Below are 288358 nucleotides of genomic sequence, written 5' to 3'. Positions count from 1 at the left end.
GCTTCCTCTAGAAGACTCCTGCTGCAGGAGGGGAGAACGCCCCCTTACTGCGCCATGTTGTCTGGTCTCCTTCCAACTGTCAACTAACTACAGCTTCCTGCAACGGTGCAACCCCTGCCTTTGTCGAAAGTGGGACTAGCCCACTTCTGCCCAAAAGGGGGTAGAATGGAATGGTAAGTTCATTCTGACTAAAGATCTATGCCAGATACACTGCCACCTGCTGGACAACCAGTCGCATTACATGAACATAACAGTTTTTGCATATAACAAAATTACACTTTGCCAGTGGTGGTACAAACCAATACAATGGCGGCAAACCGGCTAGCAAAACTAATGTAGGAGTGGTAGTGTCCCTCTGGGACACTCTACTTTACGGTCTTTCCAGGCACAGCCTTGATGGTTCTAAACCTTCTGTGGATGTCTGTTCTCTTTCCCTCAGGGGCAGTAGTGTACATAAAGAAATAAGGGCCCCAGAGCAGGGATCAAACCAGGCCCCCCACACAGGACAGAAGGGTTTCTGCCTAAACCCTTTTTAATGACCTTGGGCCATTTTTGCACTTCTTCAGTTGCTAAAAGTTGTTCCTTTAGAGGGTAGAGTCCTGACCAAGTTTTCACCTCCAGTAGGAGATAATCCCAACTAAGACTGGGCCCCCTCTTGCCCTGGGCCCCCTCTTGCCCTGGGCCCCATAGCAGTTGCATGGTCTGCCACTATGATAGTTATGCAGCCAGCCAGTAGCGCAGGGGCAACACGTGATGTGCCCGGTGGACCGATGAGGGGCCAAATAATAACACACAGTTCATCAGTTTACTCACGGTTAGCAGAAAGCCTCCCTGGTCTGGCAGCACAGTGTAGAGGTGGACAGCACGAAATCCTCCGGGGCACGCTCTGTGGTAGGAAGCATCAGCCAAGATGGTGGTTGAGGTGCCCTTGATGTTAGGGGTGCTTAGGGTGGCTTGTTTCGGCTGGGTCCCTTGATGGTTTTTGTCGTGACGCCAGTACCGTTAATGGTGGTGCAATCATTATTAGTAATAATGAGGTAGACAGTGGTAAGATGCAACTCACAACTTTTTACTTTTGGTGACTTTGGTTGCAGCAGTACAAAAATGCAGTCTCTTGATGTTTTTAGAGTTGGTCTGCAAATCCACTGTTTCTAGGCTTTTCAGGTTTAATTTGGAGCAGTGGGTTAGGTGTACCTTGTTCCTATTGATGTGTTGGATCCTATTCCTTGTTCTTTCCCTACAAGCTGAACATTTAGACAGGAAAATTTAACTGCCTCTCAGAAGTATGGTGTGGCTGCCAGAAGCTATAAATCCTCCACCATGCAAAGGTGTCTGTGGGCCTCAATAATGGCTCTTATCACCGATGATTCCTTAGGAAGCTTGTTTCTATTCCAGGGAGGCAAACTCTCTCCTACTGGTCAGGGATGCAAGTCTATAGTCCGGCCACAGAAGGAAAACGCTCTTCTGCGCCTCACATCTTAGTATCACCTCCTAGCGAAGTTGGCTCCACTAACTAATCTGTGTCATGGAGTCTTCACTCTATATTTTCTCCCACTAATATAATCTGACTTCCTCAGATCTACTTTACTCTCTGACTACATTTTCTTATCTGACTCACTCTGGTCTCAACTAGGATCTCCCTCTCTAGGCCTGTCCTAGGTATATATATGAGACCTAAGCTATATCCCCATCTAGTGGTGGGATGTATAAATTACACCTAATCTGCCTAGTAACAGGGATTTTGCAGATACATTAATACAAAATCATACAATACCGCACAATACAATTGTTAAGATGAAAAATGCTTTTAAGCAGTGCCCACACACACACGTAGTGGGACGCTGCAGTTACGGTCAGGGGTAATCTCTCAGTAAAGTTGTTCTCTGTGAGCTTTTTAGTGACAGGAATGATGTTTCCTGGATGTGGCTTCTCTTTGGGCATACTAGACAGAAGCTCACACATGCAGGTCTTGCTTCTAGATATGCACATTGTTGCCCATTCATCATCATGTGGGATGCACAATGGATAAAGAAATAAGTGCTTTTAACATTAAATCACAACAATTAACTTTTAAAAGACAATTAAAAGGGTTGTCTCACTTCGAAAATGTCATTTATCATATAGAGAAAGTTAATACAAGCCACTTACTAATGTATTGTGATTGTCCATATTACCTTCGGGTACTTTCACACTAGCGTTTTTCTTTTCCGGCATAGAGTTCCGTCCTAGGGGCTCTATACCAGAAATGAACTGATCAGTTTTATCCTAATGCATTCTGAATGGAGAGCAATCCGTTCAGGATGCATCAGGATGTCTTCAGTTCAGTCTTTTTGACTGTTCAGGACGGAGATAATACCGCAGCATGCTACGGTTTTATCTCCGGCCAAAAAAACTGAACACTGAGGGGAGATCTAATAACTATGTATAAATATATCAGGGGTCAGTACAGAGATCTCTCCCATCATCTATTTATCCCCAGGACTGTGACGAGGGGACATCCTCTGCGTCTGGAGGAAAGAAGGTTTGTACACAAACATAGAAGAGGATTCTTTACTGTAAGAGCAGTGAGACTATGGAACTCTCTGCCTGAGGAGGTGGTGATGGTGAATTCACTAAAAGAGTTCAAGAGGGGCCTGGATGTATTTCTGGAGTGTAATAATATTACAGGCTATAGCTACTAGAGAGAGGTCGTTGATCCAGGGAATTATTCTGATTGCCTAATTGGATCTCGGGAAGGAATTTTTTATTCCCCTAAAGTGGGGAAAATTGGCTTCTACCTCACAGAGTTTTTTGCCTTCCTCTGGATCAACTTGCAGGATGACAGGCCGAACTGGATGGACAAATATCTTTTTTCGGCCTTATGTACTATGTTACTATGTTACTTGCCTGAATGCCGGATCTGGCATTTTTTTTCATAGGAATGTATTAGTGCTGGATCCAGCATTCAAAATACCGCAATGCCGGATCCGTCCTTCCGGTCTGCGCATGCGCAGATCGAAAAAGATGTGAAAAAAATAAATGCCGTATCTGTTTTTCCGGATAATGCGATGGAACAATGAATCCAGTCAGTAAAGGAAGCAAAATGAACAATTACAATACATTAGAGAGTGGGTTGTATTAACTTTCTCTACATGATGCATGCCATTTGCTGAAGCGAGACAACCCCTTTAACTTTTAGCAGTTATCTGCTATGTTACTGCAATTATATTGAGGGGCACAAAGGTGGGACTTTTTATATTGTGGGAGCACAAAATGGGGACATTATAACACTGTGGGAGCATAAAGAGGACATTATTGTGGGGGTACAAAAGGAAACAGGGCATTATTATACAAACCGGATTCCAAAAAAGTTGGGACACTAAACAAATTGTGAATAAAAACGGAATGCAATGATGTGGAGATGGCAAATGTCAATATTTTATTTGTAATAGAACGTAGATGACAGATCAAACGTTTAATCCGAGTAAATGTATCATTTTAAAGGAAAAATATGTTGATTCCAATTTTCACGGTGTCAACAAATCCCCAAAAAGTTGGGACAAGTAGCAATAAGAGGCGGGAAAAAGTAAATTTGAGCATAACGAAGAGCTGGAAGATCAATTAACACTAATTAGGTCAATTGGCAACATGATTGGATATAAAAAGAGCTTCTCAGAGTGGCAGTGTCTCTCAGAAGCCAAGATGGGTAGAGGATCACCAATTCCCACAATGTTGCGCAGAAAGATAGTGGAGCAATATCAGAAAGGTGTTACCCAGCGAAAAATTGTAAAGACTTTGCATCTATCATCATCAACTGTGCATAACATCATCCGAAGATTCAGAGAATCTGGAACAATCTCTGTGCGTAAGGGTCAAGGCCGTAAAACCATACTGGATGCCCGTGATCTCCGGGCCCTTAAACGACACTGCACCACAAACAGGAATGCTACTGTAAAGGAAATCACAGAATGGGCTCAGGAATACTTCCAGAAACCATTGTCAGTGAACACAATCCACCGTGCCATCCGCCTGTCATGCCCCACTCTGACGATGTGCGCAGGTCAGCCAGGATTGCAGCACGAGTCTAGTATTTGTTTTGATGCTGTGCTGGATCCGCCTCGCATCAGGTGCACTGGGTGGAGTCATTAGTTTAAATAGTCTCCAGCTAAGGTGCTCTGAGCGGATTATACTCTTCATTGTAGTCTTGGAAGGAAGGTTGGCTGTTTGTTCCTGCTCTCTGCAGATAAGTGTATTTTCTAGTTTGGTTGTTTATGTCATCTATCCCATCCAGGTTCTGTGCGAGCTGGCAGCTCCTTTCTCCCCACTTCACCATCTCAGGGAGTTCAGGGTTCTGTTAGCATAGGCTGGTGGACACAGCAAATCTACCATCAAGATTTGGTCTGTGGGCTGAGCATTGTAGGGAAAGAGGTCAGGGATAAATTAGGAGGTGACCCTTCCCCCGTCTCTCGTCCAGAGCCTGGTTGGTGTGTTATCTGTTCAACTGTGCACGTCCGCCGTGACACCGCCGTTGCCAGCTGAAACTCTACAGTGCAAAGAAGAAGCCATTTCTAAGCAAGATCCACAAGATGGAGTGTGGCAAAATGGAAGACTGTTCTGTGGTCAGACGAGTCACGATTCAAAGTTCTTTTTGGAAATCTGGGACGCCATGTCATCCGGACCAAAGAGGACAAGGACAACCCAAGTTGTTATCAACGCTCAGTTCAGAAGCCTGCATCTCTGATGGTATGGGGTTGCATGAGTGCGTGTGCCATGGGCAGCTTGCATGTCTGGAAAGGCACCATCAATGCAGAAAAATATATTCAGGTTCTAGAACAACATGTGCTCCCATCCAGACGTCATCTCTTTCAGAGAAGACCCTGCATTTTTCAACAACATAATGCCAGACCACATTCTGCATCAATCACAACATCATGGCTGCGTAGGAGAAGGATCCGGGTACTGAAATGGCCAGTCTGCAGTCCAGATCTTTCACCTATACAGAACATTTGGCGCATCATAAAGAGGAAGGTGCAACAAAGAAGGCCCAAGACGATTGAACAGTTAGAGGCCTGTATTAGACAAGAATGGGAGAGCATTCCTATTTCTAAACTTGAGAAACTGGTCTCCTCGGTCCCCAGACGTCTGTTGAGTGTTGTAAGAAGAAGGGGAGATGCCACACAGTGGTGAAAATGGCCTTGTCCCAACTTTTGGGGGATTTGTTGACACCATGAAATTCTGATTCAACATATTTTTTCCTTAAAATGGTACATTTTCTCAGTTTAAACTTTTGTTCCGTGATTTATGTTCTATTCTGAATAAAATATTAGAAGTTGGCACCTCCACATCATTGCATTCAGTTTTTATTCACAATTTGTATAGTGTCCCAACTTTTTTGGAATCCGGTTTGTATTGTGTGGGCACTAAAATGTAAAATTATAACAACAAGGGGTACATAAAAGGGACATAATTACAATGTAGGAGCACAAAGGTGATCTTTATATTGAGGTACTCAAAAGTGGGACATTTTATATTGTTGGGGCACAAAAAGGGGGCATTATTACAATGTGGGTGCTCAAAAGGAGGAAATAAATTGAAGGGCATAAAGGGGGACATTGTTATATTGTGAGGGCACAACATAGGAATATAATAACAACATGGGGACATAATAGGGGGCAATATAACAATGTGGGGGCATAAAAAGGGGCATTATTACAATGTGGGGGCACAAAGGGAGATTATATTGTTGAGATATTGAATTTAGGGGGCATTTAGAAGACACCATTACTGTGTGGGAAGCCTGGGTACTATTACTGCTTGGGGAGCACTATGACTGTGTGAGGTGCATTTAGAGCATTAGGGGCTGCCTGGGGCATGGGGGGCTTAGGTTAAAGATTTGTCCTGGGGCCCATAGAAATCTAGTTATGCCACTGCTAGCCAGAGTGTTAAAAAAAGAAAATGTTAAGGACTCCACAAAAAATTGCATTCTCTAAAAACAAGTTGGTACTGAATCATCAGGGCTGGAGTATGCTACACCAGCCTTGATAGGGCTTGCACAGCCATAGAAGGCATGTACTTGATATTGAGGAGCAGTCTTTGTCAAAAATTACCTGCCTTCTCCTGCTCTCTCTACATTGGAATGAAATTCATTAAAATAATAATGAATTAGACGGGACGGAGGCGGGATTCAATAATACAAATTATTTCTAAAACTGGTTGAAAAACAACCAAGCATAAATTGTCCTGCATATTCTCTTTTTTCCACTAGATGGTGCTAATGTTGTTGGAATAATATAATCCCTATGACAGTGTGACCTACCAAAGTAATTATTCAAAGTCCTAAACTAATTGTTGGTGGATTTTTAACTATTAGACTGAATATACAAAAAGGCATAAGTCACATAACTTATATTAAAGTTATTACAGTGCCTTGCAAAAGTATTCACTCACTTTGTGTTTTTCAATTTTTTTTGCTCTGACAATGTGCCATAAAAATGGATTTAAGGGCTCTTTCACACTTGCGTTGTTCTGTTCCGGCATAGAGTTCCGTCGTCGGGGCTCTATGCCGGAAGAATCCTGATCAGGATTATCCCAATGCATTCTGAATGGAGAGAAATCCGTTCAGGATGCATCAGGATGTCTTCAGTTCAGGACCGGAATGTTTTTTGGCCGGAGAAAATACCGCAGCATGCTGCGCTTTTTGCTCCGGTCAAAAATCCTGAACACTTGCCGCATCGACGGATCCGGAATTAATACCCATTGAAAGGCATTAATCCGGATCCGGCCTTAAGCTAAACGTCGTTTCGGCGCATTACCGGATCCGACTTTTAGCTTTTTCTGAATGGTTACCATGGCTGCCGGGACACTAAAGTCCTGTTTGTCATGGTAAAGTGTAGTGGGGAGCGGGGGAGCAGTATACTTACCGTCCGTGCGGCTCCCGGGGCGCTTCAGAGTGACGTCAGGGCGCCCCACGCGCATGGATGACGTGATCGCATGGATGACGTGATCGCATGGGGCGCTCTGACGTCATTCTGGAGTGCTCCGGGAGCCGCACGGACGGTAAGTATACTGCTCCCCCGCTCCCCACTACTACTATGGCAACCAGGACTTTAATAGCGTCCTGGCTGCCATAGTAACACTGAACGCATTTTGAAGACGGATCCGTCTTCAAATGCTTTCAGTTCACCGGCAAATGGACTGCACGACAGATCCGGACAACGCAAGTGTGAAAGAGGCCTTATACGATTGACCTAATACAAATTGTTACAGCGGAATGGGAAAAATACCTTGTTTAACCGTTATGCACACCACAACGTAACTGTATATCATTGGTTTGCAGTGAATGTATGCAGCAGATTTATGAGCTATGCTTTGAGTGCTAGCTGTGTAATACAGCTGATATCTACCCACAATGACCAAGATCTGAGATAACTCCAATCCCAGTCATCTAACCGCTCAGATGCCATGGTCATTAGCATCTGGGTGGTTAAACAAAGGGGGAGATTCATCTGTCCTCCAATTGGTTGCTATGGGAGTTTAGAGCCTTGTGAAGGCTTCCAGGCCTGCCATAGCAAACTGCAGTTTAACCACTTAAGGACCACAGGTTTATACCCCCCTAGTGACCAGGCCCTTTTTTACAAATCGGCACTTTACAACTTTAACGGTTTATTGCTCGGTCATGCAACTTGGCACCCAAATGAATTTTTCTTCTCACAAATACAGCTTTCTTTTGGTGGTATTTGATTGCTGCTAAGATTTTTCGTTTTTCCGATATTAATCAAAATAGGCCGCAATTTAAAAAAAAAAATGTGTATTTTGAACTTTCTCTGGTTAAATTGTTCAAATATAATTACATTTCTATCCAAGTTTGTGTCAGAATTTATTGTACTACATGTCTTTGATAAAAAAAAATCCAATAAGTGTATACTTATTGGTTTGCGCAAAAGTTATAGCATTTACAAACTATGGTACAAAAATGTGAATTTACGCATTTTGAAGCAGCTCTGACTTTCTGAGCACCTGTCATGTTTATTGAGGTGCTAGAATGCCAGGATAGTATAAATACCCCCCAAATGACCCCATTTTAGAAAGATGACACCCCAAAGTATTCGCAGAGGGGCATGGTGAGTTCATGTATGATTTAATTTTTTTTCACAAGTTAGCGGAAAATGACACTTTCTGAGAAAAAAAGTTTCCATTTCTGCTAACTTCTGGCAAAAAAAATATAATCTTCCACGGACTCACTATGCCCCTCAGTGAATACCTTGGGGTGTCTACTTTCCGAAATGGCGTCATTTGTGGGGTGTGTTTACTGTTCTGGCATTTTGGGCGGGGCTAAATTGTGAGCAACCCTGTAAAGCCTAAAGGTACTCATTGGACTTTCGGCCCCTTTACGCACGTAGGCTGCAAAAAAGTGTCACACATGTGGTATCGCCGTACTCAGGAGAAGTAGGGCAATGTGTTTTGGGGTGTATTTTCACATATATCCATGCTGGGTGAGAGAAATATCTCTGTAAATTGACAACTTTGTATAAAATTTTTTTTAAAGTTGTCATTTACAGAGATATTTCTCACACACAGTATGGGTATATGTAAAAATACACCCCAAAACACTACTTCTCCTGAGTACGGCGATACCACATGTGTGACACTTTTTTGCAGACTAGGTGCACAAAGTGGCCCAAATTCCAATGAGTACCTTTAGGATTTCACAGGGCATTTTTTACGCATTTGGATTCCAAATTACTTCTCACGCTTTAGGGCCCCCAAAGTACCAGGGCAGTATAAATACCCCACAAGTGACCCCATTTTGGAAAGAAGACACCCCAAGGTATTCCGTGAGGGGAATGGCGAGTTCCTAGAATATATTTTTTTTGGCACAAGTTAGCGGAAAATTATTATAATTTTTTTTTTTCTCTTACAAAGTCTCATATTCCACTAACTTGTGACAAAAATTTTTTTTTTACATGAACTCACCATGCCCCTCACGAAATACCTTGGGTGTCTTCTTTCCAAAATGGGGTCACTTGTGGGGTATTTATACTGCCCTGGCATTTTAGGGGCCCTAAAGTGTGAGAAGTAGTTTGGAATCCAAAAGCGTAAAAAATGCCCTGTGAAATCCTAAAAGTACTTATTGGAATTTGGGCCCCTTTGCGCACCTAGGCTGCAAAAAAGTGTCACACATGTGGTATCGCCGTACTCAGGAGAAGTAGGGCAATGTGTTTTGGGGTGTATTTTCACATATATCCATGCTGGGTGAGAGAAATATCTCTGTAAATTGACAACTTTGTATAAATTTTTTTTTAAAGTTGTCATTTACAGAGATATTTCTCACACACAGTATGGGTATATGTAAAAATACACCCCAAAACACTACTTCTCCTGAGTACGGCGATACCACATGTGTGACACTTTTTTGCAGCCTAGGTGCACAAAGTGGCCCAAATTCCAATGAGTACCTTTAGGATTTCACAGGGCATTTTTTACGCATTTGGATTCCAAATTACTTCTCACGCTTTAGGGCCCCTAAAGTACCAGGGCAGTATAAATACCCCACAAGTGACCCCATTTTGGAAAGAAGACACCCCAAGGTATTCCGTGAGGGGGAATGGCGAGTTCCTAGAATATATTTTTTTGGGCACAAGTTAGCGGAAAATTATTATAATTTTTTTTTTTCTCTTACAAAGTCTCATATTCCACTAAATTGTGACAAAAATTTTTTTTTTACATGAACTCACCATGCCCCTCACGAAATACCTTGGGTGTCTTCTTTCCAAAATGGGGTCACTTGTGGGGTATTTATACTGCCCTGGCATTTTAGGGGCCCTAAAGTGTGAGAAGTAGTTTGGAATCCAAAAGCGTAAAAAATGCCCTGTGAAATCCTAAAAGTACTTATTGGAATTTGGGCCCCTTTGCGCACCTAGGCTGCAAAAAAGTGTCACACATGTGGTATCGCCGTACTCAGGAGAAGTAGGGCAATGTGTTTTGGGGTGTATTTTCACATATATCCATGCTGGGTGAGAGAAATATCTCTGTAAATTGACAACTTTGTATAAATTTTTTTTTAAAGTTGTCATTTACAGAGATATTTCTCACACACAGTATGGGTATATGTAAAAATACACCCCAAAACACTACTTCTCCTGAGTACGGCGATACCACATGTGTGACACTTTTTTGCAGCCTAGGTGCACAAAGTGGCCCAAATTCCAATGAGTACCTTTAGGATTTCACAGGGCATTTTTTACGCATTTGGATTCCAAATTACTTCTCACGCTTTAGGGCCCCTAAAGTACCAGGGCAGTATAAATACCCCACAAGTGACCCCATTTTGGAAAGAAGACACCCCAAGGTATTCCGTGAGGGGGAATGGCGAGTTCCTAGAATATATTTTTTTGGGCACAAGTTAGCGGAAAATTATTATAATTTTTTTTTTTCTCTTACAAAGTCTCATATTCCACTAAATTGTGACAAAATTTTTTTTTTTACATGAACTCACCATGCCCCTCACGAAATACCTTGGGTGTCTTCTTTCCAAAATGGGGTCACTTGTGGGGTATTTATACTGCCCTGGCATTTTAGGGGCCCTAAAGTGTGAGAAGTAGTTTGGAATCCAAAAGCGTAAAAAATGCCCTGTGAAATCCTAAAAGTACTTATTGGAATTTGGGCCCCTTTGCACACCTAGGCTGCAAAAAAGTGTCACACATGTGGTATCGCCGTACTCAGAAGAAGTAGGGCAATGTGTTTTGGGGTGTATTTTTACATATACCTATGCTGGGTGAGAGAAATATCTCTGTAAAGGACAACTTTTCCCGTTTTTTTATACAAAGTTGTCAATTTACAGAGCTATTTCTCTCACCCAGCATGGGTATATGTAAAAAGACACCCCAAAACACATTGCCCTACTTTTCATGAGTACGGCGATACCACATGTGTGACACTTTTTTGCAGCCTAGGTGCACAAAGGGGTCCAAATTCCAATGAGTACCTTTAGGATTTCACAGGGCATTTTTTACGCATTTGGATTCCAAACTACTTCTCACGCTTTAGGGCCCCTAAAATGCCAGGGCAGTATAAATATCCCACAAGTGATCCCATTTTGGAAAGGAGACACCCCAAGGTATTCCGTGAGGGGCATGGCGAGTTCATAGAAGATTTTTTTTTTTGGCACAAGCACTGAAATTGATTTTTTTTTTTTTTTTCTCACAAAGTCTCCCTTTCCACTAACTTGGGACAAAAAGTTCAATCTTTCATGGACTCAATATGCCCCTCAGCGAATACCTTGGGGTGTCTTCTTTCCAAAATGGGGTAATTTGTGGGGTGTTTGTACTGCCTTGGCATTTGAGGGTCTCCACAATCATTACATGTATGGCCAGCATTAGGAGTTTCTGCTATTCTCCTTATATTGAGCATACGAGTAATGAGATTTTTTTTTCCGTTCAGCCTCTGGGCTGAAAGAAAAAATGAACGGCACAGATTTATTCATTCGCATCGATCAATGTGGATGAAAAAATCTCTGCCAAAAAATGTGCAAAAAAAAAAAGGAGGGGAAAGGAGTCTGCCAGGACATAGTAAGAGCTCCGTCCAACATCCAAACCCACTCAGCTCGTATGCCCTGGCAAACCCGATTTCTCCATTCACATTAATCGATGTGGATGAATAAATCATTGCCGGAATTTTACAAAGTGTTTGCCAAAGCATATGAACCGCCCCTCAGCTCATAAGCCTCGGCAAACGTATCTTTTTTACTGCAGAGGAGAAATCTCATCTTGCAGCGCCGCATACACCGACTTTTGTGTAATCTGACAGCAGCGCAATGCTTCTGTCAGAATGCACATCAGTGCTGCAGCTGGTTGATCGCTTGGTCCACCTAGAAGGTATTAACTTTATATAACATTTGAACAGAACATTAACTTTTATAACCTTTATTGAACTTTTGAAACAGAACTTTTTTGCTTACCTGGGATTTTTTCTTTTATTTTTTTTTACCTTTAGAGGACAAACCTCTCCTTCCCCATGGGACAATGTGCAAAGCGCAAATCGCCCAGAGATGTGGCAAAGTACATTATGCACTTTGTCCCAGGTGAAAGGAGAGGTTTGTGGCAGCTCTGTGTGAAAGGGCCCTAAGACCCCTGTGTGCCTGTTCTGTGTCACGCCATCCCTACACTAGTAGTGTACCTGTGTGTGGTACTTGCAGAAACACTCCCCTATGCATAGGACAGGCTGGTCAGGACAGTCAGGACAAAAAAAGGTGGTGTCACGCCTTATTCCACCCCTGCTACAGACACAACATCTTTTTCTTGGGGAACACTGAGTTGGGGTACCAGGATAGACACTAGGGAAGTGTCTGCCATGTAGCCGGCTCACTACATCAGGGACTTGGGGCACGGACCCTCCTGGATACAGGAGTTCCGAAATGATCTCTTCCTGGAATTTTAGGAAGGATCCCGTTCTCCCAGCCTTACTGTAGAGAACAAAACTATTATACAGAGCCAATTGAATTAAAAAAACACCTTCTTATACCAGCGTCTGGTGCGGCGGGACACTAAATAGGGAACCAACATCTGGTCATTGAAGTCCACCCCTCCCATGTGAAGGTTATAGTCGTGGACAGAGAGGGGTTTCTCAATGACTCTAGTTGCCCTTTCAATTTGGAGAGTCGTGTCTGCTTGAATGGTGGACTGAAGGTAAATGTCCCTCCACTTCACCGCGAGCAGTTCTTGGTCACACAAGGCAGCCCTCTCCCCCCGTGCAAGTCGGGTACTAACGAGCTATTGGGGGAAGCCCCGGTGACTAGGTTGTGCGGTGCCACAGCATTGAATTCCGACTAGATGTAAGTGCCGAAAGAGGGCCACACTTGAGTAAAAATTGTCCACGTATAAGTGGTACCCCTTGTGGAGTAAGGGTGACACCAAGTCCCAGACAATCTTGCCACTGCTCCCCAGGTAGTCAGGACATCCGACCGGCTCCAGTTTTGAGTCTTTTCCCTCATAGACACTAAAACAATATGTATAGCCTGTGGCCCTTTCACAGAGCTTATATAGTTTGACCCCATACCGGGCGCACTTGCTGGGGATGTACTGTTTGATGCCAAGGCGCCCGGTAAAATGTACTAGGGACTCGTCTATGCAGATGTTCTGATTGGGGGTATACGCATCTGCAAATCTGAATGACAAATGGTCTATGAGGGGCCGAATTTTGTGGAGCCGGTCATAAGCAGGGTGGCCTCTTGGACAGGTTTTATTGTCAGTAAAATGCATAAAGCGCATGATGCCCTCAAATCGTGCCCTGGACATAGCAGCAGAGAACATGGGCATGTAATGTATTGGGTCTTTAGACCAATAGGACTGCAATAATTTTTTTTTAGTTAGACCCATGCTGAGGAGAAGGCCCAAAAATATTTTAAATTCGGAAACTGTGACTGGATTCCACCGGAAAGGCTGGGCATAGAAGCTTTCCGGATTGGCGGTAATATACTGTGTGGCGTAGCGGTTGGTTTCTGCCACAACTCATAGAGATCCGCGGTGAAGAACAGCTCAAAAAACTCGAGGGCTGATCCTAAATGAGCTGTCTCCACGCGAACTCCAGACTGGGCGGTGAAAGGGGGCAATACGGGTGCGGCGGAAGCAGGGAAGTGCCAATTTGGGTTTGCCAGCACCTCTGGGAGACTAAGGGCTCTACGGGCCTGTGAACGGGGTGGCTGCGACGGGGGAGTTACTGCACGTACCACCGTACCAGCTTGAACTGCCCTTCTGGTGCTCGCCACTTCACCAGGGAATACGGCAGTGCTGGTAGAAGGTCCAGGATGTGCTGCGCTGCTGGTTTATGCCGCACCATAAAAAAGATCAGCGCTAGCACCACTCTGCTGCAAATGAGGCTCATCACGCGGGGTATGCAGAACACAGACATGGGGTCGGGTACGCCTGACCATAGCAGGGACCTTAACCTCGTCATCTTCGCTAGCGGTTAGAGTGCCACTGCTGTCTACAGGTTCATATTCTAAACCACTGGATTCAGTGGGTGAGGCGTCCCCATCGCTTTCATCCATCAGGGCCAGAATCCAGTAGGCCTCTTCAGCGGAATACCCCTTGTTTGACATTTTGGGCTCACTAAATTTAGGGGGTATTCCTCTGAGACTACCCAGGAAAAAGAGCAAACCTGCCTAGTAAAAAGGAGTGCTTGCAAAGTAAAGCTGCGATCGCTAATAAAGATCCAAAAAGCTCAAAAGTGATCTTTATAGCGGCGCAGCGATTTTACGGTGTTTTTGCAGTGATCAGAAAAAAATAATTCTGTCACTGCGGTGGGTCGGACTGAACGCAAGTGTGCGCACAAGATCAGGCCTCATCGGGCAAACACTGCGTTTTTTGTAGAGCCTAAGGTGACCCTAATGTACTTATATAGATCTGATTGCGATCAGTCTTGATCACTTACAGATACTATATAGTACTAGTGCTGATAAGCGACAGCGATGGCGCTATTCAGCGACTAATCAGTGACTGCGGTGCGGTGGGCTGGGCGCTAACTACCTAACAAGTAGCTGTCACTACCAGAGCTTTGGGACGTTCTCACAGCTCTGTTTCTCCACCCCTGTGATGATGTCACTACTAGAGCTGGGAGGAGTTCTCACTGCTCTGTTTACTTTTGGTTTCCTTCCTCCCAGCTGTTCCTCATGCGTTTGATTTCCCTCTCTTTATATCACCCCTCCTCCTATTGTAGGGCGTGGATTATAGTTCTCATTTCAGTTGTAGCTCTTGCTTTAGTATCTTCACTTGTAGCTATCAGTTCACTGGACCTGTGTTCTGCTGCAGCAAGCACTCCGGATATTGCCAGCTGTCCTTGGATCCGTCTTCTCTGCGGCTGCAACACCTTCAGCTAAGTGTACAGACATTGTTGCGTACCTGATTATTTTCTGACTGGATCTGAGGTGGCCACGGTTCCCTCTATATACTGAGTAGGGCACCGGTGGCCGTGCCCCTTCCACTATTGTAGGGGTTACAGTGGTCATCAGTCTTAGGCACGTGGGCATGCCTCGTTCCGCCATTTGGATCCGGGCATGTGCTTTAGCAGCATAGGGAAAGCTTTGAGGGTCTGACAGGGGTCACCCTTTATCCTCCCTAGTTTGGGTCCGGTCAGTAGCTCTTTTACTGTGTATACTATTGTTGCTCACATACAGCCGTGACATTATAATCCACCAAAACCGTCCTTTTTTGACATGGATCCGCTATCTGGCCTGGTTGACCGCATGCAGGGTCTTTCTTTGGAAGTAGCGGATCTCCGTCAATCTATGACTCAGCTTCAAGCATTGGGCTCTGCTCCGGCTCATGGAGTCTGTTGCGAGCCAAAGGTCTCACTTCCGGAAACGTTCTCCAGGGGCAGTGAGAATTTTGTTCGCTTCAGAGAGGCATGCAAACTCCATTTTTGCTTGTGTCCCCACTCCTCTGGTAAGGAGGAGCAGAGGGTGAGGATTGTCATCTCCCTGCTCAGGGGTAATGCTCAGACTTGGGCTTTTTCGCTGCCATCAGGGGATCCCTCCCTTCGATCCGTGGAAAGATTTTTTGTGGCCCTGGGGCAGATTTATGATGACCCGGATGGTGTTGCTCTGGCCGAATCTAACTTACGTGTTTTATGCCAGAACAAACTGTCTGCGGAGCTTTATTGTTCTGAATTTCGGAGATGGGCAGCTGATTCGGGTTGGAATGATGCTGCACTCCGGAGTCAGTTCTGTCATGGTCTCTCAGAGAGATTGAAAGATGCGTTTGCTTTCCATGAGAGACCAACGTCCTTAGAGTCTGCCATGTCATTGGCGGTACGCCTTGACAGGCGTCTAAGAGAAAGAAACGAGACCTCTCTGTCCAGCCATTGTCAGTCTAGGGGCAGTGGTGCAGACTCATTCAGTGTGCAGGGGCCTCATCCTGTCTCGCTCCCCTCTGAGGAGGAGCCCATGCAGCTAGGTCGACTTGCCCCTGATAAAAGAGGATTTAGTCCTCAGAGTATGGTGTGTTTTTGTTGTGGGGGCATAGGTCATTTGGCACATGTTTGTCCGTCTAGGAGATTCTTGAACTGTACTAAGAGCGATAAAAAGAGAAAAACCTCAAAAGGTGAATCATCAAATTCTGCTTCTTCTGCTACTTTGGGCAAAGTTGATGTAGGAATTGATGCTTTTCCTCTGACCTGCAGTTCCCGTTTTCTCCTGTCTGCCAGGGTGGCGCTAGAGAGCAAAGTCATTTCTTGTGAGATTTTTGTCGATAGTGGAGCGGCCGTCAATCTTATTGACACTCAATTTGTAGCCATGCATGGTTTTCAGGTTTGCACATTAGAAAAGGATATACCTGTTTTTTGCTATTGACTCTGCTCCACTCTCACAGAGATCTCTGAAGGGCATTGTTCACAATATCCGGCTAGCTGTAGGTGACACTCATGTGGAGGATATATCTTGTTTTGTCCTTAACGGATTGCCTTCTCCTCTAGTTTTGGGGTTACCCTGGCTCACTAGACATAACCCCACTATTGATTGGCAAGGAAGGCAAATAAATGAGTGGAGTGACTTTTGTAGAGAGAATTGTCTCACAGCGACTTTTGCAGAGGTGTCTACTAAAACTGTGCCATCATTTCTCTCTGATTTCTCGGACGTGTTTTCCGAGAGCGGTGTTCAGGAGCTACCTCCTCACCGGGAGTTTGACTGTCCCATTAACCTCATTCCCGGCGCCAAGCTGCCAAAAGCACGCCTCTACAATCTCTCACAACCGGAAAGAATCGCAATGCGAACTTATATCTCAGAGAGTCTCGAGAAGGGGCATATTCGTCCCTCAAAGTCACCTGTGGCCGCGGGTTTTTTTTTTGTTAAAAAAAAAGATGGCTCTCTAAGACCTTGCCTAGATTTTAGGGAGCTGAACCGTATCACGATTCGCGATCCCTATCCCCTTCCTCTGATCCCGGACCTCTTCAACCAAATTGTTGGGGCCAAGGTTTTTTCCAAATTGGATTTGAGAGGCGCGTACAACCTGGTCAGGGTCAGAGAGGGGGATGAATGGAAAACGGCCTTTAATACCCCTAACGGGCATTTCGAGAATCTCGTTATGCCTTTCGGCCTGATGAATGCTCCGGCCGTCTTTCAGCATTTTGTTAATAGTATTTTCTACCATTTAATGGGGAAATTTGTATTGGTGTATCTTGATGATATTTTGATTTTTTCCCCTGATGTTCAGACCCATCAGGATCATCTTTTTCAGGTTCTGCAGATTCTGCGGGTAAATAAATTGTACGCCAAGCTGGAGAAATGTCTTTTTATGGTATCGGAGATTCAATTTCTGGGTTTTCTCCTCTCTGCTTCTGGTTTTCGCATGGATCCGGAGAAGGTCCGTGCTGTACTTGAGTGGGAGCTTCCTGAGAATCAGAAGGCATTGATGCGCTTTCTGGGTTTTGCGAACTATTACAGAAAGTTCATTTTGAATTATTCCTCTGTTGTCAAACCCCTTACTGACATGACAAAAAAGGGGGCGGATTTTTCCTCTTGGTCGGAGGAGGCGCTTGCAGCCTTTTTTAAGATTAAAGAGAGTTTTGCGTCTGCTCCCGTCTTGGTGCATCCCGATGTTTCCTTACCTTTTATTGTTGAGGTGGATGCTTCCGAGGTGGGTGTGGGTGCGGTTTTGTCCCAGGGCCCTTCTCCTGCCAAATGGCGACCCTGTGCCTTTTTCTCTAAAAAAACTCTCCCCGGCAGAGAGAAACTATGATGTGGGAGATAGGGAGTTGTTGGCCATCAAGTTGGCTTTCGAGGAATGGCGCCATTGGTTGGAGGGGGCCAGGCACCCTATCACCGTTTTTACCGACCATAAGAATCTGGCATACTTGGAGTGGGCCAGGCGTATGAATCCAAGACAGGCCAGATGGTCTCTGTTCTTCTCCAGATTCAATTTTCTTGTTACATTCCGACCTGGGATAAAAAATGTGAAGGCTGATGCTCTCTCTCGCTGTTTTCCGGGAGGAGGAAACTCCGAGGACCCGGGTCCCATTTTGGCGGAGGGGGTAGTTGTTTCTGCTCTATATTCCGATTTGGAGGCCGAGGTCCAGGCTGCCCAGACTGAGGCACCTGCCCGTTGTCCTTCTGGGAAGTTGTTCGTGCCTCCTGAGCTACGTCACAAACTCTTTAAGGAGCATCATGATACGGTTCTTGCTGGTCACCCCGGGAGTAGAGCCACGGTTGATCTCATTGCTCGGAGATTTTGGTGGCCGGCTCTTCGTAAGTCGGTGGAGGGTTTTGTGGCTGCTTGTGAGACGTGCGCTCGCGCTAAGGTCCCTCGTTCACGGCCTTCAGGTTCCCTTCTCCCGTTACCCATACCTTCCGTCCTTGGACACACCTGTCCATGGACTTTATCACGGATCTTCCTCGTTCCTCGGGGAAGTCGGTGATCCTGGTGGTGGTGGACCGTTTTAGCAAGATGGCTACGGTTCTGGAAGTCTTAGAGTGGTGGATAGAAGACATGTCCCACAGTCGGTGGTTCTCCATAATTCATTTGCAGCACTCTCAGAATGTAAGGACAACATGGATATGGACTCAAGCACAGAGGGTGTGAAACCATCGACTCCTATGTCTAATGTATGCAACAAAAAAGATAAAGTGAAGTCTCAAAGGAAGCAGCTGTTGCTGGGTGATTCAATCATAAGAAGTGTGGAGCTTAAAGAAAATGGTTTTGTGAGATGTCTCCCTGGGGCTACTGCTAGAAGAGATAGAAGACGTATTATTAATATTGTAAAGCAAGCAAAGCAGGAAGGGGACGTGGATGTTCTTGTCCATCTAGGGACAAATGACCTGGCTTGCAATGAAGTGTCAGAGGTGAAAAAAACTTTTATCACACTTGGTAATGACGTACAGGATTTTGCATCCAGCATTTCATTTTCTGAAGTTCTGCCTGTGCATAATGTTCAGAATGATAGGCAGAGGCGCATAAAGGAGTTCAACATATGGCTTGGTAAATGGTGTCAAGAGCAAGGATTTGGCTTTGTTTCTCATGATAGCTCTACTTGGAATAGAAAGGAACTGTACAAAAAAGATGGTTTGCATCTTTCTCTCAAAGGAACAAATGTACTTAGTGAACAACTCCAAGAATTTGCGGAAGAGTATTTAAACTAGGAAGGGGGGGCAAAAGAGTGAAAATAAAAGAGTCCAATTGCCCCCCGAAACAATGCCAGAACAGGTCAGAAGCACAGAGGTTAAGAAATGATAAGCTCAGAGTCCTGTCTACAAATGCTCGCAGTTTAGGTAAAAAAATCAATGAACTTGGGTCAATAATGGCATCTGAGAATGTAGATTTAGTGGCTGTTACGGAGACATGGTTTAATGAAAGAAATGACTGGGACATAACCATACCAGGGTACTCTTTATACAGAAGAGACAGAGAAGGCAAGAAAGGAGGAGGAGTGGCCCTGTATGTGAAAGATAGCATTAAATCTAACCTAATACAAGTTGGTGAGGCCAACATAGAGTCAGTTTGGGTTACGTTGCAGTTTGCTAACCATGCAGTAACTCGTGTAGGTGTGATATATAGACCACCTGGTCAAGTTAAAGAACTAGATGATCTACTAGTTGAAGAAATAGCTAAAATGACAATGAAAGGAGAAGTTATCATTATGGGAGATTTCAATCTTCCAGATATAAACTGGAAAACCAAAATAGCAAGTTCTACCAGGAGTACAGATATTCTAAATTCCCTACTGGGGTTATCTCTACAACAAGTGGTTGAGGAGCCAACCCGGAGGGAGGCCATTTTGGATTTGGTATTCACAAACGGGGATTCGGTATATGATGTCATTGTAGGCGAAACCTTGGGATCTAGTGATCACCAGTCAGTGTGGTTTAATATAAGAACTGTGAAAGAGTCCCACCACACAAAAACAAAAGTTTTAGATTTTAGAAAAACAGACTTTTCAAAAATGAAATTAGTCATAAATGAGTCCTTATCAGACTGGAACGGATTACATGGAGTCCAGGAGAAATGGGACTACTTAAAAGGTGCATTATTAAAGGCAACAGAAAATTGCATTAGACTTGTCAGTAAAAACAAAAAAAGGAGGAGACCACTGTGGTACTCAGCAGAAGTGGCCCAAATCATTAAAAATAAAAAGCTAGCATTTTGTAATTATAAAAAAACCCAGAGCAATGAAGATAAGGAAATCTACAAGATTAGGCAGAGAGAGGCCAAGCAAGTTATAAGAACTTCAAAAGCGCAGGCAGAAGAAAAACTAGCTCAGTCTATGAAAAAAGGGGATAAGACATTCTTCAGATATATAAATGAAAAAAGGAAATTAAAACAAGGAATAACTAAATTAAAAACAAAGGACGGAAGGTATGTAGAAGAGAATAAAGGGCTAGCCGACTGCCTTATTGAATACTTCTGTTCAGTTTTTACAAAAGAAAAAGGAGAAGGACCTCCACTAGAAAGAATGACTAATAAATCGTTTGATGCATGTATCTTTACAGAGGAAGATGTTCTAAGTTTGCTGTCTAAGGTGAAGACAAATAAGTCACAGGGGCCTGATGAGATACACCCAAAATTATTAAAAGAGCTTAGTGGTGAGCTGGCAAAACCGTTAACAGATTTATTTAACCAATCATTAGTTACAGGAGTCGTCCCGGAAGATTGGAAATTGGCTAATGTCGTGCCCATTCACAAGAAAGGTAGTAGGGAGGAATCGAGCAACTATAGACCAGTGAGTCTGACATCAATAGTAGGCAAATTAATGGAAACCCTATTAAAGGATAGGATTGTGGAACATCTAAAATCCCATGGATTGCAAGATGAAAAACAACATGGGTTTACTTCAGGGAGATCATGTCAAACAAATCTTATAGATTTTTTTGACTGGGTGACTAAAATAATAGACGGTGGAGGTGCAGTAGACATCGCATATCTAGATTTTAGTAAGGCTTTTGACACTGTCCCACATAGAAGACTTATCAATAAACTGCAGTCATTGAGCATGGACTCCCATATTGTTGAGTGGATTAGGCAGTGGCTGAGTGACAGACAACAGAGGGTGGTAGTCAATGGAGAACATTCAAAACAAGGTCATGTTACCAGTGGGGTTCCACAGGGATCTGTACTGGGACCGATTTTGTTTAATATCTTCATAAGTGATATTGCAAAAGGCCTCGCTGGTAAGGTTTGTCTTTTTGCTGATGACACAAAGATAGGTAACAGGGTTGATGTTCCTGGAGGGAAAAGCCAAATGGAAAAGGATTTAGGAAAACTAGAAGAATGGTCAGAACTCTGGCAACTGAAATTTAATGTGGATAAGTGCAAGATAATGCACCTGGGGCGTAAAAACCCAAGGGCAGAATATAGAATATTTGACACAGTCCTGACCTCAGTATCTGAGGAAAGGGATTTAGGAGTAATTATTTCAGAAGACTTAAAGGTGGGAAGACAATGTAATAGAGCAGCACGAAATGCCAGCAGAATGCTTGGATGTATAGGGAGAGGTATAAGCAGTAGAAAGAGTGAAGTGCTTATGCCGCTGTACAGAACACTGGTGAGACCTCACTTGGAGTATTGTGCGCAGTACTGGAGGCCATATCTCCAGAAGGATATAGATACTCTAGAGAGAGTTCAGAGAAGAGCTACTAAACTAGTACATGGATTGCAGGATAAAACTTACCAGGAAAGGTTAAAGGACCTTAATATGTATAGCTTGGAAGAAAGAAGAGACAGAGGGGATATGATAGAAACTTTTAAATACATAAAGGGAATCAACTCGGTAAAGGAAGAGAGCATATTTAAAAGAAGAAAAACTACCACAAGAGGACACAGTTTTAAATTAGAGGGGCAAAGGTTTAAAAGTAATATAAGGAAGTATTACTTTACTAAGAGAGTAGTGGATGCATGGAATAGCCTTCCTGCAGAAGTGGTAGCTGCAAATACAGTGAAGGGGTTTAAGCATGCATGGGATAGGCATAAGGCCATCCTTCATATAAGATAGGGCCGGGGGCTATCCATAGTATTCAGTATATTGGGCAGACTAGATGGGCCAAATGGTTCTTATCTGCCGACACATTCTATGTTTCTATGTTTCTATGGCTCATTTCGTACCTTTCCCTGGTTTACCCAATGCTAAAACGTTGGCGCAAGCTTTTGTCGACCATATTGTTAAATTGCACGGCATTCCCTCTGATATTGTTTCCGATAGAGGCACGCAGTTTGTGTCCAGGTTCTGGAGGGCTTTCTGTTCTCGCCTGGGGGTTCGGCTGTCCTTCTCTTCTGCTTTTCACCCGCAGTCGAATGGTCAGACTAAGCGCCTCAATCAGAATCTGGAGACATATTTGCGCTCTTTTGTGGCAGAGAACCAGGAGGATTGGTGCTCATTTCTCTCTCTTGCTGAGTTTGCTCTGAACAACCGTCGTCAGGAATCTTCTGATAAGTCACCATTCTTTGGTGCATATGGGTTCCATCCGCAGTTTGGGACATTCTCGGGAGGGGCTCTTTCTGGTTTACCTGAGGAGGAGAGATTTTCCTCGTCTTTGTCTACCATTTGGCAAAAGATTCAGAGTAATCTTAAAAAGATGAGTGAGAGGTATAGGCGTGTGGCTGATAAGAGACGTGTGCCTGGTCCGGACCTGAATGTGGGTGATCTGGTGTGGTTGTCTACAAGAAATATTAAACTGAAGGTTCCCTCCTGGAAATTGGGTCCCAAGTTTATTGGGCCTTATAAAATCTTGTCAGTCATCAATCCTGTTGCCTTCCGTCTTGATCTTCCACGGGTTTGGAAGATACATAATGTATTTCACAGATCTCTCTTAAAACCATATGTCCAGCCCACGGTACCCTCCTCTTTGCCTCCTCCTCCGATTTTGGTTGATGGCAATCTGGAGTTTGAGGTTTCCAGAATTGTGGACTCTCGCATTGTCCGCGGTTCTCTTCAGTACCTCGTTCATTGGAAGGGTTATGGTCCTGAGGAGAGGATGTGGGTTCCGGTGTCGGACATTAAAGCCACTCGCCTCATCAGGGCATTTCATAGGGCTCATCCTGAGAAGGTGGGTCCTGGGTGTCCGGAGTCCACCCGTAGAGGGGGGGGTACTGTCACTACCAGAGCTTTGGGACGTTCTCACAGCTCTGTTTCTCCACCCCTGTGATGATGTCACTACTAGAGCTGGGAGGAGTTCTCACTGCTCTGTTTACTTTTGGTTTCCTTCCTCCCAGCTGTTCCTCATGCGTTTGATTTCCCTCTCTTTATATCACCCCTCCTCCTATTGTAGGGCGTGGATTATAGTTCTCATTTCAGTTGTAGCTCTTGCTTTAGTATCTTCACTTGTAGCTATCAGTTCACTGGACCTGTGTTCTGCTGCAGCAAGCACTCCGGATATTGCCAGCTGTCCTTGGATCCGTCTTCTCTGCGGCTGCAACACCTTCAGCTAAGTGTACAGACATTGTTGCGTACCTGATTATTTTCTGACTGGATCTGAGGTGGCCACGGTTCCCTCCATATACTGAGTAGGGCACCGGTGGCCGTGCCCCTTCCACTATTGTAGGGGTTACAGTGGTCATCAGTCTTAGGCACGTGGGCATGCCTCGTTCTGCCATTTGGATCCGGGCATGTGCTTTAGCAGCATAGGGAGAGCTTTGAGGGTCTGACAGGGGTCACCCTTTATCCTTCCTAGTTTGGGTCCAGTCAGTAGCTCTTTTACTGTGTATACTATTGTTGCTCACATACAGCCGTGACAGTAGCTAAGTAACTGCCGGTGATAAGGGAGGGACCCTTACAGGGGGGTGATCAATGACAGGGGGGAGACAGGGGGGTGATCAGGGAGTATAATATGGGTGATCAGGGGTTAATAAGTGACAGGGGGGGGTGTAATGTGTGTGTGTGTGTGGTGATTGGTGCTACTTAAAGAGCAGGTAGCAGGTATATCAGACGCTATTTACAAAATAGCGTCTGACATACCTCTTTGATTGGATCTTTTAAAAATCTACAGCCTGCCAGCCAATGATCGCTGCCGGCAGGCTGTAAATGAACTTCTGAACTGCGCGATCCTGTGAATGCGCGCTCCTGTGAGCGCGCGTTCACAGGAAATCTCGGCTGACACGAGATGACGCCAATAGGCGTCGCTGAGCCTGTGACTGCCACGGCCCGGACGCCTATTGGCGTTAGGTGTGCGGCAAGCGGTTAAGCTCTATCTATCAGAAACCTAGTAAAAATCCAATAAAATTCAATAGTATACTATATCAAAGGATTGCATGTTCAAGTCCCCTTAGTGGATTAAAAATGAGAGTAACCAAATGAAAAAAAATGTTTTATTAAAAACGGACAAATTCACAAGGTGACCAGTCTAAGATGGCTGCTGTCCCCGATAGCAGGCCATCTTAGCTAAGGGCCCAAGAGGGATTTACCAACCCCACTGCAGCCACAATCACTGCTATTGGCCAATCATTTATGACCAGCCATTCACAGCTTCCTCACTGTAAAAGCCAGTGAGGGGGGCTGCAGGTGGGTTCAGATGGAGATGAATGGTGCTGTACATGAAAGGACCCATCATCTCCATGTTTACAGAGGGGCAGTGGTCGTATGGATTATGGTATATATCATACCAGCCAATTGCAGCATGTAAAATAGTGAGAGCCTCTCTGCATGCCACCATTTCAGTTTCCGTCTTGTGACCACCAAATGCTGATCAGGGACTTACATCAACACTGATCAGCATCTGTGCTCAGCTTTTGACAAAGGAGTTTTTTTTTGTTTGTTTTTTGCACTCCTGCACCAACTTTTATGTGTGAGTTCTGCACCCGCTGTGCACTGATCAGTATCCTACTTTACTGATTGTGTATATACCAGTGGCGTCGCTACAAGGGGGCAAGGGGGGGCAAGGGGGGCAAGGGGGGCTAAGGCCGACTTAGTTAGAGACTCATTCCATTCTTTGAGTTAATAGAACTGTGAGTCACTCGAACATTTTAAGCTGAGGCTGATGCTTTTGTTGCAGCAGTGATAAGGTTAAGGGACAGACCGGCAGTCAGCAGAGAGATAAGAGAAGTGACAGGACACAGAGTTTAGATTACAGGTTGAATTAACCCTTTAGGATCAAATTGGCTTCTCAAGGAGATATATATGTTAAAGGCATCCCTTCTTCTGAAACTTCTGTCTCATTCAGTAGCTATATAACTAAGGGTGGGTTCACACTAGTTATTTTCCTGTGTGATGTTTGTGCGGACTGTGGACTATTTTATTATCAGCCAGTGTTACTGTTATCATTCACTTCACTTGGTTGTACTGTCATACTGTCACTGTGGGTGACCATGCATTGCACAACAATGCACACCACGGCTCCTGAGTCCTGTCCGCTTCCCTACACTTCCTCACTCAGTCAGAGCTCAGACCAAGTGCCAAGAGCCGAGTCAGCGAGTCAGCAAGTGAATCGAAGCATCCGCGCATGCGCACCACCTAAGCTCTTTGGTTCACTTGCGTCTCAGCTCAGCAGAGTCAGCGAGTGAACCAAAGATTCGATTCATGAATCGGTTCATGTGAAAGATCCGAACTTCCCATCTCTAGCCCGCACTACTGAGTGAGTGATTCACAAATCACAACAAAGACAACATACACAGACAGACATGACAGATGGGGGTGGGGGCGGCGTTCAGAACCAGCGGAGGCAGAGCGTGCAGGGCGGGCGCAGGCTGGGAGTGCGGCAGCCGCAGAGTTGACGTCACCACGTAAAGCTGCGTGCCTGCCCGCCCGCCTGAACGCTTGCTTCTGTTCTGCAGCTCTGCTACTGCGTCTGCTAGTGTCAGTGAGCCTGTCTGTGCCCAGCCCAGGCCCCAGCTTCGGACAGGAGAGGTCCAGAGAAGGACTGTGTGTGGCAACTTCCCAAGAACTCTGCCTGGCCCTGCCCTGGCCGGCCCCTAGGCAAGCTAAGAAGAAAACAAAGTAAGAATAAAAAGTTTTTAAAAAAGTATGTACTACCTTGCCTCATGGCCTGCCTGCTTGCGCCCAGCCCCTCCTCAACCCTGATACCCCTATAAATTAGGGGTATCAGGGTACATTATACAGGGGTAATATAACTAAGGACTCCTGTATAATGTCCCCTGATAGCACTGAGTCCTCCTCAGTTATATTACCCTTGTATAATGTACCCTGATACCCCTTAGTTATAATATTACCCTTAATGTCCCCTGATACCCCTTAGTTATAATATTACCCATAATGTCCCCTGATACCCCTCAGTTATATAACTGACGGTAATCAGGGTACATTATACAGGGGGTAATATAACCAAGGGGTATCAGGGTACATTATACAGGGGGTAATATAACTTATATTACCACCTTATAATGCCTGATAGGCCTCCTGAGTAATTTATATTACCCTTGTATAATTATGTACCCGGATACCCCTTAGTTATATGATCCCGGCGGGGTCATATAACTAAGGGGTATCAGGGTACATTATTATACAGGGGTAATATAACTCAGGAGGCCTATCAGGCATTATACGGTGGTAATATAACTTACATTACCCCTGTATAATGTCCTATGATAGCCCTCCTCAGTTATATTACCCTTGTATAATGTACCCTGATACCCCTCAGTTATATTACCTCTGTGTAATGTACCCTGATATCCCTTAGTTATATAATATAACTAAGGGGTATCAGGGTGCATTATACAGGGGTAACATAACTAAGGAGTTCTATCCTATCAGGGACGTAATACAGGGGTAATGTAAGCTATATTACCCCTTTATAATGTCTGATAGCCCTCCTCAGTTATATTACACCCAATGTACCATGATACCCCTTAATTTTATTACCCCGGCGCCAGGGGCGTAGCTGCAGGGGAAGCGGCTGCTTTAGTATTTTTCAGTAGTATGATTAGCTGGTGAAAATTATTGGTGCCCCCCCCCATTTTTGACTGTGTATCTTCTGTGCCCCCCTATATATTGATCCTAGAGTCGTCACTGGTATATACTAATCTCCATTTTCATCGCAAGTCAATTTAAGGTTGTGTTAGTTCAGATCTTTTACTGTTGTAAACTTTTACACTAGAGATTGTTTCATGCATTGACAAAACATCTCATGTGTGCATCCTGCAACCACTGAGGGCTGATCAGTACCATACATTAACCCCTTAAGAACCCTTGCCGTACATGTAAGGCGCTGGTGGACGTGACTTAAGGACCAGCGCCGTAAATGTACAGCGGGTTGATCGGGCAGGTGCAGGAGCTGCGCCCGCCCGATCAGCTGCACGAATGCGTCAGTCACTGACAGCCGGGCTCCTGCTGCATACGCCGGCATCGAAATACCTATGCCGGCGTGTTAACCCCTTACAGGGAAACAGCATAGCAATACACATTAAAATGTGATGTAAAATACAATACCACTGTTCCACAGGAGGTGGAGAACAACGTGGCCCAATTGACCCTTGTGTAGTGCCCACATTTACCTAGTGGGACACTACATAATTAGTGTTGAGCAAGCATGCTCGGCCGAACTGCTGTTCGGCTCGAGCATCGCTACACTCGGCAGATCCGAGTGCTCGGCCGAATACTTCGGGTGCTCGAGTAGAATTTAATACAATGGAAGTCAGTGGGAGAACCCCAGGCACCCCCTGCTCAGAAGAGAAAAGGGTGTCTGGTTCATAAAAAAAAGGTTAGAAATTGATGGAAACCCCATCAAAATGGTTTGGAAACAGCATTAAGAGGATAGCTGGATGTGTCTTAGGCTACTTTCACACTTGCGGCAGGACGGATCCGACAGGCTGTTCACCCTGTCGGATCCGTCCTTCCGCTATTTCGCTGTGCCGCCGGACCGCCGCTCCGTCCCCATTGACTATAATGGGGACAGGGAGGAGCTCCAGCACAGCACGGCAGTGCACAGCGAAAAGCCGCCAGACTAAAAGTCCTGCAAGTCCGACTTTTTAGTCCGGCGGCCTCTCACCTCGAACTGCCGTACTGCGCCGGAGCTCTGCCCCATCTCATTATAGTCAATGGGGATGGAGAGGCGGTCCGGCGGCATGGCGAAATAGCGGAAGGACGGATCCGACAGGGTGAACAGCCTGTCGGATCCGTCCTGCCGCAAGTGTGAAAGTACCCTTAGACTCCTATTATGTACAACATACAAAAGACAACCACACAAAGGCTTTATGCCAAACGCCAGGTATATGCAAGCTATCAATCTATCCATGAGACAAATGGCAATCAGCATACCATACAATGGCAGCCTTGTGCACTATGAGATATTCCAAACCAGCTCTCATCTGACTGAGAACCACTAAACCTCAAAGTTATTTTGCATTTGCAAGTGTAGACTAATAGTTTTGTCAGAAGACTATGAAACCAATAGATGGCGCTGTTTATAACTTAATAGCACCATCTATTGGTTTCCTTGTCTTCTGACAAGAATATTAGACTATGAGTCTCATGACAAGCTTATTAGTGTAGCCTTTTGCATGGAAAATTCACAATAAAAATTTGCGATTAGAATATTTGCGATCTACACTAGGATGATATCTGACACTGGGAAAGCTGGGTAATAACTCAGTGAAGATATCTGACACTGGGAAAGCTGGGTAATAACTCAGTGATGATATCTGACACTGGGAAGGCTGGGTAGTAAGTCAGTGATGATATCTGACACTGGGAAAGTTGGGTAATAACTCAGTGGAGATATCTGACACTGGAAAAGGTGGGTAATAACTCAGTGATGATATCTGATACTGGGAAAGCTGGGTAGTAAGTTAGTGATAATATCTGACACTGGAAAAGCTGGGTAATAACTCAGTGATGATATCTGACACTGGGAAAGTTGGGTAATAACTCAGTGAAGATATTTGACACTGGGAAAGGTGGGTAATAACTCAGTGATGATATCTGACACTGGGAAAGCTGAGTAATAACTCAGTGTAGATCGCGAATATTCTAATCGCTAATTTTTATTGCAAATTTTCCATGCAAAAGGCTACACTAATAAGCTTGTCAGAAGACTATGAGACCAATAGATGGCGCTATTGAGTCATGAACAGTGCCATCTATTGGTTTTATAGTCTTCTGACAAAACCATTAGTCTACTATTGTCATAAGAAATCCCAGCAATCGTCGTGTCTTGATAGAATATTGTTTATTGCATCAAATAAGGCTAGCATGCCTTCATCAACAGGTAAAAAATAATCAGACAAAACAGGTATATATAGGAAACAATGTACTGCCTCTCATGACGTTTTGCCCAGAAGGGTGGAACCAATTAATTATACAAATCCTGTGTTTTAACCCCTCAGTCTATGCAAGGGCAAGAGAAACAAATGAACTAAGATAAAGCAAACAAATATATCCAAAATACCATATTATCAGGTGTGGGATCCCTCAATGGCCTGTTGATGTCTGAAAAACATTCAAATACACTCATCAATCTTATGAACAAATCATATCTCAAATATGCATAATTTTGTAGTCCCTATTGAGGCCCCTAGGATGCAAAGTGTCCAATGTATGGATCCAATAAGCCTCTCGGCGTCGCAATAGCCTCTTAATGTCTCCACCTCTCCTCGGTCTCTTAATCTGTTCCAGTATCTGGAATCTAAGTTGGGCTATAGTATGTTTGCACTAATCAAAGTGAAAAGGGATGGGTAACATAAGATTTTTTGTTGTAATTGTTGATTTGTGTTTTCCAATGCGATCCCTTATTGTTTGTGTCGTCTCCCCTATATATAATAGGCCACAACGACATTTTATCAAATAAACCACATTAGTGGATTCACAAGTTAAAAAACCTTCTATGGGATTTGGTCGTCCATTATGAGGGTGATAAAATGTGGGGCCCTTAATAATATGGGAGCACTGTAAACAGTGCAAGCATGGAAAAGTGCCCTTACGCGGTGTTGACAATACCTGTTGTTTTAATGTCACTTTCCTACTCCCTAAATCAGCGTGCACAAGTCTATCCCTATAATTGGGGTTTCTTTTGTTGCATATCAAAGGTGGATTTTTAAATTCCTCAATTGAGGGGTATGCTTTCCCCAACAAGTGCCAATGTTTACGTATGATATTATCAAACCTCTGATTATAGGGATGATACTTGTGCACCAGTGCCAATCTAGAAGATTTTGTATCCTTGGTTTTAAGTAATTGTATATTCAATTCCTTCAAAGTCCTCTCTCCTCAAATCTATTGGACATTTCTTTTATCCTAGTTGTTTGTACATTCGTATCCGTGACTATTTAGAGATGGTGGATGGAAACTGGAGAAGTGAAGAATGCTAGTTCTATCTGTCTCTTTTCGGAATAAATCAGTTGATAAATTACCCATTTGATCCTTAATTACCTAAAAAACTCACCACATAATTATCACAAACCAATGTAAACTGTAATTCATCATAAACATGATTCAGATGGTCAAGGAAGGTTAATAGGGTCTCACGTGGCCCCGCCCATATGCAAAAAATGTCATCAATAAATCTTTTCCAAACGAGGATATTATTTTGGTACCATTCGGTATTGTATACAAAGGAATTCTCAAAACTTGACATATACGCATTTGCATAGGGCGGGGCCACGTTCGACCCCATCGCGGTCCCACGTCGCTGTAGATAGAAGTTATCCTCGAACATAAAATAGTTCTCATGCAACACAAGATGTAAAAGCTGAAGAAAAAATTCTTGTTCATTTTTGGTGTATTGACTTCTATCTAATAGGGATCTCACTGCTTGTATACCCCTATTGTGATCAATCGAGGTGTACAAACTAACTATATCAATAGTTACCAGAAGGCTATCTAAAGGAATTACTAATCCAGCAATTGTACTGAGAAAGTGTTGTGTATCAAACAAAAAGGCTTTAGTATCTTTAATCAAAGGTGTTAATACCTTCTCCAGTACAATTGCTAGGGGCGATAGAATGGAACCCACAGAGGCCACAATGGGACGCCCTGGGGGGTCAATTAAAGTTTTATGCACTTTAGGAAGAACATAAAACACCAGGGTAATTGGGTGCATGATTAATCAAAAATGTGTACATTTTTCCATCTATTACTCCCTTAGATAAAAAGTGCTATACTGTTTTCACAATCTTTTCTTTTATCCGGAACACTGGATCACTTTGTAACTGTTCATATGTATTGCGGTCAGAAAGCTGTTGCATAACCTCAGTCACATATTTATCTCTGTCCATCAGGACAATCGCGCCCCCTTTATCCGCCGGTTTCAAAATTATATTCTTATCCTCCATCAAAGATCTGATCGCCATTTTTTCTTGCGATGTTACATTTTGCGCCATTTTTAAATCGCCCCTTTTCACGGAATCAATCTGATTTTGTATCTCCTTATAAGGCCTCATGCACACGACCGTTGTGTGCATCCGTGGCCGTTGTTCCGTTTTCCGTGATTTTCTGACTTTCAATGGGTCCGTTGAAAACTCGGAAAATGCACCATTGTTCATCCGCGGCCGTGATCCGTGTTTCCTGTCCGTCAAAAAAATATGACCTGTCCTATTTTTTTTACGGACAACGGTTCACGGACCCATTTAAGTCAATGGGTCCATGAAAAAACACGGGGGCACCCCCTGGTCCACACAGTAGAAGCTGGTGGATTGTTGTTTCAATAAGAATAGGACCATTGACTGGTGCCCTGTGCTGATTTAATGGTGGATGTTGCAGTGTAATAATTGCAAAGACAGGTGCACTCTGCGGTCTTACTAAACCCTCAAACTGATTTTAAAATTGAGAGATTAGCCAACATGTCCTACGATGTAGGACATGTTTGAGCCCGAGCACCGCGCCAAGGTTTTTCAAGTAGCTTGGGTCCTAACACTCACCTACCTGAGCCGGAGGTAACTGGTGAGTTGTCTGTGAATTGGACCTCACACTCCTGTAATTCGCCCACTGGCCCCTGGTATTGCCCATACGGCTCAGGTAGGTGAGTGTAAGGACCCGAGCTACTTGAGAAACCTTGGCGCGGTGCTAGGACATGTTGGCTAATCTCTCAATTTTAACATCAGTTTGAGGGTTTAGTAAGACTACAGAGTGCACCTGTCTTTGCTATTATTATATTGTTATATTGATTATCACATCCACATAATTGCTATCTTGTGTAGGATGTATATTGTGATACTTGTGGTCCGCCGCAGGCATCCTCCACTGTATGCATTTTTGCTGGGGATCGCCATTAGCAACGGGCCACAAGTGCTCCCCTATATACAGTCAGGTCCATAAATATTGGGACATCGACACAATTCTAACATTTTTGACTCTATACCCCACCACAAGGGATTTGAAATGAAACAAACAAGATGTACTTTAACTGCAGACTGTCAGCTATAATTTGAGGGCATTTACATCCAAATCAGGTGAACGGTGTGGGAATTCCAACAGTTTGCATATGTGCCTCCCACTTGTTAGGGGACTAAAAGTAATGGGACAATTGGCTTCTCATGGCCAGGTGTGTGCTATTCCCTCATTATCTCAATTAGAGTGAGCAGATAAAAGGTCCAGAATTCATTTCAAGTGTGCTATTTGCATTTGGAATCTGTTGCTGTCAACTCTCAAGATGAGATCCAAAGAGCTGTCACTATCAGTGAAGCAAGCCATCATTAGGCTGAAAAAACAAAACAAACCCATCAGAGAGATAGCAAAAACATTAGGTGTGGCCAAAACAACAGTTTGGAACATTGTTAAAAAGAAGGAACGCATCGGTGAGCTCAGCAACACCAAAAGACCCGGAAGACCACGGAAAACAACTGTGGTGGATGACCGAAGAATTCTTTCCCTGGTGAAGAAAACACCCTTCACAACAGTTGGCCAGATCAAGAACACTCTCCAGGAGGTAGGTGTATGTGTGTCAAAGTGAACAATCAAGAAAAGACTTCACCAGAGTGAATACAGAGGGTTCACCACAAGATGTAAACCATTGGTGAGCCTCAAAAACAGGAAGGCAGATTAGAGTTTGCCAAACGACATCTAAAAAATTCTTCACAGTTCTGGAACAACATCCTATGGACAGATAAGACCAAGATCAACTTGTACCAGAGTGATGGGAAGAGAAGAGTATGGAGAAGGAAAGAAACTGCTCATGATCCTAAGCATACCACCTCATCAGTGAAGCATGGTGGTGGTAGTGTCATGGCGTGGGCATGTATGGCTACCAATGGAACTGGTTCTCTTGTATTTATTGATGATGTGACTGCTGACAAAAACAGCAGGATGAATTCTGAAGTTTTTTGGGCAATATTATCTGCTCATATTCAGCCAAATGCTTTAGAACTCATTGGACGGCGCTTCACAGTGCAGATGGACAATGACCAAAAGCATACTGCAAAAGCAACCAAAGAGTTTTTTAAGGGAAAGAAGTGGAATGCTATGCAATGGCCAAGTCAATCACCTTAGCTGAATCCGATTGAGCATGCATTTCACTTGCTGAAGACAAAACTGAAGGGAAAATGCCCCAAGAACAAGCAGGAACTGAAGACAGTTGCAGTACAGTGTGAACCGAGAGCAAGGCAGGTGGTTTGACTCCGCAACCAGAAAAGAGTGCGTACGCAGAAGTCAAGATTAATAAAATTACATTTACTATAAATTAATAAAAGCAGGTTAACAATGCAGCAAAATATTCAAAACAGTATAAACAATACAAGTTAAACACTGCAACAATTTTCACCTTTGCTGTGTCCGTATTTGCACTGCGGACACTAAGAAAGAATAGTCCTAGAAACTATCCCTAACTGACCCTAACTTTCAAGTGGGTGCACACCCCCCCTTCCTTATCCCAGTGGTCCAAGTGGACCGCTTAGAGTTTGTGGAAGTGCACGGTGGGGCCCGATGTCGTCCTTTTCTTTAATCAGCGCAGGATCCGCAACAAAGAAGTCCTCCTCAGCAGGCCGGAAAACCAGTTGAATATAATCCAGGATTATTAAAGTTACTGTCCAGTACCTCGACAGCACTGTGAGTCTCTTTACTGTTTGGGGCAATCCACACAGCCCAATGTCGGCTCCACAGGTTAGTTGCTGCACACAGTCCTTTTAAAATGGCTTCACTAAATGCACGGTTTCTTTGTACTCCATCCGTCTCTAGACCGAAGTTCACACAGCTTGGCTGTACAGGAATGTCCTTTAGTATCTCCACACACGTCTTACACAACACAGAACTTGTTTTCTATCTTGCCAATATGGCGGCAGCTGCAGTTTCAGTCCCTCTTCCTCCTTCTTCTTGCTTACACTGAGGCAGGGTGACATCATAAGGGGGTTGTCACTTCAACACTTAGCTGCTGCCTTAAAGGACCAGTATCACATTAATACACTTTCTCTATGGTAACCTCCAATGCAAATTGGTCCTATGTTGCCATCTACTGACCAAACAAATACTGCAGGCATTTTACATTAAATTTTAACACAGTTTACCAGGATAATGAAACTTAGAGATATTACATGACTGTTTCTTACATATTCCCCCCACTTTAAGATTGGCAGTCCCTGCCAATGACTGAATATCCAGAGGGCTATACTCTATACGTAGAGTGATAATGTACTGTTGTATGGCAGGCCAAATAAACTCATCCTGCGCATACCGAACAGGGGGAGTGCCAGCGTTTGGTCTAGTGTTGCGTCTGAGAACCACTGGTATACTCTGGGGTGGTGTAGCCATAGGCTGAGAAGGACCAGCAGACTCCGCACCAGAGGGGACACAGGCTGGGGGCACAGTAGTCACAGGTGGAACATCCTCAGGAGTAGGTATTGGCCAACAATAATCCTCATCATCATAAGCCCCTTCCACACCACCAGTCTCTGACTGTGGGAGCTTGTTGACATTATCAGTTCCATCACAATTTGCTTCTTCAGATTGACACAGGCGCAACATATTTCTGTGAAGTACTCGGACACAATCAGTTCCTTCCTTCTGGACTTCGTACACTGGCCCATTTGCATACTTGCGGGCAACTACACGATACGGCACAGCCTCCCACCTGCTTTCCAATTTTCCTTGAGGCTTCTTGACACGTACCAGCACCAGGTCACCTGGCTTCAATGGTGCCCTTTGCACCGGGGTCTTATCAGGATGAGAATTTTCTTGCAGATGCTGCCGCACCAATCGATGAACTGTCTCAAGTCTCTGCCGGTGTGCCCGCACCCAGGAGGCTGGATCTCTTGGAGGGAACCCATCCACATCATTTAGCTGTAACTCTCCGACACTTCGCCCAGACCGTCCAAAGAGGAGAGTATAAGGAGAATACCCTGTTGTATAATGGACCTGATTGTTATAGGCCCACACCATCTCAGACAAGAACTGAGGCCACTGTAACTTTTTGTCCTCCTCCAAAGTCCGCACCATCTGTAGCAGAGTTCTATTGAATCGTTCACAGGCTCCGTTTCCTTGGGGATGGTATGGAGTCGTGTGCAAATTCTTTATCCCATAGATACGTTGAACTTCTTTCATTACATGTCCCTCAAAGCAAGCCCCTTGGTCAGAGTGGATGCGTTATGGACACCCGTACACTCGGATGAAATCTTGGCATAGGGCTCGAGCTGCCGACTCAGCGGTCTGGTCCTTGGTGGCGGTCACCACCGCAAATTTGGTAAAGTGGTCCACCATTACGAGGCAGTACTGGTGCCCACTGTTGGATGGGCCCACCATTAGTAGTCTATCATGACGATCTCCAAAGGTTCCTGGGTCACTATGGTCTGCAGGGGAGCTCTTTGTTCTATCGCCTTATGGATCTCACAAGTTCGACATCTATGACATACTTCTTCGACCATTTGACGGAGGCCTGGGCAGTAAATCAGTCGCTGTAGCCAACGAAAGGTCTTCTCATGACCAAAATGTCCATTCTTATTATGAGCCTCAAGAGCCAATGATTGAGCTAGTTCACTAGGCACTACGATTTGATAACAAATGTCGATTTCAGAAGGTAGATATACTTTTCGGCATAACACTCCATTTTTCATCTCTAACTTTTCCCACTGACTCAGGACTGATAGCATTTCACGTGTCAGTCGTTCTCTTTCCTCTTTACAGGGCTTCTTGCCTTTCTCAACACACTTGATAATTTTCGCCAGCCCCTCATGGGCCTGCTGTATTTGCAACCCATTCCTGTCGTGAGGGGCCAAAGAAAGGAGCCGTTTCGGTCCCTTCCACTGCACACTGCATAGCAATGACCAAGGCTTGTGAAAATCTGCTGAAGTCAGGCACCTCCACATGCTCTAACTCATGATCCACGTCTCTGCTGGGGGCCTGGGTAGTTACCCTAGAGAGTCCATCGGCATTTTGGTTCTCTGTCTTGGACCGATACTTAATGCGGTAATTGAACTTAGACATTCGGGCTATCCACCTCTCCTCCAAAGCCCCGAGCTTGGCATTCTCTAGGTGAGCTAATGGGTTGTTGTCAGTCAGTACTAAGACTTCAGCTCCGGTCAAATACTCAGAGAATTTCTCAGTCATGGCCCATACCAGTGCCAACAGTTCTAACTTAAATGAACTATAATTGTCAGGGTTTCTTTCAGAATCTCACAAAGATCGACTGGCATATGCTATGACACGCTCTTGGCCATCCTGGAACTGAGAGCGCACTGCTCCGAGACCATACAGGCTTGCATCCGTATATAGCTGGAAGGGCAAGTGGTAATCAGCATACGCCAGGTTTGGGGCCGTTGTAAGAGCATCCTTCAATGCCTGGAAGGTGTGTTCCTGTTCAGGGCCCCATTTCACAGACCGATTCTTCGGACCCCCGGAGGTGCCTCGTAGGAGAGCATTAAGTGGTGCTGCTACCCTAGCAAAGTCCTTAATAAACCGTCGATAGTAGCCGGCTACTCCCAGGAACGCTCTCACCTCTCGCAGGGTAGTCGGTGTCGGCCAATCTTGAACAGCCGCTATCTTGTCCCTCGACGGCCTTACCCCTTCTCCTGATACACGATGACCCAAGTAGTCAATTTCAGATTGGAACAACCGACATTTACTGGGTTTCAGTTTGAGCCCATGTTCCTGCAATCGTTTAAACACTTGTCCCAACTGGTGGAGATGGTCCTCAAAGGTTGCAGAGTACACTATAATGTCGTCCAAGTAGATTAGAGTGAACTCAAAGTTGAAGTCACCAAGACATTTCTCCATCAATCGTTGAAACGTTCCAGGTGCATTTGTCAACCCAAAGGGCATCCGGTTAAATTCGTATAGTCCCATGGGCAAGATAAAGGCTGTCTTTTCCTTATCTTTCTCGGCCATTGGCACCTGCCAATACCCACTAGCCAGATCTAGCGAGGAGAAGTACCGGGCTTTTCCTAGTGCCGAAAGGGACTCCTCAATCCGAGGTAAGGGGTAGGAATCTCATACGGTGCAGGTGTTCAACTTTCGATAATCTATGCAAAACCGAATGGACCCATCTTTCTTCCTTACTAGTACCACTGGAGCTTCCCAGGGACTTTGGCTTTCTTGAATGATCCCACTCTGCAGCATCTGGGTCAACAGTTCTTTCACCTCCTGATACATCTGTGGAGGAATTTGTCGGTATCGCTCTCTGATTGGAGGGGTGTCTCCTGTGGGAATCTCATGGTAGATCCCTGTTGTACATCCAAAATCTTAAGCATGACGTCCAAAGGTTGTGCAGTTTTCCCATAACAGTTCATCTACCTTCCGAATCTGTTTCTATCTTCATCTGTTCCCGAATTGCACCGCCATTCCATTTAGGGGTGGGGTTCTCGCCTTCCCCCATAGACACGGTTACGGTCCATTCACCTCGTTCAGCTGGCCTCAACTGCATCGGGGTCGCTTTCCTCACTTCCTCCGGAGTCACATAGAGGTTAGCCAGCAGCCTTCCTGGGGCTAGGTCTACACTCTGATCCTGGGTGTTCACACATCGGAGGGGTACTCTCCCATTGCGGACTACTGCCAAGGAACGGGCTACTAGTGGATCAACACTTCTTCCAGATGTCGGCAGTGGTTCTATCAACACAGCTATGCCCTCTAGTTTCCTAAAGGTGCCTACAGGCATGGACACTATCATCTCCCGTCTGGGTGGCAACGTAACTTTTGTATGCAGAGGGACTGAAACTCGAGCAAGAGGACACTGTGCATCTGAACTTTTCTGTAAGCCACATGTTCGGACCAGCCGCTGGAAGGCCGTTTGAGTAGGCCGATGGCTAGTGGTTTCTCTCCAATAACCGTGACCTTTCTTTTCAAAGAGAATCTGATCCAATTCTTTTAAGACATTCATCCCCAAGATGACAGGGAACTTTACTTCATGTGACTCCTGTACCACCACAATGCCTTTCTTGCCTAGATCTTGGCCACATAATCTGACATTCATACAGGCCACTCCCACCACCGATACTGGTAACTGATTAGCTGCAACCACTCGTATGACTGTATGGGGATCATATTTCACATGTTGCTGAAAGTACCGTTCGTAACAGTCTCTACTCAGGGTCGTTACTTGGGAACCTGTGTCAATCATCCCGGTAACTAGAATACCTTCCAATTCCATCTGTATGATGGGACTTGCAGCGATCAGGTCCTCTTCAGGGCATTCTCCCCTCATAGTCTCCTTCTCAGTTTCCCCTACTGCCCGCCCTACTGCAGCAGGGGATTTCAGTTTAACGGCGGTCTCTCATAAGCTTGTCGCTGCTCTGGACATCTAGCAGCAATGTGGCCCACGCGTCCACACTCCCAGCAGCGTATTTCCCGTCGCTCTGGCCATCGGTTTGGGCCCCTTCGGTAAGCCCCATCGGTCTCTCCTGAGAGTTGTACTACATTATTGGGACCCCTTTGGTAGGTCCTATCCTCATCCCTCCAGCGGGGTTGTGGGTGATTCTGACCTTCTTGGTGTGAACGGCCCACCCCTTCGTCTCTAGTTGTCTGGAGGCCTGCAATTCTCATAGAATTCTCATTACAACTGGTTTGTAGGTGTTCCATTTGCTCTTGCAATTTCTGCATTACTGTAAGTATCTCTTTAACTGTCCCTTTTTCCACTGTTTCTGGGCCAGAGATAGCCCCCTGCGACAATGTAACTCCAGCTGCGGTCTGAGGCTTCTGAACCATACTATTGGCACGTGAGATGGCCTCTACCTGTATGTCATGAAATTTAGCATCAGTCGTATAAAGTCCTGCATAGCAACAGTCAAACTGCCATCACGGATCCCCAGAATAAACTGGTCACGGAGTGTCCGATCAGGGTTACAGAAGGCTGGTGAGCCCCCTCTTTCCTTCCCTTGAATATCTCGGAGCAGTTCTTGTAGGGCATTTGCATACTGAGGGAGACTTTCATTCTCCTTTTGTACTCTCTGGAAGAACCGTGCCTGCAGGGACCCTAGCAATGCGGTTTCTCCATAGATAGTTCCTAGAATCTGGACAACTTGCTCAAATGTCTGTCTTTGTTCAAATGGCCACAATATCACTGTAGTCTTAGAATCTCCTTGTAACGTCAATATGGCTAGCTCTACTAGTACTTCTGGTGCGGTCTGGTACATGCGCTGTACCATTCGTATCTGCTCTGCCCACACACTCACAGACATATTATTGCCATCAAACTTTGCTAACTGACTCATTACAGCCCCTGCTGGCATTCTTCCTCCAGCACCATCCCTCCTAACGGGTGCGTCGCCGTCCATTCTGGTAGGCGGATCCTGCCAACTACGCCAATTTGTGAACCGAGAGCAAGGCAGGTGGTTTGACTCCGCAACCAGAAAAGAGTGTGTATGCAGAAGTCAAGATTAATAAAATTGCATTTACTATAAATTAATAAAAGCAGGTTAACAATGCAGATACAAAGGTAAAGACAAGCAAAATATTCAAAACAGTATAAACAATACAAGTTAAACACTGCAACAATTTTCACCTTCGCTGTGTCCGTATTTGCAGTGCGGAACCCTAAGAAAGAATAGTCCCAGAAACTATCCCTAACTGACCCTAACTTTCAAGTGAGTGCGCACCCCCCCCCCCCCCCCCCCTTATCCCAGTGGTCCAAGTGGACCGCTTAGAGTTTGTAGAAGTGCACGGTGGGGCCCGATGTCATCCTTTTCTTTAATCAGCGCAGGATCCGCAACAAAGAAGTCCTCCTCAGCAGGCCGGAAAACCAGTTGAATATAATCCAGGATTATTACAGTTACTGTCCGGTACCTCGACAGCACTGTGAGTCTCTTTACTGTTTGGGGCAATCCACACAGCCCAATGTCGGCTCCACAGGTTAGTTGCTGCACACAGTCCTTTTAACTTGGCTTCACTAAATGCACGGTTTCTTTGTACTCCTTCTGTCTCTAGACCGAAGTTCACACAGCTTGGCTGTACAGGAATGTCCTTTAGTATCTCCACACACGTCTTACACAACACAGAACTTGTTTTCTATCTTGCCAATATGGCGGCAGCTGCAGTTCCAGTCCCTCTTCCTCCTTCTTCTTGCTCACACTGAGGCAGGGTGACATCATAAAGGGCGTGTCACTTCAACACTTAGCTGCTGCCTTAAAGGACCAGTATCACATTAATACACTTTCTCTATGGTAACCTCCAATGCAAATTGGTCCTATGTTGCCATCTACTGACCAAACAAATACTGCAGGCATTTTACATAAAATTTTAACACAGTTTACCAGGATAATGAAACTTAGAGACATTACATGACTGTTTCTTACAAGAGGCCTGGCAGAGCATCACCAGGGATGAAACCCAGCATCTGGTGATGTCTATGTGTCCCAGACTTCAGGCTGTAATTGACTGCAAAGGATTCGCAACCAAGTATTAAAAAGTGAAAGTTTGATTTATGATTATTATTCTGTCCCATTACTTTTGGTCCCTTAACAAGTGGGAGGCACATATGCAAACTGTTGTAATTCCTACACCGTTCAGCTGATTTAGATGTAAATACCCTCAAATTAAAGCTGACAGTCTGCAGTTAAAGCGAACCTTTCACCTCATTTTCACTTTATAAACTAGACATGATCGCGCTTTTGTCAGCAAGAAAGACGGGATAGCTCGGCGAATCAGGAGGACGGCGCATGCGCAGGTTTCGGAAGCGCCGTCCCGGCGACTGAGCCGGCTGTCAGTTAAGGAGCATAGAGGAGGGGTTAGGGCTGGGGCGGTACGGCCAGAGGAGATGGAAGGGCTATCCCCTTGACTGGTTGCATGACTGTTGGAGCACCGAATGTGAAGTTTATAAGACGATTTTTTGAAGTATAAAGAGCCCAGGAAAGCGGCACTAACATGGATAACAACACACTCAAGATAATCTATAAGGTACTGTTGCTAGTTTATAAAGTGAAAATGAGGTGAAAGGTTCGCTTTAAAGCACATCTTGTTTGTTTCATTTCAAATCCATTGTGGTGGTGTATAGAGTCAAAAATGTTCGAATTGTGTCAATGTCCCAATATTTATGGACCTGGCTGTATATGCACAACTGCATGTGGGTTTGAGCACTTCCTGCCTGTTTAATACTACGCTATTCTTTTCAGCTTGTATATATGGATGTTGCAGTACTAGAATAATTGCACTGCAGTGTCTGAACATCAAGTAGAGCTGTGCCCATATAGCCGTGAGTGTTTGCACAGTAAACACATGAGAGACAGTGAGACTTTGCTGTGGAAGAGAATGGAGGTCTGGGCCTCACATGCCACTGGGGGACTTTTTTTTTTTATAGACCACACTGTCATGTTTCTGCATGCAGTTTTGGAAGCCAAAATCAGGAGTGGATCATAAAAGAAGAAAAAATAGAGGGGGCGGCGTGAGAAGGAGCTCTCCTGCTAAGTACTCTCGCATGGCATTGAAATACACCTGATATAGCCTAAAATATGGACAAAATAGGTCGCTACCAGCCCAGAGACTGTGAAGGTCCAACTAGGACGAAAACCAACCAAGAAACGGTCACAAAACTCTTTGGTAAGAGACACACGCACCTGACGGCTTACTTGGCCAAGATGGCGCCAGAGCTCACTCCTCACAAGGAATCTGAAGACGATCACCACTCAAGCAGCGACGAGGAACAAGCTCCAGACGAAACGCTTACAGCGGCAGTGTTGAAGAAAGCTCTCACACAAGCACTGAAACCGGTAAGAGCTGACTTAGCTGATATAAAAACTGACTTACATGCCCTTGGGTTCCGGACGAAGGCCTTGGAGACGACATGCTCAGAACTGACCTCCCATGCCTCAGCACTAGCCGCCAGAACAGTTAGAGCCGCATGTAAATACAGCTTTCACATTAATTGAAGACCAGGAAAATAGAAGCAGACGGGGCGGGCGACGCTCTCCCTTAAGTGGCGCAGGAGATATTTACCGATTTACTGGGATCGGAACGGGCCATGGCAGTTGTGATTGAGCGCATACATAGGGCTCTGCGCCCAAAACCCAAGCCAAATGAGCCACCCCGTGATGTGATATGCGGCCTGCTCTCATATGTAGACACAGCCACAATTCTCCGCTCAGCCAGGGAAAAGAGCCCTGTTAGATACGCAGGTATAGAAATATCCTTATATCAGGACATGGCGCCTTCCATGCTCCAGAAAAGACGCCTGCTATGTCCATTATTGGATAAGCTGAGAGCGAAAGGGCTTCAATATGCCTGGCTCTTCCCCTTTGGGATCTCCGTGCTAAAAAATAACAAACAGATCGTCATAAAAACCCCAACAGATCTTGAAATTGCATGGTCCACCCTGGAAATAGAACCGATGGAAATACCGTTGGGGTCTCCAGCTGCGGATTTGGCACACTTAACACCTCTGCCGCAATCGGAGGACTGGCACACTATCACACGCCCGAAACCGCAAAGAGCCAAAAGGCCCTCAACTTCGGCCAACTCACCACATCGCTGACTTTCACTTTAGGTTCTTATACCTCACTACTAGAGTTGAGCGAACACCTGGATGTTCGGGTTTGAGAAGTTCGGCCGAACTTCCCGGAAATGTTCGGGTTCGGGATCCGAACCCGACCCGAACTTCGTCCCGGACCCGAACCCCATTGAAGTCAATGGGGACCCGAACTTTTCGGCACTAAAAAGGCTGTAAAACAGCCCAGGAAAGAGCTAGAGGGCTGCAAAAGGCAGCAAAATTTAGTTAAATCCCCTGCAAACAAACGTGGATAGGGAAATGAATTAAAGGGGTTATCCGAGTTATGGGAAAAAAAATAAAACCTAACAAAATTAATCAGGATATACATATACATTAGTCAAGCTTGATTTTTTGGGGAAAAAAACGATCTTTACACCTTTTCTAGGTTCTGTTATTGCTGTGTTTACATACAGCAGTAACAACAATGACTCATCTCTCCCTCATGAATATTTGTGGGAGGGGTTGATCATCATGATGGCACTGTTTAGGGGGGAGATCTGTGTGGATGGCACTGTTTAGGGGAGGGGGATCTGTGGTCTGTGGATGGCACTGTAGGGGGATCTGTGGATGGCACTGCCTGCCATCCACAGACCACAGATCCCCCTACAGTGCCATCCACAGATCCCCCTCCCCGACGCTCACAGCAGCAGTATATTAATAAACTAATCAGTCACTTCATTTCTCAATGCAGAGCTATTTTCTTATTATTTTGAAATCTCTGAGTCTCTGACTCTTACTTTGGCTTAGCTCCGGTAACAACAGCAGGCAGTGCAGGCGGCGTTCACTCACTGACGTCACGCGCCTGCTCCGCCTAGTGGGAGGAGCAGGCGCGTGACGTCAGTGACAGTGAGTGAGCGCCGCCCCCCGAACTGCCTGCTCTGCTATTACCGGAGTACAGAGCTAAGACAAAGTAAGAGATATCCTGTAATAATCCAAGTAAAGAGCTCACTACAGCGCCCTGTATATTCTAACCCCCAGGCAAGCGTCCCTGTCACCATGGGAACGCTTGGGGGTTAGAATATACCATCGGATTTGAGTTTTTTACGATCTCACTGAGCTCGAAAAACTCAGATCCGATGGTATATTCTAACCAGGCAAGCGTCCCCGTCACCATGGGAACGCCTGGGGGTTAGAATATTTTATACCATTGGATCAGCTATTAGCCGCAGGGAGGAACTTGGAGGTAGCCGCGGCACAAGTGAGGATCGCGCATGCGCGATCAACTCACAGCCGCACGGACTGTAATCCAGAGAGGTGGGGGCGTGGCCAAGGCTGATGACGTTCCGTTTACATGGCTTAGTCACTCCGACAAGCAGAGAGCTCCATGTAAACGGAACGTCACAGCTGATGACGTGGGCGGTCACATGACTGTTTAGTATAGCAGAGAAACGGCACAAGATAGGTACTGCAAGTGATTTAGGAAAACTAATGTATAGGAGAAATAAAGCCATAGAGAGAAATTAAGTTAACTCGGATAACCCCTTTAAAATAAAAATAAAATAAATAAAAATTAACCAATATCAATTGGAGAGAGGTCCCATAGCAGAGAATCTGGCTTCATGTCAGCAGAGAATCAGTCTTCATGTCATAGCAGAGAATCAGGCTTCACGTCACCCACCACTGTAACAGTCCATTGTCAGATATTTAGGCCCCGGCACCCAGGCAGAGGAGAGAGGTCCTATAACAGAGAATCTGGCTTCATGTCAGCAGAGAATCAGTCTTCATGTCATAGCAGAGAATCAGGTTTCACGTCACCCACCACTGTAACAGTCCATTGTCAGATATTTAGGCCCCGGCACCCAGGCACAGGAGAGAGGTCCCATAACATAGAATCTGGCTTCATGTCAGCAGAGAATCAGTCTTCATGTCATAGCAGAGAATCATGCTTCACGTCACCCAATATTGGAACAGTCCATTGTCATATAATTGACCCCGGTACCCAGACAGAGGAGAGAGGTCCCATAACAGAGATTCAGGCTTCATGTCAGCGACTCAGCAGAGAATCAGTCTTCATGTCATAGCAGAGAATCAGGCTTCATGTCACCCACCACTGGAACAGGCCACTGTCAGATATTTTTAGGCCCCGGCACCCAGACAGAGGAGAGGTTCATTCAACTTTGGGTTGCCCCGCAATATAATGGTAAAATGAAAATAAAAATAGGATTGAATGAGGAAGTGCCCTGGAGTACAATAATATATGGTTAAGGGGAGGTAGTTAATGTCTAATCTGCACAAGGGATGGACGGGTCCTTTGGGATCCATGCCTGGTTCATTTTTATGAACGTCAGCTTGTCCACATTGGCTGTAGACAGGCGGCTGCGTTTGTCTGTAATGACGCCCCCTGCCGTGCTGAATACACGTTCAGACAAAACGCTGGCCGCCGGGCAGGCCAGCACCTCTAAGGCATAAAAGGCTAGCTCTGGCCACGTGGACAATTTGGAGACCCAGAAGTTGAATGGGGCCGAACCATCAGTCAGTACGTGGAGGGGTGTGCACACGTACTGTTCCACCATGTTAGTGAAATGTTGCCTCCTGCTTATACGTTCCGTATGAGGTGGTGGTGCAGTTAGCTGTGACGTGGTGACAAAACTTTTCCACATCTCTGCCATGCTAACCCTGCCCTCAGAGGAGCTGGCCGTGACACAGCTGCATTGGCGACCTCTTGCTCCTCCTCTGCCTTCGCCTTGGGCTTCCACTTGTTCCCCTGTGACATTTGGGAATGCTCTCAGTAGCGCGTCTACCAACGTGCGCTTGTACTAGCGCATCTTTCTATCACGCTCCAGTGCAGGAAGTAAGGTGGGCACATTGTCTTTGTACCGTGGATCCAGCAGGGTGGCAACCCAGTAGTCCGCACACGTTAAAATGTGGGCAACTCTGCTGTCGTTGCGCAGGCACTGCAGCATGTAGTCACTCCTGTGTGCCAGGCTGCCCAGAGGTAAGGACAAGCTGTCCTCTGTGGGAGGCGTATCGTCATCGTCCTGCGTTTCCCCCCAGCCACGCACCAGTGATGGGCCCGAGCTGCGTTGGGTGCCACCCCGCTGTGAACATGCTTCATCCTCCTCCTCCTCCTCCTCCTCATCATCCTCGTCCTCCTCGTCCTCCAGTAGTGGGCCCTGGCTGGCCACATTTGTACCTGGCCTCTGCTGTTGCAAAAAACCTCCCTCTGAGTCACTTCGAAGAGACTGGCCTGAAAGTGCTAAAAATGACCCCTCTTCCTCCTCCTCCTGGGCCACCTCCTCTTCCATCATCGCCCTAAGTGTTTTCTCAAGGAGACTGTCACGGCTGAGGATGGGGGAAATCCTCAGCCGTGCGTGCCGGGTGATGTTATGGCTGCTCAGCCAGGAGAACAGGATAGGGAGCAGGTCACCTCCTAACAGCGTCCCTACCCTGACCCTAACTCCTAACTGCATTGGCCGACCTTAAAGGTAGGAGGACCCATGCGCAGGAACCTCGGATCCCTAACTCACCCTCCGTCCGGTCCCTGCGCTAGGAGTAAGGGTAAGACGACCTACTCCTCCTAGGCACGGAGGAGCAGGAGTCTCACTGGCCAAGCTGTTGGGAAAAGGGGAACAAATGCAAGCCTATGTATATGGCAGGTGCTGCACTAGTTCCAGCCACCTGCCACAGCCCTGCTGACTGGATCCGTGTGCAGGAAAGCTGAAGTCCACAAATAGCAAACAGAAGTCAGCACAAACTCATCCACACACCGGAACCCAGATACATGGCAGCACTGAATAATACAGGAAAACATAAACCGAACATCACACAGACTTAGCTAAACTTAAACTTAAACTTATGACCACAGTGGTGGCTCTCACAGGCGGATAGAAAAGACAGGAGGCTGCTCCAGCTAGCAAGACTGAAACAACCTACTGAGCTCTGCTAAAGAGAGGGTCTATATAGGCCCAAGTGGCCACACCCAAAGGTTGGACACACCCAGTGACATCACACACACACTGGGAAGGAAGTTAACCCTTCCAGTACCACAGAAGGGAAAGACACATAAAGGGGAAGTGCACACAATACAAAATACACCATGCACACAACACACACACCTAACATAAAGAAAGTCAGGTGAGACCGCATGCCAGGGCAGCAAGCTGCCTAGCGACGCTCAGGCTGCTCTGCTGCTAAATACAACACTAGTTGCCCGCGGCAACCACAAGTGAGGCCACACACAAGCGGCCCTCACCCGTGGTTGAACACCCATACAAAACCACAGGCAACTGCATGCGGTAAAGAAGTCACGGTCATGGCCGTGACAGAGACATAGAAGTGGTATTGTAATGCTGACAACGGCGTCATCGCCACTGGCCATGTTGGTGGAGTACTCGAAACAGCGCAACAGGGCACACAGGTCTCGCATGGAGGCCCAGTCATTGGTGGTGAAGTGGTGCTGTTCCGCAGTGCGACTGACCCGTGCGTGCTGCAGCTGAAACTCCACTATCGCCTGCTGCTGCTCGCACAGTCTGTCCAGCATGTGCAAGGTGGAGTTCCACCTGGTGGGCACGTCGCATATGAGGCGGTGAGCGGGAAGGCCGAAGTTACGCTGTAGCGCAGACAGGCGAGCAGCGGCAGGATGTGAATGCCGGAAGCGCGCACAGACGGCCCGCACTTTATGCAGCAGCTCTGACATGTTGGGGTAGTTGTGAATGAACTTCTGCACCACCAAATTCAGCACATGCGCCAGGCAAGGGATGTGCGTCATACCAGCTAGTCCCAGAGCTGCAACGAGATTTCGCCCATTATCGCACACCACCAGGCCAGGCTTGAGGCTCACTGGCAGCAACCACTCGTCGGTCTGTTGTTCTATACCCCGCCACAACTCCTGTGCGGTGTGGGGCCTGTCCCCCAAACATATGAGTTTCAGAATGGCCTGCTGACGTTTACCCCGGGCTGTGCTGAAGTTGGTGGTGAAGGTGTGTGGCTGACTGGATGAGCAGGTGGAAGAAGAGGAGGAGGAAGCAGAGTAGGAGGAGGAGGCAACAGGAGGCAAAGAATGTTGCCCTGCGATCCTTGGCGGCGGAAGGACGTGCACCAAACAGCTCTTCGCCTGGGGCCCAGCCGCCACTACATTTACCCAGTGTGCAGTTAGCGAGATATAGCGTCCCTGGCCGTGCTTACTGGTCCACGTATCTGTGGTTAGGTGGACCTTGCCACAGATGGCGTTGCGCAGTGCACACTTGATTTTATCGGATACTTGGTTGTGCAGGGAAGGCACGGCTCTCTTGGAGAAGTAGTGCCGGCTGGGAACAACATACTGTGGGACAGCAAGCGACATGAGCTGTTTGAAGCTGTCTGTGTCCACCAGCCTGAATGACAGCATTTCATAGGCCAGTAGTTTAGAAATGATGGCATTCAGGGCCAGGGATCGAGGGTGGCTAGGTGGGAATTTACGCTTTCTCTCAAATGTTTGTGAGATGGAGAGCTGAACGCTGCCGTGTGACATGGTTGAGATGCTTGGTGACGGAGGTGGTGGTGGTGTTGGTGGTACATTCTCTGTTTGCTGGGCGGCAGGTGCCAACGTTCCTCCAGAGGCGGAGGAAGAGGCAGAGGCGGCAGCAGCAGAAGAGGTAGCAGGGGGAGCCTGAGTGAGTTCCTTGTTTTTAAGGTGTTTACTCCACTGCAATTCATGCTTTGCATGCAGGTGCCTGGTCATGCAGATTGTGCTAAGGTTCAGAACGTTAATGCCTCGCTTCAGGCTCTGATGGCACAGCGTGCAAGCCACTCGGGTCTTGTCGTCAGCACATTGTTTGAAGAACTGCCACGCCAGGGAACTCCTTGAAGCTGCCTTTGGGGTGCTGGGTCCCAGATGGCGGTGGCCAATAGCAGACGGACTCTCTTGGCGGCGGGTGTTCTGCTTTTGCCCACTGCTCCCTCTTTTGCTACGCTGATGGCTCGGTCTCACCACTGCCTCTTCCTCCTAATTCTGAAAGTCAGTGGCACGACCTTCATTCCATGTGGGGTCTAGGACCTCATCGTCCCCTGCATCGTCTTCCACCCAGTCTTCCTCCCTGACCTCCTGTTCAGTCTGCACACTGCAGAAAGACGCAGCAGTTGGCACCTGTGTTTCGTCATCATCAGAGACGTGCTGAGGTGGTATTCCCATGTCCTCATCATTAGGAAACATAAGTGGTTGTGCGTTAGTGCATTCTATCTCTTCCACCCCTGGGGAAGGGCTAGGTGGATGCCCTTGGGAAACCCTGCCAGCAGAGTCTTCAAACAGCATAAGAGACTGCTGCATAACTTGAGGCTCAGACAGTTTCCCTGATATGCATGGGGGTGATGTGACAGACTGATGGGCTTGGTTTTCATGCGCCATCTGTGCGCTTTTTGCAGAAGACTGGGTGGGAGATAATGTGAACGTGCTGGATCCACTGTCGGCCACCCAATTGACTAAAGCCTGTACCTGCTCAGGCCTTACCATCCTTAGAACGGCATTGGGCCCCACCAAATATCCAGGGCCGTCTTTAATATTGATTGGACCCTGGGCAAAAATTTACTTGGGCCCCCTGGATCCCGCCTTCCCACACCTTAGGCAATCACGCCCTCCACCACAACACACACAAAAAAAATCCACACATCTGGTAGAGTACAGTGAATGACTGTAAATACTCACAGTTCTGAAGACTCCAGCGGCTCAGGATCAGTGCTCTGGGCAGCTGGGCTCAGGCTGGAAGTGGGCACCTCTCTGCAGGAAGGAGACCAGGGCTCGGCTCACCCTAGTGTTACAGTGCACCCCAGAGTATGCAGTATAGCACCCTATAGTATACAGCACCACACAGTATGCAGTTTAGCACCCCACACTATACAGTACCCCACAGTATATAGTAGAGCAGTATAGCACCCCACACTATACAGTACCCCACAGTATATAGTAGAGAAGTATAGCAGCCCACAGTATACAGCACCTCACACTATACAGGCCCCCCACACTATACAGCCCCCCCACACACACACACACTATACAGGCCCCCATACAGTATACAGGCCCCCACACAGTATCCAGGCCCCCCCACACAGTATACAGCCCCCCACACAGTATACAGCCCCCCACACTATACAGTCCCACACAGTATACAGCCCCCCACACAGTATACAGCCCACCACAGTATACAGTCCCCCACACAGTATACAGCCCCCCACACAGTATACAGCCCCCCACTATACAGGTCCCCACACTATACAGGCCCCCCACACAGTATACAGCCCCCCACACAGTATACAGCCCACCACTATACAGTAGTTTACAGTATATTAACATAACAGCCCCGGTCACCTTTTTCTGATGTAATGTTCACACAAAAAAGCTCCACAGAACACTCCTGGTAGGACCTGTGATGACCTCATAGCCATGTGACCAGTAATTGCTAGGTTACTGGTCACATGGTGATGATGTCATTAAGGTCCTGAAGTGATCACAACTTTAACACAGTACGATCATGATGCCTGGACTCAGTGCAGGCAGGCATGGCAGCACCCCTGTGTAGCTGACAGCTTGACACCCGGGGCAGTGGCTAGCAGGGCTCAAGAGGCAGCTGCCTTGGGCCCCCCAGGAGCAACTGGGCCCGGGGCAGCTGCCCCTTTTGCCCCTTAGTAAAGACGGCCCTGCAAATATCGCTGTAAATTCTGCTGGCTACTGGGACCTGAGGTAGTTGGTTCACTAGGACGTGTGGCTGTGGCAGAACGGCCACATCCTCTCCCAGCACCAGAGGGTCCACTAACACCACCATGACCATGTCTGCGTCCGCGTCCGCGTCCCTTACTAGATGTTTTCCTCATTGTTACCGTTTACCACAATAAGAAAAAAATTATTTGGCCCAATGTATTGAATTCAAATTCAGGCCTTTTTTTACAGGCACCTAACACTATCTGGCTATCTATTTAGGTACCGTATTACACTAATACAGGCACAACAGTAACGACAGATTTAGCTGAATATAAATTGTAGGCCTATTATTTAGGCGCCTGGTGACAGGTATACGTTTACGGACAGAATTAGACTTGGAGATGCACGGTAGCGTGTGAAGTTATTGAGAATGACCCTATCCGCACCTTTAATCTAATATACCCTTTTATGGATAGATTTAAAGTAGGCCTGATACAGCAGAAACCAATGATTTAGAGAATTGCTAAGTTGGGAATTGTATTTCAACCCAGAAGAAAAACTGTGCTTTGGCGGACACTAAATGAATTGACCAGCCTCAGCAATAAACACAGATTTAGCTGAATATAAATTTTAGGCCTATTATTTAGGCGCTGGGTGACAGGTATACGTTTACGGACAGAATTAAACTTGGAAATGCACGGTAGCATGTGAAGTTATTGAGGATGACACTATCCGCACCTTAAATCTAATATACCCTTTTATGGATCGATTAAACCACCTCCCGACCGCCTAACGCACGGATGCGTCCGGAAGGTGGTTGATTCATTTTTCCTGGACGCATCCGTGCGTCATCTCGCGAGACGCGAGATTTCCTGTGAACGCGCGCACACAGGCGCGCGCGCTCACAGGAACAGAAGGTAAGAGAGTGGATCTCCAGCCTGCCAGCGGCGATCGTTCGCTGGCAGGCTGGAGATGTGATTTTTTTAACCCCTAACAGGTATATTAGACGCTGTTATGATAACAGCGTCTAATATACCTGCTACCTGGTCCTCTGGTGGTCCCCTTTGTTTGGATCGACCACCAGAGGACACAGGTAGCTCAGTAAAGTAGCACCAACCACCACTACACTACACCCCCCCCCCCCGTCACTTATTACCTTATTCACCCCTGATCACCCCAGATCACCCCATATAGACTCCCTGATCACCCCCCTGTCATTGATCACCCCCCTGTCATTGATCACCCCCCTGTCATTGATAACCCCCTGTAAGGCTCCATTCAGAGGTCCGTATGAATTTTACGGATCCACTGATACAAAACACATACGGACGTCTGAATGGAGCCTTACAGGGGAGTTATCAATGACGGAGGTGATCACCCCATATAGACTCTCTGATCACCCCCCTGTCATTGATCACCCCCCTGTAAGGCTGCATTCAGACGTCCGTATGAATTTTACGGATCCACTGATAGATGGATCGGATCCGCAAAACACATACGGACGTCTGAATGGAGCCTTACAGAGGAGTGATCAATGACGGAGGTGATCACCCCATATAGACTCCCTGATCACCCCCCTGTCATTGATCACCCCCCTGTCATTGATCACCCCCCTGTCAGGCTGCATTCAGATGTCCGTATGATTTTTACGGATCCACTGATACATGGATCGGATCCGCAAAACACATACGGACATCTGAATGGAGCCTTACAGGGGGGTGATCACCCCATATAGACTCCCTGATCACCCCCCTGTCATTGATCACCCCCCTGTCATTGATCACCCTCCTGTCAGGCTGCATTCAGATGTCCGTATAATTTTTACGGATCCACTGATACATGGATCGGATCCGCAAAACACATACGGACATCTGAATGGAGCCTTATAGGGGGGTGATCAATGACAGGGGGGTGATCACCCCATATAGACTCCCTGGTCACCCCCCTGTCATTGATCACCCCTTGTCATTGATCACCCCCCTGTCAGGCTGCATTCAGATGTCCGTATGAATTTTACGGATCCACTGATAGATGGATCGGATCCGCAAAACACATACGGACGTCTGAATGGAGCCTTACAGAGGAGTGATCAATGACGGAGGTGATCACCCCATATAGACTCCCTGATCACCCCCCTGTCATTGATCACCCCCCTGTCATTGATCACCCCCCTGTCAGGCTGCATTCAGATGTCCGTATGATTTTTACGGATCCACTGATACATGGATCGGATCCGCAAAACACATACGGACATCTGAATGGAGCCTTACAGGGGGGTGATCACCCCATATAGACTCCCTGATCACCCCCCTGTCATTGATCACCCCCCTGTCATTGATCACCCTCCTGTCAGGCTGCATTCAGATGTCCGTATAATTTTTACGGATCCACTGATACATGGATCGGATCCGCAAAACACATACGGACATCTGAATGGAGCCTTATAGGGGGGTGATCAATGACAGGGGGGTGATCACCCCATATAGACTCCCTGGTCACCCCCCTGTCATTGATCACCCCTTGTCATTGATCACCCCCCTGTCAGGCTGCATTCAGATGTCCGTATGATTTTTACGGATCCACTGATACATGGATCGGATCCGCAAAACACATACGGACATCTGAATGGAGCCTTATAGGGGGGTGATCAATGACAGGGGGGTGATCACCCTATATAGACTCCCTGATCACCCCCCTGTCATTGATCACCCCCCTGTCATTGATCACCCCCCTGTAAGGCTCCATTCAGACATTTTTTTGGCCCAAGTTAGCGGAAATTATTATTTTTTTTCTTACAAAGTCTCATATTCCACTAACTTGTGTCAAAAAATAAAATCTCACATGAACTCACCATACCCCTCACGGAATCCAAATGCCTAAAAATTTTTAGACATTTATATTCCAGACTTCTTCTCACGCTTTAGGGCCCCTAGAATGCCAGGGCAGTATAAATACCCCACATGTGACCCCATTTCAGATAGAAGACACCCCCAGGTATTCCGTGAGGGGCATATTGAGTCCATGAAAGATTGAAATTTTTGTCCAAAGTTAGCGGAAAGGGAGACTTTGTGAGAAAAAAAAAAATATCAATTTCCGCTAACTTGTGCCAAAAAAAAAAAATATTTCGATGAACTCGCCATGCCCCTCATTGAATACCTTGGGGTGTCTTCTTTCCAAAATGGGGTCACATGTGGGGTATTTATACTGCCCTGGCATTTTAGGGGCCCCAAAGCTTGAGAAGAAGTCTGGTATCCAAATGTCTAAAAATGCCCTCCTAAAAGGAATTTGGGCACCTTTGCGCATCTAGGCTGCAAAAAAGTGTCACACATCTGGTATCGCCGTACTCAGGAGAAGTTGGGGAATGTGTTTTGCGGTGTCATTTTACATATACCCATGCTGGGTGAGAGAAATATCTTGGTCAAATGCCAACTTTGTATAAAAAAATGGGAAAAGTTGTCTTTTGCCAAGATATTTCTCTCACCCAGCATGGGTATATGTAAAATGACACCCCAAAACACATTCCCCAACTTCTCCTGAATACGGAGATACCACATGTGTGACACTTTTTTGCAGCCTAGGTGGACAAAGGGGCCCACATTCCAAAGAGAACCTTTAGGATTTCACAGGTCATTTACCTACTTTCCACACATTAGGGCCCCTGGAAAATGCCAGGGCAGTATAACTACCCCACAAGTTACCCCATTTTGGAAAGAAGACACCCCAAGGTATTCCGTAAGGGGCATTGCGAGTTCCTAGAATTTTATATTTTTTGTCACAAGTTAGTGGAAAATGATGATTTTTTTTTAAATTTTTTTTTTCTTACAAAGTCTCATATTCCACTAACTTGTGACAAAAAATAAAAACTTCCATGAACTCACTATGCCCATCAGCGAATACCTTGGGGTGTCTTCTTTCCAAAATGGGGTCACTTGTGGGGTAGTTATACTGCCCTGGCAATCTAGGGGCCCAAATGTGTGGTAAGGAGTTTGAAATCAAATTCTGTAAAAAATGGCCGGTGAAATCCGAAAGGTGCTCTTTGGAATGTGGGCCCCTTTGCCCACCTAGGCTGCAAAAAAGTGCCACACATGTGGTATCTCCGTATTCAGGAGAAGTTGGGGAATGTGTTTTGGGGTGTCATTTTACATATACCCATGCTGGGTGAGAGAAATATCTTGGTCAAATGCCAACTTTGTATAAAAAAATGGGAAAAGTTGTCTTTTGCCAAGATATTTCTCTCACCCAGCATGGGTATATGTAAAATGACACCCCAAAACACATTCCCCAACTTCTCCTGAATACGGAGATACCACATGTGTGACACTTTTTTGCAGCCTAGGTGGGCAAAGGGGCCCACATTCCAAAGAGAACCTTTAGGATTTCACAGGTCATTTACCTACTTTCCACACATTAGGGCCCCTGGAAAATGCCAGGGCAGTATAACTACCCCACAAGTGACCCCATTTTGGAAAGAAGACACCCCAAGGTATTCCGTAAGGGGCATGGCGAGTTCCTAGAATTTTATATTTTTTGTCACAAGTTAGTGGAAAATGATGATTTTTTTTAAATTTTTTTTTTCTTACAAAGTCTCATATTCCACTAACTTGTGACAAAAAATAAAAACTTCCATGAACTCACTATGCCCATCAGCGAATACCTTGGGGTGTCTTCTTTCCAAAATGGGGTCACTTGTGGGGTAGTTATACTGCCCTGGCAATCTAGGGGCCCAAATGTGTGGTAAGGAGTTTGAAATCAAATTCTGTAAAAAATGGCCGGTGAAATCCGAAAGGTGCTCTTTGGAATGTGGGCCCCTTTGCCCACCTAGGCTGCAAAAAAGTGCCACACATGTGGTATCTCCGTATTCAGGAGAAGTTGGGGAATGTGTTTTGGGGTGTCATTTTACATATACCCATGCTGGGTGAGAGAAATATCTTGGCAAAAGACAACTTTGTATAAAAAAAATGGGAAAAGTTGTCTTTTGCCAAGATATTTCTCTCACCCAACATGGGTATATGTAAAATGACACCCCAAAACACATTCCCCAACTTCTCCTGAATACGGAGATACCACATGTGTGACACTTTTTTGCAGCCTAGGTGGGCAAAGGAGCCCACATTCCAAAGAGCACCTTTCGGATTTCACCGGCCATTTTTTACAGAATTTGATTTCAAACTCCTTACCACACATTTGGGCCCCTAGAATGCCAGGGCAGTATAACTACCCCACAAGTGACCCCATTTTGGAAAGAAGACACACCAAGGTATTCGCTGATGGGCATAGTGAGTTCATGGAAGTTTTTATTTTTTGTCACAAGTTAGTGGAATATGAGACTTTGTAAGAAAAAAAAAATCATCATTTTCCGCTAACTTGTGACAAAAAATAAAAAGTTCTATGAACTCACTATGCCCATCAGCGAATACCTTAGGGTGTCTACTTTCCGAAATGGGGTCATTTGTGGGGTGTTTGTACTGTCTGAACCTCAGGAAACATGACAGGTGCTCAGAAAGTCAGAGCTGCTTCAAAAAGCGGAAATTCACATTTTTGTACCATAGTTTGTAAACGCTATAACTTTTACCCAAACCATTTTTTTTTTTCCCAAACAATTTTTTTTAACAAAGACATGTAGAACAATAAATTTAGAGCAAAATTTATATATGGATGTCGTTTTTTTTGCAAAATTTTACAACTGAAAGTGAAAAATGTCATTTTTTTGCAAAAAAATCGTTAAATTTCGATTAATAACAAAAAAAGTAAAAATGTCAGCAGCAATGAAATACCACCAAATGAAAGCTCTATTAGTGAGAAGAAAAGGAGGTAAAATTCATTTGGGTGGTAAGTTGCATGACCGAGCAATAAACGGTGAAAGTAGTGTAGGTCAGAAGTGTAAAAAGTGGCCTGGTCTTTCAGGGTGTTTAAGCTATGGGGGCTGAGGTGGTTAAACTTGGCCTGATACAGCAGAAAAAAATTATTTAGGGAATTGCTAAGTTGGGAATTGTATTCAACCCAGAGCAAAAACTGTGCTTTGGCGGACACTAAATGAATTGACCAGCCTCAGCAATAAACACAGATTTAGCTGAATATAAATATTAGGACTAATATTTAGGCGCTGGGTGACAGGTATACGTTTACGGACAGAATTAAACTTGGAAATGCACGGTAGCATATTGAAGTTATTGAGGATGACACTATCCGCGCCTTCAATCTAATATACCCTTTTATGGATAGATTTAACCTTGGCCTGATAGTAATTCCCTAAATTCGTGGTTTCTGCTCTAAGTTGGGAATTGTATTTCAACCCAGAACAAAAACTGTGCTTTGGCAGACACTAAATAGATTGACCAGCCTCAGCAATAAACACAGATTTAGCTGAATATAAATTTTAGCCTATTATTTAGGCGCTGGGTGACAGGTATACGTTTACGGACAGAATTAAACTTGGAAATGCACAGTAGCATGTGAAGTTATTGAGGATGACACTATCCGCACCTTAAATCTAATATACCCATTTATGGATCGATTTAAACTTGGCCTGATACAGCAGAAAAAAATTATTTAGGGAATTGCTAAGTTGGGAATTGTATTCAACCCAGAACAAAAACTGTGCTTTGGCGGACACTAAATGAATTGACCAGCCTCAGCAATAAACACAGATTTAGCTGAATATAAATTTTAGGCCTATTATTTAGGCGCTGGGTGACAGGTATACATTTACGGACAGAATTAAACTTGGAAATGCACGGTAGCGTGTGAAGTTATTGAGGATGACACTATCCGCACCTTAAATCTAATATACCCTTTTATGGATCGATTTAAACTTTGCCTGATACAGCAGAAAAAAATTATTTAGGGAATTGCTAAGTTGGGAATTGTATTCAACCCAGAACAAAAACTGTGCTTCGGCAGACAGCAGACAGTATTACAATTGGCTAGCCACAGCTGAAACACCAGATTTAGGGTACTGCTATTTTGGCAATTGTATTTTACTCCTCAATAAAATAGCAAGCACAGCCAAGCCCCTGATGTAGGATATAGCAAAAAAATAACCACACTATTGATGGTTAAATGGACTTGGTGGCAGCTTGTGCTGGCGCACCACAAGACACAAAATGGCCGCCGATCACCCAAGAAAAAAGTGACATAAAAACGCTCTGGGCAGCCTAAAAACAGTGAGCAATTAAATAGCAGCAGTTCAATGATCCACAGCTGTAGATCGATCACTGAATTAAGTGTTTTTGCAGAGTTAATCACTGTCTAATCTGGCCCTAACAGCAGCTGCAACCTCTCCCTACACTGATCAGAGCAGAGTGACGTGCGGCGATACGTGACTCCAGCTTAAATAGAGGCTGGGTCACATGCTTCACTGGCCAATCACAGCCATGCCAATAGTAGACATGGCTGTTATGGCCTCTTGGGGCAAGTAGTATGACGCTTGTTGATTGGCTGCTTTGCAGCCTTTCAAAAAGCGCCAAGAAAGCGCCGAACACCGAACCCGAACCCAGACTTTTACGAAAATGTTCGGGTTCGGGTCCGTGTCACGGACACCCCAAAACTATACAGTTCGGGTTCGCTCATCCCTAGTAACGGTAGGAAGAGAAGTACGCTGAACCTTAGGTAGAGCGTGTGGACCACAGAGGGCGCACGAAACAACCGGTCAAAGGCAATATTTTGGTTTCAGCAGTATTCCATTTATTCGTAAGACAACGCGTTTCGGGGTGCTAGAGTCCCCTTTATCAAGTCTAAAATAAAGATTAAGTAAAAAAGGAGAAACATGTATTGGGAAAACACAAAATTTGTGCTCCCCTGTAGTAATATATATAACAAACAAATAGATTATGATGATAAATACATAAATAAATAAATGAATAAATACGGATAAATATAAATACCAACGCATACACTGATAAAATGATAAATATACACCTGTGTATAAAGAAAATATATCTTATGTATATATATATGTAAGACATAGTATAAAATAAAAAAATACACATAGGGAAAATACATAGAGGATAAAAAATGTATATATAAAAATGTATTAATAATAATCATAATAGATTAGATAAATACTAAAACAAAAACAATAATGTTTCTGTACTGATGCTTTATAATAATATCTCTACTATGAGACTGATCTGTATGTCATATATTAATAACACCAATGCAAGCCACTAGCATAAAAAAACCATATACAGAACCAAACTTTTTGATGTTGTTGCTGGTAAACCATAGTAGAAAAGCAAGGCTGATACTTCCATACGTTTGAAGAAAGACAGTATAAGATGTGAAAGGTAGCTATGGCAAATGTAATATAATGTGTCCACTGGCAAACAGGGGGTGTTGTGTCTACTGGCAGACAGGGGGTATTTTTGTCCCGAAGGGGATCAGAACCTATAGATATGTATTGTATATATATTTTTTATATATATATATATATATTAGTCCGTGCAACAAGCCGGAGGTGTTGATGTCCTGGCAGCTCAGACCAAAAATTGCAATTACCAATAACATGCATGATGTAATGACAAAAATATATTCTAATAGCGCTTCAATATCAGAACAAATTACCTGAGCTGGTGCAACCTTAGCTGGTGCAACAGGTCATTTGAATTTTACAGACACTTACAAATGCAATCACAAACTATGCAAATGCTGTAATAATATTTCAAATAGTATACAGTCGTTTAAGAGCAATGTGACGGGGGAGGAATACTCAATTAAAAGACTTCTGAATTGCTTATCTTCTTATGTTATATATCTGATGGAGTGCGAGTGTAGGTTACAATATGTAGGCCGCACCATCCAGTCGCTAAGAGAAAGACTAAATAAACACCGCTGGAACATCTCACGGGGCTACCTCAAACACAGTGTGTCCCGTCATTTCCTGACCTCCCATAATAAAGACCCATCCAGGTTGACAATTACACCCATCGAAACCGTTATAGAAACAACTTCGGATAGATTCAGGACTCTACAGAAGAGAGAGATGTTTTGGATATTTAAATTGCAAACCCTCGAACCCTATGGACTCAAGGAGTCCTTGGAGATCAAGTGCTTCTGACCAGCTCTCAGCTAAGTACAGAAAGAAAAAAGGTTTTCAGTTACACCTCAGTGCTTTTTACCCTGTACACCCCCCCCCCCCCCCCCCCCCCCCCCCCACACACACACACAAGCCACGGCCTACAAGTATGGTCGGGGCACTCTTCTCCGCAGACCACTTATGGGACCCCTCTTTTTCCTATTTTCGTGGTCTCTTATCTCGTTGATCCTTCTCTCCATCACACCTTACCCCCCCAACTCCCACTCCCGCCCTCTTGTATACTCCTTGCATATCCATTCGTCACTCATCTTGGCATCTTTTGATTTAAAAGACAGTTACTCTTCTACCTCAGTATCCTCATCCTCTGTCCTCCTCCCCTCAGCATCAATCTCCTTATACACATTAGTGATGTCCCTAATACTCCCGGGGGCAATCCATTCCCCTTGTGTAATCATTTTGCGTTATTATTACCTTATTACTAATTACACTCATTTAAATAACATTTCTATGGGTCATATATATATACACTGCTCAAAAAAATAAAGGGAACACTTAAACAACACAATGTAACTCCAAGTCAATCACACTTCTGTGAAATCAAACTGTCCACTTAGGAAGCAACACTGAGTGACAATCAATTTCACATGCTGTTGTGCAAATGGGATAGACAACAGGTGGAAATTATAGGCAATTAGCAAGACACCCCCAATAAAGGAGTGGTTCTGCAGGTGGTGATCACAGACCACTTCTCAGTTCCTATGCTTCCTGGCTGATGTTTTAGTCACTTTTGAATGCTGGCGGTGCTTTCACTCTAGTGGTAGCATGAGACGGTGTCTACAACCCACACAAGTGGCTCAGGTAGTGCAGCTTATCCAGGATGGCACATCAATGCGAGCTGTGGCAAGAAGGTTTGCTGTGTCTGTCAGCGTAGTTTCCAGAGCATGGAGGCGCTACCAGGAGACAGGCCAGTACATCAGGAGACGTGGAGGAGGCCGTAGGAGGGCAACAACCCAGCAGCAGGACCGCTACCTCCGCCTTTGTGCAAGGAGGAACAGGAGGAGCACTGCCAGAGCCCTGCAAAATGACCTCCAGTAGGCCACAAATGTGCATGTGTCTGCTCAAACGGTCAGAAACAGACTCCATGAGGGTGATATGAGGGCCCGACGTCCACAGGTGGGGGTTGTGCTTACAGCCCAACACCGTGCAGGACGTTTGGCATTTGCCAGAGAACACCAAGATTGGCAAATTCGCCACTGGCGCCCTGTGCTCTTCACAGATGAAAAAAGCAGGTTCACACTGAGCACGTGACAGACGTGACAGAGTCTTGAGACGCCGTGGAGAACGTTCTGCTGCCTGCAACATCCTCCAGCATGACCGGTTTGGCATTGGGTCAGTAATGGTGTGGGGTGGCATTTCTTTGGAGGGCCGCACAGCCCTCCATGTGCTCGCCAGAGGTAGCCTGATTGCCAGTAGGTACCGAGATGAGATCCTTAGACCCCTTGTGAGACCATATGCTGGTGCGGTTGGCCCTGGGTTTCTCCTAATGCAAGACAATGCTAGACCTCATGTGGCTGGAGTGTGTCAGCAGTTCCTGCAAGACGAAGGCATTGATGCTATGGACTGGCCCGCCCGTTCCCCAGACCTGAATCCAATTGAACACATCTGGGACATCATGTCTCGCTCTATCCACCAACGTCACGTTGCACCACAGACTGTCCAGGAGTTGGCAGATGCTTTAGTCCAGGTCTGGGAGGAGATCCCTCAGGAGACCGTCCGCCACCTCATCAGGAGCATGCACAGGCGTTGTAGGGAGGTCATACAGGCACGTGGAGGCCACACACACTACTGAGCCTCATTGTGACTTGTTTTAAGGACATTACATCAAAGTTGGATAAGCCTGTAGTGTGTTTTTCCACTTTAATTTTGAGTGTGACTCCAAATCCAGACCTCCATGGGTTAAAAAATTTGATATCCATTTATAAAATTTTGTGTGATTTTGTTGTCAGCACATTCAACTATGTAAAGAACAAAGTATTTCAGAAGAATATTTAATTAATTCAGATCTAGGATGTGTTATTTTTGTGTTCCCTTTATTTTTTTGAGCAGTGTATATATATATATATATATATATATATATATACACACATCTTTTTCATCTCTAATCCATCCCCTACATGCCGTCTGCAGCCCCGCCTCTCCACCGTTGCGACGCAGTCCTGCCTCCAACCTGCTCAACTGTCTCCACTCTGTCCTCTATGCGCTCCCCATAACCACGCCCCCTTACGTATCCCCTGCCCACCAACTCAGGCAGGCCCTCCTATTCACCGCCCCTCTTAGGCCTTCGTGCGCTCTCCCTAACCACACACCCCCACGGACGCTCCTCCTATGGACCCTGGCAGGCCCTCCCACTCACTCCCCTTCATCTGTAGCAGCACGGTACTGAAGAGGTCAGCGTTCTACACGTGCCTCTGCAAACGAGCCGTGGCATTCTTCCAGCTCATCCGGCTCAGGTAATTTGTTTCGATATTGAAGCGCTATTAGAATATATTTTTGTCATTACATCATGCATGTTATTGGTAATTGCAATTTTTGGTCTGAGCTGCCAGGACATCAACACCTCCGGCTTGTTGCACGGACTAATATATATATATATATATATATATATATATATAAAATATATATATACAATACATATCTATAGGTTCTGATCCCCTTCGGGACAAAAATACCCCGTCTGCCAGTAGACACAACACCCCCTGTTTGCCAGTGGACACATTATATTACATTTGCCATAGCTACCTTTCACATCTTATACTGTCTTTCTTCAAACGTATGGAAGTATCAGCCTTGCTTTTCTACTATGGTTTACCAGCAACAACATCAAAAAGTTTGGTTCTGTATATGTTTTTTTTTTATGCAAGTAGCTTGCATTGGTGTTATTAATATATGACATACAGATCAGTCTCATAGTAGAGATATTATTATAAAGCATCAGTACAGAAACATTATTGTTTTTGTTTTAGTATTTATCTCATCTATTATGATTATTATTAATACATTTTTATATATACATTTTTTATCCTCTATGTATTTTCCCTATGTGTATTTTTTTTTATACTATGTTTTACATATATATATATATATATACATAAGATATATTTTCTTTATACACAGGTGTATATTTATCATTTTATCAGTGTATGCTTTGGTATTTATATTTATCCGTATTTATTCATTTATTTATTTATGTATTTATCATCATAATCTATTTGTTTGTTATATATATTACTACAGGGGAGCACAAATTTTGTGTTTTCCCAATACATGTTTCTCCTTTTTTACTTAATCTTTATTTTAGACTTGATAAAGGGGACTCTAGCACCCCGAAACGCGTTGTCTTACGAATAAATGGAATACTGCTGAAACCAAAATATTGCCTTTGACCGGTTGTTTCGTGCGCCCCCTCTGTGGTCCACACGCTCTACCTAAGGTTCAGCGTACTTTTCTTCCATAGAATATAAATGACTGCTTTTATACATTATGTGTAAAATATCTTCTTCAGAATAATTTTGCTGGGAAATTTGAGGTACAAAACAAGTCTCCTTTAGTTGGGAAGGCAAAGTAATATACATATTAAAGGGACCAAGATGTGATAATAAGAGGGATGATAAGGGGGTGATAAAGGGGAATGAAAGTATAAAGAGCAGGGCATACAATCAGGAAGAGTGTAAGAACTTCAATACACGGAATGAAAGAAGAATGAACAACAAGGATATTGTAAACAGAGTTGATAAGTAAATAACAAATAAATACAGGAGTATTAACCCTTTCAGTCCTGGAGTCTTTTTTATTTTTGCTTTTACATTTTTCACTCCCTGCCTTTCTGGGGCCAAACTTTTTTATTTTTGCATTTACATAGCCATATGAGGGCTTGTTTTTTGCAGGACAAGTTGCACTTTCTAATTTCACAATTTAATATTGCATACAGTTTAGTGGGGAGCTGGAAAAAAATTCCAAATGGAGTGAAATTGGAAATAAATTCTGCAACAGTTTTAAGGCTTTTGTTTTTACAGCATTCCCTATATGGTAAAACTGAGCAGTTACTTTCATTCTCCAGGTCAGTATGATTAGAGTGATAGTAGTGTTAGTGAAGTGTTGTTTTTATAGCATTTTTATACTGGAAAATAAATAAAAAGATTTTCTTTTTGTCTCCATATTCTGACACCTATAACTTTTTGTAGTTATGTGTATGGAGTTGTTATAGTCATAGTTATTTTATATATTTAGTTATGGAGTATGGAGTTGTTATATCCATGGTTATGTTATATTCAGTTATATTCATGGATAACACTATGAATAATCTTTCCTTGAACTGCTCAATAGTTTTTTTTATGAATAAAGCCTTTCCTAATCGTTGTCCCTAGTGCCTGTCACGTCTCTCCCTGCAGTTCACTGAAAAATGGTGGAGACCGAGCAGGCTGAGACTTTTTATAGGGCTGTGACATCACAGGGGCTGGCTAGCTGCTGATTGGCTGGCTGGCTGCATGCATGGTACTGTGCGTGATGCCTCGTTTCCGGGCTTTTTACTTCCTCATTCTAACATGCGCAGTAGCCATTTTAGAAAAAAATTTGATTAGGTACCACGAAGCGCAAGGAAATTCGACTTCGGGACAAATCAAATTTTTCCTGAAATTTGGATTGAATTCCACTTCATCCACTTCGATTCACTCATCTCTAATTATAGCCATACAGTGATTATTATAAAGAAGAGTATTGCTGTGTAAACCCAGCATTAGAAATATATTAGGTAGCTAGTATAATACTAAAGGAAATTCCTCATAGGTTTATTGCTTGAAAGTCATTTCTATGTCCATGTCTCTGACCTATCCCTAGTTAATGAGTTATTAGGGACATACGTAATCAGAGTTACATTCACTGGGAGGATCTTTCCCTTTTTATATCGTCACCTATCATAAAAGTGGTATATACGATCATTTCAGGGTGACTAATCTGTTGCCTTGTTTTCTTTCCAACCTTTAAATGTCAAGGACATGGTACATATTTGCTATTTGAAACATGGTCAATAGCTATGCCTAATACCTAAATGCACCTAATACTATATTGTTATTCACCTAATTCACAGCTAAAATAAGTTAAACTGGTTTAACTATATCCATCTAGTAAAAAAAACGGGTTAACTGGAAGTTTACATTAGCCCGATCATAAAAGAGTTAATGTTCAACAAACAATAGTTACTTGCAATTAAACATTTACTTTGTTTAGAGACAAGACAGTCCTGAGATTATGAAAACTCAAGATTTTAAGGTGGAATTAAAACACTGACATTTAAACTGCTACACAGCAGTGGATAGATATTAGAGAGCGACAGTGCAGCAATAACAATGGCTGCTTACACCAGTGGGGATGTGACGTAAATGAACAGGGAGTTGCAGAAATAGCTGGGTATAATTGCCATTAGCATTATTACGTAAATACCCATGAGACTAGGTCTGGGCAAAGGACAGAGGGAGTGCCTCTTGCAAGAGGCACAGGTCAGTGGGTGCTCTTCGAACAATCCTTAACTCACGATAGTGGATTTAACTAAACTACTGATTCAGTCCATTTGTTCTGGCGGATGGATTTCTGACTAAAGGAAGCCTATTCAATTACCAAGTCAGAGGTAAGCAGGTAAATAGTGTTTGAATTTGTATTGTTATGTTATGCGAGTTTAATCGAATGTATCAAACCATTTAGTTAATGTTTAATGCCATACAGTTTAGATTTATCTTCTCTTAGACTTTAGCAGTCACTAGAAAGGTTACCTGAAGCTCCTGTGTAAAATCTATATCAGGGCCCTGGCTCAATAAATGGAGAGAGACCAAAGGCAAAAATGGGCAGGATCTAGCACGATAGAATCAGAATAGCCAAATAAATTAAACCATCAACATAACTCGCAAAGCTGTTTCATCATGGTAGAGGGTCAAGTCGAACTGGTGCTTTTAATTGCAGTAAATTGGCCAATCATTAGCAGTGTATGGCAGCAGTGGTCTTATGTTTAGTGTATGATGTTGGATAAATGTAAAATTGTCTACATTTATTTCTGCATGGGAGACTACAATGTTTACGTGCAGAAATATCAGCCGCATAACGCTATGTGGGTGCTGCAAGCACGCTGTGTCCTCACAGAGCCCTGCCGCCCTCCCATATTCTAGAGTCTGCAGAGCGCAGCGGCAGGCTTTTACTGTGCTCCTGAGTGTGCCGACGTGCTGGTGGTGCTGCTGTGTCCCCCATAAAACAGAAGCTGCCTGTGACTCAGTGGTGGACATCACAGGCTGCCGTTAGTCCCCCAAGACAGTATTATATAATATAGGTAAGTCTATAGTTTAATAAAAATATAATTTCACATTTTACTGCATTCCCCTCTGTAAATTACAACTCCTAGCATGCCCTGTGAGATGTAAACCTTCAGGACCTGCTGGGAGTTGTAGTTTTCCTGCAACATGCTGTAATTTTATATTACAATTATAAATAGCAGGGGGAAAAAAAAGAAAAACAGACATATATTATGTATCGCTGCGTCTGTAACAACGCTCTATAAGAATATCACATGATCTATCCCCTCAGGTGAATGCCATAAAAAAATAAAATAAAATAAAAACTGTGCCAAAACAAAGTCTAATGCCAAGCAATCTAAAAATCGTATGTACTCCGAAATGGTACCAATCAAACTGTCACCTCATCCTGCAAAAAACAAGCTGCTACATAAGACAATCGCACAAAGTGAATGCAAATCGCATTACAGAATGTAGCTGAAGTTAGAAGATAACTACTTGCATGACTGAGGATTTTAGTGCTTATCTTCTGATTGCATTTACTCATATGATGCTCATAATTTTGTGAAAATTGAACATGGCTAGTTGAATGTCTACACTTTATTATGAGGCCAAGTTAGGCTGTTGTGCCAAAGTGGCTGTAGTTTTAGAGTATTTGAAAGTGTTTGCATTCTGGAATCAATTTTCTTGTAACTTTCTATTGTCTTTTCCTTTGTTTTTCCTCTGGAAATGTGAATAAATTGACAAGGTATTGCCAAAAATTATATAATCAAAAGATAATAACAGACAAAGCGAAAATTCTTCAGCATACAGTATGTCGATCAGCCATAAAACCCCTGCTGTGGTTTTTGTCCGGCCACCTCTCGGCATGTTTTCTGTGCTGCGGCCGCATCTCCGGACCATCCCTATTATAGTGAATGGGGCCGGGGCGGACTTCCGACAGCGAATGTGCGCAAGCGTTATTAGGATCCATCAGGGGAACAGCCTGCTGGACAAGCCTAAAGTCAGTGTGAAAGAAGCCTTATTAAGAGATGAGTTCTGCTCAACAAGTTTGGAGCATTCTACTGCAATGAAGTACTAATAAATATTACCCCTTATCTCATCTTGCGACATAATAGCACATAATAGTACATCAAAGCAGGAAGATTGTTGCACCAATGAAATCTCCACCAGCTGGCGTAAAGGTCATTCATCAATTGTTCCAGAAAATTAGTCTTAAAGATCAATCTGGCTGGGCTGGAGGCCCTAACCATCCCTCATCATCACCATGACACCAATTGAACATTTAAAAGGTTGCATTAAAAAGTGACTTTTTAGGCCAGTTTCTGGAGTAAGATCTATTGTAAATGATCTCCAAAGTGTTTGGAAAAAATACAAAATACATTTGTGCAAAAAATATATAGTTGCATGTTCCCTTAATATGGCACCAATGAATATCACAACTTGTCCCGCTAGAAATAAGCCCACTGTCCCAAATGTACAATGCAAAAAACTAAGTTAGACCAGCACCTCGAAACAATATGAAATAAAGTACAGGTAAATACCACTAAGGTTGCAATGCAAAAGCAATCAAACACTATATACAGCAGCACACTGCTCCATGTACAAGGACACATGCAAACACTGGAAACGTGGATAAATTTGTATTGCATTAGTGCTATACTCATACCTTCCAACTTTTAAAAATTACAGAGGGACAATAACAAGTTTTTTAATACTAAGCCATGTCTCTAACTCCACCCTAAGTCTATCTATACATCCCCAATCTTTTTATGCTGACATTTTGCCCCCTCACAGTAGTTATGCTTACATGTGCCCCCTTCACAGTAGTTATGCCCATATTGTGCCCCCTTCACAGTAGTTATGCTCCCCTTTTAGTAGTACCTCTTTCATAATAGTTCAGCCCCCATTTCAATAGTGCCCCTTTCACAGTAGTTATGCCCCTCTTACAGTAGTGCTACTTTCACAGTATGTATGCTCACATTCTGCACCCTTCAAAGTAGTTTTGCCCACATTGTGCCCCTTTCACATCAGTTATGCCCCTTTACAGTAGTGTCCATCTCACAGTAGTTTCGCCACATTGTGCCCATTTCACAGTAATTATGCCCACCTACAGTAGTGCTGCTTTTACAGTAGTTATGCTCACATTGTTCTCCCATTACAGTAGTTATGCCCACGTTGTGCCTCCTTCACAATAGTTATGCTGCCTTTTCAGTAGTGCCCCTTTCACAGTAGTTATGTTCCCATTTCAGTAGTGCCTGTTTCACAGTAGTTATGTCCCCCGTACTGTTAATATTAATAAGAAGAAGAACAGTAAATCAGGGCCGGTGCCACCCATAAGCAAAGTAGGCCACCAAAGTAGAGGGCACTCTTGCTGGGGGCGCCCGCGGTGGCCTACTTTGCTTATGGGTGGCGCCGGCCCTGCCCGCCGCTCACCTGTCACTACCAGAGCTTTGAGACGTTCTCACAGCTCTGTTTCTCCACCCCTGTGATGATGTCACTACTAGAGCTTGGAGGAGTTCCCTCTGCTCTGTTTCTCCGCCCCTGTGTTGAGATCTTTACTTCCTCCCAGCTGTCCCTCCTGTGTTTGATTTCTCTGCCTTTAAATCACCCCTCCTCCTTTGTAGGGTGTGGATTATACTTTTCATTTGAGCTGTATCTCTCGCTTGAGTATCTTCACTTGTGTGTTATCTTTCTATGGACCTGAGTTCTGCTGAAGCAAGTACTTCGGATAGTGTCTGCTGACTTTGGATCTGTCTTCACTGCTGCTGCAGCTCCTTCAGTTAAGTGTGCAGACATAGTGTGTTTCTGTTTGCTTTCTGACTGGATCCGAGGCGACCCCGGTTCCGTCCATATTGTGAGCAGGGCACCGGTGGCCGTGCCCCTTCCACTATTGTAGGGGTTACAGTGGTCATCAGCCTTAGGTACGCGGGCATGTCTCGATCCACCATTTGGATCTGGACATGTGCTTAGCAGCATAGGGAGAGCTTTTAGGGTCTGACAGGGGTCACCCTTTATCCTCCCTAGTTTGGGTCCGGTCAGTAGCTTTCACTGTGTATGCTCTTGTTACTCACATACAGACGTGACATTATAATCCACCATAACCGTCCTTTTTGACATGGATCCGCTTTCTAACCTGGTTGACCGCATGCAGGGTCTTTCTTTGGAGGTAGCGGATCTCCATCAATCTATGACTCAGCTTCATGCATTGGGCTATGCTCCGGCCCATGGAGTCTGTTGCGAGCCAAAGGTCTCACTTCCGGAAACGTTCTCCGGGGGCAGTGAGAATTTTGTTCGCTTCAGCGAGGCATGCAAACTCCATTTTTGCTTGTGTCCCCATTCCTTTGGTAATGAGGAGCAGAGGGTGAGGATTGTCATCTCCCTACTCAGGGGTAATGCTCAGACTTGGGCTTTTTCGCTGCCATCGGGGGATCCTTCCCTTCGATCCGTGGAAAGATTTTTTGTGGCCCTGGGGCAGATATATGATGACCCGGATCGTGTTGCTCTGGCTGAATCCAACTTACGTTTTTTATGCCAGAACAAACTGTCTGCGGAGCTTTATTGTTCTGAATTTCGGAGATGGGCAGCTGATTCAGGTTGGAATGATGCTGCACTCCGGAGTCAGTTCTGTCATGGTCTCTCAGAGAGATTGAAAGATGCGTTTGCTTTCCATGAGAGACCAACGTCCTTAGATTCTGCCATGTCATTGGCGGTACGCCTTGACAGGCGTCTAAGAGAAAGAAACGAGACCTCTCTGTCCAGCCATTGTCAGTCTAGGGGCAGTGGTGCGGACTCATTCAGTGTGCAGGGGCCTCATCCTGTCTCGGTCCCCTCTGAGGAGGAGCCCATGCAGCTAGGTCGACTTGCCCCTGATAAAGGAGGATTTAATCCTCAGAGAATGGTGTGTTTTTGTTGTGGGGGCATAGGTCATTTGGCAAATGTTTGTCCGTCTAGGAAATTCATGAACTGTACTAAGAGTGATAATAAGAGAAAAACCTCAAAAGGTAAATCGTCAAACTCTGCTTCATCTGCTACTTTGGGCAAAGTTGATGTAGGAATTGATGCTTTTCCTCTGACCTGCAGTTCCCGTTTTCTCCTTTCTGCCAAGGTGGCGCTAGAGAGCAAAGTCATTTCTTGTGAAATTTTTGTCGATAGTGGAGCGGCCGTCAATCTTATTGACACTCAATTTGTAGCCATGCATGGTTTTCAGGTTTGCACATTAGAAAAGGATATACCTCTTTTTGCTATTGACTCTGCTCCACTCTCACAGGGATCCCTGAAGGGCATTGTTCACAATATCCGGTTAGCTGTAGGTGACACTCATGTGGAGGATATTTCTTGTTTTGTCCTTAACGGATTGCCTTCTCCTCTAGTTTTGGGGTTACCCTGGCTCACTAGACATAACCCCACTATTGATTGGCAAGGAAGGCAAATAAATGAGTGGAGTGAGTTTTGTAGAGAGAATTGTCTCACAGCGACTTTGGCAGAGGTGTCTACTAAAACTGTGCCATCATTTCTCTCTGATTTCTCGGACGTGTTTTCCGAGAGCGGTGTTCAGGAGCTACCTCCTCACCGGGAGTTTGACTGTCCCATTAACCTCATTCCCGGCGCCAAGCTGCCAAAAGCACGCCTCTACAATCTCTCACAACCGGAAAGAATCGCAATGCAAACCTATATCTCTGAGAGTCTCGATAAGGGGCATATTCGTCCCTCAAAATCACCTGTTGCCGCTGGGTTTTTTTTGTTAAAAAAAAAGATGGCTCTCTGAGACCTTGCCTAGATTTTAGGGAGCTGAACCGTATCACGATTCGCGATCCCTATCCCCTTCCTCTGATCCCGGACCTCTTCAACCAAATTGTTGGGGCCAAGGTTTTTTCCAAATTGGATTTGAGAGGCGCGTACAACCTAGTCAGGGTCAGAGAGGGGGATGAATGGAAAACTGCCTTTAATACCCCTAACGGGCATTTCGAGAATCTCGTTATGCCTTTCGGCCTGATGAATGCTCCGGCCGTCTTTCAGAATTTTGTTAACAGTATTTTCTACCATTTAATGGCGAAATTTGTATTGGTGTATATTGATGATATTTTGATTTTTTCCCCTGATGTTCAGACCCATCAGGATCATCTTTTTCAGGTTCTGCGGATTCTGCGGGAAAATAAATTGTATGCCAAGCTGGAGAAATGTGTTTTTATGGTATCGGAGATTCAATTTCTGGGTTTTCTCCTCTCTGCTTCTGGTTTTCGCATGGATCCGGAGAAGGTCCGTGCTGTGCTTAAGTAGGAGCTTTCTGAGAATCAGAAGGCTTTGATGCGCTTTCTGGGTTTTGCGAACTATTACAGAAAGTTCATTTTGAATTATTCCTCTGTTGTCAAACCCCTCACTGACATGACAAAAAAGGGGGCGGATTTTTCCTCTTGGTCGGAGAAGGCGCTTGCAGCTTTTTCTAAGATTAAAGAGAGTTTTGCGTCTGCTCCCATCTTGGTGCATCCCGATGTTTCCTTACCTTTTATTGTTGAGGTGGATGCTTCCGAGGTGGGTGTGGGTGCGGTATTGTCCCAGGGCCCTTCTCCTGCCAAATGGCGACCCTGTGCCTTTTTCTCTAAAAAACTCTCCCCAGCAGAGAAAAACTATGATGTGGGAGATAGGGAGTTGTTGGCCATCAAGTTGGCTTTCGAGGAATGGCGCCATTGGTTGGAGGGGGGCAGGCACCCTATCACCGTTTTTACCGACCATAAGAATCTGGCGTACTTGGAGTCGGCCAAGCGGATGAATCCGAGACAGGCCAGATGGTCTCTGTTCTTCTCCAGATTCAATTTTGTCGTTACATTCCGCCCTGGGATCAAAAATGTGAAGGCTGATGCTCTCTCTCGCTGTTTTCCGGGAGGAGGAAACTCCGAGGACCCAGGTCCCATTTTGGCGGAGGGGGTAGTTGTTTCTGCTCTGTATTCTGATTTGGAGGCCGAGGTCCAGGCTGCCCAGACTGAGGCACCTGCCCGTTGTCCTTCTGGGAAGTTGTTTGTGCCTCCTGAGTTACGTCACAAACTCTTCAAGGAGCATCATGATACTGTTCTTGCTGGTCACCCCGGGAGTAGAGCCACGGTAGATCTCATTGCTCAGAGATTTTGGTGGCCGGCTCTTCGTAAGTCGGTGGAGGGTTTTGGGGCTGCTTGTGAGACGTGCGCTCACGCGAAGGTCCCTCGTTCACGGCCTTCAGGTCCCCTTCTCCCGTTACCCATACCTTCCCGTCCTTGGACACACCTGTCCATGGACTTTATCACGGATCTTCCTCGTTCCTCAGGGAAGTCGGTGATCCTGGTGGTGGTGGACTGTTTTAGCAAGATGGCTTATTTCGTACCCTTCCCTGGTTTACCCAATGCTAAAACGTTGGCGCAAGCTTTTGTCGACCATATTCTTAAATTGCATGGCATTCCCTCTGATATTGTTTCCGATAGAGGCACGCAGTTTGTGTCCAGATTCTGGAAGGCTTTCTGTTCTCGCCTGGGGGTTCGGCTGTCCTTCTCTTCTGCTTTTCACCCGCAGTCGAATGGTCAGACTGAACGTGTCAATCAGAATCTGGAGACATATTTGCGCTGTTTTGTGGCAGAGAACCAGGAGGATTGGTGTTCATTTCTCCCTCTTGCTGAGTTTGCTCTGAACAACCGTCGTCAGGAATCTTCTGATAAGTCACCATTCTTTGGTGCATATGGGTTCCATCCGCAGTTTGGGACATTCTCGGGAGGGGCTCCTTCTGGTTTGCCTGAGGAGGAGAGATTTTCCTCGTCTTTGTCTACCATTTGGCAAAAGATTCAGAGTAATCTTAGAAAGATGAGTGAGAAATATAAGCGTGTGGCTGATAAGAGACGTGTGCCTGGTCCGGACCTGAATGTGGGTGATCTGGTGTGGTTGTCTACAAGAAATATTAAACTGAAGGTTCCCTCCTGGAAATTGGGTCCCAAGTTTATTGGGCCTTATAAAATCTTGTCAGTCGTCAATCCTGTTGCCTTCGGTCTTGATCTTCCACGGGTTTGGAAGATACATAATGTATTTCACAGATCTCTCTTAAAACCATATGTCCAGCCCACGGTATCCTCCTCTTTGCCTCCTCCTCCGATTTTGGTTGATGGCAATCTGGAGTTTGAGGTTTCCAGAATTGTGGACTCTCTCATTGTCCGCGGTTCTCTTCAGTACCTCGTTCATTGGAAGGGTTATGGTCCTGAGGAGAGGATGTGGGTCCCGGTGTCGGACATTAAAACCACTCGCCTCATCAGGGCATTTCATCGGGCTCATCCTGAGAAGGTGGCTCCTGGGTGTCCGGAGTCCACCCGTAGAGGGGGGGGGGGGTACTGTCACTACCAGAGCTTTGAGACGTTCTCACAGCACTGTTTCTCCACCCCTGTGATGATGTCACTACTAGAGCTTGGAGGAGTTCCCTCTGCTCTGTTTCTCCGCCCCTGTGTTGAGGTCTTTACTTCCTCCCAGCTGTCCCTCCTGTGTTTGATTTCTCTGCCTTTAAATCACCCCTTCTCCTTTGTAGGGTGTGGATTATACTTTTCATTTGAGCTGTATCTCTCGCTTGAGTATCTTCACTTGTGTGTTATCTTTCTATGGACCTGAGTTCTGCTGAAGCAAGTACTTTGGATAGTGTCTGCTGACTTTGGATCTGTCTTCACTGCTGCTGCAGCTCCTTCAGTTAAGTGTGCAGACATTGTGTGTTTCTGTTTGTTTTCTGACTGGATCCGAGGCGACCCCGGTTCCGTCCATATTGTGAGCAGGGCACCGGTGGCCGTGCCCCTTCCACTATTGTAGGGGTTACAGTGGTCATCAGCCTTAGGTACGCGGGCATGTCTCGATCCACCATTTGGATCTGGACATGTGCTTAGCAGCATAGGGAGAGCTTTTAGGGTCTGACAGGGGTCACCCTTTATCCTCCCTAGTTTGGGTCCGGTCAGTAGCTTTCACTGTGTATGCTCTTGTTACTCACATACAGACGTGACATCACCCCCTGCAACCTGTGGCATCCCCGTCTCTATAGGGTACGGACTGCTGGCTATGCTGTGGAAGAATCTCCGACTCCACACACACAGCAGAGAGAGCGGGCTGCGGGCAGATAGGCATGTATAGTGCCACACGAGAAGGAACAGTGACCTCTACTGGACAAAGCCCAAACTTCCCTGTCTCCTAGGCACAGTATTGGCTTTGTCCAGTAGAGGTCACTGTTTCTTCTCGTGTCATACTATATATGCCTATCTGCAACCCGCTCTCTCGGCTGTGTGTGAGGAGTCGGAGATACTTACGCAGCGCAGCCAGCAGTCCGCACCCCATAGAGACAGGGATGCCACAGGTTGCAGGGGTGAGCGACGGGCACCATGGCAGGGTTTGTGTTTGGCGCCCTTGCCTTTCAGCATGTGAGCTCTGGCTCAGACACGGTAAGTAAGGCAGAAGGCTCCTGTGACAGGGGAAATAGGAGAGGACCCCTACTACTGTTTGTGGGTGTAGGTTGCCTCCACATGTGCCATGGAGACCATGGTCAGTTCTTCTATGTACAGCTCAGTATGGTGCCCTACGCCTGGCTTCACCAGGATTACATTGCCAGCTCAGTCCCTGTACACTGGTGGGGAGGGGGCACATTCCTGTCCCATGAAAAAGGGGCAGGTCAAAGGGCATGGTCAATGGGCGGAATCAAGGGGGTGGCAAAATTAGCTTTTGCCTAGGTGTCACAGCCAGACAGCTGAGAAGCGCTCACAGGAGCTTCTCAGATCCTCCTCCTTGAATTTCTTTGTTTTGGTTTAGTTTCTCATCTCGTTAGTCTATCTCAGCTGTCATGCAGTTGGACTGATTGCTACCCTTTAAGTTCCTCCCCATAATGCAGTAGTGTGCAGCTGATACAACTTCCTGGAGTGTGTGTGCATGCTGTTCCCAGTTCCCAGTCCTCAGTCCTCAGTTGTCAGTCGTCTGCAAGATAAGTGCTGTTTATGTATTTATGATTTTGTCTTTTCTGGATCCAGGTGACCCTGACTCCCTCTGTGTCAGTGTAGGGAGCCGGTGGTCGTGTCCCTTCACTATTGTAGGGTCTTCAGGTAATAGATAGCCGAGGAACGTGGATATGCGGCCATCCACCTTTGGGGTGTTCGCATAGGCTGAGCAGTGAGGGAGAGCGGCAGGTCTATTGCAGGGGTCTCCCTCCTGTACACCATCCGTGACATTATCAGCCGCCAAAACCGTCTCAAGCATGGATCCGGTTTCACTTTTGGCTGAACGCTTTCAGGGTCTTTCTTTGGAGGTAGCTGATCTCCGTAAGACTTTTTCTCAGTTTCAAGTGACCGGTTCAGCTTGCGTTCATGGAGTTTGTGCTGAGCCTAAGATCTCGCTCCCGGATACGTTCTCCGGGGTTAGTGAGAATTTTGTGCGTTTTAGAGAGGCTTGCAAACTCCATTTTCGCCTTCTTCCCCATTCCTCTGGTGATGAAGAACGGAGGGTGGGGATCATTATATCGCTGCTCAGGGGTAACGCTCAATCCTGGGCCTTTTCGCTGCCGGAGGGGGCACGGCCCCTTCGTTCAGTGGATGAATTCTTTTTAGCCCTGGGTCAGATATATGATGATCCGGATCGTATTGCTCTGGCTGAGTCTAGACTACGTCTGTTATGCCAGGGTAAACAATCCGCAGAGATATACTGTTCAGAATTTCGGAGATGGGCAGCAGATACGGGTTGGAATGATGCTGCACTCCGAAGTCAATTTTGCTATGGTCTTTCAGAGGGATTGAAAGATGCATTTGCCTTTCATGAAAGACCTACCTCCTTGGATTCTGCTATGTCTCAGGCTGTTCGTATTGACAGGCGTCTTAGAGAGAGAGGAGAGATCTCTCCTTCCTGTCATACTCAGTCCCGGGACAGTGCAGCGGTCTCATTCTGTGCACAGGGGTCTCAGTCGCTGTCAGCCCTTTCTGAGCAGGAGCCCATGCAGCTGGGGTTGATTGCCTCTGACAATAGAAGATTCAGCCCGCAGGGGAGGGTTTGTTTTTGTTGTGGAGGTATAAATCATCTGGCAAATGTTTGTCCCTCTAGGAGATTCAGGCAGTTTTCTGGGAGTAATAAAGAGACAAAAAGGAAAAAATCTTTTAAAAATGTTCCGTCTGTTACTATTGGCAGGGTTGAGGCGGAAATTGAAGGTTTTCCGTTTGCTTGTAGTTCCCGTTTTGTCCTGCCTGCTAGGGTGGCGCTAGAGAGCAAGAGCATTTTTTGTGAGATTTTTGTGGATAGTGGAGCAGCTGTCAACCTCATTGATAATCAATTTGCAATAACTCATGGTTTCCAGGTATGCACTTTGGGAAAGGATATTCCTGTTTTTGCTATTGATTCAGCTCCACTTTCTCAGAAATCATTAAAGTGCATAGTTCACAATATCCGTTTAATTGTGAGTGATGCTCATGTTAAGGATGTGTCATGTTTCGTCCTTAGCGGTTTGCCTACTCCTCTGGTGTTGGGGCTACCCTGGCTCACTAAACATAACCCCACCATTGATTGGCAAGCGAGGCAAATAAATGGTTGGAGTAACTTTTGCAGAGAGAATTGCCTCATGACATCTGTTTCTGAGGTTTCTACTAAGACTGTACCACCTTTCCTCTCTGAATTTTTGGATGTCTTCTCTGAGAGTGGAGTTCAGCGTTTACCTCCGCACAGGGAGTATGATTGCCCTATTAATCTCATCCCAGGCGCCAAGCTGCCTAAATCTCGTTTGTACAATCTCTCCCAACCTGAGAGGGTCGCTATGCGTGCTTATATCTCTGAGAGTCTGAGAAAAGGACACATACGACCCTCGAAGTCACCTGTTGCCACTGGTTTTTTCTTTGTTAAGAAAAAAGATGGTTCTTTAAGACCTTGTCTGGATTTCAGGGAGCTGAACAGTATCACTATTCATGATCCTTATCCGCTTCCTCTGATCCCGGACCTGTTTAACCAGGTTGTTGGGGCTAAAGTCTTTTCCAAATTAGACCTAAGAGGGGCATACAACCTGGTTAGGGTCAGAGAAGGAGACGAATGGAAGACGGCTTTCAATACCCCTGAGGGCCATTTTGAGAATTTGGTTATGCCTTTTGGTTTGATGAATGCCCCAGCCGTTTTTCAGCATTTCGTCAACAGCATTTTTTATCCTTTAATGGGAAAATTTGTATTAGTGTATTTGGATGACATTTTGATTTTTTCTCCTGATTTCAAGACTCATAAGGAACACTTACGTCAGGTCTTGCTCATCCTGCGGGAGAATAAATTATACGCGAAACTGGAAAAATGTGTGTTTGCGGTTCCAGAAATCCAATTTCTGGGGTTTCTTGTCTCCGCTTCTGGTTTTCGCATGGACCCCGAGAAGGTCCGCGCTGTGCTTGAGTGGGAGCTTCCTGAGAATCAGAAGGCGCTGATGCGTTTTTTGGGCTTTGCCAATTATTACAGGAAATTTATTTTGAATTATTCCTCTGTTGTTAAACCACTCGCTGATATGACCAGAAAGGGGGTAGATTTTTCTTCCTGGTCGGTAGAGGCGCGTAAGGCCTTTTCTAATATCAAGGAGAGTTTTGCTTCCGCTCCCATCCTGGTACAACCTGATATTTCGTTACCCTTCATAGTTGAGGTTGATGCTTCTGAGGTAGGGGTGGGTGCGGTCTTGTCTCAGTGTTCCTCTCCTGCCAAATGGCAACCGTGTGCCTTTTTCTCAAAGAAACTCTCCTCTGCAGAGAGAAATTATGATGTGGGAGATAGGAAATTGTTGGCCATCAAGTTGGCTTTTGAGGAATGGCGCCATTGGCTAGAGGGAGCCAGACACCCTATTACCGTGTTTACTGACCATAAAAATCTGGCCTACTTGGAGTCAGCCAAGCGTCTGAACCCGAGACAGGCCAGATGGTCTTTGTTCTTTTCAAGGTTTAATTTTGTTGTTACGTTCCGCCCTGGGGTTAAGAATGTGAAGGCAGATGCCCTGTCACGTTGTTTTCCGGGGGGTGGGAATTTTGAAGACCCTGGTCCCATTTTGGCTGAAGGTGTGGTGGTCTCTGCTCTTTTTCCTGAATTGGAGGCAGAGGTGCAGGCAGCCCAGTCAGAAGCTCCTGATCTTTGTCCTCCTGGGAGGTTGTTTGTGCCACTCGCTTTGAGACACAAGATTTTTAAAGAACACCACGACACGGTCCTTGCTGGGCACCCGGGGGCAAGAGCCACACTGGATCTCATCGCTCGGAGATTCTGGTGGCCTGCACTTCGTAAGTCGGTTGAGGGTTTTGTGGCAGCTTGCGAGACTTGCGCTCGTGCCAAGGTCCCTCATTCACGGCCATCAGGTCCTCTCCTTCCTTTGCCCATTCCTTCCCGTCCTTGGACACATCTGTCCATGGACTTCATAACGGACTTGCCTCGTTCCTCGGGGAAGTCTGTGATTCTGGTGGTGGTGGACCGTTTTAGCAAAATGGTGCATTTTATCCCTTTTCCTGGTTTGCCCAATGCTAAGACGCTGGCGCAGGCATTTATTGACCACATTGTCAAATTGCATGGGATTCCTTCAGACATAGTCTCTGATAGGGGCACGCAGTTTGTTTCCAGATTCTGGAAGGCTTTCTGTTCTCGCTTGGGGGTTCGGTTGTCATTCTCTTCTGCTTTCCATCCGCAGTCGAATGGCCAGACAGAGCGCGTCAATCAGAATCTGGAGACATATCTGCGCTGTTTTGTGGCGGAGAATCAGGAGGATTGGTGTTCTTTTTTGTCCCTTGCTGAGTTTGCTTTAAATAACCGTCGTCAGGAGTCCTCTGATAAGTCACCATTTTTTGGTGCATATGGGTTCCATCCGCAGTTTGGGACTTTCTCGGGAGAGGGCTCTTCTGGTTTGCCTGATGAGGACAGATTCTCCTCGTCTTTGTCATCTATTTGGCAAAAGATTCAGGATAATCTAAAGAGCATGAGTGAGAGATATAAGCGTGTGGCGGATAAGAGACGTGTGCCTGGTCCGGACCTGAATGTTGGTGATCTGGTGTGGTTGTCTACCAAGAATATCAAATTGAACGTTCCCTCCTGGAAGTTGGGTCCTAGGTTTATTGGGCCTTACAAGATCCTGTCTGTCATCAATCCTGTTGCCTACCGTCTTGATCTTCCTCAGACTTGGAAGATCCATAATGTTTTTCATAAGTCCTTATTGAAACCTTATGTTCAACCTATTGTACCCTCGCCTTTGCCTCCTCCTCCGATTATGGTTGATGGAAATCTTGAATTTCAGGTCTCTAGGATTGTGGATTCTCGTCTTGTCCGCGGTTCCCTCCAGTACCTCGTTCATTGGGAGGGTTATGGTCCTGAGGAGAGGATGTGGGTCCCAGTGACGGACATTAAGGCCTCTCGTCTCATCAGGGCTTTCCATAGGTCCCATCCTGAGAAGGTGGGCTCTGAGTGTCCGGAGTCCACTCCTAGAGGGAGGGGTACTGTCACAGCCAGACAGCTGAGAAGCGCTCACAGGAGCTTCTCAGATCCTCCTCCTTGAATTTCTTTGTTTTGGTTTAGTTTCTCATCTCGTTAGTCTATCTCAGCTGTCATGCAGTTGGACTGATTGCTACCCTTTAAGTTCCTCCCCATAATGCAGTAGTGTGCGGCTGATACAACTTCCTGGAGTGTGTGTGCATGCTGTTCCCAGTTCCCAGTTCCCAGTCCTCAGTCGTCAGTCGTCTGCAAGATAAGTGCCTTTTATGTATTTATGATTTTGTCTTTTCTGGATCCAGGTGACCCTGACTCCCTCCGTGTCAGTGTAGGGAGCCGGTGGTCGTGTCCCTTCACTATTGTAGGGTCTTCAGGTAATAGATAGCCGAGGAACGTGGATATGCGGCCATCCACCTTTGGGGTGTTCGCATAGGCTGAGCAGTGAGGGAGAGCGGCAGGTCTATTGCAGGGGTCTCCCTTTGTTCCTTAGTTGTGGATCCAGAGAGACATTGTTTATATGGTATTGTCTTGTTTCCTGTACACCATCCGTGACACTAGGGTGGCAAAAATCCTAAGCAAAGCACATCCTGTAATTTCCAACAAACACACACATTTTGCTTGCTGAGTGTAGGAGGAGTGTACATTGCCAGGCCTGTGTGCTCTACCTACACAGTCCAGCAAACGCGATGTGTGACCGCATCGTGCCAACTGGGGAGTGTTGGCAGTTGAGCTCTATGGTGAAGCATGGAGCAGACGGTTTTCTGCTCCACCATTGCAATTAACTGTATCTGCGTCCTAAAGATGCAGAGACATTTGAAAGCAGAATATAAAACCCAATATGAAATGATTGAACCGTAAAACGCAATATGAAACTGAGCTGCTCTTCAATTCCAAGAAGAATCTCGGTCACAATTGGGCTAGGTGCAGAAACTCAATATAGTCAATCATTGATGCAGTGGACAGATTTCACTCTCCTTTCAATTTGAACCTCCTATATACAGCCAGAAAGAAGGAGCACCAATAGTGAAGCACCACAGTTAAAACACTTCTTCCAGTCCCAGAAGAAATAAATAGTGAGTCGGCCGGCCCAAGCAGTTCTGTTCCTGTACTGCTAGTATGTATTAACGTGATCAAAGAGTCATGGGTGTTACTCTGTGGAAGTAGCTTTGATTGAGCTATATGCGGGCTAGTTATGAACTTGAGATCTGTGAACGGAATGGTAATAGTAACCTCTTATTGGTCAGTCTGGATCACGTGATCATGTAAGAAGTGAATGAAATACTAGGAGTCATCTTTGATAGGTTGGTGTATAGCACGTGATCAGCACAATTATGAATGGTGTATTAGTATAGTAGTAAGTTGTCATTGGGGAAGCCGTCCTGAGTGATTGAGAGGGGAGGGTAGAAACTTTTTTGATCATTGGTCCAAGCTAATGAGATTTAAGGAAAACATGGATGGGATCAACATTTTGGTATATACTAGCACATTGAATATGGTATTGATTTATTTTTGAACTGGAATGTTGGTTTTAACTGCGGTGCTTCGCTATTGGTGCTCCTTCTTTCTGGCTGTATATAGGACATTCAAATTGAAAGGAGAGTGAAATCTGTCCACTGCATCAATGATTGACTTTATCGAGTTTCTGCACCTGGCCCAATTGTGACCAAGATTTTTCTTGGAATTGAAGAGCAGAGTGGTTACTACATGGTGTGAACTGGACCCACCTCACCCAGAGACCTGCAGCGCTCACTGTAGGAACTACAATTGGGAACTTTATTTTATTCTGCTTGTTGAAAGCAGGATATACCTTAGCTACCCATGAGACAGCCACTGAAATCCGGGACTGTCCCACAGGATCTAGCACAGTTGGGAGGTATGGTAACACTCATATGTGCCATCATAGTCACCAAATAGATGACAGCCACAGGTACACCATTACAGTGAAAGCCATAGCACCCATATACAGTAAGACTGACAGTTACAATGTTTCCTTGACAGTGCCAGATGCTGTTCTCCCAAAGAAGCAACATTAAATAAGCAGTTGCTCACTTGATAGAGATCGCCAAGAAGTTGGCAATTTGGCATATACATTCTGATCAAAACGTACAGTGTACTAAGAACCTCAGGTTCATGTTTACTAATTTTGCTTAGCAGCAATAGATCAATGTACAAAGTGGATATGTAGTCCATGCCTCTTTTTCTATAGCTGTTGCAACATTAAATAGGCACCACACTTTCATCATACTTTGCATAAATCAATTATACAGGCTACTAAAAACATGAAATATTTTAGAGAAAAATGCCTCATTCTCTACTTCAGTCGAGGAAGGGGAAAATAACAGTGACAGTATCTGGAAAGTATGTATATTCGACCCGTACAGATCAATAGTATTGACACCAGAGGTATCGAAGTTTTAGACCAATTTTTGGTCACTGGATACCGGTAATAGCAGTCAAGAGGGTGCAAAACAGGATTAGACCCTGAGCATTCAAATCCTGAATAGGTATAGTACACTAAAATCTAATGGCAATAAAAATCACACTGGTGATACCAGGTTTTGGACCCATACAGGGTCAATACAAATACATATAAATGTATATAAATGCATATAGTCGATATAAAATCAATAAATAATAGTGGTCACCACTCACTTTACTGGGAGGAAATTTTGAGGGATAAAGCTCAAGACACCCAAAATTCCTCCCAATCCTGGATCGCTTCAAAAATCTTAAGAAGAGGCGGCAGTTCCAAACTTGGTACTTCTTGCAAATTCCTTTATTTCCAAAACAGCAGGAAAATAGAGCTCTACGCGTTTCGGGGCACAAAGTAAGTCCCCTTCATCAGGATTGGGAGGAATTTTTTTTGGGTGTCTTGAGCTTTATCCCTCAAAATTTCCTCCCAGTGAAGTGAGTGGTGACCACTATTATTTATTGATTTTATATCGACTATATGCATTTATATACATTTATATGTATTTGTATTGACCCTGTATTTGTCCAAAACCTGGTATCACCAGTGTGATTTTTATTGCCATTAGATTTTAGTGTACTATACCTATTCAGGATTTGAATGCTCAGGGTCTAATCCTGTTTTGCACCCTCTTGACTGCTATTACCGGTATCCAGTGACCAAAAATTGGTCTAAAACTTCGATACCTCTGGTGTCAATACTATTGATCTGTACGGGTCGAATATACATACTTTCCAGATACTGTCACTGTTATTTTCCCCTTCCTCGACTGGCGCCTCACACTGTGGTCTCTCACTTTATTTTTCTTCTCTTTCATTCCATGTATGTGTTGAACTAGTTCACACTACCGACCACACCTAGCTGCCTATCGATTACCTTACCGAACTCTCTGCCCTATTTACTTCTATTCTTTCCTCCTTTGGTGCCCTGCAACTAATTATATAGACTTCTTGGATTGGGTTCCAAGTAAGTCTTGTGATTAACCCTCTACATTTTTTTCTCCCATACCTGTCTCATTCTCTACTTATCAGTTTCATTTTCTAAATTCATCTTGCTCTCCCAAGACCATCAGTTCATGAGAGGTTGGATTACATGCTGCCCATAGAAGTCTATGGAGAAGGAAGGAGGGGGGAGGAGTGCAGTGAGACACACAGACATACTGTGTATACAAGAGCCAAGTGAAAGAGAAGCAGAGATACACAGTGACGCTTCAGCAGTTAAAGGACTTCTACCACCAGAAATACTGTTATGTAGCTGACTGACCTTAGCGATGCGCTAATGTCAGCACTACATAACAGTATGTTTCTAACATTTGTCCCTGCAGCCGTTTTTGTAAAATAAGCACTTTTATAATATGTTAATGAGCCTCTAGGTGCTATGTGGGCATAAAATTAGCACCTAGAGGCTCCGTCCACTCACGCTTTATCCCGCCCAGGTCCCCTGTTCTGCCCGCCCCGCTCCTCTTGATTGATGCCACGGTCCACCGCATCGTTGACGGTCCACCTCACCTGTGCCGAATACAGAAGTGAACGGCGCAGGCACGGGATGTCGTCAACGATGCGGTGGTCCGTGGCATCAATCAAGAGGAGCGGGGCGGGCAGAACAGAGGACCTGGGCGGGATAAAGCGTGAGTGGACAGAGCCTCTAGGTGCTGATTTTACGCCCACATAGCACCTAGAGGCTCATTAGCATATTATAAAAGTGCTCTTTTTTTTACCAAAATGGCTGCAGGGAGAAAGGTAAAAAACATACTGTTATTTAAAGCTGAGATTAGCGCATCGCTAATTTCAGTCAGCTACATAACAGTATTTCTGGTGGTAGAAACCCTTTAATAGTGAGTTTTCTATCTCACTCCAAGTACTTTATTCACATCAGTTATGCTCAGTTCTTCTCTGCAGTGTTATTCCTCATGTAGACATTTGAAAGCGTATCATGAAAAGTTAGCTGCAAGTATAGGTAACCTTTAACATGTCCCTGTAAATGTGTAGGCACAATGCAAAACTTTACTATAAAATACATATCTATGTACATATCTTCACGCCACAAGAGAGTACACAAACATTCCAAACATATTTACACAAATCTAGTAGATGCAATCTACTCAATAGGGAAGCATCTAACTTGTGGCTCATGACTTGAGGCTTAATACTTAGTTACACTACAAAGAGGCTCAGAGAAAATTGTCATTTGCAGTCTCTTAAAGGGGTTGTCCGAGTTATATTAAAAAAGCACTGTAAATCTGATGGTCAGCAATATATACATAAGCTAAGCAAGTTTTAGGCCTTTGTTGACATGCAGTTGCTGAGCTGTGGGGTGTAACAACAATCTCTGAGGTTTTCTGCATGAATATTTGTGGGTGTCAACAAAGACTGCCTTTCTCGCCCCCTGCTCTGCAAATGAGTGAATAAAATTGCCGCCCTATCTTCAGTCTGACTGCTGGAATACTCATGTTGTATGTGTTGAACTACAAGTACCAGCTGTACAGTACAATGACACTGCTGATACATACAGGATGTTTCCGCTACCTGTTCATATGCAATGCTCTGCAGACACTTCTTCACAGCCAGCAGAAGAGTACAGAGGAGAGAACTCTTCCAGTCTTTGTCAGTTCTGTGTTTGAAGGGCTGAGGAAGGAGAGAGAATCCTGTGGAAACCATTTGTCTCTTCAGTGCCTGGAGAAGAGAAAACCCTGCAGCTGCTCAGTACCTGAAGCAGAGCCTCCAGCACTGAGTCTGTGCTGCTGATGGTAGAAGGGGTTAAACTTTGCGGAAGAATCCAGAGGGAGGGGAGACACGGGCAGATGCTCAGCCAGCAGATCGGGTGGGCGTAGCTTGTCACTCCAACTAGTACAGCCTTCACAATGACATTAAGTGCACAGAGGCTCCTGCTCCCTCAAGCTTTTGCACGGAACGTCATCAGAGCAGGGAAAGAAGCTGACATCACAGGTCATGTGACGCTTAGCTAACTAAGAGAACAAGGCCACTGTAGATGAAGTAAGTGAATTGAAAACCCCTTACATTTGCTTAGTTAGAAGCATACAAAGAACAAAAAAATGATGTGGACAACCCCTTTAACCACCTCCGGACCGCCTAACGCAGGATCGCGTTCCGGAGGTGGCAGCCCTGCGCAGAGTCACGCATATATGCGTCATCTCGCGATGGGCGAGATTTCCTGTGAACGCGCGCACACAGGCGCGCGCGCTCACAGGAACGGAAGGTAAGAGAGTTGATCTCCAGCCTGCCAGCGGCGATCGTTCGCTGGCAGGCTGGAGATGTGTTTTTTTTAACCCCTAACAGGTATATTAGACGCTGTTTTGATAACAGCGTCTAATATACCTGCTACCTGGTCCTCTGGTGGTCCCATTTGTTTGGATCGACCACCAGAGGACACAGGTAGCTCAGTAAAGTCCCACCAAGCACCACTACACTACACTACACCCCCCCCCCGTCACTTATTAACCCCTTATTAGCCCCTGATCACCCCATATAGACTCCCTGATCACCCCCCTGTCATTGATCACCCCCCTGTCATTGATTACCCCCCTGTAAAGCTCCATTCAGATGTCCGCATGATTTTTACGGATCCACTGATAGATGGATCAGATCCGCAAAACGCATCCGGACGTCTGAATGAAGCCTTACAGGGGCGTGATCAATGACTGTGGTTATCACCCCATATAGACTCCCTGATCACCCCCCCTGTCATTGATTACACCCCTGTCATTGATCAACCCCCTGTAAAGCTCCATTCAGACGTCCGCATGATTTTTACGGATGCACTGATAGATGGATCCGATCCTCAAAACGCATCCGGACGTCTGAATGAAGCCTTACAGGGGCATGATCAATGACTGTGGTGATCACCCCATATAGACTCCCTGATCACCCCCCTGTAAAGCTCCATTCAGATGTCCGCATGATTTTTACGGATGCACTGATAGATGGATCCGATCCGCAAAACGCATCCGGACGTCTGAATGAAGCCTTACAGGGGCATGATCAATGACTGTGGTGATCACCCCATATAGACTCCCTGATCACCCCCCTGTAAAGCTCCATTCAGATGTCCGCATGATTTTTACGGATGCACTGATAGATGGATCCGATCCTCAAAACGCATCCGGACGTCTGAATGAAGCCTTACAGGGGCATGATCAATGACTGTGGTGATCACCCCATATAGACTCCCTGATCACCCCCCTGTAAAGCTCCATTCAGATGTCCGCATGATTTTTACGGATGCACTGATAGATGGATCCGATCCGCAAAACGCATCCGGACGTCTGAATGAAGCCTTACAGGGGCATGATCAATGACTGTGGTGATCACCCCATATAGACTCCCTGATCACCCCCCTGTCATTGATCACCCCCCTGTAAAGCTCCATTCAGATGTCCGCATGATTTTTACGGATGCACTGATAGATGGATCCGATCCGCAAAACGCATCCGGACGTCTGAATGAAGCCTTACAGGGGCATGATCAATGACTGTGGTGATCACCCCATATAGACTCCCTGATCACCCCCCTGTCATTGATCACCCCCCTGTAAAGCTCCATTCAGATGTCCGCATGATTTTTACGGATGCACTGATAGATGGATCGGATCCGCAAAACGCATCCGGACGTCTGAATGAAGCCTTACAGGGGCATGATCAATGACTGTGGTGATCACCCCATATAGACTCCCTGATCACCCCCCTGTCATTGATTACCCCCCTGTAAAGCTCCATTCAGATGTCCGCATGATTTTTACGGATGCACTGATAGATGGATCGGATCCGCAAAACGCATCCGGACGTCTGAATGAAGCCTTACAGGGGCGTGATCAATGACTGTGGTTATCACCCCATATAGACTCCCTGATCACCCCCCTGTCATTGATCACCCCCCTGTCATTGATCAACCCCCCTGTCATTGATCACCCCCCTGTCATTGATCACCCCCCTGTCATTGATCACCCCCCTGTCATTGATCACCCCCCTGTCATTGATCACCCCCCTGTAAGGCTCCATTCAGATATTTTTTTGGCCCAAGTTAGCAGAATTTTTTTTTTTTTTTCTTACAAAGTCTCATATTCCACTAACTTGTGTCAAAAAATAAAATCTCACATGAACTCACCATACCCCTCACGGAATCCAAATGCGTAAAATTTTTTAGACATTTATATTCCAGACTTCTTCTCACGCTTTAGGGCCCCTAGAATGCCAGGGCAGTATAAATACCCCACATGTGACCCCATTTCGGAAAGAAGACACCCCCAGGTATTCCGTGAGGGGCATATTGAGTCCATGAAAGATTGAATTTTTTGTCCCAAGTTAGCGGAACGGGAGACTTTGTGAGAAAAAAATTAAAAATATCAATTTCCGCTAACTTGTGCCAAAAAAAAAAAATTTCTATGAACTCGCCATGCCCCTCATTGAATACCTTGGGGTGTCTTCTTTCCAAAATGGGGTCACATGTGGGGTATTTATACTGCTCTGGCATTCTAGGGGCCCCAAAGCGTGAGAAGAAGTCTGGTATCCAAATGTCTAAAAATGCCCTCCTAAAAGGAATTTGGGCACCTTTGCGCATCTAGGCTGCAAAAAAGTGTCACACATCTGGTATCGCCGTACTCAGGAGAAGTTGGGGAATGTGTTTTGGGGTGTCATTTTACATATACCCATGCTGGGTGAGAGAAATATCTTGGTCAAATGCCAACTTTGTATAAAAAAATGGGAAAAGTTGTCTTTTGCCAAGATATTTCTCTCACCCAGCATGGGTATATGTAAAATGACACCCCAAAACACATTCCCCAACTTCTCCTGAATACGGCGATACCACATGTGTGACACTTTTTTGCAGCCTAGGTGGGCAAAGGGGCCCATATTCCAAAGAGCACCTTTAGGATTTCACAGGTCATTTACCTACTTACCACACATTAGGGCCCCTGGAAAATGCCAGGGCAGTATAACTACCCCACAAGTGACCCCATTTTGGAAAGAAGACACCCCAAGGTATTCCGTGAGGGGCATGGCGAGTTCCTAGAATTTTTTATTTTTTGTCACAAGTTAGTGGAAAATGCTTATTTTTTTTTTTTTTTTTTTTTTCATACAAAGTCTCATATTCCACTAACTTGTGACAAAAAATAAAAAGTTCCATGAACTCACTATGCCCATCAGCGAATACCTTGGGGTCTCTTCTTTCCAAAATGGGGTCACTTGTGGGGTAGTTATACTGCCCTGGCATTCTAGGGGCCCAAATGTGTGGTAAGGAGTTTGAAATCAAATTCTGTAAAAAATGACCTGTGAAATCCGAAAGGTGCTCTTTTGAATATGGGCCCCTTTGCCCACCTAGGCTGCAAAAAAGTGTCACACATCTGGTATCTCCGTAATCGGGAGAAGTTGGGGAATGTGTTTTGGGGTGTCATTTTACATATACCCATGCTGGGTGAGAGAAATATCTTGGCAAAAGACAACTTTTCCCATTTTTTTATACAAAGTTGGCATTTGACCAAGATATTTATCTCACCCAGCATGGGTATATGTAAAAAGACACCCCAAAACACATTCCTCAACTTCTCCTGAATACAGAGATACCAGATGTGTGACACTTTTTTGCAGCCTAGGTGGGCAAAGGGGCCCACATTCCAAAGAGCACCTTTCGGATTTCACAGGTCATTTACCTACTTACCACACATTTGGGCCCCTAGAATGCCAGGGCAGTATAACTACCCCACAAGTGACCCCATTTTGGAAAGAAGAGACCCCAAGGTATTCGCTGATGGGCATAGTGAGTTCATGGAAGTTTTTATTTTTTGTCACAAGTTTGTGGAATATGAGACTTTGTATGAAAAAAAAAATTAAAAAAAAAATCATCATTTTCCACTAACTTGTGACAAAAAATAAAAAATTCTAGGAACTCGCCATGCCCATCACGGAATACCTTGGGGTGTCTTCTTTCCAAAATGGGGTCACTTGTGGGGTAGTTATACTGCCCTGGTATTCTAGGGGCCCAAATGTGTGGTAAGGAGTTTGAAATCAAATTCAGGAAAAAATGAGGAGTGAAATCCGAAAGGTGCTCTTTGGAATATGGGCCCCTTTGCCCACCTAGGCTGCAAAAAAGTGTCACACATCTGGTATCCCCGTACTCAGGAGAAGTTGAGGAATGTGTTTTGGGGTGTCTTTTTACATATACCCATGCTGGGTGAGATAAATATCTTGGTCAAATGACAACTTTGTATAAAAAAATGGGAAAAGTTGTCTTTTGCCAAGATATTTCTCTCACCCAGCATGGGTATATATAAAATGACACCCCAAAACACATTCCCCACCTTCTCCTGAGTACGGAGATACCAGATGTGTGACACTTTTTTGCAGCCTAGGTGGGCAAAGGGGCCCATATTCCAAAGAGCACCTTTCGGATTTCACAGGTCATTTTTTACAGAATTTGATTTCAAACTCCTTACCACACATTTGGGCCCCTAGAATGCCAGGGCAGTATAACTACCCCACAAGTGACCCCATTTTGGAAAGAAGAGACCCCAAGGTATTCGCTGATGGGCATAGTGAGTTCATAAAACTTTTTATTTTTTGTCACAAGTTAGTGGAATATGAGACTTTGTAAGAAAAAAAAAAAAAAAAAAAAATCATAATTTTCCGCTAACTTGTGACAAAAAATAAAAAGTTCTATGAACTCACTATGCCCATCAGCGAATACCTTAGGGTGTGTACTTTCAGAAATGGGGTCATTTGTGGGGTGTTTGTACTGTCTGGGCATTGTAGAACCTCAGGAAACATGACAGGTGCTCAGAAAGTCAGAGCTGCTTCAAAAAGCGGAAATTCACATTTTTGTACCATAGTTTGTAAACGCTATAACTTTTACCCAAACCATTTTTTTTTTACCCAAACATTTTTTTTTTATCAAAGACATGTAGAACTATAAATTTAGAGCAAAATTTCTATATGGATGTCGTTTTTTTTGCAAAATTTTACTACTGAAAGTGAAAAATGTCATTTTTTTGCAAAAAAATCGTTAAATTTCGATTAATAACAAAAAAAGTAAAAATGTCAGCAGCAATGAAATACCACCAAATGAAAGCTCTATTAGTGAGAAGAAAAGGAGGTAAAATTCATTTGGGTGGTAAGTTGCATGACCGAGCAATAAACGGTGAAAGTAGTGTAGGTCAGAAGTGTAAAAAGTGGCCTGGTCTTTCAGGGTGTTTAAGCACTGGGGGCTGAGGTGGTTAAAGGCACAGTGTGAAAAATGGTTATCCTAGGAAGTACAGTCCTTTAGGTATATACAGTCCATGGTTACAAAGGGGACCTCCCTGAACCAGGAGTGATATTTGTTCTCTAGTGCTCAAGTAATTTAGCTTGGGGTTTGCTCTCTGCATGAAGTTTTTTCACTTGTCTCACATTAGGACCAAATCTAAAACCTAACCTTTAATAAATATGTTTAAAACCGCTATATCTATATCTATACACATCACATTGAAAACAGGGCAGCTATCTACTATATTATCCTTTACTAGCCCTACCTAAAGTGGGACTACAGCCCTGAAACGAAGGATCATACACTGGAACCTATTTTACTATACCCTAGTTAGTCCCTAGAACATGAGGCCCTCAAATGTATGTGTAGAGGCAGTGAGGGTTTGAGCACGTGTATGATCAAAGTGTTCCAAAACACAGGAATTATCTCACGATAAGTAGATAAGATAAAAATACTATCACTATACCAAGTGAAAATTGTGCAATAGCAAAGTCACCATTCTCATGATATCTATAATATCTCAGATGTTTATCACTAGAGATGAGCGAATACAATCAGACGAAGTGACATTTGATCCGAATTTCAGTAAAAATTTGATTCGCAACGAATGCGAATTTCCTCACGCTACGTGGTAACAAATCGCTATTTTTCCTAAAATGGCAGTTACAATAGAGGCTACACATGTGAGGACATGGGGCAAGAAACTCTGGGAAGGCGGGCTGAGCCATAATACCATGCATGCAGCCAATTAGCAGCCAGCCAGCCCTGTGATGTCACAGCCCTATAAATACGGCGGCCATCTTAGAGTCAGACATTTTCAAGTGTTCTGACTGCAGGGACAGACGTGAGAAGGCGCTAGGGACAGCAATAGGAAAAACATCTTTGTGAAAAAAAAAATGAAAAAAATATTTATAAGTGTCACGACCGCTACCCCAGCAGCAGTCGTGTCGCACCAGACGGAGGGGAAGGGGGACCCTTATCTACGGATGGGAATAGTATGGCCACCCCTGACTAACCCTAAGCTGGCACCTGTCTGCCCTGATACCCTAGACGGGGGGTGAACCCGTGCGGCGAGCAGGATGCCTAAACCCTCAGTCACCCTAAAAAGGCCTAGAGTGGGGAAAGGCCGATGGGAGCACTAATCACCATCACTCATGTCTAGGAGAACAGCAGGAGAAGACAGCAACAAACAAACTATATCAGAGATAGACTTATCCAGTCACAAGCAGAGAAGGCGATCCCAATCACGACAGTCCACGCCGGACAAGAGCTCCACAGCAACACCATCAAGCGATCTCCTTCAAAGGTCAGAATAGAACTGGAAGTAAGGACTATATCTGGCAATGACTGCAAGTGAAAGTGAAACTAATATAGTAGCTGGGAGTGGCAGACAGGACTCACCTGAGAAGGATGCCTACAAACTCCCAGTCAGGACAAAAAGGTTCACAAGGCAAAACCCAGATGACATACCCTGAACCACGGAGCAAACTCACAAGCTATCGCGAGTAGCAAGTCGCTGCGACCTTCTCCTCCCAGACCTGTCTGGATCAGTCACAGTCGTGACAATAAGTGCAGGGAAATGATAGGGAGGAATTATTTCACAGCATCTTAGTGCAGGGAGAGACGTCAGAAGGCACTAGGGACAGTGCCAGAAAAGCGATTTACAAGTGCAGGGAAAGGATAAGGAGGAATCATTTCACAGCATCTTACTGCAGGGAAAGACATCTGAAGTTGCTAGGGACAGTGATAGAAAAACCTCATTGTGAAAAAAAAGTGATTTACAAGTGCAGGGAAATATTGTTTGGGGATTCAAATAGCCATTATACAGCTCTGGCATTCCAGCAATTTGTTCGTTATTGGGGTGCAAGTGCTATGTTGAAAAGCCTTTAGTGGCTTATATCTGTGGAAAAAGAAAAATATATATGCATTTCACTTCTGCAGTTATTTGTGTTGAAAGAGTTTAGTGGCCTATTTCAGTACAAAAAGGAAAAAAATATACACACTTCACTGTTGCTGTTGCGCTCTTCCTTCGCAGCGCCGCCAGCATCCCGCGCATATAGCGGAGCGAGGACACGGTCGGTGTCTTCGTCTCCATGGTGACCAGGGGGCAGGGAGGACCCGGCCATGCACTACTCCTCAGCATGGCTGGCATCCTCCGTCCCCTAGACAATGAGCAGAAGGGAATCTCAGAGCCGATAATAATGAATTGGCGCTCAGCTGTATTATGCGCAATACAAGTCACGTGATGCTGGCCACGTCATGTGACTTCCCTGTAGGGGTTATTTAAACAGGCAGCCTGCTGGCCACAGGTTGCCTGTGATTGGTCATGCTACCCTCACCAGCATATTGTTATATTGTGTACTCTATGTGTTTTGACCTAGGTTCTGTTTCTGACCTTGTGACCTCCTTGGATTTGACGTGACCTCTTGGCTTCTGACTTTGGATTGTATTGACCTTGTTGTTGTGTTTTCCCTGTGTACCTGCGTGACCTCCTGGTGATGACTTTTGCTTCCCTGACTCTGTTCACGTTTTTTTTCTCTTATCACTATTAGGCCACTGCACGTATATAAGCTAGGGACTGCCGCCAAGTTGTACGCTGTCAGTTAGGACGGGTCGTGCAAGTAGGTAGGGATAGAGGTGCGGGTGGATTTCAGGGCTGAACTCTTCCTTCCCTTTCATGACAGTTGCATTTATTTGTGGTGAAAGACTTTAGTGGCCTATTTCAGTACGAAAAGGAAAAATATATAGGCATTTCACTTCTGCAGTTATATGTGGTGAAAGTGTTCAGTGTCCTATTTCAGTACAAAAAGGAAAAAATATGCGCACTTCACAATTGCATTTATTTGTGGTGAAAGACTTTAGTGGCCTATTTCAGTACAAAAAGGAAAAATATATACGCATTTAACTTCTGCAGTTATATGTGGTGAAACCGTTCAGTGTCATATTTCAGTACAAAAAGGAAAAAAATATACGCACTTCACTGTTGCATTTATTTGTGGTGAAAGCGTTCAGTGTCCTATTTCAGTACAGAAAGAAAAAAAATATACGCACTTCACTGGTGCATTTATTTCTGCTAAAATCATTTACTGGCCTATTTCAGTACAGAAAGAAAAAAATATACGCACTTCACTGGTGCATTTATTTCTGCTAAAAGTGTTTAGTGGCCTATTTCAGTACAAAAAGAAAAAATATATTCTCAGTTCACTTTTGCAGTTATATGTGTTGAAAGCATTTATTGGCCTATTTCAGTACAGAAAGAAAAATATATACGCACTTCACTAGTGCATTTATTTCTTCTAAAAGCATTTACTGGCCTATTTCTGTACAGAAAGAAAAAATATACGCACTTCACTGGTGCATTTATTTCTGGCAAAAGCGTTTAGTGGCCTATTTCAGTACAGAAAGAAAAATATATACGCACTTCACTGGTGCATTTATTTCTGCTAAAATCGTATACTGGCCTATTTCAGTACAAAAAGAAAAATATATTCTCAGTTCACTTCTGCAGTTATATGTGTTGAAAGCATTTAATGGCCTATTTCAGTACAGAAAGAAAAATATATACGCACTTCACTAGTGCATTTATTTCTTCTAAAAGCATTTACTGGCCTATTTCTGTACAGAAAGAAAAAATATACGCACTTCACTGGTGCATTTATTTCTGGCAAAAGCGTTTAGTGGCCTATTTCAGTACAGAAAGAAAAATATATACGCACTTCACTGGTGCATTTATTTCTGCTAAAATCGTATACTGGCCTATTTCAGTACAAAAAGAAAAATATATTCTCAGTTCACTTCTGCAGTTATATGTGTTGAAAGCATTTAATGGCCTATTTCAGTACAGAAAGAAAAATATATACGCACTTCACTGGTACATTTATTTCTGCTAAAAGCATTTACTGGCCTATTTCAGTACAGAAAGAAAATTTACGCACTTCACTGGTGCATTTATTTCTGGCAAAGGCGTTTAGTGGCCTATTTCAGTACAGAAAGAAAAATATATACGCACTTCACTGGTGCATTTATTTCTGCTAAAATCGTATACTGGCCTATTTCTGTACATAAAGAAAAATATATTCTCAGTTTACTTCTGCAGTTATATATGTGTTGAAAGCATTTAGTGGCCTATTTCAGTACAGAAAGAAAAACATATACGCACTTCACTGATGCGTTTATTTCTGGAAAAAGAGTTTAGTGGCCTATTTCAGTACAAAAAGGAAAAATGTATATGTATTTCACTTCTGCAGTTATATGTGGTGAAAGCGTTCAGTGTCCTATTTCAGTACAAAAAGGAAAAAATATACGCACTTCACTGTTGCATTTATTTGTGGTGAAAGACTTTAGAGGCCTATTTCAGTACAAAAAAGAAAAATATATACGCATTTCACTTCTGCCGTTATATGTGTTGAAAGCATTCATTTGATTTTTGAATTGATTCAACTTTATTGTAATTACACATGTATAAATACAGGGCAACAAAATGCAGTTTGCATCTAATCAGAAGTGCAAAGAGCAGCAAGTACAATAAAAACATGTTATATACAGATAAGGGTAGTGTAGAAGGTGGGAATAGGTATGTACAGATTATGTACAAATAATTTAAATATACAGGTGTTTATATTGCTATACAGAGAGCAAATATACAGATGTACTATCGACAAATATACAGATGTGCTGATGCATACATATATACAGATATGCAGATGTGCTGATGTATACTTATATACAGATGGACTGTTCTATATTGCTATACAAACAGGCAAATATACATATGTACTATGAACCAGTATACAGATGTACTATGAACAAGTATCCCAACTATAGCAATTGTCCCAAACTATAGCAGTAACCAATGTGAATTTACAGTGAATGTTGAGAATGAATGACAGTCATGATCATGGTTATTGGGAGGATGGAGGGGAGGAGGAGTGTAGAGGGTTAAGTGAGTGTGGATGGGAAAGTTCAACGGGGGACTGAGTTCAGTAGGGTGACAGCTGTGGGGAAGAAGCTGTTCCTAAACCTGCTGGTTTTAGTCTACAGGGTCCTGTAGTCTGAAGAGTCCCTAAGAATGATGTGTGCCCGACGTAGACATCTCTTCTTGTAAACATCCTCAATGGCAGGAAGCGGAGTCCCTGTGATGCGTTGGGTGATTTTCACCACCCGCTGCAGTGCCTTGCGGTCAGCAACAGAGCAATTCCCATACCAGACTGTGACACAGTTGGTCAGGATGCTCTCTATCACACAGAGGTAGAAGTTACCCAGTATGTCAGCAGACAGGTGGTTTTTCTTGAGTGTCCTCAAGAAAAGAGGTGCTGATGTGCCTTCTTGACCAGGCTGGAGATGTTGGTTGACCAGGACAGATTCTCAGAGATGTGGGTCCCCAGGAACTTGAAGCTTGAAATCCGTTCAACAGCCATGCCATTTACAGTATGTGGATGGGCTCATGGGTGTTCTTCTTCTCCTTCCTGAAGTCCACAATGAGCTCTTTTGTCTTGCTGGTATTCAGTAGCAGGTTATTGTCAGCGCACCACACAGCTACAGATGCGTCCTCTCTTATCTGATCTCCAAACTGGAAGTGGTGTCAATTTTGTCCTGACAGCAAAACAACATCATATCGCGAGACTGTAATTAAACTCCAAAAAGCTGCAATACACATCACAAACACTGGGCAGTGAGTGCTCCACATTTAGCTTATTGCTTAAGCTGCAGAGAAGCTAGCCTCAAATATGAGATATTTAGCGGCAGACCTAGCTAGATTTGATGAGATCTATTGAGAAAATTCAATGTGCGAAAGTCAAACACATTACAATAAAGGAACACTAAATCCAGAATCCAAATATCATGTGTGATACTGCCTGCTAATCTGTGTATTTAATCCTATTATATGTGATACTGTCTGCAGAGTCTTGTATCTAAGCCTATTGTGTGTGATACTGCCTGCTGAGTTGTGTATCTAATCATATCATATGTGATACTGTCTGCGGAGCCGTGTACCTCTGTAATTCCACCTTGTGTGATACTATCTGCTCTGCTGTGTATCTAATCCTAGTATGTGTGATACTGTCTGCAGAGTTGTGTATCTAAACCTATCATGTGTGATACTGTCTGCGGAGTCGTGTATCTAAGCCTATTGTAAGGGAGTCTGCAGTTCCAGTTCCCTTGTGGGCAGATACGGTGGAGCGTCCGCATGGGCGCCGGAGGGGAGGGCCGCGGGGATCTCGGAGGCAGACTTGCTGGGCTGATGGCAATACGTCGCGGCCGGTCCTGCCTCCGGTGTCTCCTGTGGGTTCCGTTCCGGCTTCCATGCTGGCGCGATCCCGTGCCGAGTTGGTTGGGCATCCGCATGCACGCCCGAGGGGTGATTCGCAAAGGAATGCGTGGCCGAGTGTGCGTGCATCTTATGCGCTACGTCGGCCACTGGCAGGTAAAGCATCTGTGCACAAATTCAAAGTTGTTTTGGGATTTGCTGCACAGGTGCTAATGAGTAGGATCATCGCATGACCTATGAGGTTCTGACAAGCAGCACTCTGTGATTGGCCAGCAGGTGTTTAAAAGGTGATCTCCCGGGGGGCGTAGCTAGCGACAGACTGTCATGGCAGTATAGTCAGGAGCTCTCCGTAACAGATCCTACAAAGCACCAGCACACGTAAGCTGACAGCCGGAGAAATGGTCAAGATAGGCCACCCTAAGTCTGGAGACTCATCCAGCTCCAACAAATCTGCATAATCAGGCGGAGATATGGATAAATTCATCCGAAAAGCGGCCGCCACTGTCGCAGCGCGAGAGCCCAAGATGGCGCCGACACCCTCGCTTAAGGTTAGTGAGCGCGCTACTGACCTCTCTGAAGGGGAGTCGGGTACTGAAGATTCTCACAGCAGGACGGCGCTCCCGATTACCCGCCGATTCCTGAAGCAAACACTCAACAAAGCTATGGAGCTGATTCTAAGTGAATTCACGGCGCTCTGCCATGATATGCTGCACATCGGCGACAGAGTGGTAACGCTAGAGACCCATCAGGCTGCGATCCTAGCCCACCAAACAGCCACAGTGTCCTCACTACAGAAATGCCATACCCACCTCAACGACCTCCATAGCGCTCTGGAGGATCAAGAAAATCGAGGACGCAGAAATAATCTGCGGTTCAGGGGGATACCCGAAACAGTTCTAGCCACGGACATACCAACCACAGTGATGGCGCTGTGCAAGTCCCTATTGGGCCCAGAACAACGGATGGACATTACTATCGAATGCGCTCACAGAGCGCTACGGCCTAAACCAAATCCCTCTGAACCCCCCAGAGACGTAATTTGCAGTTTCCTCAACTTCCAGATTAAAGCAGCAGTGCTGGAAGCGGCCAGGAATCAAGAGAATATAACATGTGAGGGATCGCCAGTCTCGATATACCAGGATTTAGCACCCTCAACGCTCAGAAAACGCCGTTCCTTGAAACTCCTGACCGACTGGCTCCGATCCAACAAGATTTTATATCAATGGACTTTTCCATTTGGTCTCACCTTTGCTCATGTCGGGCGCCGTCTCTCTATCTCTGCTTATGCCGACCTAGCCGGAGTGTATGAGCATCTACAGATACCGCCTATGGAAATAGAGAACTGGGAGCTATACCAGGATATCTTGGATTTACCAGAGCTTCCTGTGATCGTGCCATTTGAGCCTCCTCGCACCCCAAAGTCGCAGAAGGCCAAGCGGAGGAATATACAGTTTACTCCATAGGGACTGGATCAGTAATATTACTTTCTTCACTAGCTGCTGTGCAGCACGCTAGTCTCGGGCTATTCCCTATTCCTGCTTCCTGAATCACCTCTTCCCTCAACTGTCATACCTCATATTCCCTTCTCATCCCACACCAATCCCTCTCTCCTTTCCATACCTATTATTATGTCTATCCACTTTGGCCTTTATTGACCTTTCCCCCATGTCTGATAGCCTCTCTTCTGAGGCCTCCTTCGGTGCTATGGGGATCGTAACTGGGTTGATCAACCATTTCACCCCTTGCGACCCTCACTTTACATACTGTTATGACCCGCCTTAACGTGTTCACCCTGTTGAAAGCTTCTATTTTTGTTATATTCGCTATTGTTTTTGTATTGTTTAAGGTACATATGTCACCTTCTCTGAGGAAACAAAGAATATCTAGGACACCTCTGACATCCAATCTGCCCAGCCTGAAAGATCAGATCTCTTGTGAACAAAGTGCCTCTCCTTGGGGAGAGGACGCGCCCCAGCAAGGTAACCCCCAACGTTTAAGACGTTATGGCTGATTTATCATTTGCGTCTTACAATGTTAAGGGCTTTAACTCCCCCTTCTAAGAGGAGTCAGATCTTTACATTGTTACGCAAATCTGGGGCCAGTGTCTTGCTTCTGCAGGAGACGCCCTTCAAATTCAACCACTACCCTAACCTATCCTTTGCTCACTACTACCAGTGGTATCACTGTCGTGGTAATTCATCTGCTTCGGGTGGGGTAAGTATTGGATTTCAGAGGAAAGTACAGTTCAAATATACATCTCATTTGCAGGATCCAGAAGGGAGATATATCCTAGTCAAGGGTAGTATAGGCCCTCAAATGTACACTATCATTAACCTTTACGCCCCCAATTCGGGACAATCCAAATAGTTCTCTGTAGTTTTCCCCATTATTGAGAACTTTGCTGAGGGTTTGGTGGTCCTGGGAGGAGACCTTAATGCTACCCTATCCCCACAACTTGATTCATCCACCCAGAGATCCGCTCTATCAGCCAGCGCAGTACGCTGGATAAGGGAGGGACTGTGGAACCTACATCTTGTAGATGTATGGCGCACGTCACACCCTAAAACGAGGGACTATAGTTTTTATTCTCATGTCCACGGGTCGTATCAAAGGTTGGACTACTTATTTATATCTAAAACACACTTGCAGTTATGTCAAGAGGCTAAACTAGGTTCCATCCACTTATCCGATCACACCCCCATCTTTCTCTCAGTTTCAGCCCCTGTACCAAATCCGAATAAATTTAGATGGCGACTGAACGAGTCACTTTTGGGCGACAAAGTGGCCAAAGAAAAAATGTCCGACCTTTTAAAAGAATACTTTACCTTGAATAAATGCCCAGAAACATCAGACCAATCCCTATGGGATGCCCATAAACCATACATCAGAGGCCATTTCATTAGCCTAGGCTCATTCCTCAAAAAAGAGAGGGGAAAAAAGCTAGATATCCTTTGCCAAAAAATAAAATCCCTTGAATATTTGCATAAACGCTCCCTTTCAGAATCCCATCTGCAAGAACTCTCTAATCTCACAGCAGAGATAAAATCCCTCCTACAACATTCCACAGCTAAGTACTTCCTAAATTCACAACACAAATTTTTCGCCCATGGAGACAAAGCATCAAAGTTCATGATGCATAGAATAAGGAATAGGAAAGCAGCAAACTACATTCACCAAATAAACTCCCCTCAGGGTTCCCCCTCTACTCCTCTACATTAATAGCAACCCGTTTTAGGGAATTCTACGAATCCCTATACAACCTGCCTCCTACAATCACCTCGGAATCCCATTCCTCCCTAACATCCTCTTTTATAGGATCACTTAACCTACCATCTCTCTCCGCGGATATCAAACGGAAAATATCTTCACCATTTACACTTGAAGAGCTAACAACGGCACTGAAACAAGCGCCCTCTAGCAAAAGCCCAGGCCCAGACGGACTAACTGTCTCGTATTACAGAACCTTCCAACAACACATTCTCCCCCATTTGCTTTCGGTTTGTAATTCAACCCTTCAAGGGAAACAACTCTCAAGGGACATGACAATGGCCCATATAACACTGATACCCAAGGAGGGAAAAAACCCTAACCAGTGCGCCAACTATAGACCCATTTCACTTCTTAACATCGACCTTAAGTTACTGGCAAAGATGTTAGCGAACTGCTTATCTACGGTCCTTCCATCTTTGATACATGGGGACCAGGTGGGCTTCGTCCGGGGCAGGGAGGGCAGAGACAACAAATCTAGAGTTCTTAATATCGTTTATTATTCTGCTCTCCGATCCAAAGCTCTCCTCCTACTTAGCACAGATGCGGAGAAAGCGTTTGATAGGATTAACTGGTCCTACCTGAACCAAGTCCTGCAGGGATTCGGCCTACCTGGTCCCTTTGTTCAAGCTACCTTTGCTATGTAATCCTAAGCCTCTGCCTCGGTCTTAGTTAATGGCGACTTATCATAGCCCTTTCGGATCTGAAATGGTACCCGCCAAGGATGCCCTCTTTCACCCCTACTCTTTGTTCTAGCCCTTGAACCTCTCCAAATTCGATTGAGAGTAGACCCAGATATAAAGGGTATCTTACTGGGGGGTCGAGAGCATAGGTTGGCCGCATTTGCGGACGACATTATGATCATGACCTCAAACCCAGATACAACCCTCACAGCGATTCAAAACCATCTAGATAAATATAGTGCCCTTTCCAACTTTAAAATTAACCAGCAAAAATCACTTGTCATGTTTTGGAATCCCATTAACAAAGCAACAATGCTTAAAAACTAACTCATCATTCGATTGGTCATCTCCTTACCTCACCTATCTTGGGATCAAGATAAGCCCCAATATATCTGACCTTTTCTCCCTCAATTACACCCCATTATTACAATCTATATCCTCCAGTGTTGATAGATTGAACACCCACATCATTTCGTGGTTTGGTAGGAAAAACCTCCTTATGTCTTTAATTATCCCTCGCCTCACGTACTTGCAACAGGTCCTACCCATACATATACCTAACACTAACTAAGAATCCGTTAGGAAAATCTTGGGAGTATGCTGGTTCAGATTCACTAAGTTTGTTCCATGCATGAACCCTGTGTGTCTTCATCTAGTGAATGCCTCTGGAAACCTCGTCTCTGCTCTACAGTTGCACCATGTGTGGCCTCGGATCGGACCTTGGATACTTCACCGTCTCATCCTTAGGTACCTGGTTTCACGGACACTTCTGTATGAACTTTAGCCTGGTCTGGCTTTTCTCTGACGTTTTCCCACAGAGGTTATTATTTGGACTACGTTATTTCTGTATGATTTCTGGCTTGGACTTTACTGCTTTGTTTTCAATAAATCCACGTTTGTTCAAATCTTTGCCTGGTTGCTTGGGGTTCTGCAGCATTACAGAACAGTGAGCCCCAACTTCCAGTTATCATGGATCGTATCCAACAGCAGCTAGTGGAATTGACTGGAGAAGCAAACCTCTTGGTCCAACACAGGATAAACATCTCTGCTGTGAATATTAATAAGATCCATGCACAACTGGCAACAGTCAGGGATGAGCTTAAAATCCTCCTCCAGGGAGGCCAGGGTTTGCCCAACCTGACTTCAGCAGAATGCCCAGTGGAACCCAAGATACCCCTACCTGAGGTTTTTTCAGGTAATAGGCAGGAGTTTCTCAACTTCCGTGACGCTTATACTTTGAACTGCGCCCTGTATCATTGGGTAATACCAAGCAAAAGATCGGCATAGTGATGTCTCTATTGAGGAAAGACCCGCAACGTTGGGCTTTTAACCTCCAGCCAGGGGATCCCGCATTTGACTCAGTAGAGGCCTTCTTTCATGCTATGGGGGTTTCCTATATCGATTCAGATCGCACTCGAACTGCTGAGACTTAACTGGAACACCTTAAACAAGGACGACGCACAGCGGAAGAATTTGCTGCAGAGTTCCGTTGCTGGGCCACCTTTACCAACTGGGGGGATGCTGCTCTTCGCCACCGGTTCCGGTTGGGACTCTCCAATTCTGTCAGAGATCTACTATTATCTCTACCATCTCCATCATCTCTAGATGTGGCAATCCAGCAAGCAATCGACGATGATCGTCGCATTCGAGAACGTCGTCTGGAGCGGGCTTCTCGTTCAGTTTCTTCCACCCCATCTCCACGACCCGGTAAACCGGCTGATGAGGAACCCATGGAACTGGGGTCTTTGCATCTTACCCCTACAGAGAGGGCTCGTCGCCAGAATGAGGGTCTTTGTTTATATTGTGGAGGAGTTGGGCACCAACTAAAGAAATGTCCTTTACTATTGTCAGGAAACGACAAAGCCTAGTAGAGATTGAGGAGAATCCACTAGGTACTCTGCTGCCTCCTCTTAAACGAAGTCGTCTTCTCATACCTATTACTATTGAGTGGCAAGGGAAGAACCATCCTATCTCTGCCTTACTCGACTCGGGAGCTGCCGGTAATTTCATTGACTCTTCTCTGGTCCGACTACAGATCCCAGTCTTCAAACCGGGAGAAGCAATTTCCATCACCGCTGTGGATGGGTCTCCCCTTCAAGAAGGCTGGTCGTTGTGGATGACACCCGGGTTGCAGGTAACAGTGGGGGCTGGTCCCCAGGAAGTCTTAAACCTTTTAACCCTGGACATGCCATCCACTCCTATGATTTTGGGTCTCCCCTTGTTGAAACTTCATAATCCAGTTGAGGACTGGCATTCCGGACAAATTTGCAAGTGGAGTTCTGACTGCTTCACCAGGTGCGTTTGCCCGGTGTTGCCACTTGCATCCATGGAACTGCTGAGTGCGTTACCCAAACGCTATCATCACTTTGAAGACGTGTTTAGCCCACAAGGGGCCGATGTGTTACCTCCTCATAGGCCATATGATTGTCCTATTGATTTGTTGCCAGGTACCATGCCACCCAGTGGGCATCTGTATGATCTCACTAGGCCTGAAATCCAAGCCCAGCGAGAATATATAAAGGAGAATCTTGATAAGGGTTTCATCCGACCGCCCACTTCTCCCGCAGGGGCAGGATTCTTTTTCGTGGAGAAGAAAGACGGCGGATTGAGACCCTGCATTGATTTTCCTGCCCCCAATCGAATTACGGTGAAGAATCAGTACCCCCTTCCACTTATTGAAGATTTGTTTGCTCAGGTGGCAGGGGCCCGGATTTATTACCAAACTCGATTTGAGGGGTGCGTACAACTTAGTCCGTATTCGTAAGCGTGACGAATGGAAGACCACATTTAATACTAGAGGCGGGCATTATGAGTATCTCGTGATACCTTTCGGTCTCTGTAATGCTCCCGCAGTCTTCCAGGAGTTCATCAATGATGTCCTCCAGGATTTCTTGGGTAGATTCGTGGTGGTCTATTTAGATGACATACTAATCTACTCATCAGACTTGCACACTCACCAGGATTATGTTTGTCAGGTTTTCCAGAGGCTGAGAGAGAATCACTTGTACGCCAAGCTCGAGAAATGCTTGTTTGAAGTGAAATAATTGCTTTTTCTAGGGTATATAGTCTCTGAACGAGGATTGGTGATGGACCCCTCCAAACTCTCAGCTGTCCTGGACTGGACTGGCCTCAGCTTAGAGATCTGAAGGGATTACAGCGTTTCCTAGGTTTCGCCAATTTCTATCGCAAATTTATTAAGAACTTTTCTGCGGTAGTGCTGCCTCTCACTAACCTCGCTAAGAAGGGGATGAACCCTTCTGAGTGGACGAAAGAGGCTGGCAAAGCCTTTGAGATGCTAAAGCAAGCCTCTTGCTCAGCTCCAATCCTCACTCTCCAGACACTTCTCAACCTTTTTTCGAGGTTGACGCCTCTGAGGTCGGAGTGGGGGCGGTTCTGTCTCAGTATTCTGGAGATCCTGAGAGGCTTCATCCTTGTGCCTTTTTCTCTCAGAAGCTCTCTCCAGCCGAGCGTAGCTATGATATCGGAAATAGAGAACTTTTGGGGGTTAAGTTGGCCTTTCAAGAGTGGAGACATTGGCTAGAGGGTGCGGAACATCCCATTACGGTTTACACCGACCACAAGAACCTCAAGTATATCGAAGGGGCTAAGAGATTAAATTCTCGCCAAGCCCGCTGGGCATTGTTTTTTACCCGCTTTAATTTCCGCTTAACCTATAAACCAGGAACCAAGAATGTCAAAGCTGATGCTCTTTCCCGTTGTTTCCCTGAAGCCCCTTCTGGACATGAAACTGAGCTAGAACCCATTAGGCCCCTTTCACACGGGCGAGTATTCCGCGCGGATGCGATGCGTGAGGTGAACGCATTGCACCCGCACTGAATACCGACCCATTCATTTCTATGGGGCTGTTCAGATGAGCAGTGATTTTCACGCATCACTTATGCATTGCGTGAAAATCGCAGCATGCTCTATATTCTGCGTTTTTCACGCAACGCAGGCCCCATAGAAGTGAATGGGGTTGCGTGAAAATCGCAAGCATCCGCAAGCAAGTGCGGATGCGGTGCGATTTTCACACATGGTTGCTAGGTGACAGTCTATTCACTGTATTATTTTCCCTTATAACATGGTTATAAGGGAAAATAATAGCATTCTGAATACAGAATGCTTAGTAGGTGATCAATTGAGGGTTAAAAAAAAAAAAAAAAAAAAAAAAAATTAACTCACCTTCTCCTCTTGTTCGCGTAGTTCCCGGTCTCTATGGGGATGGAATGGATGGAGAGCACACATGTGTGCTCTCCACATCCGCATTTCCAGAGCGCGCCCCTGAACTTCCGGTCCGCCTTTCCAGAAAAAAAAGAGAATATGTCCTATTGTCCGCAATTGCGGACAAGAATAGGCATTTGTATGGGGGTGCCGGCCAGGTGTATTGCAGATCCGGACATGTGAATGGAGCCTAAAGTAAGGATTCATACTTCTGGCTTTGGCTGAAAAATCGGCTGGGTTTAGCCCTGGTTCATTAGCATTTAGCATTATAGCTTCTCACAAATTTCCTGTCATCTAAAGGGTCCAGGCCTCATATTTACTGCTTATGTCAAGGTTCCAGTCTCCATGCCCTGTCTTTTCACCATTGTACCCAGCTGTTGACGGTGTGAGGCAGGATTTTTCTTGGTTTATGATAAACCCCTGGTCTGAAAGAAGATTGACGGACATAGAGAGGTGTTTGTGAAGGAGGGACGGATTTTGCGCCATGATAAGGATGTCGTCTAGATAAATTATCATGCGCACCCCCCTGCTGCGTAGCCAGGCCACTACTGGTTTCATCACTTTGGTGAAACACCAAGGGGCAGAAGAAAGGCCAAATGGTAGGCAAGTGAAACGCCAAATCTGTTCTCCCCAACGAAAACGGAGCAGATCCCTGGAGGTCAGAGCCACCGGAACAGTGAGGTACGCATCTTTGAGGTCTAATTTGACCATCCAGTCACCTGGGAGGAGCATGTCCCTTAGTAGATGGATACCCTCCATTTTGAAATGTCGATATTGGACTAACGTATTGAGGTGTTTCAAGTTGATGACTGGGTGTATCTGGCCTCCCTTTTTCTGCACCAGAAACATATTGCTGATGACACCCGTGGTGTGGGTCGTGGTGCGTTCTATTGCTCTCTTGTGGAACAGTTCCATGAGCTCCAGGTGAAGGTGCTGCTGGATTGAACCGGAAAAACGTATTGGCGGGAAGGGGGAGGGTAAAAGGCTCAGGGAGGCTACTAAGTCTATTGTGAAACCCCAGACAGTGTTCAACACCCACAGGTCTGAGGTGATTTTGGACCAGGCATGAAAAAAAAAACGGAGCCTGCCCCCGACACAACTTGTTGAAAAAGGTAAAGGAGGAACAGGGTAGGGACTTACCGACTGGTCGTCTAAAGGTGGGAGCTCCACGAAAACCTCTGGAACGTCCTGGGGTGCCCCTTGAGGGAAAGAAGGAAGGCTGGTGTCTGGGATCCTGAAGTGAGGATCTGAAGTTGTAGGAGCCTCTCCCCGTGCCGCGGGGATGGAAGTTAGAAAGGCTGGACAGGCGGCCCCTTGAGCTGCCGGCCCTACTGGAGAAACGGTTTTGAAAGACCTTTCTCATGGACGTCTGGGCTTTGTCCAGTGCTGTGAAAGCCCCGACATATTTGCCCAATTCTTTTATAAATGATTCCCCAAACAAAAGACTTTGGGCTTCTTTGCCCGCCTCAGATAAGGCCAGGTTGGACAGTTTGGGTTCCACTTTCATTAAAATGGCCTTGCGTCTTTCTATGGCCAGGGAGGTGTTCACATTCCCTGTAATGCAAATGGCCCTCTGGATCCACCCTCCTAATTCTATGGGATCCACTGATTTACCTTCTGCTTTGGCGGACTCCGCCATATCAAAAATTCTGGCAAGAGGGCCCGTAATGTCTAGGAGCTTGTCCTGGACGGCTCTAAGAGCCGAATCTAACCCCTTTTTTGGGGTTGAAACCCGTTTTGGACAGAAACTGTACCATTTTTGGGTCCACCGTGGGTGTTTCACACACCTTGTGAGGGATAAGTGGGCGTGGGCACTCTGCTCGTAACGTTACGCGACTCCTTGCTTAGAGGAGTGCGGATCTTAGATTCTAAATACCAAGCCACGTGAGTGGCTGGGAGCCATTCCGCAGAGCGGGGGTGATGGAGTTCTTCGGGGTTGAACAAGGGTTCCCCCAATGGGTCAACTAAAAGGTCTTCTTGCATTGTCTGTCCCTCCAGAGAAGAGGCCGCAGTTCTAGAGGGTATGGAGTTTGCTACCAAGCCTGGGGGGTCAACTGTAACGTCTGCCAGCTCCTCTTCTGAGTCATAGTTAGACTCGACCTGTGCCTCCTCTATAGATTCCCTTTCTGAATCTAACAGTGGCTCAGGCTGGGTCCTGGCCGTCTTCCAAGCGCGAGATTTTTCTGCCTGTCGCGGGCAGGCTCTTTTACGCGGGACAACCGCGTGATCATGCGATGGAATTTGACCATCAATCATAGATGTTCTGGAGGCTGAGGGCATATTAATATCAATACTTAAACCTTGAGTAGACATGCCTGACTGGGAACACAAAACCTGGGAGATGGAATGTGTCAGGGCTGAGGACATAGAGCCCATAGCAGAAATGATTGCATTAGAAATGGATTGCTGCAGTAAGGCATTCTGCATGTCAGTTGGAGGGACATCTGTTCTGCTATCTAAAGTAGGGGAGACCTGAACAGCAGAGGGGTTATTCTGTCTAGGGGTAGTACTAGTGCTACGGACAGACATGATGAATTGTGGCAGGAGTAATTCATCCCAGACCACAAGAGCACAGTGCAGGGAAGGAACAAAAGAACCTGAAAGGTAAGGAAAAGAGAAAAAACTAATGAGGAACTATACCAAAATACATCAGAGAGCAATAGGGAAGGAAATGGTAGGGGGACTCACCGAGGAGCACAACGGAAAATCGATCGGTACTCCTGAGGTAAATGTGACCGGAGTACGATCATAAACGAAATGGCGCCGAGATCTCGCGAGATCTCGGCTTATAACGATGGCCGCCGCAATACCGCAAAATCTCGCAATACCGCGGTCGGATCAATGAAGGAGACCCAAGATGGCGCCCGAAGTCTCGCACTCGCGAGAGCTCGGGCGGGGAAGAAGATGAAGCGCGGGACAGGCGGACTGTCACAGGAGAAAGCCGGACAAATGGCCGGTAAGCTCAAAAACGTAACGGAAAGCGCGACAGGGGTGAAGGTGATAAGGTGATGGCGCAAAGCGCCGCACCCAAAACGGAAATCGCGCTCTGGAAAAATAAATATAAATATATATATATATATATATATATATATATAGAGATATATATATAAAATAGGAATTATAGCCCGGCCAAAAGGGGGGCAAGGTAATTAGTTAATAAGAAAACACCAGGGTAATTTAACCTCGAGGTCTGAAAGAAATAGGTGAAAGCATACGTCATACAGATACAATCTAAGAACAAGGGTACTTATCTGCCATGGTAGCAGCAAAGAAAGAGGAAGATCCCAGGGGTTGAGCCATGATATACTGGGATGGAAGGGAGGAGTTGGTTGCTATGGTTTCTCTTTATGATTGATTGTTCATTCTTTGCTGCTATGGTATCAGTAAAGAGGAGTTAATGCAATACTCGCCTCCGTGTCTTGTTATAAAATCAGGCCTCATCCACAAGACAGGGAAATACAGGGACTGAAATCCATCAGCACCTCCCCCACCTCTCTTCTCAGCAGTGGCTGGAGTGTACAGTATGTACACAAAGCAGAGCTCCTTATCTCTGTATAACACTCTATACAGATACATACAATAGCTTCATAGACAATATCACACAAGGTAGGATTAAAAAAACACAGGTCAGCAGACAGTATCACACTCTATACACATATATATAATAGCTTCATAGACAATATCACACCTAATAGGATTGGATACACAGCTCAGCAGACAGTATCACACAGAACAGAATTAGAAACACATGAAGGGATTAGATATGCAGCTCAGCAGGCAGTATCACACGTGGTAGGATTAGATACGCAGCTCAGCAGGCAGTATCACACGTGGTAGGATTAGACACGCAGCTCAGCAGACAATATCACACAGAATAGGATTAGATACACAACTCTGCAGGCAGTATCACACATAATAGGATTAGCTACACAGCTCTGCAGACAGTATCACACATGATTAGATACACAGCTCAGCAGACAGTATCACACATAATAACATAGAACATAAGGCGGAAAAAAGACATTTGTCCATCCAGTTCGGCCTGTCATCCTGCAAGTTGATCCAGAGGAAGGCAAAAAACTGGGAGGTAGAAGCCAATTTTCCTCACTTTAGGGGAATAAAAAATTCCTTCCCGACTCCAATCAGGCAATCAGAATAACTCCCTGGATCAACGACCCCCCTCTAGTAGCTATAGCCTGTAATATTATTACACTCCAGAAATACATCCAGGCCCCTCTTGAATTCCTTTATTGTACTCACCATCACCACCTCCTCAAGCAGAGAGTTCCATAGTCTCACTGCTCTTACCCTAAAGAATCCTTTTCTATGTTTGTGTACAAACCTTCTTTCCTCCAGACGCAGAGGATGTCCTTTCGTCACAGTCACAGTCCTGGGGATAAATAGATGATGGGATAGATCTCTGTACTGATCCCTGATATATTTATACATAGTAATTAGATCTCCCCTCAGTCGTCTTTTTCTAATGTGAATAACCCTAATTTTGATTAGATACACAACTCAGCAGATAATCAATGAGTATTTTAAATGTCATGCAAAAATTGCGGTATATACTGACACCCAATGTGTCTGAATTGTATTATATACATTTGTAACATGTAATGGGACTGTTAAGTATATTATAATCTCTGCATAATACTGTGGTTGGTGTGTTATTTTGAATATAATAAATATAATACTAGACTAGCACTGTATACTGACACCAAGTGTATCTAAATCATAGCAAATAGAATTGTAGTGAACAATGGCACAGGTCAAAATATATGGTAATCTTTGCACAGTAAAAAAAAACAAAAACATCTGTTGGAGGGATTTGTTTAATGTATACAATATATTTTTTTATATGTTAAATGTATGATAAAGACCTGATGTGAACCCGGCCAAATTTCACAATTGTAATTCCATTACCAGGTCTTTACCTTAAGTTCAAGTATTTAGCTAGTAATACAATGCGCCACCTGCTGTCTGAATGTTGTATTGCAATTTATCCAATTTAGATATAACGTCATTTTGTGACACACATATCAGGACATGTTGAGATAAGTGATCAGTTAAGTGTGGACACATCTGTAGGTGTTTTACCTCTTCCCTATAGTCAGACTCATCGTTGTCACTGATGAGACCGATTACCGTGGTGTCATCTGCAAACTTGATGATGGAGTTGGATCCATACCTAGGCCTGCAGTCATAGGTGAAAAGGGAGTAGAGGAACGGGCTCAGCACACAGCCCTGTGGAGTGCCAGTATTGAGTGTGATGGTGGTGGAACAGTTATTTCCTGACCTAACATGCTGGGGTCTGTTGGTCAGAAAGTCCATGATCCAGTTAAAGATAGGGTTGCTGATTCCAAGATCTACAAGTTTAGTGATCAACTTGGAGGGAATGACTGTATTGAATGCTGAGCTGAAGTCAACAAACAGCATTCTTGCATAAGAATTCTTGTTGTCCAGGTGTGAGAGTACACAGTGAAGCGCTGTGGATACCGGATCCTCTGTACTCCTATTGCTTCAATATGCAAATTGGTGAGTATACAGTGTGGGGGGCACGCATAACTTGAGGTGTGCCAGAACCAGTCGCTCAAAGCACTTCATAACTATAGGCGTGAGTACTCGTTTAGGCGAGTTGGTGATTAGCACAATGGAGGTGGTCTTGAAGCACGCTGGTACTACTGCCTGGGCAAGCAACAGGTTGAAGATGTCAGTAAAGACCCCTGCAAGCTGCTCAGCACATGCTCGGAGCACACATCCAGGAATGCTGTCAGGGCCAGCAGCCTTGCGAGCTTTGATGCTTCTCAATGCATTATGGACATCTGTAATAGTAAGAGTGAGGGTATGGCAGTCATCAGAGGGTAGGGTTTTGAAAAACTTTTCCTTGTTGTCCTTGTCAAAACAAGCGTAGAAGTCATTTAGATCATTGAGGGAGGACAGTCATAGCTGTCTGTGTGGAATTGCTGGGCTTATAGTCAGAGATCTCCTGAATGCCCAGTCACATGCATCGTGGGTCAGAGTTAACAAAGTGTTCCTCCACCTTCAGCTTATAGCTGTGCTTGGCCTTCTTGATGCCCCTCTTCAGGTCTGCCCTGGACGTACTGTAGGCCTGAGCGTCACCTGATCTGAAGGCATTGTTACGCGCCTTTAGTAGAAGCCGCACGCACTTGTTTTTCCATGGTTTCTACAAACCGGATTCCAAAAAAGTTGGGACACTAAACAAATTGTGAATAAAAACTGAATGCAATGATGTGGAGATGGCAAATGTCAATATTTTATTTGTAATAGAACGTAGATGACAGATCAAATGTTTAATCCGAGTAAATGTATCATTTTAAAGGAAAAATACGTTGATTCAAAATTTCACGGTGTCAACAAATCCCCAAAAAGTTGGGACAAGTAGCAATAAGAAGCTGGAAAAAGTAAATTTGAGCATAACGAAGAGCTGGAAGACCAATTAACACTAATTAGGTCAATTGGCAACATGATTGGGTATAAAAAGAGCTTCTCAGAGTGGCAGTGTCTCTCAGAAGCCAAGATGGGTAGAGGATCACAAATTCCCACAATGTTGCGCAGAAAGATAGTGGAGCAATATCAGAAAGGTGTTACCCAGCGAAAAATTGCAAAGACTTTGCATCTATCATCATCAACTGTGCATAACATCATCCGAAGATTCAGAGAATCTGGAACAATCTCTGTGCGTAAGGGTCAAGGCCGTAAAACCATACTGGATGCCCGTGATCTCCGGGCCCTTAAACGACACTGCACCACAAACAGGAATGCTATTGTAAAGGAAATCACAGAATGGGCTCAGGAATACTTCCAGAAACCATTGTCAGTGAACACAATCCACCGTGCCATCCACCGTTGCCAGCTGAAACTCTACAGTGCAAAGAAGAAGCCATTTCTAAGCAAGATCCACAAGCTCAGGCATTATCACTGGGCCAGGGATCATTTAAAATGGAGTGTGGCAAAATGGAAGACTGTTCTGTGGTCAGACGAGTCACGATTCGAAGTTCTTTTTGGAAATCTGGGACGCCATGTCATCCGGACCAAAGAGGACAAGGACAACCCAAGTTGTTATCAACGCTCAGTTCAGAAGCCTGCATCTCTGATGGTATGGGGTTGCATGAGTGCGTGTGGCATGGGCAGCTTGCATGTCTGGAAAGGCACCATCAATGCAGAAAAATATATTCAGGTTCTAGAACAACATATGCTCCCATCCAGACGTCATCTCTTTCAGGGAAGACCCTGCATTTTTCAACAAGATAATGCCAGACCACATTCTGCATCAATCACAACATCATGGCTGCGTAGGAGAAGGATCCGGGTACTGAAATGGCCAGTCTGCAGTCCAGATCTTTCACCTATAGAGAACATTTGGCGCATCATAAAGAGGAAGGTGCAACAAAGAAGGCCCGAGACGATTGAACAGTTAGAGGCCTGTATTAGACAAGAATGGGAGAGCATTCCTATTTCTAAACTTGAGAAACTGGTCTCCTCGGTCCCCAGACGTCTGTTGAGTGTTGTAAGAAGAAGGGGAGATGCCACACAGTGGTGAAAATGGCCTTGTCCCAACTATTTTGGGATTTGTTGACACCATGAAATTCAGATTCAACATATTTTTCCCTTAAAATGGTACATTTTCTCAGTTTAAACTTTTGTTCCGTGATTTATGTTCTATTCTGAATAAAATATTAGACGTTGGCACCTCCACATCATTGCATTCAGTTTTTATTCACGATTTGTATAGTGTCCCAACTTTTTTGGAATCCGGTTTGTAATTTGGGTACATTGTGATCTGCTTTTCACATTGTCAATTGTGGTGCTAATGTATTCCAGTACTGAGTACTGTAAGAAGCAACAAGGGGCCGTAATTGACGGAAGATACGTGTCACTGAGGTTCCTGGCCTCGGTGAGGTAAGAACCGGATTTTTCCCTGAAGTGTTAGTTTTGCAGTTGCAGTCTGACACTTCAGCTGTTAGTATGGCTGTAAAGCCGATCCGGGCCGGTTCTTATTGGGAGCAGCCAAAGAGCAGGGTGGGTGGCTGTTCCCCAGGGTTCCAGGCCGGGTTTTGGGCTGGGATATGAAAACCCAGCCAGCACGTTCAGCTGTGGTGGATTATCCTCCATGTCAGAGAAGCTGTGGAGTCTGTGTCTTGAGAGCCACATGCTGGGGAAACAGGTCTCTAAACCCTGCTGTGGACTGCGGGTGGAAAACTGCTGACCAGGTGAAGGTTTTTTGTACTGTGGACTTTGTGTGGTGTGACCAGGCACCAAAACTGAACACCGTTACTTTTGGCTTGTTTTTCCTTATGTGTGAATAAAACACTGAACTTTGCTTTACAACCTTGTTTTTGCCTCTGTACTGCGTCTGCTTACCCTGCCTACAAGAGCGAATCCCCACAGTACGTATAAGAGTCGATGTTAGTGTGAGAACCACAGGTGGCCTGAGAGGCAAACACACGCCAGTCAGTGTCTTTTAAACCTGTCCTGGAGTACAGAATCTACCCCCACTGGCCACACTTTGATTGTCTTCACTGATGATTTCACATGGTTGATAAGCGGTGAATACTTGGGGTGAGAAACAAAAATGTGATCAGACTGTCCCAAGTGGGGGAAGGGAGTTGCCTTGTAAGCTCCAACAATGTTTGTATAGACATGGTCCAAGGTTTTATCCCCTCTGGTAAGGCAGGAGACATAATGAAATTTAGGTAGCACTGACTTTAGGTCAGAGTGATTAAAGTCACCCGCTACAATAAATGCAGCCTCAGGGTGTGCAGATTGTTGTTGATGACCGCATGAAGTTCGTTCATAGCAAGCTTTGCATTAGCATCCGGTGGGATATATGCAACTGTTATTATAGTGGAGGTGAACTCCCTCGGCAGATAGAAAGGTCTACACTTAACTATGAGATACTCTAGGTCAACTAAGCAGTGTTTTCCAACAATGACAGAGTTCGTACACCAAGCCTTGTTAACATAAATGCACACTCCTCCGCCTCTTGTCTTACCGGAATCATCTGCTATTCTGTCTGCCCGGAGAGTATGGCATCCGACCAGCTCGACAGTACTGTCAGATATTCCGCTGTGTAACCATGTTTCCGTGAGTATTATGACATTACAATCCATAAGTGTCCTGTTGTCAGTGATCCAAAGTCGTAACTCATCTGTTTTTTCACCAGGGACCGCACATTAGCAAGGAAAATGCTAGGTAAAGAAAGCAATACAGTGTTAGCCTTAACTTAGCTGTTAGCCCGACGTGCTTCCCCCACCTTTGTTTGCGGTCCCTGCGCCGTCTTAGAGCACTTCCGGTCGGCTGAGTAGCCTTCGAAGCGTCGGGTGTTCTTCATATTTCTGGGTTGAGTCAAAGGTTGGGTGTCCGGTGTAAGATCTAAAAGTGAAGCTGTTCTGAACGAACAGACCTAAAAATAGCAGGAATAACACTGCCAACTTGCAAAATCTGAGGCGACGCTGAGCCTCGCATGGTGCACACGTCGTCATCTTCAACTCTGTGATTTCCGTGAAGTAAGGATCTCATAGGAGAGTTGGATATGGTCCCTTGGAGAAGGAGCTCTCAATTATGCTTCCTTCATTCGTTCAGTGTCCTATTTCAGTACAAAAAGGAAAAAATATACACACTTCACTGTTGCACTTATTTGTGGTGAAAGAGTTTAGTGGCCTATTTCAGTACAAAACGAAAAATATATACACATTTCACTTCTGCAGTTATTATTTCAGTACAAAAACAAAATATATTCAGCGTTCACTTTTGCAGTTATATGTGGCAAAACCTTTAGTGACATATTTCGGTAGAAAACGATACATTTATTCTGCGTTCAGCACCACAGTTATTCATGGTAAAGCCTTTAGTTGCGTATTTCAGTAGAAAACTAAAAATGTATTCTTATAAAAATGTATCTTTATTAAGGAGGGGTCCACAGGTTTATGGAAACAGCGGCGGTAGCAGTCAGTCAATGCGTAATGTTGTCGGTAAAATCACCTACTCTGCGGTGTGGCAGTTTTGTGTACAGCCTCTGGAGGAGGTGAACATAGCCATATGTAGAATCTGTGAGCAGAAGGTGAAGCTTGGACAGTGTGCCAATGTTGGCACCACGACCCTGCATCAACATATGCAGCGTCACCATAAAGTGGCCTGGGAGAACCATGGCTCCGATGTGGTGGTCCAGCCTGCCGCAGCAACAGCTGCATCACCCAGTGGCACGCCACACCCGATTTCAGGCAGTCAAGGCTCCACCACCTCAGGCAAAGGGAGCTGTCATTCCCATTGTCTGCTGGTCCTGATGCTCCTGTCCTCCTACTCCTCGTCAGTCAGTCAGTCAGCAATTGATCACCAAAGCGATTGCCAAGAGACAACAGTATGCATGCACGCACGCATCCAACGATACAGAAGCTGAACATGCTGCTGTCCAAGTTGCTGGTGCTGCAGTCCCTCCCTTTCCAAGTGGTGGACTCTGCACCTTTCAGAGAACTGATGGCTTGTGGGAGCCAAGGTGGAGAGTCCCAAGCCTTTAGTGACGTATTTCGGTAGCAAAAATAAATTTATTTAGCGTTCAGCGCTGCAGTTAAATATGGTAAAACCTTTTGTGACATATTTCGGTGGAAAAACGAAATTTATTCAGTGGTCAGCGCTGCGGTTATATGCAGTAAAATCTTTAGCGACATATTTTGATGAACTTTGCGACCCTTCCTGGCTCAAAGCTATCTTGATGCTTTGTCTTCTCATTGTCTGTAGCTACTAGAGGCCTGTTCATGCCAGGCAGGTTCCCCCAGAAGTACCTGGGTCGATGAGCAGCTGATACCGCACTTGCATCAATCTTGACAGGATTATCTGCACACATATCCCTCTTTGCTATCGCAAGTAATAGAGACGACTTATCAGAGTTACAAAAAGGGATGATTATTGGCTTTCCTGCAAAGGGTGGCAGTAATTATGATACTACACAGTTTGTGAACTGTTTGCGTGCTGCTGTGGTGAAAGTGTACCATGAGTGGACAAATGGCACAATTGTGAATAAGTGACGTGGAATCTGCAGAGCACCACTCACCATTGATGTGAGAGGTGAACGTCGGCTACAAAGGTGCGAGATGGCATACTGGCATGTTACAGTGGAGCAGCTGACCACCAAACTGAACCAGGGGGCTATCAGATATGTGTCTAAACTAACAGTTCAATGAACCCTACTATGGGGCTCAAAAAACAGACAGATGGTCAATGCGCCTCTGCTAATGAAGTTGCATTGGCAGAAAAGGGTTAAATCTTTTCCAGCAGTATTAGAATTGGACCTTCGCTGATTGGCCAAAGGTTGCCTTCTCTGAAGATTCACATTTTAGGCTTCATCAAACAGATGGACATTAGCCTGTCATGCGCAAAATTTTAGAGAACAAACACCCTGCAACCATTACTCGAAAAACACGTGGTGGCACTGTTATGGTCTGGGGAAAATTTTTGTGGCATTCTCTGGGGCTAATCATGCATATGAAAGGCACTCTCAACTGATATGGGTATGAATTAATCCATCCTTGCAGATCACCCATACATGCTAATTGTCTTCTCTGGGGCGGAAGGGAACCTCCAGCAAGACAATGCAACATGTCACACAGCTAGAAATGTCCAACTGTGGTTGGAAGAGTATGACCAAGATTTCCAAGTACTATCCTGGCTTGCAAGTAATTCCCCAGATTGAACCCAATTGAGCATCTATGGGACTACTTTGGTCATCATGTTTGCCCTATGGATCCTTCCCCACATACCTTCCAGTATAGCTACATATCAGTCCTGGAGTCACACAAGGATAGAAACACAGAAGAATTGGGAGGTGGGATGAACACAATAAGGCTTGTCTCTGGTTAGCTTTATTAGCTTTGCCCCCACCCTTCAGTTACCACACACTGAATATCATGACACTTAACAGCAACAGGACTCTGTGCCACATCATGTCCTAACGATGTTAATGTCAAGTCTTCATATACCTGGCCAGTATCAATTTATTAATACTGTTATAGACCTTACTGGCCTTTAGCTAGGTACATGAGGATCTGACACTACCTGCATTTATTAACACTGGGTGTGTCAGGTCCTTATGTACCCAGACAGCTGTGCTGGTAGGTCTATTACAGTTTTAATAACAGGAATAAAGTGGCTAGCAGTGGTTTATTATGAATTGGTTCATTAGGAGTTCTCCCTGTTGGGTCTATTGCTAGTCCACCACTGGATTTGCAGGAAATAGACAAGCTTAGAAACTCTTGATCAGGCACCTCCCCACAGGGGAATATGTCAAATAAATACTCAAAGTTCAGCGACTGATATGAGCTTTAGGGGCTAATATGACCAGCATCTGTTGGGACTGTTAATCAGCCATTACAAAAGTAATATTAGCCTCTGTGAGGAATATTGGGAAATATCATTTGATGCCACCCAATTCTCTTTCAAGGGTGATGGGCATCTTGCATAGGAAATAGGCACCACAGGTGGTCCAGCCTCAAAGTGATTTAATTTCACACCTCTAGCAGACAGACTATAAGCAAGCTTCTCTGACAGGACCACCCCCTGCTTGGGGGCCTGAGCTGGAGTGGTCAACTGCATCAAAGAAACTCCCCAGACAGTCTGGAACAGTGAGTTCATAAGGATTTATGAAATGACCGTATGTCTTAGCCGTATCTTTGAGATCCCAGGAACAAGCCGAACATTCCCCTTGGCCTCGCTCGCTTGTAGGACCCAGGGAAGGGTAGATCCTCTATCACTCCCCATGCCTCCCTGTGCCCATGTGGACCGGGGGTGTCTGTGAAAAACTGTGCAAGGGGAACTTATATACCCCTAGTGGGTGCAGAACGTCACGCCTTTGTGAAAGTGAAGAGACCTTACCGTGTAATCCCGACATAGTAGTGACGTCAGGCGGGGCTGCAAGGTTCAATTCGTCACGGCCCTTAATACAGAAATTATGAGAGCCCACCAAACCATTACAGTAATCACTTAATCCAGACTGCTGTTCAATATAAGTTAAAGTGGTTTTCAGAGTTATGAAAAAAGATGTCCCCAAAGGCAGCATCTGTGATAAAATAATAAAGCAATGTATACTCACCTATTTCATCCCACACTGCTTCCAGTGTTGCTGCTCTGAGCCTTCCTGCCAGGCTTTGTTTTTTTTAGCTGCAGTGATGACATGTATGCATACTTAATGTGACTTCTTCAGTCACGTGCCATATACTGCTGAGCCTAGTGATTAGCTGCAGCGGTGTCCGGGGTATATGGGAATATACATTACTACAACCAACATGAGAGGACCAGAAGATCACATTTTCAATAGCATAGTCAATGCCTTCAATAAAATCATGTCAGACTCTTGCTCAGCCTGATGAGCCGCTGGAACAGTAATGAGCCTTGGAGTTTGGAACAGTAACCCCATAAAACCCTAAGCCCATAAGTCAGCCTTGGTTACATCAGGGACTCCAGTGATGGTCATAGTCCAGCAGCCCCTAATTTGGTGGAGGATGGAAAATGGTATGGGGCTCTATTTTAATACCATCATAGCATACAAAGATATTTTACACAATTAAATGTTTCCAACTTAGTGGAAACTGTTTCAGAAAGGTCTATCCCTCTTCCAGCATGACTCAGACATTTGGTTTGGAAGAACCAGAGTATCCTGCACAAAGCTCAGACCAACACCATTGAAAACCTTTGGCATAGATTAGAATGTTCTTATGAGCCACAACCTTTCGTTCAACAAATGAGCCTGACTTTCTACAGATTCACTCCAAAATCTTGTGGAAAGCCTACTCAGAAGAGCCACAAAATGGGATCCAATTCTACATTAACACCCATGGTTTTGGAATTGAATGTGCAACAAACTCATATAGGTGTGATTGTCAGTTCTCCACATTACACTGAATCTTAGTTCTAATCCGCATTCAGTCTTTCCATTCTTGTGCTCTATTATAGGAACAGAAGAACGGAAAGGACAGATTCGGCACATAACTGAGCTGAATGGAGCCTACGGATCCCATGGACTATATCAGTATTACAGTACTTCAAATTAGCTTTCCAGTTCCTCATCTTAGTTTAGTCCAGCACCTCCTTTGTTGCATTTTCCCTGCACAGCTGATGGCCCATGGTGTAGTAAAAAGAGTAGGGAACACTTCGCAATTTTTAGATTTAGGATTGGTGGGGTTCCCAGCAGTCAGACCCAAACAGATGAGGAATTGATGGCATATTTTAGCAATGTGCCCTTTGAAAAAAGGGGAGAGGAGTTTGGATTGGTACAGTAATTTGAATTTGGAAGAAAAGTGAAGTATGCCATTTTAATTCTAGCCAATAATGGCCATAAACCTTTAGATTACAATCATCTTCACAAATAAAACATGCTGTCAGAGTGACTTGCACTGAGGAGCATAATTTACATTATTACACAAAATGACACAGTCTATAAAATTTTTATTTTTCTCCTTTTTAGGATTCCAAACACTAAACATGGATCAAAATACCCTGAATGACATAGAGTAAGTACTTACCCTGAAATAATATTTGCTTCTCTGTATAATAACATCCAATCATTAGGGCAATGTATATATTTTTTTACTTTGTTATTTAGCATATGCTTACAAATAATAATGGAATATATGCGTGTGTCATCTTTATTCCTCTCAAAACGACTGCAGACCCCATTATCAGTATTGTACTTGTTTTACATGGCCAAATTGTCGGTCAGATAATTGGGGATGAACTTTCCTACGAATCTAAAGGTGCAGCCGATCACCCGATGAACCAGTAAAATGCTAGTTCATCGGATAAAACAGTTGTTTGTGCAGGCAAGTAAATTATCATTTCTGGGAAGCAGATCGTGATGTCTAAACAGCCCTCTGTTGCCCAGAAACAATGCAGCTTTATGAGGTCGAGCAATAGCCATAGTGTTTGCTCCTTCTCATACTGTGGAGGTGATGCCGCATGTAAATACAGACCTTCACTCCCAAATGAATGAGCGGATAGCTGTTGGAAGGAGCACTTCCTTCCCAATAATCGTCTGCTCAGGCCATGTAAACCCGCCATTAATTTTAGCAATCTCTAAATGCTTTTTCATTCCTGCCTGTTCTCAAATGAATTTGCAGTGGTAATTTATATTTAAACAAGTAAACATTTTTCTGGCTACTATGTACAAACCGGATTCCAAAAAAGTTGGGACACTATACAAATCGTGAATTGCAATGATGTGGAGGTGCGAACTTCTAATATTTTATTCAGAATAAACATAAATCACGGAACAAAAGTTTAAACTGAGAAAATGTACCATTTTAAAAGGGAAAAATATGTTGAATCTGAATTTCTTGGTGTCAACAAATCCCCAAAAAGTTGGGACAAGGCCATTTTCACCACTGTGTGGCATCTCCCCTTCTTCTTACAACACTCAACAGACGTCTGGGGACCGAGGAGACCAGTTTCTCAAGTTTAGAAATAGGAATGCTCTCCCATTCTTGTCTAATACAGGCCTCTAACTGTTCAATCGTCTCGGGCCTTCTTTGTTGCACCTTCCTCTTTATGATGCGCCAAATGTTCTCTATAGGTGAAAGATCTGGACTGCAGACTGGCCATTTCAGTACCCGGATCCTTCTCCTACGCAGCCATGATGTTGTGATTGATGCAGAATGTGGTCTGGCATTATCTTGTTGAAAAATGCAGGGTCTTCCCTGAAAGAGATGACGTCTGGATGGGAGCATATGTTGTTCTAGAACCTGAATATATTTTTCTGCATTGATGGTGCCTTTCCAGACATGCAAGCTGCCCATGCCACACGCACTCATGCAACCCCATACCATCAGAGATGCAGGCTTCTGAACTGAGCGTTGATAACAACTTGGGTTGTCCTTGTCCTCTTTGGTCCGGATGACATGGCGTCCCAGATTTCCAAAAAGAACTTCGAATCGTGACTCGTCTGACCACAGAACAGTCTTCCATTTTGCCACACTCCATTTTAAATGATCCCTGGCCCAGTGAAAACGCCTGAGCTTGTGGATCTTGCTTAGAAATGGCTTCTTCTTTGCACTGTAGAGTTTAGCTGGCAACGGCGGATGGCAGGGTGGATTGTGTTCACTGACAATGGTTTCTGGAAGTATTCCTGAGCCCATTCTGTGATTTCCTTTACAGTAGCATTCCTGTTTGTGGTGCAGTGTCGTTTAAGGGCCCGGAGATCACAGGCATCCAGTATGGTTTTACGGCCTTGACCCTTACGCACAGAGATTGTTCCAGATTCTCTGAATCTTCAGATGATGTTATGCACAGTTGATGATGATAGATGCAAAGTCTTTGCAATTTTTCGCTGGGTAACACCTTTCTGATATTGCTCCACTATCTTTCTGCGCAGCATTGTGGGAATTGGTGATCCTCTACCCATCTTGGCTTCTGAGAGACACTGCCACTCTGAGAAGCTCTTTTTATACCCAATCATGTTGCCAATTGACCTAATTAGTGTTAATTGGTCTTCCAGCTCTTCGTTATGCTCAAATTTACTTTTTCTTATTGCTATTTGTCCCAACTTTTTTGGGATTTGTTGACACCGTGAAAATTGGAATCAACGTATTTTTCCTTTAAAATTATACATTTACTCGGATTAAATGTTTGATCTGTCATCTACGTTCTATTACAAATAAAATATTGACATTTGCCATCTCCACATCATTGCATTCAGTTTTTATTCACAATTTGTTTAGTGTCCCAACTTTTTTGGAATCCGGTTTGTATGATGTAATAGAATTCCCACCAGCTATTAAGTACCGTATGTCATCTCTGTCAATCTTTTAGGGGTGGGCAAGAGCTGCATGTAGAATCCACAAAATCCAGCAATGTTGGTAGCAGACCAAGTGCAAAATCCATCTACAGTAAGTATAGCTATTACAATGTTATGACACATTTTCTTACCATCATATATACACCATCAATCATCTGCAAATAATAGTAAGAAACATGAAAAAGTTAACATAATTCACCAAGCATACAACCTTAATGTTTAGTCGAATACTTTGTGTACAGTTTAGTGGATATGAAAAAGCTGAATTTTTCTGGCTGTAAGGAAAACATGGTCAAGTTATGGCCCGTATAAGACCTCTCAGTTGTAATGAGCATTTATACAGCGTATGCATCCAGGGGTGGACTGAGCATAGCCCCAGGGGGGCTCCCAAGCCCTCTTCATGGCCGACAGCCTGGTACATTAAGATCCGATGCTATCAGTATTAATTAATGTAGGAGCATCAGGCACTTATGTACCTGGCCAATAGCCGCAGTGCCTTTCTGAACTCAACTTTATTGCAGTCCTTACAGGGCCAGTTTTAGAAAAAATGTGAGGCCCCAAATCTTGCAATAATGTACTAACAACACAGTTACATTCTGTCGATTCTGGCTCTCCCTCACAGATTTACAGTACACCATATAAAGATCCTCACACAGATCTGCACCTTCATGGCCCCAGAATATGCCACATCCCACCTCCCTCACAGCAATGAGTTCCCCTCCCTCACAAAAAGCTACAGAAATGGAGTGGGTCATCATACAGCATGTACCCCAGGACTTCACTGTACACCACTAAGTGTATATTTATTGGTTTGCGCAAAAGTTACAGCGTTTACAAACTATGGTACAAAAATTAGAATTTCCGCATTTTGAAGCAGCTCTGACTTTTTGAGCACCTGTCATGTTTCCTGAGGTTCTACAATACCCAAACAGTAGAAACACCCCACAAATGACCCCATTTTGGAAAGTAGACACCCGAAGGTATTCGCTGATGAGCATAGTGAGTTCATGGAAGTTTTTATTTTTTGTCACAAGTTAGCGGAAAATTATTATTTTATTTTATTTTTTTCTTACGAAGTCTCATATTCCACTAACTTGTGACAAAAAACAAAATTTTACATGAACTCGCCATGCCCCTCACGAAATACCTTGGGGTGTCTTCTTTCCAAAATGGGGTCACTTGTGGGGTATTTATACTGCCCTGGCATTTTAGGGGACCTAAAGCGTGAGAAGTAGTTTGGAATCCAAATGCGTAAAAAATGCCCTGTGAAATCGGAAAGATACTCATTGGAATTTAGGCCCCTTTGCGCACCTAGGCTGCAAAAAAGTGTCACACATGGTATCACCATACTCAGGAGAAGTAGGGCAATGCATTTTGGGGTGTATTTTTACATATACCCATGCTGGGTGAGAGAAATATCTCTGTAAAATTACAACTTTGTATAAAATAAATGGGAAAAGTTGTCTTTTACAGAGATATTTCTCTCACCCAGCATGGGTATATGTAAAAATACACCCCAAAACGCATTGCCCTACTTCTCCTGAGTACGGCGATACCACATGTGTGACACTTTTTTGCAGCCTAGGTGCGCAAAGGGGCCCAAATTCCAATGAGTACCTTTTAGGAGGGCATTTTTAGACATTTGGATTCCAGACTACTTCTCACGCTTTAGGGCCCCTAAAATGCCAGGGCAGTATAAATACCCCGCATGTGACCCCATTTTGGAAAGAAGACACCCCAAGGTATTCCGTGAGGGGCATGGTGAGTTAATAGAAGATTATTTTTTTTGGCACAAGTTAGCGGAAATTGTTTTTTTTTTTCTCACAAAGTCTTCCGTTCCGCTAACTTAGGACAAAAAGTTCAATCTTTCATGGACTCAATATGCCCCTCAGTGAATACCTTGGGGTGTCTTCTTTCCAAAATGGGGTCATTTGTGGGGTGTTTGTACTGCCCTGGCATTTGAGGGTCTCCACAATCATTACATGTATGGCCAGCATTAGGAGTTTCTGCTATTCTCCTTATATTGAGCATACGGGTAATGAGATTATTTTTTTCCGTTCAGCCTCTGGGCTGAAAGAAAAAATGAACGGCACAGATTTCTTCATTCACATCGATCAATGTGGATGAAAAAATCTCTGGCAAAAAATGTGCAAAAAAAAAAAGGAGAGGAAAGGCGTCTGCCAGGACATAGGAGCTCCTCCCAACATCCAAACCCACTCAGCTCGTATGCCCTGGCAAACCCGATTTCTCCATTCACATCAATCGATGTGGATGAATACATCATTGCCGGAATTTTTTATTTTTTTTTTATAAAAAATGTTTGCCAAAGCATATGAACACCGCCCCTCAGCTCATAAGCCTCGGCAAACGTATCTTTTTTACTGCAGAGGAAAAATCTCGTCTTGCAGCGCCGCATACACCGACTTTGTGTAATCTGACAGCAGCGCAATGCTTCTGTCAGAATGCACATCAGTGCTGCAGCTGGTTGATCGGTTGGTCCACCTAGAAGGTAAAAAAACGAAAACAAACAAAAAAAATTAAAAAAACAGGCCGCAACGCAATAAATTTATTAACATTAACTTCATATAACATTTGAAACAGAACATTAACTTTTATAAACTTACTTTATTGAACTTTTAGAACATTAACTTTTTTGCTTACCTGTGATTTTTTTTTTTTTTTACCTTTATAGAACAAACCTCTCCTTCCCCATGGGACAATGTTCAAAGCGCAAATCGCCCAGAGATGTGGCGAAGTACATTATGCACTTTAAAGAAAATGTGGGGGATTCAGTCAGCACAACCCTGTATGCATGTGCACATCGCTATAGCGAAATACACATACAAAAGCAAAAACACAAATGCAATAGCACTCTGCAACCAGCACTCTGCCCTGCCTCTATGCTGGATGTTGAATGAGGCATTGGTGTACATTTTGGCCAAAGCGTAATAAGCCACTCACCACGTCAAGGTCGCCTCTATGAGTGGTCCCTAACACTAGTTCCTACCTGTTTATGGGCCATGATAGCCACACAAAGTCCAGGGAGCGCAGGTACAGCATGCACACCAGGCACACTCTGCTTTTGAAGGGATTCTGTCACCAGTTTTTTACCCCCCCATTTAAAAATATGGTTATGTTCATGGAGCTCTAGCGATTCCTAATGTGGTCTTATAACCGAAATCTGTAGGCTCATTTTGTCTAAAAAACGTTATAACTAACCTGTCATTCATCTCACAAAGGTGCCCAAGGGGATGCTCATGTCTTCCAGATGCCGCCCGCACCCGCCGCCGTTCGTGCCCAGCTCCTCCTTTGCTGTCATCAGCGCCGCCTCAGAATCCTTTGCTACGCCTCCTGCTCTCCCTCACTCCCCCCTCCTTCTTCTCTAACATCCCGCGTGCGCACAGGCCTCTGACAGGCTGGCGCCAGTGTTCAGGTCATCAGGAGGTTGAGCGAAGTGCCGGCGCATGCGCACTTCGCTCCATGAGGCCGAACGGAGAAGTCCGCACGTGCGCATCAGGCACAGGCCTGTGCGCACGCGCGGGATGTTAGAGAAGAAGTGTACCTGTGTGTGGTACTTCCGGAAACACTCCCCTAAGCATAGGGCAGGGTGGTCAGGGCAGTCAGGACAGAAATAGCGGGTGTCACTCCTGCTACAGACAACATTTTTTTCGGGGGGGGGGGGGGACTTGGGTTGAGGTACCAGCAACGACATTGGGGAAATGTCACTCGTGTAGATGGCTCACTACACTGGTGGTTGGGGCCACGGAACCTCCTGGATACAGGAGGTTCTCAATGATCTCTTCCTGAAATTTGAGGAAGGATCTTGTTCTCCCAGCCTTACTGTAGAGAACAAAACTATTGTACATAGCCAATTGAATTAGGTATACAGACACCTTCTTATACCAGCGTCTGGTCCTGCGGGAGAGTAAATAAGGAGCCAACATCTGGTCATTGAAGTCCACCCCTCCCATGAGAAAATTATAGTAGTGGACCGAGAGGGGCTTTTCAATGACACTGGTTGACCGTTCAATTTGGATTGTCGTGTCTGCGTGAATGGAGGAGAGCATGTAAACGTCACGCTTGTCTCTCCATTTCACCGAGAGCAGTTCTTCGTTACACAAGGCAGCCCTCTCCCCCCTTGTAAGACGGGTGGTAACGAGCCGTTGGGGGAAGCCCCGGCGACCAGGTCACGCGGTGCCACAGCAGCCAATCTGATCTAGAAACAAATGCCTAAAGAGGGGCACACTTGTGTAGAAATTGTCCACATAAAGATGGTACCCCTTGACACCAAGTCCCAGACTGTCTTCCCACTGCTCCCCAGGTAGTCAGGGCAACCGTCCGGCTCCAGGGTCTGATCTTTACCCTCAGACACGAAATTTGTGCGTATAGCCTGTGGCCCTTTCACAGAGCTTATACAATTTGACCCCATACCGGGCGCGCTTGCTTGAAGCCAAGGCGCCCGGTAAAATGTATCAGGGACTCATCTATGCAGATGTTTTGCTCAGGGGTATACAAATCTGCAAATTTGGTGTTACGGTGGTCTATGAGGGGCCGAATTTTGTGGAGCCGGTCAAAAGCTGGGTTGCCTCTGGGACGAGAGGTGCTATTATCACTAAAGTGCAGGAAACGCAGGATGGTCTCAAATTGTGTCCTGGACATGGCAGCAGAGAACATGGGCATGTGATGAATTGGGTTCGTGGACCAATATGACCGCAATTCATGCTTTTTTGTCAGGCCCATGTTGAGAAGAAGGCCCAGAAAAGTTTTAAATTCGGAAACTTGGACGGGTTTCCACCGGAAAGACTGGGCATAAAAGCTTCCCGGGTTGGCAGCTAAAAATTGAGTGGCATACCGGTTTGTTTCTGCCACGACTAAGTCAAAGAGCTCCGCAGTGAAGAACAGCTCAAAAAACCCCAGTGCCGATCCGATCTGAGCTGTCTCAACCCAAACTCCAGACTGGGGCGGTAAAAGGGGGAACTACTGGTGCGGCTGAAGATGGGGCTGCCAATCAGGGTTTGTCAGCACCTCAGGGACTCTAGGGGCCTGTCTGTGCGGTGGCTGCGACGGGGGAACTACTGCACGTGCCACCGTACCAGCTTCAACTGCCCTTCTGGTGCTCGCCAATTCACCATGTTCTATGGCAGTGCTGGTACTAGGTCCAGGATGGGCTGCGCTGCTGGTGTATGCCTCACCACGTAATCTGACAGCGCCAGCCCCACTCTGCTGCTCTTGAAGCGGATCCTGCGCAACCTGTGGTCTAGCAACACGGGGACGGGTATGCCTGGTGGTATCAGGGACCTCAACCTCATCGTCCGAACTTTGGGTCAGACTGCCACTGCTTTCTACAGGTTCGTATTCTGACCTGCTGGATTTGTCAGTTGAGGGTTCCCATTCCTCATCCGACTGGGTCAGAAGCCTGTAGGCCTCTTCAGAAGAATACCCCTTACTTGCCATTTGGTCAACTAAATTTAGGGGGTATTCCCTGAGACTACCCAAGAAAAAAGCAAGCCTGTCTTACAAATGGGAGGCTAGCGAAGTACAGGAAGCCGCTGCGATTGATAAAAAAATATCAAAACTGATTTTTTTTATCGCCGCAGCGCTTGTGTAGTGATTGTACAGTGCTAAAAAAATAATAATAATTTGTCACTGCGGCGGGGCAGGCGTGGGTGAACACACGTGTGGGCGACCAATCAGGCCTGATCAGGCAAACACTGCGTTTTGGGTGGAGGGCGAGCTAAGGTGACACTAATACGATTATAGATCTGACTGTGATCAGTTCTGATCACTTACAGATACTATAAAAGTACCAATGCTGATTAGCGATACGCTAATCAGCAAATCGGTGACTGTGGTGCAGTGGGCTGGGCGCTAACTGAAGCTAACTACCAAAGGGGCCTAAACTATCCTAAACCTAACAGTCAATACTGGTGGGGGAAAAAAAAGTGACAGTTTACACTGATCACTTTTTTCCCTTTCACTAGTGATTGACAGGGGTGATCAAGGGGTTAATTGGGGTGATGGGGGGTGATCTGGGGCTAAATGTGTTGTGCTTGGTGTACTCACAGTGATCTGTGCTCTCTGCTGGGACCAACCGACGAAAAGGACCCAGCAGAGAGCACAGAAGCCATTTAACACATTATATTTATAAATATAATGTGTTAAATGGCTTGTGATTTGATTTTTTAAAAGTCAGCAACCTGCCAGCGATGATCATTGGCTGGCAGGCTGGTGACGAACTTCTCCTGCGACTTTTCCCGGCCCGCACTGCGAATGCGCGGGCCGGCTATGCTCGTAATCTCGCGTCTCGCGAGAGGACACGCCGATGCGTCCAGGAGGAATAACCCGGCCGCCCGCAAGACGCATTCCTGCGTTAGGCGGTCGGGAGCTGTTTAAGTCACCAGTCCACCCCTGTATGCACCTAAAATACATAGTTACATAGTCACATCCAGAAGTTTAGACTGCTCTCTATAACTTGCACTCCCCTTATCAGACCCAATATACAGTACAGACCAAAAGTTTGGACACACCTTCTCATTCAAAGAGTTTTATTTATTTTCATGACTATGAAAATTGTAGATTCACACTGAAGGCATCAAAACTATGAATTAACACATGTGGAATTATATACATAACAAACAAGTGTGAAACAACTGAAAATATGTCATATTCTAGGTTCTTCAAAGTAGCCACCTTTTGCTTTTATTACTGCTTTGCACACTCTTGGCATTCTCTTTATGAGCTTCAAGAGGTAATCCCCTGAAATGGTTTTCACTTCACAGGTGTGCCCTGTCAGGTTTAATAAGTGGGATTTCTTGCTTTGAAAGTAAGGGCTATTTGACCATGAAGGAGAGTGATGGGGTGCTGTGCCAGATGACCTGGCCTCCACAGTCACCGGACCTGAACCCAATCAAGATGGTTTGGGGTGAGCTGGACCGCAGAGTGAAGGCAAAAGGGCCAACAAGTGCTAAGCATCTCTGGGAACGCCTTCAAGACTGTTGGAAAACCATTTCATCTGACTACCTCTTGAAGCTCATCAAGAGAATGCCAAGAGTGTGCAAAGCAGTAATCAAAGCAAAAAATGGCTACTTTGAAGAACCTAGAATATGACATATTTTCAGTTGTTTCACACTTGTTTGTTATGTATATAATTCCACATGTGTTAATTCATAGTTTTGATGCCTTCATAGGTCATGAAAATAAAGAAAACTCTTGGAATGAGAAGGTGTGTCCAAACTTTTGGTCTGTACTGTATGTGTATCCCTACGGGATTTCTTTTTTGGGTTTCTACTACTCATGAACAGTGCCATCTATTGAAATCATAGTCTTGTCATAAGACTATGAAACCAATAGATGGCGCTGTTCATGAGTCATTACAAGCAGGGCAATAGTCCTCAGATACACCCTAGCAAGCTTACATTACCGCAGATAAAGTGCTAGAAAATGTGTGAATGATAGCAGCAAGCCGATATACACTCCTCCAACCTTCTAGCCATCTTCTCCCCCAACACAGCTGCCCCTTCCCCATTGAGGTGCAGCCCATCCCTACGATAGAGCCTGTAGCCGAGAGAGAAGTCAGCCCAGTTCTCCAGGAACCCAAACCCCTCCTTCCTACACCAGTTTTTGAGCCACTTGTTAACCTCCCTAATCTCCCATTGCCTTTCTTGTGTGGCTCTTGATACTGGATGTATTTCGGAAAATACTACCTTTTGAGGTCCTTCCCCTAAGCTTTTGACCTAAATCCCTAAAATAATTTTTAAGGACGCTCCACCTACCTCTAACTTTGTCATTGGTCCCTCCCAGTAGTCAACCTGATCCGCAATGTGTCAAACTCGAGCGCCAGGAAGACAACACACCGTTCGATGATCCCGGTCTTTGTGACAGATTGCCCTATCTGTACCCCTAATAATTGAGTCTGACCTGCCCTGCTCTCCTGGTCCCATGCTTACTGGAGCCGACATTCTCCTGACTGGCAGAGGAAGTGTCCGGCTGCAGCAGTGCCCTCTCTGAACTCACATCCCTCTCAACTGCCAACCTTGCAAACTTGTTGGGGTGTGTCAGATCAGGGCTCGCCTCCCTGGCACTCTTCCCTCTACACCACTTTCTAACTATTATCCAGCTAGCTACCTCACTTTCCTCAGCCTCCACGCAACCACCCTCCCTCACATCTACCCCAAAGAGTGCTTGCTCAGTGAGCAGCAAACTTCCAAATTGTCAACGCCTCTCAGTGTTGAAACTCGCCCATTTAGATAGTCAATGTGCGATTCCAAACGGGCAATTTGCTCACATTTTGAACAAAGATATGCACCCTCAAACGGCTGTTCCAGGACTGCATACATTAAACAATATGTGCACTGGACTGCGCTGTCAATAATGGACCACATACTAAATGGGGATTACGCAAGAATAGAGAAAAAATACAATATAATGCAGTGATAAGAAACTGATTTACTGCAGTCCCCCACTAAAGTCCCTGAATCTAAAGTCACACACTTAATACAAACACACAAAAAAAATAAAACACGCGAATGCCCACAAACTCGCGTTATTTGCCTGCTTGTATGAATGGAGCTCTCACAACAGCCTGTTTTTTTCCCTCTGGATCCGTTATAATAATACAACCGCCTGCATCCGTTCTGAACGGATCTGGTTGTATTATCTCTAAAATAGCCATGACACTTTCGTGTCAGAGAAAACTGATCCATCACTATTCACTTACATTGTAAGTCATGACGGATCAGTCTTGCTCCGTATCCCAGGATGCACTCAAAAACACTGTTTGCAGCGCTTTTATGTGCATCATGGGAACGCAATGAAACGGAACGGAATGCATTCTGGTGTACTCTGTTCCTTTCAGCTCAGTTTTGTCCCTATTGACAATGAATGTGGACAAAACTGAAGCATTTTCTTCCACTATTGAGATCCTATGTATGACGATCTCAATAGCGGAAAGGGAAAGTGCAGGTGTGAAAGTAGCCTAATATTGGTGGTCACCTGTTAAAACAATCCTAATAACTATTGCCACTTATAATGTGGGGGAGGGTATAATCAGGCGGTGGTTGTGGGGGCAGTAGGAGATGAGCGCTTCCATTGTGGAGGCGCTCATAGAAACATAGAATGTGTCGGCAGATAAGAACCATTTGGCCCATCTAGTCTGCCCAATATATCTGAATCCTATTAATAGTCCCTGGCCCTATCTTATATGAAGGATAGCCTTATGCCTATCCCATGCATGCTTAAACTCCTTCACTGTATTTGCAGCTACCACTTCTGCAGGAAGGCTATTCCATGCATCCACTACTCTCTCAGTAAAGTAATACTTCCTTATATTACTTTTAAACCTATGCCCCTCTAATTTAAAACTATGTCCTCTTGTAGCAGTTTTTCTTCTTTTAAATATTCTTTCCTCTTTTACCTTGTTGATTCCCTTTATGTATTTAAAAGTTTCTATCATATCCCCTCCCCTCTTCTTTCTTCCAAGCTATACATATTAGGGTCCTTTAACCTTTCCTGGTAAGTTTTATCCTGCAATCCATGTACTAGTTTAGTAGCTCTTCTCTGAACTCTCTCTAGAGTATCTATATACTTCTGGAGATATGGCCTCCAGTACTGCGCACAATACTCCAAGTGAGGTCTCACCAGTGTTTTGTACAGCGGCATAAGCACTTCACTCTTTCTACTGCTTATACCTCTCCCTATACATCCAAGCATTCTGCTGGCATTTCGTGCTGCCCTATTACATTGTCTTCCCACCTTTAAGTCTTCTGAAATAATTACTCCTAAATCCCTTTCCTCAGATACTGAGGTCAGGACTGTGTCAAATATTCTATATTCTGCCCTTGGGTTTTTACGCCCCAGGTGCATTATCTTGCACTTATCCACATTAAATTTCAGTTGCCAGAGTTCTGACCATTCTTCTAGTTTTCCTAAATCCTTTTCCATTTGGCGTTTCCCTCCAGGAACATCAACCCTGTTACATATCTTTGTGTCATCAGCAAAAAGACAAACCTTACCATCGAGGCCTTTTGCAATATCACTTATGAAGATATTAAACAAAATTGATCCCAGTACAGATCCCTGTGGAACCCCACTGGTAACATGACCTTGTTTTGAATGTTCTCCATTGACTACAACCCTCTGTTGTCTGTCACTCAGCCACTGCCTAATCCACTCAACAATATGGGAGTCCATGCTCAATGACTGCAGTTTATTGATAAGTCTTCTATGTGGGACAGTGTCAAAAGCGTTACTAAAATCTAGATATGCGATGTCTACTGCACCTCCACCGTCTATTATTTTAGTCACCCAGTCAAAAAAATCTATAAGATTTGTTTGACATGATCTCCCTGAAGTAAACCCATGTTGTTTTTCATCTTGCAATCCATGGGATTTTAGATGTTCCACAATCCTATCCTTTAATAGGGTTTCCATTAATTTGCCTGCTATTGATGTCAGACTCACTGGTCTATAGTTGCTCGATTCCTCCCTACTACCTTTCTTGTGAATGGGCACGACATTTGCCAATTTCCAATCTTCCGGGACGACTCCTGTTACTAATGATTGGTTAAATAAATCTGTTAACGGTTTTGCCAGCTCACCACTAAGCTCTTTTAATAATTTTGGGTGTATCTCATCAGGCCCCTGTGACTTATTTGTCTTCAATTTAGACAGCAAACTTAGAACATCTTCCTCTGTAAAGACACATGCATCAAACGATTTATTAGTCATCCTTTCTAGTGGAGGTCCTTCTTCTTTTTCTTTTGTAAAAACTGAACAGAAGTATTCATTAAGGCAGTCGGCTAGCCCTTTATTCTCTTCTACATACCTTCCGTCCTTTGTTTTTAATTTAGTTATTCCTTGTTTTAATTTCCTTTTTTCATTTATATATCTGAAGAATGTCTTATCCCCTTTTTTCATAGACTGAGCTAGTTTTTCTTCTGCCTGCGCTTTAGAAGTTCTTATAACTTGCTTGGCCTCTTTCTGCCTAATCTTGTAGATTTCCTTATCTTCATTGCTCGGGGTTTTTTTATAATTACAAAATGCTAGCTTTTTATTTTTAATAAAAAGCTAGCATTTGTATCGCTGTCCTGCGGCGGCCCGGCAGGGGAGGGAGAAACGTCTCCCTTCCCTGTTCTTCTGATAGGCCGCAGGCACTAATGCCTGCAGCCTATCAGAGGCCAGCTTGGGCGGCGCAATGACATCATTATCATCGCGCCGCCTGAGCCGGGCAGCACACAGAAGGGACACAGGCCGGAAGAGGCCTGAATTGCATCACTGCTGATGAAGGTAAGTATTAGTGTTTTATTTTTATTTTGGGGGGGAGCTGGCACTATAGGGGCATCTGGCATTTCTTACAGCCCCATTTTTTGGGGGTGGCACTCTGGGGGCATTTATTTCTTGCCCATTTTGGAGGGGGCACTATGGGGGCATTTCTTACTGGCACATTATGGGGGGCACAATGGGAGAGAGGAGCACTATGGGGGCATCTGAGGGCTCTAAAGGGGCTTTTTTATTGGCACATTATGGGGGGCACTATAGGGGAGAGCGGCACTATGGGGCATCTGGTGGCACTATAGGGGCATTATTTGGGGGCACTATGGGGAAGTGGGGGCTCTAAAGGGGCCTTTTTTCTTATTGGCACATTATGGGGGGCACTATGGCATCTGGTGGCACTAAGGGGGCATTTTTTACTGGCACATTATGGGAGGCACTATAGGGGAGAGCGGCACTATGGGGCATTATTTGGGGGCACTATGGGGGAGTGGAGCATATTGGGGCATCTGGTGGCACTAAAAAGGGGCATTTTTTTACTGGCACATTATGTGGGAGAGGAGCACTATAGGGGCATCTGCTGGGGACACTAAGAAGGGGCATTTTTTTACTGGCATATTATGGGGGACACTATGGGGAAGGGGGAGAAGAGCACTATGAGGGCATTTACTGGGGCACTATATAGGGGTATTTTATACTGGCATACATTATAGGGACATTAGCTCAACTGCAGGCACTAAGTGGGGGTATTTCATGTACTATCATATTATAAGGAGAACTATTACTACTAGGGGGTATTATGGGGAGCTTTATTACTACTGGGGACTATGAGGAACATGATTACTAGTATGGGCACTATAGGGGCATTATTACTACTAAGTGTGCTCTGGCAGAGAATTATTTCTATTGGTGGGATTTTGGGGAAGACTGTTACTTTGGGGGGCACCCTGGCACAGTATCAGCTTAGCACAATTATTTTTGGGGAACATTATCTTTATACTATTAGTGTCTGGGCGCAGTTAATTTTTAGAGCACTGTGTGCCAATAATTGTTGAAGGGGGCACTATCTGTGTGGTAGTAGTATTTCCAGGGGGACTGTTTCTGCAGTATAGTATTGGGGGTGGCAGGAAAGGGTGTTCAGAAGATGATGGAAATGTGGGAAACTAATGTCTGTTTGTCAATCTCTGCAGAGATGGAGATGGCTGAAAAATCATCATAGTGGTCTGATCTGAATGGGGAAAATGAGGAAAGAGAACGTCTACAACAAAGGTGACATCACTGGATGTAAGAGGTATGGGGCGCTATGTAGGAGAGGAGATGCTCCGGCTCCTCCCCCTGCCATTTGCAGAAGGAGGATTCAAAGCTGGGTGAGGGCGGCCAAAGAGGGAAGCAGGGCACGGGAGGGTGGCAAAAGGTGGGGGGAACCACAGGCCTTGAGCAGGATCTGGGGAGGGAGGAGAGCGGAGGAGCTTCCTGGCTGTAGCCTGCTGTTGTCTATTGTATAATGTGAAGCCTCAACAATAGAATTTCAGCTGTACAGTGTTTGTTGGGAGCGGCCTATTATATGTAGGAGGGGCTTTTAATAATGGGCGGAGCTAAAAATGTGCGGCATGCTACACATGCCGCATTTTTCCACTCCAACAGAGCTTTTAGAAATGGCCAGGCATAAGAATTAGCGTAACACGCTACGCGCCCCGCAGTTTTACATATGAGGGGTCTTTGAAAATATGGACGGGCAAAAGAATTGGCACAGCGCGCTACACGTACCACATTTTTTGCCTTTCGGACCCCCCCATGAAAATATTCCTGGGTGCTCCCCTGGGTATAATGGGAGAAGAATAGAGATATTGGTGGGAGAGGGGGCCACTGTTCTCCTGGTGAGTCTGTCTAGGTATCATAAGTAAGTTCTGTTATGTCATTCCTGAGTGCACAGTAAAGCACAAGGTGCAAAGGTATTTTATGGTATGTGCTATACATTCTGAATTACCTGGGAATAAGTGACACATACCTACTGGGAAAGTAGGTGGGGCAGGAAGGCCCATACAAAATTTTGCAATGCGGACCTGTGAGATCTGTGTATGAAAAATATAAATGATTCACTGATGACTGATACATTTAATTCTTGCTGTATCCACTTATGGCTTTGGCTTAAAAAAAAAGTTCTTAAAAACTGGGTTTCTGTTTCCAGTCTAAAATGAAAATGCTGCACTGAAATCCTGCATTGTAATAATGATATGACAAACATTTTGGATTGTATAATCTAGTATGCCTAGTAGTCCGAATATTACAGTACAGAAAAAATCCTTGAATGCTGTAATTATGGCTCTTACAGTATTAAAGACAATATTGCTTGAATTGCATGTTTTGGCCTTGTTGCAGATCAGAGGAAGCAGTATGCTCAATCTTTGTCTAAGTCCGACCACATCTTTCGCCATCGAGTAGAGGTAAATGATACTGTTTATAGGTATTATACAGTCCTGATCAAAAGTTTAAGACCACTTGAAAAATGGAAAAAAATCATATTTTACATTGTTGGATGTAAAGCTTCAACATGCAACAAGAAAAATTGAGAGTGAGACAAAACATTTTTTGAGCATTCAATTAATTGAAAATAACGATTAAACTGAAACAGGCTGTTTTTCAGCTGATCCAAATTTTAGGACCACATGCCTTTAAAAGGCCAAATCTGTGCAAAGATGTGGATTCATTGTCATTTTCTGTCAGGTAGTCACACGTTGTGATGGCAAAGGCAAAAAAACTCTCCCTTTTTGAACGTGGTCAGGTTGTTGAACTGCATAAGCAGGGTCTCTCACAGCGCGACATTGCTGCTGAGGTGGGACGCAGTAAGACAGTCATTTGAAATTTCTTAAATGATCCTGAGGGTTATGGAACAAAAAAGTCAAGTGGATGACCCAAACAAATTTCATCACCACTGAGCCGGAGGATCCAATTGGCTATCCGTCAAGACACTGGACGATCCTCGACCCAAATTAAGGCCCTTACTGGTGCTGACTGCAGCCCCATAACCATCAGATGGCACCTGAGACTGAAGGGCTTCAAAAACAAAAAACGTCTTCAAAGACCTCATCTCCTTGAACGCCACAGAACTGCTCGTTTAGACTTTGCAAGAGAGCACCTAACATGGGACATTCAAAGGTGGCAGAGAATGTTATTCTCTGATGAGAATTTTTTTTTACCTTGACGGTCCTGATGGTTTCCAACATTACTGGCATGACAAGCAGATCCCACCTGAGATGTTATCTATGCACCACAGTGGAGGGGGTGCCATAATGGTCTGGGGTGCTTTTTCCTTCAGTGGAACAATGGAGCTTCAGGAAGTGCAGGGGCGTCAAACAGCCGCTGGCTATGTCCAGATGTTGCAGAGAGCATTCCTCATGACTGAGGGCCCTCGTCTGTGTGGTAACGACTGGGTTTTTCAACAGGACAACGCTACAGTACACAATGCCCGCAGGACAAGGGACTTCTTCCAGGAGAATAACATCACTCTTTTGGCCCATCCTGCGTATTCCCCTGATCTAAATCCAATTGAGAACCTTTGAGGATGGATGGCAAGGGAAGTTTACAAAAATGGACAACAGTTCCAGACAGTAGATGGCCTTCGTGCGGCCGTCTTCACCACTTGGAGAAATGTTCCCACTCACCTCATGGAAACGCTTGCATCAAGCATGCTGAAACAAATTTTGGAAGTGATAAACAATAACGGCAGAGCTAATCATTACCGAGTTCATGTTTGGAAGTTGGATTTCTGTTTTGGGGGGGTTTAGTTTTTTTTTGGAGGTGTGGTCCTAAACTTTTGATCAGCTGAAAAACTGCCTGTTTCAGTTTATTCGTTGTTTTCATTAAATTGAATGCTCAAAAAATGTTTTGTCTCCCATTTCTTCTTGTTGCTTGTTGAAGCTCTACTGCCATGCTAAATAAGATTTTTTGCCCTTTTTCAAGTGGTCTTAAACTTTTGATCAGGACTGTATAATTTGTCGATAGATACACGCTTTACAGTAAAGATTTTTCAAAACTGGTGCAAATAAATGTGGGATTGATTTGTTGTTCTATTTTACCCCAGTTGTGATAAATATCCTCCAACGTTCCCCTATACTGATGGGTTAGTTGACTTCATATGTAATGGATTCCCTGGTGTGTGTACTCCATAGGGTTGCCACCCGTACGGGAATGATCCGGACAGTCCAGGCTTATAATCCTGTGCCCGGGCACAGCAATCAGCTGGAAATTATGCGATGCTAGCCCAGGGCGGCGCTGACTTCAGACATGCCCACCCTCCCTCCCTTCTGTTCGGGTTTGGCTTTAAGAAAAGGTGGCAACCCTAGTACTCCAATGTGTTCAGAGCCTGATGGCGATTTCTCTACTGGGGTGTGAAATATGCTGTTTAACTCACATAAGCAACAGGAAATGAATACATTATTGTAAAAAAAAATCATCTCTGAAATATGGCAGCCTAGTAATCATAGCATAATTGTTTTTTCATGCTACATATTATAAAGTCAGGGAAATAGGGAAGTAATATATTACAGCTGCATAAAACATATACATATGCCTGTGTGTCAATGAGGCCTAAATGAGATTCCACAATTACAAATTCCCTTCAAAACTAAGCAAAATTATATGGAACAAAACTCTAAGCTCAAAGACATCTATAAACCAATCTTTTTCGAAAACTAATAAAGCACAATAATCATTCATTGAAGATAACATTTTGTGAACTTAAATGTGTCAATTCCAGCATCTGATGACATGCGAACTTGATAATCAACTGCGAAATGCCCAGGATTGCCTGAAACATCTCCACTTGTTAAACGCAGAGGGGAAAGTTTGGGGTCAGGAAATGATTCTCCAACTACAAAATGGAGAGCTGGTACTAACAGACCTGGAATCTGGGGTAAGACATTTGCTTATATGTTTTAATAGATTTAATGACATAATTTATTCTAGTTTGGGATTGAAAAGATAATGGTTTTCTTTTGTCAATGACTAATTTCTATCAAATGATGGCATGTAATCATGTTTCAGTCTTATTTCAGTTAGCTTAAAACAAATATACATTAATTTATTATTACTAATGTTTTCCTGGACTGCACTTGCATTTAATAAGCATCTGATTCCCTTAAATCTCTTAAAGAGCATCTGTCAGCAGATTTGTACCTATAAAACTGGCTGAGCTGTTGCATCTGTGTTGGTCTGATGTACATATGTGCCCGCATTGCTGAGAAAATTTTTGTAATATATGCAAATGAGCCTCTAGGAGCAACGGGGGCGTTGCTGTTACACCTAGAGGCTCTGCTCTCTCTGCAACTGCCGCACCCTCTCCGCTTTGATCGGCCAGGCAGTGAAATCATCATTAATGCCTGGCCCTGTCAAAGTGCAGAGGGCGCAGCAGTTGCAGAGAGAGAAGATCCTCTAGGTGTAACGGCAATGCCCCTATTGCTCCTAGGAGGCTCATTTGCATATATTAAGCCATCATTTTTCTCAGCAATGTGGGCACATATGAATATGGGACCAACACAGATGCCTTCAGCTGCCAAGCACACATGTAAAAGGTCAGCCAGTTTCATAGATACAAATCTGCTGACAGATGCCCTTGTTTTCCACAGACAAAACTCATGTCCATGGATATTATTGTGTTTATTCACACACCCTTGATTTTCCACTGACCCACAACAATGGAAGCATTCCCTACTTTAATCCATGTTGCAGACCAAACAGGCTAATGCTCTGTGAAAACCACAAAACATGGATGTCATTAGTGGTTTTCATGGACCATTGGTAGGAGACACACTGGATAATATACTTGGAAAACAGATGACGGACCCTTCACTGTCATCGAGGAAACACTGACTATGACATGAACGTTGTCACTGACACAGACGTGTGAATAAGGCCTAGCAATTTATATACTTTTGCATCTGACATTGAGTGTTGTTGGCTGCCTTAAAAAACCCTGCCCACCGTTAAAAGGGAAGCGGTCAATTCCTTTACTGTAATGTACGGTGTTAACATACACCTATGTTATAAGAACTTACATGTTAAACGAGTCTCCAATGAAATGCATGATATGCAGGCCCTTCTCTATATAGCATATTACTGTGCAGTCATGAGGAGCCCATATATCACTGGATTCCCTGCTGTTTGCTAAATATGTGCTGAGAATTTAAACATCATATATATGTATATGGTTTACAGCAGGAACAGTGGACAGTTTTAAAAAGGGTTTAGATGAATTCTTAAAAGTAAATGACATTAATGCTTCACTTCCTTCTGGGATTCGCGTCCCCATCCATCCCTTGGTTGAACTTGATGGACTTTTTTCAACCGTATTAACTATGTAACTATATATATATATATATGTTGGTTCAGCCTGCATTTGTGGGAGGGGCTTGAGCCTATTTAAACCCCCACTTACCTCATCACAGTGGGCGTTCCGGTTCTTGGTCATTCACTGGCTAGTGTTCGTGTGTTCCTGGTACCTACGGTCGCCTCTTGCAGAGTTCGTGTCTCCTGGTGGTAAGTAGGGGGGGGGGGGGGCTCTTTCGCAGGGCAAGGACTGCGGCGGTCTGGCACCCTCCCTCCACCTCATGCTGCCGGTGCGTTCCAGCGTGGAGCGCACGGGCTTCCGGGTCCCCTCTTCCTCCGCTCGTCTCCCTGTGTTTCCTGGCGGCATGGCGTCAGGAAGCGCACCCGGCAGCCGGCCGGCTCATCATGCCGGGAAAAGGGGGGGGAGGTTTTCCCTGGTCTGGCCGGCTCACCTCGTTCCCGGCACGGCGCAAGAAGGCGTGCGTTCCAGGGTGGAACGCACGCACTTCCTGGCTCCGGTCCCCGCCCGCTCCGCTTGCTTCCGGCGGCAGCAGGGATGAAACGACGCCGGCCGACAGCTACCCGATCATCGGGGAGGGGGAGGGGGGGGTTGGGTTCCTGGGCGAGGCTGCACCTCGGTGCGGCATGGAAGCCGGTGCACATAGGCGTGCGTTCCAGCCTGGAACGCACTCCTCTTCCGGCGCTTCAGTGACGTCACCCGCCCCCTGCCTGGTCTCCCTGGCTGCAATGTCAGCTTGCGTTCCACGCGGGGCGCCGGCTCACGGGCAGCCAGGCCGGACGGGGAGGGGGGGGGGGAAGTAAGGAGGAAGTAGTAAAATGAAGAAATCATAAATAAATGAATAAGTAATTGGTGTAAAGTGTGTGCAGTAAAACCGCCACATAGTCTAAAAAAAAAAAAAAAAAAAGGGGAATGAAAATAAGTACGTTTTGTTAAAACCCGCCATATAGTCCGCATAGAAAAAAAAAAAAAAGTGTAATAAATAATTAAATAAGAAATTAAAAATATGTATATGTAAGTATTTACAGCACAAACCCGCCATATAGTCGGATCGTCAACCAAAAAAAAAAAAAAAAAACAACATTAATATATAAGTATTTGCGGCACAACCCGCCATATAGTCGACACCGACTAACCCCCTTTAAAAAAAAAAAAAAAAAAAAAAAGAATTATTTAATTTTCCCTGTTTGGACAAGGATAGGTGTCCCACGTAGGACCGATCTGGCTCCACCCCACCTCGGGCACCTGGTTACGGCCAGGGTGTCTGGTCTTCCTGGTTTCGCCCAGGCCACCGGGTTTTGTCTTGTTGCCAAGTCGTTGTCGGCCGGTCACAGTAAGGTGTCCGGTCGCGGTTGGTGGCGCCTCCTCCTTCCCTGGTACGCCCGGGGCTCGGTTCACTCCTGGTACGCCCAGGTCTTCATGTTTTTTCTTGTCTATCACACGGGTTCACGCACCTGTCCTTCGGCTTTCAAGTCTTCCAAAGGGGCCGTCCTCGGCTTCTCCCCGGGTCATTCTTGCTTTCCGTAACTCCTAGGTTTATGGCTTACCACTGCCCTTCGCGGGCCGCTGCTACGCGCAGTCTCTTTTTCATGGCTACGCGCCTTCTCTCCTGTCAAACCGCCTGGTACGCTCAGGCGGCTCTCTTTTCGGTCAGGTGTTCGATCCGATGCGCTCGGATGGTCACTTGGCCTTAGGGTGAGCCCCAGCCTGGCCAGTTCGCCTGGTTCCGCAGGTTGGTGGGCACCCGTGTCCTCTGCACTTTCAAATGTTTTTTTGCCTGTGCTTTATTTACAGAAGTTTGTTCCCAGTTCTCCGTTCCTTTCGGTCCTGTTCAGGTAAGTTCGCACTGGCACCACCTCGGTCCCAGTCAAGTCATAACCACGCGTTAATTGTCTTCGTCTGTTCGGTTAGGCCAGGTTCGACTGAGCCGTCTCGTGAATTCCGTTACCGGTACGTGTCTCTCTGTCGTGCACCAATCCAAATTCCAGTACATCGTCACCCTCGTTTTTTTTTTGTTTTTTTTTTCTCTCCTTTTATTTTGTTATGCCTTGTTTTTTTTTTTGTTTTTTTTTTGTTTAGCTGCTCTGCCATGTCTCGAGCCTCGGACATGGAGGACGGCCTTTCCATCTCCGGCTCAATCGTGTCAAGCCAAGCGGGTCCCTCATCCCTTCGGAGTTGGACCATCCCAAAACTGTTGGCCGAGTTGAACCGAAGAGGCATTCCACATCCGGCCACCGCAAGAAAGGCAGAGCTATACAAACTGCTCATGACCAGCCCCAGCACCACAACAGTGCAGCCAGAGGCGTCGGCCATCCATTTGTCCCTGGTGCAGCTACAGGCGACCCTGAATTCCTTGGTGGACTCGGTGGCGGATGTGCGGGCAAGGGTTTCGGAGCTCGAATCCCGGCCACCCGTGGTACCCCCGGCTCCGTTCCGCTGATGACTCCCTCTACATCAGGCTGGCTGGCTACAGGTACGCCAAGACCCATTCCACATGTGTCCCCCTCTCATTTCATTCCTGATAACCTTAAGAGAGACATCCTGGCAGGGAAAGATGTCAATCTGGCATCAATCCTCATTGCCGCTCAAGATGTTCCCGAGAACCGGGTCATCAACTGTGGCGATGTGTCGGTGGTCCTTCGGGCCAAGGATTCGCGGCTCAACCGCAAGTTGTCCATTCCGGAATTTGTCCTGGCCTTCAGCCTCTTCAGGGACATCGTCTGCACCGCACAGCCGGAGAGAAGAGAGGAGCTTGACAGCTATTTGTACCTGGTCACTGACCTAGGGCACAAGTATGGTGGGTCGGCCTTCTATGACTACCACCGTTCCTTTGCAGCTAAGGCGGCGGCAGCTCTGGCCCAGTTCCAGTATGTCACCAGCTGGTCCTTGATTGACACCGAGCTCTTCTGCCGTCACTTCGCTGGCCTCAGGGCTCCCAACTGTGCGACGTGTCAGTCGATTTTCCACTCCTCAGAATGGTGCCCCAATACCGCGCACCCGCCTCAGGACAGGGCCAGCCCGGGGACCTCCGGGTCATTTCCATCCAACCCCTCCACAGACAAGCTCGGCAGACCTATTGTCTACCTGGGGAAGAGCCAGGTCTGTAATAACTTAAATTCAGGGGGGTGCTCATATGCCAGCTGCAGGTCACTCCACGTCTGCTCCCTGTGCTTCAGGGCCCACCCACGGTCCGCCTGCCCAAAGAAATCTTCCAAAGGTTCCTGACTAGCGGACATCAACGTGGACCTCTTGGCGGCACTCCTTCACGATCACCACGATCAAGACTTCGTGGCGTTCCTGTTGGCAGGCTTCCGCCAGGGGTTCCACACAGGGCTCATCACCCTGCCGCAGGTGCCCTGGCAGGGCAGGAATCTGCTGTCCGCCACCCTGGACCCTCCAGCAACTAGCGAGTTGCTCCAGTCGGAAGTTTCCAAGGGGTTCCTCATAGGCCCGTTCCCACGCATCCCGTTTTCCTCATGGCGCATTAACCCCATCGGCTTAGTGGCAAAAAAGAACACTAATAAAAAAGATTAATTCATGATCTGTCTGCCCCTCATGTGTCCGGTATTCCAAGCCTTAATTCTCTGATTCCCTCAGAGGAATTTTCCATGCGTTATTCCTCGGTGGACGACGCCATCCAGGCCATCCTGTCACATGGTAGGGGCGCTTGGCTGGCAAAGGTTGACATTGCGGATGCATTTAAACTCCTGCCCATCCTGCCGCAGTTATGGCAATTCTACGGCATTGAGTGGGCCGGCCAGTATTTTTTCGCCAACAGGCTCACGTTTGGATCCAAGAGTAGCCCGTGGTTATTCGACCAGCTGGCCAAGGCGCTGCATTGGATCCTGATCCATCACGGGGGCCTCCGGTCGGTCATCCACTACCTCGACGATTTTCTGGTTGTCGAGGATCCGCAGGGCGGGTCCGGCATACTCACCGTCCTCCTCAGATTGTTCGCCAGTCTGGCTGTTCCAATCGCGGAGTCAAAGACTGAGGGTCCTGCCACGAGGGTCTCATTCTTGGGCATCGTCCTGGATTCGGTTCTGTTGCAAGCCAGCCTACCGGAGGAGAAACTCACTCAGTGTCGGGAGGTCATTTCCCATGCGGCAGCCACGGGATGCCTCACTAGAGTCGAGTTGCAGTCTCTTCTGGGGCGGCTCAACTTTGCCTCCAGGATTATGCCCCAGGGAAGAACCTTTGTGTCAAGGCTGCTCCAGCTTCTTCCCTCAGCACCCGAACAGGACAGCATCATCCGTTTGGACGGCCAGGCCATGGCAGACCTGGCCATGTGGGAGTTGTTCCTGTCCCGATGGAACGGCGTCTCCTTTTTCGTGTCACCTTGGTCTTCCTCCTGCCCGACCATTTTTTCAGACGCAGCTGCATCTTGCGGCTACGCTGCCATTTGGGGTTCCCAGTGGCTAGCGGATCGTTGGCCCAGTACCATCTTAGAGGAGGCTGAATCCATCCGCACCTCCTCTCTGTTGGAATTGTACCCCATCGTGGCAGCTGCTCAGGCATGGGGCCACCTCTGGGCTGACTTGCCGGTGATGTTTGTGACAGATAACCAGGCCTTGGTCGACATCTTGGCCAAGGGCAGGGCCAAGTCCCCCAAGATCATGGCGCTGTTGCGCCAGCTGGTTTGGCTGGCCCTGTCACATAACTTCCATGTGCATTGTAGCCACATCCCGGGGGAGAGGAATGTAGCAGCCGACGCGCTGTCTAGGTTTAATTTTGAACTCTTCTTCCAGGTCATGCCAGGGGCCGAGCCACGCAGATATCCCACCCCGCCTTTCAGTTCCCTGTCAATGGACTAGGCTTGCTCGTCTCGTCAGCAAGGGACCTGGCGCAGCAGTCCCTTGCCCCAAACACGGCCAGGAACTACCTTTCAGGCCTGAAAACCTTCCAGGAGTTTTCACGTCTGCACCCGCAGGCGGGCCTGGCGGACATTCCTTACATCATGGCCTTCATCGCCCATTGCCACCACCAGTTACACCTCTCCTACAACACCATTAAGTTGTACCTAGCAGGCGTCCAACACCACACCATGCTCCGCAACCCAGGGGGCGGGTCCATTTTTTCTGCGCATGCAGTCAAGGCCACCTTACGAGGGGTCCAGAAGGGTGGGTCCAATCCCTCGTCCCGCAGGCAGGGCGTCACGGGAGAGATGTTCCGGAAATTATCTTCAGCCCTGGATGGTGCTCCTTTTGGGCCCTTTTCCAGCTTAATCATCAAAGCTGCCATGTACTTAGCTTTTTACGGCTTCCTTAGGCCAGGCGAGTTCACGTGCAGCACGGCGGGACGGTGCAGCCTGCACCGAGAGCAGCTGGTGAGGGTGGTTGACCATTATCTCCAAAACCAGTCAAACTGGCCCCCCGGTGGAGGTCCAGTTTTTTCCCACTAGTAATGAATGGTGCCCGTTACAGGTATTTGACCAGCTCATCCTCGCCCTCCGGGATGCGCCACCTCACAGCCCTCTGCTACCCCATCTGAAGGGAGCTCTCACCACGGCGCAATTCATCAGCCACATCCGCACGGTGGCTGCTGGCTTGGGGTTGGACTCAGGAGCAATATCCGGTCATTCCTTCCGCATTGGGGCAGCCTCCGCGGCTTCCCGGCAGGGGGTCCCCGCCCACGTCATCCGAAAGATGGGGAGATGGCGTTCGTCTTGCTTCACCAGATACATACCTAACCCGCAGGTGGAGATTTCGCAGGCATTTCGGTCTTTGGTGTTATAAGGTAATAAAGTCTTACACCTTAACTATTTTGTTGTCATTTTGCCTCCTTTTAGGCTACTCTCATACCCGGCTCCAGGCACACCTCAGCCGGTTAGGTTCCAGGCAGGCACGCTGCCCAAGTTTCGTATTTAGCCTTGACCACAAGTTGGTAAGGCTGAGGTTCAGCCTGCATTTGTGGGAGGGGCTTGAGCCTATTTAAACCCCCACTTACCTCATCACAGTGGGCGTTCCGGTTCTTGGTCCCACCCACCCATTCCCTTCATTTCAAGGGTCCTCCTTAGGGTAGCCCCCTTTTAGGCTACTCTCATACCCGGCTCCAGGCACACCTCAGCCGGTTAGGTTCCAGGCAGTGTCATGGTCTTACCTGCTTGCTGCTCTCCTTCGTTTGACATGTGCTGGCGGCCATCTTGGTTTCTGGGTTTCTTGTAGCCTTCCACCCTGCGGCTCCTCCTTCCCCTGGGAGGAGCTGGATGCCTAGCTCATATATATAGGAGGTCTGTGGCTTCAGTTCCTTGCTTGGTCCTCTTGTGTTCACATGCTTCTAAGACTGCTGCTGCTTCTGGTTCCTGATCCTGGCTTCGTCTGACTACCCTTCTGGTTCCTGATCCTGGCTTCGTCTGACTACCCTGCTGGTTCCTGATCCTGGCTTCGTCTGACTACCCTGCTGGTTCCTGATCCTGGCTTCGTCTGACTACCCTGCTGGTTCCTGATCCTGGCTTCGTCTGACTACCCTTCTGGTTCCTGACCTCTGGCTTCGCAAAGACTCTGCTCGGTTTCACCATCCGTTTGGACTTTTGCTTTACAGCTTTATTTTCAATAAAGCCTTCTTATTTTCACTTATCTCTTGTTGTACGTCTGGTTCATGGTTCCGTGACATTAGGACCAAGCCATGAATTCTGACGGTACAGGGCCATCCTTGCTACCCACGCTGGTTGCCAGACTTGATCAGCAGGATCACCTGTTGGGTCGGTTCGCTGTGGCGTTGCAAACCCTGCTTGAACGCACGGCTCATTTCGCTCCCGTTGCCGATGGGTCGGTTGTCGCTCCTGGGCTCGCTCCTACTGCCGCTCCGGTTGTTGCGCCAGAGTCTACCCCGACACCTGTTGTTGCGCCTGCGGTGTTTCGGGGTATGACCGGTTCTGCCCCTCTTCCACAGCGCTTTGGGGGAGAACCAACTCAGTGCCGAGGTTTCCTTAACCAGGTGGGCATTTATTTCGAGTTGCTGCCACATGCCTTTCCTACTGAGAGATCAAAGGTGGGCTTCTTGATCTCGCTGCTCTCGGACAAGGCCTTGGCCTGGGCCAGCCCTTTATGGGAGAACAACAATCCGGTGGTTGCCGAGTTTTCCGGTTTTGTTGCTTCTCTTCGGAAGGTATTCGATGTGCCGGCTCGTGCTGCCTCTGCTGCGAAGCTCCTTATGTCCATCAGACAGGGTTCACGATCCGTAGCTGAATACGCCATTGAGTTTCGTACCCTGGCAGCAGAGGTGGGCTGGAATAATGAGGCTCTGGTCGCTGCTTTCTCTCATGGTCTCTCGGATACCTTGAAGGATGAGGTTGCAGCTAAGGACCTACCAGTTGAGCTCGAGTTTCTTATTTCTTTCCTGATTTTGATTGACACCAGACTCAGGGAGAGACCTTCCTTTAAGGAGAACCTGCGGAGGTCTTCTAACAGATTGGTGCCTACGTTTGCTGTCCCACCCGTGCCTCCCTCTCCTCCCACGCCTCCTGGGGATGACTTGTCTGGGGGTGAACCCATGCAGCTGGGGTTTGCTCGCCTGTCCGAGGGGGAGAGGGCACTCCGGAGACGTGAGGGCCGATGCATGTACTGTGGTCTCGGTGGGCATTTTCGGTTGGCATGTCCGAACCGTCCGGGAAACGCTCGTACCCTGAGATCCTGTCGGGGGCAGATCTTGGGTGGAGTCTCCTCGTCCCCGGTTTCCCGTGTTGACAAACCACTGATCACTGTTGTCCTCTCCTGGGTCGGGGGCTCGGTGACGACCCAGGCGTTGGTGGACTCTGGTGCTGGTGGTTTGTTCATTGATAGTGTGTTCGCTGCCGCCAATTCCATTCCTCTGCAGGCTCGAGGTTCCCCACTGGCTCTTGAGGCGATAGACGGCAGACCCCTTCTGCCGCCACACGTGACTCATGAGACCCTTCCAGTGGGGATAGCCATTGGTGCCGTTCACAGAGAGTCGGTCTGCCTCCAGGTTATTTCGTCTCCACACTACTCGGTGGTCTTGGGGTACCCCTGGCTCCAGAAGCATAATCCGACTTTCGATTGGAGATCGGTCGAGATCCTCTCGTGGTCACCGCAGTGTGGGGCTAGTTGCATCCATGGGTCTGTCAAGTTGCTGTGTACTTCCTCGGACTCTCTGTTGCCTCCTGAATATGAGGAGTACCGGGATGTATTCGATAAGGTGCGCGCGGTTGCCCTACCTCCGCACCGCCCATATGATTGTGCCATAGAGTTACAATCTGGTGCCGTTCCTCCTCGTGGCAAAGTCTATCCACTGTCGGTAGCGGAGAATGAGGCCATGGAGGAGTACGTGAGGGAGGCGCTTTCACGCGGACACATTCGCAAATCTTCGTCCCCGGCAGGGGCTGGATTTTTCTTTGTGAAAAAGAAGGGCGGTGAGTTGAGGCCTTGCATCGATTACAGGGGTCTCAATCGCATCACGATCAAGAACGCTTACCCGATACCCTTGATTTCCGAGCTGTTCGATCGCCTTAAAGGGGCCACGGTCTTTACCAAACTCGACCTGAGGGCGGCATATAACCTGGTAAGGATCAAGGCGGGTGATGAGTGGAAGACCGCGTTTAACACCAGGACCGGTCATTACGAATCCTTGGTTATGCCCTTTGGGTTGTGCAATGCGCCCGCAGTCTTTCAGGAATTCATCAACGATGTTTTCCGTGACCTGTTGCAGCAGTGTGTGGTAGTCTATTTGGATGACATCTTGGTATATTCTGAATCCATGGAGGCCCACATTCTGGATGTCAGACGAGTGTTGCAACGGTTACGAGAGAACAAGCTGTTCGGTAAGCTTGAGAAATGCGAATTTCACCGATCCCAGGTAACCTTCTTAGGTTACATCATTTCCGCTGAGGGGTTCTCCATGGATCCTGAGAAGGTTTCGGCTGTCTTACAGTGGCCCCAGCCCAGTGGTCTTCGTTCCCTGCAGCGCTTTTTGGGCTTCGCCAATTATTATCGGAAGTTCATCAAGGACTTTTCCATGCTGGCCAAGCCTCTCACGGATCTGACCAGGAAGGGCAGTAATTCCCAGGTCTGGCCGCTCGAGGCCATCCGAGCTTTTGAGGCCCTAAAGTCCGCCTTTGTGTCGGCTCCGATTCTGTCGCATCCCAACCCTGGGTTGCCCTTTGTCCTCGAGGTGGACGCGTCTGAGACGGGAGTAGGCGCCCTTCTGTCTCAGCGTAGAACACCAGAGGGTCCTCTGCTTCCTTGTGGGTTTTACTCCCGGAAACTGTCTTCCGCGGAGTGCAACTATCAGATTGGTGACAGGGAGTTATTGGCCATCGTGCAGGCCCTTAAAGAATGGAGGCACTTGCTCGAGGGTTCGGTGGTTCCGGTTCTCATCCTGACGGACCACAAGAATCTGACCTACCTTTCTGAGGCCAAGAGATTGACACCACGTCAGGCCAGATGGGCTCTGTTCTTGTCACGTTTTAATTACGTGGTCTCCTACCTACCCGGTTCCAAGAACATCAGGGCGGATGCCTTATCACGGCAGTACTCCGAGCTGTCCAGGGAGGAGTCGATTCCGACTTCGGTCATACCTCCGAATCAGATCCTGGCCGCCATTCGCACCAGCCTGACCTCTCCCCTGGGTGAGCAGATTTTGGCGGCTCAATCTGGTGCTCCCTCTGGGAGACCCAACGGCAGATGTTTTGTGCCTGAGGAGTTGCGCACTCGGTTGTTGCGAACCTACCATAACTCCAAGACCGCGGGGCATCCTGGAAAGAATCAGCTGTCCTGGGCTGTTTCACGTCTGTTCTGGTGGCCTTCCCTACGTTCCGACATCGCCGCATATGTAGCGGCATGCTCCGTTTGTGCCCAGAGTAAGTCCCCTCGGCACCTTCCGTTGGGCCTTCTGCAACCCATAGCCACCGGGGAGCGTCCATGGTCACACCTGGGGATGGATTTCATTGTGGACCTCCCTGCATCCCGAGGCCATACGGTCATTCTCATGATTGTGGATCGGTTTTCCAAAATGTGCCACTGTGTTCCTCTCAAGAAGTTACCCTCTGCACAAGAGTTGGCCACGATTTTTGCCAGGGAGGTCTTCCGGTTGCACGGTTTGCCTAAGGAGATTGTGTTGGATCGGGGGAGTCAGTTTGTGTCCAGGTTCTGGCGCGCCTTTTGCTCCCAGTTGGGGATTCATCTCTCCTTCTCCTCGGCCTACCACCCTCAGTCCAATGGGGCCGCAGAACGATCCAATCAGGCCTTGGAGCAATTCCTTCGTTGCTATGTCTCCGATCACCAAGACAATTGGGTTGACCTCCTGCCTTGGGCTGAGTTTGCCAGGAACACGGCGGTGAACTCTTCCTCTGGGACGTCTCCCTTCATGGCCAATTATGGGTTCCAACCTGCCGTGTTACCGGAGGTATTCTCTCCCCAGGATATTCCGGCTGTGGAGGATCACCTTTCCGTCCTACGTGCTTCTTGGGTACAGATCCAGAAGTCCCTTGAGGTCTCTGCGCAGCGCCAGAGACTCCAGGCTGATCGCAGACGAGCGCCTGCTCCTTCCTACCAGGTCGGAGACCGTGTATGGTTGTCCACCCGCAACCTCAACCTTCGAGTGCCCACTCCCAAGCTGGCGCCTCGCTTTGTTGGTCCCTTCCGAGTGCTTCGCAGGGTAAACCCGGTAGCCTATGCCCTTGCGCTTCCTCCTGGCATGCGGATCTCCAACGTGTTTCATGTCTCCCTGTTGAAGCCACTGGTGTGTAATCGTTTCACTTCCTCGGTTCCTCGGCCTCGTCCGGTCCAAGTGGGCAATCGTGAGGAATATGAGGTGAGCAATATCCTGGACTCACGCCTGGTCCGCGGTCGGTTGCAGTTTTTGGTCCATTGGCGTGGTTATGGTCCAGAGGAGCGTTCCTGGGTTCCCTCCGCAGATGTCCATGCTCCTGCCTTGCTCCGAGCCTTCCACGCACGCTTCCCTCAGAAACCGTTTTGTGCTCCGCGGAGGAGGGGCCCTTGAGGGGGAGGTACTGTCATGGTCTTACCTGCTTGCTGCTCTCCTTCGTTTGACATGTGCTGGCGGCCATCTTGGTTTCTGGGTTTCTTGTAGCCTTCCACCCTGCGGCTCCTCCTTCCCCTGGGAGGAGCTGGATGCCTAGCTCATATATATAGGAGGTCTGTGGCTTCAGTTCCTTGCTTGGTCCTCTTGTGTTCACATGCCTCTAAGACTGCTGCTGCTTCTGGTTCCTGATCCTGGCTTCGTCTGACTACCCTTCTGGTTCCTGATCCTGGCTTCGTCTGACTACCCTGCTGGTTCCTGATCCTGGCTTCGTCTGACTACCCTGCTGGTTCCTGATCCTGGCTTCGTCTGACTACCCTGCTGGTTCCTGATCCTGGCTTCGTCTGACTACCCTTCTGGTTCCTGACCTCTGGCTTCGCAAAGACTCTGCTCGGTTTCACCATCCGTTTGGACTTTTGCTTTACAGCTTTATTTTCAATAAAGCCTTCTTATTTTCACTTATCTCTTGTTGTACGTCTGGTTCATGGTTCCGTGACAGGCAGGCACGCTGCCCAAGTTTCGTATTTAGCCTTGACCACAAGTTGGTAAGGCTGAGGTTCAGCCTGCATTTGTGGGAGGGGCTTGAGCCTATTTAAACCCCCACTTACCTCATCACAGTGGGCGTTCCGGTTCTTGGTCCCACCCACCCATTCCCTTCATTTCAAGGGTCCTCCTTAGGGTAGCCCCCTTTTAGGCTACTCTCATACCCGGCTCCAGGCACACCTCAGCCGGTTAGGTTCCAGGCAGGCACGCTGCCCAAGTTTCGTATTTAGCCTTGACCACAAATATATATATATATATATATATATATATATATATAATTTAAATATTAACATAGCCTACAAATGTACTAATTTTTCCTGCTGCAAGATGCCATTGGTGTAACTTATAGGCAGCCATTATATCTAATACCCTTTCCAGCTCTATATTTTCTCAATGAAAATGATGTCATATACATCAGAGTAGAGATGGCCTTGCGATTCGCCCGGCGGTTGTTTCACGGCTCGTTCACGATTCACCGACCATGCGAACATATGGCGATATTTGCACGAGCCATATTTTATTGCATAGCACCTAACTTTGATTCATGACACTTTCATCGGGTGGGACAGGACAGCCAATTGAGACGTTTCAGCACATGGACATACCCGCTACCCTATAAATAAACCCGATCTGGCTGCCATTTTACATTCAGTCTTTTGCCAGTGTAGGGAGAGGTTGCTGTGTGAAGCAGGGACAGACTGTTAGGCCTCATGCACATGACCGTTGTTGTGTTCCGTTCCGCAAAATGGGGTTCCGTTGTTCCGTGATCCGTTTCCGTTTTTGTTTCCATGTGTCTTCCTTTATTTTTGGAGGACCACCAGACATAAAGGAATGTAAAAAAAAGTCTAAGACAGGTTTGCCATGCAAATGATAGGAATAAATGGACGCGGACGACAATCTTGTGTGCCTCCGTGTTTTTTAGCGGTCCTATTGACTTGAATGGGTCTGCAAACCGTTTTCCGCATAAATAATAGGACAGGTTATATATTTTTGACGGACTGGAACCACGGATCATTGACGTGGATGGCAAACAGTGCATTAGCCAAGTTTTTAACGGACCCATTGAAAATCAATGGGTCCACAGAAAATCACGAAAAACGGCGCAACGGACATGGAATAAAACAACAGTCGTGTGCATGAGGCCTTAGGGACACAAATCGCTAGCTAATAGAGCCACAAAAGTCCTTTTAAGGACTGGTATAGGTGTGCAATAAATAGGTGTGACATACTTATAATATACACTGCTCAAAAAAATAAAGGGAACACTTAAACAACACAATGTAACTTCAAGTCAATCACACTTCTGTGAAATCAAACTGTCCACTTAGGAAGCAACACTGAGTGACAATCAATTTCACATGCTGTTGTGCAAATGGGATAGACAACAGGTGGAAATTATAGGCAATTAGCAAGACACCCCCAATAAAGGAATGGTTCTGCAGGTGGTGACCACAGACCACTTCTCAGTTCCTATGCTTCCTGGCTGATGTTTTGGTCACTTTTGAATGTTGGCGGTGCTTTCACTCTAGTGGTAGCATGAGACGGAGTCTACAACCCACACAAGTGGTTCAAGTAGTGCAGCTTATCCAGGATGGCACATCAATGCGAGCTGTGGCAAGAAGGTTTGCTGTGTCTGTCAGCGTAGTGTCCAGAGCATGGAGGCGCTACCAGGAGACAGGCCAGTACATCAGGAGATGTGGAGGAGGCCGTAGGAGGGCAACAACCCAGCAGCAGGACCGCTACCTCCGCATTTGTGCAAGAAGGAACTGCTAGCCCGCCAACTACTGCCATATAAACTGGTGGACTCAGAGGCCTTTAGAAAATATGTGGCCATTGGCACACCGCAATGGAAGGTCCCCGGAAGGAAATATTTCTCCCAGAAGGGCATCCCAGAGCTGTATGGCCAAGTTCGGCGGCAAGTGAATTTATCTCTGGCACACAGTGTCGGTGCCAAGATACATCTGACCACAGACACGTGGTCTAGCAAACACGGGCAGGGAAGGTACATAACTTTTACTGCCCACTGGGTGAACCTTCTGACAGCCGTCAAGCATGCAACCCGTGGTACCCGTGTGGATTTGGTGTTACCACCATGGATTGCATGCAGGCCTGTCTCTTCTTCTCCTCCTCCTACTCGATCCTCCGTCTCCTCCTTGGCTGACTCCTCCTTTTCCACTGCTACCGCCTCTTCCGCTGCGCCCCCCAAGCTCCCCAGAACCTATTCAACGTGCCAGGTGAGACGTTGCCATGCTGTGCTGCGGCTGTTGTGCCTGGAAGCCAAGAGCCACACCGGTCCTGCACTGCTTTCAGCTTTGCGGTCACAGGCCGATCAGTGGCTAACCCCGCTCAATTTGACAGTTGGAAAAGTGGTGTGCGACAACAGTGCCAATCTGCTGAGCGCGCTGAAACAGGGCAAAATGATACGTGCCGTGCATGGCACACTGTCACGTCTGCAATTTTTCAACAGTGGATCTCAACTGCGGGTTATTAGGATCAATCAGATATGAATCTCAGGCGTCACTCACAACCTCAACGGTGAGTTAGAGATTCTACCATCACGTGATCAGGAGGAAAAAGTACAACTCAGGTCCGCACAGTACTATTGCTTCATAGACTGCGGGTAGGTGTTAGTATGTTAGTGTGCGGTAGCTGCCGCAGGTTAGCAGGGGGCACTCAGTAAGAATCCTACACAGTTATCTCAGCCTGCATGTATGTAAAGGAGAGAAGCTCTCTCACATAAAGGGTACTTGCGATTGGCAGGGCAAAGCGATGGTGGAAACTTCCAAGGATGGCGGCAGTATCAGGCCGGAGCGGATCCGTCTTCCAGATGGTAGTGTGGGAATGAGAAGGGTCCGGTTACTGAGCAGATCTGTCCTCCGGATGGCAGCTGGGTAACTGGAGCGGGTCCGGTTGTGGTGCGGAACCGTCTCCCAGATGACAGCGGGGGTGAGGTGAAAGGTTCGGCTCCTAGATCCCATACACAGGTGGTGAGGCAGCAGGCGTACCGACAAACAATTACAGCACGCCATGCCGCCTCACCAGCCCCCTTAAATGGAACCAGGAAGTGCAATAGGGACCTCTGATTGGTCCGGATGACTTCCGCGTTCCACCGTGGAACGCAGCCACCGCGTCACAACAAGGCCGTCGCGTCGGCGGCATTACAGTATCCCCCCCTCAAAGGAACGCCTCCGGAGTTCCCTCTGGGAGTAGGCCGATCAGGATACCTACGATGGAACAAACGGGTCAATCTAGGAGCATGTACGTCCCGAGAGTCTTCCCAAGAATCATCCGCAGGAGTATAACCCTTCCATCGTATGAGATACTGTATAGATGATCCCCTTTTACGGGAGTCGAGTATCTTGTCTACCTCGTACTCAACCTCACCTTGGACCTGAATTGGGGGGCTAGGGGGGGAGGCTCTAAGGGGGAGTCGGTTAGGTTTGTACGGTTTAAGCAAGGAGACATGGAAAGAGGGATGGATTTTCCAGCCGAGAGGGAGAGTTAGGCGTACCGCATTTTGATTCAGGACTTTCTCGATGGGAAATGGTCCGATGTATTGGCGACCGAGTTTCCTAGCGGGCACGTTAAGGCGGAGATTTCTCGTAGACAACCATACCATGTCTCCCACACAGTATGTGGGGGGATTAGAGTGTCGAGTGTCATAATGTCTTTTTTGTCGCTCTTTTGCGGTCTTCAGATTATCTTGTATTGCAAGGGAAGTCTCTCTTAGAGATTCGAGATAGTCCTGAACTGCAGGAACGTTCCCGGGTAAGTAATCAGGGGGCAGGTTGGTGGGGTGGAAACCGTAGTTTGCATAGAAAGGAGAGTATTGAGTGGAGGAGTTCATTGTATTGTTGTATGCAAACTCGGCCAGAGGTAATAGATCGAACCAGTCATCTTGGAGATGGCTGCAATAGCATCGAATGTATTGTTCTAGACACTGGTTTACTCGCTCTGTTTGGCCGTTAGTTTGTGGGTGGTATGCGGTTGACATCCTGTGATCAATTTGGAGGGCTGTGCATAGTGCCTTCCAAAATTTTGATACAAATTGACTGCCCCTGTCGGAAATAATCGCGGAGGGTAAACCGTGCAATCGAAGGACTTGGCTGAGGAAAGTTTGGGCGGCGGAGGACCATGTATAGGGTATTATAGTACTGGTTAGTCTTGTCAAGGGTTTTACTATCTCTGAGAAATTTTTTATAAATTTCCGGTAGTAGTTGGAAAAGCCCAGAAAACGTTGGAGTGCTTTGCGTGTGTGGGGCACAGGCCAGGCCTGGATGCATTCCACTTTGGACTGATCCATTTGAATCCCCTGGGGGGAGATGTGATATCCCAGGAAGGAAATGGAAGGCTGTTCGAAGATACATTTCTCTATTTTAGCGAAAAGGGAATGGACCCGAAGACGGGACAGCACCCATCTTAGGTGCCTCCTGTGGTCGGTAGGACTGTCCGAGTACACCAGAATGTCATCCAAATAGATTACTACGCAGACGTCCAGCAGATCACGAAAAATATCGTTAACGAAATGCTGGAACGTCGCCGGGGCATTGCACAACCCGAAAGGCATTACCATGTACTCGAACAGTCCGTATCTGGTTCTGAAAGCCGTCTTCCACTCATCCCCTTCCCGGATCCTGATCAAGTTATATGCGCTTCTGAGGTCAAGTTTGGTGAAAATACGGGATGATTGTAACCTCTCGATCAGTTCGGGGATGAGCGGAAGAGGGTAGCGGTTTTTTATGGTAATTTTGTTGAGTCCTCTGTAGTCAATTATTGGCCTTAATCCGCCATCCTTGTTTTTCACAAAGAACATCCCTGCGCTAGCAGGTGAGGTTGAGGGCCTTATGAAACCCTTTTTTATATTTTCATCTAGGTAGGCCTTCAGGTGGACTAATTCTGGTTGGGAAAGCGGATAAATGCGGCCCGTGGGAAGAGGACTGCCTGGGATAAGGTCAATTGGGCAGTCATAGGGTCTATGTGGGGGAAGTGTGGCTGCACCAGATTGGCTGAAAACATCTTCGAATTCAGCGAGATGGGGAGGTAGCCCCATGGGAGCGACCTGCATAAGTGCAGTGTTTGGATAACAAGTGGTGGTACAGTAATGGGAATCCAACTGTACCTCCCCTGTAGGCCAGAGGAGAGAAGGTTGGTGTAGTCTGATCCAGGGAAGCCCCAGTACTACAGGGAACATGGGAGAGGAAATGACATCGAATATAAGGTGTTCTATGTGACCCTCTCCACAGGCCACGAGCAGCGGTTGGGTGTGATGAGAGATTGGTCCTGAAGGGGATGTGGACCCATCTAAAAAAATGATTGAGACGGGTTTCTGCTTCAGGGTGTGGGGTATTTTATTGGACTTAACCAGATGTGAATCTATAAAGTTGCCGCAGGCTCCGGTGTCTATCATGGCCTTGACGATAATCCTCTCGGTATCCCACTGTAAGCTGAGAGAAATGTATATGTAAGAATTGCGGTGGCAGAGACTATGTGTCAATTTGCAGATATGTATCTCCCTACCTTCTGTCTTCTTTTTAACCGCCGGGCAGTCGTCTACTACGTGGTCAGGGGAGGCACAGTAGAGACATAGGTTCAACGTGCGTCTCCTGGCCTTTTCAGCCGGCGTGAGGGGTCCCCGTAGGGTTCCTAGCTCCATTGGTTCCTCTTTAGGGGTAAATCTGGCTCCTCTTACTACTGGTGTGGGGATGAAGACTCTCTCGGCTCTCCGTTCACGGAGGCGGCGGTCAATCGTAACAGAGCGTTGGATTAGGTCGTCTAAGGTGGGAGGTAACTCATCACGGGCAATCTCATCTTTCAAGGCCTCCGAAAGGCCGAGGCGGAACTGGTTACGAAGACTGAGGTTATTCCACTCCGTCTCCCTGGCCCACCGTTTAAACTCGGCTATATAATCTTCGACTGGTCGGCGGCCTTGTTTGAGTGCTCTGATGGCAGTCTCAGCGGTCAATTGTTTACTAGAGTCATCATAGAGGAGTGCCATGGCCTCCATGAATCTGGGGAAAGAATCTAGGACCTCATCCTCTTCATCAAAGTAGGTCTCGGCCCAGGCTCGGGGTTCCCCTTTAAGGTAGGAAATGAGTGTGAGTACCTTTATACGGTCATTGTAGTAAGTGCGTGGACGTAGATCAAACATGAGTCTACACGAACTTATGAACTGACGGAATATTTTCCTATCCCCGGAGAAGGGTTCGGGGGCACAGACCTTGGGTTCAGGTCCCTCTCTGGGAGGTGTAGCACCTGTGTTTTGGTTAACCAAAGTACGCAATCTCTGGTTCTCCAGCTGCAGGTCCTGCACAGAGGCAGACAAGGTCTCAACTCTCTGGGATAAAGAAACCATATGTCTAGCGAGTTCCGCTGGATCCATCTTTGGGGTGCTGTAATACTGTCACGTCTGCAATTTTTCAACAGTGGATCTCAACTGCGGGTTATTAGGATCAATCAGATATGAATCTCAGGCGTCACTCACAACCTCAACGGTGAGTTAGAGATTCTACCATCACGTGATCAGGAGGAAAAAGTACAACTCAGGTCCGCACAGTACTATTGCTTCATAGACTGCGGGTAGGTGTTAGTATGTTAGTGTGCGGTAGCTGCCGCAGGTTAGCAGGGGGCACTCAGTAAGAATCCTACACAGTTATCTCAGCCTGCATGTATGTAAAGGAGAGAAGCTCTCTCACATAAAGGGTACTTGCGATTGGCAGGGCAAAGCGATGGTGGAAACTTCCAAGGATGGCGGCAGTATCAGGCCGGAGCGGATCCGTCTTCCAGATGGTAGTGTGGGAATGAGAAGGGTCCGGTTACTGAGCAGATCTGTCCTCCGGATGGCAGCTGGGTAACTGGAGCGGGTCCGGTTGTGGTGCGGATCCGTCTCCCAGATGACAGCGGGGGTGAGGTGAAAGGTTCGGCTCCTAGATCCCATACACAGGTGGTGAGGCAGCAGGCGTACCGACAAACAATTACAGCACGCCATGCCGCCTCACCAGCCCCCTTAAATGGAACCAGGAAGTGCAATAGGGACCTCTGATTGGTCCGGATGACTTCCGCGTTCCACCGTGGAACGCAGCCACCGCGTCACAACCCGCGCGTCTTCCGCGTTCCACGGTGGAACGCAAGGACCGCGGCAGATGAAGAAAAGGCCGTCGCGTCGGCGGCATTACACACACTTCCTGAACTTAGTAGTGCAGCGATTTGTTGCCAAATACCCGGGGGTCCAGGACGTCTTGTGGCAGGCCAGGAAAATCTCTGGCCATTTTAGAAGATCTTACATGACCATGGCTCGCCTTGCTGACGTTCAGCGGCGACACCACCTGCCCGTCAGTTATCTGATTTGTGTCTGTCTGACGTGCTGGAACTCCACCTTGTATATGCTTGATAGGCTGTTCCAGCAGAAATATGCAGTTAACGACTACCTGTACGAACTCTGCGGCAGCACAGGTTCTGGAGCTTGTTTTTTTTTTCACCGCGCCAGTGGCTGCTCATGCGTGGCGCATGCAGTCTTCTGCAGCCATTTGATGAGATCACCAAACTGTTCAGTCACAGCCAGGGTGCTATCAGTGACATCGTACCTTACGCCTTCTTTCTGGAGCATGCATTGTGTCGTGTCATTGATCAAGCCGTCAAGGAGCAGGAGCAGGAAGATGAGGAAGTCGCAATGCTGGATGAATTCCCAGGTAGGGCTACTCCATCCGAGACAAATCCACAGGAGTCTGAAGAGGAGCCAGAGGAGGATGGTGCCGGGGCGGAGGAGGAGCAAGAACAGCATGCTTTAAACTTTTCTGGGATCCCTGGTGTTGTCCGTGGCTAGGGGAAGGAGACCGAGGATAGTAGTCCACTGGCCTGCTGTAAAATTGATATCCAATGACCGTGTAATCTACCTCCAGCCACATACATACTTGTTCTTTTCTGTACACTGAATGAATAATTGTTGCGGCCTCTGAGGAATTCAACACTAGTGACGACCATGTGTTATCGAATTTCAACTATTATCATTAGGGTTTTTTTCAAGATGTCCCCTGATTAAGACACATTTTTTGTTGCAATTTTTGTCATTGATCCCCCTCTAGTATGTCACTGTCCATGTTGTGGGACTATTTGTGCACTTCTACTAAGTATTTGCTGGCTGCAAATAGGAGCTGAAGGTTTTTCAGGTTTGCCTGCCATTAAAGTGAATAGGACCCGCCACGAACTTGCGGTTCGCGAACATTTGATCGCCTTCGCGCACCGTCCCGGCCGATGTTCGTCAACACCTGTTGACTATGACCACGTGTTATCGAATTTCAACTATTATCATTTAGGGTTTTTTCAGGATGGGGGATTTCGTTTTAATCCAATTTTATATTTTTTGTTCTTTTTTAAGCATATGTATTTGACATCTATTTGTACTGGCCTGCAGTAAAATTGATATCCAACGACTTGATGTTTTCTGTCAGGTGAATGCCTAATTTTTGGTGCCTGTGCTCCCGTGGCCTAAAATAAAATGTTTCTAGGCTCCAGCAGGGCACATTTATTTCCCTTTAAGGCGCATAAAAATGGCCCCTGATTAAAATACATATTTTTGGGGGAATTTTTGCCATTGATCCCCCTGTGGTATGTCACTGTCCATGTTGTGGGACGATTTGTGTACTTCTTGTATTTAGTGGCTGCAAATATGACCTGAAAGTTTTTCAGGTTTGCCTGCCATTAAAGTGAATGGGGCCCACCACGAACTTGCGGTTCGCGAATATTTGATCGCGTTCGTGAAACGTCCTGGCCGATGTTCGTCCATCACTACATCATAGTTACTACAGGCAAAGCCATATCAAATTCCACAGTCCAAGCTGCTGTCACTACATGAGGAGGATGTCATCATCACAGTGCATTGTGCCATAACAGAAGCTGTTTCAGTATTGTAAAGCCGGGTTCACACGTAGGTTTTATTGTGAAAACTGGTACTGGATGCAAATGTGGTATAGAGCTTTTTGGACTAACTCTTGCTTTTAAATCTAGTCCCAGATTTCAGTGTGTGAATCTAGCCTTAGAGCTGCAAGTGCTGCATACTATAAAGTTCATACATCACATTACTGTTCTCAAAGAAGAGCTTCTTCCATCTCATCTATCTGAAAAAAAAAAAAAAAATGAACGTATCTTCCAGATAGACCAGTAATTTGTAAAACAACATGGTAGCTGGCTCTTGGAGGCTAAGTGTCTGGCGATTTAATGGAACCACTGTGGCTGGCTTTGTTAAGGGGCCAATGTGTGAAGGATTACTATTAGTGATGAGCAAATTTATGAAAAATTTGATTCAGCTGCTTCGCTGAATTTCACAAAGAAATTAGAATTATGATGAATTACATTGTCATGAAGGGCAATCCTTTGTATGTAGTGGGAATGATGACAGGTGTAGATGGAAGTGAAGTGGGAGTATATATAGATATTGTAGGTATTTGCTCTGGTAGGCAGGGTAAGCGGCTGCAATACAGAGGCAAAACCACATTTGATATACAAAAGTCAGTGTTTATTCACACAAAAAGGCAGGAAATAAAAAAAACACAATACTAGGCAGAGCCCTGGTGTTAATTCACACTGCAGAAATCCTCATGTTAATTCACACAGCAAAGGTCCACAGAAGTCAAAGAAACACGTCACCTGGCAATCCACAGCAGGCTTGAGGACGCCTGGCCTCTAGCTGGCAGCTCTCGTGCAGCTCTCAGCCTTGTAGTATGGTAGAACTCCTCAGTAGTGTTGAGCGAACTTGTGTTTTAAGTTCGGCGTCTAAAGTTCGGGTTCGGGTTATCGAAGAATCGCGTTATGGATTCTAAATTCCGTTATGGTCCTTGGTAGCGGAATCCACAACGCGATTCTTCGATAACCCGAACCCGAACTTTAGACGCCAAACTTAAAACACAAGTTCGCTCAACACTACTCCTCAGCTCCCAAAACACAGTGCTCCACTATCACCTGGAGGTTCATTCCACACCCAGCTGAGTTGCTTGCTGGGTTTTTAAACCCCAGCCCAAAACCTGGCCTGGACGTGGGGAACAGCCACCCACCCTGCTCTTTGGCTGCTCCCAATAAGAACCGGCCCGAATCAGCTTTTCAGCCACACTAAGAAAAAACTGTGTCAGCGAGCACTAGCTGCGGGTGACACACAAAATAACCGGTTCCTATCTCACCGAGGCCAGGAACCTCGTCACACGCACCTTCCGTCAATGACGGACCCTTGCACAATATATATATATATGTATCTGCCCCTTCATTGATATATATGTATATCTGTATATACACTCACCTAAAGAATTATTAGGAACACCTGTTCTATTTCTCATTAATGCAATTATCTAGTCAACCAATCACATGGCAGTTGCTTCAATGCATTTAGGGAGGTGGTCCTGGTCAAGACAATCTCCTGAACTCCAAACTGAATGTCAGAATGGGAAAGAAATGTGATTTAAGCAATTTTGAGCGTGGCATGGTTGCTGGTGCCAGACGGGCCGGTCTGAGTATTTCACAATCTGCTCAGTTACTGGGATTTTCACGCACAACCATTTCTAGGGTTTACAAAGAATGGTGTGAAAAGGGAAAAACATCCAGTATGCGGCAGTCCTGTGGGCGAAAATGCCTTGTGGATGCTAGAGGTCAGAGGAGAATGGGTCGACTGATTCAAGCTGATAGAAGAGCAACGTTGACTGAAATAAACACTCGTTACAACCGAGGTATGTAGCAAAGCATTTGTGAAGCCACAACACGCACAACCTTGAGGCGGATGGGCTACAACAGCAGAAGACCCGACCGGGTACCACTCATCTCCACTACAAATAGGAAAAAGAGGCTACAATTTGCACGAGCTCACCAAAATTGGACTGTTGAAGACTGGAAAAATGTTGCCTGGTCTGCTGAGTCTCGATTTCTGTTGAGACATTCAAATGGTAGAGTCCGAATTTGGCGTAAACAGAATGAGAACATGTATCCATCATGCCTTGTTACCACTGTGCAGGCTGGTGGTGGTGGTGTAATGGTGTGGGGGATGTTTTCTGGGCACACTTTAGGCCCCTTAGTGCCTATTGGGCATCGTTTAAATGCCACGGGCTACCTTAGCATTGTTTCTGACCATGTCCATCCCTTCATGACCACCGTGTACCCATCCTCTGATGGTGCATTTATCCTGCTGGAAGTAGCCATGTCACAAAGCTCAAATCATTTCAAATTGGTTTCTTGAACATGACAATGAGTTCACTGTACTAAAATGGCCCCCAGTCACCAGATCTTAACCCAATAGAGCATCTTTGGGATGTGGTGGAACGGGAGCTTTGTGCCCTGGATGTGCATCCCTCAAATCTCCATCAACTGCAAGATGCTATCCTATCAATATGGGCCAAAATTTCTAAAGAATGCTATCAGCACCTTGTTGAATCAATGCCACGTAGAATTAAGGCAGTTCTGAAGGCAAAAGGGGGTCCAACACCGTATTAGTATGGTGTTCCTAATAATTCTTTGGGTGAGTGTATATTGGCCTCTTATATGGCCAATAGGGATATATATTGCCTGCATGGCCATGTATATATGGGTCCCCTGTATGTGGGCCCAGTACATGGGTATATATGTGGGCTTATAGATGCCTATTTATGCCGCAGGTTTATATTGAGTACATACAGTCAGGTCCATAAATATTGGGACATTCGCACAATTCAAAGATTTTTGGCTCTATACACCACCACAATGGATTTAAAATGAAACAAACAAGATGTGCTTTAACAGTTTGCATATGTGCCTCCCACTTGTTAAGGGACCAAAAGTAATGGGACAATTGGCTTCTCAGCTGTTCCATGGCCAGGTGTGTGTTATTCCCTCATTATCCCAATTACAATGAGCAGATAAAAGGTCCAGAGTTCATTTCAAGTGTGCTATTTGCATTTGGAATCTGTTGCTGTCAACTCTCAAGATGAGATCCTATCACTATCAGTGAAGCAAGCCATCAATAGGCTGAAAAAACAAAACAAACCCATCAGAGAGATAGCAAAAACATTAGGCGTGACCAAAACAACTGTTTGGAACATTCTTAAAAAGAAGGAACGCACCGGTGAGCTCAGCAACACCAAAAGACCTGGAATACCACGTAAGACAACTGTGGTGGATGACCGAAGAATTCCTTCCCTGGTGAAGAAAACACCCTTTCTTCAGGAGGTAGGTGTATGTGTGTCAAAGTCAACAATAAAGAGAAGACTTCACAAGAGTGAATACAGAGGGTTCACCACAAGATGTAAACCATTGGTGAGACTCAAAAACAGGAAGGCCAGATTACAGTTTGCCAAACGACATCTAAAAATGCTTTCACAATTCTAGAACAACATCCTATGGACAGATGAGACCCAGATCAACTTGTACCAGAGTGATGGGAAGAGAAGAGTATGGAGAAGAAAAGGAACTGCTCATGATCCTAAGCATACCACCTCATCAGTCAAGCATGGTGGTGGTAGTGTCATGGCGTGGGCATGTATGGCTGCCAATGGAACTGGTTCTCTTGTATTTATTGATGATGTGACTGCTGACAAAAGCAGCAGAATGAATTCTGAAGTGTTTCTGGCAATATTATCTGCTCATATTCAGCCAAATGCTTCAGAACTCATTGCATGGCGCTTCACAGTGCAGATGGACAATGACCCAAAGCATACTGCAAAAGCAACCAAAGAGATTTTTAAGGGAAAGAAGTGGAATGTTATCCAATGGCCAAGTCAATCACCTGACCTCAATCTGTTTGAGCATGCATTTCACTTGCTGAAGACAAAACTGAAGGGAAAATGCCCCAAGAACAAGCAGGAACTGAAGACAGTTGCAGTAGAGGCCTGGCAGAGCACCACCAGGGATGAACCCCAGCGTCTGGTGATGTCTATGGGTTCCAGACTTCAGGCTCTAATTGACTGCAAAAGATTTGCAACCAAGTATTAAAAAGTGAAAGTTTGATTTATGATTATTATTATGTCCCATTACTTTTGGTCCCTTAACAAGTCGGAGGCACATATGCAAACTGTTGTAATTCCTACACCGTTCACCTGATTTGGATGTAAATACCCTCAAATTAAAGCTGACAGTCTGCAGTTAAAGTACATCTTGTTTGTTTCATTTCAAATCCATTGTGGTGGTGTATAGAGCCAAAAATGTTAGAATTGTGTTGATGTCCCAATATTTATGGACCTGACTGTATATATGTATATAGATTTGCCCAAGGATCTATATAGATATATACTGTATGCTTAAATGTGGCCAATATCCCCCCAGTCACGGATGCCCCCACTCTGGTATGTGCCTGCAGGAGGAAGAGGCCGACAACTGGACAATTATGTCCAGTTTCGGCTACTTCAAAGGACAGAGGATCAATAAAGGTTCTCTGCCTTTTGATAACATCTTCGGCAGTGCTGGAGATGTTATCCATAACTGGGACAGGGGAACAAAGAGCTCCCCTGCCCCTGTATGCTGCGTACCTCCGGCGCTGTAATTACAGCACTGGAGGTATGCAATATATCCACAGGCGGGAGGATCCCCCCACCTAGAAGCGCGCGCCAGGTTGCCCAGGCTGGTGCTGTGACATCATATCGCCACACCAGCCCGCGTGGACTTGGCTGTAGGCGTGCGTGCGCACGCCTGCAGTGCGGGAAGACAGGAGCGAGCGCGGTCGGGTTTAAATACCCCGGCCGTGCGGCGCTCAGGGAGGCAGAATCCCGGACACCCCCATAGGTAGGAGAGCGCAGCCGGCACTCAGAAGTTAACCCCTACAGCCCCACTGAAGCGGGAACCATCCCCTGTGAAACGAGTCATGCCATGTGAGAATAAACACCAGGACAACGAGCTCAAGCGAGGACCATCCCCTAAAGACGAGCAACCCTTGGAAAATGAGCTGGCTGAGTATTATAACCCTATACCACCAACGAACCCTTTGTTTATTAATCAATACTATACCACCAACGCTTCTACCCCTGCTTTGACCCCTGCAATCTTACCCTTGCTGCCCTGTCCCATACACCTGCTGCATTAACCCCTGCAGACCCCAGCCTTGCTCCCCTGCATACCCAGGTCTAGCATTAACCCCTGCTGCCCTGAACCATAGCCTTTACCCCTGCTGCTTGATTAACCCCTCGCTGGGCTGATCCTGATAATTAACCCCTTCACTGCTCCCTGCAGCCGTAACCCCTTTACTGCTGCACGACGGTTATTGTGAACCCCTTGTGCCCGTAGGGACAGTGTGTAGATAGGTTGGGTGGGTTGCTGGTATGTGTAAGTGTAATGTATAGCTAGTTTGTGGGGTGGAATAGGAATGGTGCATTGTGTAGTGTGCAGTGATTGCTGTGTTGTAGTGTGTTTAATTATATTACTGTGTGCGACTATAAATATATATATTTATATGTCCTTAGATATAAATATATATAATTATAGAAATAAGTAGACTGTAAATATACTGTATTGTTCATAACGCAGTGTATAGTCGTTTATAGTCGCCGCCATAGTAGCAGCAATAGTCGCATGTAGTTCAGTGTAGAGTAAAGGCAACAAAGGTAGCTAGTTCGTTAGACAATTAGCTAATAGAGTTTTCTTCTAAGGTATAACTAGGCGGAGTCATCACTAGACGACTCACGCCTATTTATGAATATTATTGAGATTACCCAAAATAGCAATAATTAATATTTCTCTTTACAACGGGGAATGCTAATCCCGCCACCCCCTGTCATTGAACTCCTCAGATGTCATCACGTTCATCACTGATCATAGCATCTGATGCTACAATTGTGGGTTTCAGGGTTTAATCTAGTAAAAAATAAAAACAACCTTATCCATTGGCTCGCAGAGAGTCCATCGAGGCCATTTTGATTAAAGACACTGCGTGAAATCTCACGCAGTGACGTGCTAACGTCTTCAGGTCATCACGCTGGCCGTCTGGAGTGACATCATCACTGATAATGTCACCACACCCAGCCAGCGCACTCCTGCTTGTGCGAGCAATTCGATGAGGCGAGTATGTTTTTTTTTTTTTTGCTATCATTTCAGGAAAAATTGATTTGTTACCACGGAGGCGAGGAAATTCGGCTTCATGGCGAATCACATTTTTCCTGAAATTCGGATCGAAGTCAATTCGTTTGGCTTTGATTAGCTCAACACTAATTACTATGATTGAACCATAATGTGCAAAAAGAGAGCTGTTAAAAAAATGGGCTGCTAACGGCACCATACTTTTAAAAAACATATCCCCTTTTCTCATCCACAAAACTTGCTAGGTATGAAAAGGTACTTCCATCTTGTTGCACTTTGTCATACGAAAGTAATAGCTATTATATATAAAAATCACAATTCAAATTTTTTTCATTATCGCATATTTTATTACACATTATTATAATGTTTTTATTTAAAATAATAATAGCTTATCTATTATTTCATATAGGACAGCCTGGAAAGTATCCCATTGAAGACTATAGAAAGCTGCCGTTCTGTTATGGGTGGCCACCCTTACAATTCTCTTTTTGTGGTTACTGTCCAGAATCAAGAAAATACAAGTATTTTGCTCTTTCAGTCTGATGAGCACCCAGTAAGTCATATAACAAGTTGCTAGATATCACTAGTTGTCAACATTTCTCAACCAACGCATCTGTTATCTCCTATCATTTAGGCGAGCACCCTACAGAAAAATCTGGAGAAATCATTGTCTGAAAGAAAAGCAGAACAGCAAATAAAAGATAACTACAGGTATGTACTTGCTTTTCACTTTATGTGGGAGATTAAGGGTGCCTTTAGACAAAATCCACCAGAAAATATGCCGGTGCAGATTTTTAAGAGCGGATTAGGATGCAGATTTCTTGGTGGATTTCTGTGCAGATTACACCCCCCACTCAAATGAATGGAGACATACTGCTTTAGAAAAGCCACAACACATCCTTATTTACCCTTCAGAATGTTATCCCACAGCAGAACACACCGCTGGGATTAATATTTTTCAACCCCATATGCTGCATATTTTCTGGTGGATCTTTCAGCAATGTGTGAAGGCACCCATATTATTGTCACAGAATACTACAGATGCAAAATGGGAGAGCTTTAAATCTACTTTGGGTAATTTTACTGCTAAATTTATTCCTAGAGTTAACAAATCTATATGGTTAAAATTAAACCCCACATGGCTTACAGCTACTGTAAAACAGGCAATAAATGACCAAAAATGTGTTAAAATATAAATCTTAGGTGTCCGCTGTAGCCTTTGAATGTACAAAAGGCTTAAAATAATCTGTAAAAAAAAAAAAAAAAAGAGTAGAAATGTGCAAATTGATCCTTAGCAAATTTGATTCATTACAAAGTTCATAAAAAATCTTCTGCCAAAGTTATCCAAAGTTCTAGCTATTCGCTTTGTATGATTCTTGCAAAACAGCACCCTACTGTGGAAATGCGAGGGACACAGGGCAGAGAGGATAAATATGGAGGATCACATGACCCTGGGAGGGAGGAATGCCTGCCCACAGCCACCCTGATTGGTTGAAAGTCAGCCTGTGAGTGTGAGCCAATCATGGGGGAGGATTTTGGCATTCCCTTTAGCTTTCTTCTATCTGTAAAGCATAGATGAGATTCTGGGCTCAGCCTGCCATGTGAGAGGATGTGTGTACCATGTGTCCTGACAGAAACCAATTACAGACACAAACGAGTCATATAAGGGTGTTTCAGGGATAGTTTAGGGATAGATTTAGTTACATAGATTTAATACCACTGCTTAGTCCTCTTCCTCCAAAACCAGCTTCTCCACCATTACAGAAGAAAAACTTTTTACCCTACCCTCCAGATCACATCTCACCACCTGCACACTTGACCCAATCACATCCCACCTCATCCCTAACCTCACAACAGTGTTTATCCCAGCCCTAACCTATCACTAACCTCTGGTGTCTTCCCCTCTGGTTTTAAACATGCTACCATTACACCCATCCTCAAAAAGCCTTCACTTGACCCATCTTCTTTGTCCAGTTTTTGCCCCATATCACTTCTTCCATATGCCTCAAAGCTACTTGAACAACATGCCTATTCTGAACTGTCCTCTCACCTCTTCTCCTGCTCTCTCTTTGACCGACTACAATCTGGCTTCCAACGCAACCACTCAACTGAAACTGCCCTTACCGAAGTCACCAATGACCTGCTAACAGCCAAAACCAAAAAAACATTACTCTGTCCTCCTTCTCCTTGACCTGTCCTCTGCCTTTGACACCATCGACCACTCTCTTCTGTTACAAACTCTCTCATCTAGCGCACCAAAAACATGAGAACACACATATAATGTAACATGATCCTTTATTGTTAAACAGACATACAAAACACAAAATCTGACATAATGCATAAATTAGCAGCAATGCAGGAAAGTGACATAGTGAAAAACATTCCCCCACAGAAGCCACAAGAAGGTCAGCATATATGAGTCTCAATGGCGTGTGCAATCTCTGTAGCAAAAGACACAAACAATGTCTGTCAATGCTAACTACATAACAACACCCATTATGCTACAAACATACTTGCACAGGCCTATATACTCATGCTGATAAACATGTGCCAAGGATCCCAAACTAGAGATACCAAAGAAAGTGGTATGACACACTCTAAGCAAAGAGAAACAATGAAAAGGCAATAGCCAGTATACACAAGTAGCATTCAAACAGAAACTTATACAGACCAAGGGCTTCAGGAGAACACCAACCCTGGCACGTGTCTCACCTCGCTTCCTCTTGGGGGCGTACAAAACCCATTCAAACCCTTGCTATTTATAGCCCTTCTAATAGGTTGTCTACCTCGTTTGCTGGAATGCAAATGATCTCCACCTGTGGACTGGAGGAGGAGCTCCAGTTTGAACAGCCAGAGAGAAACACATTCTCAAAGATGGCCGCCAAATCCTGCGAGACTTGTTACGGTCACATTCTGGTAAGGCGGTCACGTGATTATATGAGTGCGCATGCCCCACACCAGGGGCGGGACCATCACGAGCCGTCAACTCAAATCCCCCAGTGAGCTCAGAGGTACACATAGCCACATATCTTGGGCTCTCGGCCGCAGCTTGTCACCGCCGGCGCCATGATACTGATGGGCAACTTGCCCAAAAGCAGTTTATGGGGTAAAAAAAGGCAGGGATATAAGAGCTATAATAGCTAACATATTAGGCCAAAGCCAACCATAAGCCCTCACATTGGTATTGAATATATTATAAGCCCATAACGTCTTTGATGCTGTATGGCCACAATGGTGCTACAAATCTCCATTAGGGGACAGTATTAATCACATTATAGTAAAGTGCATAATGTGCAAATTCTAATGATAATAAACCATAAAACAGTACATATAGGTAACCTATTGGAGAACCAATGCGTTTTGTCATAAAGTGGAAAGTGTTATGGCAAATATAAAATTCATTGTCATGATTCTCAATACACATACATTAATCAATAAAAAAAATAGGACAAAATAATAATAAAAGTGAATCGCATGATTAAAAGATAAATTTAATGCTAAAGTGCTGAGTGCTCAGTGCAAAATGTGAACATGCAGTGCAAAGTGCAAAAAATACACAAATCAATCCCTGAATAGGAGACACGACCCCATGGTATATGCGTGGGCAATCTAAAACCTAACATCCACAATGTTCCCCTCAGTCTAGGTGTATTATCATATCAGAGGAGAATTCATCCTAATGGCGTTCTTAATGACCACAGCTCCAAGTCTGATACGGATAAACGCAGATCAGTGATGCATAAATGCAGGACAGCAACCAAAATCAGATCTCTGAAACATAGCAAAGGTAGTTAGTCGGGAAGGTACAAAAAACAGTAGGAACAGTTAAAAACTGTGAAAACTTAATGAAACTACACCTGTTAAAACCTTGTTATATGCGCCAAGCGCCTGCCCGGGTCAGAGGGCACCACCCAGCACATCAAGGGCCCAGTCAAATACCACGCCGCAAACGGAGGGCTGAGGCAAAAACATTGCCCTCCTACTTGTCCATGTCGTAGATTCAAAGAAAAGGGGCAAAACTATTGTTCTCATTGAGTCCCCAGAGTACCACCGTATTTAGAGTGAAGATCCATTTAGTCTCCTTTTGGCACAAAAAGTCACCAACGACCTGCTAACAGCCAAAAAAACATTACTCTGTCCTCCTTCTCCTTGTCCTGTCCTCTGCCTTTGACATCGTCGACCACTCTCTTCTGTTAAAAACTCTCATCTCTTGGCATCACTGACCTGGCCCTCTCCTGGATTGCATCATACCTCACAGACCAGACATTTAGCGTCTCCCACTCTCATACCACCTCCTTGTCTCATTCCCTCTCTGTTGGTGTCCCACAAGGCTCTGTCCTAGGACCCCTGCTCTTCTCTATCTACACACTCAGCCTGGGACAGCTCATAGAGTCCCATGGCTTTCAGTATCACTTTTATGCTGACAACACCCAAATCTACCTCTCTAGTCCAGACACCACCACCTTACTATCCAGAATCCCACAATGCCTATCCTCCATATTCTCCTTCTCCTGTCGCTTTCTTAAACTTAACATGGATAAAACAGAATTTATGATATTTCCCCCATCTTGCTCAACCCGCCCAACAGACCTATCTATCACGATCAATGGCCGCACACTCTCCCCGGTCAATCAAGTCCGCTGTCTTGGAGTGACCTTGGATTCTGCCCTCTCTATCAGATCACACATCCAAGCCCTTTCCACCACCTGCCGCCTCCAAGTCAAAAATATCTCCCGCATCCGCGCATTCCTCAACCATGAGTCTGCAAAAATGCTTTTACATGCCCTCATCTCCCGCCTAGACTACTGCAACATCCTCCTCTGTGGCCTTCTATCTAGCACTCTCGCACCCCTCCAATCTATCCTCAACTCTGCTGCCCAACTAATCCACCTCTCACCCCCATTACTCCTCTGCCTCTGCCCTCTGCCAATCGCTTCACTGGCTCCCCATTGCCCAGCGAATTCAGTTCAAAATTCTAACAAATATGTATAAAGCCGTCCACAACCTGTCCCCTCCATACATCTGAGCTACTTTCCCAATACATTCCCACACGTAATCTCTGATCCTCACAAGACCTCCTTTTCTCCTCTCCTCTTATCACCTCTTCTCAAAACCGCCTTCAAGATTTCTCCCGTGCATCCCCTATACTCTGAAACTCTCTACCCCAACATATCAGACTCTCACCTTCAGTGGAATCCTTCAAAAGAAAGTTGAAAACTCACCTCTTCAGACAAGCCTACAACCAGTGACCCTGCTGCTGCTATACCACCATGACCAGCTTTACCCTCACCTACTGTGTCTTTCCTCCATACCTTGTAGATTGTAAGCCCTCATGGGCAGGGCCCTCTCTCCTTCTGTAGCAGTCTGTAACTCATCGTGTTCATGCTTAGTGCAATTGTCTGTATTATGTATGTATACCGCTTATCATATGTACAGAGCTTTAATAATAATTAATAATAAATAGGTAGGAAAGTTAGGGTTTTATCAGAAAGGGACAGCATAGGGTCAGAGTTCTGTGTGTATTTTACAGTGAAGGGATGGCAGCTACTGCAAGTAGAAAGTTTCATATAATGCACTGCAATCACAAAAACCCTGCATTGCCTGCACAAATATAATTTTTCCCTGTGCTTCATCACCCAGCCATTAAAAAAACAGTTAAGTATCTTTTATACATATTCCTAGCACCTCCAACAGCATATATTTCGTTGGATACACTGCACAATTGTGCCTTTTTATTTCTATAGACCAGTTGCAATTTTGCTACCATTTTAGGCTACTTTCACACTAGCGTTCGGGGCTCCGCTTGTGAGTTCCGTTTGAAGGCTCTCACAAGCGGCCCCGAACGGATCCATCCAGCCCTAATGCATTCTGAGTGGATGCGGATCCGCTCAGAATGCATCAGTTTGGCACCGTTTGTCCTCCGCTCAGCAGGCGGACCCCTGAACGCAGCTTGCAGCGTTCAGGCGTCCGCCTGGCCGTGCGGAGGCAAACAGATCCGTCCAGACTTACAATGTAAGGCTACTTTCACACTAGCGTTCGGGTGTCCGCTCGTGAGCTCCGTTTGAAGGGGCTCACGAGCGGCCCCGAACGCATCCGTCTGGCCCTAATGCATTCTCAGTGGAGGCGGATCCGCTGAGAATGCATCCGCCTGCCAGCGCTCAGCCTCCGCTCCGCTCAGTGAGCGGACACCTGAACGCTGCTTGCAGCGTTCGGGTGTCCGCCTGGCCGTGCGGAGGCGAGCGGATCCGTCCAGACTTATAATGGAAGTCAATGGGGACGGATCCGCTTGAAGATGACACTATATGGCTCAATCTTCAAGCGGATCCGTTCCCCATTGACTTTCAATGTAAAGTCTGAACGGATCCGCTCAGGCTACTTTCAGACTTAGAAAATTTTCTAAGTTATAATGCAGACGGATCCGTTCTGAACGGATGCAAACGTCTGCATTATCGGAGCGGATCCGTCTGATGAAACATCAGACGGATCCGCTCCGAACGCTAGTGTGAAAGTAGCCTAAGTCAATGGGGACGGATCCGTTTGAAGTTGACACAATATGGCTCAATTTTCAAACGGATCCGTCCCCCATTGACTTTCAATGTAAAGTCAAAACGGATCCGTTTGCATTATCATGAACAAAAAAAATGGTAATGCAAACGGATCCGTTCTGAACGGATCTAAGCGTTTGCATTATAGGTGCGGATCCGTCTGTGCAGATACCAGACGGATCCGCACCTAACGCAGGTGTGAAAGTAGCCTTAAAATGCACATTTGAACGCAGTTTAAAACAAAACATTGTACTGCGTTTGTATAACAGTTTAATTCAACACATTGTAGTACATTAATATAACAGTTTAATTTGACGCATTGTACTTCATCAATATACCATTCTAAATTGTCGATATCTGTGTGCAGTTTCTTCATAGAAGGGGAAGAACGTTTAATTTCTCCATCATATTATGCACTTCTCGTTTCCACCCTGAAACGCAGCAGGAGTGGCTGTGCTTGCATATTACAGGAAAAAGCGTCGGCCTCTCTGGTTGTCTGCACCCATGGGCAGCAGATCCCATCCCAACCACGTTGTATTTGTGCTGGAAACGAGCATTGTATAATGTGATAGAAAAATTTATCAAGCCAGCAAAGGAGATGATATGGACAATCACAATACATTAGTGCCTTGTATTAACTTTTTCTACATGATAAATGCCATTTTCTGAAGTGAGATAACCCATTTAATGCTTATGAAAATTAGTAGAAGTCTGTGCCTTACACCCTTTTTTTATAAAATTTGCATCCCCTCCTATCCCTTGGTTGAACCTGATGAACTTATGTCTTTTTTTCAAACGTAGATACTATGTCAGCATGTACTTGGTTTCATGTGGAAAGATTATTCCAGCTCACCTTCCTGGTCAAATGTGTAGTCCCGGCTCCAGAGGCCCTGGGGAGTGTTCCCGTAGCAGGCTGCAGAAAAGTAAAGAAGTACACGGTCTGTCAACTATAATTGAACAATAAAGAAGAGCTGACAGAGGAACTCTATTTGTCTCCGGGATCCTTCTTTACTTTTCTGCATGTACTTGGTTTCATGGACTGAAAGGACTCACAATTGTCAACTTAGTGGATTTTAAATGGGATAGTTACAAAGATACAAAGTTTTTAAGTTATCCCCTATCCACCGGATAGAGATAAGAAGCTGATCGCTGGAGTTCTGACCACTATTATCCTCAAGGATCACAAGAACGTGGGTCCTGTTGATGCAGCGGCAGGTCATGCATGCGCACTGCCGTTCCATTCATTTTCTATGGCAGTGCCAGGAATAGCCGTGCGCTCTACTCTGCTATCTCTTGCACTCTGTAATGGCGGTTGCTGATCGCCAATGTTCCCCTACTTACTGCCGCCTTACTTACTCCTGGGTCCTGTGTTCAGGTGAGCAGTATCCTCCCTGGCCGCTTTCATCATTATCCGCATCCAGATAACAGCGGAGGTAGCGACCTAGTGTTCTCCTGGGGAAAGTCTATCCCCACCATCAGGGGTACTGTGAAGAACGAGGGGTTCACTTAAACAATGCCCTTAGAGAAGGTTGGCCATGTGACACATGGGGTTAACATCCGCTGGTTTGTGACCCTCCCATAGAGAATGAATGGAGCGGAAGTGCGAATGCAAAACATATCAGAACAGGGGAATTGGAACCCTGTTCTCATGATCGGTGGGGTTCCAGGAGTCGGAAAACAAGCGATCAACTAGTTACATGTATTGTCTATCCTAGGAAGTTCAGCGGGCCACAGGGGTGCTGATGGGACTGGTTGTACTCACGGTGGCAGCTCTGACTATCTTGCTCCCTGGGCCATGCAAAGTTGAGAAGGGGACACCTCTTCTTCCGTTCAGGGCACTCCCTGACTTTAGCACTTCTGCCTCTTGTGGATTCAGGTACCCGTGGTGTAGATATGTTTTGAGGTGCAAGGAAGGAGTTAAAGAGACACTGCAGCCATGCAGGAGTGGATGCAGTGAATGATGAGGCCAGGTTAGTATCACAAGTACACTATTCTTTCCTGAGGCAGTTCAATAGATGGTTCACACTGGCACAGAATACATTAAGCATTAGGCATATGTAGTTTCCCAAGGCTGTCTATAGGAGATAAAGGGCGGAGTCTCTTTCTCATATTCTCCGCAGTCTTTCCAAATTGACCAAGGGGTGCAACTTGTCACTATATTGGTATCTCTGCAATATACTACAATCTGTACAGATGGAAAGTCTGTCCATTTGATATGATTGGGAGCTTGAAATTCATTTGTTCCCACCATATGCAAAAAAGCCTATAGCCAGGATACAGGTATTTACCTTCTCTGAGCGATACAAAACATTCCTCCTTGTATGGCCACTGAACTTTCTGCTGCATTTAGTAACTCTTTCCCTCAAGGGTTGGCACATATGCTGTCACTGTGCTGCTGTTATAATCCACAGCGCAGAAAGATTTCCTGTCAGCTCTGCTCCGAGTCCTAGCTGCTTACACACTCTGTCTACATCAGACTGCTCTCCCTTCATGCAGAGGAAGGGATGGTGCCAGCCCATGCCTAGCAATAGTAACCAGGGACCCACTCTCACCATATTGTCACGGATGAAGTAGGGAAGAACACCAAAAGACAATCAAGAAGGACGGGGAAAGACACTAGGCCTCACCGCTAGGGAAGGAAAAGGGTCACCACCTATAAAACCCTGCTCCTGGCCCTAACTCCTATCCGTATGGGCACCTCTCGATGGTAGAGATACCCATACACGGGAACCTAGATAGCCCTAGTGACCCTCAGATGCCCTAAAAATAATGACTGGGCAGAGACCACCTGTTCCTTCCCTGGTGAAGGAACTAGCATCTCACTGAGGCCTAGTAAACAACGGGGGGGGGGGGGGTGGGGGGGGATACAAAACACGACAAGCGGAACACTTCAACAGGATGAAGGATGAACAGGACTTCAACACGAACCACACTCCAGCTCTTCCAGGACCAAATGAAGCTATCCAAAGCAAGGAGTGATGGGAAAAGTCAGACTAAATAGGGTGTGGTAGAGGTCACATAATCCACACCTAAACAGGAGGTGTGGACATACCAGCAACACACAGACAAAGTGAAACGAAAAGAGGCTGTCAGATTACTAATGCATAGATAATCTTTCAGACCTTCTGGGACCTGTCACAGATGTGACAGTACCCCCCCTTCTACGGGTGACCTCCGGGCACCCAGGACCGACCTTATCAGGATGAGCTCTGTGGAATGCTCTCACCAGACGACTAGCATTAACATCGGTCGCTGGAACCCACATCCTCTCCTCTGGTCCGAACCCTCTCCAATGAACGAGATACTGGAGGGATCTCCGGAGAACTCGGGAGTCCACAATCCTGCTGATCTGAAATTCTAAATTGCCGTCCACCATGACAGGAGCGGGAGGCAAGGAGCACGGCTCAACAGGTTCGACACATTTCTTTAGCAACGATTTATGAAATACGTTATGGATTTTCAATGCCTGAGGAAGTTCAAGACGGAAGGCTACAGGGTTAACAATGCCAGTGATCTTATATGGACCAATAAATCTTGGGCCCAACTTCCAAGAAGGTACCTTAAGTTTAATGTTTCTTGTAGACAACCACACAGAATCACCCACTGTCAGGTCCGGACCACTCATACCTCTCCTGTCAGCCACACGCTTATACCTGTTGCCCATCTTTTTCAGGTTATCTTGGATTTTCCGCCAAATAGAAGACAAAGAAGAGGAAAATCGTTCCTCCTCAGGAATGCCGGAATTTTGAGCACCAGAAAATGTACCAAACTGTGGAACCCATATGCCCCAAAAAACGGCGACTTATCAGTGGATTCTTGTCTACGGTTATTTATAGCAAACTCAGCTAACGACAAAAATGAAGACCACTCTTCCTGATTCTCTGAAACAAAACATCTCAAGTAAGTCTCCAGATTCTGATTAGTGCGCTCCGTCTGTCCGTTCGACTGAGGATGAAAAGCCGAAGAGAAGGACAATTGTACACCCAGACGAGTACATAACGCTTTCCAGAATCTGGAAACAAACTGAGTCCCTCTATCGGACACCACATCAGAGGGAATGCCATGTAGTTTCACGATGTTATCGACAAACACCTGTGCAAGAGTTTTAGCATTGGGTAGACTAGGTAATGCAATAAAGTGTGCCATTTTACTAAAACGATCTACAACCACCAGAATCACAGTTTTTCCCGAAGAATTCGGTAAATCCATGATAAAATCCATGGACAAATGGGTCCAAGGTCTGGACGGGATGGGCAATGGAAGCAGAGATCCAGAAGGCCGAGTATGTGTCACCTTAACTCGTGCACAGGTACCACAGGCTGACACATAGTCCTCAACATACTTACGCAACCCCGGCCACCAAAATCTGCGAGAGATGAGATCGACAGTCGATCTGCTCCCAGGGTGCCCAGCAAGCACATTACAGCGATGTTCCTCGAACACCTTGTGACGTAATTCGGAGGGAACAAACAACTTCCCCGGAGGACAAGAGTCCGGAGCATCCTCCTGTGCCTCCAACACCCTGGCCTCAAGATCAGGATAAAGAGCGGATATGACAACCCCTTCAGATAAAATGGGACTAGGGTCATTAGACTCACCCCTCCCAGGAAAGCTACGCGACAAAGCATCCACCTTGACGTTCTTAACCCCAGGGCGGTAAGTGACGATGAAGTTAAATCTGGTGAAAAAAAATGACCATCTGGCCTGCCTTGGGTTCAGTCGCTTAACCAACTCCAGGTAGGCCAGATTCTTGTGATCTGTAATTACTGTAATAGCGTGAATTGCTCCTTCCAACCAATGCCGCCATTCCTCGAACGCCAACTTAATGGCCAGTTATTCCCTATTCCCCACATCATAATTCCTTTCAGCAGTAGAGAGTTTTTTTAGAGAAAAATGCACATGGGCGCCATTTACTAGGTGAAGGACAAGATTGCTCCTACCCCTACCTCGGACGCGTCAACCTCAACAATAAATGGCCGAGTCAAGTCCGGTTGCATCAGAATAGGGGCCGAAGCAAAACATTGTTTCACAGCAGAAAAGGCCTGTAATGCCGCATTAGACCAGACAGAAATATCCGCACCCTTCCTAGTCAAGTCTGTGAAAGTTTTAAACACCGATGAATAGTGCAAGATAAATTTACGGTAGTAGTTGGTAAACCACAAAAACCGCATAAGCACTTTCAGATTTTCGGGTCGATCCCAGTCCAACACGGCACGTACCTTCTCGGGATCCATACGAAAACCTGAGGATGAGAGCAGGTAACCCAGAAATTGCACTTCCTGTACAGCAAATACACACTTTTCCATCTTAGCATACAACTTATTCTCTCTTAGGATCTGTAACACCTGTCTCACATGATCCTGATGAGTCTCTATATCAGGCGAATACAGGGGCGTAGCTAAAGGCTCATGGGCCCTGGTGCAAGAGTTAGGCTTGGGCCCCCCTTTCCTCAGTGCTTTGTGTGTCTTCTTATGCAGCACAAGGATCTTTGGGCCCCCTCAGGCTCCTGGGCCTGGTAGCGACTGCTACCTCTGCACCCCCTATAGCTACGCCCCTGGGCGAATAAATTAGTATGTCATCAAGGTATACAACGACAAACCTCCCCACCAGATGATAAAAGATGTAATTGACAAAGTGTTGAAAAACCGCAGGAGCATTGGTTAACCCAAAGGGCATGACCAGGTTTTCAAAATGACCCTCAGGGGTATTAAATGCGGTCTTCCACTCATCCCCCTCCTTGATCCTTACCAGATTATAAGCCCCCCTCAGATCCAACTTAGAGAACACCTTGGCACCGACAATCTGACTAAACAAATCCGGAATCAAAGGAAGGAGGTAAGGATCACGGACGGTAATACGATTGAGCTCATGGAAGTCCAGGCATGGTCTCAGGGTACCATCCTTTTTCTTTACAAAGAAAAACCCAGCAGCCACTGGGGACTTGGATGGTCTGATATGTCCCTTTGCCAAACTCTCGGTAATATACTCTCGTATGGCCTTTCTTTCGGGTTCCGAAAGATTATACAACCGAGATTTGGGCAATTTAGCTCCGGGAATAAGATTGACGGGACAGTCATACTCCCGGTGCGGAGGCAACTCCTGATTACCACTCTCAGAGAAAACATCAGAAAATTCTGAAATGAACGAGGGTACAGTTTTAGTGGTCACCATAGAGAATGATGCATTAAGACAGTTATCCATGCAAAAATCACTCCAATCGAGAATCTGTCTCGCTTTCCAGTCGATGTTAGGGTTATGTTTGCTTAACCATGGTAAGCCCAACACCAACGGAGCAGGCAGACCCTCCAATACATAACAGGAGATAGATTCCTGATGCAAATCACCCACTCTTAAATGAATGTCATTCACTACCTGCGACAGACATTTTTGGGTGAGAGGTGCTGAGTCAATTGCAAAGACAGAAATACTTTTCTCCAATGCATTAGTAGTAAACCCATGAATGCGTACAAACTCTCCATCAATCAAGTTAACTCCTGCCCCACTGTTGATAAATGCTTCGATTTTCACAGTTTTGGACTCTAGCGCCACCTCGGCAGTCAGGAGAAAACGGGTACTACCAGTAAAAGACAAATGTGGGTTTTCTTGCTCCACACCACCAATAGTAATTTGAGGATTAAAAGGTTTCTTCTTTTTGTTTACACCTTGATGCTGCAAGTACAGACAAATGTTCACAAAATGTCCCTTCTTGCCACAATAAAAGCAGACTCCTTTCACATGACTCAAGCTTTTGCCAGGAGTAGCTCCTCCTAACTGCATAGGCTCATCACAAGGCGCAACTACCAGTGTCTCTCCACCATAAGTGTCAAAGGAAGCAGTACCCTTATTGGACAGTACGTCCTGAAGGTGAGAACCCCTAGATCTCTCCCTCAGACACAGGATTTTCATGAAAGGCCAACGCGTCCTGCAGTTTCTCAGAGAGACCCTGAGAGAATTGGCTGCGGAGAGCAGGATCATTCCACTCAGTATCTCCTAAATTCAGAGCAATAGGTTTCCGCGGTCTCGGCCTGAGAGATCCGATCCGGGTCATCGTAGATGTGACCCAAGGCTCTAAAGAATTCATCTACCGACCGGAGGGACAGTGATCCGGTCGGCAGAGAAAAAGCCCAAGATTGGGCGTCCTCTTTAAGCAAAGAAATAATCATACCCACACGTTGACACTCATCCCCAGAAGAGTATGGATGCAGCTTAAAGTATAATTTACATGACTCCCTGAACCGGATGAAATTGTCACTACCCCCGGAAAACCTGTCCGGGAGAGCCACCTTCGGTTCAGGACAGGCCTGGGACCCACCACCGGAACCAGCAGCCTGTGGACTCTGAATCTGCTACCTCCAAAGTCAGATTCTGCATCTGTTCGACCAGTGCAGTCATAGCATCCATAGCTGCACAGATCAGAACAAAAAATGGCGGTATGGGCTTGGGATAATGTCACGGATGAAGTAGGGGAGAACACCAAAAGACAATCAAGAAGGACGGGGAAAGACACTAGGCCTCACCGCTAGGGAAGGAAAAGGGTCACCACCTATAAAACCCTGCTCCTGGCCCTAACTCCTATCTGTATGGGCACCTCTCGATGGTAGAGATACCCATACACGGGAACCTAGATAACCCTGGTGACCCATAGATGCCCTAAAGATAATAACTGGGCAGAGACCACCTGTTCCTTCCCTGGTGAAGGAACTAGCATCTCACTGAGGCCTAGTAAACAACCGGGGGGGGGGGGGGGGGGGAATACAAAACACGACAAGCGGAACACTTAACTTCAGAGGATGAAGGATGAACAGGACTTCAACACGAACCACACTCCAGCTCTTCCAGAACCAAATGAAGCTATCCCAAACAAGGAGTGATGGGAAAAGTCAGACTAAATAGGGTGTGGTAGAGGTCACATGATCCACACCTGAACAGGAGCAACACACAGACAAAGTGAAACCAAAAGAGGCTGTCAGATCACTAATGCATAGATAATCTTTCAGACGTTCTGGGACCTGTCACAGATGTGACACATATACAATCTACGGGGCATACTGTACATGACATACAGTCTCAATGGGAGACGGCAGAAGCATAACATTTTATTTATGAAGATGTCCTTATAATAAATAACACTAGTGGAAATGTTTGAACAGTGCTGTTAAATAGTAAGTCGTTTCCCCTGTACATAGGGATACAAAATTCAACCGGGGATTTTTTTAAATCTGCTTATTGTTTTTTCATATACAAAAAAAAAACACAACCATGTGGACTAGCTTTTCGCTGTCTTTTTCAAAAAGTACATACACAAGAACATTCCCCTCCCCACTAAACACCCTCCCTACCCCCCTTCCCCAAGTCCAGGAAATGGGTTTTATTTATTAGCAGCAAAATCTTTTGATCATGAATAGCCCCAGACTTGCAATACTGCTTGTTACGATATGGCTATGCAGCATGGATGTGTTCAGTTGGGACGCAATGCCTTGCAGAACCTAATTACTTAATAGCTGTTAATAGTTAATGGCCATACAGCAGCCCCCAAAACCACAGGATCATTAACAATGAACTCTGAATAAACAATTCAGTTCTAATTAAAGGGGTTTTATGAGATTTTAACACTGATATGAGCTATCATTGCCTAATCGGTGGGGGTCTGACACCTAGAACCCCCACCAATCAGCTGTTAGATTAGGCACCGGCACTCCCGTGAACACCACAGCCTTCTCGCAGCTTCCCCTAGGCCAACAACGACATGCTCAACGGTCACGTTGCCTAGGCGCAGCTTAGCCCCATTGAAGTGAAGGGGGCTGAGCGTGATGCCAAGTACAGCCGCTATACAATGTACAGTACTGTGCTTGGTGAGCTGCAAGAAAGCTGCGGTGCTCACAGGAGCCCCGGCGCCCTCTCAAACAGCTGATTGGCGGGGGTCCCGGCTGTCGGTCCCCCACCGATTAGATACTGATGACCTATCAGTATTAAAATGTCAGAAAACTCTTTTTTACTTTATCCCACTGTAATTTGTACAGCTGTGCAGCAATTGGCGACAAGGCACTGTGTCCCAAACTTTTGCATTACGATAAACGAGCACTAAGAATCACCATTGTTGGCGTCATCCATTAATTGCATTACATTTAGTGAAAACGTGTATAGCACAGTGAAAGGGAATCTATCACCATGATTCTGGACTATTGTTTTCCTACTACCCACTAACCCCCATACCCCAAGGTTGTGGTGACAGAGTCCCTTTAACATGTGTTTGTCATTGTGTAGGGCAATGGGATATTTACTAGGTGATGTGAAGTCTATTAAGAAAGTGTAACTTTTCTCTCAAATAACTTTCTGTTTTTCATTTCAGAAATAAACTACAGAACACACTAACTCAGAATGAATTCAATGAACGCAGTTATTCCCCACAACCAATTCTATCAATGAATAGCCCTAAATTAGGAAGACAAACTCCCCAGGGTTAGTGTTGTTTTTGAAGAGCGTTGCAAATTCAGCCTGCAGTCATTTCCTGATATGACATAGATGTAATCCGTGTGGTTTAGAATTTCTCCAGATTTCCTGATTCAGAAGATAAAGGGGCTGCGGTGCTCCATTGATTTTGGTTCTGGAAATCATTTTTTGTGATAAAGGTCCACTTATGTCTTGACTGGAAATGCCTCACACCAAAAAGTGCTTTTGGAACTACTGGGCGGATCTACCTAAACATTATGCTATGTTACCTACAGCAAATGAAAAGCCTCATTTTTATTTTCAGCTAGTTTCACACTACCATTAAAAACATTCCAGCAGGCTGTTCCAGAGTTCATAGCGGAAAAAGCAATCAGATGACTGCATGATAAATATCCTAAGGAGGATGAGAAAAAAAGTAAAAAAAAAAAAAAAAGATTTTAAAAATAAAATAAATATATAAAAATTCCAAGCACACCTCTTTCCCCTTATTAAAAATAAAAATAAACAATAAAAATAATAAAGATCATAGACATCGCCATCTCCCAAAATGTCTAAACGAATAAATTATAGATGTATTTATCCCGTATAGTGAATGCTGTAACAGAAAAAAATGTTTTTTCTTTCTTAAAGGGAGTCTGTCACCTCCATATGGCCATATACAGTGCTTACATGGCTCTGTAGCACACCTATACAGGATTGTAACAGTACCTTTGTTCTTTTCTTTAGACTTGCACCAGCAGGAAAAACGACGTTTAATTCATATGCAAATGAGCACTCGCAAGTGCCCAGGGGCGGCATACACTGTGTAGGTGCCCAGGCTGCCCTGCCTTCTTTTCACTTTACTCCTCCCCAGCCTCTTCCTTTGCCCGCCCTCCAAGTCCGGACCTATCGATGAGGCAAGAGACTTGGAGGGCGGCATAGGCAGAGACTGGGGAGGAGTAAAGTGAAAAGAAGGCAGGGCAGCCTGGGCACCTACACAGTGTACGCCGCCCCTGGGCACTTGTGAGTGCTCATTTGCATATGAATTAAACTTCATTTTTCCTGCTGGTGCAAGTCTAAAGAAAAGAACAAAGGTACCGTTACAATTCTGTATAGGTGTGCTACAGAGCCATGTAAGCACTGTATATGGCAATATAGAGGTGACAGACTCCCTTTAATTTTACCTCTCCCTCACCCCAAAAAATTTATGAAAAATTATCAAAAAGTCAGCCACTCCAAAATTGTATCAATAAATACTAATATTGCACAGCATAAAATGAGTCCCACACAGCTCTGTAGATGTAAATCTAAAAATAGTCATAAATTTGAGTCAAAATATTTCACCTTTATTTATGAAAAAATCCCAAATTTACCAAAATTTTTTAAAAATTCGCAATTTTCTCAATTTCAATTTCTCTGCTTTTAAAACAGAAAGTGATACCTCATAAAATATTTATTACTTAACATTCCCCATATGTCTACTTTATGTTGGCATCATTTTGGAAATGTCATTTTATTTTTTTAGGACGTTAGAAGTTTAGAAGCAATTCTTAAATTTTTAAGAAAATTGCCAAAACCCACTTTTTAAGGACCAGTTCAGGTCTGAAGTCACTTTGTGGGGCCTACATAGTGGATACCCCCATAAATGACCCCATTGTAGAAACTACACCCCTCAAGTTACTTAAAACCGATTTTACAAACTTTGTTAACCCTTTAGGCGTTCCACAAGAATTAAAGGAAAATGGAGATCAAATTTTAAAATTTCACTTTTTTGGCAGATTTTCCATTTTAATCAAAGTTTTTCTTTAACACATCGATGGTTAACAGCCAAACAAAACTCAATATTTATTACCCAGATTCTGCGGTTTACAGAAACACCCCACATGTGGTCATAAACTGCTGTATGGGCACAAGGCAGGGCGCAGAAGAAAAGGAACTCCACATGGTTTTTAGATGCCATGTCCCATTTGAAGCCCCCTGATGCACCCTTACAGTAGAAACTCCCAAGAAGTGATCCCATTTTGGAAACTAGGGGATAAGGTGCCAGTTTAATTGCTACTATTTTTGGGTACATATGATTTTTTGATCATTCATTAGAACACTTTATGGGGCAAGGTGACCAAAAAATGGGTTGTTTTAGCACAGTTTTTATTTATTTATTTTTACAGCGTTCACCTGAGGGGTTCAGTCAAGTGACATTTTTATAGAGCAGATTGTTACGGACGTGGCGATACCTAATATGTATACTTTTTCTTATTTATTAAAGTTTTACACAATAATAGCATTTTTGAAACAAAAAAAATGTTTTAATGTGTCCATGTTCTGAGAGCTATAGTTTTTTTATTTTTTGAGAGATTTTCTTATGTAGGGGCTCATTTTTTGCGGGATGAGGTGACGGTTTTATTGGTACCATTTTTTGGGACATACGCATTTTTGATCACTTGGTGCTGCAGTTTTTGTGATGTAAGGTGACAAAAATTGCTTGTTTTGACACAGTTTTTTTTTTTTTTACGGTGTTCACCCGAGGGGTTAGATCATGTGATATTTTTATAGAGCTGTTTTTTACGGACGTGGCAATACCTAAATTTGTATACTTTTTTTTTATTTGTTTCACTTTAACACAATAATAGCATTTTTGAAACCCAAAAAAATGATGTTTTAGTGTCTCCATGTTCTAAGAGCTATAGTTTTTTTTATTTTTTGAGAGATTTTCTTATGTCGGGGCTCATTTTTTGCGGGATGAGGTGACAGTTTTATTGATACCATTTTGTGGGACATACGCGTTTTTGATCACTTGGTGTTGCAGTTTTTGTGATGTAAGGTGACAAAAATTGCTTGTTTTGACACAGTTTTTATTTTTATTTTTTTACGGTGTTCACCCGAGGGGTTAGGTCATGTGCTATTTTTATAGATCTGGTTTTTACGTACGCGGCAATACCTAATATGTATACTTTTTTTATTTGTTTCAATTTAACACAATAATAGCATTTTTGAAACCAAAAAAAATGATGTTTTAGTGTCTCCATGTTCTACCGTAAGAGCTATAGTTTTTTTATTTTTTGAGAGATTTTCTTATGTAGGGACTCATTTTTTGCGGGATGAGGTGACAGTTTTATTGGTACCATTTTGTGGGACATACGCGTTTTTGATCACTTGGTGTTGCAGTTTTTGTGATGTAAAATTGCTTGTTTTGACACAGTTTTTTTTGTTTTGTTTTTACGGTGTTCACCCGAGGGGTTAGGTCATGTGATATTTTTATAGAGCTGGTTTTTACGGACGTGGCAATATTTATTACCCAGATTCTGCGGTTTACAGAAACACCCCACATGTGGTCATAAACTGCTGTATGGGCACAAGGCAGGGCGCAGAAGAAAAGGAACTCCACATGGTTTTTAGATGCCATGTCCCATTTGAAGCCCCCTGATGCACCCTTACAGTAGAAACTCCCAAGAAGTGATCCCATTTTGGAAACTAGGGGATAAGGTGCCAGTTTAATTGCTACTATTTTTGGGTACATATGATTTTTTGATCATTCATTAGAACACTTTATGGGGCAAGGTGACCAAAAAATGGGTTGTTTTAGCACAGTTTTTATTTATTTATTTTTACAGCGTTCACCTGAGGGGTTCAGTCAAGTGACATTTTTATAGAGCAGATTGTTACGGACGTGGCGATACCTAATATGTATACTTTTTCTTATTTATTAAAGTTTTACACAATAATAGCATTTTTGAAACAAAAAAAATGTTTTAATGTGTCCATGTTCTGAGAGCTATAGTTTTTTTATTTTTTGAGAGATTTTCTTATGTAGGGGCTCATTTTTTGCGGGATGAGGTGACGGTTTTATTGGTACCATTTTTTGGGACATACGCATTTTTGATCACTTGGTGTTGCAGTTTTTGTGATGTAAGGTGACAAAAATTGCTTGTTTTGACACAGTTTTTTTTTTTTTACGGTGTTCACCCGAGGGGTTAGATCATGTGATATTTTTATAGAGCTGTTTTTTACGGACGTGGCAATACCTAAATTTGTATACTTTTTTTTTATTTGTTTCACTTTAACACAATAATAGCATTTTTGAAACCCAAAAAAATGATGTTTTAGTGTCTCCATGTTCTAAGAGCTATAGTTTTTTTTATTTTTTGAGAGATTTTCTTATGTAGGGGCTCATTTTTGGCGGGATGAGGTGACAGTTTTATTGGTACCATTTTGTGGGACATACGCGTTTTTGATCACTTGGTGTTGCAGTTTTTGTGATGTAAGGTGACAAAAATTGCTTGTTTTGACACAGTTTTTATTTTTATTTTTTTACGGTGTTCACCCGAGGGGTTAGGTCATGTGCTATTTTTATAGATCTGGTTTTTACGTACGCGGCAATACCTAATATGTATACTTTTTTTATTTGTTTCAATTTAACACAATAATAGCATTTTTGAAACCAAAAAAAATGATGTTTTAGTGTCTCCATGTTCTACCGTAAGAGCTATAGTTTTTTTATTTTGAGAGATTTTCTTATGTAGGGACTCATTTTTTGCGGGATGAGGTGACAGTTTTATTGGTACCATTTTGTGGGACATACGCGTTTTTGATCACTTGGTGTTGCAGTTTTTGTGATGTAAAATTGCTTGTTTTGACACAGTTTTTTTTGTTTTGTTTTTACGGTGTTCACCCGAGGGGTTAGGTCATGTGATATTTTTATAGAGCTGGTTTTTACGGACGCGGCAATACCAAATATGTATACTTTTTTTTATTTGTTTCACTTTAACACAATAATAGCATTTTTGAAACCCCAAAAAATGATGTTTTAGTGTCTCCATGTTCTAAGAGCTATAGTTTATTTATTTTTTGAGAGATTTTCTTATGTAGGGGCTCATTTTTGGCGGGATGAGGTGACAGTTTTATTGGTACCATTTTGTGGGACATACGCGTTTTTGATCACTTGGTGTTGCAGTTTTTGTGATGTAAGGTGACAAAAATTGCTTGTTTTGACACAGTTTTTTTTGTTTTGTTTTTACGGTGTTCACCCGAGGGGTTAGGTCATGTGATATTTTTATATAGCTGGTTTTTACGGATGCGACAATACCAAATATGTATACTTTTTTTTATTTGTTTGACTTTAACACAATAATAGCATTTTTGAAACCAAAGAGCTATAGTTTTTTTTTTTTTTTTGAGAGATTTTCTTATGTAGGGGCTCATTTTTTGCGGGATGAGGTGACAGTTTTATTGGTACCATTTTGTGTTCACCCGAGGGGTTGGGTCATGTGATATTTTTATAGAGCTGGTTTTTACGGACGCGGCAATACCAAATATGTCTATTTTATTTTTTCTATTTTTAAATTTTTTTTTATTCCTTACTTGGGGAATTTTTTTTTTTACATGTGAAACCTTTTTTTTCTTTTATTTTTTCAACCCTTTATTTTTTTATTTTTTATTTTACACTTTTTGTCCCCCGTAAGGTCATACAAGACCGCTGGGGGACATTTACTTAACTTTTTCTTTTTTTTTTTCACTGTTGATTTCTCCTGTAACTGGGGCTGACATAGTAGCCCCAGTTACAGGAGAAATACACCCCGCAGAGAGGCTGTACAGCATAATTCAGTGCTGTACAGCCTCAGTGCAGGGCTGATCGAGGTCTCTGAAAGACCTCACACAGCTCCAGCACTCTCCGGTCACGGCGGTCACATGACCGCCGGGCCGGAACAGGAAGCGCATAGCGGTGAGCGCTGTGTATGCAGCGATCTAGAAGGCAGGGACACCTGGGCACTGTCCCTGCCTTCTCTCTGGGTTGCCCTGCTGTCACTGACAGCGGGCAACCCGATCAGCAGCTGCACGATTAGCGTGCAGCTGCAGTTTCTGAATGGACGTTCTGGAACGTCCATTCAGAAATAGAGAACCACTTCCCGGACGTTTATATCCTATGGGCGGACGGGAAGTGGTTAAGTATTAAAACACATTATAAAACTATATAACTGTGGTATTGCTGTAATTGAACTGACCCAGAGAATGAAAAAACTATGATGGAGTTGCATTTTTCCCCAATTCCACCCATATTTGGATTTGTTTTCAGCTTCCTACTACATTGTATGCAATATAATATGGTGCCATTAGACAGGTATGTATATGGAAAAATGTAAAAAAAATATGGCTCTGGGACAGCAGAGAATAAAAAAACTGAAAACTGCTTGGTCTTTAAGGTGTTAATTCCCCTCCCACTGTACCTAATTAGAATACCAATGTCTCCCACTGTGCTCCATTACAATAGTGATATCCCCCCACTGTGCTCCATTACAATAGTAATATCCCCAACTGTTTAATAATGAACCCTACTGTGCCTGGTAATAATTGTAATGTCCCCCTCTGTGACCCATTATAATATTAATGTCCTCCACTGTATAGTAATATACTCCACTGTGCCCCGTAATGTCCCTTACTGTATAGGTATGTCCCCCACTGTGCCCTGTTATAAAAGTAATGCCCCTTATTGTATAGTAATGTCCCCTACTGTGTGCCCTTTGCAACAATAAATATTAAAAACTGAAAATCCCCTAACACCATTCCCATGATGAGCAGCCTACTTCGTTATGTTTAATGCCTGCTGTCATCTGGATGCTCGTCACCTCCTGGGAGCCCAACATCTGGACATATATTAGGCCAATAGTTTTTAACTGGATCCACATTTTGGGGATGCAGATACAGTTAAAAGAAGCACCTGTTGGAGATTTGATCAGCACCTTCCCCTCCAGACCCAGTCACACCCATATGACAGCAACTGCCACACTTCTGTTTTTGGTATGAACTTTTTTGAGGCCAAAAGAATGCTTTGGAAATTCATTGAGCATTTTTGTAGCATTTTTTAGTTGTCTTTGTGGTGTTTTTGGCCAATAGTGTTTCTGCAAATTCTTTTGTATGTCCCTTGTGTTTTTATATAGAAAACATCTCTGTAATGTCACATATGTATTGGTAAAAATAAACACAATGCCAAAGCATCATTAAAGACAGAAAGCCAGAAAATGAGGGAAAAACACCACACCCAGAGCATGTTGCGAAAAAACTTACCTTTGACCCAAAACACACATCTCAAGTGTCTAAAAACACCACTCCAAAAATGCTTGTTTGTGCAGTGTTTAATAATTCCAATAAACTCCCGTGTAGCATAAAAATGCACTAAAAAAAGCACAAAAAATTCAAAGCACCTAAAAAAGGCAAGAAAAAAACTGTGCTACCATCCTAAATAAGGAATATTGTATGTGAAAACCCAGGGCAACCTCAATAAAGAAGTAACATCCAGATAGTCTGACTGACATCAGTTTTTTAATGAGGCAGGCTGCAGCACACATTGAAGATGAGCCACAGTCAAACTAGTAAACTGTACCGATATGGCGGTGGCAACCAAATCGGAAAAGTGTTTGAATCAGACAAATTGAACTACTGATATGAAGAGTCATACTTATAACATCATTGTGTAGTATTTTCTGTTGCAGATACCCCCGTTCCTGAAAGATGGTATGATCCCGGACCTCCAATCTTACAGCCGCCATTAATGACTGATCAAAAGGCAGGCACAGCACGTGACATTGTAAGCACATATGCAACTAGGTTTGCTTTCCTCTACATAATTTTAAAAGTGTCAATATATATTACAAAATTACCTATCCTATCACCATTGTTTTCAATTCTTATTATTTCAGTACATCAACAAAACCCACACTAGATAAGTACATCCACATGTGCATTGTGCAATTTATCTGTTCTTTCTGAAGATAAGGGAAGAAGGGATGCAAATGAGCTCTTAGCAAGCTCTGCCTCTAAAGCCACCAGATGTAAGGCAGCTACTCAACTCTTTAAATAGGCTTTGAGCCATGACTATGGCGCTCTCTCCCCAAGGAGAGATAGTACCCTCCAAATCCTGAAAATAAGTGCTACCATTCTCCTTGCCAGTAGGGTGTGTTCCTAAACAGTCTGACACTGTTAGCAGTCTTTAAATAATATTAAAGTGTGTAGGAACATGCTTTATTATTGACAAGGGGACTTGTAACACACAGTTCCCAATTTATTCTTATATTTTCAGGAGGAATGGCCAAACTCAGCTGAAATCTCGTTAAACATTTTGGGGCACATTTATTAAGATCAGTGCTTTAGACATCAGTCTTAATAAGCTCCTGCGCTGGTGGTGGATCTCCAAAATTATGTAGAGGCGCCGGATTCTAAATGTAAGCCAGCTTCCTTGCTGTCTTACATTTAGACCATTTTCTGCGCCTAAAACAGGCATAGAAAATGATGAATGAGACGAGCCTACCAGTCATTACCCACCCATGCCTCCTTTTTTAGACCTCACGTGAGCAAGAATGAAGTTGCAGATTCTGCCGCAACATGTCATCGGACAGAATTTGCGCCAGATATTATCTGTTCCTAAATGACCCCCTTTATTTATAAAATATTGGCATCCATACATACCCTTCCTTACTATAACTACATTTTAGAACATAGATACAAAGATTTTAAAATACTTACGTATACCAGCGTTAGTGATCTTGGCCCGTTTTCTGCTGTTGAGTCAGTAGTGGATTTTCCCTACGTGAACATAGCTTCACATTCGAACTCTAGGATGAACTGACTTGTTGAACGTCCCATGCTATGACGATACAACATGGCAGTCACTGTACTTCTCAGTACAACCCATCGCATGGCATGCTAGATTTTATGCATCTGTTAGGCCTTTTTCCCACACCTTGTATAGTGCTCTTGTCAGAATTCATCAGGATTAGTGGCCATAATAAGGGCAGAGAAATATGCTTTGTAATACACTCGTGTGGAATTGGCCTTACTAAAGTGTGGCTACAATGTACAAAAGCTTATATAACATTGCTCTTGTAGCATTTAAGCTATAAATGTAATCTATTGTTTCCTTTTTCCAAGATTAACTGCCAAACAAAACTCAATATTTATTACCCTGATTCTATAGTTTACAGAAACACTCCATATGTGATCGTAAACTGATCTATGGGCACACGGCAGGGCGCAGAAGAGAAGGAGCAATATATGGTTTTTGGAGGGCAGATTTCACTGGGATAATTTTAAGTTGCCATGTCACATTTGAGCCCCCGTGATGCACCCCCAGAGTAGAAACTCCAATAAAGTGACCCCATTCTGGAAACTACGGAATAAGGTGGTAGTTTTTGCTGGTACTATTTTGGGGTACATATGATTTTTGATTGCTCTATATTACGCTTTTTGTGAGGTAAGGTAACAAAAAATGGCTGTTCTGGCACCCTTTTTATTTTTTTTTACAATGTTCACCTGACAGGTTAGATCATGTGCTATTTTTATAGTGCAGATTGATATAGATGCAAAAATACCAAATATGATCACTTTTTTTTGTTTCCGTTTTACATATTAAAGCATTTTTGAGAAAAAAATTATGTTTTTATGTCTCCATTTTCTGAAAGCCATATTTTTTATATTTTTCCGGGCTAATTTTTTGCAGGATGAGATGACAGTTTGATTGGTACTAGTTTGGGGTACATATGACTATTTGATCACTCGATATTACACTTTTTGTGATATAATGGTTGTTTTAGCACAGTTTTTATTTTTTATCTTTTACGGTGTTCAGGTGATGGGTGATAGGAATGTGGCAATATCCAATATGTCTGTTTTTCTTTTTTTTTCTATTTTTCTATTTTTTTACAATTTTATATGTGTTTTATTATGGTTAAAGGGCTTTTTTTTTTTTACTTGAAACTTTATTTTTTTATTATGAAAAACACTTTTTTTTACATTTTTTTTGTCCCACTCTGGGACTTAAACTTCTGCGGGTCTGATCCCCTCTGCAATGTATTGCCTGTCAGTCATTAGCCTGTCAGCCTAAGGGGCTGGATCTCATAGACTTCCATAGAAGGCAAGACCCTGATGCCTATGGAAGTAATATGGTCCCCGTCACTGCAGGGGACCTAATGGGGACGTGGAGGGAACCAGTACCCTCCACAAACCCCCTGCATGCTGATGTCAGCTTTGACCGTAGCATACAAGGGATAAATACGCTGGTATCAGTGTTTTCATCGATGCCGGAATATGCAGCAGGGAGCCAGCTGTCGGTGACTGCCGGGTCCGTGCCACTGATCAGGTGGGTGCAGCTTTTGCACCCGCCCGATCAGCGAGCTGTAGCTGTATGGTGCTGGTCCTTAAGTCACAGATCCCAGCGCTGTACATGTATGGCGGGGGTCCTCTACGGGTTAATGTTGTGGGGAGAAAATATCCACCACCTCAGAAGCAACCCTCATACATACTTACCAACATCATAGCTGGTAAATACTGGGCATCTAAGCCTTTCCCATGGAAACAACCCACCCGGGACCACTCACTTATGGGTGGGTCTTACATAAGCCATGTTCATCCCAAGACAGCCCGAATTAACTGGAACTGTTCCTGAAAATTAGGTACAGGTCCTGGCAAATTCGGAACAGTTGGCAGCTACGCTAATAAAAAAAAAAGCAAAAGAATACATCAACGGTGTATACTAAACACTCCAAAATAAGCAAAAGAATACATCAACGGTGTATACTAAACACTCCAAAATAAATGAAAAAAAACACCTTTGTAAAAAATATAAATACATACTTTATTAATTCATGAGAAAATATAAAAACCCATAACAAAAAGTGTCTATAGGTTATTGACCAATGAGGACACAAGAGGGCGCTGAGATATCGGGTCCAATTAAATAGCATATGTTGTCAGACAATTGAATAATAAAAAGAAGATCCAATAAATAACTGATGTAGGAGCTAGTTTAAAGTGTCAAAATGGCAAAAAATATATGAAATAGCAATTGAAGGTACAATTGGTAATACAGACCGATATGCCAGTAACCCTCCCAACGCCCTTTCGACCAGAGGCTTCTATAATATATTGTATAGATTATAAACTGACATACAGGGGACATGTGGAATTGAAGTTCAATCAGCATGAACTGAACACCTCATTAATGTACTGTCATCTGCTCTAAACCCAGGAAGTCTTGAATCATGTACTCACAGATATTGAGATATTTGTTGGAAAACTAAATACAGACAAAAAGATGAAAAAAGGTGAGTAACTAAGAAAATATCTAAAACATGTATATATGGAAATAACTTCCCCATATTTTTCACTTTATAAGATGCACTTTTAGCAAGAAAAAAAAATCTTAATAAAAAGTACACCGCATGGGCACCAGCATCCTATAAATGGCAGTCAGGGAGATCCAGCATGGCCAGACCCCATGACTGCTTCCTTAATGATCCGGCAAAGCACACATACAGCGTTTTGCCCGATCAATGAGAGAGCTGTGCATCTGTACTCACCTCTCTCTCTTCCTGCTGACACTGATCTGTATGATCAGCGGCAGCAGGAGAGAACATGGGGCAGAAGGTTCTACAGCTGTACTGAAAACAAATGAAAACTCCAAGTGCAGCTTAAGGACCTTTGATGATGTTCAATGTGAGTTTTTATTAACTATTATACATTTTTGTGTGTATATGTGTGTAGCAGTGCTGTATGGGTGTAGCAGTGCTGTATGTGTGTAGCAACACTGTATGTGTATGTATAGTAGAGCTGTGTGTGTAGCAGGGCTGTATGTGTATAACAGAGCTATATCTGTGTGTAGCAAAGCTGTATGTGTGTATGACAGTGCTGTGACAGGAGACACATTTATTTGCAGAGGTACTTTTAATGAGGTGACCACATGCACAATGCTCAGCAGATGACACAATAAGGGTAACAGGACCTGACCAAAACTCTTCCCCCCAACACACACACACTATACCCTAAAGTTACTGACCTTGACCCCCTCCACTTCAGTAAAACACCAGTAAACCACATTCCCTTCAGAGAGAATTTTTTTTTCTAATTTTCTGTTATTTAAACCTGGGGTGCGTCTTATAGTCTGGTGCGTCTTAGAAAGTGAAAAATATTGTATATATTCATGCAAGCATAAAGTGATGGTAAACTGACAATAATTCCTTTCTTTTTGTCTTAAAAATAGCAATTCCTCAATCGGAATTTATCGAATGTCTTCAGAAGATAAAATACGGTTTTAATTTAATGGTGAGTAACAACAACCAACATGCTATAAAGACAGTTATGACAATCTTTATACATGAAACAAATAGCAAGTCCACATCTTTAGTTTTTTTTTGTTGTTTGTTTTTTTTCAATGATCTCAGCAAAGTTCCAGATTTCAAGTGACTTCTTGACATTTGTTGGTCAGGATTACAAAAACATGGCTGCTTTCTTTCAAAAACAGCACCACACCTGTCCATAGGTTGTGTCTGGTGTTGCAGCTCCATTGAAGTGACCACACACAGCAGTGGACAGGTGTGAAACTCCTTTGTGTAGAAACCAGCCATGATTTTACAATTCTGTAACACCTTTTAACTTAAAGTTTATGTACACCATTTTTATTTAGTTGACACAATTAAGCAGATTTGCTAATACTATCTAAAAGTAAAATAGTGTGACACTATGAGTAGTCTGATTCTGGAGTTATACCTCCTTTTAGCAGTCTCCTACATACACTTCATCTAGGATCACACTAAACAGAGGTTGTCACCTGCTGCTGCTATGCAATGGCCTGGATATATTTGAGCTGCAGAACAGGAAAGAGCAGGACCTTCCAAGTATTATTTTGTGAGGCCAGAGTTTCTTTTTTATAATATATTATATGACATGCTTCATTATATTCCTGTAAATTGTATGCCAACAGGCAAAAGTCCAAGACCAGATGTCCCAGCCAACTGCTCCAGATTTAGTCCACATATTGATGGACAACCTGCCCAAGGTAAAGCTTATAGGATAATTACATTGCCACAGCAACATAGAAAAGGCTTTATACAATAAATACTATGCTCTATTACAGATCCTATCAAAATATCCAGGGAAGAACGCCGCCAGCTCTGTGCTGTCTCCTTTTCTTACACAAAGAGCAATAATGCTTTTGAGCTCATGTGTGACAGATAAAGAGAGGAAACTGTGGGAGAGTTTAGGGAATTCATGGCTAAGAACAAGGTAATAATAATGTTTGTGTCACAAAGACATTTAATAGCACAAAACACCAGGGGTTTTCTCATTACAAACACTTATCATGGAGGTCCGACGACTGGTGAATCATGAGAATGGGGGCCCTGTGTTTCCTTGTTTGAATTTAGGCGGTGATAGATGAGTGTTTGCACTCAGCTCTCTCTCAGCAGACCCATAGAGTTGAATGAAGTGACAGAATGTAACTGGCCCTAAATTCAAACAGGAGAACACAGGACCCCCATTCTCTAGATTGGAGACCCCAGCAGCTCATATGCTTATCCCCCATCATGTGAATAGTTGATATCTGTTTGCCATAGAACAGCCCCTTTAACTAAAAGGGTATGTATCATACACAACCCAAACCAAGTGTACCTCCTCAGGATCTTCCTCTATGAGAAAGAATGAATAGCTGCTCAGATCTATCCAAGCATTACATGCAGGGTCATTCATTTGAATGGTTGAAATGGAAAATATATTTCCTCTGCATCGGCCATAAAAACAGCTGATTGTTGGGGTGTTCCAGTTTGATGTAAATAATTCCTTATCACTATATCAGTAAAACATTATACTTTAATATGCTTATGGGGTCATTTATCAAACTGGTGTAAAGTAGAACTGGCTTTGTTGCCCATAGCAACCAATCAGATTCAACCTTTAATTTTTGACAGCTCCTTTTAGAAATAAAAAGAGGAATCAGATTTTCAAGATAATAGCTGTAATTCAATAAAAGCAATATTGTATACATTCAATGGCTACAAAACTGTATACCTTTAACTATGAGGGCAGCATTTCAGGGCATAGACTGGGAGCAGCTACTGTCACATAATAATACAGAGGATAAATGGGAGAGCTTTAAATCCACATTGAGTAATTGCACCAAATTTTTTTACGGCAGCCCAGTCTAAGCGCTGCATGGCTCCCCCGTGCAGTGGGGAGCGCGGACCCAGCTCTCACATGACCGATCCGGGCTGTATAACCCTTTACATGCTGGGCGCAATGGCGCCCGCTGCATGTAAAGTGGTGACAGAGGGAGCGGACTCCCTCTGTCTCCCATCAGCACCCCGAAAATGCGATCGCGGGGTGCTAATGTGTTGGGAAGCTTACCTTGCTTTCGATCAGGGCCTGGAGCCTGTCTTCAGTTATCTCCAGCAGGCTGTGCCTCTCTGGCGCAGCCTGCTGGTCAATGTTTGAATAGCATTGCTATTGAAATGTAATGCATTATAAAGATAATGCATTACATTTCAAAAGCAATCAAAATACTGTATATTATAGTCCCCTTGTGGGACTATTAAGTAGTATAAAAAATAGAAAAAAAATACACATTTATTAAATAAAATAAATTCCATAAAATAAAAAAATATGCTATTTTTCCATTGAAAATACGCTTTTCAATAAAAAAAATGCAAAAAGAAAATATCCCCCATATGTTTGGTATTGCCGCGTCCGTAACAACCCGGACTATATAAATATTACATAAATTATCCCCCATGGTGAACGCCGTAAAAAAAAGACAGAATTTCTAATTTATTCTTATTTTCCACCGAAAAAAACATAATAACAAGCGATCAAAAAGCGGCATTTACTCCAAAATTATACCAATGAAAAATACAAGTCTTCCCTCAAAAATCAAGTCCTCACACAACTCCATAGAAAAAAAAATAAAAAAGTTATGGGTCTTGTGAAGTGGCAATGCAAAATAATTTTTTTGGTTAATAAAAGGGGTTTTATTGCAAAAAAAGTAGTAAATCGTAAAAAAAATTATAAGTATTTGGTATCACTGTAATCGTACTGACCCAGAGAATAAATATATTATGTTATTTGTACCGAAAAATGAACGCCGTAAAATCTATAATGTAAAAACGCAGTGGCAGTATTGCTATTTTTCCCAATCTCCCTCCTAGAAAGAGTTAATAAAAGTTAATCAGAAAGTTATCTGTACCCCAAAATTGCGCCATTAAAAACTACAACTTGTCCCGTAAAACCAAGCCCTCATAAAGCTATATAGATGAAAAAATAAAAAAGTTATAGCTCTTGGAATGAGACCATGAAAAAAGGAAGAAAAACGCTTGGTCATAAAGGCCCAAACAGGCTTGGTCACTAAGGGGTTAAGTGATGTAAGTGATGTTTGGATGTCCTTGTGGATGGTAGATTAAATTACAGCATACAATGTCAATCAGCTGCTTCTAAGGCCACCAGGATATTGTCTTGCATTAAACGAGGCATGGACCCGCGGGGCAGGGATGTAATATTACCACTTTACAAAGTGTTGGTGCGGCCTCATCTGGGATATGCAGTTCAGTTCTGGACACCAGTCCATAGAAAGGATGCACTACAGCTGGAAAAATTACATTGGAGAGCGACTAAACTGATAAGGGGCATGGAGGGTCTTAGTTATGAAGAAATTTAAAAATAATTGAATTTATTTAGTCTTGAGAAGAGACGTCTAAGGGGGGACATCATCAGGGCATACATAGAAATCACTGGGCCCCATAGCAAGAATCTGAATTGGGCCCCCTAACGCTGCCCACTACCCACCCCTGGCCCATCCCACCTTCTGTCCTGCCTCCTCCCCTGCCACACCCCCATTTTCCAATAAAGAAATGTATACATATGTTCGTACATATTCATACTTACCCAGAGAATGAAGTGCACAGGTCAGTTTTGCCACAAAGGGAATGCCGTAGAAATAAAACCCGTAAAACGGTGGAGAAATTTGTTTTTTTTTTCTTTTTTTATTCCACCCCATTTAAAAAAAAATTGCCAGCTTCACACTACATTGTATGCCATATTAAAGTACAACTTCTCCAGCAAAAAATAAGCCCTCATACAACTATGTGAATGGAAAAATAAAAAAGTTATCGCTCAAGGAAGTTAGAGAAGAAAAAAGAAAATGCAAAAAAATAAACTCTGGTATCCTAAGGGTTAAAGGGGCTATTTTTCCCCCCAAAATGAGCAGGCACTGCAGGCAGATAATACTTATGCCAAGTGGGGGGGTACAGCCACGTCGTAAATGAGCCTCCCTAGTGTCACCCAGCAATGCTAGGGAGGATCGTTCCCATCGTGGCCTGCTATTGACTGCCCCCACGTCGCTGGATGTTTTCATCTGCATGACAGGAGGGAGGCAGTAGCGACTGTGTCGTCAACAGGAGCAATGCGGGTGCCAGGGAATAAGGTAAGTAAGGTGCCCGGGCATTTTGGGGGGCATTATAGAGGTTAGATAACCCCTTTAACTCCTTGCTGCTTATGAATTCTCCCCTCCCCCCGCAAGGTGACTGATGTGCTGGAGGAGACCCTGTAGGCTCATAGAGGACTCAGGAGTAAGTGTGCTTTTCCCCCCTCCCCCGGGGGGAATGCATCAGCAGCAAGGAGTTAAAGGGGTTATCTAACCCCTATAATGGCCCCCAAAATGCCCGGGCACCTTACTTACGTCATTCCCCGGCACACGCATTGCTCCTGATGCCTGCACAGCCGCCACTGCCTCCCTCCCGTCACGCAGATGAAAACATCCAGAGACATGGGGGCAGTCAATACAGTGCCCATTGTGCTGCCCAATGCCTCCAAATACTATACTGTAGAAATAGTGCATTATAGACAGCCTCCTATAGTAACAGTGGCCTCCAAATTATAATTAATACTAATTATTCTCTCCCAGAGTGCCCCCCTAATTATAAAGTAGCTTAAATGCCCCGTATTGTGCCCCCATTAATTGAAATGATCCCCTTTAGCCTAAACATTCCCCTATAGTGCCCCCAACAGCTTAGCAGTCCACTATAGTGCCCCTCAGCAGTCCCCTATAGTTACCCCCAGCAGCTTAACAGTCCCCTATAGTGCCCCCGACACCTCTGGGATGACGCACATAACTCACTCACCTGTCACAGTCATGCTAGACCAGTGCAGTCCAGTGGACAGAGTTTGCACCTGGCCACAGTGCTGCATAGTTTGACGTGTCTGACCACGTGGGAAATAAAGCTGCCCTTTCATTGGTGGCATAACTCTTTCTCCTGACCTCATCCTCCACTTCTGATCTTCCGGCTCAGTGCAGACCCAGGCCAGTGACTTCCTTATCTCCCGGGCGGGCATCACGTGAGCGGAGAGGATACGCTGGGTGCGCGCCTCTGTGTGTGAGCCGGACGAAGAACGCAAGTGGGCGGGCCATGGGCCGCCTCTATTAACTACGTAGACTTAGGGGGTGGGGCTTTCCATGCGCTCCGGGCCCCCCTGTGCCGCAGGCCTCATAGCAACGGCGTGGTCTGCCTATATTGGCAGTACGCCACTCGACATGTTTAACCTATACAAATATATAAATGGGCCATACAAAAAATACGGTGAAAAGCTGTTCCATGTAAAATGCGCTCAAAAGACAAGGGAGCACTGCCTCCGATTGGAGAGGAAAAAGTTCAGTCTCCGGAAGCATCAAAGCTTCTTTACTGTAAGAACTGCGAATCTGTGGAATAGACTACCTCAGGACGTGGTCACAGCAGGAACAGTGGACAGTTGTAAAAAGGGCTTAGATGAATTCTTAAAAGTAAACAACATTAATGATTATGAAAACGTGTAGAAATCTGAGTCTCAATTCCTTCTGGGATTCGCGTCCCCACCTATCCCTTGGTTCAACTTGATGGACTTATGTCTTTTTTCAACAGTATTAAAGGGCTTCTGTCACCCCTGAAAGTCTTCATTCGGCGCAGGCGCTCGGAGAGACGGAGACTCGCCTCCTCAGCACTCCCTCAGTGCGCCTGCGCCGATGACGTCACCAAAAGAGAAGACGTCATCGGCGCAGGCGCACTGAGGGAGTGCTGAGGAGGCGAGCCTCCTTCTCTCCGAGCGCCTGCGCCGAATGAAGACAGGCGCAGGATTTGAAATGATGACAGGGCCAGCCAGAGGAGGAGAGCGCTCCCTGGCCCTGTCAATCAACAGGACGAGGGGGGGCGTTTTTTTGCGGCGGCTACCAGCAAGTAGACGCCCTACTTGCTGGTAGTGAAGTGATTTGCCTATTTTAAAAGATTGTTTTTTAAGGAAAAGAAGCCACAGCCAAAGGTAAGAGCCCTATGTAGGGAATAGTCGTTATAAAAGGATTTTAACAAGCACCCAAAAAAAATAAGGGTTTTGGGGGTGACAGAAGCCCTTTAACTATGTGACTATGTATATACCCAAACCTCTAATGTTCTGTAAGACTTAATTCACACAAACATAATTTAAAGGGTTGAACCCGGACATACCCATATTTTCACCCAGGCAGCCCCCCTGATGTTAGCATCGGAGCATCTCATGCTCCGCTGCGCTCCCTTGCCCTCCCTTGCCCTGCGCTAGATCGCTAGATAGGGCTGCCTGGGTGAAAATGGAGGTATGTCCAGGTTCAGCTCTGAACCCGGACAACCCCTTTAAGTCTGTGTGTACGGACCACAGATGTACAGCATATGGATCCATACAAGTAAATGGTGCTGTTCACAACTCAGGGCATAAGCTGTGCTGGTCCACGTTTCATGGAACACAGACCTGGAGAGCACTGGACACAATGGTCTCCAGTGATCACAAGGTCCTAAATAGACATATAAATGTCACTTCATATTAAAAATTACAAAATGGATGATTTTTAATACCTTAATCAGAGCATTGCTAAATACAACAGCAGCATCTGCAGAAATATCCCTGGACGGTTTTAACTATGAAACCAGTCTAAAGTCCAGGCTGTTTAACTTAAAATGCATTGCCTATTCTGGATACGGAGCATGTGCGTGCATCTCAGTGATATTACTGAGGTGAACAGGGAAATTAGAAAAAGAGCAAACAAAATTCTAAACAAAATGTACAAGAAAAAGAGCAAACAGTAGGTGGTGCTGTAAAGATATTCCATAAAATCTAAGTCAGTGGCTATGCTAAATTTTTAAAAGGGTTGTTCATGCTGCAGATATTGATGACCTATCCTCAGAATAGGTTATCAATATGAGTTCGATGGGAGTCTGACACGCGGCATTGTTTCAATCAGCTGTTTCAGGCAGCTACAGTGCTTGAAGCTATACAGTGTACGGAGCACAGCTCCATACATTGTATAGTGACTGTGCCAGTGTATGGAGCCTTCTGCTTATACTGCATATAGTTTCCAGTTTCTGTACCTCGGACAACCCCTTTAAAGGGGTTCTCCGGGAATTAAGAAAATTAAAATACCTAAATATTAATTTATGATAAATATATTCCTAAATACAAGCATATAAAATAAGGAAATAATGGTGTCCAAACGAAATGAAGTAATTACTAAGAAAAAAAAATGGCTCCTAAAAACCCCTATATTTGATATATACTGTACTTGGTTTGATTAATTGGGCACTCGGTTTGCCCCCTGGGTGACCTTTATCTGTAAGTCCGTAGTTTAGGAATTGAGGTAATTAAAATCTAATGTTTTTAGGGTCTGTTTTTTTTCTTAGTAAATATTCCCAAATACCTTTCATTAGTTATAATGGCTTGTTTTGTCTAGGGAGCAGTCATTAGGAGAAATAAAATGGCCGCCACCCTATTAGTGCACTCAAAAACTTTCCTAATCACACAGCAGGACAAGTTACTTCATAACACTGAGCAAAAGAGCTGCCTCTTCCTCCTGAGGAGACATGAAGTACAGAAAGGACAGACAGGACAGACTGTGGGCTGTGGTAATGGAGACTGCATATAATAGCTGCTGCTCATTATCCACACCCTCCCCTCTGTACTTCATGTCTCCTCATGAACTCCATTCTTGCAGAGATTCAGCTGAAGATCTTATCAGCTGTATTTAGGATCATAACCCCTGACAGGTAGAGCAGAGATGGGGCAGCTCTTTAGCTCAGTGATGTGAAGTAACTCGTCCTCCTGTGTGATTAGGACAGGTTCTGTGTGCACTAATAGGACAGCAGCCATTTTGTTTCTCCTACTCATTGCTTCCTAGACAACATGAGCCATTATAAATAATGAAAGGTATTTGGGAATATATTTATTAGAAAGTAATATTTAAGTATTTTCATTTTCTTAATTCCCGGAGAATCCCTTTAATTACTTTCAATTACAAAAGTATTCAGATCCAGGTGCTGGTTTGAAAAATTTTGAATATTTTTTATGGGGCGACTCCTTACCTAAACCTGGAAAAATAGATGCTTATTTTTATCTTAAAGGGGTATACCAGCCTGAAGCAGTCATCACCTATCTACTGGATAGACAAAATATTCTAGATTCCATTACTGAATTCCTTAAGAACAAGTGGCTACACAGAGTTGCAGAGCCATGTTTCACACATGGCTGTTCTAAAAAAAAAAAAATGTTTTGATGCAGTGGATCCAATAGGATCATAGGTGGATCAAACAAGAAGGAGAAGTCCTTCCCTTAGGCCTCTTTCACACGAGCATGACGGATTGGCTCCGGATGTGTTCAGGGTGCGTTCAGTGAAACTCGCACCATTTTGCAAGCAAGTTCAGTCAGTTTTGTCTGCGATTGTGTTCAGTTGTTTCCACACGGGTGCAATGCGTTTTGATGCATTGACGCTCGTGATAAAAAACTGAAGGTTTACAAACAACATCTCTTAGCAACCATCAATGAAAAACGCATCGCATCTGCACTTGCTTGCGGATGCAATGCGTTTTTCACTGAAGCCCCATTCTCTTTTATGGGGCCAGGGCTCCATGAAAAAGGCAGAATATAGAACATGCTGCGTCTTTCAACGCAGAACTGATGGTGAAAAAAAAATGAAAACATTGAAATGAATGGGTCAGGATTCAGTGCGGGTGCTATGCGTTTATGTCACGCACTGCACCCACACGGAAAACTCGCTCGTGTGAAAGGGGCCTTATAGTTCCCATCCCTTTTGAATAAACTTCTGTTTACTGCTCAAAAACTGCATGAAAACATGCCACAAAAAAGGCACATGTCAAACCATCCTAAGGGTATGTCCACACATGACTGAAATGCTGCAGATCTTCTGCAGTAGAGAATCTGCAGTGCTTTTACTGAAAATATGCAGTAAAAAAAGAAACACATCAAATGGTGCGTTTTTGTTGCAGATTTGGTCCCAGAAATGCTGTTAAATTCACACAGATTTCACTCTTTGCATTACAAAGGGTGATATCCGGAAATCCAAAGCGTAAATTGACCTACGCAAATTCAAAATCTGCACTACTGGTCAATTTTCATTGCAGTATTGTAACTCACTGGGGGTCATTTACTAAGAACGTCATTTTTTGGAGGTCTTTTTAGTACCTTTTACACTAGTTTTTCTGCTAATTTATGATGGGACGTGTGCCTTATCATAAATTAAGCTGATCTTTGGTAGTCTTTATAGCTGCCAGAAGATCTAAGCCAGTCCCTGGCTGGCATCGGTTTTCATCAAGTTTTACATATTTTTCCTGGCGTAACATTAGTAAATTTCTCAACCCAGTCCCGGTCACTCCTTTGTTTCAAAAGCGGTGCAAAAACAGCCATGCAACAATATTTGATTTAAGAGTTTCAAAAACAGGGCAGTGGCACAATTTTACACCAAAAAGAGGAGTAAAACTGTTGGTAAATGACCACTATTCACTTTACAGGCTTTGTACAATGCTGTGTACCCACTTTGGGATGAGGTTTGTTGGTGGGATGTCCATATTTGCTGAAACTCAATTTGCTGCTATGTAAGAGTAGAGGAAAGCAGTGCTGCCGTGTTTAGTGCAGCATCTCTTGCTGGTAGCCTAGTGGAAGGGCTTAATACCACCCACTAATACTGATAAGCTGGCCAACAAGGAGGAAGAGCAGAAATTGGGGTAAGCATACATTGTAAAGACATGGAATATGTTTAAGGCCTCATTCATATGATTATTGATTCGCATGACCAATACTTTGAAATGGAAACATTTACACCTCTTTTGTATTTGGGGCACACTACTAGTTTTGGCTTACAAATACTGAGGCAAAATACTGACCAATATACTGCCACAAGGCCTTATTTGTGATAAAAATGCTGATTTTGTAAAAAATAAATAAATAAAAATAACAGGGGATGTTCGTATACCCTTTTAACTATAGTGTTATATTAATGGACTAGAAGCAAAGCAGTTGACTTTGACAAGAAATACAATAAGTAAACAAGATATGGCCTTTATAATGTCTCATTACTATATGTTTACATTATAGAGAAGACTGGCCTAATGGGAAGAATGTTCCTCCATATATACCAACTTTCTATGATGGGTGGATTCCTCCAGCAACCATACCCAGTAATGGCCAGCCAGAGGTATGCTGATTTGTAAACATTACTTGATGAACATTAAAGGGAACCTGTCATGTGGATATTTGATTATAATCTAACTAATTATATACAATCATTAACTACTAAAAAGTACCTTAGATGTATTCACTTACTGGTGTGACAGATGGTTACCTCATAATATACACACAAAGATGCCACATGCTAATGAGCTGATTTGAGTCCAGCGTGATGTCATTGAGTCCAGCGTATATTTAATTAAGAGCTATAGCCACTCCCCTGCCCACCTGCTGCTGGTTCATATGGAAACAAACTGTCATTCAGCAGCAGGTGGGCGGGGAGAGTCAGGAGCTCATGAATATTCAGGACTCATCATTATCAGCTGGAGCTTTTCAATACAAGATGTTGGCAGATTGACTGGGTCAATTAAAGAAAGTGACCCAGCATTTTGCTAAGAGAATCAATCACTTATTTATGTTGCCCTTAGTTAGGACACCATAAAACTGGTGACAGGTTCCCTTTAAGTATACAGTATACAATTACTTTTATAAGGGTGAGACCATGATTGATTTAAAAAAATGAGAATCAGACATCATATAGTACATGACAATCTCTTTCTAACAAATCTAGAACCAGCCCTGTACCTCACGTGGATCAAAAGATCTCCTCATTCTTTGCTCCAACTGTTCTGCTTGATTTTCTTCTAGATGGCAGCTCAAGGGGAGTTTCCTTTCTGCTGCAGTTGTTTCCCTATCACTGATCAGGGAGCATGTCCTATGTGTGTCTCATAGGGACATTTCATTTTTGCTGCAGCTTTTTCCCTGTAACTGTCAATTCTTCTAACAGTAGATGCAGCTGGGACAGTTGAAGGATGGAATTGAGCATGTGCGACCACCTCATTAGGTGTACGTGCACATCAGTATACAGATTAAACAACAGAGGGCACCATTATACTGAAGTAAAGAGAATATTTCACAATTGGAGCATTTTTATATCAGGAAATAAATGAATGAAGTAACTAGTTTTTCATGCTGAATTGTATTAAAATAACATTTATTAGTGTCACAGTCCCTTGCAGATTTCAGGTTAAATGTAGGCGCTACAAGTACTTCATAGCTAAGAGTATGTGGACACAGCGGCGTAGCAAGGGGGGAGCAGCCGGGGCATGAGCCCCAGGCACAGAGGCTTGGGGGCGCACCCGGGCAGTTCAATGATTTACATCGTGAATAAGGGAGTGGATGGCTACACCTTTCTGCTGAGTTCTGGCGCTCCCCAGCAGGCCACACATCACCCTGCTGTCTGTGTGGGAGGAGCGGTAAAAGCCCAGGAATCAGCCTCCTTCACAGCCAGCAGCGCGATGTGTGTGTGACTGCGTCATGCTGCTGCTGTGTGTGCCTGATAATCAGGGAATATTTCTGTGTTTCTTTAGCTGGAGCTGTAGGGGGCAATATTGGCCAAAGGTGGGCATTAGTGCCGCGAGAGAGCCATAAGAAGGACATAACTACAGTGAGGGTGGCACAAGGAGGACATAACTACAGTGAGGATGGCACAAGGAGGACATAACTACAGTGAGGGGGCACAAGGAGGACATAACTACAGTGAGGGTGGCACAAGGAGGACATAACTACAGTGAGGATGGCACAAGGAGGACATAACTACAGTGAGGGTGGCACAAGAAGGACATAACTACAGTGAGGGGGCACAAGGAGGACATAGCTACAGTGAGGGGGGGCACAATGAAGACATAACTAATGTGAGGGGTTACAAGGAGAAAATTACTGTGAGGGTGCCACAAGGAGGACATAACTACCGTGAGGGGAGTACAAGGGAGACATAGATAAATCCTTGCCCTGGTGCTGAAAAGCCTAGCTACACCTCTGTCTGGACACCTGAAAATTAACATATTAAAAATACATGTATGCAGAAGATCATGAGTAGAGATGAGCAAATTTCTTGAAAATTTAATTTGGCTGATTCGCCAAATTTCACCAAAAAATTTGCTTTGTGACGAATTACTTCGCCACGAAGCGCATTTTTTTGTAAGTAGTGGGTGCAATGACAGGGAGCTGCAATAGCGCCACCCCCGTCATTGTACCTCTCAGATGCCGCGTTCATACATGAGTGTACAGTGTGAAATTAACATAAAAAAAAAATTACATCAAACTTACAGCATCCATTTGTGCACGACGGGCTGTCCTCCGCCATCTTGCTTAAAGATCTTGTCCAAAATCACGTGCGGCGCGAGATTACGTCATCACGCCAGCCAGCGTGGTGACGTATGACGTCATTACGTCGTCCGGCTTGATGATGTAATCTCGCGCCGCACCGGATTTCGGCCAAGATCTTCAAGCAAGATGGAGGCTGGCGGCCCTTCGCGCGCAAATGGAGGTGGTAAGTTTGAATTTCAGGATTAATCAATTCGCTGACACAAAGCACGAGGAAATTCGGCTTCTAGGTGAATCGAATTCCACTTCGTGGGATTCGATTCGCTCATCTCTAATCCTGAGTAGCCCTTGTCTGTGACTTGTCTACTGAGATAAATTATTTTACCCTCTGTTGCCAGAATGGCATTACCATTGTAATGAACACAATTGTTTAAAATCCATTTGAAACTTTCACAAAAATGCGGTATTAATAGATAATAGAGGCTTTAATCTGAAATGGGTCTCTTTTCTGTATTGTAAAAAAAAAATATTGATGGATGTTTCTATTAAAGTGAATGTTTTTGTGCCGGACTATCCTTTTTCTTTAGGTTAGGCTGAAAACACACATAGTTTTTTTGTGACTTTTCTATACTTCTGTGGTTTAAGTGGCATTTTTATTTTGCACATGCAGTTTTTGGTGTGTTTTTTTTTTTAAAAACAGCAGCTACAGATGTCAGCTGGTGGCATTTATTTTTTTTCAAAACACAGCATGTTGTAGCTTTAGGTGATTTTTGTGCCATTTTTCCATCTTTGTAGGGAGAAAAACTTAAGGAAAACAACTATGAAATTCTGGTTTTGTAAACTGAAAAACTGCCAACTGCCAACCGTACACAGTATGGAAAGAAAAGTGATTTCAATGGCCTTTTTTCATTGAGTGAAAAAGCCAATGTTATGGGCAGTGGGTGTGCACCCACTGTACCAACCAACCAGTTTGACGTAGGGCTAACTCTAAGGGAGTTATACTGGCAGTCCTCTGGTATTCATCCTTTAACCCCTATACAGGGATCTGGACTTCGGTGCGGAGAACCCACCAGGCTGCTACCTTTTGAGATAGTCCCAATATGGTTGGGGTCATAGTCACTGAAGAGAAGCAGTGAGGGTTCAAGCAATATGCATAGTCAGGAGACGAACAAAGGTCTGGACAGGCAGCATACAAGCGCATCCGTGAGACAAGTCTGAAATAAGGGCATGGAGTAGCACGGCAATCCGAAAAACAAAATCATGGTATTTCTCAACCTTTGTAGCTTGTTTAGGAAGTATTTTAGCATTTTTTTATTTATTTTTTGTTCCCAATCCTGTAGAACTGGCCAGGGGCGTAGCTATAGGGGGTGCAGAGGTAGCAGTCGCTACCGGGCCCAGGAGCTTAAGGGGGCCCAAAGACCCTTGTGCCACATAAGAAGACACCAGTATTATAGAAAGTGCATGCTGGTCAAGTTACACCTCTGGCTTGAGGGAAGGGGTTAGGTCAAGAATTTGGCATGGAGGGGATGCAATTTCAATTTTTGCCTCAGGCAGCACAAAAGGGATGTGCTTCCCTGGCCACAAAGCACTGAGGGAAGGGGGGCCCAAGCTGAACTCTTGTACCAGGGCCCATGAGCATTTAGCTACGCCCCTGGAACTGGCCAAGGCTGCTTTAGCAGGGAAACAGTCTGAGAAACTGACTTGATGGAAATGTGGTTGTGTCACACCAAAGCAGTTAGTATAGAAATCCGCAGCACTCATTCGTTTGAATACTCTGTTGTGTTTATTAAATAGGCAGCAAACATAGCGACGTTTCGACGTATAGCCTTTATCAAGCCCAAAACACACCAAAGCAATGGAGCAAATTGACTGCTAATGTATGTCTACGAAAAATGCATAGCTGTATTCTTGATGTAATGCACCTACAGTATTACAAATAGCTTTTGCTGAAACAACCAGACCCACGGCTGCCTTCACACGTGACAGATTTTGATTTGCAACTGAAAATCTGTTTTGTTCATGTGACTGGATTTTATTTGGTAGGAAGCACATGGATTTCTGTAAGCCCCATTTAGATGAGTGGAACTGAGTTTCAGTTGCAGAAATCTCTGTAATATCTGCTGCATGTGACGGCACCCCACTAGGTCGAAGGTGACCAGAGTTTAAGTTCATTATAGAATCTAATATATTTTTGCCAAGTATGAAGTAGGAGTGGATCCAGAAGTGCACAAATTTATCTATTGTTGGCCTTAAATAAGTACACACAATTTGAGAAACACAGGAGCACCTCAGTAGTCAGGGACAATCACAGATGTGTGTGTCCTAGCACTATATAAAGGCAATAACATCACCACACAGTTACAATAATTGTCAAATACCAGTTCTATACAGCTGGTTTACAGTGTGTTATATAGTCAGCAGTAGAGTACAATCATTCTTTGTTTCATTTTCCACTGTGTATGTCCCAGAACTTTACAACAACTCCCAATGGCGGAGAGCTTGCTGCCTAGAAATTTTATCACTCACTTCTAAGGAACATCTCCACCCTCTATAGCAGTGGTTCTCAACCTTTCTAAAGCTGTGACCCCTTAATACAGTTCCTCATGTTGTGGTGACCCCCAACCATTACATTTTTTTCCTTGCTACGTCATAACTAATTTTGCTACTGTTATGATGACCCACCAAAAACACGCACAGACACCAATACACCAAATGTTAATTCAAATACACAAGTATTCATTCATGACCACAGAACTTTAGCATAAATACAAAATATTTGTAAACCAAATAAATAACTTTAAAATAAATAATAAACAACAAATACCCCCTAAAAAATAAATCAGTGGTGCGCACAGTACCCCCCCCCCCCCAAAAAAAAAATACAAATAAATCAGGGTACTCAGGGTACCCCTCAAATAAATAAATCAGTGGTGCTTCAAGTCCCCCCCAAATAAATAAATCAGCAGGGCTTCAGGTCTCCCCCAAATAAATAAATCAGCGGGGCTTCAGGTCTCCCCCAAATAAATAAATCAGCGATGCTCAGGGTACCCCCAAATAAATAAATCAGTGGTGCTCAGGGTCCCCCAAATAAATAAATCAGCGGGGCTTCAGGTCTCCCCAAATAAATAAATCAGCGGTGCTCAGGGTACCCCCAAATAAATAAATCAGTGGTGCTCAGGGTCCCCCAAATAAATAAATCAGAAGTGCTCAGGGTCCCCCAAATAAATAAATCAGCGGGTTTCAGGTCTCCCCCAAATAAATAAATCAGCGGTGCTCAGGGTACCCCCAAATAAATAAATCAGTGGTGCATCAGGTTTCCCCCAAATAAATAAATTAATAGTGCTCAGGGTCCCCCAAATAAATAAATCAGAAGTGCTCAGGGTCCCCCAAATAAATAAATCAGCGGGGTTTCAGGTCTCCCCCAAATAAATAAATCAGCGGTGCTCAGGGTACCCCCAAATAAATAAATCAGTGGTGCATCAGGTTTCCCCCAAATAAATAAATCAATGGTGCTCAGGGTCCCCCAAATAAATAAATCAGAAGTGCTCAGGGTCCCCCAAATAAATAAATCAGCGGTGCTTCATGTCCCCCCAAATAAATTAAGCCTTGCTCAGCCAAATAAAATTAGCCAGGCTCAGCCAGGCTCAATTAAATCATTTGTGGCAGTGGTGCTCAGCGACGGTGTCATTAACGAAAAAACTCGGACCTCAGCAGACAGGCGCCCCGACTTACCCGTCCAGACGTCAGGCTCCTTCAAGCACAGGCAGTGATAGGACATCACTTCCTGTGCGCGAGGATAAGGGGCCGCTGCAGTTGTGCGGGCGACCCACAATAGGAAGCCTCAGGCGACCCCCGGAAAGGGCCAATCGACCCCCAAAGGGGTCGCGACCCCTAGGTTGAGAACCGCTGCTCTATAGTCACCCCATCTTCTTGACATCTTTAACAATACAGTACTTTTTCTACCATTAAGGGCTCATGGACAGGACCGTATGTATTTTGTGGTCTGCAAAAAACAGATCCATAAAAAGATACGGATGACGTCCGTATTGTATCCTTTTTTTTGCGGATCCATTGTAACAATGCCTATCCTTGTCCGCAAAATGGCCAAGAATAGGGCATGTTGAAGTGCATGGTTCACGGAATGGTGAACGGACATGGAAAAAAAAAAAAATTGTGCGCATGATCCCTAATACTGTATTTGCTACCAAGTGCTTAAAGGGGTTTAGCTCTGAACCCGGACATACCCATAATTTCACCAAGGCAGCCCCCTTGATCGCGCAGGGCAAGGGCTCTTTTGTTTACAATAACACACTGCTGGGCGTAGGCTTCCGCCCAGCAGTGTATTCAATGACGTCACCGGCTCTGATGGGCGGGCTTTAGCACTGCCCTCGCAGTTTTACAGGCTAGGGCAGCACTAAATCCCGCCCATCAGTGCCGATGAAGTCACTGGGCTCACTGCTCGGCAGAAGCCTCCGCCTGGCAGCCCTATGGAGAGCCCGGTTCATCACCGGAACTCCAGAAAATGCCTTTGCCCTGCGCAATTTAGCGCAGGGCAAAGGAGAGCATCAGAACATGAACTGCTCCGATGCTCAAGTTAGGGGGGCTGCCTGGGAGAAAATAGGGATATGTCCGGGTTCAGATCTGAACCCGGACAACCCCTTTAACAATTACAGTACCTACTGTGCTGCCCAATGTCAACACCAGTAAAATAATAAATAAATAAATAAAAACAACGTAAGTCCTTCAAGACCCATCCAGTTTCACCTTCCTACCTAGGCCTATTTTTGCAAAGCTGACATGTGTCACTTTATGTGGTAATAACTGGAATTGTCACAGGCAATCTTGCATACTGGCTGCAGGCTGTTTCCCATGTATGCTGGTTACTTGGGTGCTGCGTGCTGGCTACGGTCTTCTGTGTCTGAACGTGGGCCTGTGTATATGAATATTCCCTGTGTTTGTATCACAGGACAGTTCTCTGTGTCGCCTGGCTGCATAATGCTGGTTGCTTGTGGTGCTTGCTGGCTATGGTGTTCTGTGCCTAGTATGAATTGTCTCCTGTGTTAGCTATGCTCTGTGTTCAAGGATTAATGTTTCTCTGGTGTGTGTTCTTGATTACAAGGTGGTTAGGTGCCCTTGTTAACCTGATATATAGACCTGTCATGTGCTTGAGGGGTCTGTCTCCAGCTTGGCTGTGTACAGGGTGTATGCTCCTGACCTGGGTGGTTGCCTGGTAATTCATTGAGGTCACCATGTCTCTATGTCTTTGGCCTTGTCTGACTGGGAACATCATGCCCGAGCAGCTCTGTCTGTGACAGCCATGCATCTGTTCTGTGTGGGGTCCAAGCATCTGTTCCACATTTGGCTTCGCATCTGCCTTTCTCATGTCTGAGCAGCTCTGTCTATGATTGCCATGCATCAATTTTTCGTGGGGTCCAGGCATCTGCCTGTCTCATGTCTGAGAAGCTCTGTCTGTGATCGCCATGCATCTGCTCTGCACGGGGTCCAGACTTCTGTCTTTATCCATCTGTGTTTCAGCATGGTTTTATGTCTGAACTGTGTTCTATGTTTCTGATTGTTTGGGTTCCTGTTTTATTTTTATGCTTGGCCCGCTGGTGTTGCACCAACGTCGATTATCTTTCAGGTTTCAGCCAAGTGCAATGCGACCATCCCAGGAGGTAGCAACCAGGTGAACCCTCGGGAAAGTCTATCCCCACCATAAGGGGTACTGTGAAGATCGAGGGTTGACTTAGACAATGCCCTTAGAGTTTGGCCCCAGGTCAAACTGGTGCACTTGGTCCAGTGGTGATCCATCTGCCACTGTTTACATTGCCTGTTTGTCCAGGACTATGTCTCTCCTGTTTGATCATGTTTAACCCCTTCTAGCCCAGGCCTGTTTTCACCTTCTTGCCTAGGTCATTTTTTGCAAATCTGACATGTCCCTTTGTGGTAATAACTTTGGACCACTTTTTATTATCCAAGACATTCTGAGACAGTTTTCTAGTGACACAATTTACTTCATGACAGTGGTAAAAAAAAATCTAAAATTTGGAAAAATTCACAATGTTCTAAACTTGAATTTCTCTGCTTTTAAGACGAATAGTAATACTTCATAAATTGGTTATTAATTAACATATGTTTACTGTATGTTGACATCATTTTGTAAATGTAATTTTATTGTTTTTAGTATGTTAGAAGGCTTAAATTTTTAGAAGCAATTTTTCAAGAAAATTTCCAAAATAGACATTTTTAATCACCAATTTAGTTATGAAGTGATTTTGATGATTTATTTAACCCTTTGGATACTGGAGGTTGTTTCGTTTTTGCGTTTTCATTTTTTCAGAGACCCAGCCTATTAGAGTGAATTGCCGGTACCCCTATTCGCCACACGGGGATCTAAAGGCTGTAATGACTGTGATTGGCATTATTGCTGGTTGCAGTCATTAGCCACGGGCCTCTGCTATTTGAAACAGCAGAGACCCGCCGGCCATGACGCCCACTGCACACGTGAACGGGCGTCATATTTACACATGTATGGCGCTGGTAGTGAAAGCGTTAATAGAAACCACCCATAAATGACTTAATTTTGAATAATTCGAGGGATATAGTTTCTAACACAGATTTTAAAAACTTTTTAACATTTTGGAAACTCTAACAATCAAAGTATTAAGCGGTCAAGTGAGCATTTTGTTCCCACGTGTGTTTTGCAAAAATGAATGTGTAGTAAATTTTCCACATACTATACGGCATTTCAGTTTTACACTGAATGTTCGGTTATGAGACACAGCCTGGGGGCTGGGCCTCCTGGGCTTCTGTAGCTGGCAGGCACCGAGGCCTGTGTTAAGCCTGGGGCTGCCTAAGCAGCCATCAGAACCCCACCATCACAGTGCGGGGAACCAATGGGGTCAGAGAGGGAGCTCCCTCTCTCTAAAAACCCATTATACAGGTGAAACTCGAAAAATTTGAATATCGTGCAAAGTTAATTTATTTCAGTATTGCAACTTAAAAGGTGAAACTAACATATGAGATAACTCGCTTTGCATGTAATGAGTCTATTTCAAGCCTTTATTTGTTATAATTTGGATGATTATGGCTTGCAGCTTATGAAACCCCAAAGTCACAATTTTGAGGTACCTTTGCTCAGGGGGTATGGATTAATTAGCTGACTAGAGTGTGACACTTTGAGCCTAGAATATTGAACCTTTTCACAAAATTCGAATTTAAAGCTGCATTTATTGCAATTCCTTTTAAATTGTATTACTGAAATAAATTTGCACGATATTCTAATTTTTCGAGTTTCACCTGTATATCCTGTCTGTATTGATTGCGGCATCTAAGGAGTTAATCCGCCAGCATCTGTGTGTTCGCCGATTATGGAGGATACAGAAGGGGCTCGTCTGTCAGTAACAACCGGGACCCTGCCACTGATCAAGTGAGCGTAGCTCCTCTGCTCTCCTGATCAGCGCACGATACATATACAGCGCTGGGTGGCAAGTCACTTCCCACTGCACTGTACATGTACGATGCTGTAGGGGAAAGGAGTTAATGCTAATGTGTTTACTTTTGTGTTATATTAAAGTTACTTATGTTGTTGTTCAATTTCCAGATTCAAGAAAGCAGCAAGACGCCACCCACCAACCGGTATGCAAAACTAATCATTTCCTTGTTTTCTGCAAAAAAAAACAACAAAAACAATTACTTAAAGGACATAGAGGTAATATAGTCTGTACTTCTAACCCTTCTCTTGTGTGTGCCATGGCAGCAGGTATAATTCTGAGTTGTATCATCTCGCCATTACTAAGGTTGAGATGAGATACAGCCCAGGCCACCAGCCGACCGGAAAACAACGGAGCGTGCTGGCACTCATTGTTTCAGTAGCTCTCATTTGGGTGCATTGGAGCTACGGAAACAGCGTAGCACAGCAAGCTATGCTGTTTCCTTAACTCGGAAAGCTAGGAGCTTCAATAGGGGATTGTTTACGCTTCAAGGCAAGAGTTGTGCAAAATACAGCACTATTTTTGCAGAAACAAAACTAAGAAAACCTTGACAGAACCTTGATGGGCAACATTATAATACAATATGTATATCATTTGACGATCTATTCTACAACAGATTTTGTACAGCAATTCAGCTTCCATTATCAAGAGACACCATTTATTCCATGGCACTGTACATCAAGGGGGGTTGCACATACATAATATAAGGCACATATGCAATGAGCATGAAACTATTAACAAATTGATACGGTGTCGGGAGAGGACCCTGCAAGAGCTTACGCTCTACAAGGGAAAGGGGAAAGACAAAGTAGGTAAGGGTAAAAGATGCTCATCTGACTTTGGTGGCAGCATGCTTATTGCAGGTGGTAGGCTTTCCTAAAGAGGCGAGTTTTCTGGTTGCTTTTAAAGGTTTGGATGTTGGGGAAGAGTCTGAGGTGTCGGGGTAGTGAGTTCCAGAGTAGAGGAGATGCAAATGAGAAATCTTGTAGACAATTGTTTGAGGAACAGACGAGAGGAGAACAAAGAAAGCGGTCCTGTAAAGATTGTGTGGGGATGTATCTGGAAGGCAGGTCAGAGATGTAAGGAGGAGACAGATTGTGGACAACCATACAGTATATGTAGTTTTTAGTATTTTAAACTGAATTCACTGGGCATTAGAGAGCCAGTGAAGAGATTGGAATCCAATTTTATCCCAGGGCAGCTGACCTGTGAGGCTTAAGAAAGTGTAGTGCTGTAAACTGTAATGGATATGTCTAGTAGGGTGGTTGAGTGACATGGAGGAAAGATGATGAATTCTGTTTAAACAAAGCCTACGTAACCATTGTAAGTCAAAGCAAATAGCCTTCTCAGAAATCTTGGTTACAAGAGACCAATAATCTTTTACAGACATTTCCAGCCAGTTCAAATAAAAGTTGCTTATGACTTTGAAGCCAGAAATGAACGTGAACTGTCAGTGAAGAAAGGAGACAATGTTAAGGTAAGGAGATTTGTAAAAGGTCAGTAAATGAGCATATAAATGTGATTTGACCTCTTTTTTCACTTAAAACTTAAAGGGGGTCATTTATTGTCTTTTTGGTGTATCTTTGTTAGATACACAAATTGCGCCAAAATCTGCGACACTTCCCCGCTCATGCCACTTTTCCGAGGTGGTGGAAAAAGAGGGAAGAGGCAGGGAAGAGGTTGAGCTGGCCAGTCCGTCTCACCATTTTCCATGACAGTTCATGTCATGGAAAATGGTATTAAACTACCACAGCAAGGGAGCTAGAATAGTTTAGACCATGTTGCACAGACGGTAGTACAAAACTTTAGTGCATCCGCGGCCAATCCAGGGGGATTAAGACCAGTGTCTAAATCGTTGGTCTTAATAAATTACCCCCCAAAGTGCTTAAAATTCTAATCGCCTAGAGGGCGGAGCTAGCCGCGAGCCGAGATGGACGTCTGATCTCAGAGCTCCTCACAGACGCTGCTGCAGCTTCGGTGTAGCGGGTGATACAGTACAGACCAAAAGTTTGGACACACCTTCTCATTCAAAGAGTTTTCTTTATTTTCATGACTATGAAGGCATCAAAGCTATGAATTAACACATGTGGAATTATATACATAACAAACAAGTGTGAAACAACTGAAAATATGTCATATTCTAGGTTCTTCAAAGTAGCCACCTCTTGGCATTCTCTTGATGAGCTTCAAGAGGTAGACCCCTGAAATTGTCTTCCAACAGTCTTGAAGGAGTTCCCAGAGATGCTTAGCACTTGTTGGCCCTTTTGCCTTCACTCTGCGGTCCAGCTCACCCCATACCATCTCGATTGGGTTCAGGTCCGGTAACTGTGGAGGCCAGGTCATCTGGCGCAGCACCCCATCACTCTCCTTCATGGTCAAATAGCCCTTACTTTCAAAGTTTTCTAAATTTTTCAGCTGACTGACTGACCTTCATTTCTTAAAGTAATGATGGCCACTCGTTTTTCTTTACTTAGCTGCTTTTTTCTTGCCATAATACAAATTCTAACAGTCTATTCAGTAGGACTATCAGCTGTGTATCCACCTGACTTCTCCTCAACGCCACTGATGGTCCCAACCCCATTTATAAGGCAAGAAATCCCACTTATTAAACCTGACAGGACACACCTGTGAAGTGAAAACCATTTCAGGGGACTACCTCTTGAAGCTCATCAAGAGAATGCCAAGAGTGTGCAAAGCAGTAATCAAAGCAAAAGGTGGCTACTTTGAAGAACCTAGAATATGACATATTTTCAGTTGTTTCACACTTGATTGTTATGTATATAATTCCACATGTGTTAATTCATAGTTTTGATGCCTTCATAGTCATGAAAATAAAGAAAACTCTTTGAATGAGAAGGTGTGTCCAAGCTTTTGGTCTGTACTGTATATTCCCCTAAGATGGTGAAAACTAATAAAGAAAAGAGCGATACAGCACAGGGCACTCAAAAATCGTGCCAAACGCAATCAGAGATGGATCAATTTCTTAAAAAAACTGAGTTATTCGCTGGCACACAGATCCAAGATGGCACCGGAGGGTGCCAGAGCCGCCGCGCTGCCAGAAGACTCTGATGGAGAGAGCTCCTGCGCCATGTCTTAAGGAACAGAGCCTGCGGACTTACCTCTGTCCCGGGCCTTCTTTAAGAAGACACTCTACAAAGCGCTGCAGCCCCTGCACAGGGACATATCCGACATAAAGACGGAGGTAAAACAGATTGGGGGTCGTGTCATGGCGCTGGAGGAGACGCAAGCGGCTATAACTAGCCACGGGGAGGCCGTGAGAAAGGTCCTGCAGGACCATAATGCATACCTTACCTCAACACTTCTCCACCTGGAAGACCAGGAAAACAGGAGTAGACGGAAGAATGTCCGCATAAGAGGGGCCCCAGAGGATGTTCCTCCTGGAGAAATCGCAACCGCGGTAACCGCCATATTTGCCTCACTAATAGGGGAAGAAAAGGCCGCGCGGATAGTGATTGAGAGGGCCCACAGAGCCCTAAGGCCTAAGCCACTTGAGAACGGCCCCCCTGAGATATTATATGCGGCCTGTTGAACTTCCTAGACACTGCCTTCATTTTAGGAGCTGCAAGAGATGCCAAGAACATTTCTTATAACGGGGCCCGTATTCAATTCTTTCAGGACCTAGCGTCTAGCACTCTGGCAAAACGCAGAGCACTGAAGCCAGTTACAGAGGCTCTTAGATCTCATAAGCTGCCAGTAAGATGGTTATTTCCATTTGGCCTTGCAACCTCTAAAGCGGGTCAACAGATCATCATCAGAACACCGCAGGACTTAGCAGCTGCCTGGGATAAGCTGGGTATTGCCCCTGTTGAGGTACAGTCATGGATGCCGGTACCAGAAGACCTGGGTATACCTGACCTGCCTGAGATTCCAACGTGGCAGGTAGTCAAGAAGCCAAAATCGCCAAAGAATAGGAAGATCACCTGAAAATAGCTGAGAACTGTCTTTATATGTCTACTTATCTTCCTCAGTAGTTCTTTACATTCGCCCTTGTATACCATCATTGAGGGCGCCTGTAAGTTGGAAGTCGTCAGATGATACGCGTTATTATCATCCGAGGTCATATGTTTATGTTGTTATGTTAACACTAACCAATCTCTGCATAGTGGAGAAGCATCTTTAGTTTTTTCATGTCACTTCTGACAGAAGAAGTCTAGAGCAGTTGATATTGCTTTCTCACGATCTTAGGTTCATATTTTATTTTATTTAACTTACTATATGTTTTCACCCGTTGCACAATACGGTGTAAACCATACTGTTTATGAAAAGGCAGCTAGTCTTGATGTCAAAGACTTCCCTCCCTTCCAAGCAGAGGTGGGGTGTTGCACTGGGCCTGGCCCGCCCTTCCTACTCACGTGAGGGGGATTGCGTGGTTGGTCTGGGTGGAACGCTACCACCTCCATTATTGATTGTATCAATAACCATTAACAACTTATTGTTCATTATTATAGTTCACTGTAAAAAGTGGTTTTCCCCAGTTCCTTATCTGTGCAAGGCTAATGAAGGTTCAAAACTCTTATTTCCACATATAGGTTATGGCTAATCTAAACGTATTGTCACATAATGTGAATGGTCTTAATATCCCTCAAAAGAGACAACAGATCTTTAACCACCTGCCATCTGGGCCATTTGCCCCCTTCCTGACCAGGCCAAATTTTGCAAAACTGACATATCTCACTTTATGTGGTAATAACTTTGGAACGCTTTTATTTATCCAAGTCATTCAGAGATTGTTTTCTCGTGACACATTTTACTTCATGATAGTCAGAAATTTGAGTCAAAATATTTCACCTTTATTTATGAAAAAATCCCAAATTTACCCCAAAATTCGAAAAATTCGCAATTTTCTAAATTTCAATTTCTCTTCTTTTAAAACAGAAAGTGATACCTCATAAAATATTTATTATTTAACATTTCCCATATGTCTACTTTATGTTGGCATCATTTTGGAAATGTCATTTTATTATTTTAGGACGTTAGAAGGCTTAGAAGTTTAGAAGCAATTCTTCAAATTTTTAAGAAAATTGCCAAAACCCACTTTTTAAGGACCAGTTCAGGTCTGAAGTCACTTTGTGGGGCCTACATACTGGATACCCCCATAAATGACCCCATTGTAGAAACTACACCCCTCAAGGTATTCAAAACCGATTTTACAAACTTTGTTAACTCTTTACGCGTTCCACAAGAATTAAAGGACAATGGAGATCAAATTTTTAAATTTCACTTTTTTGGCAGATTTTCCATTTTAATAAATTTTTTTTTTTTAACACATCAATGGTTAACAGCCAAACAAAACTCAATTTTTATTACCCAGATTCTGCGGTTTACAGAAACACCCCACATGTGGTCATAAACTGTTGTATGGGCACACGGCAGGGCGCAGAAGAAAAGGAACTCCACATGGTTTTTAGATGCCATGTCCCATTTGAAGCCCCCTGATGCACCCTTACAGTAGAAACTCCCAAGAAGTGACCCCATTTTGGAAACTAGGGGATAAGGTGCCAGTTTTATTAGTACTATTTTTGGGTACATATGATTTTTTGATCATTCATTATAACACTTTATGGGGCAAGGTGACCAAAAAATTGGTTGTTTTAGCACAGTTTCTATTTATTTATTTTTACAGCGTTCACCCGAGGGGTTCAGTCAAGTGACATTTTTATAGAGCAGATTGTTACGGATGTGGCGATACCTAATATGTATACTTTTTCTCATTTATTAAAGTTTTACACAATAATAGCATTTTTGAAACAAAAAAATTGTTTTAATGTGTCCATGTTCTGAGAGCTATAGTTTTTTTATTTTTTGAGAGATTTTCTTATGTAGGGGCTCATTTTTGCGGGATGAGGTGACGGTTTTATTGGTACTATTTTGTGGGACATACGCGTTTTTGATCACTTGGTGTTGCACCTTTTGTGATGCAAGGTGACAAAAATTGCTTGTTTTGACACAGTTTTTTTTTTTTTTTTTTACGGTGTTCACCCGAGGGGTTAGGTCATGTGATATTTTTATAGAGCTGGTTTTTACGGACGCGGCAATACCTAATATGTATACTTTTTTTTTATATATATATTTTTAACTTTTTTTTTTTCATTCCTTACTTGGGGACTTTTTTTTTTTTTACATGTGAAACTTTTTTTTTTTTTTTTTTTTTTCAACCTTTTATTTTTTTATTTTTTATTTTACACTTTTCGTCCCCCATAAGGTCATACAAGACCTCTGGGGGACATTTGCTTCACTTTTTTTTTTTTTTTTCACTGTTGATTACTCCTGTAACTGGGGCTGACATAGTAGCCCCAGTTACAGGACAAATACACCCCTAGAGAGGCTGTACAGCAGCAATCCAGCGCTGTACAGCCTCAGAGCAGGGCTGATCGAGGTCTCTGAGAGACCTCACACAGCTCCTGCACTCTCCGGTCACGGCGGTCACATGACCGCCGGGCCGGAACAGGAAGCGCATAGCGCTTCCTTCTCTGCATACACAGCGCTCGATTAGCGTGCAGCTGCTATTTCTGAAAGGACGTTCTGGAACGTCCATTCAGAAATAGACGTCCACCCATAGGACATTTATATCCTATGGGCGAACGTAAAGCGGTTAATCTGCTACTTAAACAGAAAGCTGACATTGTCCTTTGGCAGGAGACCCACTTCCGTCATGGTCACATCCCCTCATTGCCCACATCAAAGTATTCACAGTGGTTCCATGCAACACACTCATCTGCCTCCAGAGGTGTATCCATTGCTATCAGCTCTTCTATCCCATTTAGACTTGTTAAATCCTTTATCGACCCAGAAGGGCGTATACTTATCATTCAAGGCACCATTTTTAACCACAAAATCACCATAGCCAGCATGTATGCTCCAAATGCGGGTCAAATCCCCTGGCTGACTAAGGCTCTTAGGAAAATTAAGGAATTCTCGGAGGGTATGCTAGTAGTGGGGGGAGATCTTAATGTTTCACTTGACATTACTACACCAAGATCTCATAACATCACTAAGAAACAAATGGGGAAATGAATGATGGCATTGACAGAAGTGCGTCTGGTAGATGTATGGAGGACCATTCATCCATCAGAAACAGACTTCACATATTTTTCCCACGTTCATAACTCATATAGTAGGATAGACTATCTTTTCTTGCCAGATACATATATTACATGTGTGAAAGGAGTGGAGATAGGGAACCTAGTGATTTCAGATCATGCACCTGTTACAATGTCGCTTTCTCTCCAGTGTCTCCCACATAGAGCATGGTCGTGGAGGTTAAATACCACACTTTTAGAGACACAATCTTATGTGGACACACTGGCAGACAAATTGGACAACTATTTTAAAACCAATGCCACACCAGAGACCTCCACCCCAATACTATGGGAAGCCCATAAGGCCTACATAAGGGGAGAGTTGATAGCACTGGGCTCACATGTTAAAAAGAAATCTACAAAGGAATTGATGTCTCTACTCTCCCAGATTCAAACACAAGAGAAATTGCATAAACTAACACATTCTGAAACTCACAAAGATGCCTTGGTTACGCTTAGGCGTAAAGTTAAGGACCTTCTTAATATCAAGGGAGCCAGGTCCCTACTGTGTCTGAAAAGTAGAATATATGAGCATGGGGATAAGGGGAATAAAATGATGTCCTACTCAATTAAAAAAAGAAGGGAAAAAACCTTTGTCTCTTCGATAAAGTCTGGCCCTACCCTAAGAGTTACTTCAACCCCTCTCATAGCTAAAGCCTTCCAGTCATTCTATTCACAACTCTATAATCTCCCAGTCCCAAATGTGGATTCAGAATCAGGTGAAAAAATGAATGTCTCCCTAATTGAAGAGTTTCTAGCTTCAATTAAAGCTCCCTCGCTATCAGAAGAGGAGAATGAACGTCTTCTTAGACCCTTCTCCATAACAGAAGTAGAGAAAGTCCTTAATTCTATCCCCATAGGGAAGAGCTCGGGCCCAGATGGGTTTCCTATTATTTATTTTAAAAAATTAAAAAGATTCTGCTTCCTCACTTTACAGATCTCTGCAACTCGCAGCTGAGAGGGATGTCTTTGGCTCCCCAGGCCTTGAGGGCGCAAATCACTATCCTACATAAAGAAGGGAAGTATACAGACCTATATCCCTTCTCAACTGTGACTTGAAATGGTGGTCCAAACTGCTGCCGTACAGGATCTCCCCCATGCTGAATAGACTCATAGACCCTGAACAGGTAGGGTTTATCCCTGGAAGAGAGGGGAAACACAATATTTGGAGACTGATCCACTTGATCCATAATGCCCGTGTCACGAACACGCCTTTGCTGCTACTGGGAACAGATGCTGAGAAGGCATTCGACAGGGTAAGCTGGGACTTCATGAGAGCCACTTTATTGAAATTTGGTTTCCCTCCTATATTTGTTTCGGCCATTTTCTCATTATATTCTTGTCCTATGGCTCAGGTTTTGGTTAACGGTGCCCTGTCGGATGCCTTCCCCATCAGGAATGGGACTAGGCAAGGCTGCCCTCTCTCACCCACCCTTTTTATTTTATGTTTGGAGATGTTCCTTCTAAAAATTAGACAGACAATCAGACAAAATTCAAGGTGTTTCTCTAGGTCAGGCATCCTCAAACTGTGGCCCTCCAGCTGTTGTAAAACTACAACTCCCACAATGCCCTGCTGTAGGCTGATACCTGTAGGCTGTTCGGGAATGCTGGGAGTTGTAGTTTTGCAACAGCTGGAGGGCCACAGTTTGAGGATGCCTGCTCTAGGTCAATACCATCATAGGACTGCAGCCTTTGCAGATGACCTTTTAATCATAATCTCTAATCCTGAAGAGGCCCTTCCCACCGTTATGTCTTTATTTGATCAATATAGTGTAGTCTCCAATTTTAAGATTAATTTCTCCAAATCGGAAGCACTACAGGTTAACATCCCAAATAAGGTCCTGGACTCACTCAAATGCTCATCACTGTTTAAATGGCCAACAACAGCAATCAAATTTCTGGGTGTCAAAGTCCCGGCAGATTTGAATTTGCTGTTCAGAATTAACTACACCCCGTTACTCGCAAAGACCAGATGTTTTGTTTCCTCATTAAAGGTGCCATACATGTCCTGGTTTGGTAAGAAAAACTTGTTGGCTACGTTTGTCCTACCCCAACTTTTGTATTTATTTCAAGCCCTCCCGATACATATACCTGCATCTTTTCTAACGCAAATTAGGAGAATTTTTACATAATTTCTGTGGAAAACCAAAAGACCCAGGTTGGCCTATTCACTTCTTACCCAGAGGAAGCACAAAGGAGGTATATCGTTGCCTGACATGGCTATGTACAATAGAGCCATTCACTTGGCTAGATGGGCTCTCTTAGCGAATGAAAATATACAAGACCCCTTCCTTGATATAGAGAGGACTCTCTTATGTATACATAGACATGCTCTAATGTGGCTACCAGTAGCTCCGCTCTCTCTCTGCCAGGAAATGAGCCCCCTGACAAAGAGTATGCTGGTGAATTATCGTAACTCTAAAGTAGCTTCACTAAGGGGAAGGAAAGTCTAAAAAATAACTCCACTAAATGTTCTACCTTACCTATTTGACAGGATGGGAGGAGGTGACAAAAGTTGGTGGCACTCATGGGGGAATGTCAAGATAGGTGATGTGACAGAAACCAACCGCTTCTTATCATTAGAAGAAGCTCATGATAAATTAGGCAGAGGGCCTCCTACCCTAATACAAAGCTGGGATTTCAAAAACACGTGCAAGAAATATGATAAAGAGTCAGATCACACGTTTTTGGAACCCACATGGCTCGAAAACTTCGCTGTTCTCCCTTCAACTTTAAAGAAGTCACTCTCAATCACATATAACAACTTACTGACCGATCTTACTATACACAAACCATACTATATACATCAGTGGGAGAAAGACCTGGGAAGGAGCCTCTCAGACACTGAATCTGTATATGTTCTCTCCCATACACAGGAATTCTCCTCTTGTGTTCGCTATCAGTAGAACTCCTATAAAACCATTACTAGATGTTACAAAACCCCTGAGTATTTACGCTTCATAGGACTTTCCCCCACTGATCAGTGTTGGAGATGCCAATCAGATGTAGGATCTATGTGTTGCAATCCTACAGGCTCACCTGAGTCAGAGGACAGCTGGCTGGAGGTGGAGCCCAGTGGCAAGGACCGCAGGCAGGTTGTAGTTGCAGGAAGTCAGGCAGAGGCGTAATCGGTTAGCAGGCGGTGGGTCAGGGCAGGCGGCAGTGAGCGTGGTCAGACAATCCGGATCGGGAACGGTGGAAGCAGTTCAGTTGGTAGGGACAAGCAGAAGAGTAGTCGGGGACAATTCCAAGGTCGGCAGCAGTCAAGTTGGTAGCAGTAGCAACAGAGGAACAGCAGTAGATGCAGCAGGATCAAGTCCAGAAGAACAATAACCAGCAGGGATCTGGTGCAAGAGGCTGGGCTTATAAAGAGGAAGTAGCAGGTGCAAGGAATCACAGAGATTAACAAGGCAAGGCTGGAACAAGGTAGATCAAAGAGTTCAGTAGAAGGAAATGTCCAGAAGGGTTGGTAGTCTAGTGGCTAGAGCTACTGCCTGGGACATGGCTGGTCACTGGTTCGAATCCTGACAGTACTCCCCCCCTTCCAAGGTGACCTCCGGGCACCGCAGATGATGGTTTATCGGGATGTCTTTGGTGGAAAGATTTTACCAGTCTGGGGGCATGGACATTTTCCTCCGGCTCCCAGGAGTTATCCTCGGGGGAATAGCCCTTCCACCCAACTAGATACTGCAGCCTTCCACGGTGGAGTCTGGAGTCAAGGATCTTGGCCACAGTGTATTCCTCCTGGTCTTGTACTCTTACCGGAGGAGGAGGAGGGGGGTGGTGGCCTCGGAAAGTGTTCTCAACATGTGGTTTCAGGAGAGAGCAGTGGAAAACCGGGTGCACTCGGATGGAGTCGGGAAGGTCGAGTCGGGAAGGTTGAGTCGGAAGGTGACTTCGTTGATTCGAGCCGTGATCCGGAAAGGACCCATGTATTTTTGGCCCAACTTCCGGGAGGGAACCTTTGGGCTTAGGTTTCTGGTGGAAAGCCACACCTTGTCCCCTACCTGGAATTCCGGAGCGGGTTTGCGGTGTTTATCCGCTGCCTGCTTGAAGCGGCTCTGGGCTCGATGTAGATTGTCCCGAATATTTTCCTGTGCCTGTTGTAGACTTGCAAGACGTTCGGCCTCAGCTGGGACTGTGGTGGAAATGGGCAAGTGAGGGATGAAGGTTGGGTGTAGGCCGGTGTTAGCGTAGAATGGGCTGTATTGGGTAGAACTGTGCTCCGCATTGTTATAGGCGAACTCGGCCGTAGAGAGGTGGTCCAGCCAGTCGTCCTGCAGATGGGTGACGAAACAGCGCAAATACTGCTCGAGGGTTTGATTAGTTCTCTCGGTCTGCCCATTGGATTGGGGGTGGAACGCAAAAGACAGGTTCACCTTGATCCCAAGGGCTTGACAGAAGTTTCTCCAGAACCTGGAAGTGAACTGTACTCCCCGATCCGAAACAACATCGTCCGGGGCCCCATGTAGCCTAAAAACCTCTCGGAGTACGAGATCGGCCGTCTGTTTGGCGGTAGGTAGGCCCTTGCAGGGGATGAAGTGGGTCATTTTGGTGAGACGGTCGACGACGACCAGAACGGTGTTCATGCCTTTGGAGGGAGGAAGTTCCACAATAAAGTCCATGGAGATTGAACCCCAGGGGCGGGAGGGAACCGGGAGTGGACATAGCAAGCCCACGGGGGAGGAGCGGGGGGTCTTGTTGCGGGCGCACGTCGTGCATGAGGAGACAAACCTCTCGGTATCTTTTCTGTAAGTTGGCCACCAGAAGAAACGGGAGAGGAGCTCCTGGGTCCTTCTGATACCCAGATGGCCGGCCGGTTTGGAATCGTGGTTGAGTTTAAGTACGTCAAGTCGTGCAGATTCTGGTACGTACAACTGCTGATCCCGGTACAACCAGTAGCCACCCTTGAGAGTAAGGTTTACAGCTCCAGGTGGGTTTCCAACCAAGGGATGCCTAGGATCACCGGAAACTTAGGGGAGGTGATCAGGGAGAAGTGAATGGTTTCCTGATGATCGGGTTTGACGAGAAGTTGAAGATCAGCGGTCTGGTGCATAACCGGCCCAGAAGAGAGCGGGGTCCCATCGACGGTTTCCAGATCGATGGGGGCTGCCCTGGTTACCAGTGGTATGTTGTTCTCATGGGCGAAGGTCAAGTCCATGAAATTTCTGCCGGCCCCCGAGTCAAGCATTGCGGAGCAGGGAAGCTGTCGTTCCCCAATGGTGATAAGGATGGGAACAATGAAGTGGGACCCGGTACCTGTAGTGTCCATGGTTTCAGAGGCCAAGGGTGAAATTGTAGCTTGTTGTAATTCCCGTAATTCAGTGACAGCAATGGTTCGGCAAGTCTTATTGGGGCACCTAATAGCGAAGTGCCCTGGCTCGCCCAGTAAAGGCAGAGGCCCGCGGCCAGTCGTCTCTCCTTTTCAGCAGCCGATAGAGTCTTGCGCAGTGTGTCGACCTGCATCGGTTCGGTGGAGGGTTGGTGAGCCGGTTGAGTCATTGGAGTGAAAGGGTACGCGGGCCTGTTATCTAAGGACCAGAGTCTTTCTCTCCTTCTTTCCGCGAGTCTCCGGTCAATTCGGATGCACAGTTGGACGAAGTCATCCAGATCGTCTGGGGCGTCTACCCTGGCGAGCTCATCCTTTATAAGTTCGGAGAGTCCGCGGCGAATTTGACTTTTCTGAGCAGCGGGGTTCCAGGTGGTGTCCGTGACCCAGCGGCGGAACTCGGAGGTATACTCGGCTACAGAGCGTCTTCCCTGCCGTAGACTGTGCAGCCTAGCCTCGGCAGTCGCGCAGCGGTTAGGGTCGTCGAAGACTTGGCTCATGGCTGCGGTGAAGTTGTCTAGATTATTTAATAAGGGACTGTGGGACTCCACATATGGGGATGCCCATGCCAGGGCCTCGTCAGTTAGAAGGTTAATGATGAACAGGATCTTCTTTCTGTCCGAGGAAAAGGAGCCCGGCTGCATCTGAAAGTAGATACGGCACTGGTTGAGGAACCCCCGAAACTGGCTCCGATCGCCGTTAAACTTTGACGGGAGAGGCATGCGGGAGTCTGTGACCGCGCCGCGTACGTCCAGTAGTTGACGCTGTAAGTCGATAATTTCCCTCTGTTGGCTCTGGATTGCGCCTTGAAGTTGAGCCATTTCCTTTTGGGCAGAGGTGCCAAACTCATGAAGTTCGGAGACTTGTTTGCGCAGGGTGGCCATCGCGGACTCCATTTTTGGCTGCTGGGTATTCTGTTGCAATCCTACAGGCTCACCTGAGTCAGAGGACAGCTGGCTGGAGGTGGAGCCCAGTGGCAAGGACCGCAGGCAGGTTGTAGTTGCAGGAAGTCAGGCAGAGGCGTAATCGGTTAGCAGGCGGTGGGTCAGGGCAGGCGGCAGTGAGCGTGGTCAGACAATCCGGATCGGGAACGGTGGAAGCAGTTCAGTTGGTAGGGACAAGCAGAAGAGTAGTCGGGGACAATTCCAAGGTCGGCAGCAGTCAAGTTGGTAGCAGTAGCAACAGAGGAACAGCAGTAGATGCAGCAGGATCAAGTCCAGAAGAACAATAACCAGCAGGGATCTGGTGCAAGAGGCTGGGCTTATAAAGAGGAAGTAGCAGGTGCAAGGAATCACAGAGATTAACAAGGCAAGGCTGGAACAAGGTAGATCAAAGAGTTCAGGAGAAAATGTCCAGAAGGGTTGGTAGTCTAGTGGCTAGAGCTACTGCCTGGGACATGGCTGGTCACTGGTTCGAATCCTGACACTATGATTCACATTTGGTGGTCTTGCCCCTTAGTTAAACAGTTTTGGAAAGATGTCGAAAAGACTATTAACTCCATTTGTTCAACATGTATAACCCTCTCTCCCGAGCTTGTGTTGCTGTGGATCCCTACTTCCAACTTCAGGCCATCAAAAGCAGATCTACCTACTCATATGATTGCTACAGCTAAACTGCTCATCCAAACAAAATGGAGGGACCCTTCCCCACCAGATTTGAAAATGTGGTTCAACAAAATGCACCAGCATCACGAAATGGAGGAGGTGGTGGGATGGATCCATGGTAGTAGGCTCAGATATTTGGAGACTTGGCTTCCTTGGAAAAGGCCTCAGGCGGTCAGAGATTCTGAAGTTCTAGAATCAGTGGGTACCTGAATGGTTTTGTCATGTGACCCTAAATAGACGTCACTGACTCACTTGTAAATGTAGGTCCTACCTGGAGTGGGTTACGGGATATCTCCACACCAGTCCTGGACTAGGTCTGAGGGATCTTGACGCAACCATGACTAATGGGAAAACTTAGTACATTATTTGTTGACAATTTCATATGTACCTTGGTACATTATTTTTAACATTACCTGTATAAGGGTATTAATCAGATGCTGTTGGAGAGCCTATTGGTTTACATACCTCTTTATTATTTCGTCCCATCTTTTTAGTATTATTTTACATTCTCTCCTCCCTTCTTTCCCTTACTTGTCGTTAAATATTTGTAATGACTGTGTATTTTGACAAAAATTTGTATTCATATGCACATTGTAATTTGCAACAATGTACACACACCTTATGTTTACAGTATTGGAAATGATGCAATTTTTTGTACTTGTAAGCTTTGAAACAATAAAAAGAGATTTACAAAAGAAAAAAAAAATTCTAATCGCCTAAAAGGACAAGTCTATAAGACATACAGTGCCTTGCAAAAGTATTCACCCCCCCCCCCTTGACTTTTTTCGTGTTTTGTTACATTACAGACTTAAGTTCAATGTTTTGTTAATCTGAATTTTGTGATGGATCAGAACACAATAGTCTGAGTTGGTGAAGTGAAATGAGAAATATATATAAATAAAACTATAGTTTAGAAATAAAAAACTGAAAATTGGCATGTGCATATGTATTCACCCCCCTTTGTTAGGAAGCCCATAAAAAGCTCTGGTGTATCCAATTACCTTCAGAAGTCACATAATTAGTGAACTGATGTCCGCCTGTGTGCAATCTAAGTGTCACATGATCTGTCATTACATATACACACCTTTTTTGAAAGGCCCCAGAGGCTGCAACACCTAAGCAAGAGGCATCACTAACCAAACACTGTCATGAAGACCAAGGAACTCTCCAAACAGGTAAGGGACAATGTTGTTGAGAAGGACAAGTCAGGGTTAGGTTATAAAAAAATATCCAAATCTTTGATGATCCCCAGGAGCACTATCAAATCTATCATAACCAAATGGAAAGAACATGGCACAACAGTAAACCTGCCAAGAGACGGCCGCCCACCAAAACTCTCACAGACCAGGCAAGGATGGAATTAATCAGAAAGGCAGCACAGAGACCTAAGGTAACCCTGGAGGAGCTGCAGAGTTCCACAGCAGAGACTGGAGTATCTGCACATAGGACGACAATAAGCTGTACGCTCCATAGAGTTGGGCTTTATGGCAGAATGGCCAGAAGAAAGCCATTATTTTCAGCAAACAACAAAAAGACACGTTGTGAGTTTGCAAAAAGGCATGTGGGAGACTCCCAAAATGTATGGAGGAAGGTGCTCTGGTCTGATGAGACTAAAATTGAACTTTTCGGGCATCAAAGAAAACGCTATGTCTGGCGCAAACCCAACACATCACCCAAAGAACACCATCCCCACAGTGAAACATGGTGGTGGCAGCATCATGCTGTGGGGATGTTTTTCAGCAGCCGGGACTGGGAAACTGGTCAGAGTTGAGGGAAAGATGGATGATGCTAAATACAGGGATATTCTTGAGCAAAACCTGTACCTCTCTGTGCATGATTTGAGATCTCAATCTAATAGAAAATCTGTGGTCAGACTTAAAGATTGCTGTTCACAAGCGCAAACCATCCAACTTGAAGGAGCTGGAACAGTTTTGCAAGGAGCAATGGGCAAAAATCCCAGTGGTAAGATGTGGCAAGCTCATAGTGACTTATCCAAAGCAACTTGGAGCTGTGATTGCCGCAAAAGGTGGCTCTACAAAGTATTGACTTTAGGGGGGTGAATAGTTATGCACATTGACTTTTTCTGTTATTTTGTCCTATTTGTTGTTTGCTTCACAATAAAAAAAAAATCTTCAAGGTTGTGGGCATGTTCTGTAAAGTAAATGATGCAAATCCTCAAGGGGGATGAATACTTTTGCAAGGCACTGTATAGATATTGCTGGTGTAACACTGTATTGATGTGAAGATTTCACATCAAGCAGGGTTCACAGACACATTTTCTTTTCTTCTGGACAACTAAACCAAAAATTAGAGCCAAAACAAAATTGAAAAAACAAAATGGATCAAGATAACATATATGTCTTTAGCAGAATAAAAACAATTGAAGACATTAGAAGTATTTTCTGTGATTTCTAAAAATATGATAATTGCAAAGACAATAACCTGTACAAGCTTCTCCAACATCAACCTCTATTGATATAGACTGAGTACAGCCAGCTTCAAAATGGAGCCCCATGTAAGTAACATCGCCCCCTCAACATTTAGTCCCACGTAAATAACATTACTCCATCCCACAGCCGCCATGAACATACAGTCCCATGTAAATAACATCACCCTTCCCCCCCCCCCCCCCTCAGCCATCTCCAACATGCAGTTCCATATAAATAACCTCACGTCCAACTGCCAGCAGTGTGTCCTTCAATGTTATGGGGGCACTGTAGCTGAAATTGTCAGTGGATGACAATGTTATCGGGGCTCTGCTGCTGACACCGTGTTGTGGGGGGAATGTGCTGCTGACACACTCATTAGGGGGGTATCCATTGACGTATTGGAGGGACACTTTAATAAGGGGACACTTTATTAGGGGTACCTTTTGCAGAATTTTTCTATCACAACGGGCTGAAGCACAGTTACCAGTGGACGCACATACACCAGAGCAGGCACGTGGGAAGATGTAGAGGTGGAGCAGACATGTTTGATGGGAAAGCTTGCTCCCGCCCATCGTCTCCCTGCTCCAGTGCAACCGCCTATATTCTCTCTGCCAAGAATGCATCTGCCACGCATCACACGCGTTGGTCTCTATCTCTCTCTGCCAGCACATGCACTGTGCTCTCCCTCTTCCAACAGGCCAGCAGATAACAAGTGGGGGATTGATGTTCGGTACATCACAGGCTGCTGTTCCTATGCAGCACCGCCTGCAATGCGCTGGCCTGTATTCACCTTATAAGATACACAAATGATTTCCCCCCACTTTTGGGGCAGTGCGTCTTATAGGGGGAAAATTCGGTAGTACTTTTTGATCGCTTGTTGTTATGCTTTTTGTGAGGCAAAATTACCAAAAAATGTCTGTTCCGTACATTCTTAAGGTATTCTGACATGGTAGCTCACTTAATATTTTTTACAGCTGGCCATTATTAACACAACGATATCTAATACCGTATGCTTATTTTTTTATTATAAATAAGGGAAAGCGCCCTTTTTTCTAACTTAAAACTTTTTTTAATAAAACTTTGTTTTTCCTTTTTTTTATTTCGTCCCACTATGGGACTTCAACTTTTGGAGGTCTGATTTATTTTACAATGCATTACAATAGTTTACACTGACATTTCTCCTTTTAGACTCAAAGGCTTCTGTTGTTGGCAGGTCCTGAGGGCTTTGTAAGGCCTTGAGCTGCCATAGCAGCTATTGAAACTTCGAGATATCATAGCAGGGAACAAATGGGGTAAGGGAAGAAGCCCTCTGTAAGCCCCTTAGATGTGGTGGTCAGCAATGACCGCAGCACCTAAGGGGTTAATCCGTCAGCATCAGAGTATTCATCGTTGCCATCAGATACAGCTAGGCCCCTGTCACTGATCGAGCAAACACTCCACCTGTGCTCATCTGATCAGCATGCTGTACTATTACTGCGTGTGTCCGAAGGTTACTTCCCAATGCATCATACATGTATGGCACGTGTTGGAAATAGGTTAACTAAACTGAAAATGTAGTAGTAGCAACACAACATGACTCAAATTACCCAAAATGTAATGTACCCTTTTGGTGTCTGATCCACCTGCCATTTAACTGTTAAGATGCCAGGGAAAATGGGCAGGGAGGATGAAGACTAAGGATCGTGACCCTGGGAGGAGCTTTAGCCGGCAGGCTTGCCCACAATGTTATGCAGGCAGCCTAGAAGCAAATGAGATGGCAGGATATTGCCTAGGTGTGTAGCCTAGATGCCATTGTGAGCTTATCCAATGACGTGAGAGGACGTTTCTGTGTAAATTCAGTGCATTTTAGGATGTCAATATACCTCTGTAAATTCAGCAGGTCTTAGTACATCAATATTCATACCAGTATAAATTTAGCACATCTCAGTGCATCAGTACCTGTGTGCGCTGTGTTTGGAGAGGCGGACACTTGATTTCACCTGTGTTATTTCCAAAAATAAAATAGTTGCAATTTTGCTAAGATATATAATTGTGCAATTCAGAGCATTTTAGTATTTCAATATCAGTGTGCAGTGTGTTCATAGGAGGAGACTTGCAACAGCAGCTGCTGTACGACGCTGTTCCCCTGCTTACCGCCGCGGTCCTGGGCGCCGCACTCAGCGGGGACCTGTGGCCGGTGCTTCCCATTGCACCGCTGCGGTCTTGGGCTCTGTTTCTGTAGGTGTTATTGCTTTTGAGGATTCCGCTCCACAGCTTCCACTCAGCCCTGAACACAGCATGAGTTCGGCTGGTTTCATCTTACACTTCTCCCTGGGCTGTGTGGGTTAGGTCAGATGACCTCACTGACCAACTCTGGCTCTCCTGCATGAATTTAAGTGTCTCAGCCCCCTTTCCAGATGCCTCAGTGTCAAGGACCTTGTTTTTGCTAAGCTCCTGATACTTACGTGTGTTCTGGATTCTTCTACTCATCCGATCCCTTCCTGCTTGCCTTGACTCTCCTGTTGCCGATCCGGATTGCCTGACCTGTTCCTATGCCACCTGCCTTGACCTTTTGCCTGTCTGACTACACCTCTGCCTCTTCCTTTGGTCCTACACTGCTGCTCCTGGTAACATCTCTGCCCACCTGACTACGCTTGTACTTCTGGTACCTACTCAGGTACCTTCTGGTCCACCTGAACCAGCTGCCACTGACTCGGGGATTGCTCTGGAGTAGCCCCTGGCAACTACCCTAACGGCTCAAGTCTAGCCTCACCATCCGAGGCTCTAGTTAAAACCAGGTAGTTGCTTAGACACGCCCCTCCAAAGTATAGCCAGTCAGTGGCACAGTGGGTTCACATCCACTGATCCATGACAGGACGTATATTTTAATGTTAATTTCCAAAAAATCCAGTTGCAATTTTGTTACTAGTTAATAATCAGTGTACCAACCCTATGAGTTGCCATTATTCAAATAGTCCTCATAATAAAATGTGAGATAAAGGAGTGGAAAACCAAAAAATCTGCGGGTGGCTGTAGTGGCACAATTAGCAGTAGTAGTTACATTAGGTCACAGTTCTCGCTCACTTCTGATTGCCCCACTTTATTGCCCCCTACTAGTGCTATTAAAGATACTGAAGATAGTATTCCTGTTGATGAGTATTGTGAACAGTCACCATCTGGACTGCAATGAGGAGGTAGGGGACCCAATGTATAGCTGTGTTGGTAGTGGTGCCTGAGTAGTGGCACTTGTAGCCACGATGATAGTGGCAGTGTTAGCTGTGGCGACAGTGGCATTTGGCGCTAATGCAGAGGAAGGAATTGTGAGAAGAGCCAAGTAGCAAATGATGAAATATCTCTATCTGATAAAAGTGGCAGGGAAGGTGAAACCTATGATCATAATTGTGTGTTAGACAGGACCTGGTTGTTGTTGTGGCAGCAATAAAGAGCAGAGGCAATGTACGGCCAAAACATAAAAAAAAACTTGAGGGCCTGATCTGCTTCTGTTATGGTTAGGTTGGAAACTGATGATGCTTCTGATACTATATGCACAGGCTCAAAATGTGGCAAAACCTAGGCCAATTTATTGATCAAAGTCCCTTTTAGAGACCCTCGGGATATTTATATTAATACAACAATGATCTTTGAGACCTAGAATCCCTGTAGGGGTCCCTAACTAATGTTAAAATTATATCTTTATTGATTAATTGTTAAAAAGTTTATTTTAAACACACACTCTAAAGAAGAAAAATCATTTAAAATTGTCAGTGTCTAGTGTCATATGGGATTATTCCGGAGTAGTGTGATTGCATTCACAATTGTTTTATCGGGGTCCCTTGGTTGGTGTATCTCATCCCACCTTTTCATATAGGATGGTATTCACACTGGCAGTTTGTTGTGCTGTTTGTTATCATGTAGTCACATGCAGAGCACTAGTGGAGGTGTCACTCCTGCTGAGAATCTCTACTATCTGACCCCTGTAATCAAGATGACCATACAGTTAACAATGTTGCTGTTCTTATATTTATTGTAGCTACTTGTCTCTACCGCAGGGCTACCTCTAAGTCACTAGTCTCTCTCTCTACTGTCTCCCTCCTCTCTCTCTCTACTCAGGCTGCGCTAGGTCCTCTATTACTATTCATAGAGGTCTCAGTTGACGCTGTGAATACCTATTTCCCTCAATCTAACACTCTCCTTGTATGCGTTCGCTGCTGCTACAGCGTGCTATTGACAGTTCCACCCTGCAACTAGACACTGTTTAAAAAGTATCACACTATACCACCCCTCCCGACATGTTTCGCCACATGCTGTGGCTTCGTCAGGGGATGTGGGGTATATGTGTCACACATATACCCCACATCCCCTGACGAAGCCACAGCATGTGGCGAAACATGTCGGGAGGGGTGGTATAGTGTGATACGTTTTAAACAGTGTCTAGTTGCAGGGAGGAACTGTCAATAGCACGCTGTAGCAGCAGCGAATGCATACAAGGAGAGTGTTAGAGTGAGGGAAATAGGTATTCACAGCGTCAACTGAGACCTCTATGAATAGTAATAGAGGACCTAGCGGTGTTGCTATCAGTGTGTGAAGAGTGGGAGAAGAGGGTTGCATTGACAATCCAACACAATGGGCAGCACATTGAACACATTTTATAAGTGGTCAGAAACTTGTAAATAACTCATGAAAGAATAAAGTTACGTTAAAACCAAGCACACCATTGTTTTTCGTGTGAAATTCCCAATAAGTTTGATGTGTCACATGACCCTCTTCCTATTGAAAAAACAAAAGTTGGATTCAAAATGGCCGACTTCAAAATGGCCGCCATGGTCACCACCCATCTTGAAAAGTTTCCCCCCTCACATATACTAATGTGCCACAAACAGGAAGTTAATATCACCAACCATTCCCATTTTATTAAGGTGTATCCATATAAATGGCCCACCCTGTACTACCCCAAAAGAGCTGCACACACATCTACTGCTTTGTCTGTTCCATGGTGTGATGTTACCACACATACTAATATTATCCTACAATTTCCACATTGACACTGTACAGCTGCTGCTCCCAATGAAAAGGGAGAAGTTTTCCAGGCTGGTTTGGAACAAGCCACTGTTTCTTCCTATGTGTGTCTGAATATGGACAGGCATTCTACCCCCATTAATGCATCATCTTTGAATGCTTGTGGAGAACAAGCCACTGCTTCTCATGATATTAATGTGTGTATAAACAGGGGCAGGCATCTGCCCCCATTAAGGCATAATTTTTGGACGCTTGGTCCCAATAAGTCACAGTTTTTCCCCATAATAACGTATGTATAAACATCTGCTGCCAATAAGACAATTTTTGAAAGCTTTCTAATATGTAAAAGCATAACACCGGTGAAGGTGCAGTGTGTATTTAAACATTGTTTAACACTGTGAACCTTGAATTTTCCTATTGCTATATATGTCAGTGTCACATTTGCTATTGCTGCCATTGTGTTCAAGAGCTTGTGAGGGGAAGGGGGGAATAAAGAGCAAAAAACTAATGTGAAAAGAAAACAAAGATATAAAAAAAGATTTGAGTCCTAGGAGACCTTAGAGTGTCATATACCAATTTTCAGGCCAGTTGAGCATATTTGATTCATGTAGAATTGATTCACACACTTTTTTTCTAAAATATGGCTTACCGGACACAAAACGAATTTTAAGTCCACTCATCTCTAAGGCAAAATAAAGACCAAATCTTCACTGTGTGAAAGTGGCTTTACTACTTAGGGTGCATATCTAATATTCGTGAATATCTAACTTTGGCTCATCGGAGCCCATATATTTTAATACTGTACAGAGATGGATCTATGTACAATATTAATCTGAAATTTTGAACTAAGTAAATCCGGATGTAACATCTGAAGCTTACTTCGCCCATCTCTAGTTCTGACCCATTTTGTATGACTGTGGTTTTTGTTGTCTGTATTGTGTGTCTTGTTTGTCCTGCACCTATACTAGTGTAGGGACTGTCGTCCAATTGTGGTTCTGCCATTTAGGGATTACATTGCAAGTAGGTAGGTAAAGGGGGCTGGGTTCTAGTTCAGGGACTCTCTGTCCCTGTCTGTCCCTACCTATAGTCATTACAGAACACGTTCAGCAAGTCAAATTTATACACTGGCCCCATAAACCCAAAAGAGGCCAAAATAGTAGTTACGCTATTCTATACTGAGGTATCTATTTTTTAAACAAAAAAAGCCTATGATGTACTTCACTGTATGCCTATACAGTGTAATACATTGGAGGCATCAATCTGAGGTTTTGTATGCGTAGGGTAACCCTTCCGATGTACTGTATACTTCCAACATGCACTGCAAAAACAGTGTGAATGCACCTTTATTCTCAATAGGAAAATTGAGGCTCCTTCTACACAAAATATTTACTGCAGATTTTTTTTCTGCTTTAATATTTACTTACAGATTTGATGCGGAAAATGGTGTGGATGTTTCTGCTGTTGATTTTCCATCTGAATTAAAACATTGTTAAATAAATATAGAAGTCAATGGGGAAAATCCCCCCCCCCCCCCCCCCCAAAAAAAAAAAGAAAAACCATAATAATTCCAGGACAAAGTTGACATGCTGCAGATTAAAAAATCTGCACATAAATTCAACTTCCACATGAAAAGTCATTATTAAGATTTCTAAAAATCTCATTCACTTTTTAGCATTGAAATCCACTACAGATTTTTCATCTGCAAATCCATACAGAAAATCTGCAGCAAATCCTTTACATGTGCATCAACCCCTATTACTCCAATTGGATTTCATGAATACTAATAAACAGTATAGTGACTGTTTCTCCTTACTGAACATTTGTACTCTTAAACAGATGCACAGCTAATTAACTATGGATTGTCTGTGCACAATATGTGCCAATTCCACAACTAAATTATAGTACAATGCTTGTGAATGGGGTTTGACAAATCTCTATGAACATGTACATGAATGTCTTTTTCACCCTTTATGCTGTGCAAAACCATATCAAATTCCTTGAAACATTGCAACACATGCTGATTTTGGAGCATATTCCAACCACTGTTCATTAAAGTGCGCTGCATTACATAGGAACTCGCCCTCCTGGCAGGAAGCAAGAACAGCCCACTCCTACCAAGAAGGGGAGGAACAGGGTTGATGGCCCCATTCCTGCCAACCTTTGCCAAACCTTACTGGTAGTTATAGGCAAAATATGAATAATATAATGCCATACACAATACGAAACGGAATACAACAATTGCAGATACCCCCAGGTCTGGGGTACTGTATGGGCATGTAACCTTATAATTAAGAAATTACTAGACTACAGAGTAAGTATCTTTAGTTTTCAATGTTTTATGAGGAGATAGTCTTCTAATGATTTCCTTCAGGTTCTAGATCAGAGTCGGCAATGGTGGATGGTTGAGAACTCTCAGAAGCAGAGAGGTTTTGTACCAAACAACATATTGGAGAGTACAAATAATAACCAGGTAAATAATAAAAGCAACAGATAAAAATGCAAAGTCCTAGAATGACTGGTAATAAAACAAGAATTAAAAAGATTTCTATTGTTGTAACAGCAGGTTCCAATACAAGCAGTAACTTTGGAACAAAACTCTACACCACAGGAAGTGACTAAATGGCTACAAGATAAAGGCTTCTCAAGGATGTAAGTTACCATCAGTTTATTTGTAATCATATTGACATTTTCATAGCAGACACTTATTTACCTGCTTTTTAAAGTGAAATAACAAGGAGTAAAAAAGATGACAGCCTATGGCTGTGGCGTTTTTGCTGGATCTGGCAGGGTTCAGAAAAAACTCTTCCGTTACTGATAATACAACCATCTGCATCCATTATGAACGGATCCGGTTGTATTATCTTTAACATACCCAAGACGGATCCGTCATGAACTCCATTGAAAGTCAATAGAGGACTGATCCGTTTTCTATTGTGGCAGATTGTGGCATCCGAGGACGGAAAGCAAACTACAACAGGTTGCGTAGCGCTGATCGCGAATATTCTAATCACAAATTTTTATCGCGAATATCAGCACTTAGAGAATTCGCAATAATGTAGAATATAGTGCTGTATATTCGTAATCGCGAATATTCTAGATTTTTTTCATCAGTAAATGTGATAAAAAGTGAAGTTGCATGTGTTGCGCAAAAAATATGCGCATCATTAGTGCCAATTTGCGCAATGGTGAAAATAATGACTGGAGATCACGAATTCTAAAATTCGCGAATTTATTTTGAATATTATGCGAAAAATTCATGAAATATCGCAAAAACGAATATTGCCTATGCTGCTCATCACTAATGTTGCGGTTTGCTCTCAGGTGTGGGAACTCAACTAAATGGAACGGAATGCATTTTGGAGCATTCTATTCTGTTCAGTTACATTTTGTCCCCATTGACAATGAATGGGGACAAAACTGAAGCGTTTTTTTCTGGTATTGAAACAATATGATGATGCTCAATACCGGAAAATATTAGCGCTAGTGTGAAAGTAGCCTATGCAAAGTGAATCCACACAATCACATTTTAACCCCTTCATGTACGGCACTGGTCAGCACTTTAAACATGGCACCCGCTAACATGTGCAGTGGGCACCATAGCAGCATGCTGTTTTATACAGCAGACATCCGTGGTTTAAGTCCGCAAACAGCGATAATGCTGATCGCGGACTTCGGATGCCTCGATCAAATGTGACCATGGCATCTGAATGTGCTAAAACCTTGCTTCCGGCTGTGCTCTGGCTGCCCTCAGCGGAAATGGGGCGGGGGGTGGATGCATTGTGCGGCAGCTTCAGTCCTCTGGCATGAACTGAAGCTGAAAAATAGGAGGAATATAGCAGCTCACCCTCTTGTTGCTCTGGATATGGTGATCTTGTCAATTTGACTCACCCCGTCAAAGCGATTGGTTAATTATGTATATCTAGAACAGGCACTCTACACTTGAAACCACCCGGAGGAAGTATTACCTTAAATTAGTATTTAATATTTCACAACTACATTCACAATAGATAAAAACCTGTTCAAGAACATAATTAAAAACAAAATTAAGCCTTATAATAAACAAAAAGACAATAATAGTAAGTGATATAAAATTGTGTGACATACAATTGTGTTCAAAATAATAGCAGTCAGAAATCACTAACCTGATTAATCACTGTTTTTGGTAGAAATGATATTTCTACATGGCAAATAATTTACTAGCAGGTGTAGTAGAGTAATATAAATCCAACAGACCCAACAGTAATGAAATGCATGCTGCTGATTCTCTGATAATTCAATCACTAATTGAAAGGGGCATGTTCAAAATAATAGCAGTGTGGAGTTCAATGAGTGAGGTAATTCATTCTTTGAAAAACAGGTGGCAATTATTAAATTATTATTTAAGGAAGGAAGGCAGCAAATGTTGTACAGGAAGGAAAATAGGTTGTTCCAGACAAAGTTGTTCCAGACATTGTTCAGAAGTACAGCGTACCTTGATTAAATAGTGGATTGGAGAGGGGAAAACATACAAAGAAGTACAGAAAATGATAGGCTGCTCAGCTAAAATTATCGCAAATGCTTTAAAATTGCGATCAAAAACAGAAAGACGTGGAAGAAAGCGAAAAACTGCCATTCGAATGGATAGAAGAATAGCCAAACAGGCAAGGACTCAGCCAACAATCAGCTCCAGGAAGATCAAAGAAGGTCTAAAAGTTACCTGTGAGTACTGTTACAATTAGAAGACGCCTATGTGAAGCCAAGCTATCTGAAAGAAGCCCCCGCAAAGTCCCACTGTTGAAAAAAAGACATGTGCTGAAGAGGTTACAATTTGCCAAAGAGCACATTGACTGGCCTAAAGAGACATTTTGTGGATGGATGAAAGTTAGATTGCTCTTTTTGGGTATAGTGGCCCAGGGGTGTATCTATCACGAGGCAAACAAGGCATTTGCCTAGGGTGGCACTTGCCAATGGGGCGGCAAAATGCCTTGTTTGCTTAGTGATTACACAATATGCTAAATATTTTTTTTGCCCCTTGTCCGATCCGATCCAGGGGTTGTCTTATACAGATCCGATGGTATATTCTAACCCCCAGGTGTTACCATGGTGACGGGGACGCTTGCCTGGGGGTTAGAATATACCATCGGATCTGAGTTTTCACGATCTCATTGAGATCGTGAAAACTCAAATCCGATGGTATATTCTAACCCCCAGGCGTTCCCGGGGGTAAGACTATATAGGGCCACGCCGCTCACAGGAGTACATTTATAAACTGTAATTAGTAACTTTAACTTTAAAGGGATTCTGTCACCTCGTTTTAGCTTATAGAGCTGCGGACAGGTATATTGCGGACATGCTAGCGGCGATCTAGCCGTGCATGTCCGCAGCTCTATAAGCTAAAACAAGGTGACAGAATCCCTTTAATCATCGCTGATTTCTATACTTGGATACCTTACTCTTAGGCCTCTTTCACACTTGCGTTATTGGGATCCGGCGTGCACTTCCGTTGCCGGAGGTGCCCGCCGGATCCGGAAAAACGCAAGTGTACTGAAAGCATTTGAAGACGGAGCCGTCTTCAAAATGCTTTCAGTGTTACTATGGCAGCCAGGACGCTATTAAAGTCCTGGTTGCCATAGTAGGAGCGGGGAGCGGGGGAGCGGTATACTTACCGTCCGTGCGGCTCCCGGGGCGCTCCAGAATGACGTCAGAGCGCCCCATGCACATGGATCACATGATCCATGCGATCACGTCATCCATGCGTGTGGGGCGCCCTGACGTCACTCTGGAGCGCCCCGGGAGCCGCACGGACGGTAAGTATACCGCTCCCCCGCTACACTTTACCATGGCTGCCAGGACTTTAGCGTCCTGGTAGCCATGGTAACCACTCTGAAAAAGCTAAATGTCGGCTCCGGCAATGCGCCGAAACGACGTTTAGCTTAAGGCCGGATCCGGATCAATGCCTTCCAATGGGCATTAATTCCGGATCCGGCCTTGCGGCAAGTGTTCCGGATTTTTGGCCGGAGCAAAAAGCGCAGCATGCTGCGGTATTTTCTCCGGCCAAAAAACGTTCCGTTCCGGAACTGAAGACATCCTGATGCATCCTGAACGGATTTCTCTCCATTCAGAATGCATTAGGATAATCCTGATCAGGATTCTTCCGGCATAGAGTCCCGACGACGGAACTCTATGCCGGAAGACAAGAACGCAAGTGTGAAAGAGCCCTTAGCTCCGGTAACAGCAGGCAGTGCGGGCGGCGATCACTCACTGACGTCACGTGCCTGCTTCTCCCACTAGACGGCGCAGGCGCGTGATGTCAGTGAGTGAGCACTGCCTGCTGTTACCGGAGCTGAGAGTAAGGTATCCAAGTAAAGAGATCAGCGATGATTAAAGTTAAAGTTACTGATTACATTTTATAAATGTACTCCTGTGGGCGTCGGGGAGGGGGATCTGTGGATGGCACTGTTTAGGGGAGGGGGATCTGTGGATGGCACTGTTTAGAGGAGGGGGATCTGTGGATGGCACTATTTAGGGGGGATCTGTGGATGGCACTATTTAGGGGGGATCTGTGGATGTCACTGTTTAGGGGGGATCTGTGGATGGCACTGTTTAGGGGAGGGGGATCTGTGGATGTCACTGTTTAGGGGGGGATATGTGGATGTCACTGTTTAGGGGGGGATATGTGGATGGCACTATTTAGGGGGATCTGTGGATGGTACTGTTTAGGGGAGGGGGATATGTGGATGGCACTGTTTAGGGGAGGGGGATCTGTGGATGGCACTGTTTAGGGGAGGGGGATCTGTGGATGGCACGGTTTAGGGGAGGGGGATCTGTGGATGGCACGGTTTAGGGGAGGGGGATCTGTGGATGGCACTGTTTAGGGGAGGGGGATCTGTGGATGGGACTGTTTAGGGGAGGGGGATCTGTGGGTGGCACTGTTTAGGGGAGGGGGATCTGTGGATGGCACTGTTTAGGAGAGGGGGATCTGTGGATGGCACTGTTTAGGGGAGGGGGATCTGTGGATGGCACTGTTTAGGGGAGGGGGATCTGTGGATGGCACTGTTTAGGGGAGGGGGATCTGTGGATGGCACTGTTTAGGGGAGGGGGATCTGTGGATGGCACTGTTTAGGGGAGGGGGATCTGTGGATGGCACTGTTTAGGGGGGATCTGTGGATGGCACTGTTATGGGGAGGGGGATCTGTGGATGGCACTGTTATGGGAGGGGGATCTGTGGATGACACATATAGCATAAGATGCTATATAGTGTCATCCATAGATTCCCCCCATAGCATAAGATGCTATATAGTGTCATCCATAGATCCCACCCATAGCTGTGTCATCCACTGATCCCCCTCCCCATAGCAGTGTCATCCACAGATCCCCCTCCCATAACAGTGCCATTAACAGATCCCCCTCCTCATAACAGTGCCATCCACAGATCCTAGTCAGTTCCCTGGAATGGAGAAGATCGTCTTGAAGACAGGGAAGGCTGGGCATTCAGGGGTAGTCTTATACGGCGAGTATACCCCAAAACCTTTATTTTAAATGGAAAAGTTGGGGGTCGTCTTATACGCCCGGTCGTCTTATACGCCGGAAAATATGGTACTTCCTTCTCCTCCTGACTTCCTCCCGACCTCCCCTGCCTTTTGCGCCCTTGCGTTGTCATCGTGACGTCACACGGAGGTGGATTCACGGGCCGGCAACGCTAGGGTGAGCCTTATCTCCTCCAAGTGCAGAACGGATCCTGCACACGGTCACCGTGAACAATGCACTGATCCCTGAGCCTGCTGTCTTCAAAAACTGTAAGTACTTAAATTACAGTAATTCACCAAAAATCTATTACTTAGTTGTTTTATGGGGTAAGGGGGTTAGGATCCGTTGGGTGGTTAGAGGGGGGAGAATTAGAGAGGGGTTAATACTGTACTATCTCAAGGTCCACATTGTTTAAAAAAAAAAAAGTAATCTGTAAAATACATTTGTGTTAGAAGTTGTGCTTTTTTTAATTTTTAGAATAATGATACAGCCATTTTATTTAATGTATTTGTGCTAATTTCTGTGCTGTTGGAGGGGGGGTGAGGGGCAGTATTACACAATCTTTATATATTTTTTTTATACATATACAGATTGTGTAATACTGCCCCTTACCCCCCTCCAACCAACACAGAAATTAGCACAAATGTAGTAAATAAAATGGCTGCCTGTATCATTATTCTAAAAATTAAAAAAGCGCAACTACAGATTTTTATATATTTTTTATACATCTGCAAAATACAAAATATTTGTGTCAAACTAGGAATGTGCATAGTTTATTTTTTTAAATAACTTTTAGATGATAGACATTTGTTTTTCTACCCACAATGACAAAAACAATAATAAATTACTTATAGGAGTTTATTATAAACCACCTAATATACTAGAGTGCACAGAAAATCTACTACTAAACTAGATAGACAAGGCGGCAAATCATAATGAGGTGGTTATTATTGGGGACTTCAACTACCCAGATATAGACTGGGAAACTGAAATCTGTACATCTCATAAAGGAAACAGGTTACCTTTCCCAACTGGTTCAAGACCCGACTAGAGGGATGGCCATACTAGACTTAGTATTACCCAATAGACCTGACAGAACAACAGATGTGCAGGTTGGGGGACACCTGGGAAATAGTGACCATAAAGTAATAACTTTCCAAATATCCTTCAAACTAGCATTTCTACAGGGAGGAACAAAAATATCAAACTTCAAAAAAATCTAAATTTAGCCAACTAAGAGAGCCCATAGGCCTAACTAACTGGGACAAAGTCCTCAAAAATTTAAATACAGCCACAAAATGGGATATTTTTAAAAGCATCCTAAAATCTAATTGTAAGAGGTACATACCTTATGGGAATAAAAGGCTAAGGAACAAGAAGAAAACAACGTGGATAAATAGAACTGTAAAGAAGGCAATAAATAAAAGAAAGCGTTTAAATCATTAAAACAGGAGGGTAGCGAGGAAGCACTGAAAAACTATAAGGAAAAAAATTGAATATGTAAAAAACAAATAAAAGCTGCCAAACTAGAGACCGAGAGATTAATTGCCAAAGAGTAGAGTTGAGCGAACACCTGGAAATGTTCGGGTTCGGGAACCGAACTCGACCCGAACTTCGTCCCGAACCCGAACCCCATTGAAGTCAATGGGGACCCGAACTTTTCGGCACTAAAAAGGCTGTAAAACAGCCCAGGAAAGAGCTAGAGGGCTGCAAAAGGCAGCAACATGTAGGTAAATCCCCTGCAAACAAATGTGGATAGGGAAATGAATTAAAATAAAAATTAAATAAATAAAAATTAACCAGTATCAATTGGAGAGAGGTCCCATAGCAGAGAATCTGGCTTCACGTCAGCAGAGAATCAGTCTTCATGACATAGCAGAGAATCTGGCTTCACGTCACCCACCACTGTAACAGTTCATTGTCATATATTTAGGCCCCGGCACCCAGGCAGAGGAGAGAGGTCCCGTAACAGAGAATCTGGCTTCATGTCAGCAGAGAATCAGTCTGCATGTCATAGCAGAGAATCAGGCTTCACGTCACCCACCACTGTAACAGTCCATTGTCATATATTTAGGCCCAGGCACCCAGGCAGAGGAGAGAGGTCCCGTAACAGAGAATCTGGCTTCATGTCAGCAGAGAATCAGTCTTCATGTCATAGCAGAGAATCAGGCTTCACGTCACCCACCACTGTAACAGTCCATTGTCATATATTTAGGCCCAGGCAGAGGAGAGAGGTCCTGTAACAGAGAATCTGGTTTCATGTCAGCAGAGAATCAGTCTTCATGTCATAGCAGAGAATCAGGCTTCACGTCACCCACCACTGGAACAGGCCACTGTCAGATATTTTTAGGCCCCGGCACCCAGACAGAGGAGAGAGGTCCCATAACAGAGATTCAGGCTTCATGTCAGCAGAGAATCAGTCTTCATGTCATAGCAGAGAATCAGGCTTCACGTCACCCACCACTGGAACAGGCCACTGTCATATATTTAGGCCCAGGCACCCAGGCAGAGGAGAGAGGTCCCATAACAGAGATTCAGGCTTCATGTCAGCAGAGAATCAGTCTTCATGTCAGCAGAGAATCAGTCTTCATGTCATAGCAGAGATTCAGGCTTCACGTCACCCAACACTGGAACAGTCCATTGTCAGATATTTAGGCCCAGGCACCCAGGCAGAGGAGAGAGGTCCCGTAACAGAGAATCTGGCTTCATGTCAGCAGAGAATCAGTCTTCATGTCATAGCAGAGAATCAGGCTTCACGTCACCCACCACTGGAACAGGCCACTGTCACATATTTAGGCCCAGGCACCCAGGCAGAGGAGAGAGGTCCCATAACAGAGATTCAGGCTTCATGTCAGCAGAGAATCAGTCTTCATGTCATAGCAGAGAATCAGGCTTCACGTCACCCACCACTGGAACAGTCCATTGTCACATATTTAGGCCCAGGCACCCAGGCAGAGGAGAGAGGTCCCATAACAGAGATTCAGGCTTCATGTCAGCAGAGAATCAGTCTTCATATCATAGCAGAGAATCAGGCTTCATGTCACCCACCACTGGAACAGGCCACTGTCAGATATTTTTAGGCCCCGGCACCCAGACAGAGGAGAGGTTCATTCAACTTTGGGTTGCCCTGCAGTATAATGGTAAAATGAAAATAAAAATAGGATTGAATGAGGAAGTGCCCTGGAGTACAATAATATATTGTTAAGGGGAGGTAGTTAATGTCTAATCTGCACAAAGGATGGACAGGTCCTGTGGGATCCATGCCTGGTTCATTTTTATGAACGTCAGCTTGTCCACATTGGCTGTAGACAGGCGGCTGCGTTTGTCTGTAATGACGCCGCCTGCCGTGCTGAATACACGTTCAGACAAAACGCTGGCCGCCGGGCAGGCCAGCACCTCCAAGGCATAAAAGGCTAGCTCTGGCCACGTGGACAATTTGGAGACCCAGAAGTTAAATGGGGCCGAAACATCAGTCAGTACGTGGAGGGGTGTGCACAGGTACTGTTCCACCATGTTATTGAAATGTTGCCTCCTGCTAACACGTTCCGTATCAGGTGGTGGTGCAGTTAGCTGTGGCGTGGTGACAAAACTTTTCCACATCTCTGCCATGCTAACCCTGCCCTCAGAGGAGCTGGCCGTGACACAGCTGCGTTGGCGACCTCTTGCTCCTCCTCTGCCTTGCCTTGGGCTTCCACTTGTTCCCCTGTGACATTTGGGAATGCTCTCAGTAGCACGTCTACCAACGTGCGCTTGTACTCGCGCATCTTACTATCACGCTCCAGTGCATGAAGTAAGGTGGGCACATTGTCTTTGTACCGTGGATCCAGCAGGGTGGCAACCCAGTAGTCCGCACACGTTAAAATGTGGGCAACTCTGCTGTCGTTGCGCAGGCACTGAAGCATGTAGTCGCTCATGTGTGCCAGGCTGCCCAGAGGTAAGGACAAGCTGTCCTCTGTGGGAGGCGTATCGTCATCGTCCTGCGTTTCCCCCCAGCCACGCACCAGTGATGGGCCCGAGCTGCGTTGGGTGCCAGCCCACTGTGAACCTGCTTCATCCTCATCCTCCTCCACCTCCTCCTCATCCTCCTCGTCCTCCAGTAGTGGGCCCTGTCTGGCCACATTTGTACCTGGCCTCTGCTGTTGCAAAAAACCTCCCTCTGAGTCACTTCGAAGAGACTGGCCTGAAAGTGCTAAAAATAACCCCTCTTCCTCCTCCTCCTCCTGGGCCACCTCCTCTTCCATCATCGCCCTAAGTGTTTTCTCAAGGAGACATAGAAGTGGTATTGTAACGCTGATAACGGCGTCATCGCCACTGGCCATGTTGGTGGAGTACTCGAAACAGCACAACAGGGCACACAGGTCTCGCATGGAGGCCCAGTCATTAGTGGTGAAGTGGGGCTGATCCGCAGTGCGACTGACCCGTGCGTGCTGCAGCTGAAACTCCACTATGGCCTGCTGCTGCTCGCACAGTCTGTCCAGCATGTGCAAGGTGGAGTTCCACCTGGTGGGCACGTCGCATATGAGGCGGTGAGCGGGAAGGCCGAAGTTACGCTGTAGCGCAGACAGGCGAGCAGCGGCAGGATGTGAACGCCGGAAGCGCGAACAGACGGCCCGCACTTTATGCAGCAGCTCTGACATGTCGGGGTAGTTGTGAGTGAACTTCTGCACCACCAAATTCAGCACATGCGCCAGGCAAGGGATGTGCGTCAAACCGGCTAGTCCCAGAGCTGCAACGAGATTTCGCCCATTATCGCACACCACCAGGCCAGGCTTGAGGCTCACCGGCAGCAACCACTTGTCGGTCTGTTGTTCTATACCCCGCCACAACTCCTGTGCGGTGTGGGGCCTGTCCCCCAAACATATGAGTTTCAGAACGGCCTGCTGACGTTTACCCCGGGCTGTGCTGAAGTTGGTGGTGAAGGTGTGTGGCTGACTGGATGAGCAGGTGGAAGAAGAGGAGGAGGAAGCTGAGTAGGAGGAGGAGGAGACAGGAGGTAAAGAATGTTGCCCTGCGATCCTTGGCGGCGGAAGGACGTGCGCCAAACAGCTCTCCGCCTGGGACCCAGCCGCCACTACATTTACCCAGTGTTCAGTTAGGGAGATATAGCGTCCCTGGCCATGCTTACTGGTCCACGTATCTGTGGTTAGGTGGACCTTGCCACAGATGGCGTTGCGCAGTGCACACTTGATTTTATTGGATACTTGGTTGTGCAGGGAAGGCACGGCTCTCTTGGAGAAGTAGTGCCGGCTGGGAACAACATACTGTGGGACAGCAAGCGACATGAGCTGTTTGAAGCTGTCTGTGTCCACCAGCCTAAATGACAGCATTTCATAGGCCAGTAGTTTAGAAATGCTGGCATTCAGGGCCAGGGATCGAGGGTGGCTAGGTGGGAATTTACGCTTTCTCTCAAATGTTTATGAGATGGAGAGCTGAACGCTGCCGTGTGACATGGTTGAGATGCTTGGTGACGCAGGTGGTGGTGTTGGTGGTACATCCGATGTTTGCTGGGCGGCAGGTGCCAACGTTCCTCCAGAGGCGGAGGAAGAGGCCGAGGCGGCGGCGGCAGCAGCAGAAGAGGCCGAGGCAGCAGCAGCAGAAGAGGCAGCAGGGGGAGCCTGAGTGACTTCCTTGTTTTTAAGGTGTTTACTCCACTGCAGTTCATGCTTTGCATGCAGGTGCCTGGTCATGCAGGTTGTGCTAAGGTTCAGAACGTTAATGCCTCGCTTCAGGCTCTGATGGCACAGCGTGCAAACCACTCGGGTCTTGTTGTCAGCACATTGTTTGAAGAAGTGCCATGCCAGGGAACTCCTTGAAGCTGCCTTTGGGGTGCTCGGTCCCAGATGGTGGCGGTCAGTAGCAGGCGGAGTCTCATGGCGGCTGGTGTTCTGCTTTTGCCCACTGCTCCCTCTTTGTCTTTTGCTACGCTGTTGGCTCGGTCTCACCACTGCCTCTTCCTCCGAACTGTGAAAGTCAGTGGCACGACCTTCATTCCATGTGGGGTCTAGGACTTCATCGTCCCCTGAATCGTCTTCCACCCAGTCTTGATCCCTGACCTCCTGTTCAGTCTGCACACTGCAGAAAGACGCAGCAGTTGGCACCTGTGTTTCGTCATCATCAGAGACGTGCTGAGGTGGTATTCCCATGTCCTCATCATCAGGAAACATAAGTGGTTGTGCGTTAGTGCATTCTATCTCTTCCACCCCTGGGGAAGGGCTAGGTGGATGCCCTTGGGAAACCCTGCCAGCAGAGTCTTCAAACAGCATAAGAGACTGCTGCATAACTTGAGGCTCAGACAGTTTCCCTGATATGCATGGGGGTGATGTGACAGACTGATGGGCTTGGTTTTCATGCGCCATCTGTGCGCTTTCTGCAGAAGACTGGGTGGGAGATAATGTGAACGTGCTGGATGCACTGTCGGCCACCCAATTGACTAATGCCTGTACCTGCTCAGGCCTTACCATCCTTAGAACGGCATTGGGCCCCACCAAATATCCCTGTAAATTCTGGCGGCTACTGGGACCTGAGGTAGTTGGTACACTAGGACGTGTGGCTGTGGCAGAACGGCCACGTCCTTTCCCAGCACCAGAGGGTCCACTAACACTACCACGACCATGTCCGCGTCCGCATCCCTTACTAGTGGTTTTCCTCATTGTTACCGTTCACCACAATAAGAAAAATATTATTCGGGCCAATGCATTGAATTAAAATTCAGGCCTTTTTTTACAGACACCTAACACTATCTGGCTATCTATTTAGGTACCGTATTACACTAATACAGGCACACCAGTAATGACAGATTTAGCTGAATATAAATTTGAGGCCTATTATTTAGGCGCTGGGTGACAGGTATACGTTTACGGACAGAATTAGACTTGGATCTGCACTGTAGCGTGTGTGTGAAGTTCTTGAGAATTACCCTATCAGCACCTTGAATCTAATATACCCTTTTAGGGATAGATTTAAAGTAGGCCTGATACAGCAGAAACCACTAATTTTGAGAATTGCAAAATTGGGAATTGTTTTTCAACCCAGAACAAAAACTGTGCTTTGACGGACACTAAAAATAACTTGACCAGCTAAAACAGTACAGATTTGGATGAATATAAATGTGAGGCCTATTTTTTAGGCGCTGGGTGACAGGTATACGTTTAATCACAGAATTAGACTTGGATCTGCACTGTAGCGTGTGTGTGAAGTTCTTGAGAATTACCCTATCAGCACCTTGAATCTAATATACCCTTTTAGGGATAGATTTAAAGTAGGCCTGATACAGCAGAAACCACTAATTTTGAGAATTGCAAATTTGGGAATTGTTTTTCAACCCAGAACAAAAACTGTGCTTTGACGGACACTAAATAACTTGACCAGCTAAAACAGTAATGACAGATTTGGATGAATATAAATGTGAGGCCTATTTTTTAGGCGCTGGGTGACAGGTATACGTTTAATCACAGAATTAGACTTGAATATGCACTGTAGCGTGTGTGTGAAGTTCTTGAGAATTTCCCTATCAGCACCTTGAATCTAATATACCCTTTTAGGGATAGATTTAAAGTAGGCCTGATACAGCAGAAACCACTAATTTTGAGAATTGCAAATTTGGGAATTGTTTTTCAACCCAGAACAAAAACTGTGCTTTGACGGACACTAAATAACTTGAACAGCTAAAGCAGTAATGACAGATTTGGATTAATATAAATGTGAGGCCTATTTTTTAGGCGCTGGGTGACAGGCTCAACTTGCCCCTGATGTAGTATATGGCCAAAAAATAACCACAATATTGATGGTTAAATGCACTTTGTGACAGGCTCAACTTGCCCCTGATGTAGTATATGGCCAAAAAATAACCACACTATTGATGGTTAAATGCACTTGATGAAAGCTTGACCCTGATGTAGGATATAGCAAAAAATAACCACACTATTGATGGATAAATGCACTTAGGTGACAAGGTCAGCTTGCCCCTGATGTAGTATATGGCCAAAAAATAACCACACTATTGATGATTAAATGCACTTGATGAAAGCTTGACCCTGATGTAGGATATAGCAAAAAATAACCACACTATTGATGGTTAAATGTACTTGGGTGACAAGGTCAGCTTGCCCCTGATGTAGTATATGGCCAAAAAATAACCACACTATTGATGGTTAAATGCACTTGATGAAAGCTTGACCCTGATGTAGGATATAGCAAAAAATAACCACACTATTGATGGTTAAATGTACTTGGTGGCAGCTTGTGCTGGCGCACAAGCAAACCACAAAATGGCCGCCGATCACCCCAGAAAAAAGTGACTGAAAAACGCTCTGGGCAGCCTAAAAACACTGAGCAATTGAATAGCAGCAGTTCAATGATCCACAGCTGTAGAGCGATCACTGAATGAAGTCTTTTGGAGGAGTCAATCACTGCCTAATCTCGCCCTAACGTCGCAGCTGCAACCTCTCCCTACACTTGTATCAGCAGAGTGACGTGCAGCGCTACGTGACCCAAGCTTATATAGAGGCTGGGTCACATGCTGCACTGGCCAATCACAGCCATGCCAATAGTAGGCATGGCTGTGATGACCTCTTGGGGCAAGTAGTATGATGCTTGTTGATTGGCTGCTTTGCAGCCTTTCAAAAAGCGCCAAGAAAGCGCCGAACACCGAAAGCGCCGAACCCGGACTTTTATGAAAATGTTCAGGTTCGGGTCCGTGTCACGGACACCCCAAAATTCGGTACGAACCCGAACTATACAGTTCGGGTTCGCTCATCCCTACCAAAGAGAGCAAAACTAACCCTAAAATGTTCTTCAATCATATAAATGGTAAAAAGTATAAATCGGAAGGTGTCGGCCCTCTACAGAGCAATGAGGGGGGAGTTGCAGAAAGCGACGAGGAGAAAGCAAAGGTATTCAATATTTTTTTCTCCACTGTATTCACTGAGGCAAATAAACTGTCAGATGAAATGCAGAATGTAAAAGTAAATTCCCCATTAAAAGTGCCCTGTCTGACCCAGGAAGAAGTACAACAGCAACTTAAAAAGATTAAAATCGACAAATCGCCAGGGCCAGATAGCATACACCCCCATATCCTAAGAGAATTAAGTAACGTCATAGCCAGACCCTTATTGAATCTGATATTTACAGACTCTATACTGACAGGGAGTGTTCCACAGGATTGGCGCATAGCAAATGTGGTGCCAATATTCAAAAAGGGTGCAAAAACAGACCCCGAAAACTATAGGCCGGTAAGTTTAACATCTGTTGTGGGTAAACTGTTTGAAGGTTTTCTAAGAGATGCTATCTTGGAGGATCTCAATGAAAACAAGCAAATAACATCATATCAGCATGGCTTCATGAGGGATTGGTCATGTCAAACTACTTTAATCAGTTTCTATGAGGAGGTAAGTTCTAGACTTGACAGCGGCGAATCAATGGATGTCGTATATCTGGACTTCTCCAAAGCATTTGACACTGTACCACATAAAAGGTTAGTATATGAAAAGTGAGAATGCTCGGACTAAGAGAAAACGTCTGTATGTGGGTAAGTAACTGGCTCAATCATAGAAAACAGAGGGTGGTTATTAATGGTACACATTCAGATTGGGTCACTGTCACTAGCGGAGTACCTCAGGGGTCAGTATTGGGCCCTATTCTCTTCAATATATTTATTAATGAATTTATAGAAGGCTTGCACAGTAAAATATAAATTTTTCCAGATGACACTAAACTGTGTAAAGTAATTAACACTGAAGAGGACAGTACAGCTACAGATAGATATGGATAGATTGGAGGCTTGGGCAGATAAGTAGCAGATGAGGTTTAACACTGAAAAATGTAAGGTTATGCACATGGGAAGGAATAATGCAAATCACCCGTACATACTAAATGGTAAAACACTGGGTAACACTGACATGGAAAAGGACCTAGGAATTTTAATAAACAGCAAACTAAGCAGTAAAAACCAGTGTCAGGCAGCTGCCGCCAAGGCCAATAAGATAATGCGCTGCATCAAAAGGGGCATGGAGGCCCGTGATGAGAATATAGTCCTACCACTTTACAAATCACTAGTCAGACCACACATGGAGTACTGTGTACAGTTCTGGGCTACTGTGAACAAGGCAGACATAGCAGAGCTGGAGAGAGTTCAGAGGAGGACAACTAAGGTAATAACGGAAATGGGGCAACTACAGTACCCTGAAAGATTATCAATATTAGGGTTATTCACTTTAGAAAAAGGGGAGGGGAGATCTAATTACTATGTATAAATATATCAGGGGGCAGTACAGAGATCTCTCCCATCATCTATTTATCCCCAGGACTGTGACTGTGACGAGGGTACACCCTCTGCGTCTGGAGAAAAGAAGGTTTGTACACAAACATAGAAGAGGATTCTTTACGGTAAGAGCAGTGAGACTATGGAACTCTCTGCCTGAGGAGGTGGTGATGGTGAGTACAATAAAAGAATTCAAGAGAGGCTTGGATGAATTTCTGGAGTGTAATAATATTACAGGCTTTAGCTACTAGAGAGGGGTTGTTGATCCAGGGAGTTATTTTGATTGCCTTATTGGAGTCGGGAAGGAATTTTTCACCCCTTAAGTGGGGAAAATTAGCTTGTACCTCACAGGGGATTTTGCCTTCCTCTGGATCAACTTGCAGGATAACAGGCTGAACTGGATGGACAAATGTCTTTTTTCGGCCTTATATACTATGTTACTATGTTACTATAGTAAATGTTTGAGTTTGTAAAGAAGAATAAAAACTGCTATTTTTTTGAACAGTCTAATATTCACCTTTCTTTATTCTTTTTTAGAGGAACAACACAAATTTGATATATTTTTCTTCATGTTTTGATTTGGAATGGAATGTGTAGTGTTCCCAATGCATTTGTGTGTTTGGAAATAAAAGCTATTAGAAGGATTTTGAACTTTATTCACTTTTTTAAACACACTGCTATTATTTTGAACACAACTGTATAGTGGCAGTATTGCACTGAAAGCTGTATGTATTATAGGTCCACTAGTAGGTCCTATTACCAGCATATGCAAATGTGTTATTATCTATAACTTACCACCATCATATGCAAAAGTGATATTTATTGTGGCAATTTTTTTGGGGTGGCTGTATGAATGTTAGTTACCAATGATATAAACATCAGAGAGCCACTATGTAATTTCACTACCTATTAGCTACTAGTGGACCTATCATACATACAGCCTTCAGTGCAATACTGCCACTATACAGTCAGGTCCTTAAATATTGCGACATCGACACAATTCTAAAATTTTTGGCTCTATACACCACCACAATGGATTTGAAATGAAACAAACAAGATGTGCTTTAACTGCAGACTGTCAGCTTTAATTTGAGGGTATTTACATCCAAATCAGGTGAACGGTTTAGGAATTACAACAGTTTGCATATGTGCCTCCCACTTGTTAAGGGACCAAAAGTAATTGGACAATTAGCTTCTCAGCTGTTCCATGGCCAGGTGTGTGCTATTTTCTCATTATCTCAATTACAATGAGCAGATAAAAGGTCCAGAGTTCATTTCAAGTGTGTTATTTGCATTTGGAATCTGTAGCTGTCAACTCTCAAGATGAGATCCAAAGAGCTGTCACTATCAGTGAAGCAAGCCATCATTAGGCTGAAAAAACAAAATAAACCCAGCAGAGCGCAAAAACATTAGGCGTGGCCAAAACAACTATTTGGAACATTCTTAAAGAGAAGGAACGCATCGGTGAGCTCAGCAACACCAAAAGACCCGGAAGACCACGGAAAACAACTGTGGTGGATGACCGAATAATTATTTCCCTGGTGAAGAAAACACCGTTCACAACAGTTGGCCAGATCAAGAACACTCTCCAGGAGGTAGATGTATGTGTGTCAAAGTCAGCAATCAAGAGAAGACTTCATCAGAGTGAATACAGAGGGTTCACAAGATGTAAACCATTGGCGAGCCTCAAAAACAGTAAGGCCTGATTAGAGTTTGCCAAACGACATCTAAAAAAGCCTTCACAGTTCTGGAACAACATCCTATGGACAGATGAGACCAAGATCAACTTGTACCAGAGTGATGGGAAGAGAAGAGTATGGAGAAGGAAAGGAACTGCTCATGATCCTAAGCATACCACCTCATCAGTGAAGCATGTTGGTGGTAGTGTCATGGCGTGGGCGTGTATGGCTGCCAATGGAACTGGTTCTCTTGTATTTATTGATGATGTGACTGCTGACAAAAGCAGCAGGATGAATTCTGAAGTGTTTCGGGCAATATTATCTGCTCATATTCAGCCAAATGCTTCAGAACTCATTGGACGGTGCTTCACAGTGCAGATGGACAATGACCCAAAGCATACTGCAAAAGCAACCAAAGAGTTTGAGGGAAAGAAGAGAAATGTTATGCAACGGCCAAGTCAATCACCTGACCTAAATCCGATTGAGCATGCATTTCCCTTGCTGAAGACAAAACTGAAGGAAAATCGCCCCAAGAACAAGCAGGAACTGAAGACAGTTGCAGTAGAGGCCTGGCAGAGCATCACCAGGGATGAAACCCAGCGTCTGGTGATGTCTATGTGTTCCAGACTTCAGGCTGTTATTGACTGCAAAGGATTTGCAACCAAGTATTAAAAAGTGAAAGTTTGATTTATGATGATTATTCTGTCCCATTACTTTTGTTCCCTTAACAAGTGGGAGGCACATATGCAAACTGTTGTAATTCCTACACCTTTCACCCTATTTGGATGTTAAAGCACATCTTGTTCATTTCATTTAAAATCCATTGTGGTGGTGTATAGAGCAAAAAATGTTAGAATTGTGTCGATGTCACAATATTTATGGACCTGACTGTAACTGCAGAAGTGACCTGAGAATATATATATTTCTTGTTGGAATTAAATAGGCCACTATACGCTTTAACCAGAAATAAATTAAATAGTGCAGAGCATATATATTTGTCTTTTTTTAAAGAAATATGCCCCTATACGCTTTCACCAGAAATAACTGCAACTATGCAGTGCGTATATATTTTTCTTTTTTTACTGTAATACACCCCTATATGCTTTGACCAGAAATAAGTGCAACAGTGCAGTGCGTATATATTTTTCTTGTTGTACTGTAATGCGCCCCTATACGCTTTCAACAGAAATAACAGCAGAAGTGAAATGTGCATATATTTTTCTTGTCATACTGAATAAGATACTAAGATATAAGCCACTAAAGGCTTTCCAACATAACATTTGCAGCCCAATAACAAAAAGCTGGAATGACAGAGCTGTCTAATGACTATTTGGATCCCCAAATAATCGTTCCCTGCACTTGTAAATCACTTTCCTATCAATGTCCTTAGTGCCTTGTGACGTTTCTCCCTGCACTAAGATACTGTGAAATGACTCCTCCCTATCCTTTCCCTGCACTTATAAATCCTTTTTTATTTATTTTTTTAAAACTTAGAGGTTTTTCCAATAGCTGTCGCTAGCACCTTCACACGTCTGTCCCTGCACTCTGAACGATGGAAAATGGCAGAATCTAAAATGGCTGCCGTATTTATAGGGCTGTGACATCACAGGGCTGGCTGGCAGCTGATTGGCTGCATGCAGGCATTTTCATCTGGGTGATCCCGCCTTCCCAGAGTTCCATGCCCCATGTCCTCAGTCCTCACAGGTGTAGCCACCATTTTAGGAAAATTGCGATTCTTTACCACGAAGCGCGAGGAAATTCGCGTTCGTTGTGAATCAAATTTTTCCTGAAATTCTAAACGAATTCCACTTCATCAGCTTCGATTCGCTCATCTCTAATAAACACTCAAAAGTAGTAGGGACTAAGCGAACTTAACAAAAAGCATGTATGTTTGCTATTTTCAGACTAAGAAAAATACATTTTCTTAATTTTTCCACTCTTCCTTTACAGCACAGTAAGGTGCCTTGGAGTTTTAAAAGGGGATCAACTATTGGACTTAAGTCGCGATGACCTGAAGGCTGTTTGCCCTGAAGAGGGTGGTCGTGTGTATTCACAACTCAATGAAATTCGACTTTCCTTACCGGTGAGATTTAACTTTGTGGACCTAAAAATAGTTGCTTATAGCAATCATTTTACTTTTACGTACTAATTAGTTCACAAAATAAACATTGCAACTAAGATGGAATCTCGTTGCTATGTATTTTTACTATGTTGGTGGTTGCTTTCCTTTCACCAGCAAACTCATTTCTTAATAGGTGGCAGGGCTGCTTTTTAGTCAGTCCAGCTCTGGACTGGAGAACCCCAAAACATGTAATTTATTCAGAGATATTAGATATGACACTTTCTTGACTGTACGATTTATACTGAGAAGTCAATGCAGATCATTTTCTCTGTTCTGCATACTACTGGTTTGATGTCAGGAGTATGGTGTTCTCTGAGCTAATCAGATATCTTCCCTCAGAATTAGTTTTGTGGCCCGTTTTTCACGGATCTGTTGTTCCGTATCTGAATTTTTTTTCTTCTCTGATTTAAGTCCTCTTCCATTCCGTTATTCCACAAAACATATCCGTATGGTTTCCGTATGCGATACGTTTTTTGCGGATCGGAAACGGAAACAGTAACTTATTAATCACCAAACACATGAGCAATATGGGCTTGGCATAGCATTTCTACAGTATGGATCTGCAAAATACGGATGAAATACAGATGACATATGGATGTGTTCTGTGTGCGTTCCATATTTTTGGCTGACCCATTGACTTGAATAGGGCCTCGGACTGTGATTTGCGGACAATAATAGGACATGCACTACTTTTTTGCGGAACGGAAATACGGAAACTGAATGCACACGGAGTACCTTCCGTTGTTTTTGCGGACCCATTGAAGTGAATGGTTCCGCATACGGTCCGCAAAAAAAAGGGAATGGAAGCGGAAAGAAAATGCGTTTGTGTGCATGAGCCCTTAGGGATCATGCAAACGACCATTGTTGTTTTGCGGTCTGTTTTTCACGGATCCGTTGTTCCGTATCTGAGTTTTTTTTTTCTCTGATTTAAGTCCTCTTCTGTTCCATTATTCCACAAAACATATCCGTATGGTTTCCGTATGTGATCCATTTTTTGCGGATCGGAAACTGAAACAGTAAATTATTAATCACCAAACACATGAACAATATGGGTTGGGCATAGCAAAAAATTAAATTTAACAAAAATGTTGTAAAATTTGTGGTTTTAAGAATTCGAATTTCTCTGCTAGTATTTATTTTACTTGCTTATATCACACTATTCCACACCTGCTTACAGACATTATCATCACTTATTGTCCCCACCGGGGCTCTCAATCTAAATCTTCTAAAAGTATGTCTTTGCTCTTAAAGGAGTTGTATCACTTCAGCAAATAGCATTTATTATGTAGAGGAAGTTAATACAACCCCTTTAAGATAAATATATTGGCAAAATAAAAAATAAAAAATCATTTTTTGGGGGGGCATTTAAAAGATTTTTTTTAAGTTTTGCAACAATTTTTCAATAATTTCAAGAAGGTCTGAAGTGGCTTTGCAGGGTTTATATGTTAGAAAAACCCATATTAATTGAAAACTGGGAGGTAAGGTGACCAAAAACAGCAATTCTGGCATTCTTTTTTAATTTATTTTACAGTGTTCTGATAAGTAGTGTGATATTTTTGTAGATTAGGTCATTACAGATGAGGTGATACCAATTATGTGTACGTTATCATTCATTTTTGCCAATAATAAAGGGCTGGATAAGGGGTAAAAGCTAAATTTGTTTTACTTGAAATTTTTAGTTTTCAAAAATATTTGAACTTATAATAGTCCAGTCACTGGTAAAATTACATTACTTCTGCATTGTATTACACTTTACCTGGCAGTATTTCACTGACAGTTTGCCTACGGGACCCTTGCTGAGGTCACCTAATTGGTTTCTATACATGGCATCCCCAGAGGCCTCCCTCCCTCCCTCTGTACACCAATTAGATGCCACAGTCACTATAGTCAGTCTAGAATCACAGCTGGCTCCAATTTCGGTCATTGCATTGGGAGCCCAGCTGATCCTGAGTAAAAGTCGTGCTGTATGTGTATAGCAATTTTTGTTTACTTTCTTTCAGTATCATACATGTACAGCGTTTTGCAGAAAGGGGTTGAAGTGCTCTACCATATACTGATAGAATGTATGCCATGCCTATTTAAAATTGCATCTAGCATGAACCATTTTTACAAAATTATTATTTTTTTCTTCATTTAGATGTCAAAGCTTATGAACTGACTCAGGAAGTTTTTGCCAGACATTTCTAACAGAAGCCAAGTTGAAACCCTGTAAGGACACTGTTGTACTGAGCTGTGCATGATTAGTGTAATTTATTGCTGATTTGTATTAGAAATTTTATTTCAATAAATTATCTACCTGCAGGGAATATTGTTTTTGGTTCTTTTTTGTTCAAGAAACTGCAGAAATCGACTTGCAAACTTTGAGCCTTCATGCCAATAAGGAGCTTTATTCTGTAGCATCATGAAAACAGGGTGCTTTAGAATAGCAGCCGCACAGAGAATCCTTGCACTCAGTAAAGACAGACATGTACTTTTTATTTACGTTTTTTGCATTTGATCAGCACACAGTGAGTACCACTTAATTGGCCCCTGTGGACATGCCATTTTGTAGACAAATATACCCAGCACAGCTCTCATTGTAATCACAATATTGGGGCAGTTATTCCCAGTAACTTTAGTGTAAAAACAATATGTATCCAGTAGTTCTTGTCATTTCACACAATTTCACGCACTTTGCATTATTTCGTGAAGTCAGGTGTCGTGAGCAAGCTTGGTGGGTATATGTCACGGCGGACGGGATCTCAGATACACAAATAAACCAACAAACCAGATTCTAGGTGAGAAGCAGGGGAAGGGTCACCTCCTAGCAAATCCCTGACTTCTCTCCCTACCCTGCTAAGCCCACATTCAGACCTTGATGGTAGGAATAATGTGTCCTCGTGCCTGGGCTAAAATACCCTAGAATCCCTGAGATGGTGAAAAGGGGAATAGGAGCAGCCTGCTCCCTCAGAACCTGGAGGGGACAGAAGACACACAAACAACCTAGACAGCAAACAACAAAAACAGAAACCAAACTTATCTGATCTGAGCTGGAACAGACAATCCTTCCTTCCTTGCTTCCAAGGCCAGACTGATTTCTATAACCCGCACAGAACACTGGGATTGAGTGAGATTTAAACCAATGACCCCACCCAGTGCACCTGAAGGGAGGCGGATCCAGCACGACTCCAAAACAAAACAAAAAACTAAACACGTGCTGCTATTCTGGCCGACCTCCGCACATAGTCAGAGCAGGGCATGACAGTATATAAGATGTGCGATAGGCTTACTGCATACATAGTCCTTCTTGCTGTCATGGGTAAAAAGGGCAATTTATAAGAGTTGCAAGGATGATTATTGGCTATCAGGCCCATGATACCAGTATTTCTGAAACTGCACAGTTTGTGAACTGTTTGCATACTGCTGTGGTGAAAGTGTTCGTGAGTGGACAAATGGCACAACTGCAAATAAGCAATATGAAAAACTGTGGAGCATCACGTTCCATAGAAGTGAGAGGTGACCGTCCGCTACAAAGGTGTGCACCGACACACTAGGGTGAAGCAGCTCACTGCCAAAATGAACTAGGGGATTGCCAGACGTGTGTCTAAAACAGTTCAGCGAACTCCACTGTACTGTATATGGGGCTCCAATGCTGACAGATGATAGATGATCACTGCATCTCTGCTGACTTAGTTGCATCTGTAGAAAAGGCTTCAATTTTCGCAGCCATATTGGAATTGGACCTCCGCTGATTGGCAAAGGGTTGCCTTCTCTGATGAGTTACATTTTCTGCTTCATCGAACAGATGGACATTGGCTTGTCAGACAAGAAACATCACAGAACACCCTGCAACCATTGTTGGAAGAACACAGCTGGTGGTGGCAGTGTTATGGTCTGGGTAATGTTTTCATGGCATTCTCCAGGCCCACTCATCCATTTGAAAGGCACTCTCAACCGATTTGGGTGTGAATTGATCCTTGCAGATCACATACTCCAGCAAGACAATGAAAGATTTCACATAACTAGAAGGTGGAAGAGACTTCCAAGTACTACCCTCGCCCCTAATTCTCCAGACTTCAACCCACCTCAATCATCTTGTTCACTCTATCTTCAGCCACACACCCTCCAGCAGCTGTGGGATGCAAGGCAGTGAGCATGGCTCCAGATACATGTGACAACCTACCAGGACCTTATTGAGTCACTCCCAGCCCATCCAGCTGCTGTCTGTGCTGCACAAGGAGTGTGGTCATAATTATGTGACTCAACTGTGTAAAATCACGGCTTAACAAAAAAAAAATATATATACTTTTCCATTCCATATTCAAAATTCTACAGTACTTCTCGGGTGTTCTGTATATAATCCAGTACCCTCCAACTTTTCGCCAATATCAAAGAACAGAATCACCATCAGGGAAGTACTGAGGGTACTGCAGTCAGTGGCCCGAGCAGCTGGGGGACCTGGGCCGAGCCATTTCAGTTTGTGACATCGGCAGCTTCATTATTTTGCACTTTTTGTTCTTTGCTACAATGAAGTACGCCTCAACTTAGGAGACTATGCACACATCCTATGCTAGATTGTCTCTCTGAGGGGGAAAAGGGGGTTTGTTGATTAGGGTTGTTGGTATTATGCTGCTTGTACTTTATCATTTAAAATGTCTAATAAAATTATTTAAAAATAAATCATTCACTTCAGTACAGTGAGTATTAATGAAGCTGTGGGGCCTTCGGATCAATGTGAGTTAGAAGAGGAGCCTTCTCCCCTCTCAAAGACTTTTACTTAAACCATCAAACCCCCAAGCCCCATTAGACCCTCATTCCTCCTCAGACGACACCCCATCAGACCTCAGATCAGACCCCGGACTCCATCAGACCTCGGGTCAGAATCCCATCAGACACCTATATCAGACCCTCATCTTAACCCCATTCCTCCTCAGATCAGACCATCAATTCCTCCTCAGACCTCCAATCAGACCCTCATTCCTCCTTGGACCTCTGTATCAGACCCCAAACTCCATCAGATAAATTATAAATAAACTTACCTCTCATGCTCTGAAACGTGCCAACACTGCTTCCTGATCTTCATCCGGCCCGCACAGGTCAGGTCATAGTGCGTGCCTATGTGCACTACGTACTGACGCTGTACACAGTTAGGACAAATTCAGTGTGGCACCTGGAAGAAGACCAGGAAATGGTGAGTACAGTCAGCACTGCACTTCACTCATTGCTCCCCGTGTCTTCTGCATACTAATGACTGCCTCCATAATGGAAGCGGTCATAAGCATTGGCACCATACGACGCACTGAAATTTTCCACCTGCTTTTGGGGGGGAAACTGCATCTTTTAGTCTGAATTATATGGTACTTACCAAAAGTTTTGGCAGGAAAATGGAACAGCCTTTTTATTTTGAGCAAGTTACATGTATTAATGCAATGAATACATTTTTGTAACATAGTAAATATCACAGAAGAGCATTTGATATCCCTGTAATCATAAAAACCTGTATAATATAGAGAACACAATATTTACTGTGATCAGTAAACAGTGGAAATAAAAATGGTGGATTTTATTTCCCTTCAATTAATTAATATACTAATTATTCAATATTATGCTTGTGGGGAAACCAGTAATTATGTATTAGCTTTCTAAGCACAGAAAGACAGAGCTCTCTATATGGCTGGTCTAGAGTTAAGTTTTATGTCTGCCATACAGGAAGTCGTGGGTTCAAATCCCAATAATCATAATAACCCATAAAAAAAGTTTATAGAAACTAAAATCTTATTTGTATGGGAAAATGGCCTGATGAAAAAAAAAAAGAAGATAATAATTAGAGATGAGCGAATTTCTCAAACATTCCAGTTTGCCGAATATTCCGAAGAGATTCGATCCGAATTTATTCGTGGAAAAACAGCTATTTCCTGGCTGCAGAAAGCCTGTATAGTGGTGTAGAACACTGTGCCTTGCAGTAACATGCATAGGGAGTCTGCTGTGATAGTGAAACAATACTGTGAGTCAGTATGATGTGCACATGACAGGCATCGCGCTTTGAATCACTGCACACTTAACTTATTTGGGCAGTTATGGGGCCAAAACTGACCAAATAACTCAAGTGTGAACTCAGCCTTACAGGTCAATGTTAGCGCCAGGTATAAAGAACTGTGCAGAGGCCCAAGATCCTACTATAGTGTGAAAGAGCACACTCCTTTTACACCGTCGTCAGCTGATTCCACATAGATATCTACAGAACCTGTTCTATTACACGCTTATGCAAAAAATTAAATCACCATGCGGTCTCAATTAAACGGTACACTCCCGATACTTAAATAGATCACAACAAAAAAGAGTGCCAAAACATACCATTAATGAATCATAAAATGTGAAATTTTATTAATAAGGGCTCTTTCACACTTGCGTTGTCCGGATCCGTCGTGTATTCCATTTGCCGGAAGTGCCCGCCGGATCCGTAACACCGCAAGTGAACTGAAAGCATTTGAAGACTGATCCGTCTTCAAAATGCGTTCAGTGTTACTATGGCAGCCAGGACGCTATTAAAGTCCTGGTTGCCATAGTAGTAGTGGGGAGCGGGGGAGCAGTATACTTACAGTCCGTGCGGCTCCCGGGGCGATCCAGAATGACGTCAGAGCGCCCCATGCGCATGGAAGACGTGACATCACTCTGAAGCGCCCCGGGAGCCGCACGGACGGTAAGTATACTGCTCCCCCGCTCCCCACTACACTTTACCATGGCAAACAGGACTTTAGCGTCCTGGCAGCCATGGTAACCATTCAGAAAAAGCTAAACGTCGGATCCGGTAATGCGCCGAAATGACGTTTAGCCTAAGTCCGGATCCAGATTAATGCCTTTCAATGGGCATTAATTCCGGATCCGGTCTTCCGGCAAGTGTTCAGGATTTTTGGCCGGAGCAAAAAGCGCAGCATGCTGCGGTATTTTCTCCGGCCAAAAAACGTTCCGGTCCGGAACTGAAGACATCCTGAATGGATTTCTCTCCATTCAGAATGCATGGGGTTTATCCTGATCAGGATTCTTCCGGCATGGAGCCCCGACGACGGAACTCTATGCTGGAACAGAACAACGCAAGTGTGAAAGAGCCCTAACAATAGTAAAATATCCACAATACAAACTTGTGAACAAGCAGGGACAAAAACACAGTAGCACACCACCACATAGATAAGCTCTGAACTTTAGCAAATTGCAACAATAGAAGATGACCTCTAAAGATGTTAATAACACATCCCATTACAGGGTAAACCGGTCATATAAATATAAAGTGCGTATGCATTGGAAAGTATGCCAAAAAGTGACCTGTGTATATTATGAGCAGCAAAGTAACTAACAAATAGACTAGCTAAACTACAAACCGGATTCCAAAAAAGTTGGGACACTATACAAATCGTGAATAAAAACTGAATGCAATGATGTGGAGGTGCCAACTTCTAATATTTTATTCAGAATAGAACATAAATCACGGAACAAAAGGTTAAACTGAGAAAATGTACCATTTTAAAGGGAAAAATATGTTGAATCAGAATTTCATGGTGTCAACAAATCCCCAAAAAGTTGGGACAAGGCCATTTTCACCACTGTGTGGCATCTCCCCTTCTTCTTACAACACTCAACAGACGTCTGGGGACCGAGGAGACCAGTTTCTCAAGTTTAGAAATAGTAATGCTCTCCCATTCTTGTCTAATACAGGCCTCTAACTGTTCAATCGTCTTGGGCCTTCTTTGTTGCACCTTCCTCTTTATGATGCGCCAAATGTTCTCTATAGGTGAAAGATCTGGACTGCAGACTGGCCATTTCAGTACCCGGATCCTTCTCCTACGCAGCCATGATGTTGTGATTGATGCAGAATGTGGTCTGGCATTATCTTGTTGAAAAATGCAGGGTCTTCCCTGAAAGAGATGACGTCTGGATGGGAGCACATGTTGTTCTAGAACCTGAATATAGTTTTCTGCATTGATGGTGCCTTTCCAGACATGCAAGCTGCCCATGCCACACGCACTCATGCAACCCCATACCATCAGAGATGCAGGCTTCTGAACTGAGCGTTGATAACAACTTGGGTTGTCCTTGTCCTCTTTGGTCCGGATGACATGGCGTCCCAGATTTCCAAAAAGAACTTCGAATCGTGACTCGTCTGACCACAGAACAGTCTTCCATTTTGCCACACTCCATTTTAAATGATCCCTGGCCCAGTGAAAACGCCTGAGCTTGTGGATCTTGCTTAGAAATGGCTTCTTCTTTGCACTGTAGAGTTTCAGCTGGCAACGGCGGATGGCACGGTGGATTGTGTTTACTGACAATGGTTTCTGGAAGTATTCCTGAGCCCATTCTGTGATTTCCTTTACAGTAGCATTCCTGTTTGTGGTGCAGTGTCGTTTAAGGGCCCGGAGATCACGGGCATCCAGAATGGTTTTACGGCCTTGACCCTTACGCACAGAGATTGTTCCAGATTCTCTGAATCTTCGGATGATGTTATGCACAGTTGATGATGATAGATGCAAAGTCTTTGCAATTTTTTCGCTGGGTAACACCTTTCTGATATTGCTCCACTATCTTTCTGCGCAACATTGTGGGAATTGGTGATCCTCTACCCATCTTGGCTTCTGAGAGACACTGCCACTCTGAGAAGCTCTTTTTATACCCAATCATGTTGCCAATTGACCTAATTAGTGTTAATTGGTCTTCCAGTTCTTCGTTATGCTCAAATTTACTTTTTCCAGCCTCTTATTGCTACTTGTCCCAACTTTTTGGGGATTTGTTGACACTGTGAAAATTGGAATCAACGTATTTTTCCTTTAAAATGATACATTTACTCGGATTAAACGTTTGATCTGTCATCTAAGTTCTATTACAAATAAAATAATGACATTTGCCATCTCCACATCATTGCATTCAGTTTTTATTCACAATTTGTTTAGTGTCCCAACTTTTTTGGAATCCGGTTTGTACACATGCAGCATGAATGGCACCATACCAATAAGGAAAGAGGTGAAGAAGGGGTGGTGGCACTCCTCGACGCGCGTTTCGCGTGTGATCGCTTTCTCAGGAGGAGTAAAAAGTCAGGGGAAAATTACAGGTTTAAAAAGGTAAGGCCACCTATGAAAGAGCAGAGTCATGAACATGTGATACCTCACAGGTGTTCTCGTCACAATACCGGCGCATGACCTATCAGCTCCCGCCGTGTCATACAGCTTCCGCCCTTCCCCTGAGGCCAGTGGAGGAGAGAACTTGATCCTTGCTCATGAATGCTCGTCTTTGGAGATGAAGCCATATGTATAATTGGATGAAAAACTCATTTTCCCTTAGAAAACGTCATTATTCCTACATTGGCAGTGAACAACACCGTTTAATTCTTCTATTATTGTCATCACATTTTTTCTTATGTTTATGTCAGATCATGAATCGAGGTATTAGGAACACAGGGTGATTAGTGTTTTATAATATCTGCATCTTGATTATGTTATTTTATTACCATTAATTTATGTATCATGATAATATGAATTGATAATGATATTCATTTATAATCGATAAATCACAATTGTATTAATTATTATGTATTATTATTAATGCAAATATACTTTTGCTAATCACGGATATATGATTTAATAATGTAACATGTCCCTTAACATATGGGCATAATTCGGCACTTATGCACTTTACTTAAAATGTAATGTTCATAATTCATGCACTTTGTGTAGGATATGGCGTAATTTCTTTTTTCTTTTGCTTTTTCTCTTTTTTGTTTTTCTGATCTGTCCGGTGTTAATTCTGCTGTTTAGCCGGTTTTTAATTATCCAAGGATATGTTCCATCTATAATATGCTGAAGTTTGCAATACAAGATGCGTCCTTTGGATTTCCTTACTACTGATTCTAACCCTGGCTTCCAATATAGATGTCGCTAGTGCGCATGACTGTTCGGCCCGCACGTTTGCTTCCGCCCATTCTCCGCTTGGATGGTGGCGGCGGCGATCCACGTTATCACTGTGTGACCGCCCTCTCCTCCACCGGCCTCAGGGGAAGGGCGGAAGCTGTATGACACGGCGGGAGCTGATAGGTCATGCGCCGGTATTGTGACGAGAACACCTGTGAGGTATCACATATTCATGACTCTGCTCTTTCATAGGTAGGCTTACCTTTTTAAACCTGTCATTTTCTGACTTTTTACTCCTCCTGAGGAAGCGATCAAGCGCGAAACGCGCGTCGAGGAGTGCCACCACCCCGTCTTCACCTCTTTCCTTATTGGTATGGTGCCATTCATGCTGCATGTGTAGTTTAGATAGTCTATTTGTTAGTTACTTTGCTGCTCATAATATGCACAGGTCACTTTTTGGCATACTTTCCAATGCATACGCACTTTATATTTATATGACCGGTTTACCCTGTAATGGGATGTGTTATTAACATCTTTAGAGGTCATCTTCTATTGTTGCAATTTGCTAAAGTTCAGAGCTTATCTATGTGGTGGTGTGCTACTGTGTTTTTGTCCCTGCTTGTTCACAAGTTTGTATTGTGGATATTTTACTATTGTTATTAATAAAATTTCACATTTTATGATTCATTAATGGCATGTTTTGGCACTCTTTTTTGTTCTGATCTATACACGCTTATATAAGTAGAGCCCCCCGACAGAGTGGAGAGGGTGTCAGCATTACTGGTGTTGGGCGCGAATATTCGAATATTAATCACGAATATCGGCACTTCAAGAATTTTGCAAATATTTAGAATATAGTGATATACACTCACCTAAAGAATTATTAGGAACACCATACTAATACGGTGTTGGACCCCCTTTTGCCTTCAGAACTGCCTTAATTCTACGTGGCATTGATTCAACAAGGTGCTGATAGCATTCTTTAGAAATGTTGGCCCATATTGATAGGATAGCATCTTGCAGTTGATGGAGATTTGAGGGATGCACATCCAGGGTATGAAGCTCCCGTTCCACCACATCCCAAAGATGCTCTATTGGGTTGAGATCTGGTGACTGTGGGGGCCATTTTAGTACAGTGAACTCATTGTCATGTTCAAGAAACCAATTTGAAATGATTCGAGCTTTGTGACATGGTGCATTATCCTGCTGGAAGTAGCCATCAGAGGATGGATACATGTTCTCATTCTGTTTACGCCAAATTCGGACTCTACCATTTGAATGTCTCAACAGAAATCGAGACTCATCAGACCAGGCAACATTTTTCCAGTCTTCAACAGTCCAATTTTGGTGAGCTCGTGCAAATTGTAGCCTCTTTTTCCTATTTGTAGTGGAGATGAGTGGTACCCGATGGGGTCTTCTGCTGTTGTAGCCCATCCGCCTCAAGGTTGTGCATGTTGTGGCTTCACAAATGCTTTGCTGCATACCTCGGTTGTAACGAGTGGTTATTTCAGTCAACGTTGCTCTTCTATCAGCTTGAATCAGTCGGCCCATTCTCCTCTGACCTCTAGCATCCACAAGGCATTTTTGCCCACAGGACTGCCGCATACTGGATGTTTTTCCCTTTTCACACCATTCTTTGTAAACCCTAGAAATGGTTGTGCGTGAAAATCCCAGTAACTGAGCAGATTGTGAAATACTCAGACCGGCCCGTCTGGCACAAACAACCATGCCACGCTCAAAATTGGTTAAATCACCTTTCTTTCCCATTCTGACATTCAGTTTGGAGTTCAGGAGATTGTCTTGACCAGGACCACACCCCTAAATGCATTGAAGCAACTCCCATGTGATTGGTTGACTAGATAATTGCATTAATGAGAAATAGAACAGGTGTTCCTAATAATTCTTTAGGTGAGTGTATATTCATAATTTCTAATATTCTAGATTTTTTTGTTCATCACTAACCTCCCTTCTTGCTTGTGGGCCAATGAGAAGGCTGCAATGTTTTGTCTGAGCTTAGCAACCTCCCTAGAAACCAATAGGAAAGTTGCCTACCCCTTACTATATAAGAACCTCCCCAGCAGCCATTTTGTACAGTTTTGTAAAGTTCTGAGAGAGACAGCAGTGTCATTGCTGTGCTCTGTGCTTTCCACACTACATTAGATACAGTTGTGTTCAAAATAATAGCAGTCAGACATCACTAACCTGATCAATCACTGTTTTTGGTAGAAATTATATTTCTACATGGCAAATAATTAACTAGCAGGTGTAGTAGAGTAATATAAATCAAACAGACCCAACACTCATGACATGCATGCTGCTGATTCTGTGTAATTGAATCACTAATTGAAAGGGGCATGTTCAAAATAATAGCAGTGAGGAGTTCAATGAGTGAGGTCATTTATTCTTTGACAAACAGGTGGCAATTATTGCCCTTATTTAAGGAAGGAAGGCAGCAAATGTTGTACATGCTGGTTACAGTGCATTTCTCTCTGAAATTCTGAGCAAAGTAGGTCGTTCCAGACATTGTTCAGAAGAACAGCATACCTTGATTAAAAAGTTGACTGGAGAGGGGAAAACATATAAAGAAGTGCAGAAAATGATAGGCTGCTCAGCTAAAATGATCGCAAATGCTTTAAAATGGCAACCAAAAACTGAAAGACGTGGAAGAAAGCGAAAAACTACCATACAAATGGATAGAAGAATAGCCAAAATGGCAAGGACTCAGCCAACAATCAGCTCCAGGAAGATCAAAGAAGGTCTAAAGTTACCTGTGAGTACTGTTACAATTAGAAGACGCCTATGTGAAGCCAAGCTATCTGAAAGAAGCCCCCGCAAAGTTCCACTGTTGAAAAAACGATATGTGCTGAAGAGGTTACAATTTGCCAAAGAGCACATTGACTATCCTAAAGAGACATTTTGTGGACTGATGAAAGTAAGATTGTTCTTTTTGGGTCTAGTGGCCGGAGACAGTTTGTCAGACGACCCCCAAACACTGAATTCAAGCCACAGTACACTGTGAAGACAGTGAAGCATGGTGGCGCAAGCATCACGATATGGGGATGTTTCTCATAAAATGGTGTTGGACCTATTTATTGCATACCAGGGATCATGGATCAGTTTAAATACATCAGAATACTTGAAGAGGTCATGCTATCTTATGCTGAAGAGTAAATGCCCTTGAAATGGGTGTTCCAAAAAAAAAAACGACCCCAAACACACCAGTAAATGTGCAGCATCTTGGTTCCAGACTAACAAGATTGACATTATGGAGTGGTCAGCCCAATCTCTGGATCTTTATTCAATAGAAAACTTGTGGGGTGACATTAAAAATGCAGTTTCTGAGGCAAAACCAAGAAATAGCGAAGAACCGTGGAATGTAGTCCAATCATCCTGGGCTGGAATACCTGTTCACAGATGTTTGAGTTTGTAAAGAAGAATACAAACACTGCTTTTTTTTTTGTACAGTATAATATTCACTTTTCTTCAATTGTTTTAGAGGAACAACACAAATTTGATATATTTTTCTTCTTGTTTTGATTTGGAATAGAATGTGTAGTGTTCCCAATGCATTTGTGTGTATATAAATCAAAGCTATTAGAAGGATTTTGAGCTTTATTCACTTTTTTAAACACACTGCTATTATTTTGAACACAACTGTAGATAGTTATATATATATAATACAGATAGTGGGAGATAGTCAGTGTAGGTTATATCCTGATATAGTGTAGCTGTTGCAGTGCAATGTGTTAGGTAGTGGGATAGGTTCTGCTGTCCATACATACATGCAGACCTGCTAAAATGTGAAGTTTCACGTATTGCGCCAAAATATTTGCATCATTAGTGCAGATTAGCGCAATCACGAATATATTGGAGCACTCTTACTGCATATAAAGCCATTTTTAATGTTCTGCGAGGCCAACCGTTTTCTCCAGTCTCAGGAAACTTCTAGCAGCTAGGAAAATGTAGCAGAAGTGACCCACGCCTGTATTTCACACGCATTAAGCGAATATTACATTGCCAATTTTTCGCAATCAAAAAAATCATCTTGAATTCGCGAATATATGACAAATATTTGTGAATATATGTGAACTATCGCAAATTCGAATATAGCCCCTGCCGCTCATCACTAGTCAGCAGTAAGTTTGTGTTGACGTCACTGAATATTTTGCCCTTCCTCTGATCCGTCAGAACTATAACCCCCAAAAAACGAATCCTGTTTGTTGAGCATTTACCTCAGTAATCCATTAGTATTGCTAAAGCCAAAAAAAACAGGAGTTGATCCAAAACAGAGATGACACGTGAATGGAATATATGCATGTCTTCAGTGCTTTTGGCTACCAAATCATAAGCTGATTCTGATGGAACCATACAGGCCTTAGAGCTGCTACATAGAAAGGATCCATTTTGCGCCTCATTTTCCCTTCCTTCTGACAGATCAGAAGAAGGGTCAAATAAATGATGATGTCAACAAGGCCAAACAGGGACACTAGTGGCCCAGTCACAGAGTGGGGAGGGTGGGAACAGCATGAGAAGTCCACAGAGTGGCCCAGCGACATAGTATTGAGGTCGCAGCAGCATGCGGAGACCACCGAGTGGCCCAGTGACATAGTGGTGAGTTGGCAGCAGCATGAGGAGACCACGGAGTAGTGATGTTGCAGCAGCATGAGGAGACCACAGAGTGGTGATGTGGCAGCAGCATGAGGAGACCCCAGAGTGGCGAATTGGCAGCAGCGGGAGAAGACCACCGAGTGGTGATGTGGGAGCAGCATGAGGAGACCACATAGTGGTGATTTGGCAGCAGCATGAGGAGACCACAAAGTGGTACAATGACAGAGTGTGGAGATGGCAGCAGCAGTAAAAGTAGAGCCCAGAGTGGCCCAGTGACATAGTGGTGAGGTGGCAGCAGCATGAAGAGACCACAGAGTGGCAAGGTGTCATAGTGTGGAGATGGCAGCAGCAGTAAGAGTTAGAGCACAGAGTGGCCCAGTGACATAGTGGTGAGGTGGCAGCAGCATGAAGAGACCACAGAGTGGCAAGGTGTCATAGTGTGGAGATGGCAGCAGCATGAGAAGTCCACAGATTGGCACAATGACATAGTGTGGCGGTGGCAGCAGCAGCATGAGGAGGCCACAGAGTGGCCCAGAGACACAGTTCTGAGTTGGCAGCAGCATGAGGAGACCACAGAATAGCCCAGTGACATAGTGGTGAGGTGGCAGCAGCATGAGGAGACCACAGAGTGGCCTAGTGACATAGTGTTGAGGTAGCAGCAGCATGAGGAGACCACAGAGTGCTGATGTGGCAGCAGCATGAAGAGACCACAGAGTGGTGATGTGGCAGCAGCATGAGGAGACCACAGAGTGGTGATATGGCAGCAGCATGAGGAGACCACAGAGTGGTGATATGGCAGCAGCATGAGAAGACCACATAGTGGTGATTTGGCAGCAGCATGAGGCACAATGACATAGTGCGGAGGTGGCAGCAGCAGCATAAGAAGGCCACAGAGTGGCCCAATGACATAGTGGTAAGGGACAGCAGCATGAGGAGACCACACAGTGGCCCAGTGACATAGTGGTGAGGTGTCAGCAGCATGAGGAGACCACAGAGTGGCAAGGTGACATAGTATGGAGGTGGCAGCAGCATGAGAAGTCCACAGAGTGGCACAATGACATAGTGTGGAGGTGGCAGCAGTAGCATGAGGAGGCCACAGAGTGGCCCAGAGATGCAGTTGTGAGTTGGCAGCAGCATGAGGAGACCACAGAGTGTCCCAGTGACATAGTGTTAAGGTGGCAGCAGCATGAGGAGACCACAGAGTGGCCCAGTGACATAGTGTTGCGGTAGCAGTAGCATGAGGAGACCACAGAGTAGTGATGTTGCAGCAGCATGAGGAGACCACAGAGTGGTGATGTGGCAGCAGCATGAGGAGACCACAGAGTGGTGAATTGGCAGCAGCGGGAGGAGACCACAGAGTGGTAATGTGGCAGGAGCATGAGGAGACCACATAGTGGTGATTTGGCAGCAGCATGAGGAGACCACAAAGTGGAACAATGACAGAGTGTGAAGATGGCAGCAGCAGCAAGAAGAGACCACCGAGTGGCAAGGTATCATAGTGTGGAGATGGCAGCAGCATGAGAAGTCCACAGAGTGGCACAATGACATAGTGTTGCGGTGGCAGCAGCAGCATGAGGAGGCCACAGAGTGGCCCAGAGACACAGTTCTGAGTTGGCAGCAGCATGAGGAGACCACAGAATAGCCCAGTGACATAGTGGTGAGGTGGCAGCAGCATGAGGAGACCACAGAGTGGCCTAGTGACATAGTGTTGAGGTAGCAGCAGCATGAGGAGACCACAGAGTGCTGATGTGGCAGCAGCATGAAGAGACCACAGAGTGGTGATGTGGCAGCAGCATGAGGAGACCACAGAGTGGTGATATGGCAGCAGCATGAGGAGACCACAGAGTGGTGATATGGCAGCAGCATGAGAAGACCACATAGTGGTGATTTGGCAGCAGCATGAGGCACAATGACATAGTGCGGAGGTGGCAGCAGCAGCATAAGAAGGCCACAGAGTGGCCCAATGACATAGTGGTAAGGGACAGCAGCATGAGGAGACCACACAGTGGCCCAGTGACATAGTGGTGAGGTGTCAGCAGCATGAGGAGACCACAGAGTGGCAAGGTGACATAGTATGGAGGTGGCAGCAGCATGAGGAGACCACAGAGTGGCCCAGTGACATAGTGTTGCGGTAGCAGTAGCATGAGGAGACCACAGAGTAGTGATGTTGCAGCAGCATGAGGAGACCACAGAGTGGTGATGTGGCAGCAGCATGAGGAGACCACAGAGTGGTGAATTGGCAGCAGCGGGAGGAGACCACAGAGTGGTAATGTGGCAGGAGCATGAGGAGACCACATAGTGGTGATTTGGCAGCAGCATGAGGAGACCACAAAGTGGAACAATGACAGAGTGTGAAGATGGCAGCAGCAGCAAGAAGAGACCACCGAGTGGCAAGGTATCATAGTGTGGAGATGGCAGCAGCATGAGAAGTCCACAGAGTGGCACAATGATATAGTGTGGCGGTGGCAGCAGCATGAGGAGGCCACAGAGTGGCCCAGAGACAAAGTTCTAAGTTGGCAGCAGCATGAGGAGACCTCAGAATGGCCCAGTGACATAGTGGTGAGGTGGCAGCAGCATGAGGAGAACACAGAGTGGCCCAGTGATATAGTGTTGAGGTAGCAGCAGCATGAGGAGACCACAGAGTGGTGATGTGGCAGCAGCATGAGGAGACCAGAGAGTGGTGAAGTGGAAGCAGCATGAGGAGACCACAGAGAGGCACAATGACAAAGTCTGGAGGTAGCAGCAGCATGATGAGACAACAGACTGGAAAGGTGACATAGTGTGGAGGTGGCAGCAGCAGCATGATGCGGCCACAGACTGGAAAGGTGACATAGTGTGGAGGTGGAAGCAGCAACAGCATGAGGAGGCCACAGAGTGGCACAATGACAGAGTGTGGAGGTGGCAGCAGCAGCAGGAAAATACCACAGAGTGGCCCAGAGACAGAGTTGTCAGTTGTCAGCAGCATGATGAGACCACAGAGTGGCCCAGTGACATAGTGGAGAGGTGGCAGCAACATGAGGAGACCATGGACTGGCCCAGAGACAGAGTTGTGAGTTGGCAGAACCATGAGGAGATCACATAGTGGCACAATGACATAGTGCATAAAAAAGAAAGAAGAGAAAGAGAAGGCAGCGCCTCGTGTGTAGAACCCTACAGTTATTGGTAATTCAAATGCGCTTATTTTGCTTACCAAATGGGGTTGTGATGGGTCACAACGCCTTGAATCGCCTCGCTGGATTTTACCCATCCAGCTTATGGGAAAGTCTGCGTCTGCTGCCCAGGTCTGTACCCTTTGCCATGAGCCCTTCATCAGGACAATACAGCTGTCCGCCCCTGAAACGCATCGACTTTTGGAATAAAAGATTACCTTTATTGGTAAGACTGGAGTACAGAGTCCTTTTCTGCATCAGCGCCACCTTGAATGGTCTGAATTCTTCCTTCACCGCATTCTTACAATGACATAGTGTGGAGGTGGCAGCAGCAGCAGCATGAGGAGTCCACAGAGTGGCCCAGAGACACAGTTGTGAGTTGGCAGCAGCAAGAGGAGTCCACAGAGTGACAAGGTGACATAGTGTGGAGGTAGCAGCAGCAGCAGCAGCATGATGAGACCACAGAGTGGCAAGGTGACAGGGTGGAGGTGGCAGCAGCAGCATGAGGTGACCACAGAGTGGCCTAGAGACAGAGTTGTTGTCACTACTAGAGCTTGGAGGAGTTCTCACTGCTCTGTTTCTCCGCCCCTGTGATGAAGTCTTTACTTTCTGTTTCCTTCCTCCCAGCTGTTCCTCCTGCGTTTGATTTCCCTGCCTTTAAATCACCCCTCCTATTGTAGGGCGTGGATTATATTTCTCATTTCAGTTGTAGCTCTTGCTTGAGTATCTTCACTTGTAGCTATCAGTTCACTGGACCTGTGTTCTGCTGCAGCAAGCACTCCGGATATTGCCAGCTGTCCTTGGATCCGTCTTCTCTGCGGCTGCAGCTCCTTCAGCTAAGTGTGCAGACATTGTTGTGTACCTGGTTATTTTCTGACTGGATCTGAGGTGGCCACGGTTCCCTCCATATACTGAGCAGGGCACCGGTGGCCGTGCCCCTTCCACTATTGTAGGGGTTACAGTGGTCATCAGTCTTAGGTACGCGGGCATGCCTCGTTCCGCCATTTGGATCCGGGCATGTGCTTTAGCAGCATAGGGAGAGCTTTGAGGGTCTGACAGGGGTCACCCTTTATCCTCCCTAGTTTGGGTCCGGTCAGTAGCTCTTTTTACTGTGTATACTCTTGTTGCTCACATACAGCCGTGACATTATAATCTACCAAAACCGTCCTTTTTTGACATGGATCCGCTTTCTGGCCTGGTTGACCGCATGCAGGGTCTTTCTTTGGAAGTAGCGGATCTCCGTCAATCTATGACTCAGCTTCAAGCATTGGGCTCTGCTCCGGCTCATGGAGTCTGTTGCGAGCCAAAGGTCTCACTTCCGGAAACGTTCTCCGGGGGCAGTGAGAATTTTGTTCGCTTCAGAGTGGCATGCAAACTCCATTTTTGCTTGTGTCCCCACTCCTCTGGTAAGGAGGAGCAGAGGGTGAGGATTGTCATCTCCCTGCTCAGGGGTAATGCTCAGACTTGGGCTTTTTCGCTGCCATCAGGGAATCCCTCCCTTCGATCCGTGGAAAGATTTTTTGTGGCCCTGGGGCAGATATATGATGACCCGGATCATGTTGCTCTGGCCGAATCTAACTTACGTGTTTTATGCCAGAACAAACTGTCTGCGGAGCTTTATTGTTCTGAATTTCGGAGATGGGCAGCTGATTCAGGTTGGAATGATGCGGCACTCCGGAGTCAGTTCTGTCATGGTCTCTCAGAGAGATTGAAAGATGCGTTTACTTTCCATGAGAGACCAACGTCCTTAGAGTCTGCCATGTCATTGGCGGTACGCCTTGACAGGCGTCTAAGAGAAAGAAACAAGACCTCTCTGTCCAGCCATTGTCAGTCTAGGGGCAATGGTGCGGACTCATTCAGTGTGCAGAGGCCTCATCCTGTCTCGCTCCCCTCTGAGGAGGAGCCCATGCAGCTAGGTCGACTTGCCCCTGATAAAAGAGGATTTAGTCCTCAGAGTATGGTGTGTTTTTGTTGTGGGGGCATAGGTCATTTGGCAAATGTTTGTCCGTCTAGGAGATTCTTGAACTGTACTAAGAGCGATAATAAGAGAAAAACCTCAAAAGGTAAATCATCAAATTCTGCTTCATCTGCTACTTTGGGCAAAGTTGATGTAGGAATTGATGCTTTTCCTCTGACCTGCAGTTCCCGTTTTCTCCTGTCTGCCAGGGTGACGCTAGAGAGCAAAGTAATTTCTTGTGAGATTTTTGTCGATAGTGGAGCGGCCGTCAATCTTATTGACACTCAATTTGTAGCCATGCATGGTTTTCAGGTTTGCACATTAGAAAAGGATATACCTGTTTTTGCTATTGACTCTGCTCCACTCTCACAGAGATCTCTGAAGGGCATTGTTCACAATATCCGGCTAGCTGTAGGTGACACTCATGTGGAGGATATTTCTTGTTTTGTCCTTAACGGATTGCCTTCTCCTCTAGTTTTGGGGTTATCCTGGCTCACTAGACATAACCCCACTATTGATTGGCAAGGAAGGCAAATAAATGAGTGGAGTGACTTTTGTAGAGAGAATTGTCTCACAGCGACTTTTGCAGAGGTGTCTACTAAAACTGTGCCATCATTTCTCTCTGATTTCTCGGACGTGTTTTCCGAGAGCGGTGTTCAGGAGCTACCTCCTCACCGGGAGTTTGACTGTCCCATTAACCTCATTCCCGGCGCCAAGCTGCCAAAAGCACGCCTCTACAATCTCTCACAACCGGAAAGAATCGCAATGCGAACTTATATCTCCGAGAGTCTCGATAAGGGGCATATTCGTCCCTCAAAGTCACCTGTGGCCGCTGGGTTTTTTTTTGTTAAAAAAAAAGATGGCTCTCTGAGACCTTGCCTAGATTTTAGGGAGCTGAACAGTATCACGATTCGCGATCCCTATCCCCTTCCTCTGATCCCGGACCTCTTCAACCAAATTGTTGGGGCCAAGGTGTTTTCCAAATTGGATTTGAGAGGCGCGTACAACCTGGTCAGGGTCAGAGAGGGGGATGAATGGAAAACGGCCTTTAATACCCCTAACGGGCATTTCGAGAATCTCGTTATGCCTTTCGGCCTGATGAATGCTCCGGCCGTCTTTCAGCATTTTGTTAATAGTATTTTCTACCATTTAATGGGGAAATTTGTATTGGTGTATCTTGATGATATTTTGATTTTTTCCCCTGATGTTCAGACCCATCAGGATCATCTTTTTCAGGTTCTGCAGATTCTGCGGGAAAATAAATTGTACACCAAGCTGGAGAAATGTCTTTTTATGGTATCGGAGATTCAATTTCTGGGTTTTCTCCTCTCTGCTTCTGGTTTTCGCATGGATCCAGAGAAGGTCCGTGCTGTACTTGAGTGGGAGCCTCCTGAGAATCAGAAGGCATTGATGCGCTTTCTGGGTTTTGCGAACTATTACAGAAAGTTCATTTTGAATTATTCCTCTGTTGTCAAACCCCTTACTGACATGACAAAAAAAAGGGCGGATTTTTCCTCTTGGTCGGAGGAGGCGCTTGCAGCCTTTTCTAAGATTAAAGAGAGTTTTGCGTCTGCTCCCGTCTTGGTGCTTCCCGATGTTTCCTTACCTTTTATTGTTGAGATGGATGCTTCCGAGGTGGGTGTGGGTGCAGTTTTGTCCCAGGGCCCTTCTCCTGCCAAATGGCGACCCTGTGCCTTTTTCTCTAAAAAACTCTCCCCGGCAGAGAAAAACTATGATGTGGGAGATAGGGAGTTGTTGGCCATCAAGTTGGCTTTCGAGGAATGGCGCCATTGGTTGGAGGGGGCCAGGCACCGTATCACCATTTTTACCGACCATAAGAATCTGGCATACTTGGAGTCGGCCAGGCGTATGAATCCGAGACAGGCCAGATGGTCTCTGTCCTTCTCCAGATTCAATTTTGTCGTTACATTCCGACCTGGGATCAAAAATGTGAAGGCTGATGCTCTCTCTCGCTGTTTTCCGGGAGGAGGAAACTCCGAGGACCCGGGTCCCATTTTGGCGGAGGGGGTAGTTGTTTCTGCTCTATATTCCGATTTGGAGGCCGAGGTCCAGGCTGCCCAGACTGAGGCACTTGCCTGTTGTCCTTCTGGGAAGTTGTTCGTGCCTCCTGAGCTACGTCACAAACTCTTCAAGGAGCATCATGATACGGTTCTTGCTGGTCACCCCGGGAGTAGAGCCACGGTAGATCTCATTGCGCTGAGATTTTGGTGGCCGGCTCTTCGTAAGTCGGTGGAGGGTTTTGTGGCTGCTTGCGAGACGTGCGCTCGCGCTAAGGTCCCTCGTTCACGGCCTTCAGGTTCCCTTCTCCCGTTACCCATACCTTCCCGTCCTTGGACACACCTGTCCATGGACTTTATCACGGATCTTCCTCGTTCCTCGGGGAAGTCGGTGATCCTGGTGGTGGTGGACCGTTTTAGCAAGATGGCTCATTTCGTACCTTTCCCTGGTTTACCTAATGCTAAAACGTTGGCGCAAGCTTTTGTCGACCATATTGTTAAATTGCACGGCATTCCCTCTGATATTGTTTCCGATAGAGGCACGCAGTTTGTGTCCAGGTTCTGGAAGGCTTTCTGTTCTCGCCTGGGGGTTCGGCTGTCCTTCTCTTCTGCTTTTCACCCGCAGTCGAATGGTCAGACTGAGCGCCTCAATCAGAATCTGGAGACATATTTGCGCTGTTTTGTGGCAGAGAACCAGGAGGATTGGTGTTTATTTCTCACTCTTGCTGAGTTTGCTCTGAACAACCGTCGTCAGGAATCTTCTGATAAGTCACCATTCTTTGGTGCATATGGGTTCCATCCGCAGTTTGGGACATTCTCGGGAGGGGCTCATTCTGGTTTACCTGAGGAGGAGAGATTTTCCTCGTCTTTGTCTACCATTTGGCAAAAGATTCAGAGTAATCTTAGAAAGATGAGTGAGAAGTATAAGCGTGTGGCTGATAAGAGACGTGTGCCTGGTCCGGACCTGAGTGTGGGTGATCTGGTGTGGTTGTCTACAAGAAATATTAAACTGAAGGTTCCCTCCTGGAAATTGGGTCTCAAGTTTATTGGGCCTTATAAAATCTTGTCAGTCATCAATCCTGTTGCCTTCCGTCTTGATCTTCCACGGGTTTGGAAGATACATAATGTATTTCACAGATCTCTCTTAAAACCATATGTCCAGCCCACGGTACCCTCCTCTTTGCCTCCTCCTCCGATTTTGGTTGATGGCAATCTGGAGTTTGAGGTTTCCAGAATTGTGGACTCTCGCATTGTCCGCGGTTCTCTTCAGTACCTCGTTCATTGGAAGGGTTATGGTCCTGAGGAGAGGATGTGGGTTCCGGTGTCGGACATTAAAGCCACTCGCGTCATCGGGGCATTTCATAGGGCTCATCCTGAGAAGGTGGGTCCTGGGTGTCCGGAGTCCACCCGTAGAGGGGGGGGTACTGTCACTACTAGAGCTTGGAGGAGTTCTCACTGCTCTGTTTCTCCGCCCCTGTGATGAAGTCTTTACTTTCTGTTTCCTTCCTCCCAGCTGTTCCTCCTGCGTTTGATTTCCCTGCCTTTAAATCACCCCTCCTCCTATTGTAGGGCGTGGATTATATTTCTCATTTCAGTTGTAGCTCTTGCTTGAGTATCTTCACTTGTAGCTATCAGTTCACTGGACCTGTGTTCTGCTGCAGCAAGCACTCCGGATATTGCCAGCTGTCCTTGGATCCCTCTTCTCTGCGGCTGCAGCTCCTTCAGCTAAGTGTGCAGACATTGTTGTGTACCTGGTTATTTTCTGACTGGATATGAGGTGGCCACGGTTCCCTCCATATACTGAGCAGGGCACCGGTGGCCGTGCCCCTTCCACTATTGTAGGGGTTACAGTGGTCATCAGTCTTAGGTACGCGGGCATGCCTCGTTCTGCCATTTGGATCCGGGCATGTGCTTTAGCAGCATAGGGAGAGCTTTAAGGGTCTGACAGGGGTCACCCTTTATCCTCCCTAGTTTGGGTCCGGTCAGTAGCTCTTTTTACTGTGTATACTCTTGTTGCTCACATACAGCCGTGACATTATAATCTACCAAAACAGTCCTTTTTTGACATGGATCCGCTTTCTGGCCTGGTTGACCGCATGCAGGGTCTTTCTTTGGAAGTAGCGGATCTCCGTCAATCTATGACTCAGCTTCAAGCATTGGGCTCTGCTCCGGCTCATGAAGTCTGTTGCGAGCCAAAGGTCTCACTTCCGGAAACGTTCTCCGGGGGCAGTGAGAATTTTGTTCGCTTCAGAGAGGCATGCAAACTCCATTTTTGCTTGTGTCCCCACTCCTCTGGTAAGGAGGAGCAGAGGGTGAGGATTGTCATCTCCCTGCTCAGGGGTAATGCTCAGACTTGGGCTTTTTCGCTGCCATTAGGGAATCCCTCCCTTCGATCCGTGGAAAGATTTTTTGTGGCCCTGGGGCAGATATATGATGACCCGGATCATGTTGCTCTGGCCGAATCTAACTTACGTGTTTTATGCCAGAACAAACTGTCTGCGGAGCTTTATTGTTCTGAATTTCGGAGATGGGCAGCTGATTCAGGTTGGAATGATGCGGCACTCCGGAGTCAGTTCTGTCATGGTCTCTCAGAGAGATTGAAAGATGCGTTTGCTTTCCATGAGAGACCAACGTCCTTAGAGTCTGCCATGTCATTGGCGGTACGCCTTGACAGGCGTCTAAGAGAAAGAAACAAGACCTCTCTGTCCAGCCATTGTCAGTCTAGGGGCAATGGTGCAGACTCATTCAGTGTGCAGGGGCCTCATCCTGTCTCGCTCCCCTCTGAGGAGGAGCCCATGCAGCTAGGTCGACTTGCCCCTGATAAAAGAGGATTTAGTCCTCAGAGTATGGTGTGTTTTTGTTGTGGGGGCATAGGTCATTTGGCAAATGTTTGTCCGTCTAGGAGATTCTTGAACTGTACTAAGAGCGATAATAAGAGAAAAACCTCAAAAGGTAAATCATCAAATTCTGCTTCATCTGCTACTTTGGGCAAAGTTGATGTAGGAATTGATGCTTTTCCTCTGACCTGCAGTTCCCGTTTTCTCGTGTCTGCCAGGGTGGCGCTAGAGAGCAAAGTCATTTCTTGTGAGATTTTTGTCGATAGTGGAGCGGCCGTCAATCTTATTGACACTCAATTTGTAGCCATGCATGGTTTTCAGGTTTGCACATTAGAAAAGGATATACCTGTTTTTGCTATTGACTCTGCTCCACTCTCACAGAGATCTCTGAAGGGCATTGTTCACAATATCCGGCTAGCTGTAGGTGACACTCATGTGGAGGATATTTCTTGTTTTGTCCTTAACGGATTGCCTTCTCCTCTAGTTTTGGGGTTATCCTGGCTCACTAGACATAACCCCACTATTGATTGGCAAGGAAGGCAAATAAATGAGTGGAGTGACTTTTGTAGAGAGAATTGTCTCACAGCGACTTTTGCAGAGGTGTCTACTAAAACTGTGCCATCATTTCTCTCTGATTTCTCGGACGTGTTTTCCGAGAGCGGTGTTCAGGAGCTACCTCCTCACCGGGAGTTTGACTGTCCCATTAACCTCATTCCCGGCGCCAAGCTGCCAAAAGCACGCCTCTACAATCTCTCACAACCGGAAAGAATCGCAATGCGAACTTATATCTCCGAGAGTCTCGATAAGGGGCATATTCGTCCCTCAAAGTCACCTGTGGCCGCTGGGTTTTTTTTTGTTAAAAAAAAAGATGGCTCTCTGAGACCTTGCCTAGATTTTAGGGAGCTGAACAGTATCACGATTCGCGATCCCTATCCCCTTCCTCTGATCCCGGACCTCTTCAACCAAATTGTTGGGGCCAAGGTGTTTTCCAAATTGGATTTGAGAGGCGCGTACAACCTGGTCAGGGTCAGAGAGGGGGATGAATGGAAAACGGCCTTTAATACCCCTAACGGGCATTTCGAGAATCTCGTTATGCCTTTCGGCCTGATGAATGCTCCGGCCGTCTTTCAGCATTTTGTTAATAGTATTTTCTACCATTTAATGGGGAAATTTGTATTGGTGTATCTTGATGATATTTTGATTTTTTCCCCTGATGTTCAGACCCATCAGGATCATCTTTTTCAGGTTCTGCAGATTCTGCGGGAAAATAAATTGTACACCAAGCTGGAGAAATGTCTTTTTATGGTATCGGAGATTCAATTTCTGGGTTTTCTCCTCTCTGCTTCTGGTTTTCGCATGGATCCAGAGAAGGTCCGTGCTGTACTTGAGTGGGAGCTTCCTGAGAATCAGAAGGCATTGATGCGCTTTCTGGGTTTTGCGAACTATTACAGAAAGTTCATTTTGAATTATTCCTCTGTTGTCAAACCCCTTACTGACATGACAAAAAAAAGGGCGGATTTTTCCTCTTGGTCGGAGGAGGCGCTTGCAGCCTTTTCTAAGATTAAAGAGAGTTTTGCGTCTGCTCCCGTCTTGGTGCTTCCCGATGTTTCCTTACCTTTTATTGTTGAGGTGGATGCTTCCGAGGTGGGTGTGGGTGCAGTTTTGTCCCAGGGCCCTTCTCCTGTCAAATGGCGACCCTGTGCCTTTTTCTCTAAAAAACTCTCCCCGGCAGAGAAAAACTATGATGTGGGAGATAGGGAGTTGTTGGCCATCAAGTTGGCTTTCGAGGAATGGCGCCATTGGTTGGAGGGGGCCAGGCACCCTATCACCGTTTTTACCGACCATAAGAATCTGGCATACTTGGAGTCGGCCAGGCGTATGAATCAGAGACAGGCCAGATGGTCTCTGTTCTTCTCCAGATTCAATTTTGTCGTTACATTCCGACCTGGGATCAAAAATGTGAAGGCTGATGCTCTCTCTCGCTGTTTTCCGGGAGGAGGAAACTCCGAGGACCCGGGTCCCATTTTGGCGGAGGGGGTAGTTGTTTCTGCTCTATATTCCGATTTGGAGGCCGAGGTCCAGGCTGCCCAGACTGAGGCACCTGCCTGTTGTCCTTCTGGGAAGTTGTTCGTGCCTCCTGAGCTACGTCACAAACTCTTCAAGGAGCATCATGATACGGTTCTTGCTGGTCACCCCGGGAGTAGAGCCACGGTAGATCTCATTGCGCTGAGATTTTGGTGGCCGGCTCTTAGTAAGTCGGTGGAGGGTTTTGTGGCTGCTTGCGAGACGTGCGCTCGCGCTAAGGTCCCTCGTTCACGGCCTTCAGGTTCCCTTCTCCCGTTACCCATACCTTCCCGTCCTTGGACACACCTGTCCATGGACTTTATCACGGATCTTCCTCGTTCCTCGGGGAAGTCGGTGATCCTGGTGGTGGTGGACCGTTTTAGCAAGATGGCTCATTTCGTACCTTTCCCTGGTTTACCCAATGCTAAAACGTTGGCGCAAGCTTTTGTCGACCATATTGTTAAATTGCACGGCATTCCCTCTGATATTGTTTCCGATAGAGGCACGCAGTTTGTGTCCAGGTTCTGGAAGGCTTTCTGTTCTCGCCTGGGGGTTCGGCTGTCCTTCTCTTCTGCTTTTCACCCGCAGTCGAATGGTCAGACTGAGCGCCTCAATCAGAATCTGGAGACATATTTGCGCTGTTTTGTGGCAGAGAACCAGGAGGATTGGTGTTCATTTCTCCCTCTTGCTGAGTTTGCTCTGAACAACCGTCGTCAGGAATCTTCTGATAAGTCACCATTCTTTGGTGCATATGGGTTCCATCCGCAGTTTGGGACATTCTCGGGAGGGGCTCTTTCTGGTTTACCTGAGGAGGAGAGATTTTCCTCGTCTTTGTCTACCATTTGGCAAAAGATTCAGAGTAATCTTAGAAAGATGAGTGAGAAGTATAAGCGTGTGGCTGATAAGAGACGTGTGCCTGGTCCGGACCTGAGTGTGGGTGATCTGGTGTGGTTGTCTACAAGAAATATTAAACTGAAGGTTCCCTCCTGGAAATTGGGTCTCAAGTTTATTGGGCCTTATAAAATCTTGTCAGTCATCAATCCTGTTGCCTTCCGTCTTGATCTTCCACGGGTTTGGAAGATACATAATGTATTTCACAGATCTCTCTTAAAACCATATGTCCAGCCCACGGTACCCTCCTCTTTGCCTCCTCCTCCGATTTTGGTTGATGGCAATCTGGAGTTTGAGGTTTCCAGAATTGTGGACTCTCGCATTGTCCGCGGTTCTCTTCAGTACCTCGTTCATTGGAAGGGTTATGGTCCTGAGGAGAGGATGTGGGTTCCGGTGTCGGACATTAAAGCCACTCGCGTCATCGGGGCATTTCATAGGGCTCATCCTGAGAAGGTGGGTCCTGGGTGTCCGGAGTCCACCCGTAGAGGGGGGGGTACTGTCACTACTAGAGCTTGGAGGAGTTCTCACTGCTCTGTTTCTCCGCCCCTGTGATGAAGTCTTTACTTTCTGTTTCCTTCCTCCCAGCTGTTCCTCCTGCGTTTGATTTCCCTGCCTTTAAATCACCCCTCCTCCTATTGTAGGGCGTGGATTATATTTCTCATTTCAGTTGTAGCTCTTGCTTGAGTATCTTCACTTGTAGCTATCAGTTCACTGGACCTGTGTTCTGCTGCAGCAAGCACTCCGGATATTGCCAGCTGTCCTTGAATCCCTCATCAGCGACTCTAGACTCAAGCTGCTTCTGATGGAGCTGGTACTGCTCCTACCCCCCCCCCCCCACCCTGCCACAGCAGCCATGGCAGTGGAACGAGAGCGCAGAGGGTCCTCCCAGTCAGACCTGCGAGAGGATGGACGACGACACAGATAGGCAGCGGCCAACTGACTACATAGGATGTCTCTTTTGAGATTTTGGTTTGCAGAAGTACCAGCTTTCCTTGATGTTGAAAGGAATAGACTTTTTCATGAGTAAATACAGGACTTCTAGTCTTTCATGGGGGTGTCTTCTAACTAGGGAATGGGCACAAGGGCTGTCTTTGTGTCTGTGACATCCACCCTGTCTTCCTCCCTCCCCTCCAGGTCATCTAAGTCCACCCCTTCTGGTCGGTGTGATACTCCATCTTTCAGTCAGTCTATTCTCAGCTGTTCATGATGGCATATCTCTGGTCTTAGCAGAACAATTAACATATAACACATAGCCACAAACATCTGACATTACAGACATGAACACATGAAGGGCCCATGAGAAACATTTCATTGAATTCAATAAAAGAAAATGTAGAGCTAAATAAAAACTTTTGGCACAAAAAAAACTAAAAATCTCCCAAGAAAAAATAAAAATCCCCAATGTGCCTATTATAAAAAAAACTAATATCGTACTCCATCCACATTCACATTTTCATTTATTCATTTCTTGCTACAGCATCATGTATTCATATCCACACACAGCTCATAACCACACATCTATTCGTGAAGTACAGACTGCACACACAGCTCTGCTAAGCATCCATCAGTCTCCACTTCAACGCAACTGCAAATTAAAGCCACATCCCTTCACATTCCACTGAATGATTTATGACTTAGCTACAGAGCTTTCCTGGAAAAAGATACACACTCCACACCCAGAATTGCTGATAATCTCTGTTGCTGTTCTGACATTCTTTTCAATGACCTTTGGTCTTCAATCTGGAATCAATCAAAATCTTATAACAAGACAGCATACAAGTTATAATAATGATAAAACAATTTTTTTTAAAAACTGAATCATTTTATATTGGTGGTGACTCAATTGGTGGTGCATATATATAATAATTTTCATTTAAGGCTGGATTCCCACATTACAATTACCTGCTTGGGAAATAAGAAAGAAAAGGTTGTAAAAGGTATTACACATATCACATAACACATCCTAGACTCTATCTGTCTTTCTCCTATGTCTGATACTTCATACCCCCTACAATCCAAAACAGTCACTTTTAGACCCTTCTTAGCAAAGAAATCAGAAGCCAAAATCCCTTATCTAAGGAATGTATATGCCGTCAGCCCCCTTTCCTTACTCATATCTATCAAGAATTCATCAACCTTTCCTGAGACTTCAGCAAAGGGAGAGAAACAGAGCTAAACAATCAGGCCATAAAATACCACTACCTGTGTGCATCTAAATCCCTAAAGAATCCAGAGACACCAACCCTTGTTTAAAGGTAGGGTATTCTTCAAAGACACATTTCTTCTCTTACCTTATTCAACTTTATATATATAGCAGACAATACTAAATCTTTCTGATCAACATATCTTCTCACACTCTAGAAACCAGAACTATTTCAACAGTTATATTTCTAATACCTTCATCTTCATATTCTTAGTGCTAGCCACACATCTATTGGCACACATTAGGTACAATACTTATTCATTAACTGACAGTCCCTGATGTACACGCTTACCATCCTTTACTGCTCTAATCTCAAATGCTATGGCCACAGATCTTTCCTACTTGCACAAACTCACATAGCATTAAGGTAAAAAAAAAAAAAACTTAAACAGTTCATTTCTGAACATTTAACACAAGTGCGGTTCTGATTGTAGACACTTGGGCGCTTTCTCTCTTGCTAGTGCCATAAATTTACTTCTTGACACTGCTCTGTTTTCAAACTCATCATAACCCTCCTCAACATCACAGGAGCTCTGATGTCCACAGTTTGCAAGCTCTTACTTAACAGAGTCTTACTTCACTATTTAAGGACCAGTTCAGGTCTGAAGTCACTTTGTGAGGCTTACATAATAGAAACCACCCAAAAATGACCATTTTAGAAACCACACCCCTCAAGGTATTAAAAACTGATTTTACAAACGTTGTTAACCCTTTAGGTGTTCCACAAGAATTAATGGGAAATGGAGATGAAATTTCAGAATTTCACTTTTTTGGCAGATTTTCCATTTTAATCTTTTTTTTTTCCCGCTAACAAAGCAAAGGTTAACAGCCAAACAAAACTTTAAATTTTTTGCCCTGATTCTGTCGTTTACAGAAACACCCCATATGTGGTCGTAAACTGCTGTATGGCCACTCGGCATGGGGCAGAAGGAAAGGAATGCCATATGGTTTTTGGAAGGCAGATTTGGATGGACTGATTTTTTGACACCATGTCCCATTTGAAGCCCCCCTGATGCACCACTAGAGTAGAAACTGCAAAAAAGTGACCCCATTTTAGAAACTACACCACTCAAGGTATTCAAAACAGATTTTACAAACTTTGTTAACCCATTAGGTGTCCCACAAGAATTAATTGAAAATGGATATGAAATTTCAGAATTTCACTTTTTGGGCAGATTTTCCATTTTAATCATTTTTTTCTGCTAAAAAAAGCCAGGATTCACAGTCAAACTAAACTCAATATTTATTGCCCTGATTCTGTAGTTTATAGAAACACCCCATATGTGGTCATAAACTGCTGTACGGGCACACGGCAGGGCGCAGAAGGAAAGGAACGCCATATGGTTTTTGAAGGGCAGATTTCAATGGGATAATTTTAACTTGCCATGACACATTTGAAGACCCCCTGATGCACCCCTACAGTAGAAACTACATTAAAGGACCCTATTTTGGAAACTACGGGATAAGGTGGCAGCTTTATTTGTACTATTTTAGGGTACATATGTTTTTTGGTTGATCTATAGTACACTTTTTGTGAGGCAAGGAAACAAAAAAATAGCTGGTTTGGCACTCTTATGTTTTGTTATTTACAAAAGCTATTTTTATTGAGCAGGTTTTTACGGACGCGACAATACCAAATATGACAAATTTTTTTGTTTTTTTGTTTCAGTTTTACATAATTAAGCATTTTTGAAAAAAAAAGATTTTTTAGTATCTCCATATTCTGAAAGCCATATTTTTATTTTTTTGGGTGACTATCTTATGTAGGGGCTCATTTTTTTCAGTATGAGATGACGGTTTGATTGGTACAATTTTGGTGTGTATATGACTCTTTGATCGCTTGCTATTACACTTTTTGTGATGTAAGGTGACAAAATGACTTTTTTTTTATGGTGTTCAACTGAGGGGTTAAATCATGTGATATTTTTATAGAGAAGGTTTTTACGGACGCGGCTTTTTTAAATTTATTTAAGTTTTATACACTAATATCATTTTTGAAACAATAGTCTGAGAGCCATATTTTTTTTAATTTTTTGGGCGATTCTCTTAGGTAAGGTATCATTTTTGCGGGATGAGATGAAGGTTTGATTGGTACAATTTTGGGGTGCATATGACTTTTTGATCGCTTGCTATTACAGTTTTTGTGATATAAGGTGACAAAATGGCTTTTTGACATAGTTTTTTTTTTTTTACGATGTTCACCTGAAGGGTTAAATCATGTGATATTTTTATAGAGAAGGTTGTTATGGATGCGGCGATACCTAATATGTATACTTTTTTTTATTTATTTAAGTTTTATACACTAATATAATTTTTGAAACAAACAAAAAATCATGTTTTAGTGTCACCATAGTCTGAGAGCCATAGTCTTTTTGTTTTTTGGGCGATTCTCTTGGGTAGGGTATACATTTTTGCGGGATGATATGATGGTTTGATCGGTACAATTTTGGGGTGCATATGACTTTTTGATCGCTTGCTATTACACTTTTTGTGATGTAAGGTGACAAAATGGCTTTTTTAAATAGTTATTTTTTTGTTTTTGCGGTGTTCACCTGAGGAGTTAAATCATGGGATATTTTGATAGAGAA

General features: G+C 44.8%; 1 protein-coding gene across 3 annotated transcripts; it reads left to right on the top strand.

The window, feature by feature from the left end:
- Positions 1–64849: 64849 nt before the first annotated feature.
- EPS8L3 (EPS8 like 3) lies at positions 64850–258471 on the top strand. 3 transcript variants are annotated; one of them, XM_040424086.1, is made up of 20 exons: positions 64850–65050; positions 118777–118822; positions 121116–121192; positions 134749–134813; positions 137126–137281; positions 165669–165812; positions 165894–165970; positions 181154–181263; positions 188718–188812; positions 192248–192323; positions 193259–193320; positions 193979–194053; positions 194132–194280; positions 203419–203518; positions 213260–213294; positions 214536–214626; positions 236978–237076; positions 237170–237255; positions 256000–256132; positions 258309–258471. In XM_040424086.1, the coding sequence occupies exons 2-20, from the start codon at positions 118794–118796 to the stop codon at positions 258327–258329; spliced, it is 1680 nt and encodes a 559-aa protein (XP_040280020.1). In that variant the 5' UTR covers positions 64850–65050; positions 118777–118793; the 3' UTR covers positions 258330–258471. The 3 variants fall into 3 exon arrangements, with proteins under 3 accessions (XP_040280020.1, XP_040280018.1, XP_040280019.1); XM_040424084.1 differs by having other exon boundaries at positions 64851–65050; positions 237167–237255; XM_040424085.1 differs by having other exon boundaries at positions 64851–65058; positions 237167–237255.
- Positions 258472–288358: the final 29887 nt, after the last annotated feature.

Source organism: Bufo bufo, chromosome 3, assembly GCF_905171765.1.
Source record: "Bufo bufo chromosome 3, aBufBuf1.1, whole genome shotgun sequence".
In the NCBI taxonomy this organism is placed as follows: domain Eukaryota; kingdom Metazoa; phylum Chordata; class Amphibia; order Anura; family Bufonidae; genus Bufo; species Bufo bufo.
This window is presented reverse-complemented; position numbering and strand designations above follow the sequence as displayed.

Excerpts from the sequence above, each read along its gene's own strand:
- EPS8L3 (XM_040424084.1), top strand. The coding sequence starts at position 118,794 with ATGGATCAAAATACCCTGAATGACATAGA. Across the intron at positions 192,324-193,258 it reads AGACAAAAAGATGAAAAAAG|CAATTCCTCAATCGGAATTT; the intron begins GTGAGTAACTAA and ends TCTTAAAAATAG. Across the intron at positions 256,133-258,308 it reads AAATTCGACTTTCCTTACCG|ATGTCAAAGCTTATGAACTG; the intron begins GTGAGATTTAAC and ends TTCTTCATTTAG.